The 288358-nt window shown below is 41.9% G+C and overlaps 4 protein-coding genes across 7 annotated transcripts; 2 read left to right on the top strand and 2 right to left on the bottom strand.

Annotated features, from left to right (window-relative positions):
* Window positions 1-55914: 55914 nt before the first annotated feature.
* Window positions 55915-200069, bottom strand: UBE3D (ubiquitin protein ligase E3D). 2 transcript variants are annotated; one of them, XM_075268260.1, is made up of 10 exons: window positions 199993-200069; window positions 197119-197315; window positions 184888-184981; window positions 164970-165195; window positions 164137-164206; window positions 160263-160332; window positions 157910-158018; window positions 150301-150467; window positions 121549-121687; window positions 55915-58058 (listed from the first exon to the last, which is right to left on the bottom strand). In XM_075268260.1, exons 1-10 carry the CDS (start codon window positions 200052-200054, stop codon window positions 58038-58040), a joined length of 1155 nt encoding a protein of 384 aa, XP_075124361.1. In that variant the 5' UTR covers window positions 200055-200069; the 3' UTR covers window positions 55915-58037. The 2 variants fall into 2 exon arrangements, with proteins under 2 accessions (XP_075124361.1, XP_075124362.1); XM_075268261.1 differs by having other exon boundaries at window positions 184888-184978.
* A 338-nt stretch (window positions 200070-200407) lies between these two features.
* On the top strand, window positions 200408-252238 carry DOP1A (DOP1 leucine zipper like protein A). 2 transcript variants are annotated; one of them, XM_075268233.1, is made up of 38 exons: window positions 200408-200482; window positions 207321-207511; window positions 211470-211651; window positions 211745-211915; window positions 212846-213035; window positions 214851-214949; window positions 218254-218353; window positions 221692-221801; window positions 222692-222800; window positions 223047-223167; window positions 224412-224531; window positions 224925-225039; window positions 226320-226349; window positions 229203-229436; window positions 230088-230697; window positions 231666-231940; window positions 232759-232911; window positions 233402-233502; window positions 233994-234250; window positions 235310-237269; window positions 237976-238087; window positions 238844-239026; window positions 240956-241081; window positions 241647-241781; window positions 242515-242570; window positions 243025-243129; window positions 244174-244240; window positions 244717-244861; window positions 245599-245681; window positions 246290-246399; window positions 248525-248674; window positions 248904-248965; window positions 249135-249287; window positions 249620-249756; window positions 249942-249997; window positions 250983-251147; window positions 251262-251391; window positions 251659-252238. In XM_075268233.1, exons 2-38 carry the CDS (start codon window positions 207374-207376, stop codon window positions 251962-251964), a joined length of 7356 nt encoding a protein of 2451 aa, XP_075124334.1. In that variant the 5' UTR covers window positions 200408-200482; window positions 207321-207373; the 3' UTR covers window positions 251965-252238. The 2 variants fall into 2 exon arrangements, with proteins under 2 accessions (XP_075124334.1, XP_075124335.1); XM_075268234.1 differs by lacking the exon at window positions 226320-226349.
* A 5424-nt stretch (window positions 252239-257662) lies between these two features.
* Window positions 257663-278436, bottom strand: PGM3 (phosphoglucomutase 3). Its single transcript, XM_075268231.1, has 13 exons — window positions 278302-278436; window positions 270141-270345; window positions 269879-270063; window positions 269272-269339; window positions 268272-268405; window positions 267996-268191; window positions 267509-267666; window positions 265531-265614; window positions 264200-264298; window positions 263512-263628; window positions 263160-263282; window positions 259816-259989; window positions 257663-257958 (listed from the first exon to the last, which is right to left on the bottom strand). The coding sequence occupies exons 2-13, from the start codon at window positions 270342-270344 to the stop codon at window positions 257869-257871; spliced, it is 1632 nt and encodes a 543-aa protein (XP_075124332.1). The 5' UTR covers window position 270345; window positions 278302-278436; the 3' UTR covers window positions 257663-257868.
* A 71-nt stretch (window positions 278437-278507) lies between these two features.
* On the top strand, window positions 278508-285334 carry RWDD2A (RWD domain containing 2A). Of its 2 annotated transcripts, none has more exons than XM_075268268.1 (3): window positions 278508-278531; window positions 282175-282401; window positions 284237-285334. In XM_075268268.1, exons 2-3 carry the CDS (start codon window positions 282201-282203, stop codon window positions 284903-284905), a joined length of 870 nt encoding a protein of 289 aa, XP_075124369.1. In that variant the 5' UTR covers window positions 278508-278531; window positions 282175-282200; the 3' UTR covers window positions 284906-285334. The 2 variants fall into 2 exon arrangements, with proteins under 2 accessions (XP_075124369.1, XP_075124368.1); XM_075268267.1 differs by having other exon boundaries at window positions 284234-285334.
* The last annotated feature ends 3024 nt before the right edge of the window (window positions 285335-288358 follow it).

Raw genomic sequence — 288358 nt, 5'->3', positions numbered from 1 at the left:
TGTAAACTGCCGACAAAAAACTGCACCTCAGCAGTACGGGCTAAGATTTTCCCTTCAGACAAAGGGGTTAGATCTGCTCCAGATACCTGAAATGGGTATTTCAAGGGAATTAATTCAATTCCTAGAGCTTGTGCCACAACTTCATGGATGAAGTTTATGGCGGCACCTGAATCCACCATCGCCTGACATGCAAAAGTTTTATTACCATTAACAAGAATAGCAGGGAGTAAACATTTCTCAATATTATTAGGAGGTACCTGTGTGCCTGAGTGACCCTCCCGGAAATCACTCAGGCATTGGCGTTTTCCCGGCGGTGGTTTAGGTCTGGTTGGACAGTTTCTCAGGATATGTCCAGGTTTGCCGCAATACAGACACAGAGCGTTTTCTAGGCGATACTTTCTCCTGGAGGCGGTTGTGGACCCCAATATCATTGGTTCTTCTTCAGGTATAGGACTAGAGGTAGGGACAGCAGAAGGAGGTATAGGTTCCGAAAGGACAGACCAGGATTTAGCTGAGGACCCAGGTTTGCTTAAAGGGGCTCTATCACTGGGAAAAGTCATTTTTATCTAAACACATGCTTGCATAGGCTTTAGAAAGGCTATTCCACACTTACCTTTTGTATGTAGATTGCTTCAGTGGTCTCTGAATAAGTCCGTTTTTATTCATATGCTAATGAGCCTCCAGCCAGTACAGGAAGTTCCCAGCAGCCTCCTCTCTCCCATTATCTTCTATGTGTGTGAAGCAAACAGGAAGCGAGTCATCAGCAGCAGCAGGAGCCGTCTCCCATAGAAGACAATAGGAGAGGTGTGCACCTTCTATCGTGCACTAGTCTAATTAGCATATGAATATAAACGGACTTATTCAGAAACCAGTGAGGCAATCTACATACAAAAGGAAGGTGTGAAATAGACTTTCTAAGGGCTATGCAAAGGTGTGATTAGTTAAAAATGACTTTTCCTAGTGATAGAGCCCCTTTAATTTCTCTCTACGCCTTTCCCTAAGCCTCCTATCAATAGAAATAGCCAAGGACATAAAGTCTCCTAGATTTTCAGGGACTGGATGACTTACTAGAGCATCTTTTACAGAATCAGATAAGCCTCGTCTAAAAAGGGTTAACAAAGGTCTGTCTGTCCACCCTGACTGGGAACTCCATTGACGAAACTCAGTACAATAATCCTTGGCAGTTCTAACTCCCTGCTGAATAGACAACAGATGGGACTCGGCCAAGGCAACTCTATTAGGGTCATCATAAATCTGACCTAATGTTTGAAAAAATTTACTTAACGAATTCCATTCTGGAGCTCCAGCAGGTAGAGCCAAGGCCCAGTCTTGTGGTGACCCTCGTAGAAGGGACACCACCAGCGCCACCTGCTCTGCTTCAGAAGAGAGGAAATTAAAACGGAAAAATAAACGGCAAGATTCCCGAAATGTTCGGAATCTGTCTGGTTTACCGTCAAAACGGTCAGGTAAGAGCATTTTAGGATCCTGACGGGTATTCAATATGGGAAAAACTGGTGTTTGAATAGAAGAACCTGCAGCGGCTGATGCTGGATCAGGCAAAGCCTCCAGACGCTGCGAGACTTGGTTAATCAACCCAGCCATGCCCTGCACCTGCCTTGACAGTTCATTCAGGCGGTCAGTTACAGAGTGTTCAGCATCCACACTAAACCGCCGGGCGGCCTGCCTAGGGTAAGGGCCAGCCATTATGTAAGGATTGGAGTCAGGGTCAGGCAGTGCAAAGTGACACAGCTGGGAAAGCAACACTGTGCAACTAATGACAAAAGGGGTCGCAGGCCCTGCAGCTATAACTATGCTGTAATATCTGAGATGAGGCAGACCAATGCACTTCCTAATTGAAGTGCGCCTACCACGGCTCCTAACCTTCTATCCGGCGGCTAGGATAAGGGGAGAGGAGGCCCTGAAAGTGCTAGGGACTGGAGTCACAGGGGTCACACCTAAACAGAAAGCACAGTGTCAATGCAATGCCAAACAAAAGACTAAACAGCATGGAACCAGGGAGGACCACAAGTCCCAGCAAGACACAGAAGAGAAGGCGAGGTCAGACGAGCAAGAGGTCAAGCCAGGAGATATAATAAAAGGTACCAAATCAAAAGACAAGGGATAGTCAAAAATACAAGCCGGGTCTAAAAAACAAGAAACATATGGAATACAAACAGACAGGGAATCAGACTGAGCAGGGGGACCAGGAAACACAAAGTGAACGGCTGGCAAGGATCCATGCCTGGGTGGGGTTTAAATAGCAGCAGAGAACACACCTGATGGCTAATGACATGGAGACTGAAGGCAAGGAAAAGATTAACCCTTAATGACCTAAGCACACCCAATAGAACTCCTAACACGTCTCCCAGGGAGACGCCGCGCAGCAAGGAGACCGTGGCGACTCCGTATCCTGACATGTATTGTAAATTTCATATTTCTTATTAGCAAAATTTAAAAAGTCACATATAGTATATTATATGTCCTGAGTACAAGCTACAACACAAGAGCACAGAGCAAGCCTGGTCTTACACTTTTTTTTTTTTTTTTTTTTTAAAAACATTATACCCAGTCAGAAACAGCAAGCAATGTAGTACAATTTATAAGGCAAAATAATGTGAAATTTGCTGTTCTCTTTTAAAATATAAGAGCAGACCGGAGTGAGATGGCTAATCCATTATAAATGACGTCCCTGAGAAAGGACACAATTTTCTGTAGGATATCATGTGATGAGGACAGTGCATCACCATTGAGCCCAATTTCCTTGCCACCTTTTAATTAGATGTACTACAATGTAATTGCACTACAGCTGTTCACACAGATTGCTATTATATAGAAATTCATTTTACGCAAACCATTTTGCTGCGCTGTCATCACTTATTACATATTTTACTTCCCTACTCAAGAATTTCATTTGATGGGTAAAGGCAAGCTGCCTTAGTTATGCCAAATTGGTTGTTCTGGGATATGTATAAATTCATAGAAGATAGTAAAATATTTTCCATTCCCCAGTGCAGCACATTTACCAATGCCCATACTAGTCTGATAGCCAGCTGTGAAACCTGCTTTTGTGGTGTCATCACTGGTGCCAGCCTTATGATCAATGATCTGGCCATATTATTGGATACCAATTATTAGGGCTAACTTTCTGTTACTGTCTTTATTTGCTCCATTTACAACATATTCCAAATTATTATGCAAGTGAATATTTTTTTATTTTCCTAAATGGTCAATACACTTCCTTGTTGGATCATGGTGGCCATCCATTAACCATCCACTACTCCATCCATCTAGACCATTGGGGGTTGTACAGCACTCAATCATAAACATTGTTTCAAAATTAGTCTTCAGTGTACCTGGTGAACACAATTTAGGGGTGGACGAATTATAGATTTATGCACAACTGCAAGCCTTGGGAGGATCCTACATCTCGAGGTTTGTGAGACTCTAAAGGCACCATCAGCTTCAAGAACATGCTTGCTGCCAAGGCCCCACGTTGAAGAAATGCAACTTTTTTTTTTTTTATGTAGATCGTGAGCCCCATATAGGGATCACAATGTACATTTTTTTTTCCTATCAGTTTGTCTTTCTTTTAGAATGGGAGGAAATCCACACAAGTACGGGGAGAACATACAAACTCCTTGCAGATGTTGTTCCTGGCGGTATTCGAACCCAGGACTCCTGCGCTGCAAGGCTGCAGTGCTAACCACTTAACCACAGTGTTACCCCCAACTTTTTTTTTTTTTTTATTAATTTTGTTGCATTTTTTTGAGACAAAGCCAAGAACAGCTATAAAAGGGATGTGAAATACATACAAAATACTTACACTTCTACCTTCTTTTCAATCTACTTTTGGCTTTGGCTCAAAAGAAAAAATGCAACAAAAAAAAGCTGCGTTTCTGCAACATGGAGCTTTAGGCGGTGGCCCCACAGGTCGGAAATGCCGCGGGAAAAATCGCGGTTTTTGGAATCGCAGCATGTCAATTTTATCTACGGAAACACCGCCAGTTTCCCCACAGATATTATGGTAAGAGAGTCCACGGAGGACAACTCCATGAACTTTCTGTTCAAAGCGCTGTGGAAAGAACTGCTTTAGCGCTGCATATCGTCCCGTGGGGCCTTATATAGCCTTATAGTGGTATTTTAGGGATTTAATGAAGTGGGGGGGGGGATCAGTGATAGGGAGTAGAGATGAGCGAACACTAAAATGTTCGAGGTTCGAAATTCGATTCGAACAGCCGCTCAATGTTCGTGTGTTCGAACGGGTTTCGAACCCCATTATAGTCTATGGGGAACAGATACTCGTTAAGGGGGAAACCCAAATCCGTGTCTGGAGGGTCACCAAGTCCACTATGACACCCCAGGAAATGATACCAACACCTCTGGAATGACACTGGGACAGCAGGGGAAGCATGTCTGGGGGCATCTAACACACCAAAGACCCTCTATTACCCCAACATCACAGCCTAACAACTACACACTTTACACACTCAATACCACCTCTCTGACAGTAGGAAAACACCTTGAAACATGTGTATTTGGCACTTGCAGTGAGGAGAGCTTGTCACCAGCAGTGAATTTGGCCCTTGTAGTAAGTTGAGGTTGGCACCAACATTTGTTTTGAAAATCAGGGTGGATTGAGCCTCTAACCAGCAGAGTTTGGGCAAATTCATGGTGGAGGGAGCCTCTAAAAACCCCAGTTTGGACCAATTCATGGTGGAGGGAGCCTCTAACCAGCCCAGTTTGGGCAAATTCATGGTGGAGGGAGCCTCTAAAAAACCCAGTTTGGACCAATTCATGGTGGAGGGAGCCTCTAACCAGCCCAGTTTGGGCAAATTCATGGTGGAGGGAGCCTCTAACCAGCCCAGTTTGGACCAATTAATGGTGGAGGGAGCCTCTAACCAGCCCAGTTTGGACCAATTAATGGTGGAGGGAGCCTCTAACCACCCCAGTTTGGACCAATTCATGGTGGAGGGAGCCTCTAAACAGCCCAGTTTGGGCAAATTCATGGTGGAGGGAGCCTCTAAAAAACCCAGTTTGGACCAATTCATGGTGGAGGGAGCCTCTAACCAGCCCAGTTTGGACCAATTAATGGTGGAGGGAGCCTCTAAACAGCCAAGTTTGGACCAATTCATGGTGGAGGGAGCCTCTAAAAACCCCAGTTTGGACCAATTCATGGTGGAGGGAGCCTCTAACCAGCCCAGTTTGGGCAAATTCATGGTGGAGGGAGCCTCTAACCAGCCCAGTTTGGGCAAATTCATGGTGGAGGGAGCCTCTAAACAGCCCAGTTTGGGCAAATTCATGGTGGAGGGAGCCTCTAACCAGCCCAGTTTGGACCAATTAATGGTGGAGGGAGCCTCTAACCAGCCCAGTTTGGACCAATTCATGGTGGAGGGAGCCTCTAACCAGCCCAGTTTGGACCAATTAATGGTGGAGGGAGCCTCTAACCACCCCAGTTTGGACCAATTCATGGTGGAGGGAGCCTCTAACCAGCCCAGTTTGGACCAATTCATGGTGGAGGGAGCCTCTAAAAAACCCAGTTTGGACCAATTCATGGTGGAGGGAGCCTCTAAACAGCCCAGTTTGGGCAAATTCATGGTGGAGGGAGCCTCTAAAAAACCCAGTTTGGACCAATTCATGGTGGAGGGAGCCTCTAACCAGCCCAGTTTGGACCAATTAATGGTGGAGGGAGCCTCTAACCAGCCCAGTTTGGGCAAATTCATGGTGGAGGGAGCCTCTAAACAGCCCAGTTTGGGCAAATTCATGGTGGAGGGAGCCTCTAACCAGCCCAGTTTGGACCAATTAATGGTGGAGGGAGCCTCTAACCAGCCCAGTTTGGACCAATTAATGGTGGAGGGAGCCTCTAACCACCCCAGTTTGGACCAATTCATGGTGGAGGGAGCCTCTAAACAGCCAAGTTTGGACCAATTCATGGTGGAGGGAGCCTCTAAAAACCCCAGTTTGGACCAATTCATGGTGGAGGGAGCCTCTAACCAGCCCAGTTTGGACCAATTAATGGTGGAGGGAGCCTCTAAACAGCCAAGTTTTGGGAAATTCATGGTGGAGGGAGCCTCTAACCAGCCCAGTTTGGACCAATTCATGGTGGAGGGAGCCTCTAAACAGCCCAGTTTGGGCAAATTCATGGTGGAGGGAGCCTCTAAAAAACCCAGTTTGGACCAATTCATGGTGGAGGGAGCCTCTAACCAGCCCAGTTTGGACCAATTAATGGTGGAGGGAGCCTCTAACCAGCCCAGTTTGGACCAATTAATGGTGGAGGGAGCCTCTAACCACCCCAGTTTGGACCAATTCATGGTGGAGGGAGCCTCTAAACAGCCAAGTTTGGACCAATTCATGGTGGAGGGAGCCTCTAAAAACCCCAGTTTGGACCAATTCATGGTGGAGGGAGCCTCTAACCAGCCCAGTTTGGGCAAATTCATGGTGGAGGGAGCCTCTAAACAGCCCAGTTTGGGCAAATTCATGGTGGAGGGAGCCTCTAAAAAACCCAGTTTGGACCAATTCATGGTGGAGGGAGCCTCTAAACAGCCAAGTTTGGACCAATTCATGGTGAAGGGAGCCTCTAAAAACCCGTTTGGACCAATTCATGGTGGAGGGAGCCTCTAACCAGCCCAGTTTGGGCAAATTCATGGTGGAGGGAGCCTCTAAACAGCCCAGTTTGGGCAAATTCATGGTGGAGGGAGCCTCTAACCAGCCCAGTTTGGACCAATTAATGGTGGAGGGAGCCTCTAACCAGCCCAGTTTGGACCAATTAATGGTGGAGGGAGCCTCTAACCACCCCAGTTTGGACCAATTTATGGTGGAGGGAGCCTCTAAACAGCCAAGTTTGGACCAATTCATGGTGGAGGGAGCCTCTAAAAACCCCAGTTTGGACCAATTCATGGTGGAGGGAGCCTCTAACCAGCCCAGTTTGGACCAATTAATGGTGGAGGGAGCCTCTAAACAGCCAAGTTTTGGGAAATTCATGGTGGAGGGAGCCTCTAACCAGCCCAGTTTGGACCAATTCATGGTGGAGGGAGCCTCTAAACAGCCCAGTTTGGGCAAATTCATGGTGGAGGGAGCCTCTAAAAAACCCAGTTTGGACCAATTCATGGTGGAGGGAGCCTCTAACCAGCCCAGTTTGGACCAATTAATGGTGGAGGGAGCCTCTAACCAGCCCAGTTTGGACCAATTAATGGTGGAGGGAGCCTCTAACCACCCCAGTTTGGACCAATTCATGGTGGAGGGAGCCTCTAAACAGCCAAGTTTGGACCAATTCATGGTGGAGGGAGCCTCTAAAAACCCCAGTTTGGACCAATTCATGGTGGAGGGAGCCTCTAACCAGCCCAGTTTGGGCAAATTCATGGTGGAGGGAGCCTCTAAACAGCCCAGTTTGGGCAAATTCATGGTGGAGGGAGCCTCTAAAAAACCCAGTTTGGACCAATTCATGGTGGAGGGAGCCTCTAACCAGCCCAGTTTGGACCAATTAATGGTGGAGGGAGCCTCTAAACAGCCAAGTTTGGACCAATTCATGGTGGAGGGAGCCTCTAAAAACCCCAGTTTGGACCAATTCATGGTGGAGGGAGCCTCTAACCAGCCCAGTTTGGGCAAATTCATGGTGGAGGGAGCCTCTAAACAGCCCAGTTTGGGCAAATTCATGGTGGAGGGAGCCTCTAACCAGCCCAGTTTGGACCAATTAATGGTGGAGGGAGCCTCTAACCAGCCCAGTTTGGACCAATTAATGGTGGAGGGAGCCTCTAACCAGCCCAGTTTGGACCAATTAATGGTGGAGGGAGCCTCTAACCACCCCAGTTTGGATCAATTCATGGTGGAGGGAGCCTCTAACCAGCCCAGTTTGGACCAATTCATGGTGGAGGGAGCCTCTAAAAAACCCAGTTTGGACCAATTCATGGTGGAGGGAGCCTCTAAACAGCCCAGTTTGGGCAAATTCATGGTGGAGGGAGCCTCTAAACAGCCCAGTTTGGGCAAATTCATGGTGGAGGGAGCCTCTAACCAGCCCAGTTTGGACCAATTAATGGTGGAGGGAGCCTCTAACCAGCCCAGTTTGGACCAATTCATGGTGGAGGGAGCCTCTAAACAGCCCAGTTTTGGCAAATTCATGGTGGAAGGAGCCTCTAACCAGCAGAGTTGTGGGAAAGCAGGGTGGAGGGAGCCTCTAACCAGCAGAGTTGGTGGAAATCAGGGTGGAGGGAGCCTCTAACCAGCAGAGTTGGGGGAAATCATGTTGGAGGGAGCCTAGTATTAGCAGAATTGTGCAACGCTTATGGTGGATGAGTATGAGGATGCGGAGGAATTGGAGAGGTTGAGTACAGACATGGAGTTTCATGTTGGGGTGCTTTACACAGGTGGGCACAAAAATGAAGGCTCTATCCAGTGGTGGTTCATTTTTATCAAAGTGAGCCGGTCGGCACTCTCAGCTGACAGACGGGTGCGCTTGTCAGTGATGATGCCACCGGCTGCACTGAACACCCTCTCAGATAGGACGCTGGCGGCAGGACAGGACAGCACCTCCAAGGCATATAGGGCAAGTTCAAGCCACAGGTCCAACTTCGACACCCAATACGTGTAGGGCGCAGAGGGGTCGGAGAGGACAGGGCTGTGGTCGGAAAGGTATTCCCGCAACATGCGCCTATACTTCTCACGCCTGGTGACACTAGGACCCTCCGTGGCGGCACTTTGGCGAGGGGGTGCCATCAAGGTGTCCCAGACCTTAGACAGTGTGCCCCTCGTTTGTGTGGACCGGTGAGAACTTGGTTGCCTACTGGAGGAACTGCCCTCCCTGCCGCCAACGTCACATGCTGGAAACATCTCCATCATATTCTGCACCAATTGCCTGTGGCAAGCATTGATGCGATTGGCCCTCCCCTCTACCGGAATAAAAGACGAGATGTTGTTTTTATACCGGGGGTCAAGGATAGCAAAGATCCAGTACTGGTTGTCCTCCATGATTTTGACAATACGCTTGTCGGTTGTAAAGCACCCCAACATGAACTCAGCCATGTCTGCCACAGTGTTAGTTGGCATGACTCCTCTGGCCCCACCGGAAAGTTCAATCTCCATTTCCTCCTCATCCTCCATGTCTACCCATCCGCGCTGCAACAATGGGACGATTCGAAGTTGCCCGGAAGCCTCCTGTATCACCATCACATCATCGGACAACTCTTCTTCCTCCTCCTCCTCCTCCTCCTCCTCCATTAAACGCAGTGAAGCGGACAGATGTGTGGACCTACTCTCCAGCTGTGACGGATCGGATGCTATCCCTAACTCCTCTGTGTGATCTGAGTTATCCCTGATGTCAATCAGGGATTCTCTCAGAACACACAAGAGCGGGATTGTAAGGCTCACCATCGCATCCTCAGAGCTCACCCTCCTTGTGGACTCCTCAAAGACCCGTAGGATGTCACAAAGGTCTCTCATCCATGGCCACTCATGGATGTGAAACTGAGGCAGCTGACTTTGTGGCACCCTAGGGTTTTGTAGCTGGTATTCCATCAAAGGTCTCTGCTGCTCAACCACTCTATTCAACATCTGAAACGTTGAGTTCCAGCGTGTGGGGACGTCGCACAAAAGCCGGTGTTGTGGCACATGCAGGCGTTGCTGGAGAGATTTTAAGCTAGCAGCGGCTACTGTCGACTTGCGAAAGTGGGCGCACATGCGCCGCACTTTCACCAGTAGCTCTGGAACATTGGGGTAGCTCTTTAGGAAACGTTGCACCACTAGGTTGAAGACGTGGGCCAGGCATGGAACATGTTGGAGTCCGGCAAGCTCCAGAGCTGCTACCAGGTTCCGGCCGTTATCACAAACGACCATGCCTGGGCCCAGGTGCAGCGGCTCAAACCATATTGCCGTCTCATCGAGGAGGGCATCCCTCACCTCGGAGGCAGTGTGCTGTCTGTCCCCCAAGCTGATCAGCTTCAGCACAGCCTGCTGACGTCTACCAACGCCAGTGCTGCAACGTTTCCAACTCGTAGCTGGGGTCAATCTAACAGCGGAGGAGGAGGCGGTGGCGGAGGAGGAGGCGGTGGCGGAGGAGGAGGCGGTAGAGGAGGAGGAGGAGGGGGGTGTTCTTCTCGTGTCCCTGCCAGGAATGTTAGGCGGGGAGACGAGGTACACCGGGCCAGTTTGGGAAGCAGTCCCAGCCTCAACTACATTCACCCAGTGTGCCGTCAGTGAAATGTAGCGTCCCTGTCCGCATGCACTTGTCCACGCGTCGGTGGTCAAGTGGACCTTTGTGCAAAGCGCGGAACTAAGGGCCCGCCTGATGTTGAGTGACACGTGCTGGTGCAAGGCGGGGACGGCACACCGGGAGAAGTAGTGACGGCTAGGGACGGCATAGCGAGGTGCCGCAGTTGCCATCAGGTCCAGGAAGGCGGGAGTTTCAACAAGCCGGAACGCCAACATCTCCTGGGCCAGCAGTTTAGCGATGTTGGCGTTCAAGGCTTGCGCGTGTGGGTGGTTAGCAGTGTATTTCTGCCGCCGCTCCAATGTCTGAGAGATGGTGGGTTGTTGTAAAGAAACGCCTGATGGTGCCTTTGATGGTGCAGGAGAAGGAGATAAGACAGGACCAGGGGAGGATGAGGTAGAAGTCAACAAAGTGGCGGAGGCAGATGAAGTGGTGTCCTGGCTCGTCCTCTGGAGTGCATCGCCAGCACAGTCAGCAGTGGCAGTGGCAGAGGCAGAGGCAGTGGCAGAGGCAGTGGCAGTGGCGTGAACGGCAGGCGGCCTTTGTCCTGCCGTTGCTGCCTGCCACTGATTCCAGTGCTTGGATTCCAAATGACGGCGCATTGAAGTGGTGGACAGGTTGCTCTTCTCAGAGCCCCTAATCAATTTCGAGAGGCAAATTGTGCAGACAACACTATATCTGTCCTCGGCGCATTCCTTGAAAAAACTCCACACCTTCGAGAAACGTGCCCTCGAGGTGGGAGTTTTTCGGGGCTGGGTACGAACTGGAACATCTTGGGAGATTCCGGGTGTGGCCTGGCTTCGCCTAAGCTGCTGACCTCTGCCTCTGCCTCTAGCTACCCTTTTTGGTGCTGCACCTGCCTCAACATCCACACTACTTTCCCCGCTTGACATCCCCCCTGTCCAGGTCGGGTCAGTGTCCTCATCATCCACCACTTCCTCTTCCAACTACTGTCTCATCTCCTCCTCCCGCACAATGCGCCGGTCAACTGGATGCCCTGACGGCAACTGCGTCACATCATCGTCGATGAGGGTGGGTTGCTGGTCATCCACCACCAAATCGAACGGAGATGGAGGAGACTCTAGTGTTTGAGCATCTGGACACAGATGCTCCTCTGTTAGGTTCGTGGAATCGTGACGTGGAGAGGCAGGTTGAGGGACAATGAAAGGAGCGGAGAACAGCTCTGGGGAGCAGGGACAGTTTGGGTTATTGTTCTGTAAAGCTTCGGAATTTTGGGAGGAAGGAAGACAAGACTGTTGGGTAATAGGAGGAGAGGAGGCAGAGTCTGACTGGCTGCTGGACAATGTGCTGTAAGCGTTCTCTGACAGCCATTGCAAGACCTGTTCCTGGTTCTCGGGCCTACTAAGGTTTGTACCCTGCAGTTTAGTTAATGTGGCAAGCAACCCTGGCACTGTGGAGTGGCGCAATGCTTGCTGCCCCACAGGAGTAGGCACGGGACGCCCTGTGGCTTCACTGCTACCTTGCTCCCCAGAACCATTCCCCCGACCTCGCCCACGGCCTCGTCCACGTCCCTTTCCGGGAGCCTTGCGCATTTTGAATTCCTAGTTAGAAATTGGCACTGTATACCAGTAGTAAAAATTGTGGGTGCACGTAACCCCAATATATTCTTTGAATTCCCAGTCAGACACTGGCACTATATGGCAGTAGCAAGAAATGAGGGTATTTGTATTCCCAATATACTCTTTAAATTCCCAGTCAGACAATGGCACTGTATACCAGTAGTAAAAATTGTGGGTGCACGTAACCCCAATATATTCTTTGAATTCCCAGTCAGAAACTGGCACTATATGGCAGTAGCAAGAAATGAGGGTATTTGTATTCCCAATATACTCTTTGAATTCCCAGTCAGACAATGGCACTGTATACCAGTAGTAAAAATTGTGGGTGCACGTAACCCCAATATATTCTTTGAATTACCAGTCAGAAACTGGCACTATATGGCAGTAGCAAGAAATGAGGGTATTTATAACCCCAATATATTCTTTGAATTCCCAGTCAGACAATGGCACTGTATACCAGTAGTAAAAATTGTGGGTGCACGTAACCCCAATATATTCTTTGAATTCCCAGTCAGAAACTGGCACTATATGGCAGTAGCAAGAAATGAGGGTATTTGTATTCCCAATATACTCTTTAAATTCCCAGTCAGACAATGGCACTGTATACCAGTAGTAAAAATTGTGGGTGCACGTAACCCCAATATATTCTTTGAATTCCCAGTCAGACACTGGCACTATATGGCAGTAGCAAGAAATGAGGGTATTTGTATTCCCAATATACTCTTTAAATTCCCAGTCAGACAATGGCACTGTATACCAGTAGTAAAAATTGTGGGTGCACGTAACCCCAATATATTCTTTGAATTCCCAGTCAGAAACTGGCACTATATGGCAGTAGCAAGAAATGAGGGTATTTGTATTCCCAATATACTCTTTGAATTCCCAGTCAGACAATGGCACTGTATACCAGTAGTAAAAATTGTGGGTGCACGTAACCCCAATATATTCTTTGAATTACCAGTCAGAAACTGGCACTATATGGCAGTAGCAAGAAATGAGGGTATTTATAACCCCAATATATTCTTTGAATTCCCAGTCAGACAATGGCACTGTATACCAGTAGTAAAAATTGTGGGTGCACGTAACCCCAATATATTCTTTGAATTCCCAGTCAGAAACTGGCACTATATGGCAGTAGCAAGAAATGAGGGTATTTGTATTCCCAATATACTCTTTGAATTCCCAGTCAGACAATGGCACTGTATACCAGTAGTAAAAATTGTGGGTGCACGTAACCCCAATATATTCTTTGAATTACCAGTCAGAAACTGGCACTATATGGCAGTACTAAGAAATGAGGGTATTTATAACCCCAATATATTCTTTGAATTCCCAGTCAGACAATGGCACTGTATACCAGTAGTAAAAATTGTGGGTGCACTTAACCCCAATATATTCTTTGAATTCCCAGTCAGAAACTGGCACTATATGGCAGTAGCAAGAAATGAGGGTATTTGTATTCCCAATATACTCTTTGAATTCCCAGTCAGACAATGGCACTGTATACCAGTAGTAAAAATTGTGGGTGCACGTAACCCCAATATATTCTTTGAATTACCAGTCAGAAACTGGCACTATATGGCAGTAGCAAGAAATGAGGGTATTTATAACCCCAATATATTCTTTGAATTCCCAGTCAGACAATGGCACTGTATACCAGTAGTAAAAATTGTGGGTGCACGTAACCCCAATATATTCTTTGAATTCCCAGTCAGAAACTGGCACTATATGGCAGTAGCAAGAAATGAGGGTATTTGTATTCCCAATATACTCTTTGAATTCCCAGTCAGACAATGGCACTGTATACCAGTAGTAAAAATTGTAGGTGCACGTAACCCCAATATATTCTTTGAATTACCAGTCAGAAACTGGCACTATATGGCAGTAGCAAGAAATGAGGGTATTTATAACCCCAATATATTCTTTGAATTCCCAGTCAGACAATGGCACTGTATACCAGTAGTAAAAATTGTGGGTGCACGTAACCCCAATATATTCTTTGAATTCCCAGTCAGAAACTGGCACTATATGGCAGTAGCAAGAAATGAGGGTATTTGTATTCCCAATATACTCTTTGAATTCCCAGTCAGACAATGGCACTGTATACCAGTAGTAAAAATTGTGGGTGCACGTAACCCCAATATATTCTTTGAATTACCAGTCAGAAACTGGCACTATATGGCAGTAGCAAGAAATGAGGGTATTTATAACCCCAATATATTCTTTGAATTCCCAGTCAGACAATGGCACTGTATACCAGTAGTAAAAATTGTGGGTGCACGTAACCCCAATATATTCTTTGAATTCCCAGTCAGAAACTGGCACTATATGGCAGTAGCAAGAAATGAGGGTATTTGTATTCCCAATATACTCTTTGAATTCCCAGTCAGACAATGGCACTGTATACCAGTAGTAAAAATTGTGGGTGCACGTAACCCCAATATATTCTTTGAATTACCAGTCAGAAACTGGCACTATATGGCAGTAGCAAGAAATGAGGGTATTTATAACCCCAATATATTCTTTGAATTCCCAGTCAGACAATGGCACTGTATACCAGTAGTAAAAATTGTGGGTGCACGTAACCCCAATATATTCTTTGAATTCCCAGTCAGAAACTGGCACTATATGGCAGTAGCAAGAAATGAGGGTATTTGTATTCCCAATATACTCTTTGAATTCCCAGTCAGACAATGGCACTGTATACCAGTAGTAAAAATTGTGGGTGCACGTAACCCCAATATATTCTTTGAATTACCAGTCAGAAACTGGCACTATATGGCAGTAGCAAGAAATGAGGGTATTTATAACCCCAATATATTCTTTGAATTCCCAGTCAGACAATGGCACTGTATACCAGTAGTAAAAATTGTGGGTGCACGTAACCCCAATATATTCTTTGAATTACCAGTCAGAAACTGGCACTATATGGCAGTAGCAAGAAATGAGGGTATTTGTATTCCCAATATACTCTTTGAATTCCCAGTCAGACAATGGCACTGTATACCAGTAGTAAAAATTGTGGGTGCACGTAACCCCAATATATTCTTTGAATTACCAGTCAGAAACTGGCACTATATGGCAGTAGCAAGAAATGAGGGTATTTGTATTCCCAATATACTCTTTGAATTCCCAGTCAAACAATGGCACTGTATACCAGTAGTAAAAATTGTGGGTGCACGTAACCCCAATATATTCTTTGAATTACCAGTCAGAAACTGGCACTATATGGCAGTAGCAAGAAATGAGGGTATTTATAACCCCAATATATTCTTTGAATTCCCAGTCAGACAATGGCACTGTATACCAGTAGTAAAAATTGTGGGTGCACGTAACCCCAATATATTCTTTGAATTCCCAGTCAGAAACTGGCACTATATGGCAGTAGCAAGAAATGAGGGTATTTGTATTCCCAATATACTCTTTGAATTCCCAGTCAGACAATGGCACTGTATACCAGTAGTAAAAATTGTGGGTGCACGTAACCCCAATATATTCTTTGAATTACCAGTCAGAAACTGGCACTATATGGCAGTAGCAAGAAATGAGGGTATTTATAACCCCAATATATTCTTTGAATTCCCAGTCAGACAATGGCACTGTATACCAGTAGTAAAAATTGTGGGTGCACGTAACCCCAATATATTCTTTGAATTCCCAGTCAGACACTGGCACTATATGGCAGTAGCAAGAAATGAGGGTATTTGTATTCCCAATATATTCTTTGAATTCCCAGTCAGACAATGGCACTGTATACCAGTAGTAAAAATTGTGGGTGCACGTAACCCCAATATATTCTTTGAATTCCCAGTCAGACACTGGCACTATATGGCAGTAGCAAGAAATGAGGGTATTTGTATTCCCAATATATTCTTTGAATTCCCAGTCAGACAATGGCACTGTATACCAGTAGTAAAAATTGTGGGTGCACGTAACCCCAATATATTCTTTGAATTACCAGTCAGAAACTGGCACTATATGGCAGTAGCAAGAAATGAGGGTATTTGTATTCCCAATATATTCTTTGAATTCCCAGTCAGACAATGGCACTGTATACCAGTAGTAAAAATTGTGGGTGCACGTAACCCCAATATATTCTTTGAATTCCCAGTCAGACACTGGCACTATATGGCAGTAGCAAGAAATGAGGGTATTTGTATTCCCAATATATTCTTTGAATTCCCAGTCAGACAATGGCACTGTATACCAGTAGTAAAAATTGTGGGTGTATATAGCCCCAATTCTATTGCTAGGGGACTTGCAGGGTATTTCTGGGGTGAAGGTGGGGGGGCACACCGTTGGAACGGGTATCGGGGTATATATCGGGTATACGGGAATACACTGACAGTGTATTCCATTCAGGATCCTGGGAAAGCTGGGTTGCGGCGATTGAGCCCGTCAGTGCCACGTTACACTGACAAGCTTCTCCCTGGAATTTAGCTCTTACAAGAGCTGTTGGTTGTCTTCTCCTTCCTATCCTAGCCTGTCCCTGCCTACCCAGAATCTAAGCCCTAGCTAGCTGGACGGAAACCTCCGTCCTCGGTGAATTGCAAGCTCAGAATGACGCGAACCTGGGCGGCGCTGTTCTTTTAAATTAGAGGTCACATGTATTCGGCAGCCAATGGGTTTTGCCTACTTTTTTCAACGTCACCGGTGTCGTAGTTCCTGTCCCACCTACCCTGCGCTGTTATTGGAGCAAAAAAGGCGCCAGGGAAGGTGGGAGGGGAATCGAGTAATGGCGCACTTTACCACGCGGTGTTCGATTCGATTCGAACATGCCGAACAGCCTAATATCCGATCGAACATGAGTTCGATAGAACACTGTTCGCTCATCTCTAATAGGGAGGTAGTGTGGACTGTACACAGGAAGTAACATAGTAGGAAGCTAACACCTAGTAAACAAATGCAGAAGATACCAGGAGCTCCCACAGACACCTAGAAATCACTCAAAACATTGCTAGAAGTGTATGGGTGTACTTTTAACCCATTAGTAGCACTAACAGACCTTTAAAAACAAAACAAAAAAAACTAAACAAAACAATTTTGTACCTGGAAAACCCTTTTAAGTCCATTGAATGACCAGAAGTTGAGCTGCTGAATGTACCACTAGCCTACAGCAATTATAAAAGTGAGACAGTGTTCAATGACAGAATTTATTAATTGATAAGTAGAGGATTGGAAAGTGAAATGGGGAAAATGAAGAGTTCAATTTCAATCATTAGCCAGAACAGAAAGATTGATCTGGAATAGAGAAGTCATCAACATACAAATGATATTAAAGACCAAAAGTCATTATATCCAGGTAGGATGGACACATTGAGAAAGGTACTGGGCCAAGGACTAAACCTTAAAGAAACTTAAAGAAATGGGACAACAGCTGTAAAAGAGAAAAAAGCCAAGAGAGGGTCTCTTAAACATGTGCGAAAGCGAAAGGAAAAAAAATGTCCGTCTTTGTATCCGCCAGAGGTGTTCTATGACACATTCACCTCATTGCTCCTACACCTCATGAACTAGAAGATGGGGAACTTACACCTGTGGAGAAGATCTGGTACTCTGCTTTAGAGATAAGCTTGGTTGCATCATAGAACACCCCCAGTGCATGCGCATATGATGAGCTCAGGTCTGAGGATGTGGTTTTAAAATAGGAGTTCATGAGAGTCACTGTGATGACATTGGAGGGATGAATGGGGTGTCAATTACAATAAAAGTAATAAAAGTAGAATAAAAGTAATTTTTTTGGAGAATGGCAGGATCATTCAAGTTATATAACAACACTGTTGCAGCAGAGGTGCAATGCCCTGAGGGGTACTGTGCTTGGTTTTGGGGTTACAATCATGCTGACAGGTTCCCTGTCTCAGATCATGTGCATCATTATTCTTTCCCTCAGAGTGTTGTGCCATAGAAGATCTTTGAGTTAGATTCTACAACTGTAGAACAAGCTGCAGTGAAAGACAGAAAAAATATTTTTTGATTATGGGTCAAGTGGCTATCTCTTGATTTGGCTAGTGGATCAGTAACGATACATAAATGGGGGTGCGACTGGGAGACCAGGATCAATGAGAAGAGGCCCTTGTTGGGAGAGAACGCTTGACTTATCGGATAAGTATGTATGCACACCTTTGATTGGACATGAATTGAGAAGTGGGCAAATACATAAGACTGTCAGATCAGTTATCACTTCACTTAGAGTATCTACTACTATTGGGTACGAGGACAACGCTTGTGCACCAATATCCAGAAGCATATCCTCTTACATGGAGAGTCAGCAAGGTTCAGATACCTAAATGGTGACCAATCTGCACTTCTCTGTGTGACGTAGACATCCTCTGTAGTAATAATAATAATATAATCGGTTCTAATGTTCTCTAATTATTATTATTGTTCTGGTATTGAAGATTGCATAATAAGCAGATAGAAATACTCTTCTATTAATGAAATGTGGGCTTCTGGACGTGGAAAAATGGCAGGTCTCTTGTAAACTCGATTCGAGTCCACAATTGCTTGCTTCAGGTCTTAGGGTCAGTCTTGTATCAAATTCATTTACTCACAGCTGTCTTCATATTTTATTATGTAGTTTCAAAAGAACCTTGAAGAAACGGTACATTAGAGATATATGACACTCCCAATTTATTTTTCTGAGGACAAAGATAAAATATACCGTAGTATAGTATATCAACAGTCAAATGCATAGCTTGGGAGAAAAATATTTGCTATATTAGTAGATAAGGCCTGCCTTCCGAAAGAGCAAATGTGAAAGAAATGAAATTCTAAGTGTTAGCACTATTTAAAGCAAATTGGTTTTCGAGCCAGTAATTAATCACTGTTTGTCAGGGCTCGTGGTACATTCCAGCCTCTTCAGGGAGCTATGGCAAGCAGTCAGTTTTCTGGGTTATACGCCTGATGGTAATGTGGTGACTTCTCCATTTGATATGCTTTCATTTTACCAGGTAATTAACAGTCTCCTAATTATAAAATCTAATCTTTTATGGTTGCTGTTTATAGCTTATAGTCTCTGCAAAGGTTGCAATCTATAAGAAAAAACTGGGAATAATGAACTTTTCATCTGCAATTGTCTGTATTCCATTAAATAATGTAGAGAATATTGGTAAATTAACCCCATTTAGTGACTGTCTTGCTCACTGAATAGACAGACAATCTAGGAACCCCAAAGGTCTTGCTCAAGATGGGTTATAAAATAAATACAAATCTAGACGTAGTCCCAGCAGCTTTGTTTCATTCAATACCTTGGAACGGAGAAGGTAAGCAAATTCTGTGAATGACACTTCCAGCTGTGCCCTCAGGACGACTGTACTGTCAAATCACCGGTGATGGAATATTGTGGCGCAGTGACTACCAGACTATCCCCCATATCAACACTGGAGGTAAACAAGAAATGTCACATTAAGGGTTAATGCACATGGAGTTTTTTGGAAAGGATTTGACACTGAATCTGCGTCAGAATCCGCCTTCAAAAAATGCCTCACCATAGAGTTCTACGGATTTTTTCCGCTAGTGGGAAAAAAAAGCGACATGACCTTTCTTCAGGCGTATTCTGTCTGAAAAAAAAAAACAATAGGAGGCAGAAAAACTGCTAGCGGTTTTTTATGCTGTTTTTGACACAGTTTTGGCAAAAACAACATCAAAAGCCGCTAGCGTTTTTTTCAAGGTCCATACACTGTGCTGGAGGAAATGCCACGATTTGCCCGCAGTGGCAACGCCGCAAGAAAAATCGTGGCGTTATACAGTAACTGCAAAGTGGATGGGATTCACGCAGATCCCATGCCCACTGTGGCGTAAAATCCGCAGCACGAACACGCTGCAATTTCCAAAACTGCTGCGGTTTTGGAAATCGCAGCATGCCAATTATATCTGCAGAAACGCTGGCGGCTTTTCCATACATTTCCCCTAATTGTAACAGAAAGTCTGTGGAGGAAAACTCTGCAAACTTTCTGTTTAAAGCGCTGCGGGAAGAACAGCAATGCGTTTTTTCCCGCACCGCTTTAGCACTGCGTATCATCCCATGGGGTCTTAGCCTAAAGGGAGTTTTCATGCAGAATGGGGAATGGAATCACCCAGCATAGAACAGGCGCAGGTGTGAACCCAGCCTTAGAAAACCTATTTTCAAAACCCTTTTAGTTAAAAGAGGGCAGTTCTCTGTAATCTGTATCAAATAGCCAGAGAGCGTGTGTAAGAAATGGCCTCTTATTCCAATAGTTACTATGTAGTGTTTTCAGTTCCAGGTGCTGCAGGAGAACTGAACACAGTTTCCAGGTTTAACTACAGATTGCAGATGATTGTTAATCTCACAGACTGTAAAATGCTATTTAAATGTAACCAAAAACTGTCATTCAACAATTGTCAACCATGTTATTAAATATACAAATGTCAATTAAAATGATGAACCAGGGCAATAACAGAAGATAATAAATAATCGTGTGATTTTCTGAGAGTTCTGTTCTGTAATATTGGATTAGTTTCCTAATCCAGGCATGCAGTGACAAAGCTGTTTGGAAATGTAATAGTAAGTGTCACTTTTAATATGTCTCCCAATTAAAGGCAACATTCGTCAAGGCATATATGCAGTTCACTGCCTGACATTTCTAGCACTCCCCATACTGTAATAGATCACTGCATTTACACTGGCACGCAGGAATGAAGGCTAACAGTTAATGTGGGGAATGTGCCAAGGAAACAGCTCATTAATCATTTAATATTTGCTCGCATGGACTTTTATCAACAATGAGTTGTTTAGTGAAAGAAATTATTTTAATGGATTTTCTCCGGGGGCCCAAAGTCAGCACAATGTATAATTTATATAAAAAAAAATAACAACAGTATTTGGAATTAAGTCTTCAAAATTGAGGCCAATATATTGTAATGGATGGATAGAAAAGGAAAAGTTCAGAGCAGCGCTAGCGATTACAAACCCAATAGGTGCAAATCTCTAGGTATAAGCTCAAAATACCTTGATAAATAAGCCAAAAAATGGGCAGCAGTCCAGTTTAAGTTGCAGAAAAAAAGGTGAATCTTTAGTCCATAGGCAACGCTCTGGTTGTAATAAGAACCTTTCTCAAGAAAGTTATAGGTTCTGCTCCTTTGATTCTGGCACAGTTGGAATTGTTCTCTAGCTCCAACTGTTCCTGAACAATCAATGGTGTTAGTTTTGGTGCATATTTAGTCTCTGTACTGTCAGGAGGGCAGTGTCAGGCAGGAGCAGACAAGGAAAGTGATTCTGAGTTCTGACACTGGCTGCCTCTGATGGGATATCTGAATCACACCCCCTGCCTGACACTGCCCTTCTGACATTACAGAGCTTAAATGGCACATCAGACACCAAAATGAACCAAATTTGTTCCTCGGGCACAGTGGAAGCTAGAGAAAAAATTCCAACTGTGCTGGAATCAGTGGTGCAGCGACTATCACCAGATGCTACAAAGTTGAATCGGTGGAGGTGGTGAAAAGTCCTCTTTAAAAGGGTGTCACTTGCTAGTTTTTCTTAGATTTTGAGCATTTTGTTATTCTAATTAAATGAGATCAATCACAATTATGATGTGTTATAGGGAATTATGTGTCATTATCTTATAGCTGCCTCTCATTCACAGATGACATGTGGAATTATGTGCATGTAGAAATGAACATTAATTGCTGCTTTGGGATTACTGTGCATTCAGTAAATTAGATAAAACTTCAATGCCACTTCTCAATATTATTGCGGTTTCTTAAGGCAGATTAAAAAAAACCCATTATTAATACATTCCCAAGGGAAATGGACTTAGAAATGAGAATAGTTTTTACTATCACAAGCTATTAGGATTTAGGTTTAGCAGTATTTACAATCTACTATGGAAAATCAGAACGTAGCTTTAAAGAGATCCTATCTTTCAAAGACATTTTTTTCTAACTAACACGTCAGAATAGGCTTAAGAAAGGCTATTCTCCTACCTTTTGTTGCCTTCTCCGCGTCAAAAACGGAATTTCAAGCGAATGGCGGCGCGGAGAAGACAACGAAAGGTAGTAGAAGAGTAGCCTTTCTTAAGGCTATTCTCAAGGGTTAGTTAGTAAAAAAGTCTTTGAAAGATAGGATCCCTTTAATACTGTAGGTTGTTGAATAATTCCATTAATAAATGCCATTAAGACTCAGGTCACACGCTGTGGAAACGTAGCTTTTTTTGTTGCAGATGTTGCTGCGGTTTTTTGTACCAAAACCAGGAACTTGGATCAAGTGTGTATATGTCAGCAGCGGTATTAATAAGCTCCCAGTCTCACTTGAGTAGCAAACAATGTGCGTTTATTTAGCACAACAAACAGCTTACAACTTATAGTAGAATCCAGTTCTGTGAAGAGAGACTGCAGCAGCCTGTGCAGCCATGACATGTGGATGGAGAGAGAGAGAGAGAGAGAGAGAGAGAGAGAGAGAGACAGGAAGAAGGGGAGGAACATCCCATCTGTGTCTTTTTCTTTTCAGCAGAACTTTGTTAACAACTTAACAACATGAACACAGACAGAATGTCTCATCATATAATACAGAAGTAGTAGTTGTTGCCTTACATATATATGCAATATTCCAACAGTATATAACGTGGAAATCAGTCCCATAGGTTCCTGTCAGCGAAGAACCCCTATGAGTAGGTAGTCAAAAACCCTACTTGCAAACCCCAGTATTACTTCATACTCCTAACCCCTCTATCCTTTCTTTGTGCTGGCGATGTCAGACCTCGTGGGGCACGGTTTCCATGTCTTCTGGGATTGCCCTATTATCTGTCCTTTTTTGGGCTGAGGTGCAACTCCTTACTGAAGATCTCTTTGTTCAGGGGGTCGCGTTGGACCCCATGACTTATTTTTTTAATTTACCTCCCAGGCATCTGGACAAAAAGACGTCTCGTTTGTTTCTTTGCTTATGTACTGCACCGAAGACTTTTATTGCCGCCATTAGAGAGATGCGCCCCCCCCCCACGAGGTCTGAAGTGATTGCCCGTGTGAAAGATATTCGCAGCCTTGAGTTTTTGACTGCCACATTGAACCACATGGTTGAGGCTTTCAACTCTGTTTGGTCATCTTGGGAGACCTACTGCACACTGCATAGTCTTTGATTTTGCCCACACTTTGTACCCTCATTTTCTACCCCTCATCCTTTCTTTATATACAAAAGAGATAACGAGAGAGTCCATCTGTTTGAAATATAGAATGGGCACTGACACACCGGAATGGCTCAAGGCATAGAGACATTTAGGCAATACTACCATTTTTACCAAGTTAGTTTGGCCCGTTACCGATAAAAGCAAGGCAGACCATACATGAAATTTAACCCTGAAGAGGGAGAGGGAACACTCATAAACAAAAGTAAATCATCAGCATAAAGTTCAGTCCTCTGCTCACGAAAGCCTATGACTATACCTTTATTAATAGAGTCAGTTCTGAGAAGCATTGCAAGGAACTCCACTGCCAAGACAAACAGCAGCGGAGACAGTGGGTAACCCGGCCTCATACCTCTTCCTAGAGTAAAGTATGGGGAAAATAATCCATTAATAGACAATACTGCTCTAGGGAAACTATATAGTAGCAAAATCCAAGTTATGAACTCCTCAAAACCTGCAAAAGAAGCATCCCAATAATTTTATTGAGTTAGATTTTACAATGTCAGACTCACACAATCACAATAAAGACTATTACAACGACTAAGTTAGGCTGTACATCACCGAGGTTATATAGAGCCAGAACACAACTTGTGCATGAAGCTGTAAAGTGTAGCTGTACCCTGTCTAAATATGCAAAGTAAAGGGCCCATTCAAACGGAGTAATGTGCCGTATGACCTGGCATGTATACGCCGTGTGAGATTTTGCAGGCCGTCTACGCTCCCATTGATTTCAATGGGAGCATGGATCGTAAATGTCGCGTTATTTTGCGGCCGCTAAATCACGGCCGCAAAATAACGCGGCGTTTACGATCCACGCTCCCATTGAAATCAATGGGAGCATAGACGACCTGCAAAATCTCACACGGCATATACGTGCCAGGTCACGCGGCACGTTACGCCGTGTGAATGGGCCCTAATGTCGTTTTTTTATGACTAATTATTATGCAAAATGCTAAATCTCCACTTTCTTATTCATATTTTGAAGGACTCTTTCTGAATGTTAGTTATAGTAACGTGAGTAAAACAATTTAAATTTGGACCCTTCTGCCCATTTTAAGTAGGTCCCTATGACAGTGCATCTGTTGTCAGTAGTCATCCGTTCATGTCCTGGATCCCACAATACGGCCTCAGTTCCTAAGATACTGAGATTCTTGAATCCCCTTTAGAGCTGGGCTGTATGGAGACATTTTCAAGTGAAACAAATTACCTTTTTAGTGACAATTGACTGATTGATTGTTGAGTGACAGCTACAGTCTACAAGACTGTGTATAACTTCATTTCTTTGGATGGCAGGTGTACGGGAGCTCAATAGTTAAAATCAATTAAGTTACAAAATGTGTTTGTGTATTCCAGGATAAAGCTGGGTCATACATATAGGATCTTCCATGTAAGGAAGGAGTATAATAAATTGTCCGTCAAGTCATTCATAAAAACAAATTAAACCACCAACATACCAGACTTCATTTACTTACCTAAATGGTGTTCACAGACCAGTGTAGAGCCAGTATCTACCATTATACGGCCATGGTATAATGATAGTATTGGTATACCTCAGCTAGGGGCCCACTTAGACATGTTTGCCCTCCCTGTGCTGGAGCCCTAGCTACGCCTCTGGTAATAATAAAAAGTGTTATATTATAATGCAAAAAAATCCTCCATTAAATACCAGATAAGAATAAAATGAGCACTTACAAAGTAGTCTGTGACCTGCTTTCCTTTCCAAGGAGATCTACTATCAACGAGTATCAGGCCATATCGGTTCTGACAGAAAATGCTCCAAAGTGAATTGCCACTGAGTAATACCTGACAGATGAACGTTCATAGATTTATTTCATCAGAAGCTTCTCCTTTGGGATGCCAGGTATATCTGCAAATGGACAACTAACAGACTGCACAACACTCAGCTTGGTGTGCATTTTTATGATTACAAATCAGTTTTCTTTGACGGAGCCCATTTTTCATGGCAGCGTCTTGAACTCCCTGCTGGTCCTGCCAAATGTTATAACTTCATCAGCGCATGTGGGAATACACTTACAAAAAATGCCTTTGCTGGAACCGATATAGTTGTAAGAAACCTGTAAAGCAGCTAAACCATAAGAGATAAACCCATTGTATAATATAGCACTATTATAGATCAAAGCAGCAGATTTAGAAATATGTTACGTATCATACTATGAAAATAGTAATGGGGAGTCATTTACATGTCCTGGGTGCCAATGTAAATTCTATATCAACAACCCCCCCTACCCAATCTGCCATGTGTTATTTATAATACTGGTATCTTATGTGGCAGGGGGAGGTTTGGGCTATAACTATTACTTCTGCACCTATAGCTGTGCTTTTGCTAAGCCCAGGACACATAATATGCCAGTATATAATATATAGGCTATTCTACTAGATGTGCTGCAATAAAGGAAGGAGTTAATGAAACATATCCCATCCTGTTCTAGTACTTCCCTTAAGGCGGTATTATTCTGCGTTGGCCTATACATTGTTGTGGTCCATTGGGGAACCAGAACAATGGACAGACAGACAGTATTAGTGAAAACACAGAGGTCCATGGTTTTAAAACTGAAACCAGTGGAAGAAAAAGTCCTTTCAGGTTGACACGTGAACTAAGCCATAGGGAACTTTTTCCACTGTGTGACTTTTCCGCACGGCTATCCAAAACAGGATACTGATGCAGTGCATCGCTATCCCATTGCGGCATCCCATTCCTGATTAGGCCTGAATGAATGAGCCTAATTAGGAGGGTGTCTCGAGCCGCAGACGCCGTGGATGACTCTGCCACAGAATCCACAGGAAGATAAGGCATGTTGCTTCTTTTTCCCGCTAGCTGGAAAAAAAATCACTAGCGGGGAAAAAAAGCAAAGGACTCTCATTGAAATGAGTGGGAGATGTTTTTGCAAAATCCACCTGCAAAAATCTCCATGTGAACATATCCTTACAGTGTAACCCTAGGTTAAATAACTAGATTTCTTTCACAATAGTGTAACCAGTCCATTGAACTCCATGCTTTTGTATGTAAGCAATAAAAATACAGCTATTTACTATCTGAAGGCGTTAAGGTTAATATAGTCTACAGTCAATTGCATATTTCTGCCAAGACTTGCTATAGTTTGGCAAATTGTTTGGAATTTAATAGTGAAATATCATAGGGAAGTGTAGTTGTTGCCAAGGTAGGTTATAACAGGAAATCACCCAGGGAAAGATTAATGACTTCTGTCGCTGCATTGATGAATTATTTACTCGTTCATGTACAGCTCCCCCTCCTAAACTGGACTCCGTTAGTAAACTCCACACTTCATTTAACAAATTGACTTTCATTTTGGCAAATATAGGAAAATGAAGTTGAAGTGAAAAGGAACATGGGTCAAGTCACACAATGGGTGGTAAAGCACTAATAAAAGTATACATGCATTTAACTGCTAGGCCACAAGGGCCGTACTATTATGACGCAGCTGCTTGGGTCTAAGGGCAATGCACCATAATAGTACAGCACAACAGTTGAGAGTCACTGTGTCCCTAGATTCGGGGCCGCTGTCTATGACTACAGACAATCCTGGCACCAGCCATGGTGATTGCTGGTATTGGCCAATCAAATCTGGAGTATAGATGTCTAGTATAACACTCTAGACTATATAATGGCCATGACCAGGACACACTTTGAAGCGGTCCTCAAATTTCGGCATTATAACAATTAGAGATGAGCGAACACTAAAATGTTCGAGGTTCGATTCGAACAGCCGCTCAATGTTCGTGTGTTCGAACGGGTTTCGAACCCCATTATAGTCTATGGGGAACAGATACTCGTTAAGGGGGAAACCCAAATCCGTGTCTGGAGGGTCACCAAGTCCACTATGACACCCCAGGAAATGATGCCAACACCTCTGGAATGACACTGGGACAGCAGGGGAAGCATGTCTGGGGGCATCTAACACACCAAAGACCCTCTATTACCCCAACATCACAGCCTAACAACTACACACTTTACACACTCAATACCACCTCTCTGACAGTAGGAAAACACCTTGAAACATGTGTATTTGGCACTTGCAGTGAGGAGAGCTTGTCACCAGCAGTGAATTTGGCCCTTGTAGTAAGTTGAGGTTGGCACCAACATTTGTTTTGAAAATCAGGGTGGATTGAGCCTCTAACCAGCAGAGTTTGGGCAAATTCATGGTGGAGGGAGCCTCTAAAAACCCCAGTTTGGACCAATTCATGGTGGAGGGAGACTCTAAAAACCCCAGTTTGGACCAATTCATGGTGGAGGGAGACTCTAAAAACCCCAGTTTGGACCAATTCATGGTGGAGGGAGCCTCTAAAAACCCCAGTTTGGACCAATTCATGGTGGAGGGAGCCTCTAACCAGCCCAGTTTGGACCAATTAATGGTGGAGGGAGCCTCTAAACAGCCAAGTTTTGGGAAATTCATGGTGGAGGGAGCCTCTAACCAGCCCAGTTTGGACCAATTCATGGTGGAGGGAGCCTCTAAACAGCCCAGTTTGGGCAAATTCATGGTGGAGGGAGCCTCTAACCAGCCCAGTTTGGACCAATTAATGGTGGAGGGAGCCTCTAACCAGCCCAGTTTGGACCAATTAATGGTGGAGGGAGCCTCTAACCACCCCAGTTTGGGCAAATTCATGGTGGAGGGAGCCTCTAACCAGCCCAGTTTGGACCAATTAATGGTGGAGGGAGCCTCTAAACAGCCCAGTTTGGGCAAATTCATGGTGGAGGGAGCCTCTAAACAGCCAAGTTTGGACCAATTAATGGTGGAGGGAGCCTCTAAACAGCCCAGTTTGGGCAAATTCATGGTGGAGGGAGCCTCTAACCAGCCCAGTTTGGACCAATTAATGGTGGAGGGAGCCTCTAAACAGCCAAGTTTTGGGAAATTCATGGTGGAGGGAGCCTCTAACCAGCCCAGTTTGGACCAATTAATGGTGGAGGGAGCCTCTAAAAAACCCAGTTTGGACCAATTCATGGTGGAGGGAGCCTCTAATTAGCCCAGTTTGGACCAATTAATTGTGGAGGGAGCCTCTAACCAGCCCAGTTTGGACCAATTAATGGTGGAGGGAGCCTCTAACCACCCCAGTTTGGACCAATTCATGGTGGAGGGAGCCTCTAACCACCCCAGTTTGGACCAATTCATGGTGGAGGGAGCCTCTAAACAGCCCAGTTTGGGCAAATTCATGGTGGAGGGAGCCTCTAACCAGCCCAGTTTGGACCAATTAATGGTGGAGGGAGCCTCTAAACAGCCCAGTTTGGGCAAATTCATGGTGGAGGGAGCCTCTAACCAGCCCAGTTTGGACCAATTAATGGTGGAGGGAGCCTCTAAACAGCCAAGTTTTGGGAAATTCATGGTGGAGGGAGCCTCTAACCAGCCCAGTTTGGACCAATTAATGGTGGAGGGAGCCTCTAACCACCCCAGTTTGGGCAAATTCATGGTGGAGGGAGCCTCTAACCAGCCCAGTTTGGACCAATTAATGGTGGAGGGAGCCTCTAAACAGCCCAGTTTGGGCAAATTCATGGTGGAGGGAGCCTCTAAACAGCCAAGTTTTGGGAAATTCATGGTGGAGGGAGCCTCTAACCAGCCCAGTTTGGACCAATTCATGGTGGAGGGAGCCTCTAAACAGCCCAGTTTGGGCAAATTCATGGTGGAGGGAGCCTCTAAAAAACCCAGTTTGGACCAATTCATGGTGGAGGGAGCCTCTAATTAGCCCAGTTTGGACCAATTAATTGTGGAGGGAGCCTCTAACCAGCCCAGTTTGGACCAATTAATGGTGGAGGGAGCCTCTAACCACCCCAGTTTGGGCAAATTCATGGTGGAGGGAGCCTCTAACCAGCCCAGTTTGGACCAATTAATGGTGGAGGGAGCCTCTAACCAGCCCAGTTTGGACCAATTAATGGTGGAGGGAGCCTCTAACCACCCCAGTTTGGACCAATTCATGGTGGAGGGAGCCTCTAACCAGCCCAGTTTGGACCAATTCATGGTGGAGGGAGCCTCTAAACAGCCCAGTTTGGGCAAATTCATGGTGGAGGGAGCCTCTAAAAAACCCAGTTTGGACCAATTCATGGTGGAGGGAGCCTCTAATTAGCCCAGTTTGGACCAATTAATTGTGGAGGGAGCCTCTAACCAGCCCAGTTTGGACCAATTAATGGTGGAGGGAGCCTCTAAAAAACCCAGTTTGGACCAATTCATGGTGGAGGGAGCCTCTAAACAGCCCAGTTTGGGCAAATTCATGGTGGAGGGAGCCTCTAACCAGCCCAGTTTGGACCAATTAATGGTGGAGGGAGCCTCTAAACAGCCAAGTTTTGGGAAATTCATGGTGGAGGGAGCCTCTAACCAGCCCAGTTTGGACCAATTAATGGTGGAGGGAGCCTCTAACCAGCCCAGTTTGGACCAATTAATGGTGGAGGGAGCCTCTAACCAGCCCAGTTTGGACCAATTAATGGTGGAGGGAGCCTCTAAACAGCCAAGTTTTGGGAAATTCATGGTGGAGGGAGCCTCTAACCAGCCCAGTTTGGACCAATTCATGGTGGAGGGAGCCTCTAAACAGCCCAGTTTGGGCAAATTCATGGTGGAGGGAGCCTCTAAAAAACCCAGTTTGGACCAATTCATGGTGGAGGGAGCCTCTAATTAGCCCAGTTTGGACCAATTAATTGTGGAGGGAGCCTCTAACCAGCCCAGTTTGGACCAATTAATGGTGGAGGGAGCCTCTAAAAAACCCAGTTTGGACCAATTCATGGTGGAGGGAGCCTCTAAACAGCCCAGTTTGGGCAAATTCATGGTGGAGGGAGCCTCTAACCAGCCCAGTTTGGACCAATTCATGGTGGAGGGAGCCTCTAACCAGCCCAGTTTGGACCAATTAATGGTGGAGGGAGCCTCTAACCACCCCAGTTTGGACCAATTCATGGTGGAGGGAGCCTCTAACCACCCCAGTTTGGACCAATTCATGGTGGAGGGAGCCTCTAAACAGCCCAGTTTGGGCAAATTCATGGTGGAGGGAGCCTCTAACCAGCCCAGTTTGGACCAATTAATGGTGGAGGGAGCCTCTAAACAGCCCAGTTTGGGCAAATTCATGGTGGAGGGAGCCTCTAACCAGCCCAGTTTGGACCAATTAATGGTGGAGGGAGCCTCTAAACAGCCAAGTTTTGGGAAATTCATGGTGGAGGGAGCCTCTAACCAGCCCAGTTTGGACCAATTAATGGTGGAGGGAGCCTCTAACCACCCCAGTTTGGGCAAATTCATGGTGGAGGGAGCCTCTAACCAGCCCAGTTTGGACCAATTAATGGTGGAGGGAGCCTCTAAACAGCCCAGTTTGGGCAAATTCATGGTGGAGGGAGCCTCTAAACAGCCAAGTTTTGGGAAATTCATGGTGGAGGGAGCCTCTAACCAGCCCAGTTTGGACCAATTCATGGTGGAGGGAGCCTCTAAACAGCCCAGTTTGGGCAAATTCATGGTGGAGGGAGCCTCTAAAAAACCCAGTTTGGACCAATTCATGGTGGAGGGAGCCTCTAAACAGCCCAGTTTGGGCAAATTTATGGTGGAGGGAGCCTCTAACCAGCAGAGTTGGGGGAAATCAGGGTGGAGGGAGCCTAGTATTAGCAGAATTGTGCAACGCTTATGGTGGATGAGTATGAGGATGCGGAGGAATTGGAGAGGTTGAGTACAGACATGGAGTTTCATGTTGGGGTGCTTTACACAGGTGGGCACAAAAATGACGGCTCTACCCAGTGGTGGTTCATTTTTATCAAAGTGAGCCGGTCGGCACTCTCAGCTGACAGACGGGTGCGCTTGTCAGTGATGATGCCACCGGCTGCACTGAACACCCTCTCAGATAGGACGCTGGCGGCAGGACAGGACAGCACCTCCAAGGCATATAGGGCAAGTTCAAGCCACAGGTCCAACTTCGACACCCAATACGTGTAGGGCGCAGAGGGGTCGGAGAGGACAGGGCTGTGGTCGGAAAGGTATTCCCGCAACATGCGCCTATACTTCTCACGCCTGGTGACACTAGGACCCTCCGTGGCGGCACTTTGGCGAGGGGGTGCCATCAAGGTGTCCCAGACCTTAGACAGTGTGCCCCTCGTTTGTGTGGACCGGTGAGAACTTGGTTGCCTACTGGAGGAACTGCCCTCCCTGCCGCCAACGTCACATGCTGGAAACATCTCCATCATATTCTGCACCAATTGCCTGTGGCAAGCATTGATGCGATTGGCCCTCCCCTCTACCGGAATAAAAGACGAGATGTTGTTTTTATACCGGGGGTCAAGGATAGCAAAGATCCAGTACTGGTTGTCCTCCATGATTTTGACAATACGCTTGTCGGTTGTAAAGCACCCCAACATGAACTCAGCCATGTCTGCCACAGTGTTAGTTGGCATGACTCCTCTGGCCCCACCGGAAAGTTCAATCTCCATTTCCTCCTCATCCTCCATGTCTACCCATCCGCGCTGCAACAATGGGACGATTCGAAGTTGCCCGGAAGCCTCCTGTATCACCATCACATCATCGGACAACTCTTCTTCCTCCTCCTCCTCCTCCTCCTCCATTAAACGCAGTGAAGCGGACAGATGTGTGGACCTACTCTCCAGCTGTGACGGATCGGATGCTATCCCTAACTCCTCTGTGTGATCTGAGTTATCCCTGATGTCAATCAGGGATTCTCTCAGAACACACAAGAGCGGGATTGTAAGGCTCACCATCGCATCCTCAGAGCTCACCCTCCTTGTGGACTCCTCAAAGACCCGTAGGATGTCACAAAGGTCTCTCATCCATGGCCACTCATGGATGTGAAACTGAGGCAGCTGACTTTGTGGCACCCTAGGGTTTTGTAGCTGGTATTCCATCAAAGGTCTCTGCTGCTCAACCACTCTATTCAACATCTGAAACGTTGAGTTCCAGCGTGTGGGGACGTCGCACAAAAGCCGGTGTTGTGGCACATGCAGGCGTTGCTGGAGAGATTTTAAGCTAGCAGCGGCTACTGTCGACTTGCGAAAGTGGGCGCACATGCGCCGCACTTTCACCAGTAGCTCTGGAACATTGGGGTAGCTCTTTAGGAAACGTTGCACCACTAGGTTGAAGACGTGGGCCAGGCATGGAACATGTTGGAGTCCGGCAAGCTCCAGAGCTGCTACCAGGTTCCGGCCGTTATCACAAACGACCATGCCTGGGCCCAGGTGCAGCGGCTCAAACCATATTGCCGTCTCATCGAGGAGGGCATCCCTCACCTCGGAGGCAGTGTGCTGTCTGTCCCCCAAGCTGATCAGCTTCAGCACAGCCTGCTGACGTCTACCAACGCCAGTGCTGCAACGTTTCCAACTCGTAGCTGGGGTCAATCTAACAGCGGAGGAGGAGGCGGTGGCGGAGGAGGAGGCGGTGGCGGAGGAGGAGGCGGTAGAGGAGGAGGAGGAGGAGGGGGGTGTTCTTCTCGTGTCCCTGCCAGGAATGTTAGGCGGGGAGACGAGGTACACCGGGCCAGTTTGGGAAGCAGTCCCAGCCTCAACTACATTCACCCAGTGTGCCGTCAGTGAAATGTAGCGTCCCTGTCCGCATGCACTTGTCCACGCGTCGGTGGTCAAGTGGACCTTTGTGCAAAGCGCGGAACTAAGGGCCCGCCTGATGTTGAGTGACACGTGCTGGTGCAAGGCGGGGACGGCACACCGGGAGAAGTAGTGACGGCTAGGGACGGCATAGCGAGGTGCCGCAGTTGCCATCAGGTCCAGGAAGGCGGGAGTTTCAACAAGCCGGAACGCCAACATCTCCTGGGCCAGCAGTTTAGCGATGTTGGCGTTCAAGGCTTGCGCGTGTGGGTGGTTAGCAGTGTATTTCTGCCGCCGCTCCAATGTCTGAGAGATGGTGGGTTGTTGTAAAGAAACGCCTGATGGTGCCTTTGATGGTGCAGGAGAAGGAGATAAGACAGGACCAGGGGAGGATGAGGTAGAAGTCAACAAAGTGGCGGAGGCAGATGAAGTGGTGTCCTGGCTCGTCCTCTGGAGTGCATCGCCAGCACAGTCAGCAGTGGCAGTGGCAGAGGCAGAGGCAGAGGCAGTGGCAGTGGCGTGAACGGCAGGCGGCCTTTGTCCTGCCGTTGCTGCCTGCCACTGATTCCAGTGCTTGGATTCCAAATGACGGCGCATTGAAGTGGTGGACAGGTTGCTCTTCTCAGAGCCCCTAATCAATTTCGAGAGGCAAATTGTGCAGACAACACTATATCTGTCCTCGGCGCATTCCTTGAAAAAACTCCACACCTTCGAGAAACGTGCCCTCGAGGTGGGAGTTTTTCGGGGCTGGGTACGAACTGGAACATCTTGGGAGATTCCGGGTGTGGCCTGGCTTCGCCTAAGCTGCTGACCTCTGCCTCTGCCTCTAGCTACCCTTTTTGGTGCTGCACCTGCCTCAACATCCACACTACTTTCCCCGCTTGACATCCCCCCTGTCCAGGTCGGGTCAGTGTCCTCATCATCCACCACTTCCTCTTCCAACTCCTGTCTCATCTCCTCCTCCCGCACAATGCGCCGGTCAACTGGATGCCCTGACGGCAACTGCGTCACATCATCGTCGATGAGGGTGGGTTGCTGGTCATCCACCACCAAATCGAACGGAGATGGAGGAGACTCTAGTGTTTGAGCATCTGGATACAGATGCTCCTCTGTTAGGTTCGTGGAATCGTGACGTGGAGAGGCAGGTTGAGGGACAATGAAAGGAGCGGAGAACAGCTCTGGGGAGCAGGGACAGTTTGGGTTATTGTTCTGTAAAGCTTCGGAATTTTGGGAGGAAGGAAGACAAGACTGTTGGGTAATAGGAGGAGAGGAGGCAGAGTCTGACTGGCTGCTGGACAATGTGCTGTAAGCGTTCTCTGACAGCCATTGCAAGACCTGTTCCTGGTTCTCGGGCCTACTAAGGTTTGTACCCTGCAGTTTAGTTAATGTGGCAAGCAACCCTGGCACTGTGGAGTGGCGCAATGCTTGCTGCCCCACAGGAGTAGGCACGGGACGCCCTGTGGCTTCACTGCTACCTTGCTCCCCAGAACCATTCCCCCGACCTCGCCCACGGCCTCGTCCACGTCCCTTTCCGGGAGCCTTGCGCATTTTGAATTCCTAGTTAGAAATTGGCACTGTATACCAGTAGTAAAAATTGTGGGTGCACGTAACCCCAATATATTCTTTGAATTCCCAGTCAGACACTGGCACTATATGGCAGTAGCAAGAAATGAGGGTATTTGTATTCCCAATATACTCTTTGAATTCCCAGTCAGACAATGGCACTGTATACCAGTAGTAAAAATTGTGGGTGCACGTAACCCCAATATATTCTTTGAATTCCCAGTCAGAAACTGGCACTATATGGCAGTAGCAAGAAATGAGGGTATTTGTATTCCCAATATACTCTTTGAATTCCCAGTCAGACAATGGCACTGTATACCAGTAGTAAAAATTGTGGGTGCACGTAACCCCAATATATTCTTTGAATTCCCAGTCAGACACTGGCACTATATGGCAGTAGCAAGAAATGAGGGTATTTGTATTCCCAATATACTCTTTGAATTCCCAGTCAGACAATGGCACTGTATACCAGTAGTAAAAATTGTGGGTGCACGTAACCCCAATATATTCTTTGAATTACCAGTCAGAAACTGGCACTATATGGCAGTAGCAAGAAATGAGGGTATTTATAACCCCAATATATTCTTTGAATTCCCAGTCAGACAATGGCACTGTATACCAGTAGTAAAAATTGTGGGTGCACGTAACCCCAATATATTCTTTGAATTCCCAGTCAGAAACTGGCACTATATGGCAGTAGCAAGAAATGAGGGTATTTGTATTCCCAATATACTCTTTGAATTCCCAGTCAGACAATGGCACTGTATACCAGTAGTAAAAATTGTGGGTGCACGTAACCCCAATATATTCTTTGAATTCCCAGTCAGAAACTGGCACTATATGGCAGTAGCAAGAAATGAGGGTATTTATAACCCCAATATATTCTTTGAATTCCCAGTCAGACAATGGCACTGTATACCAGTAGTAAAAATTGTGGGTGCACGTAACCCCAATATATTCTTTGAATTCCCAGTCAGAAACTGGCACTATATGGCAGTAGCAAGAAATGAGGGTATTTGTATTCCCAATATACTCTTTGAATTCCCAGTCAGACAATGGCACTGTATACCAGTAGTAAAAATTGTGGGTGCACGTAACCCCAATATATTCTTTGAATTCCCAGTCAGACACTGGCACTATATGGCAGTAGCAAGAAATGAGGGTATTTGTATTCCCAATATACTCTTTGAATTCCCAGTCAGACAATGGCACTGTATACCAGTAGTAAAAATTGTGGGTGCACGTAACCCCAATATATTCTTTGAATTACCAGTCAGAAACTGGCACTATATGGCAGTAGCAAGAAATGAGGGTATTTATAACCCCAATATATTCTTTGAATTCCCAGTCAGACAATGGCACTGTATACCAGTAGTAAAAATTGTGGGTGCACGTAACCCCAATATATTCTTTGAATTCCCAGTCAGAAACTGGCACTATATGGCAGTAGCAAGAAATGAGGGTATTTGTATTCCCAATATACTCTTTGAATTCCCAGTCAGACAATGGCACTGTATACCAGTAGTAAAAATTGTGGGTGCACGTAACCCCAATATATTCTTTGAATTCCCAGTCAGAAACTGGCACTATATGGCAGTAGCAAGAAATGAGGGTATTTGTATTCCCAATATACTCTTTGAATTCCCAGTCAGACAATGGCACTGTATACCAGTAGTAAAAATTGTGGGTGCACGTAACCCCAATATATTCTTTGAATTACCAGTCAGAAACTGGCACTATATGGCAGTAGCAAGAAATGAGGGTATTTATAACCCCAATATATTCTTTGAATTCCCAGTCAGACAATGGCACTGTATACCAGTAGTAAAAATTGTGGGTGCACGTAACCCCAATATATTCTTTGAATTCCCAGTCAGAAACTGGCACTATATGGCAGTAGCAAGAAATGAGGGTATTTATAACCCCAATATATTCTTTGAATTCCCAGTCAGACAATGGCACTGTATACCAGTAGTAAAAATTGTGGGTGCACGTAACCCCAATATATTCTTTGAATTCCCAGTCAGAAACTGGCACTATATGGCAGTAGCAAGAAATGAGGGTATTTGTATTCCCAATATACTCTTTGAATTCCCAGTCAGACAATGGCACTGTATACCAGTAGTAAAAATTGTGGGTGCACGTAACCCCAATATATTCTTTGAATTCCCAGTCAGAAACTGGCACTATATGGCAGTAGCAAGAAATGAGGGTATTTGTATTCCCAATATACTCTTTGAATTCCCAGTCAGACAATGGCACTGTATACCAGTAGTAAAAATTGTGGGTGCACGTAACCCCAATATATTCTTTGAATTCCCAGTCAGACACTGGCACTATATGGCAGTAGCAAGAAATGAGGGTATTTGTATTCCCAATATACTCTTTGAATTCCCAGTCAGACAATGGCACTGTATACCAGTAGTAAAAATTGTGGGTGCACGTAACCCCAATATATTCTTTGAATTACCAGTCAGAAACTGGCACTATATGGCAGTAGCAAGAAATGAGGGTATTTATAACCCCAATATATTCTTTGAATTCCCAGTCAGACAATGGCACTGTATACCAGTAGTAAAAATTGTGGGTGCACGTAACCCCAATATATTCTTTGAATTCCCAGTCAGAAACTGGCACTATATGGCAGTAGCAAGAAATGAGGGTATTTATAACCCCAATATATTCTTTGAATTCCCAGTCAGACAATGGCACTGTATACCAGTAGTAAAAATTGTGGGTGCACGTAACCCCAATATATTCTTTGAATTACCAGTCAGAAACTGGCACTATATGGCAGTAGCAAGAAATGAGGGTATTTATAACCCCAATATATTCTTTGAATTCCCAGTCAGACAATGGCACTGTATACCAGTAGTAAAAATTGTGGGTGCACGTAACCCCAATATATTCTTTGAATTCCCAGTCAGAAACTGGCACTATATGGCAGTAGCAAGAAATGAGGGTATTTATAACCCCAATATATTCTTTGAATTCCCAGTCAGACAATGGCACTGTATACCAGTAGTAAAAATTGTGGGTGCACGTAACCCCAATATATTCTTTGAATTCCCAGTCAGAAACTGGCACTATATGGCAGTAGCAAGAAATGAGGGTATTTGTATTCCCAATATACTCTTTGAATTCCCAGTCAGACAATGGCACTGTATACCAGTAGTAAAAATTGTGGGTGCACGTAACCCCAATATATTCTTTGAATTCCCAGTCAGAAACTGGCACTATATGGCAGTAGCAAGAAATGAGGGTATTTGTATTCCCAATATACTCTTTGAATTCCCAGTCAGACAATGGCACTGTATACCAGTAGTAAAAATTGTGGGTGCACGTAACCCCAATATATTCTTTGAATTCCCAGTCAGAAACTGGCACTATATGGCAGTAGCAAGAAATGAGGGTATTTATAACCCCAATATATTCTTTGAATTCCCAGTCAGACAATGGCACTGTATACCAGTAGTAAAAATTGTGGGTGCACGTAACCCCAATATATTCTTTGAATTCCCAGTCAGAAACTGGCACTATATGGCAGTAGCAAGAAATGAGGGTATTTGTATTCCCAATATACTCTTTGAATTCCCAGTCAGACAATGGCACTGTATACCAGTAGTAAAAATTGTGGGTGCACGTAACCCCAATATATTCTTTGAATTCCCAGTCAGACACTGGCACTATATGGCAGTAGCAAGAAATGAGGGTATTTGTATTCCCAATATATTCTTTGAATTCCCAGTCAGACAATGGCACTGTATACCAGTAGTAAAAATTGTGGGTGCACGTAACCCCAATATATTCTTTGAATTACCAGTCAGAAACTGGCACTATATGGCAGTAGCAAGAAATGAGGGTATTTGTATTCCCAATATATTCTTTGAATTCCCAGTCAGACAATGGCACTGTATACCAGTAGTAAAAATTGTGGGTGTATATAGCCCCAATTCTATTGCTAGGGGACTTGCAGGGTATTTCTGGGGTGAAGGTGGGGGGGCACACCGTTGGAACGGGTATCGGGGTATATATCGGGTATACGGGAATACACTGACAGTGTATTCCATTCAGGATCCTGGGAAAGCTGGGTTGCGGCGATTGAGCCCGTCAGTGCCACGTTACACTGACAAGCTTCTCCCTGGAATTTAGCTCTTACAAGAGCTGTTGGTTGTCTTCTCCTTCCTATCCTAGCCTGTCCCTGCCTACCCAGAATCTAAGCCCTAGCTAGCTGGACGGAAACCTCCGTCCTCGGTGAATTGCAAGCTCAGAATGACGCGAAGCTGGGCGTCGCTGTTCTTTTAAATTAGAGGTCACATGTTTTCGGCAGCCAATGGGTTTTGCCTACTTTTTTCAACGTCACCGGTGTCGTAGTTCCTGTCCCACCTACCCAGCGCTGTTATTGGAGCAAAAAAGGCGCCAGGGAAGGTGGGAGGGGAATCGAGTAATGGCGCACTTTACCACGCGGTGTTCGATTCGATTCGAACATGCCGAACAGCCTAATATCCGATCGAACATGAGTTCGATAGAACACTGTTCGCTCATCTCTAATAACAATAATGCACAGTTCCTGCCCAGAGATGCCCCCAACTTTGACCACCTATTTAAAGTCAGGCCATTAATTGACCACTTTGTAGCCAAACTTTCTGCATCATACATCCCTGATCAGAACAATCAGGCTGAAATTCCACCAATACCCGCCCAGTAAGAGGGCATGGTGCAGCATTAAAATGTACAAACTGTGTAAGAGCAGCTTATGGTACTCCTAGAAGTTTAGGGTTTATGAAGGAATGGACACAAGAATTGAGCCTCCAAAATGTTCCCAATCCTAGGAGTTAGTAGGAAAATAGTTTGGATGTGTTGGCCCCATTGTTGGACCAGGGTTATCACCTTTATTTGGAGAACTTCTACATCAGCAGCCCACTCGTTAGGTGCCTTAGATCCAGAGAAACTGCAGCTTGTGGGACAGTGCACAGAAATCATAGAGACATCCCTAGGGCACAGATTGAGCAGCCCCTCAAAAGGGTTGAGAATTGGACAGTCTCAAATTGGGAATATTCTGTAGTTCAAGTATAAGACAAAAGGCATGACCTTGTACTCACCACAATTCATGGCATTTGCAGCACCCTTGTCCCTCTGCAGTGTACCAGTACCCTTATCCCCAAGCCAGACTGCATCCTGGCATACAATAGGTACATAGGAGGGGTTGATCTATCTGATCAAGTCATGAAGCTGTACAGTGCACATTGTATTGTATAACGCTTTTGTGATATTACAATGTCCAGGGTGGGCAGGAAGATTGCTTCAGTTTCAGGAGGAAATGATCAAGACTCTTGTATAAGTGCCAGACCTCAGTACTTCTAGAACTGAAGGTGCCCATATTGTTGCAGGGCAACACTTTCCCAGTGAAGTCCCACAAACTGCAAAGAAAGGAAAGACTGAAAAAAGGTGCAGCATCTGTTCCAAAAGGGGAATAAGGAAAGACACCATTTATTAGTGTGACATCTGCCCTGTAAAAGCTAGCCTGTGCATGAATGAGTGCTTCAGACTGTACCACACATCCATAGATTATTACATTTTATAATTTATTTGTCATAGTATATAACTAGAGATGAGCGAGCACTATTCAGAACAGCCGTTCCGAATAACACGCTCCCATAGAAATGAATGAACGTAGCCCATTTCTAGGGGAGCGTGCTATTCGGAATGGCTGTTCCGAATAGTGCTCGCTCATCTCTATATATCACCTCTTTAAAATGTGATGTACTCTGCACAGATTTAACTTTCAACCTCTGTTATCCATTAATTTGTGGAAAACAAATTAATCCATTTGGTCCAAATGTTCACTGTACCCCTTGATAAATTTCTTAAGTGGTATAATTTTCAAACTAAGGTCATTATTTGGGGAAGGGGGGGGTTCACTGTTCTGCTTCTTCAGCGTCCCTGCAAATGGGTCCCTGCAAATGGGACATGGTGCCTGAAAACTAGTTATTTTTGCTTGTGGTCCAGGTTTGCTGCAAAGTTGCATGAAGGTGGATGTATATTTTGGTAGCACAGTCACAGTTTGCTAGGTGCAGTATAGCTTTTAACATAGTAGTGAATAACAGCAAAATATTGCTTGTCTTCTGTATCAGTGTTTTTGAGAGTATAAGCTCTTGTTATAGTTGATGTTTGTGGTATATATAAATTGTGTACACCTTTATCTATAAGGGCTAGTTCACATGGGGCAAGAGGGGGTGGATTTTGACACGGAATCAGCCCCCTCACAATAGAGGTCTATGTAGAGCGCTAGCGTTCTTTGATTCCACCAATGGTTTGTTCCCGCAAGCGGAAAAAAGCGAGCTGCCCATTGTTCAGGTGGTTTCCGCGGCTGATTCAGCCGCAGCATCCACTTCGCGACAGCACCCTCTGGACTAGGCCCATTCATTTGGGCCTAATCCGGACCGGAAAGCCGTGACTGAATATATTCACACGGAACCCCATGTGAACTAGCCCTTATTTTATGTTTAATTTTGTGTACAATTGAATAGGTGATTTAGGTGCAAATATATGTTGGACTCACAGCAGGGTCAGAGGAAATGCAACTTACTTGATAGGTTCTATCTCTCCTCCTGATGACCCATCTATTGTCCAGAATTGGAGAAACCTGTAGAGGGCTTTATTAGAACTATTTTAGCTCCTACAGTGCTTTGTTAGTATTACTCCCGCACCTATCCTCATACGTAGCAATCTCTACTAGAGGATTGAGACTATTCACTTCCACAAGAGGATGCGTTGCTCTTCTGCGATCTCAGTGAACACCTATGGACATCCACAGTAGCACTCTGGACTAATTTTCATTTATCATCTCATTATAGTGGTTGTATTTTAGCAATCCCCTCTCATGCTCTGTGTGCAGACATTTATCTTTCTGCCAAGGTACATTGATTTCAGAGAAGGGCTGGTTTTTCTAAGCCCACACCATGACGGGTGATTTAAGCTGAACAAATTCCTGGGAATGCAGAGGTGTTAAACACATGGAGGTTTAGTACTCCAGTATTATGGCATTGCCCCAGGGCTATACATTGGGTATGGGATATATGGTTTTATAATACATTGTCAGACCAATTTTATCTCTAACATTCATATTAAAGTTTATGTTTTAGACAATCCTTTCAGTGAATCCTTTAAATATATGTTTTAGTGCATTTTGTAAAAAAAAAAATGAAGGTGGATGTGGCTATTGATAACCCATTGAGGCACTTGTAATCTCCAGGTTGTTTACTGTCAAGAAATTTATAGGATTTAGGGGTGAACTTGCGTTTCATAGGGTGCGAACCCTACATTTTATAGGATGATACTTTAACATTTCCAAGCCTCAGGCTGAGGCCCCACGTGGCATAACAGTCACAGCATTAAAATACGTGCTGCGGACACATCGGCAGTTTCTCTATAGGTATAATTGAAGGCGAAAGTCAGCAGAGGAAAACTCTGCAAACTTTCTGTCAAAAGCACTGTGGGAAGAACAGTGATGCGTTGTCACCACCGCTTTTCCAGCTGTGTTTTTATTTTTTGCTTCAGGACGCCACGTGGGGTTTTAGCTTCAAAGCAGATTTTTGTTTCCTCCAGTTCTGGTGATTTTATGAAAATATATGCATGCGGTTGTAGGCCTTAGTGATATGAATGAACTTTGCACGTTAAACTCTTATTTTTAGGAAGTTTGGTGCAAATAACTTTTTGTTTGATTAGCACTTTTAGAAACTAATATACATTTATTTGTTTGTTTTTTTTACAAAACAAACAATAAAAATCAAAATTGTAAACGGGTTAAATCCACATGTGGGGTTCTTCTGCAGTTGGGAGAAAATGCAACATTTTATAGAAAAAATTTAGCTTACCTTTTTTCCAGTCCAATTCTGCGTGACACATGAAAGATCAAATTACTCACTATACCCCTTTATAAATTCCTTGAGAGGTCTAGTTTCCACAATGGGCTCACAATTTGGGGGTTTCGACTGTTTTTGGCACCTTCGGGGCTCTGCAAACGGGAAATAGTGCCTGAAAACTATTCCTGCAAAATATGCCTTCCAAAAGCCAAGTATCGCCTGTAAATTAGTGTACCAGTACATATAGGGTATTGTCGGATTCAGGAGAAATTGTGTAACAAGATGTGGGGTGCAATTTCACCTTTAACCCCTTGTGAAGATGGTAATTTTGGGGCCAAAGTGACATTTTATTGTATTTATTATCCCAAGTGCATTAGTACTAGCCACTACCATATACAGGAATACATATCAGTGGATGACAAGCAAATACAGGTAAACGTACAATACAATACAGAAAATAAAATGGGAATAAAAGAGTAGGAAAGGGTAATACCAAACAAAGTTATGGTCTGGTTCACTGAGGCCTCACTTCTAGGACTTAGGGTATGTGCTTACTTCAGTTAAAGAGCATGTGTCTGCTACATGCTGTCCAGGAACAAAAAGAGCCCCCCCCCCCCCCCGTGAGACCATATACTACCCTGGTCTCCTCCCTTAAGTGATGTCACGAGGAGGGGAAGTGCCACCCTCCATCTTGAAACCAAATAACTATGAACAGTCATAATACCTGGTCAGATGACCGTAGTGTTAGGCAGGTGGTATGATGGGGTTTGTGGCGAGACCCCCATCATGTAGACACTAAGAATTACACCCTAATTCCCTTTAGGTAATGAGTTCAGTGTCTGGACCTTTTTCCCTGCTCCCAATAGCACAGAGTTTGGACTGGAACTGAGCACCTTTGTCTTGTGTACCTGAGGAAAGGTGAGTCAAAGTCTGTACTTTGAACGCACTTGCTTATATGCTACACCCAATTAGTAGTATATAATACTACCAAGACACTTTATAACTATTATATAATATTATTTAATGTCCTGTACTGTAAGTATGTAATGAGGACAATTACTTCTTTAAATGTTAGTGATGGTAGAATTACCACAATGGCTTGTAGTCAGCATTTATTTTTATAGTGCATTTCTTTTTTTTTGTCAGCATGTATTGTATGAATTCCTTTACTTTCCTTCACTTTGATAAATATGTCCTAGAAAACTGACAAAACCCATTCTTTCTACTCTCACTTTAATCTGATTTTATTTGATTGATCGGCCTAAAATTCAACCGTATCTTTGCAATGTGCTACTGATACCATCACAATGTATAGTAGTATATCAGCTGCCCCACAAAGAAAAACTTTTTACTTTTTATTGCTATATATATATCACACAGATAATTCTAAATAATGTGGAACTTTATTATTTGTATATTATTATATATTATTTATATTTTGATTACCATAATGATGGTAGTGATGTGGGTATGATCAAATTTTAACAAAAGTTCACATTAGGAAAGAGTACGAATTGGGTGATATTTATGAAGGCTGTTGCATTCCACAGCAGATCAAGGAGGAGGAGGAAAGAGTAGTGTTGCTTGGCTTTGGCGGTTAGAAGATCATTAGTGACTTTGGTTAGGGCAGTTTCTGTGGAGTGACGGGGTCTGAAGCCTGACTAAAGTCCGTCAAAGAGTATGTTGGATAAGAAATAGGGTAATAGTTTGGAATGGACTTGTTGTTCAAGCAATTTTGAGGTGTACGGGAGCAGTGAGGTGGGGAGATAGTTGGCTGGAGTTGACGGGCCAAGGGATGTATAGGTGTGATGGTGGCATGTTTGAAGGCAGAAAGAAAAAATCCTCTGATTTCGGGATGGGGTGAAGAGATGGGTTAAGGCAGGAGTGATGACTTCAGTGAGGTTGGGGATGAGATGTGACTGGATTGAGTCAAGCATGCAGGAAGTGGTGGGATTTAGAAATTAGGGTGGAGAGCTTTTCATTCTTGACGTTTGGAGAAACAGGTTAAAGATGAAGAGCACCGAGCAGTTGGGTAGAGTGATTGATGGGGGTATAGGGTGAAGGGGTTGATGGTGTCAATTTTGAAATAAGAGGTAAAATTTTCAGCTGAGATCAGTGATGTCAGAGGGGGCACAGGAGGACAGAGAAGGGAGATGAACATAGTGAATAGTTGTTTGGGGTTGCAGGATAAGGCAGATATGAGTGTGGTGCTTTGCAGAAGTGAGTGCGTTCTTGAATGCAAATACTGCCTCTTTATACCTGATAAAGTCCTCCTGGGAGTGGCTTTTCTTCCAGAGGCATTCTGCAACTCGTGAGGCACGTTTCAGTTTTATAGTCAGGTTGGTGTGCCAGGGTTGCCTATTGATCGGTGGGGCTCTAGTGTTTGTGAAGGGAACCACAGAGTCAAGGGCTAAAGTAATGGTGGTACTATAGAAGGCAGCAGCGGCATCTGCATCCTGAGGATATGTCAGTGAGTGGTAGGAGAGAGTCAAAGAGCGGGAAGATGTCAAGGTGGTTAAGGTTCCTGTGTTGGTATAGAGGTTGGGGGGTCTAATACAGAGGAGAGGGAAGAGAAAGCTAGTTGTGGTCAGAGAGTTAGAGAAGCTGGATAATAATATTGTTAAATACATGCATACCCAACATGAAAAATAAAAATCCCCAGTTAAACTTTTTCAAAATTGTAAAATACATATAATACCTCGAGTCTTGTTCTGTATTACCGCTTTAATGTCACTGGATTTTAAAAAGGAAAAATATATAGGGTAAGACATAATTATGAGTTTGCTAACAAAGGGAGACAATTAATATCGTAATAGCCTTCTTTATCTCATTAAAGCACATTTTTATGGGCCAATATGGTATTATGCCCAGGTTAATAGCCTTTCCTGAATCTCAAACGGAGAAGAAAGATGCCAACCATTTCACAATTCTGCAATTAAATTAGACAGATTAATGAGCCGCCTTCAAAATATCCCAATAACTTTTCAGATGTGAAATATCAACTGGAAATGGTGAAGTGTGGCTACTTAAAATAGGCTGCAATGAAAAATAAGACACAAAAATATTATAATAATATTTACAATGTAGGTGACACCTAAAGGCATGTGTCATTAAAATGTACCATTATGATGCTTCCTAATACATGATGGCAGGTCTTAATGAACTCCTATAATAATGTTTGATAGAATTATTAAACAAAATCTTCCCTCATACAGGGACATGAAAATAAAACTAATGGTCTGGGAAAAGTGTATATAAGGTTTAGATACTCTGGTCATAAATGTGTGACATATCAAATTAATTGGCTAACTTTTAAGTACATTCACACCTTCTCTGTATAAGTTACACCAGCCTCTACTATAAAAAAATATCCTCAGGGTGCTGACACACAATGCTCTCCACTACACGAGGTTACCACTAATTACTGGGAAGCAACGACTGGGCCCCATAGCAAACTTTTGACTCCCCCTCCCCACACAGAATAGTGCCCACTTGGTAAAAGGACCCCTTTACTGGCCCCCATGTGGTAAAATACCTCCTTTACTGGCAACAGGACAGTATAATGCCCCATTTACGCACAATATAATGTTCCACAGTGTATCTTCACTTAATATAATGTCCCATAGAGGCCCCTGGACACAGTATAATGATACACAGTGGCCCCTTCACTGAAGGCATAGGGGCCCCTGGAGGGCTGAAGGTTGTGGGCCCCGTAGCAGCCACTGTTCCGCTACTTTCCTATTGGAAACAAAAGACAGATAAAGGTGCTTACCAGCAATTAGTTGCAAACGTGACCTTTAATTGCCATCTTGCTCTTGTACTTGCCACCTCTTCTAATGGGTGAGTGCAAGTAAATATAGGAAGTTATCCCATAGCACAAGCAGCGGCACCATGTGGTAAGCCCAGTCACTGCATTGTGAAAACTTGGGCTGATTTAGTTCTTACCAGCTGATGAATGGTTTTAGGTTCAAAAGGATTTTATTGGGTATTTAAGAAGAGAGTAGGCTCAAATTGCATCAATACATGTACAGACATGCATACAAGACACACACAAGGGGTGGTCAATACTGGCAATGAAAAAAGCACATTGACAAGAAGATTTTGGAAGGAAGTAGGGGAGGGAAGCATATTAACCATCAGCCTAAAACTCAGCCTGAGATTTAACCATCAAAATTCAAAAAGCAGAGAAATTACACAATTAGAGGGCTACATAATATAACTTATTGTTGGAAGAGTGGGAGGACAACATCCATGGCTGCTAGACTTTAAAGGGGTTTTCCGGGCTATATATAAAAAATTTTTTAAAGGTATTTTAGTGCTATTAATGGTTTAAAATAAGTGTACCAAAATATCTTTAGCAGTGCTTTGAGTGTTTTCTGAATTTCTCTGGGAGCTTTTGGCATCTTCTACATTTGTTTACAGGGGTTGTTTACCTGCTGTCTTAGTCTCAGATCACCTTCTCTTCCCTCCCCTCGCTCTATCAGACCACTTCCCTGTTTCCCTAGCTAACTCTTCTCCCTCTTAAACGTAAAAAGAAGCATGACATCTGGAGGTCAGGTAATTTACATTCTGTAAATATATGAAGGCATACCTTTGTGAAGGAATATATCACATATTGCTCAAGGGGAGTGTAGGATAGATGATAGATAGATAGATAGATAGATAGATAGATAGATAGATAGATAGATGGTCTAAACTCCTCTTGCATAAGTAATGAGTAATGTTTCCTGATATACATACAAGGACAATGTCAGCATAAGGGGAAAATCATGTAACCTATTGAGTATTCACTTTTCCACCATGCAAAGTTGGATACTAATAGCCCTGGAAGACAGGCAGGGTTGCCAAGAAGAGGGGTTTTAAGGGAAATTTTTGTACAGTGCATGTGACTCAAATAGCAGTTGTAGGGTATAGTAGGACAAAATAGTCACACCTCAGGCAATTTGTGAGGAGGTTGTACCCCAGAGTAGGACAGGCAACAAAGTAGGGGTCAACAAATCAGCCTTCAATCGAACCTACTGAGAGCATTATGGGGGTTGTTTACTAAAAGCAGCGGTGACAACCAGGCTGCACGAAAATATTTAGTATAGTAGGGTACTAAGAGTCTTCCCACAGGGGCTGATTTTGAAGTGAAATCCACTGTCAAAAAACTCCCCTTTGCCCACGTGTGAACTAGCCCTTACAGAGATACATGACAAAGGCTTTCATTCTGGGGTGTTTATTGGCCCAAACATCTGAGCATGTTCCTCACACAGTTCAGACACTGTGAATGGTATGGGGAGAGTCATAATTAAAGAGGTCATAAGGTTACCATCTTAATTGGTGGACTCCCTTTAATAATGATAACAAGGGGGTGTCCCAAGCCTGGAGATTCCTGCGAATGGAGGTCATGCCTAAATATGGCAACTTTTTATGAAAAACGTTGAAGTCAAATTTTAGCTCTATTAACTTAGCAGGGTGGTTGACATTGAAGAATTTATTACTCTTATGTTTTAATACGCAACCCCAAAGTCAACAGGTTGGATTTGGTGTAATATGCCAGGGGCTCCTTGGCCAAAGCAAATAAAGCTGTGACAGGGGACACCCTTGACAAATGCCTCTACCTATAACAATTGCTGTGGATGATGGGCAGAAAATGGGAATAGGTGGAGCAGAGGGATTTAAAGGCATTCAGGAAGGGACCAACAATACCAATCTTATGGAGGGCTGCAAAGAGATATAGTCTTGAGAGAGGCTATTGAAGGCCTACTCTATATTTAAGAAGTAGAAGGACCAGCAACTCAGATTCGGTAATGAATCTGGCACTAAGGAACTGTGCTCCCCTTATTGGTTGGTAAACACGGTTTTATTGGCAACAAACTTACACAATGCGTTTCGGGCGTCAGACTACGCCCTTCTTCAGGTGCAATAGTTTCTTTACTGCTGGGCTGATTCAGCGGTAAAGAAACTATTGCACCTGAAGAAGGGCATAGTCTGATGCCCGAAACGCGTTGTGCGAGTTTGTTGCCAATAAAACCGTGTTTACCAACCAATAAGGGGAGCGCAGTTCCTTAGTGCCAGATTCATTACCGAATCTGAGTTACTGGTCCTTCTACTTCATATTTACACGCCTGCGAGGTGTTAGGAACATTGCTGCTTCAACCAAGGATGAGTCCTCTGACTATCTAGTCATTGCAATCACAGAGTTGTGACTTAGGTTCACAACTCCCCAAGGTGAGCGTCATTCCTTTGTTAATAATTCTATTTCATAAAAGAAAAAAAAATACTACACTACGGTGGGCTTGTTGTCTGTTATTCCATTTTGTTTTGAGTTCTCTATATTTAAGGCAAGATAGGTACAAGGCCTAGAGGTTTTCTGAGTCCTAGCTATGATAAGATTATGGATGTTTTAAGGTGACCATACACCTTCAATAACCATCGGCCAACCGCTATTCTGCCCGACCAACCCCCACCAATACATATGCAAGTTTGGTAGAGAATGCAAGTGTTCTCAATGGGTAGAGAGGTATAAGCTGGTGCTAGTATTATAATAACTAATTAGCTATGCAGATTGAATCTGCAGACTAGTCACTAAATTCTTGTGGTAACTGCTCTTCAGTACCTACCAGTATGTACGGGTTATAGCTGCCATTCATATACACATCCACCTGTTATTAAATATCCATTGTGTACAGCAGACATCTGGTCATGTTCTAAATGTTTGACTGACTTCTCTTAACCAAGGTAATTAGTCCAATAAAACTGAGCTAAGCAGTATGTAAATATCTGAGGTCTCAAAAGGCAGCTTAAGGAAACTGACTAAACGTTCCAGTGCTCTTGGCATTCTTTTCTCTTCATTGGGTTAATAGATTTGGTATTACAAATCTTTCACTAGGGTCACCGTCAGTGCCACAGTCTTAAACAAAATAGGTTAGATTACAATAACCAACTATTGTAATTGATGTGAACAATCAGCATTCTTGTAGTATTCAATGTCCTGCATTTTCATGTTCAGATTTTTCCATGCAGTTTTTGAAGCCAAAACTTGATAGCAGAAAAAGAGAAGTAGCAGTGTAGCAGCTGTCTTATCCTACTAATATTATAAATGTGAAAGTTTGTGTGTTTGGATGTTTGTTCCTCAATCACGCAAAAACGGCTGAACGGATTTGAATGAAATTTGGTACAGGATAGTTTGTAACCTCGATTAAAACATAGGCTACTTTTTATCCCGGCCAGTAGGACCGAATTTATGTTCATACTAGACTACAAGACCCTTGATGACGTCATCAAAGGTCCTTGAGACATCTAGAATAGGATCACGCTATTGTGTGGGCAGAGGTACTGTATATAGTATTGAACCGGACAGTGTGGAAGCTGCTGAGAATGGTGTCTAAAGGAAGGTGGGGAGAGAAAAGAACATGCAGGCTGGGTGTGGGAAGAGGGGTATATGGGGTGTAGTCTTTGTGTGAGTCATAAGGGAGAATGTGGAGTACAGGCTCTGATGGGGGGTGAGAACTGTGCCAAATTTCATCAAAATCCCTTCAGCCCTCTAAAACACACAAGCTGCTTAGACACTGACAAGAAAACCCCTTTCATCCAAATTGCCAGATGTAGCAGAGCTTATGCAGAGATGGAGCACAGATGGGTAATAAGTGGGTGATTGTCTTAGTGGAGAGGCGGGAAACCAAACAAAGAGGACAGACAAAGACCATAAAGAAAGTGATACAGCAGGAAACCACATCCAAAGAGAGTGAGGAGACAAAAACAAACCCAGAAGGAGTGGCTCATAACTTAGAGTACAAACCCTGGAGCCCAATTGATCAGTTGGCCATATTAAAACAGTTGACTGACCCAAAAGAAAAGCCCATGGCTTTTGGGAAAAAGTTGGAACAGATTAATGATATTGTACAATTGTACATGGTTAGACCTGGAACACACTGTTGCTTGCAAAGCGGGAGATATCACTGCACATATTATGTCATGCTAACATGACAGGAAGCAGAGACCTATACACTCAGAGAACAGGAGGGGTGGCTGGAAACTAGAATGCCAAAACAGGAGTCAGGAAGATCAGAGAAAGGGCACTGGAGCAGTGAGCAGTCTGTCCTGCTAACAGATAAGTCACAGGACAAAGAGGAGACAGTCAAACAAAACAGAATGAAGATGTTCACATTCACCATATAGTAGTCTGGAATAGAAGCCAAACATTAAGTGGTTGCAGAGGGTTATTACACAGTGTGGCAATTCAGATGATGTTGTAAATGAGCCCCCTAATAGTTACAGTGTTACATTAGCGCACTGACTTTGTCTAGTAGATGTCCTTGCTACTTATCTTTGGGCATGAAGTCGGAGAAAATTACTGGCATTAGATTTCTTACAGCTGTGTTTACTGGATTGTACTGAGCTACTATTTAATTTAAGATAAGGCGTTCAATAGCCGATGATGCTCTGTCTGAACTTGTAATTTGGAACTTTGTCACCGCAACTTCAGTTATGATTTGAAACTTGGTAAGAGACACAACAAAATCAAGGCAAATAAAAGCCCTTTAACTAGGAAGCTTTCATCTCCACCATCTGTTTTTGTGGGTTTGTTTCAGGAAGATAATCGTCTTTTATCTATAGTGGTAAAACAGACACTATAAATTATTTCTTTACACAGACACCAACATACAGTCCCATCCGGCTCTTATTAGTTGCACACAATTCATTGTCTGTTAAAGGGCAACCCTGCTAATCAGCAAATACAGATTCCACTAACCACACAATGGAGCCATTGTTTATGTCACAGTGCACATTAGCCACAGATAAACTACTCTGCTGTGACAGTGGGCTCAGGTCTGCTAGGAGAAATGATATTCCATGAATTAGAAAGCGTGTCTGCTCCTCTGCTTTAAAGTATAGTGACATTGCAGGCGATAAGCTCATGATTGGATTCCTATCACTCATCTGTACTTTCCAAGTGTTATAGTAATACAAAAGGTCTGTAGCCATCTAATTCAAAGTTTTCTCCATGTCCAAATATGTCTCCTTTATGGCTTGTCTGTAAAATAGCAATTTTGAGGAACTGTATATTGTACACATCTTTATACATAGTTTTATTCTAAGAAGTTTCATAGATGATTTGACTTGAAATCCAAAATATCCCTTTCTATGATTTTTATTAGCATTTCATCCACTCTTTGTTCAGCCGTAAACGGCAAGGGAACGATAGCCTACTGAATGCTTAGAGATACATTATTATCTATTTGCACAGGGCAGGTTGTGGTATTATACCACAGTGGCCAGCAACATCAGTTCATTTTTTTTCATTTTGTGGCTAAGAGACCATCTTGTGGTCTCGATGTGACATTAGAACAGGTTACAGTTTTATGTTAACAGAAAAAGTGCTTTAATTTGAGACTTTTATGCCATTTCCCCATCGGAAAATAGGAAAAACGACATGAACCATGGCACATTGCCTTTAACTGTATTGTTACAATGCAATAAAGAGTTGGCATGTTAGCAGCTAATATTATATGTACAAAATATTGGTAATACAACATTTTGAAAAATACCATCCCTCTACATACATACGTCCCAACTCAACATGTTCTCCCTTGTCCATAGGAAAGGGAGTAACTTGCAGATTGGTGGGGGTCCAACTGCTTAGATGCCCACTGATTAGAAGAATGGGGGAGTACCATTTGTAGACTAAACAGGGCCACTTCTCTTTTGTATAACAGTACATGAAGGTTCACTATACTAGCCCAAAACTAAGTGTATAAGAAATGACTTAGAATGGCTTGACAGAGATTTTCCCCATAAACATAACCTATTTAAAATTGTAGACATACTTTAAACATTTTTGAAAATATAAATTATTGAAATGTTTGCAGAGTTTTAAAGGGGTTGTCCAGGATATACAGTTTTTGGCAAGGAGGCCAGGGAAGATGAAAAAAAAAAAAACACCCCATACTCACCTGTCTCTTACTATGGTTCCGTCCTGCTGCTCCTGGGTTATTCTTCTGGTGGAAGTCCTTGTCGCAGAGGTGATGTATATGAGTTACACCCTGGTTCCTTTCTTTAGGTCGCTGATTGGCCTCATCAGTCATGTGAGGTGAGGACTTCCACTGGAAGCAGCACCAGGACTGGACCGGACTGTGCTGAGAGACATTGGAGTACTGGAGATTAGAGATGAGCAAGTACTATTTGAAAAAGCCGTTTCGAATAGCACACACCCATAGGAATGAATGGAAGCGGCCAGCACGCAGACTTTGCCGGCGGCCGGCCGCTTAACCCCCAGCGTGCCGGCTGCGTCCATTCATTCCTATGGGTGCGTGCTATTCAAATGGGAGATTTGAATAGTACTCGCTCATCTCTACTGGAGATGGTTTTTTTTTTTTTTTTTTTTTTTTTTTTAATAATTCGCCTTCCCTGTCCTCCTTACCAAAAACTGTATATCCTGGAAACTCCTTCAAAGATTTTCTCTAACCTTCTTATTAGTGTCAATCTTTTATCTTGTTAGGTTGTCAATGGATATAACTATGAATACAGGAGCTTTCTATGGTCTGATGCTTGCCAGAAACCCAAAACATGAGTTCCTTATCAGGTTATGTAATGTAAGTGATAGTATAGTAATGATTATGCCAAGTACAGTATCATTTATTGAATTAAATCCAGCATGTAAATGCTTTTTCATCAATATCTAATGAAAAAGTTATTGGATTACTTACTGTTAAATCATTCATTGTAAACATAGTGTTAAACATGATATTTCTGCAGAATCGCTGCTTTGGAATGTTGGGACTGTAAAACACTTTAGAGAGGATCTGTCACCATCCACAAGAACATGAAAAACCACATTACCTTTGTTCCCAGTTTCTGTAGCCACTTGTTTTTTTCATCATGTGTTCTTCATTATCCTGCAATTCCAGTCATAGTTAAGGAAATGAGCCTTTGATATTCTAATGAATGAATAAATTGACACTGGGTGGTACTAGTCCTCATTGGTCAACTGGGTGTGACACTGCCCAATGAGCCTGACACCATGTGACATCAGTTATCTCTGTTCAGAACCAATAGGCAAAACACAGTGAGAAAGGAAATTCTGGAGATCATCTGTATAATAGCCAAAATCAAAGAACAAAAACACCTAGGAGCCATTGGTTCCTAAACTGAAACAATTAGGAGCCAAAACAAATGTTTACTTATAAAAATATATAAGAAAATATTATAAAATCTCTGTGATCTTAACGGCCCACACAATAACGCTAACTTGTTATTGTTAAGGCACCGTCAATGCCATAAAAATTAAACCTGCATAATTATACTCTTTTTCCCAATTTCACCACATTCCGATTTTTTTCTGGCTTCCCAGTATATTGTACAGAATATTAAATGGCGCTAATGTTTTATTTTTTTATTAAATCTTTATGTTTATATTCATTTATTTTAATAAGGCTGTGATCATGTGAATACATGTACTTGATGTAATATTCAATATACCGGAGGTGGAATTGCCCTTTTTATCTGTAACCTCAACCCATGCTAACTGATCAGATCTTCCACAATTTATTTTTTCTAAATACTAGAAATATAATAAAGAAACAAAGACTTTTTATAGCTCTACAGGAAAAAGATTACTACTACTCTGGCCTACATTCAAGTCATTTACAATTCTCCGTGATAAAATATTCAGAGTGATGACCAACAGAAACAATTTAAATCACTATAAGGTCACTTTAATCAACAATTTAACGCTCTCTGCAGGCTGTAAATGTATTATTCCTGTATGACTCCAAAGAACTGTCCAGAATATGAGTGTAATATGGGGTTTGCTTAATGTGCATTAACATAGACACACAGGAAATAGCTGAAACAGTTGATATTTTTCAGACTATAAGACGCACTGGACTATAAGATGCACCCAGGTTTTAGAGGAGAAAAAAAGGGAAAAAAAAATTTCAGGCAAAAAATGGTAAAATATTTAATATATGGGAGTTGTAGTTTTGGAACAGCTGCAAGGCCACATTGACAGGTGACCCTGCAGCTGTACGGGGATGCATAGGGCGATTTTTTTGTGGGGCCAGGTGTACTTTTTAGATATATCATTTTGGGAAATGTTTATTGCTTAGATCACCTTTTATTTAATTCAGAGGCAAAACAGAGAGAAAAACCCGGCAGTTTAGCACTTTTGATTTTGACGTTCACTGTACATAAAAATATTAGTAGACAGGGCATTTTCAGACACAGGGATACCTAATGTGTATGTTTCACAGTAATGTTATACTTTTATATGTATTCTAGGGAAAGGAGGTGAACTTTTATTTATTTTATTTTTTATTATATTTTTTTTAAGTGGTTTTTTTTTTGTTTTTTACTATTTTATTATCCCCCACCTAGGGGGCTTGAACCTGCAATCATTTGATTGCAAGTCCCATAGACGGCAATACAAGTGTATTGCCGTCTATGGGAGATTCTATACATTACTATCGCGGAGTGTTATAGACCAGCCGCGATAGAAATATATATCTATGACAGGCCTGGGAGCCTTCATTAGGCTCCCAGCTGTCATCGGAACAGATCGGCTCCTGCGGCCTCGCCGTGCAGGAGCCGGCCTGCATCACTAAAGGTATGGGGCCGGTGGGGACCGGCCCCGGGGCTAACTAACTGCCGGGACCTGCGGAGGAGGAGCGGATTTGCAGCATGGCCGCGCTACTGCCACCGCTGGTTTTCTTCAGCGGCAGGAGCGTGGCAATCTGCAGGCCCCGGCAGCTAAGACAGTCCCCGGCATCTGCTGTAATAGACCGGCGGATGCCGGGGAGTGTCTTAGCTGCCGGGGCCTGCAGATTGTCACGCTCCTGCTGCTGAAGAAAACCAGCGGTGGCAGTAGCGCGGCAATCTGCAGGCCCCGGCAGCTAAGACACTCCCCGGCAGGTGGCAGTAGCGCGGCAATCTGCAGGCCCCGGCAGCTAAGACACTCCCCGGCATCCGCCGGTCTATTACAGCAGATGCCGGGGACTGTCTTAGCTGCCGGGGCCTGCAGATTGTCACGCTCCTGCCGCTGAAGAAAACCAGCGGTGGCAGTAGCGCGGCCATGCTGCAAACCCACTCCACCCACATTCAGACTATAAGACGCACCCTCATTTTCCTCCGAAATTTTGGGGAAAAAAAGTGCGTCTTATAGTCCGAAAAATACGGTAATTAAATTCTTCATTAGACAGAATCCAAATGAGGATGCAGGGCTTTCAAAACATGTTGCTTTATTTTATGGAAAAATATAGAAGAGGAATATAACATATTAAGAAGAAATGACAAAATGACGTGCCTAAAAAAATAATAATTAAAAAAAAAAATGACTGTTTTTTGACAGCTTTGTTCTGGCACAAGACCTCCATAGTACTACATACACTGAATTTATTTTTTAAGTTCATTACATAATATTATACCACAAGATAGAGATTAAGCATGGCAAATAAGCTTCCCCCAACAAGAAGCACATTCGTCCTAACAGGTTTATTCTCAATATCTGACGTGGAAGGGTCAGAACTTTATTTCATAATAACCAAAATTATTTATATGGGGGAAATTCCTAACCATAGTTATGGTCTATATAGATGAATGTGAATAAGAAATAAAAAGCATAGGATCCCATAACAAAAATGGACTTCTTCTTGCAGCTAATTCATAATATCTACTGATCTCAGGATAATCAATTATATATCAGTCTTTCACACACAGGCAAAGATGATGTAAGGAGTAAATTGGATTGCCACGTATCAAGCCCAGTCCATGATGGTGCTCACTGCTAGAAAAACTTTGTAGTAGAAAAAAATACAAAAAAATATGTAGAGGATCAGGGCAATCACCAGGCAACAGGTGTTAAAATCGATAAACTTTATTTCATCTTCTTAAAAATACAGCATTTAAGCACGGGAATAGAGTTCGATGGAAAGATGTATAAATGAAGCGACGATCATTTCATGCAAGTTGCATTTCATCAGGCTTCCCGTGCTTAAATGCGGTATTTTTAAGAAGATGAAATAAAGTTTATCGATTTTAACACCTGTTGCCTGGTGAGTGCCCTGATCCTCTACATATTTTTTGTAATTCATAATATCACTCATTTCTCACTTCTCTCTCTGATCTGCCAATGATCCACTGCAGAATCTATGAATGTTTATACTGAACTTTATTCCGATTGTTGTAAGACCAGTTGTGGTCATCAATTCAAATTTTTCAAGATGCAAGGTGATTTATTAAACCGTGATATTGTATTTCTATGCAGTTTTATCTGTATGTCTTTGGTAGCAAGGAGTTGTATGGAGAGCAGTTTAGCTCTATCCATACAAAGTGGATGCTGGCTGTATAATACATCTGACACCTGCCAATAAAAGCTGAGAATGCTGCCGATGCCATTTGTGGCTATTAACACTTTAAATGCTGTGGCCAGTTGTGAATGTGGCACCTACACATTTACTAGTGCCATGTGCCCCCGACCATTTGGACTGATGAGCTTCTCTTAAAAGATCATTGGGGTACTGATCAGTTTCCAAAGCATCTAAAAAAGTAAGGCAGTATTCACACTACCGTTGAATTCTATTATGAAGGTATCAGTCTAAAAAAAAAACAAAAAAAAAACAAAACAGCCACCTATCATAATGGACACAAACGGACAGTAATCGATGGCTATCAGTTACTGTCAGTTATAAGTCCATTGCCCATAGACTTCAATGATAAAAAAAAAATAAGGTCCACATGCTGTCTGTTTTTTATAATGGACAGAAAACTCTGCATGTAGGATTTTTTTGTCCACTGTTAAAAAAACCAGACTTGGAGTAAAAGGACACAAACAGACACAAGATAAAATCCCATTGAAATGAATGGAAATTTTAACGGATTTCTGACGGTTCAGCTAGTGTCCGTTGCTAAAATCTTGTAACGGACAATAGTTACGGACAACACTGCTGACTGTCACAACGGTAGTGTGAATGCCCCCTTAACATTATAAAAGTATTAAAAAAAAAATGTATTCCATGCGCTCCTGCAAGAGAGGAATTGCAGAAGGTATGCTAACCTATAGAGACTGAACTAAGAACTCTAGTTGTCATCACATTTTTTCTTTATTCACTTTCTCTCTCTTCCAGTACATTAACCAGTTAAGCACAACTAATTGTCCACATTTGTATCCATCAGTTCCTGCATGTTACAAAAATAGGACATTATGGTCTGACCACATTCTTCAGTTCTTATCCGCAGCCTTCAAAGAAGGTGTATACTGGTGCTTGATATACTATACCACCTAAATTTATGGCTACAAACATGGGCAAATGAATACTGTCAGACTGAAAAAATGTAAAGGAACATACTTTAAAGGTTTTAACATGAATTTATGAATTACTTAAACTGTCTGGAAATCCACTATTATCACTGTTCAATAAACCCAGTTGCATTATAAAAAAATTGAGTGCTGTTAAATGTCTCCAAAAGTTCCAAGATAGCACTGACGGGTTCAACTACAACTTGTACAAAGATGGTGTTACCAAAAAAAGTTTGGTACCTTACTTCCTCTCCACAAATTACATTTTACAAGAATTTAGCTTACATGAAATTTGTTAAAATGAAAATAATAGCTATTCTACACTCAAAAAGAAACCTAGACCTTGATCAATTGAAGCAAATATACCAAAGCAATTTTCACATTGGATAATAGGTGTCAGTTGTACAGAATGCTAATGATATAATCATAGTTTCTCTCTTGAGAATGGCTTCTTCAAGTTTCATATAGATCAATCACTGATAGGAAAATGTGACAAGTAAAGAGATATCAAAGCTGCAGGTATAAATTATTCGAACATTTCATTAAAATAGTTCCTTTTCACCAGATAAAACCATCTTAAAGAGATACAGGTTGCCGTATTTAAGCAAAAGTCTAAGGAAGGACTGGGTAAATCTTGGGAATCAGATAATGGGATCTCAGTGGAATTAGGTTTCTTTTTAAAGGTTGTCCAAACTCTCCAATGAATACTGGCCAAAACATAGACTTCTCTAACCTATGTACGTAACAGAGATGGCAGACCATGATCTGTATTTTATATTGTGTGACACTGACATTTGTCTTCTTAGTCATTTATACTCATCTACACTTGTTTACTAGCAGAAAGCAGTATCCAATTATACAAGGGGTTAGAGATTAGCTCCTCATATCTTCAAGTAGGCTACCTGCAGAATAATAAAAGAAAATACACAGTAAGTAAGGTATATAGTTAAAATACACATGACAATATTTATTCACAGTTTATAATGCTGTGTTTATTAGCATACTATAGTCACACATTCTTAGTGCTAAATAATTCCAGAAATCTGATGAAACCCTAAGACTAGGCATATTATTCAGCCTAATTCAGAAGGATGTATTTTTGCTCCATGTGCTGTTTGTTTGTACAGTGCACGGACGGTGGACATAAAATAGTAGTGCATTTTGTAATTTACACTCAATATGGCGACAACATAGACTTGGAGGTCATTGAAAACAATGGTCTCTGGTGGCCTCCCACAGTCTACCTTCACGAACCTTGATATATCCCAGCCCTTGACAGGTACAAGGTATTTAACCTTTCCTTACACCATGCCAAAAATATATGGGGTGGAGCTAACAGGTTACAGCGCCATGCCATACATTAATGGAATGGACATGGCATCAACTCAAGAGCTGACAGCAATGGGTGTAGACCATTACATACAGAGACAACAATGATTGCAAACCCTCAACCCCTTAGTTGTCATGGTCAATAGTGACCATGGCATCTAAGAGATCCCCTCAGTTGAATCTCCAACACTCTCCCCCAATGCCCAATTGGAGGATGCTCACTCATTGCCAAGGCATCTGGGGGCCTTCTGAAAGTCCCTGGATCTCCTAATATAAAACCTATCTTTGGTCCTTTTAGATGTTCTGCCACCAGAAGTGCCGTTTTTTATCTACTTTGCCTCCAAAAAGTGATGAAAACGTTGCATGTACCACAGAACATTGTCAAAACAAAGTACAGCCCCCCCCCCCCCAAGAAAAAAAAAAAAGTTCCTTCAAGGAGTTCCACTGGTGAGTAGATAAAGTTACAGCTTTTTTTGGTCATGTTTTGTTAGAGCTCAACTGAGCGGGTTTTTTCTTTAAAGGGGTTGTCCCATCACAAGGATCCTATCTATACTGTTTGTTAATGTGAATGTAAGACTTTTCCTAAATACATTGCTTCAGCAAAACTGCTTTGTTTGTCCACTATCTTACTTTATTCACTTTTTTGGGACACATCCCTTGACTTATTTGGTCATAAGTCAAGTGATGTATCAGCCTGCTCTCAGGGGGGAGGGAGGAGGGGCTAAGTGCACGGGAGCGAGCCTGGAGGGGGGGGGGGGGTAGTTTACCCTTTGGGGGGAAGGGGCCGCCAATACAGACCCGGCATCCGCTGTAATAGAGAGGCGGATGCCGGGGACGGTTAGACGTCAGCACAGATGCCAGCAACATCGCTATGCTTCTGCCCTGCATGAAGCCAGCAGCGGCAGGAGCGGAATAACAGCATCGCTCCTGCCGCTGCTGGCTTCATGCAGGGCAGAAGCATAGCGATGTTGCTGGCATCTTTGCTGGCGTCTGTGCATCTGTGCCGGCGTCTACACTCCCCAGCATCCGACTCTCTATTACAGTGGATGCCGGGTCACATATTCACATATGCATAAGACAAGCGGCGAGATGCCGCTGGCCCTGCGTGCGCGCTCATAGACCAGTCTAGCCTTCACAATGCGAATACAGACCGGCACCCGCTGTAATAGAGAGGCGCGGATGTCGGGTCTGTATGCATTGTGAAGGCTAGACTGGTTTATGAGCGTGCACGCAGGGCTAGTGGCATCTCGCCGCTTGGCTTTGCATATGTGACCCCGCCCACCCATGACGCAACAAAGCCGGAAGACAGAAGATTTTGCAACAACGAAGACTGGTGAGTATGCGACGTGGGACAACCCCTTTAAGGCTGAAGAAGGCTGTTTCTCGGTCTTGGACTGTAAAATTAAAGCATAGGTATTCCCTGTTTGCAGGCAAGAAAAATCTCTATCTGTTGTGAACCCACTTTGCCTACCACTACTCACGCTAACCCCCACACATAATATTAACCAAACATAAGAAACTATACAAAAATTAGGTAAATCTGCATTCGTAACAGCACATACTCCAAGTCCAATATATTATTAATTCCCACACAGAAATTCTGTTTTATCAGTTACTTTGCCTCAAAAAAAGTTTTATGAAACCAATAAAGAACACAGCAGATATCGGATAAAATAAACCCTTTACTAACTGCGCTGAAGAAAACCTAAAAAAGTGATGGTTTTTAAAAGATGGCAATGCAAAAAATTACAATGTAAATTAAGTATTACTTTAAACTGTACTGCGCTACAGAATAAAGGTAATTTACGCCATGCTGCCAACTATGCATAATTTGGTTGGCTATTATAAGTAATGGAGCCCACCATCAGCTATAACTGCATTCATTACACATCTTCCAAGTATATTCTACAGTTAGCTCCTGATGAACTAAGATTATCATTAAGGGAAACGCATTGAGCAGAGCAATTTGTACTCTACATTAGTCATAACTAGTGGAGTTGGGGGCAGGGACTGCTAATGTGTGGTAAGTCTCCCTGTGCAATCCACAAGCATTTTCCATTCTATATCAGCCTTGACTAGTGGAGTTGGATGTAGAGACAGGGACGTTTTTACACACTGGTGGTCCCTGTGCAAGGATTCATAAGTCCCCCCCCCCCCCCCCTCATCACCACCAATTAAACATACCAGACTGACCCAAACTAAAAATTGCCTCCACAAAGTATAATTCTTTCTTACTGGCCCCATACAATATAAGTGGCCATGCCCCTGCATGTATAAACAGTGGTCCCCCTTATTAATAATATGTTCTATTTACAGCAATCAACACCTTTATCAATAATAATTATAAGGCAGTCATTATTTATAAGAAGGAACTATTATTTTAAAGGAGGGCTAAGATTCCTTGCTTATAAATAATAATGCCCCCTTATAAATAAGGGTCCGTGCTTATAAATAGTGCCCCTTATTAGTAACTGTCCCTCCTTATAAATAACAGTCCCCCTTATTATTAATAGTTCCCCTCTTATAAATAATGGTCCCTCTTATCAGAAATAGCACCCACTTTATAAATAATCGTTTTACCTTATAGTTCTCCCTTTTAAATATTAGTCCCCATTTATAATAGCCCCCCTATTATTAGCCCCCCTAATAATAGCCCCCCTATTATTTATAAGGATAGAACGAATGGAACTATTATTTATAAGGGAGAACTATTATGAAGGGGAAACTTATTTTTAAGGAGGGCCTTTTAAAGGGGGAATTACTGTATATAACGGGAAAACTTTTATTTTTAAGGGGGATATTTACAACATACCTCCCAACTTTCAAAAGATAGAAAGAGAGACAGAATGTGTGGTGCACTATGGAAATTTAGCCCCAACCACTTCTACATTGACTCCGCCCATTCTCATCCATCTTTCTATGTGGCCCTACACAGTATAATCCACCTACAGTCACCCTAACATTATATGCCCCCATATAATAATGCTTCCCTCCAATTAGCCAACAGTATGAAGAAACTAGAGGGGGACATTAAACTGGGGGCTGCTGGAGAGGGACAATAAACTGGGGCAACCAGAGGCAGACATGTCCCCATTCAGCTACCACCATGGTTTAATGTCCTCCTCCAGTTGCCCCCCCGTTTAACATCCCCTTCCAAATTACCCCCAGTTTACTGTCTCATTCCAGCGAACGCCACTGTTTAATTTCCCTCTCCAGCTTCCCCCAGTTTAATGTACCTTTTCATCTCCTCCAGTTTAATGCCCCCCTTCCTCCCCCCCAGTTTAATGTCCCCTCCATCTGCCCCAGTTTAATGCCCCCTTCAGCTGCTTCCAGTTTAAAGACCCCCTTCATCTGTCCTCAGTTTAATGTTTCCCCCCTTCACCTTCTTTAAGTTTATCATAATAAAACATAGATTCTCATCTCTCCTCGCTCCCCTGCCACTCTATGTAGCCTCTTGTCATGGACTGGTCAGGGAGTTGCAGGCGCGATATGAGTGACGTCATTACATTGCCCTACAGCTCTGTGCCCTGTCATTGGCTTTAACTGTATCAGTCCTAAGCAGAAAGTCTGGTGCTCAAAGCCACGGCCACCACAAGCATAAGGCTCGGTGCAAGTGCACCATTTCCCCTATGGTTAAAGCTGCCTTGGTTATAGATTGCTATTGTCTGGCAAATCTCCCTGTATAATTTACACCTTGAGGCATCCCCTTTTTACCTCATTGTGGGAGATTATCATATCTACACCGGGTCATACATTTATTTTTGAGTGAACCTATGTGTTTTCGATTTGGTGAATTAATTACCCACGGATTGATTTGTTATAGGGCTCTTCTGATATATGAGATCTATTATCTACACCACTGTTTTGATATTATTCACTGTGCAAAAATATATTTTAAAAAATCTGAGCTGTGAGCAATCAAGCTATGAGAGATTCTGGGACAGGAAAGAAATGTGGTAGTACCAAAATAGGACATTACCTTTAAATACATTTATGTGGCCTATCAGGCATGTAACTGATTCAATATATATATATATAAATATATATATATATATATATATATATATATATATATATATATATATATATTACATGATTTTTTTTTTTGTTTATTTCAATCCGAAAAGAAGATTTCCCATAGGAAATAAATGTTTAGAATCTGTGACTAACCCACTTTCTACATGACATGCAATGGTGTGGTATAGGATAATAAAAGAACTCCATGGCAAATAAGAGAAACTGATGTATTACAAAAATTGTGCCCATGTAACACTGTCAGCATGGGAGAAAGCATATAGTAGAAGATACACAAAGAATAGACAATTATAACTGGCTTTACTGTACATTTATCTATGCTAAATTTCTTCCACAAGATGGTAGCTTTCAAAAGCATATTAATAAAGTCTATTGATCTCTCATAGATTATACATTGGCAATAGTGTTTCACACTTTGCTCTTAAACAATACAAGGAAAGATCAATAATTGAATATCTTAAAAGTCATATACAAAAAGGAAAAACGCATACAATCCTATCATGTGTATAAGACCCGGAATCAACTTTATAATAAGCAACTCCAGAAATGAATGTAAAGCACTTTGATAACCTATATATAGATGAAATATGTGCAATGTACATTCAAACAGAAAATAAAGGTGAGCATACACAGTGACCCGCAGTGGAAGTTCTTGAAATGTTTTAATCATTGGTGCCTGGAAGAAATACATCCTGCTTATTCACTCCCTTAGCCTGGAGGACAAAGTTTTTAAATTAAATCTTAAGGAACAATGAAAAAAAAAACCCAAGCAGGCAAAAATACCCAACTCAAATTGTCCTGAAAGACCTAAAAAACCTAGGAGGATAAGCCAATCTCATCTAAAGTGACCTCTGCGGAAAAGTGCATGGTAGGTGTTAGAAAGGATCATTCATGAGTAATGTGTATATACTGTAGTGAAACTGAGACAAGGCATATTTAAGGAAATAAATTTGGGACGGTGCTTATGCATTCAGTGTAAACAGTATATAACAGCAGATAGAGTGGAGTATATCATTTCTATAGAAGTATAATTATAAAACTGTATAAATAACTTGATAAAAGGATAGAAAATGTTAGTTTTTCCACCATACTTACCTTCTCTGTTATCACAAAAACACATTTTCTTCTTGACAGTCTGTAAAAGATCCTGCCTTCTAAATCATTTACAACTAAAATATGCTTTATAAACTATTCTACTTCTTTGCCAATATTCCCTGACATTTAGTCATCTTTAAAGGCTATGGACACTTCCAATTTGGACTGCTCTGCTTCTGTAACTAATGTATTATAATACATAGCAAACTGCAGAATGTCATTGTGAGATTGGTTTGTCTGAGTGCTCAGTCTCCAGACCCCATCTTCCCTATCTTGACCAATCTTCTAAACTGATTTCGTAGTAGACTAAAGGTAAATCCAGAGGGGCTGGAGATGTCAAGCAGTCTGGCGGACTTAATCATTAAAAGCATTCTGCAGGTTGTCGTGTATTGTAATACATGAAAGCTACACAAGTCATATATTCACACGTGTAAAAAAAAAAAAAAAAAAAAAAAAGTGACTGCAAACATTCCTTAGACCAAGAAAAAAGGATCTAAGGTTGTATACAGCCTTTATGGTTTGCTTTACTTGATGGAATATCATTCGCCAATAAACATGAAGGATTAGAATAGAATTGTTCCTACATATCCCAATAATTACAGGGATATAGTTTAACACTTACAGAAAGAGTTTAGCATACTGTGCTAAATGACTTAGACATAGAGCTATAGCTCAGTCATAGGACATAGCAGTATATAGTTTAACTAGACCTCTAGGGATGAACGTGACAACAAGCCAGTTATACAGTGACAAACAACTTTACAGAGCAGCTTATTAGCAATGGATGTAAGGTGAAGAGTATGAATCCCTCCTCGCACTCTGTCTCACTCTCAGGCACTCACCTTGAATAGAAGGTAAATGTAACAATTCAAAGACACACAATTCAAGGTAAAACTCCTTAAAGAGAGACTGCAGGTTCTACAATTTACTGTTACATGCCGTAGAAAATGTTTATAAATATAATTAGTATTATTGCTAGTAACCAAAGGGAACCTATAAGTAGATTCATACTCCCAATGATGAAATACTTGCAGGCTCCCTTGTTCTAAAGAAATTGGCTTCTCTTTAACATATTGTGACATTTAAGACAAAAAAAATACGGTATGGTGATATGTCCCATTAAAATGAGAGGACATAGGAAGATCAAAATGAGATCTATAAAGCTTTCAAAGCAATACAAAGCTATAGCTTCTGGTCCAATTTTGTAGACAGAACTATCTACTTCAGGTAAAGATATTCTGGAAAATTGGAATTTATGTCCCATCATCTCAAGGCAGTAATAGGCGTGATGGAGCCAGAGGGGATCACAGCAAAATGATTTAATTACACAAACCTTGGGCACCCTTGTTCATAACCAAAATTAACAATTATCCTCCCAATGTGAAGCATAAGAGGCACGTGTATGGTAAGATGGTGAGATCCAAACCTCAAGTGTCTGAACAAAACAGACTCACTCACATATGCAAGTAATACAAATTATAAAGGAACTGAACTCTATTCAAAATCAGGTTGAAGGTTTCCCAAGGAACCTGAACTGAGTTGGATAGCTACATATTGCTGATACTATCCAGGGATACGACACTTCTCACACTGCTGAAAATCTTATGTCTGACTGACAATGTCATATATTGCTAGACAGTGTGAAGAATGCAATGGCCAGAGTGGAATTAATGTGGACTTCCATTCTGCTTTGGCTTTCTGCCGCAGATTTTAGTCACTGATCACCCCAAATAAATGCGACTAATCAGCTGAATGTCTTGAGGTGCAAATTCTGCAGTATTTGTGGCAAGATTGAGCAAGATGGAGATCTTTAAAAACCATGGGAGACGGAACCTGGCATTGATTTACTGGCGGAATCCACCTCAAAATCAGCACCAGATTCCTCTGTGTATACATATCCTAAGTGATGCACTATGGCTTTACTGTTATGGGGCACGTAATGTGGTGTAGCCGTCTCTGTTCTAGAAATGTGGTGACTGTCATAGTCATTATTGCTTACCTTCGCTCCGCCACGCCCCACCTGCTCCGCCCCCTCCTCCGGGGGGGGGGGGGGGGGGGGCGGCTTTCTGTCGGCCGCCTCGGGCGGCGAAAAGGGCAGGTTCACCCCTGGTTAGAACATGTATAAATGTGATGTTACAAATGATATGCTATGTCTTGCAACTCCAGTGCTTTATGTACACACGTAACAAGGTGTAACGTGTAAGCCACATTATATGGCCTTCAGATTCAAGTAGAGAAAATTCCATAGAAATATTTACACTATCAGGTAGTTGAAAGAGACTGCAAACCTTAGCAGTCAGATAAGGTCTCATCTACTCCTGAGACCACCACTTTCCTGTATGCGCCCTTAGGCTGGTCTTACACAACCGTAATTTAAGTCCGCAAATGGTCCGCAATTGAGGGTTTTCAATTGCGGACCATTTGCGGACACATTATATTCAGTGTGGCCTCTTACACCACCGGATATTTTATCCCTGGTGTGCCAGGCCTCCGCACTGAATAGAGCAGGTCCGTAAAGGCCGTGAATTCACGGCACTGCATGGACTTACCCATAGAACTCTATGGGTGTGTACTGCAGGACATGGGCGTCTGCGATGTCTATGTTGCTGATCTGCAACTAGTGTTGCTGATCAGCAACTTGCGGACCGTAAAATCAATACGGTCGTGTAAAACTAGCCTTAATCTGTAACAAGGAGCTAATAGCAGCATGGTATACCCCCTATCTGGGCTATTAACTCTTGACTCGCGTTATCTGCCTGCTAAGTTTTGCATTCTCTTTCAACTACCTGATAGTGTGAATATTTCTATAGAATTTTATCTACTTGAGTCTGATGAAGGCGATATAATATGGCCGAAACGTTACTCTACACAATGGAATTGTAAGACATATACAGACAGAAGTGTGAAGTCTCTTCCTTGATAATAGACTGATACTGTTATGTTAAGATCACAGTTACTAGTCAACTCATTATCACTAGAGATGAGTGAATATAATTTGAAACTGCAGTTTCGAATACCTCACTCCATAGGAATGAATGGGAGCGGCTGGCGCGCGGCCAGCTTCGGCGCTTAACCCCTTGCTGTTTGCCCGCTCCCATTCATTACTATGGGAGCGAGGTATTCGAAACTATCTTTCGAATACTATTCAAATCAACTCTAATCATCACCATCAGGCAAATGAAATGTAACTTAGAGATGAGTAACATAAAATCAAACCATTGACAATAGCTGATGGATAAAGTTAAACTCATTTTTCCTGAGGACAGACCTTTTGAACAGGTAACGCAGCATGTCTGCAAAATTTTCCCCAAAAAGTTATTTTTTGACTGAAATTTGTAATAGCTATGAGACAATACAGATCACAGCCAGATGAATATCGAAGATATTCATACAAATAAAAGAATAAATACAGATTACGCTGGGTTCACACCTGCGTCTGGGGTCTCCGTACTATGGTTTCCGTCTTCTGCATGGCAGAAGACGGAAACCATAGATCGGGTCCGGCCGTACGCGGCGGTGAGCGTTTTAGGCTCTCCGCCGCGAAACCGGATTTTTTAATCCGGACACAGAGTACTGCATGTCCGACTCTGTGTCCGGATTATAAAACCCGGTTTCGCGGCGGAGAGCGCAAAACGCTCACTGCCGCGCACGGCCGGACAGCTTTCTCACCCATTCAAATGAATGGGTGAGAAAGTCTCCTGCAGGCTTCAGTCTCCTGCATCTGTTTTATGCAGGAAACGGAAACCTGCAATAAGGACCGACGACGCAGATGTGAACGAGCCCTTAGAAAAAATCTGCTAGGGTGTATATTTTAATTAGATAAATTGGATGATACTTTCCCTGTAAGGTCGCTATTATGGCAGGTGTTATTTTTCCCTTTTGAGGGGGATTATGCGATATAAATTCACTATTTTCACACGCGTCATTACATCCTGAAAAGGGGAAAGCTTGAAATAAAACATTCTAATTTCTCTTTAAAAAACATTTGCACAATAAAGCTAGGATCACATCTGTGTTGAGTAGACTCCGCCGCAGATTCTGTCTAAAATTGATGGAAACCTAACATACCCTATTATAGTTTTTTTTTTTTTTTTTTTTTTTATGTAGACAATGTACATTTTTGTTTACTATCAGTATGTCTTTTGTAGTATGGGAGGAAATCCACGCAAACATGGGAAGAACATACAAACTCCTTGCAGATGTTGTTCCTGGCGGGATTCGAACCCAGGACTCCAGCGCTGCAAGACTGCAGTGCTAACCACTGAGCCACCGTATTGCCCCACATACTAGAGATGAGCGAACACTATTCGAAACAGCCGTTTCAAATAGCATGTTCTCATAGAAATGAATGGATGTAGCCGGTATGCGGGGGGGGGGGGGGGGGGGGGGGGGTTAAGCGACCGGCAAAGTCGGCGTGCCGGCTGCTTCCATTCATTTCTATGGGAGCGTGCTATTCGGAACGGCTGTTCCGAATAGTGTTCGCTCATCTCTACCACATACCCAATTATAGTTTATGGTGTCTGTGGGTAACCACTTTTTTAGGGGACGGGCGCTCCGTTTTTTAAGTCTCCATGCGGACCTGAACAACGGAGAGACGAACACTAGTGTGAACCTAGCATAAGCCTAAAATGTTATCAGAGCTGAATATAATCTATTGTTCTCTTTTTAAGTAAAACTTTGTGGCTTGGAAGAGTATTCGTCTGTAGGGTTACTATTCTGACAGAAGAACCAGAAAAATGTCTACATTTGTTTGGGTTGGAAGAAAATTGTTATAGTTTCAGGATACAGAATTGCTTTGATTATGTCTATGCAAAACAGAATATATAGACATCTAATGCAAAGTATTTGCATCTTCTATTTCAGTAGTGATATGAAAATCTTCCAGTCAGGAATTGTCATGCTTGTGCAACCCTATAAATTTGCATTTCTCTAGTAATTTCAGACTTGAGTGGTTGTCATTTACGCAGATTTGGTGGAGTGTTGAATCTATTATATGTTCTGTACAGTTTGTCAACACAACTAAATTGTGGGAATGAGAAATACTTTATATATCCTAACAGTGGAGAACAATAAGAATACATTTTCTTCTAACAGTAAAAAAATAAATGCATGATTAGCATATTAAGAAATATATCGGGCAACTCAATCAAGCTTCCTAGTGGGCTGTTTAGTCGCAATCCTTAAATTGTAACTAAACTTGACAACAACTTTTGATTTTCTGGCAGTATGTGTGTCATAAATAAATTGTGTGATACATGTTATTAATGAACTTTGGATCCTTTCTGTGAAATCCTGCATTTCTTCAATCTTTCCCTTGTTTCTGTATTGAAAGCGGTTTCTGCCTTTTATTGAATGTTACTGTGTACGGAGAATGGGATTATGGGACTGTATAACATGTAGAGAAAATGAGGATGGGGGGGTAATTTTAAACAGGTATACAACGGACATTATAAATTGTACAAACTTCCTTATGGGAAGATTCTTTAAGGCTGTTTTTACATATAAATTATTTCCAGAGATATCACTGGTTGAAAACACATTCGGGAATAGGATGCTTATATGCATCTGTATAATACATTTGATATAAATATCCAAATCCCAACTATGTTTTCAACCAGTGAACTCTGTGGAAATAATTTAGATACTACTGTAACCTACTACTATGTCACATGAAAGAAGTGAATATTCTCTATCATATGACACCAAAATCAAGGTTTTATGATTTATAATAACTGAGTTATAACTGTTTGATGTACCCCTCCCATAATTCCAAAAAGGGGGCACCCCCACTAAGTAGGATAAAACGTAACCTTTATTTATAATATTTTTTTAAAAAAATTAAAATACCCCAACACAGTATTCGGCCCCTATAATTCTTGCAAAGGGCATATGTGTAAGTGTGTCTATCCACTCTACAGATTGAATAAGAGTGAATTAAATTCCTCCCAGACTCACAGGGTGTGTTTCTAATGAATGCTTCACACGTCTCCCTGTGACTGAGATTACACTTGCTGCACACTATATACTATATACCTCTCATCCAGCAAACCAGAGGACAGTCTATAGAGTGTTAACACTGATTACAATGTGTCGTTTGCATTAACCCCACAATACTATTTGAAGCTGTACACTGGTGAATAAGGATTTGAGTGTGATAGCTGCAGCTTGATATTGAATAAACAAGACTTCCCTATTGTCTGTAGATATTTACAACGTGGAGCAAATCCCATTAACACACAAACACAGCCCACAATCTAGCAGTTCATTTAAACTGATAGGTAGTCACTAATCTGTGATCCCTAATCTCAGGCTGAAGCTAAAGCTCATTGATAACCCAGAGCCTCAGTGTTCACTGCTGACTTTTGTTCAGGATCACAGCAAGTTTTCACACCTATAGTGTGTCTAATCTACATTGTCTCAACGCGTTTCTTTTGTTCTAAATCATCAGGAGACATTCTCAAACACCCTGCCTATGATAACAGGCTATGGCTACCTAACACCCTAAACAATGTAGTGGTGTGCGGTCAAAACCGCAGTTCTCAGGACCCTGATGGTGGGTCCTGATCCTTCATAGAGGCTGACACTGCGTTCAGTGCTGGCTGCTCTTATATAGTGTCCAAGCACACCTGTAAGCCCGCCCTCCTCACGACCGTCGCCCAATCAGAGGCCATCACTGTGTGTGACCCAGCCTCCTCACTTCCCAGGGCTTTGTGGTGGACGGGGCTAGGTTCAAAGCACGGCTACAGTGCAAGAACTGTGATCTCTCAAAGGAATACAACACACAAAGTAAGTGTTAAAAATCATCTGTGCGATCTCCTGCATACACAATACAATGGCATAAATCATGATATTTATGTCACAATTGAGGCAGCTGGAACTCTCTTCAGAAAACCGCTCTGTCTGAATGTAGACCAACCCTTGCTATACGGACATTCATATATTGATTGCCCCATCTTAATAACACACCCACATTGTTTATATGCAAAGTGCCAGGGTTACCCATAGAGAATGCCAGAAAGAGGGGGGTTATCATACCACTGACATCATCTGGGCACCCATAGGTTAATGCTATTCAAAATCTCTGGGGGAATAGATGTTATCTCAACCCGTGTAGCTCTAGCAATGCCGGACTACTTCAAATAAATGGCAAAAACGAGATGCTTTCATTGAGTCCTTTTGGCTGCACTGATGCAAATTGAAATATCCACTGCGCCTCACGGCGCAAAATCTGTTGGTCCCAATCTCCTCCTCTCACAGACTTTGGCACCTTTTCAATCACCTGGAACCTAAGAGCAAAAGGGTCTCCTCCATGACATTCCCAAATATGTTTAGAAACGGGCGTCTCTACCTGTCTCACCACATCACCCACATGCTCAAGAACCCTTCTGCGTAATTGCCTACGGGTTTTCCCTACATAATTGAGGGGACAAGGGCATGTGATTACGTATATTACCCCTTCACTCTTGCAATTTGAGAAATCTCTAATGTCGAAGATCCGTCCCGTGGCACATGCTTTAATTTGCGTTCCCCGCTGTATATAAACGCATGCTCGGCACGATCCACACCTGAACGTGCCAGGCGTGTGAATCCTGCCCAACCACGTCGCATCTCTTAATGTAGGGGAAAGATGACTGTGCATGACCTTGTCTCCCAGGTTTCTACCCCTCCGAAATGTGATTGAGGGATGTTCAGGGATGACGTTCCGTATGTCAGCATCTTGTTTCAAGATGCTCCAGTGAGTTTTAATGATATTAGTTACTTCACTGGAGTAGCTGTCAAACGGACCGATCATTCTTATTATCTTACGTTCCTCTGTCTTCTTTTTCGGTATTAACAAAGACTCCCTCTGTGTTTTTCTAGCTACCTCTCTGGCTGAATTTAACAATGCATAAGGATAACCACGGGCCATAAACCGCTTGATTAAAGCCTCACTCTCATTGTCAAAATCCCTGATGTTACTACAATTCCTCCGCAACCTGAGGAATTGTCCCTTAGGGATACCTCGCTTGATGGACAAAGGATGATGACTTCCCCACTCGAGTAAGGCATTAGTTGCTGTGGGTTTCCTAAAGAGGGTAGATGTAAAATTCCCATTCGGATTGAGGGTAATTTGAACGTCTAAGAATGGTACACATGTCGGGTGAAAGAAAGCTGTGAAGCGCAGATTCAATTCGTTTTGATTTAAAGCTGCAACAAACTGTGTGAATTGCTCAGATGTGCCAGCCCATACCAACATGATGTCATCAATGAACCTGAGCCACAGCACTATGTGCTGGGCCCAGGTATCAGCATATTGGCCAAATACACATGTCTCCTCCCAATGTCCCAAATAAAGATTGGCGAAAGTCGGTGCGGCGGGGCACCCCATAGCGGTGCCCCGCCGCTGATGGTAGACTCGCCCATTAAATAGGAACACGTTATGTGTTAGAATAAAATTGAGGAGATTCAGTACCAAATCATTATGCCTGCCAAATTGTTCCCCCCGGGTCCCAAGGAAGCGCCCCACAGCCCCACACCCCAAGTAACCTACTACTATGTCACATGAAAGAAGTGAATATTCTCTATCATATGACACCAAAATCAAGGTTTTATGATTTATAATAACTGAGTTATAACTGTTTGATGTACCCCTCCCATACCCTCATTTCTATACATTTTACACAACCCTGTATCGTACACAGGAAATTCCTAAATAGCCCGACTGTGTACTCCCTTCCCCATAAGGCCTGGTTCACAACTGCGTTCGGTATTCCGTATGGGAAGTCCGCTTGGGGACCACCTGAAAGCATTGACAAGCGGTGAGCTTATGAAAGCACATGGACCCCATAGACTATAGGTGTGAAAGCGCCATTATTTGATCTGCATAAGTATTGTGATACTTTAGAGTTTCCTGCTCAGCAAGCTGCATTCAGAAAGCCGGGAGGGGGAGAAATACAGGAAGTGAGAAGAAGAGACAGCAGGCAAACTGCTGAAACGGAGAATGGAAAACCCCTATCCTAAGGACAGGTCATCAATATCAAATTGGTGGGGTCTGACAACTGTCACACTCACTGTTATGGTTCTGTGTATATAAATAAAATAATAATTTTTAAACAACAGAACCTCTGGGGCTGCAAGGCACTGCAGCGAGGTCCACAGGCCCTATGGGCGGCTGTATGTCAGTATGCAACAGTACAGCACATTGTGAACTGGGAGTAACACACGTTCACCAGTTAATCTTCACTGAGTGAATGACAGTGCAGCTCCCAATGTGAACGGGCTGGAAACAAACACAAGACAGCTGCCCAGGGTTACCCTATACTGCAACCTGCCTGAACAATGGAGACTCTCCCTGGGACTACTGTCATTAGGACTATAAATTTCTGATAAAGTGTGAGTGCCGGCCGGGCGTCGACTCACTCTTTTTAAAGGAAAGTCCCCGACCAATAGGGGCGGTGGCCATGACCTCACCGCTCATGCTCAGTCGGGGAGAACTGGCACTTAGGCTGTGAGCGGCTCCAAAATATCTGAGCATGCTCAGAAGGGAAAAAACTGGACTTATACTCCAGTCGCCTCACTGCATGAGGCCGAGGGTGAGAGTCGGATTGACCCGCAGGTGGCGCTGTGCGCCATGATGGAACCCTGAGAGACCCGATCCTAACACTCACCAATCAGCTGTTCTCAACATCTGGGTAGTGACTGAACTGAGTCACTGCAGATATAATCCCATTTATGGAAATTGTAACTGATCTGAATTCTCTACTACATAGAAAATGGAGTAGGAAGCAGACAGCTCTGTTCTGAGTATGAGTTGATGAATAGCTGATGAATAAGGGTGTTGAGCATCACAACCCAACCAATCTGATATTGAAGACAGATCATTAGTATAGCTCATCAATACTTTTAACCTGGAAAATCCCTTTATAATAAGTTTCTGCACCAACATAAATCGCATTCTATTCAACACCATTTTTTAAATCTCTACTTGCTATTGGTGTTTGCATTCAGAGACTGAAATCCAGCACAAACCTACATCTCACAGTTTGCACTTCACTACAATTATATCCAGTCTGGACGCAAAAACGGCGGGCTGTATGGGCATACTCTCATAGCTTCCTGAAATAAAGCATTATAAAAGGTGGGCTATGGGAATTTAATACAATGGTCTATTATATTTATGCACCATAAGATTGCTGATATGAAAAGGCATATAAAAAGATTCATGTTTAATACGAGGGTCGATAGAAGTCCCGACGCTTCCATTGCAAATATTCCAGTAATCTCAGAGCAACTGTGACTTGCAGCACTGACAGCAATGAGAAATGATGCTTATTCACAGAGTCACGAAGAGCTGCAGTCACTAAAGGTCACAGAGAACATGGGATTTCGCAGCTAATAGGTACTTACTCTTTCCTTGGGACTTTGCATTTGTTATTTTAGTTTGCTGACCTCTGCATGTTCATAGACTGTCACAGAGGGATTCCAGCAGAAGACTGAACTACCACTGTGAAGCTTGTTAGTGTAATCTTTCTGGATATCAGATATAAGTGAACCATATCTCTAGGAGACAATCTCAGCAAAGAGAGGAATCACAAGACTACTCATTAATAGGACAGTGTCCTAAAGCAGTCAAAAACTAAATGCTGAGCATTATAGGAGAGCAGGTACCAATTATCTCCAGTGCCAACACCCCATCTACTTTATCCTTCACACCACAAATTCACTGAAGTGTACAAAGCCACAAACGTAACACTATCACAAGAAGAACAACTGGTAGCTGAACCATAATTGGAAGGCCACCATTGTCAGGAAGAAATGCGCAGAAATCTTTAAAATGAAGCAGATGCAAATATACAAGAGCATTTAATACAGAGAATACCTATGGTGTGTGCCCAATGCTCTGTAGTACTGACAGAAAATCAGATATAAACTGTAATCATTATTAAATATAAGAAAACATGATATTCCACAAATAAATCTGTGGATACTAGTGTCTGACATGTAGTGACACTGCGCTACCCATCAATCATCGCAGCGAATCTAGACAAAGAGCTGAGTCAGGAAAAAGACAAGCGATATGCGGAGAAAACTGACAGGACTCAGACAATTCAATGCTTAGGCTGGTATTAAAATTCAGCTACTTGCTAGAAAGCAAGAAGAGCCCTAAATAACAAATGGGCAGCGTATGTTTTTCTGTTAAACTGTAACTGTGAAAACTTCTCGTGCTCAGGTTAGCATGCAGGCTGGTAAAGCTTTATTTACATGTTTTTATTTTTTGTGGCTTTTATTCTCACATTTACGCCTTATCAGTTTTTCAGAATTCCCTAATGATTTACATGCAGTAAAAGATTATTACCGTATGTATAATGGTCAAACTATTCTACGGTTGTAACGTTATTATTGTACTCTGTTTGCATTGTTAAAGTTATAAAAAAAAAAAAAAAAAAAAAAAAAAAAAAAAGAAGCTTTGAATACCCCCCCCCCCCCCCAAAAAAAAAAAAAAAAAAAAAAAGCTAGTCTATGGTCAAATATGAAGCCATTTATCCAACTGATAAAGCGTCGCCAAAACAAACCCAGTGGTCACAAGAGAACAACTGCTAAAGCTTGCCCAAAACAGACCAAGTAGTCAACCATTTATTTGACGGACTACTGTGGCAGCGGCAAGAAAATAAGTAGCCGCAGAGAGGTTATAATATAGAAGAATTCTCCAATACCTTACTATCAAAAAAGCGCCCTGATGCTCTAATTTATAAACTCATTCAAAGGTCTTTAGGGATTCTCCATTATATAAACTTTAATGTGAACCTAGCCTCAGTTGTCGGGGTCAGTTGGGGGACCTAGGGAGGTGGATCGCTGAAGCATCGGTCACATGGAGACTGGCAGCCCCTATTGACTATAATAGGGATCTGTTGTTTTTAAACTTAAAAGGAGCACACTCATTTGCATACCGGCTAAAACCGGTATTTTTAAGGAACGGCGCAGCGGAGACCACGTCTAAATGTAAGAGACGAATAACCTTTCTTAAGGCTATTCCGATGTGGTAATTAGAAAAAATGTTGCTTTAGTGGTATAATCCCTTTAATCCTAGCAGGCTTCGGGTACTGCTACTGCTAGCACAGGCTTTGAACCTATATGGTAATATACCAGACCACGTGACGTCTGGGCATTACCATATAGGCCCGAAGCCAGCTAGGATTAACATTGGATCCCGGAGAGGTAAGTAACATTGTTTATTATGTTCCCTCACCTCCCCTGGGGCTCCGATTATTATACTCGGGGGTCTGAAAAGGGCCTATTCACTGCTGGCCTCCGCGGCCTATAGTACTGTACAAGGGGAAGCGGGGGCGGCAGTGATTAGGTCCAGGGAGACAGGTAAATAAAACAAAAAAAAAAAAAGTTAAATGTTATTATACTTACTGATCGCACTGCTGCTGCTCCCGCTGCCTCCGCGAGTCTCTTCTCTCGGCAGACGTGTCAGCGAAGGCAGCGTGATGACGCCGCCTACGCTTATACGTAGACGTCTGAACCAGCGCACAGAGAGCGGCAGCTCTCCTGTGCTGGTTCAAAGAAAAAAAAAAGTAAAAAAATAAAAAAAAACGCCTTGCCTGCCGCCCCCATTAGACGTGCGGCACTGGGTCCGGGCCGCACCCCGCTGGGCACGGGGCCTCGGGCAGCTCACCCAGCCCTGGATCCGCCCCTGCATCCTAATATTGTTGGAATAATTTAAGAAAGGTATATTATAGTAACCAAGTACCTATAAAATTTCTATATTGCTATATATTCCGGATAGCTTGGTACACATACACATTTTTTTAATCTATTTTGCTATATTGAAGTGCTTCTTTACAGAATGGCTTTTCCCACATGCCCAGCTATATTTAGACAATGCACAAATAGAAGGCACATGCAGAATTGATGCATCAGCAGTCTAAGGAGATATATTACTCACACTACTAATATTGAACACTCCAGGAGCCAGTGAAGTGTACTGAACCCATAATGTCACAGAGGGAAAGCAAAATAATATGCTGCATAACAATGAGGTCAAAGGAGGAAGAAGAAAAAAATTATATATATAATAATATATATGTCACATACATACACACTCACATTATATTATATCAAAACTTAAGTGTGGTATTACAATATAAATAGGACAACATACATATAATATTAATGCCTGTGCTATTAACAATGGCACACTAGATGTAGGGCAGGGGCAGAAACACCTGCCAGGTACTGTAATTATCCATAGGTGCTTTATCGAATTTGTACTCCATTTTGACAGAAAAATATAAAAAATTTCAGAAACGAACATCTGTTGTCATCATTTTACAATCACACATCAATCACTTATATAGCAAGATGTCTTGTTGTACAATTGAATACACTACATTAGCAGAGAAGGGGGCCAGATCTGGAAAATAAAGTATGTGTGGTAGTAATAATTGGGGGTGGGGTGGGACTGACTTGTAAAGTAATACCATCAAATACAAGCCGTCTTCGCTAAATGGAGTGATTATACAGCTGCAGGCTACAGAAAATGTGCTATTATACAGAAACCTATGAGGCGGAAATGTAAACATCACAGAGAGAATATACAGCATGACAGAACAATAACTGGAACATAAGCCAAGTCAAATTTCCTCGTATATGTATTCTGTTATGCTTGCGAGCACTGTGCTATCTATTTCACCTTTACTTAGTGGATCATTATTTCACAATATGAAGTTTGCAAATTTTTCAGCACTAAAGAGTAGAGATGAGCGAACACTGTTCGGATCTGCCGATCCAAACAGCACGCTCCCATAGAAATGAATGGAAGCACCTGTGACGCCGGCCGGCCGCCAGCAAAGTCAGCGTCACAGGTGCTTCCATTCATTTCTATGGGAGCGTTCTGTTCGGATCGGCTAATCCGAACAGTGTTCGCTCATCTCTACTAAAGAGGTACTTCAAAAAGGTAAAAATATCAGAACTATCATTTTTTTGTGGGCCATAGAAAATAACTCATTAAAAAGGATGCATAGGAAACCTACTGTATCCACACCAGCTATCTACAGATGCCCATGAGAAAAGAAACTAGCTACGTACTGTCAGACCAATTTACACGCATTTCTGTACTGTATAGATCCCTTAGCAAAAAAAAGGTGTACGTTTTGGCTAAGGCCCCACGTTGTGGAAATGCACCTTTTTTTTGTTGCAGATCTTGTTGCGGTTTTTTGAGCCAAAGCCAAGAAGGTCTACAAAGGAAATGGAAAATGTATATGAAACTCTTAGAATACAAAGGATCATCCAGCAACGAGATAAGAAAGTCCAATATAAGTCTTCTTTATTTCTTGTTATCGCAATGTAAATAAAACAGCACGCAATGCACAGGAAAAGCCTGCGTCAGACAGACGTGTTTCAGATAATCCTTCCTCAGTGTTATTTCACTCCATGCCGAGGGAGCTCCTCATCTGGGCAAGGTGTCGCAAGAATTTAAAAGTCAAATGGAGATAAAAAGAAAAATCTAAGACGGACTACTGCAGGAGGGCTGAGTATAATTCCTTTTCCCCCTTTTTTCTATCTATATGAAACTCTTATACTTCTACCTTCTGCTCAATCCACTCCTGGCTTTGGCTCAAAAAAACGCAATAAAATATGCAACAAAAAAAAAGCTGCGTTTTCGCAATGTGGGGCTTTAGCCTTATGGTGCTGATGAAGCAGATATCAGCTGGGTATATTTAAGCCATATTTTAGATGTAACTGTGGTATGCAAAATGAGTGCCCCCCTCCCAGTACCCGCCCACACTCTCCTAAGCCACATGCCCCGCCTTCTTCCTAGGTCTGTAACACTAACCTGGGAGGCGGCAGCAGCAGCGAGGCAAGAAGAGGAGCGAGAACAGGGGGACAGGACCAGCGGCAGCGCTTCTGTGCAGGTAAGCGTTATGCCCGGTTCACATATGCTGATGTGTTCCGTCCGTAAGAGGCCGTATGAGGACCCCTACGGATGGAACACAAGCGCAACTACAAGCGCTGTGCAGTTCAAGCACACGGACCCCATTAAAGTCTACGGAGAAGGTTGTAAGCCAGCTGTGAAATCTTCTATTATTGCTGGTGGATTTATATGGCCTATTGGGGTTTGTGAGAACTGCAGGATTTTTAGAAATAATTTTACAAAACATCACCAAAATTTCTTTAAAAATATGTTTAATCATAAAACCTAATTTTAGTCTGTTATTTTCTGGCAAAGCATTGCCTTTAAGTAACTAAATATTAAGAAGTTGATATTTGGCCCTCATTTTAGTTTTCAGAAAACGTTTGACATCTTAAGGATATATCCATATAAAATGATTCACTTCACCTTTCCATTCTAACTTTTGCGAAAAATATCTAATGATGGCTCACTGGGAAGGAGACCAAAAATGAACAGCATTCAGTCATGACTATCTGTGCTTTTAGGCAGAAATACTTTATGTGTACTCAGCAAAACCAAATCATAGCCATTGCTTCTTATTAAATAGTCAACTTGATAGCAACAATTTCCAAGATTATTTTATTGATGTATGCGGAGACAAAATGTCACAGAGTTTCTTTTTCTGAAATCTTTGGAAGATACGTTTTCGGAGTTGACTGCACCAAAAGATGTGTTTTTAGTATTTAACCCCTTCATGTCACAGCCAATTTTTGTAACTTTTTTATATTTGTGTGTATGGAGCTGTGTAAGTCGTCTTTTTATGTGGGACAAGATGATAGTTTTATTTATACACCATTTCGGGGAAGGTTTGATGATTTGTAGAGATGAGCGAACACTAAAATGTTCGAGGTTCGAAATTCGATTCGAACAGCCGCTCAATGTTCGTGTGTTCGAACGGGTTTCGAACCCCATTATAGTCTATGGGGAACAGATACTCGTTAAGGGGGAAACCCAAATCCGTGTCTGGAGGGTCACCAAGTCCACTATGACACCCCAGGAAATGATGCCAACACCTCTGGAATGACACTGGGACAGCAGGGGAAGCATGTCTGGGGGCATCTAACACACCAAAGACCCTCTATTACCCCAACATCACAGCCTAACAACTACACACTTTACACACTCAATACCACCTCTCTGACAGTAGGAAAACACCTTGAAACATGTGTATTTGGCACTTGCAGTGAGGAGAGCTTGTCACCAGCAGTGAATTTGGCCCTTGTAGTAAGTTGAGGTTGGCACCAACATTTGTTTTGAAAATCAGGGTGGATTGAGCCTCTAACCAGCAGAGTTTGGGCAAATTCATGGTGGAGGGAGCCTCTAAAAACCCCAGTTTGGACCAATTCATGGTGGAGGGAGACTCTAAAAACCCCAGTTTGGACCAATTCATGGTGGAGGGAGACTCTAAAAACCCCAGTTTGGACCAATTCATGGTGGAGGGAGCCTCTAAAAACCCCAGTTTGGACCAATTCATGGTGGAGGGAGCCTCTAACCAGCCCAGTTTGGACCAATTAATGGTGGAGGGAGCCTCTAAACAGCCAAGTTTTGGGAAATTCATGGTGGAGGGAGCCTCTAACCAGCCCAGTTTGGACCAATTCATGGTGGAGGGAGCCTCTAAACAGCCCAGTTTGGGCAAATTCATGGTGGAGGGAGCCTCTAACCAGCCCAGTTTGGACCAATTAATGGTGGAGGGAGCCTCTAAACAGCCCAGTTTGGACCAATTAATGGTGGAGGGAGCCTCTAACCAGCCCAGTTTGGACCAATTAATGGTGGAGGGAGCCTCTAACCAGCCCAGTTTGGACCAATTAATGGTGGAGGGAGCCTCTAACCAGCCCAGTTTGGACCAATTAATGGTGGAGGGAGCCTCTAAACAGCCAAGTTTTGGGAAATTCATGGTGGAGGGAGCCTCTAACCAGCCCAGTTTGGACCAATTCATGGTGGAGGGAGCCTCTAAACAGCCCAGTTTGGGCAAATTCATGGTGGAGGGAGCCTCTAAAAAACCCAGTTTGGACCAATTCATGGTGGAGGGAGCCTCTAATTAGCCCAGTTTGGACCAATTAATTGTGGAGGGAGCCTCTAACCAGCCCAGTTTGGACCAATTAATGGTGGAGGGAGCCTCTAACCACCCCAGTTTGGGCAAATTCATGGTGGAGGGAGCCTCTAACCAGCCCAGTTTGGACCAATTAATGGTGGAGGGAGCCTCTAACCAGCCCAGTTTGGACCAATTAATGGTGGAGGGAGCCTCTAACCACCCCAGTTTGGACCAATTCATGGTGGAGGGAGCCTCTAACCAGCCCAGTTTGGACCAATTCATGGTGGAGGGAGCCTCTAAACAGCCCAGTTTGGGCAAATTCATGGTGGAGGGAGCCTCTAAACAGCCCAGTTTGGGCAAATTCATGGTGGAGGGAGCCTCTAACCAGCCCAGTTTGGACCAATTAATGGTGGAGGGAGCCTCTAAACAGCCAAGTTTTGGGAAATTCATGGTGGAGGGAGCCTCTAACCAGCCCAGTTTGGACCAATTAATGGTGGAGGGAGCCTCTAACCAGCCCAGTTTGGACCAATTAATGGTGGAGGGAGCCTCTAACCAGCCCAGTTTGGACCAATTAATGGTGGAGGGAGCCTCTAAACAGCCAAGTTTTGGGAAATTCATGGTGGAGGGAGCCTCTAACCAGCCCAGTTTGGACCAATTCATGGTGGAGGGAGCCTCTAAACAGCCCAGTTTGGGCAAATTCATGGTGGAGGGAGCCTCTAAAAAACCCAGTTTGGACCAATTCATGGTGGAGGGAGCCTCTAATTAGCCCAGTTTGGACCAATTAATTGTGGAGGGAGCCTCTAACCAGCCCAGTTTGGACCAATTAATGGTGGAGGGAGCCTCTAAAAAACCCAGTTTGGACCAATTCATGGTGGAGGGAGCCTCTAATTAGCCCAGTTTGGACCAATTAATTGTGGAGGGAGCCTCTAACCAGCCCAGTTTGGACCAATTAATGGTGGAGGGAGCCTCTAACCACCCCAGTTTGGACCAATTCATGGTGGAGGGAGCCTCTAACCACCCCAGTTTGGACCAATTCATGGTGGAGGGAGCCTCTAAACAGCCCAGTTTGGGCAAATTCATGGTGGAGGGAGCCTCTAACCAGCCCAGTTTGGACCAATTAATGGTGGAGGGAGCCTCTAAACAGCCCAGTTTGGGCAAATTCATGGTGGAGGGAGCCTCTAACCAGCCCAGTTTGGACCAATTAATGGTGGAGGGAGCCTCTAAACAGCCAAGTTTTGGGAAATTCATGGTGGAGGGAGCCTCTAACCAGCCCAGTTTGGACCAATTAATGGTGGAGGGAGCCTCTAACCACCCCAGTTTGGGCAAATTCATGGTGGAGGGAGCCTCTAACCAGCCCAGTTTGGACCAATTAATGGTGGAGGGAGCCTCTAAACAGCCCAGTTTGGGCAAATTCATGGTGGAGGGAGCCTCTAAACAGCCAAGTTTTGGGAAATTCATGGTGGAGGGAGCCTCTAACCAGCCCAGTTTGGACCAATTCATGGTGGAGGGAGCCTCTAAACAGCCCAGTTTGGGCAAATTCATGGTGGAGGGAGCCTCTAAAAAACCCAGTTTGGACCAATTCATGGTGGAGGGAGCCTCTAATTAGCCCAGTTTGGACCAATTAATTGTGGAGGGAGCCTCTAACCAGCCCAGTTTGGACCAATTAATGGTGGAGGGAGCCTCTAAAAAACCCAGTTTGGACCAATTCATGGTGGAGGGAGCCTCTAATTAGCCCAGTTTGGACCAATTAATTGTGGAGGGAGCCTCTAACCAGCCCAGTTTGGACCAATTAATGGTGGAGGGAGCCTCTAACCAGCCCAGTTTGGACCAATTAATGGTGGAGGGAGCCTCTAACCACCCCAGTTTGGACCAATTCATGGTGGAGGGAGCCTCTAACCAGCCCAGTTTGGACCAATTCATGGTGGAGGGAGCCTCTAAACAGCCAAGTTTTGGGAAATTCATGGTGGAGGGAGCCTCTAACCAGCCCAGTTTGGACCAATTCATGGTGGAGGGAGCCTCTAAACAGCCCAGTTTGGGCAAATTCATGGTGGAGGGAGCCTCTAACCAGCCCAGTTTGGACCAATTAATGGTGGAGGGAGCCTCTAACCAGCCCAGTTTGGACCAATTCATGGTGGAGGGAGCCTCTAAACAGCCAAGTTTTGGGAAATTCATGGTGGAGGGAGCCTCTAAAAAACCCAGTTTGGACCAATTCATGGTGGAGGGAGCCTCTAATTAGCCCAGTTTGGACCAATTAATTGTGGAGGGAGCCTCTAACCAGCCCAGTTTGGACCAATTAATGGTGGAGGGAGCCTCTAACCACCCCAGTTTGGGCAAATTCATGGTGGAGGGAGCCTCTAACCAGCCCAGTTTGGACCAATTAATGGTGGAGGGAGCCTCTAAACAGCCAAGTTTTGGGAAATTCATGGTGGAGGGAGCCTCTAACCAGCCCAGTTTGGACCAATTAATGGTGGAGGGAGCCTCTAACCAGCCCAGTTTGGACCAATTAATGGTGGAGGGAGCCTCTAACCAGCCCAGTTTGGACCAATTAATGGTGGAGGGAGCCTCTAACCACCCCAGTTTGGACCAATTCATGGTGGAGGGAGCCTCTAACCAGCCCAGTTTGGACCAATTAATGGTGGAGGGAGCCTCTAAACAGCCAAGTTTTGGGAAATTCATGGTGGAGGGAGCCTCTAACCAGCCCAGTTTGGACCAATTCATGGTGGAGGGAGCCTCTAAACAGCCCAGTTTGGGCAAATTCATGGTGGAGGGAGCCTCTAACCAGCCCAGTTTGGACCAATTAATGGTGGAGGGAGCCTCTAAACAGCCAAGTTTTGGGAAATTCATGGTGGAGGGAGCCTCTAACCAGCCCAGTTTGGACCAATTCATGGTGGAGGGAGCCTCTAAACAGCCAAGTTTTGGGAAATTCATGGTGGAGGGAGCCTCTAAAAAACCCAGTTTGGACCAATTCATGGTGGAGGGAGCCTCTAATTAGCCCAGTTTGGACCAATTAATTGTGGAGGGAGCCTCTAACCAGCCCAGTTTGGACCAATTAATGGTGGAGGGAGCCTCTAACCACCCCAGTTTGGGCAAATTCATGGTGGAGGGAGCCTCTAACCAGCCCAGTTTGGACCAATTAATGGTGGAGGGAGCCTCTAAACAGCCAAGTTTTGGGAAATTCATGGTGGAGGGAGCCTCTAACCAGCCCAGTTTGGACCAATTCATGGTGGAGGGAGCCTCTAAACAGCCCAGTTTGGGCAAATTCATGGTGGAGGGAGCCTCTAAACAGCCCAGTTTGGGCAAATTCATGGTGGAGGGAGCCTCTAACCAGCCCAGTTTGGACCAATTAATGGTGGAGGGAGCCTCTAAACAGCCAAGTTTTGGGAAATTCATGGTGGAGGGAGCCTCTAACCAGCCCAGTTTGGACCAATTAATGGTGGAGGGAGCCTCTAACCAGCCCAGTTTGGACCAATTAATGGTGGAGGGAGCCTCTAACCAGCCCAGTTTGGACCAATTAATGGTGGAGGGAGCCTCTAAACAGCCAAGTTTTGGGAAATTCATGGTGGAGGGAGCCTCTAACCAGCCCAGTTTGGACCAATTCATGGTGGAGGGAGCCTCTAAACAGCCCAGTTTGGGCAAATTCATGGTGGAGGGAGCCTCTAAAAAACCCAGTTTGGACCAATTCATGGTGGAGGGAGCCTCTAATTAGCCCAGTTTGGACCAATTAATTGTGGAGGGAGCCTCTAACCAGCCCAGTTTGGACCAATTAATGGTGGAGGGAGCCTCTAAAAAACCCAGTTTGGACCAATTCATGGTGGAGGGAGCCTCTAATTAGCCCAGTTTGGACCAATTAATTGTGGAGGGAGCCTCTAACCAGCCCAGTTTGGACCAATTAATGGTGGAGGGAGCCTCTAACCACCCCAGTTTGGACCAATTCATGGTGGAGGGAGCCTCTAACCACCCCAGTTTGGACCAATTCATGGTGGAGGGAGCCTCTAAACAGCCCAGTTTGGGCAAATTCATGGTGGAGGGAGCCTCTAACCAGCAGAGTTGGGGGAAATCAGGGTGGAGGGAGCCTAGTATTAGCAGAATTGTGCAACGCTTATGGTGGATGAGTATGAGGATGCGGAGGAATTGGAGAGGTTGAGTACAGACATGGAGTTTCATGTTGGGGTGCTTTACACAGGTGGGCACAAAAATGACGGCTCTACCCAGTGGTGGTTCATTTTTATCAAAGTGAGCCGGTCGGCACTCTCAGCTGACAGACGGGTGCGCTTGTCAGTGATGATGCCACCGGCTGCACTGAACACCCTCTCAGATAGGACGCTGGCGGCAGGACAGGACAGCACCTCCAAGGCATATAGGGCAAGTTCAAGCCACAGGTCCAACTTCGACACCCAATACGTGTAGGGCGCAGAGGGGTCGGAGAGGACAGGGCTGTGGTCGGAAAGGTATTCCCGCAACATGCGCCTATACTTCTCACGCCTGGTGACACTAGGACCCTCCGTGGCGGCACTTTGGCGAGGGGGTGCCATCAAGGTGTCCCAGACCTTAGACAGTGTGCCCCTCGTTTGTGTGGACCGGTGAGAACTTGGTTGCCTACTGGAGGAACTGCCCTCCCTGCCGCCAACGTCACATGCTGGAAACATCTCCATCATATTCTGCACCAATTGCCTGTGGCAAGCATTGATGCGATTGGCCCTCCCCTCTACCGGAATAAAAGACGAGATGTTGTTTTTATACCGGGGGTCAAGGATAGCAAAGATCCAGTACTGGTTGTCCTCCATGATTTTGACAATACGCTTGTCGGTTGTAAAGCACCCCAACATGAACTCAGCCATGTCTGCCACAGTGTTAGTTGGCATGACTCCTCTGGCCCCACCGGAAAGTTCAATCTCCATTTCCTCCTCATCCTCCATGTCTACCCATCCGCGCTGCAACAATGGGACGATTCGAAGTTGCCCGGAAGCCTCCTGTATCACCATCACATCATCGGACAACTCTTCTTCCTCCTCCTCCTCCTCCTCCATTAAACGCAGTGAAGCGGACAGATGTGTGGACCTACTCTCCAGCTGTGACGGATCGGATGCTATCCCTAACTCCTCTGTGTGATCTGAGTTATCCCTGATGTCAATCAGGGATTCTCTCAGAACACACAAGAGCGGGATTGTAAGGCTCACCATCGCATCCTCAGAGCTCACCCTCCTTGTGGACTCCTCAAAGACCCGTAGGATGTCACAAAGGTCTCTCATCCATGGCCACTCATGGATGTGAAACTGAGGCAGCTGACTTTGTGGCACCCTAGGGTTTTGTAGCTGGTATTCCATCAAAGGTCTCTGCTGCTCAACCACTCTATTCAACATCTGAAACGTTGAGTTCCAGCGTGTGGGGACGTCGCACAAAAGCCGGTGTTGTGGCACATGCAGGCGTTGCTGGAGAGATTTTAAGCTAGCAGCGGCTACTGTCGACTTGCGAAAGTGGGCGCACATGCGCCGCACTTTCACCAGTAGCTCTGGAACATTGGGGTAGCTCTTTAGGAAACGTTGCACCACTAGGTTGAAGACGTGGGCCAGGCATGGAACATGTTGGAGTCCGGCAAGCTCCAGAGCTGCTACCAGGTTCCGGCCGTTATCACAAACGACCATGCCTGGGCCCAGGTGCAGCGGCTCAAACCATATTGCCGTCTCATCGAGGAGGGCATCCCTCACCTCGGAGGCAGTGTGCTGTCTGTCCCCCAAGCTGATCAGCTTCAGCACAGCCTGCTGACGTCTACCAACGCCAGTGCTGCAACGTTTCCAACTCGTAGCTGGGGTCAATCTAACAGCGGAGGAGGAGGCGGTGGCGGAGGAGGAGGCGGTGGCGGAGGAGGAGGCGGTAGAAGAGGAGGAGGAGGGGGGTGTTCTTCTCGTGTCCCTGCCAGGAATGTTAGGCGGGGAGACGAGGTACACCGGGCCAGTTAGGGAAGCAGTCCCAGCCTCAACTACATTCACCCAGTGTGCCGTCAGTGAAATGTAGCGTCCCTGTCCGCATGCACTTGTCCACGCGTCGGTGGTCAAGTGGACCTTTGTGCAAAGCGCGGAACTAAGGGCCCGCCTGATGTTGAGTGACACGTGCTGGTGCAAGGCGGGGACGGCACACCGGGAGAAGTAGTGACGGCTAGGGACGGCATAGCGAGGTGCCGCAGTTGCCATCAGGTCCAGGAAGGCGGGAGTTTCAACAAGCCGGAACGCCAACATCTCCTGGGCCAGCAGTTTAGCGATGTTGGCGTTCAAGGCTTGCGCGTGTGGGTGGTTAGCAGTGTATTTCTGCCGCCGCTCCAATGTCTGAGAGATGGTGGGTTGTTGTAAAGAAACGCCTGATGGTGCCTTTGATGGTGCAGGAGAAGGAGATAAGACAGGACCAGGGGAGGATGAGGTAGAAGTCAACAAAGTGGCGGAGGCAGATGAAGTGGTGTCCTGGCTCGTCCTCTGGAGTGCATCGCCAGCACAGTCAGCAGTGGCAGTGGCAGAGGCAGAGGCAGTGGCAGTGGCGTGAACGGCAGTCGGCCTTTGTCCTGCCGTTGCTGCCTGCCACTGATTCCAGTGCTTGGATTCCAAATGACGGCGCATTGAAGTGGTGGACAGGTTGCTCTTCTCAGAGCCCCTAATCAATTTCGAGAGGCAAATTGTGCAGACAACACTATATCTGTCCTCGGCGCATTCCTTGAAAAAACTCCACACCTTCGAGAAACGTGCCCTCGAGGTGGGAGTTTTTCGGGGCTGGGTACGAACTGGAACATCTTGGGAGATTCCGGGTGTGGCCTGGCTTCGCCTAAGCTGCTGACCTCTGCCTCTGCCTCTAGCTACCCTTTTTGGTGCTGCACCTGCCTCAACATCCACACTACTTTCCCCGCTTGACATCCCCCCTGTCCAGGTCGGGTCAGTGTCCTCATCATCCACCACTTCCTCTTCCAACTCCTGTCTCATCTCCTCCTCCCGCACAATGCGCCGGTCAACTGGATGCCCTGACGGCAACTGCGTCACATCATCGTCGATGAGGGTGGGTTGCTGGTCATCCACCACCAAATCGAACGGAGATGGAGGAGACTCTAGTGTTTGAGCATCTGGATACAGATGCTCCTCTGTTAGGTTCGTGGAATCGTGACGTGGAGAGGCAGGTTGAGGGACAATGAAAGGAGCGGAGAACAGCTCTGGGGAGCAGGGACAGTTTGGGTTATTGTTCTGTAAAGCTTCGGAATTTTGGGAGGAAGGAAGACAAGACTGTTGGGTAATAGGAGGAGAGGAGGCAGAGTCTGACTGGCTGCTGGACAATGTGCTGTAAGCGTTCTCTGACAGCCATTGCAAGACCTGTTCCTGGTTCTCGGGCCTACTAAGGTTTGTACCCTGCAGTTTAGTTAATGTGGCAAGCAACCCTGGCACTGTGGAGTGGCGCAATGCTTGCTGCCCCACAGGAGTAGGCACGGGACGCCCTGTGGCTTCACTGCTACCTTGCTCCCCAGAACCATTCCCCCGACCTCGCCCACGGCCTCGTCCACGTCCCTTTCCGGGAGCCTTGCGCATTTTGAATTCCTAGTTAGAAATTGGCACTGTATACCAGTAGTAAAAATTGTGGGTGCACGTAACCCCAATATATTCTTTGAATTCCCAGTCAGAAACTGGCACTATATGGCAGTAGCAAGAAATGAGGGTATTTGTATTCCCAATATACTCTTTGAATTCCCAGTCAGACAATGGCACTGTATACCAGTAGTAAAAATTGTGGGTGCACGTAACCCCAATATATTCTTTGAATTCCCAGTCAGAAACTGGCACTATATGGCAGTAGCAAGAAATGAGGGTATTTATAACCCCAATATATTCTTTGAATTCCCAGTCAGACAATGGCACTGTATACCAGTAGTAAAAATTGTGGGTGCACGTAACCCCAATATATTCTTTGAATTCCCAGTCAGAAACTGGCACTATATGGCAGTAGCAAGAAATGAGGGTATTTGTATTCCCAATATACTCTTTGAATTCCCAGTCAGACAATGGCACTGTATACCAGTAGTAAAAATTGTGGGTGCACGTAACCCCAATATATTCTTTGAATTCCCAGTCAGAAACTGGCACTATATGGCAGTAGCAAGAAATGAGGGTATTTGTATTCCCAATATACTCTTTGAATTCCCAGTCAGACAATGGCACTGTATACCAGTAGTAAAAATTGTGGGTGCACGTAACCCCAATATATTCTTTGAATTCCCAGTCAGACACTGGCACTATATGGCAGTAGCAAGAAATGAGGGTATTTGTATTCCCAATATACTCTTTGAATTCCCAGTCAGACAATGGCACTGTATACCAGTAGTAAAAATTGTGGGTGCACGTAACCCCAATATATTCTTTGAATTACCAGTCAGAAACTGGCACTATATGGCAGTAGCAAGAAATGAGGGTATTTATAACCCCAATATATTCTTTGAATTCCCAGTCAGACAATGGCACTGTATACCAGTAGTAAAAATTGTGGGTGCACGTAACCCCAATATATTCTTTGAATTCCCAGTCAGAAACTGGCACTATATGGCAGTAGCAAGAAATGAGGGTATTTGTATTCCCAATATACTCTTTGAATTCCCAGTCAGACAATGGCACTGTATACCAGTAGTAAAAATTGTGGGTGCACGTAACCCCAATATATTCTTTGAATTCCCAGTCAGACACTGGCACTATATGGCAGTAGCAAGAAATGAGGGTATTTGTATTCCCAATATATTCTTTGAATTCCCAGTCAGACAATGGCACTGTATACCAGTAGTAAAAATTGTGGGTGCACGTAACCCCAATATATTCTTTGAATTACCAGTCAGAAACTGGCACTATATGGCAGTAGCAAGAAATGAGGGTATTTATAACCCCAATATATTCTTTGAATTCCCAGTCAGACAATGGCACTGTATACCAGTAGTAAAAATTGTGGGTGCACGTAACCCCAATATATTCTTTGAATTCCCAGTCAGAAACTGGCACTATATGGCAGTAGCAAGAAATGAGGGTATTTATAACCCCAATATATTCTTTGAATTCCCAGTCAGACAATGGCACTGTATACCAGTAGTAAAAATTGTGGGTGCACGTAACCCCAATATATTCTTTGAATTCCCAGTCAGAAACTGGCACTATATGGCAGTAGCAAGAAATGAGGGTATTTGTATTCCCAATATACTCTTTGAATTCCCAGTCAGACAATGGCACTGTATACCAGTAGTAAAAATTGTGGGTGCACGTAACCCCAATATATTCTTTGAATTCCCAGTCAGAAACTGGCACTATATGGCAGTAGCAAGAAATGAGGGTATTTGTATTCCCAATATACTCTTTGAATTCCCAGTCAGACAATGGCACTGTATACCAGTAGTAAAAATTGTGGGTGCACGTAACCCCAATATATTCTTTGAATTCCCAGTCAGACACTGGCACTATATGGCAGTAGCAAGAAATGAGGGTATTTGTATTCCCAATATACTCTTTGAATTCCCAGTCAGACAATGGCACTGTATACCAGTAGTAAAAATTGTGGGTGCACGTAACCCCAATATATTCTTTGAATTACCAGTCAGAAACTGGCACTATATGGCAGTAGCAAGAAATGAGGGTATTTATAACCCCAATATATTCTTTGAATTCCCAGTCAGACAATGGCACTGTATACCAGTAGTAAAAATTGTGGGTGCACGTAACCCCAATATATTCTTTGAATTCCCAGTCAGAAACTGGCACTATATGGCAGTAGCAAGAAATGAGGGTATTTGTATTCCCAATATACTCTTTGAATTCCCAGTCAGACAATGGCACTGTATACCAGTAGTAAAAATTGTGGGTGCACGTAACCCCAATATATTCTTTGAATTCCCAGTCAGACACTGGCACTATATGGCAGTAGCAAGAAATGAGGGTATTTGTATTCCCAATATATTCTTTGAATTCCCAGTCAGACAATGGCACTGTATACCAGTAGTAAAAATTGTGGGTGCACGTAACCCCAATATATTCTTTGAATTACCAGTCAGAAACTGGCACTATATGGCAGTAGCAAGAAATGAGGGTATTTGTATTCCCAATATATTCTTTGAATTCCCAGTCAGACAATGGCACTGTATACCAGTAGTAAAAATTGTGGGTGCACGTAACCCCAATATATTCTTTGAATTACCAGTCAGAAACTGGCACTATATGGCAGTAGCAAGAAATGAGGGTATTTATAACCCCAATATATTCTTTGAATTCCCAGTCAGACAATGGCACTGTATACCAGTAGTAAAAATTGTGGGTGCACGTAACCCCAATATATTCTTTGAATTCCCAGTCAGAAACTGGCACTATATGGCAGTAGCAAGAAATGAGGGTATTTGTATTCCCAATATACTCTTTGAATTCCCAGTCAGACAATGGCACTGTATACCAGTAGTAAAAATTGTGGGTGCACGTAACCCCAATATATTCTTTGAATTCCCAGTCAGAAACTGGCACTATATGGCAGTAGCAAGAAATGAGGGTATTTGTATTCCCAATATACTCTTTGAATTCCCAGTCAGACAATGGCACTGTATACCAGTAGTAAAAATTGTGGGTGCACGTAACCCCAATATATTCTTTGAATTCCCAGTCAGACACTGGCACTATATGGCAGTAGCAAGAAATGAGGGTATTTGTATTCCCAATATACTCTTTGAATTCCCAGTCAGACAATGGCACTGTATACCAGTAGTAAAAATTGTGGGTGCACGTAACCCCAATATATTCTTTGAATTACCAGTCAGAAACTGGCACTATATGGCAGTAGCAAGAAATGAGGGTATTTATAACCCCAATATATTCTTTGAATTCCCAGTCAGACAATGGCACTGTATACCAGTAGTAAAAATTGTGGGTGCACGTAACCCCAATATATTCTTTGAATTCCCAGTCAGAAACTGGCACTATATGGCAGTAGCAAGAAATGAGGGTATTTGTATTCCCAATATACTCTTTGAATTCCCAGTCAGACAATGGCACTGTATACCAGTAGTAAAAATTGTGGGTGCACGTAACCCCAATATATTCTTTGAATTCCCAGTCAGACACTGGCACTATATGGCAGTAGCAAGAAATGAGGGTATTTGTATTCCCAATATATTCTTTGAATTCCCAGTCAGACAATGGCACTGTATACCAGTAGTAAAAATTGTGGGTGCACGTAACCCCAATATATTCTTTGAATTACCAGTCAGAAACTGGCACTATATGGCAGTAGCAAGAAATGAGGGTATTTGTATTCCCAATATATTCTTTGAATTCCCAGTCAGACAATGGCACTGTATACCAGTAGTAAAAATTGTGGGTGTATATAGCCCCAATTCTATTGCTAGGGGACTTGCAGGGTATTTCTGGGGTGAAGGTGGGGGGGCACACCGTTGGAACGGGTATCGGGGTATATATCGGGTATACGGGAATACACTGACAGTGTATTCCATTCAGGATCCTGGGAAAGCTGGGTTGCGGCGATTGAGCCCGTCAGTGCCACGTTACACTGACAAGCTTCTCCCTGGAATTTAGCTCTTACAAGAGCTGTTGGTTGTCTTCTCCTTCCTATCCTAGCCTGTCCCTGCCTACCCAGAATCTAAGCCCTAGCTAGCTGGACGGAAACCTCCGTCCTCGGTGAATTGCAAGCTCAGAATGACGCGAAGCTGGGCGTCGCTGTTCTTTTAAATTAGAGGTCACATGTTTTCGGCAGCCAATGGGTTTTGCCTACTTTTTTCAACGTCACCGGTGTCGTAGTTCCTGTCCCACCTACCCAGCGCTGTTATTGGAGCAAAAAAGGCGCCAGGGAAGGTGGGAGGGGAATCGAGTAATGGCGCACTTTACCACGCGGTGTTCGATTCGATTCGAACATGCCGAACAGCCTAATATCCGATCGAACATGAGTTCGATAGAACACTGTTCGCTCATCTCTAATGATTTGATCACTTTTTATTCCAATTTTATAGGAGGCAAAACGTTGAAAAAAATAGCCATTTGGTCATTTTGATTTTTTCCCCGCTACGCTGTTGAATGTATGGAATAAATATTTTAATAGTTTGTGCATGGGGATACCTACATTTAATCTAGGAAAAGGGAGCGATTTAAACTTGTGGGTTTTTTTGTACTATTTATTTTTTCTTTTACTTTTATTTTCAGAACCTCTAGAGACCTTAAACACTAGGGGGTCTGCTCGCTTACTCTATACACTGCAATACTAATGTAAATCAACTCACTTCTATTACACATAGTGTAATATAACTGATGTAATGACAAGCCTGTGGGCCTTCTATAGGCTTATGGCTGTCATGAAAACCGATCACCGCCCTTCGATAATGTTCTGGAGGGCAGCGATCAGAAAAGGATTACAACGCCTGCACATCTAAAGTGTTAACCACTGCGATCAGTGTCGGCAAAAATACAGCAGGCATCTGCTGTGTATGAATAGAGCTCAGCAACATCACATGTATGTTTAGTAATTATGACACCAATCAATACATGCTTAAGGCTAAGGACCCACGGGACGACCCACAGCTATAAATCGCTGCGGAAAAACGGTTCTTCCCACAGCGCTTTAAACAGAAAGTTTGCAACATTTTCCTTTGCTGACTTTCTGTTACAATTATATCTACAGGGAAGACACTGCAAATCGCGGCATTTCTGACCCGTGGGGCCCCGGCCTAAAGAAAGATCATCAATATCAAAACAAAAAAACGCCAAAACACAATATAAAAGGATACTTGTAGCATCGCCCCACTCCTGCCACCGCCGACTTTCTGAAGCAGTAGGAGTGGGATGATCTGCTGTCCCTGGGATGATGGTGGTCGCTCTGCTGCAGAGAGGTTGACATAGCTACTGGGTCTCTGCTGTAATGTACTACTATGTCAAAGCCTCCCTCAAAGTGTAAAAACAGCTCCCGCCAGTACCGTACCTTTCAAGCTGCAGTCCAGCTCTTGCGCAGCTAAACCACAGAAGCCGACCTGTTCCTGGGACAGCCGGAAGCCTTATCAAAGTTCACAGACTTGTCATAGGACTATTACTATCGCAGCTGGTCTATGACCAGTCTCAAAAGTAATGTACAGAATCTCCCATAGACTGCAATACAGTTGGCAATAGAATGGCAGGTGTGGGCAGAAGAGGAGACAACGGCAAAGAATAAAGTAATCTCCAGTACAAGAAGTCAGGTAAGTATGATGCGGTAGGGAGGAGGTTGAGGGACTGAGTTAGTTAGGTAGGTAGGGCTAGTAGTCCGCAAGCTAGCTAGGGAAATGGGTGTGTGAGAGGGAAGGAGGGGTATGGGGGATCTGAGTGAATAGCAATGTATCATGGCAGTTGTAGGCTAAGACAGAAGGAAGCTACCCTTGTAAACAAATTGCAGAGAATGCCATGAGCTCCCAGATAAACCCAGAAATCAATGAAAACACGAAAGATATTTGGGTGCACTTATTAACCCATTATTAGTACTAACAGACTTTTTTTATATATATATATATATATATATATATATATATATATATATATATATATATATAATTTTTGCCCAGAAAACCCTTTTATTATTATGTATTAAACCAAGGATCAGAAACCACCGGCACTACATTTGCTGTGGAACTACAACTCCGAGAATACTCCATTAATTTCTATGTGTAACTCAAAGAAGAGCAGAGCAAAGTTTGCTGGGACATATAGTTCAACAGCAGATGGATTGCTGAAAATTTGCATATCCCTGTATCAGACTACAGACAAACTTACCATCATTCGGAATATAAGTTTATGGAAAGTGCTAAAGCTATTTTGGTGGGTTCTGAATTTTGATCATCATGTATACTATAAAACTGCTATTTATGCAACTCTCTGATATATTGTAGATGTGCAGATTTTTAGGGAATCTAAACACAGAAATTCCCTATACATATATACATTTTGATCATATGTTTAAGAAATGCAGTATTAGCTTCTTGTAACAATTGATGTTGATTTTCAATGGCCAATTGTATTCTTCTGGTTCAGCATCTTGTTTGTATAACAGGACCTCTGCGTTACAATTACACGTTAATTAAAAAAAAAATCCAAATATAACGCAAGAGGTTGAATGTCTCAAGTAGTATGCAATGGGAGCATTTTACAGTTTTCATGGGATTTCTCTATTGTGCTGAAATGTGGAAGCCGTACATTTTATGCAACATTAATTTGGTCGTGGACCATATAACATTTCACGATGTCCCATTATCAACTGTAAGGCAGATTTGTAAAACCCCTTGGGAGAGCTGGTGACGTAAATGCCAAAGATAGGAAATAGAAGATTACCAATTATTTGATCTGAGGAATACATTCACATTTAGAGAAACAAGCAGTGACACCTAATACTGTATATAGGCTTGCTAGTAAAGATTGTGTCTTCAGAACAAACAGCTTAAATAAAAAGTTTCTGTATGAAAGTACTAAATAGTTCAGACATAATTAAAGGGAGTCTATCATTACTGTTTTGCATTTTTAAATAAGTCTATTGTAATGTAGACTTTAGAAAAGCTATTCTAAGCATACCTCTCCTCTGATTCTTTTCAGCCGTTTTCTAGAAAAAAACGCTTTTATTCGTATGCTAATTAGCATTCAGGGAGTACCATTGCATCATCAACCTGGATGTTTGTTCACCGCCCCCTTCTTACTTGAAGACCCTTCCTGCTACACCTCTTCACTGCTCCCATGAGTCGCTAGCCCCATCAGAGCGATAAAATCTTGCGCATGCGCTGTACGTGCTGACAGGACTAGCTGCTCATGGAAGCAGTGTAGAAGAGTAGCAGGAGGGATCTTCAAGCAAGAAGGGTGCGATGAACAAACATCCAGGTTGATGACACGGTGGCGCTCGGAGCACAGAGGTTACGCCCCCCGATGCTCCCTGAAGACTAATTAGCCTATGAATAAAGGAGTTTTTTTTTTCTGAAAAACCGCTGCAAGGATCAGAAAAGGGGAGGCAACTCTAGAATGGTCTTTCTAAAGGCTACATTACGATAGGCTTATTAAAAAGTGCAAAATGGCAATGACTCCCTTTAAAGTAGCCATTCTGTATAATTTTTCATTCATACAATGCACCAAGCAGCAATAACTCGGGGAGCCAAGTCAAAATATGGTCAAAACCCGCCTGCCATGATGTCGCGGCTTCCCCCACCCCGGAGTCGGCTCAAATGAATGGGCCGACGCCGGAGGTTGCGGCTTCCGCCTGAAGAAATGGCAGCTTGCTTCTTTTTTTCCGTTATCGGCAGTTGCCGATAGCGGAAAAAAGAACACTAGTTGTCTCCATAGACCATCATTGCAAAGGGGCGGATTATGACGTGGATTCCACTGTCAAAATCCGCCCCTTTGGCCCCGTGTGAACTAGCCCTAAAGACCATTACCTCCCAAACTATAAATGACATAGAAACATGGCTGCCTTAGTAGCCTTATTGTATGAAGTATTATAGAGCAGGGGTCAGCAACCATTTTTGTATCATTCCATTTAAAAAAGAAAAAGAGCAGTCAAAGATGAAGTAGTCAGTGTGCCATGCAATAATGGTAAGGATGAAAAACAAAAACAAAAACCCAACAATATACAACAAACTGGTCTCAAAACAAATATAAGAATATAATTCAAACAACTTGAGACACAAAACGTAAAAAATATATCTAATTTTATTAATAAATATCACACAAAACAATACATAAACAGACAAGGGAGACACACATAGGGAAAAAGATAAATTTCCCCATTAAATAGCAGAGGAGTACCATAACCCTCCCACCAAGCCGAGTGCAGGCGAAACGCGCGTCAGGCGTTTCTTATGGTCCTACCAGTCTCAGACTGAGTCCCCCCTGCTGCTTTCTTCATTATTATATTTGTGTTTACAGAAAATATGTCGGCACCTACGGGTATGTATTAAGGTGACCCCATTTGGGACACTTCCTTATTTGTTCACCACCTTTTACCTAGATTAGCCATATTATTATGGTCTGAGGACATTTGTATTCAAGTCCTCTTACCTATGATTGGTGTGTAATACTAGGTATTTAGATTCAACTGGGGATTATATTCCTCTTCTTGCGACTTTTTTCTTGTATCTTTGTATTATCTTTAATATCTGGGGATAGATTCAGTTTGTTACTGGTGGGAGGGTTATGGTACTCCTCTGCTATTTAATGGGGAAATTTATCTTTTTCCCTATGTGTGTCTCCCTTGTCTGTTTATGTATTGTTTTGTGTGATATTTATTAATAAAATTAGATATATTTTTTACGTTTTGTGTCTCAAGTTGTTTGAATTATATTCTAATAATGGTAAGGATGTCAACCCCTACATGATAGATATAGAACATACACCATATCAGTAACCAATTAACTGGTTGATTACATTTCCATTTACGTAGCCTGGTCTTTTTGTTGCATAAACCCAATCTGTTCAACCTTGTTGAAATGAACAAATGCCTACTTTAAAGTTTTTAGCTGCCATAGCATACTTTGGCTCTTTGGCCAGATACACAGAGATGGCCTTGAGGATTACACACAGGGTCTATATTTCAGCAGTCCCTGGTTTTAGAATTGCTATATTTTCAACACTCTCTTTTAAAATTGGGTTGCCTTGGGCAAATATTGCACATGGTCATCTAAGAGAAACTTTTGGCTCAAAGTTAAAATGTTTATGGGGGCAACACGGTGGCTCAGTGGCTAGCACTGCAGCCTTGTAGCAATAGAATCATGGGTTCAAATCCTGCCAGGAACAACATCTGCTAGGAGTTTGTATGTTCTACCCGTGTTTGCGTGGATTTCCTCCCATACTAAAAAGTCATTGCGAGTCCTATATGGGGCTCACAATCTACATAAAAAAAAAAGTTTATCTTGAACCACTTAACCATTTACCATTTGACATAGTGCCTGGCTGGGTGGGAATCCAAAAAATATACATGTGATAGCAAGTCTACAGAACTCCTTGATTTTATCTCAGAAGTGGCAAAAAACAAACAAACCCCAAAACACAAACACCCCCTTATCCTATATATGTGTAGGTTATTCCTGGAAAAACTGCTGTTCCTTTTCTGTATGGATTAGGTGGAAATACTTTGCTGTGTGGGAGAGTTTCATACCAATTTTACCATTAAAAATCTAGAACAAAATCAGAATACATTTATGAAACAATAGTTGGTACCTTGAAAGTCAAATCTTTGGAGACCCTCCCATTTGATTTCTCTACCCCCACTTATTTTCAAGGGAGCTAGCAGAAACCCAGAGACCACACCCCACAATTCCTCTCCAAGCTTTCTGCTTTCCCTCTCTGTCATATTCTTGAAACTACTTTTATTCAGAATTCTGAACCAGCAATTAAGAGATCAACACGAAGGGATTGTCAAGGGGTGTACATAAAAATAATAATTATCTTACCATATATGCCCTGCACTAGATTTATTGTTTTTTTAGACAATCTTTATGACTCAATGTACAGTGTCTAGAAAAGGGAATTTGACTTAATCCTGCAAAATAAGGAATAAATGAAGGCACACAAGAAGTGGTAAAAGAAAGAAAAATGTGTCAAATATGGCTACCAAGATGCAGAACACCTCTGTGATAAATTTGTCACCCTTTCCACCTGCCTGGTCTAGTACTATCTAAAATTAGGACAGTATTAACAAATATGCCTGATTGTATCTATATTAACTAAATTATGCTCAAAGCATTCTTATATCTATTTCTTTCTTGCTCACCACTAAGAATACACATTTAATGTGCAGCAATGCAAGCATACAGTATTTGCCTTAACACTTCTTCAACGCTGTGGCTGAAGTAACACACAACCAATGTCCTCTTCATCTCCTTTACATTTCTTTAAATGCTTATGCTATTTTCTGCTCTAAAAAAAAAAAAAAAAAAAAAGTAATTCGAATATGCTATATACGTCCTCTAAACTGCTGATAAGCAATAATTGTAAAGTGCACTCCTGCAGTATCCACTGTTCTATATAACTGGTATGCAATGCATTATTCTGACGACTGCAACTGGTTCAACTATATTTAATAGTTAGTAAACAGATTAGAAAATATATTGCTGAACTGGGAATATTAAACTCAATGATTTAAGGGGTTCTCTGGCAAATTAAAATGTAAAAAAAAATGTTCCAGCTTTCAATGGAATAACTGCATGGCCATTCATTACCTCACAATCAGTGGCGACTTGCCTCAGACAATTTCCTGTGTGCTGAGTAGGAGCAGGAAGTTGAGAATGGTGAGGAACCTGGGAAGTCATATACTGGGTGCTGCGGGGATTCAGTAAAGAGGACAGGAGTGGATACTGCAGGAATGCATTTTACAATCATTGCTTAGCAGTTTAGAAGAAGTATTAAAGGGGTGTATATTTTATGAATAACTAGCTTCTCCCCATGACTTCGTCTGTGGGTTGTTGGAGTGGATTATCCGCCTATATTCAGCAAATTACTGCCATCGATAGTTTGCTTGCTCTGGGAGATTGCCACCTCTCAAGCTGTCCTGCTGCTGACCTTGTTCCTCACACCGTGCCTGTGATTTTTCCGGCATCTCAGCATTTGGCTGGGATGCCATATAATGAGCGTGTTGATGGTGTTGATGATCCGCCTGCTCTGGCACCTTGACAGCTATCAAGCTCTCCTGCTGCTGAACTCGTTCCTCGTGCTGTGCCTGTGATTGTTCCGGCATCTCAGCACCTCGCTGGAACATCATATAATGAGCATGTTGTTGGCGTTGATGATCCGCTTGCTCCGGCATTTCGGCAACTGTCAAGCTGGCCTGCCGCTAAACTCATTCCTGCCGCTGTGCCCGTGATTGTTCCGGCATCTCAGCAGCTTTCTGGGATGCCATATAATGAGTGTGTTGTTGGTGTTGATGATCTCCCTCAGCTCTGCTTGAGGAGAACTCTGTGACTTCTGGCTCCCTTCATAGCTCTCCTATATTAGATTTTCTTTTTCCAGGAATGTTGAAAATTGGCAAACTGCTAATTTGGATTGAAGGTGTTTGCCCAAGTCAGTGTGTCAGCAGTGCCTGAACCAGATCAGATAATATGCAAATCTGTGTACACAGAGATTTAGCTTGTGTTTACTCAGAGAGATAACAGCCCTGGCTTTCTCAGAAGAGCAGTGTAATATAGTATGTGAACAAAAATTCATAACAGTTGTGAAGCCGTGTCATTTACCGGGATAAAAAGTAGCCTAGGTGTTAATCGAGGTTATGATCTATCTATGCGCCAAATTGCATTCAAATCCGTTCAGCCGCTTTTGCATGATTGAGGAACAAACATACAAACTTTAGTAGGAAGGACAGTATAGGATAGGATTTTAGCATATTAGATTTACTTTTTTTTTTTTTTTTTTAGAGCAGAAAACAGCATAAAGATTTAAAGAAGCGTAGATGAGGGGTACATGAGGGGGATTGGTTGTGCGTTACTTCATCACACCAAAGTGGCCCCTCGGACATGTAGTACTGCAACATTCTGAGCGGCCACTTTGATGTAGGTCTCTGGAGAACTGAGATTTGAACTCTAACAGCGCAGCACAATATCTGGGAGGAGGAGGGCAGACTGAGCACAAGCAGTGGGCAGGCAGTATTAAAGGTACGATGCAGGGGTAAAATGTGCTCGGAGGCCTTGGGAAACACCCAAGGTGTTCTCTTGGGTTAATTTGCATAAATAAAGCAGTTTAAAAAGAAACGACAAGGACAACATAAGAAGTAAAGTTAGTAGTAGAAAAGACTTTTTAAAGGCTATTCCAATGATAGATTCCCTTTAAGGTCCCTAGTTGGAACAACTAGGGGTATTATGTAAAACAGGGACAGGCGTTGCAGCATAAGCTTCATTTTTGCAGAAGATATTTGTCTGATAACATCATGTCTCAACGAAAGGTGTCAATTAAATAGGTCTGTGAATGGCCCATTGAAAAATCTAAGTTCAACCACCGTAGTTTGACTACATAGTGAGGGTAAGATTCAAGACTACAGACTTCTAATTGTCAACTCTAAGGCTAGATAATGAGTCAGATATATCCAGTACTCAGTAAGGGTTAAGGAATTAAGGTGAGCCGACTTGATGGAATGAGGTCTTCATCCAACCTCATCTTCTACACTCACCGGCCACTTTATTAGGTACACCTGTCCAACTGCTCGTTAACACTTAATTTCTAATCAGCCAATCACATGGCGGCAACTCAGTGCATTTAGGCATGTAGACATGGTCAAGACAATCTCCTGCAGTTCAAACCGAGCATCAGTATGGGGAAGAAAGGTGATTTGAGTGCCTTTGAACGTGGCATGGTTGTTGGTGCCAGAAGGGCTGGTCTGAGTATTTCAGAAACTGCTGATCTACTGGGATTTTCACGCACAACCATCTCTAGGGCTTACAGAGAATGGTCCGAAAAAGAAAAAACATCCAGTGAGCGGCAGTTCTGTGGGCGGATTGCGTTGTTGATGCCAGAGGAGAATGGCCAGACTGGTTCGAGCTGATAGAAAGGCAACAGTGACTCAAATAGCCACCCATTACAACCAAGGTAGCCAGAAGAGCATCTCTGAACGCACAGTACGTCGAACTTTGAGGCAGATGGGCTACAGCAGCAGAAGACCACACCGGGTGCCACTCCTTTCATCTAAGAACAGGAAACTGAGGCTACAATTTGCACAAGCTCATCGAAATTGGACAATTGAAGATTGGAAAAACGTTACCTGGTCTGATGAGTCTCGATTTCTGCTGCGACATTCGGATGGTAGGGTCAGAATTTGGCGTCAACAACATGAAAGCATGGATCCATCCTGCCTTGTATCAACGGTTCAGGCTGGTGGTGGTGGTGTCATGGTGTGGGGAATATTTTCTTGGCACTCTTTGGGCCCCTTGGTACCAATTGAGCATCGTTGCAACGCCAAAGCCTACCTGAGTATTGTTGCTGACCATGTCCATCCCTGTATGACCACAATGTACCCAACATCTGATGGCTACTTTCAGCAGGATAATGCGCCATGTCATAAAGCTGGAATCATCTCAGACTGGTTTCTTGAACATGACAATAAGTTCACTGTACTCCAATGGCCTCCACAGTCACCAGATCTCAATCCAATAGAGCATCTTTGGGATGTGGTGGAACGGGAGATTCGCATCATGGATGTGCAGCCGACAAATCTGCGGCAACTGTGTGATGCCATCATGTCAATATGGACCAAAATCTCTGAGGAATGCTTCCAGCACCTTGTTGAATCTATGCCACGAAGAATTGAGGCAGTTCTGAAGGCAAAAGGGGGTCCAACCCGTTACTAGCATGGTGTACCTAATAAAGTGGCCGGTGAGTGTATGTAACTAAGTAATGTAGCAGTAGGAGCTTCCCTTTCCTAAAGGCTGAATTGGGCATCAAGATGTTTTTTATATTTTTTTTAATAGCAGATGAAATGTCTGCATCACTCTATGTTGGTCTGACAAATGGGGTCTATGTACCAATTTGAGACTTTAGAATTAAACCTTGAGCAACTTCATATAGTAGTGGTTCTTTAGACTTTTGTTTATACTATAATAATGGCAAAGCACCTTTAGTGCCTTCTTTGCATATATCGTTATAGAGTTCTGTGTAACTTAAGAGGTGTTGTAGCGGTAAATTGGGGTGTTAAGCTTCTGGACAGCATAGCTCCTGGCCCATCTCCATGGGCCACCCCCCCCCCCCCCCCCAAAAAAAAAAAAACAAAAAAAAAAAAACACAAAACCTACTGTATGTTGGGACCAGTGGAGGCTCTTCTCCGCCCAACAAGAGAGGGACAGGTTTACAATTATTTGAGCGTCGGGTAAGAGACGTCATATAGCTTATCCTTTTGTGCTAGGTCGGTTTATAGCGTCTATTTATACAAGAACTTACTTGTATAATTTTACCTCTAATTGTCCTTTTATGGGTTGCCCAGTTATTAAAAAGATAGCCTGTTAATGGAAAAATATGCTTTAATTTCAGCACAAAATTCTCTGCCCATCTCAATCAATCAATCTCCAAGATGAGATGGATGAGGACAAGGGTCCATCCAATGGACTTGAAATGCATCTTGATTAGACCAGGGTGTTGTCAAAATTCTAGTGTCTGAGACTAGAGGGGTCAAACAAGCCAAAAGGAGCAAATAACTATACACATATGTACATTATAAGTTGACGAATAAAAAATGTAATCTCTGGTTGTTGGTTTTGCTTCAATAAATATGTCAGTAGAGTGGATAAACCTTGCCACCAAAGGGCATATGTGAGCCCGAATTGGAATCTAGGAGAATGTGACTTGTCTATAAAGTCATAAATAAAGTTGGGTTGCTTAGAATTTGGTGTACAGTACAATACTCAATACATGTGAATGTAGAATTATGAAGAATACAAGTTGCCACCAGAAAATGACCCTCTGAATCCCATACTGCCTGGTGAGATATGAAAGGAACAGACTGTGCTATCCATCTCAACTCCCCAAAGCTTTGTAGATGTGTTGGCTAAGAAGTGCTGAGAGTAGCTTTTGTGAAAATTGGACATGGCAAAAGAAAAAGGAAAAAATGAGTCTCCTGTAATAATAGAATATCTGGATGAATTGACTTCTATCACAAGACAGCCTTCTGGCATTTCACCAAGGAGCTGAACTCCTGCACATTATGAGTAATAACGGTAAAAATAACAGTGTTGGTTTGTCTTGTGGTGGTATATAGGAAGTGTGGTGTGTATGAGGGAAATAAGTCTGGAGTGGGAGAGTAGAAAAGGGGGGGGGGAGATAATATTGGGGAAAATAAAATCACAAGGGGGACAACAGAAAAAAAACACAAAGAAAAATATAGTAACCAATAAGCATAATGGGTAGTTGCTGATGTTAGACTGCAGATGGGGGTGCAGTACCTTTATGGGACTGAGCCTGCCATGTAAATATGCTGGGCAATCAAGTAGGACTGGGCAAGAGCAAAACCTTTATATTAGAAATATAATATAGTAATTAAAATAATAAACATAGTAGGGTACTAATCAGATGAGGGATGATCTTTTTATTTTGCTTATCTGCAGTGGATACACAAACCCAGGTCTGCATCATGTATCTTACACTCATGGAAAAAATTGTTGATACCCCTCATTTAATGACAGAAAAACTCGCAATGGTCACAGAAATAGCTTGAATCTGACAAAAGTAATAATAACCAAACTATATGTTGAGAGAATGTCCTATGGACAGAGGAGACAAAAATCAAACCTTTTGGCAAAGCACATCAGCTCTATGTTCACAGATGGAAAAATGAAGCATATCTTGACAAGAACACTGTCCCTATTGTGAAACATGGCTCTGTTATGTTCTGGGGCTGCTTTGCTGCATTTGGCACAGGGTATCTTGAATCTGTGCAGGGTACAATGAAATCTCAAGACTATCAAGGGATTCTAGAGAGAAATGTGCTGCCCAGTGTCAGAAAGTTTGGTCTCTCGCAGGTCAAGGGTTTTGCAAAAGGATAATGACCCAAAATACACAACTAAAAACACCAAAGAATGGCTAAGAGGAAAACATTGGACTATTCTGAAGTGGCCTTCTATGAGCCCGGACCTAAATCTTATTGAGCATCTTTGGAAGGAGGTGAAACATGCTGTCTGGAAAAGGCCGCCTTCAAACCCAAGACAACTGAAGCAGTTTGCTCATGAGGAGTGGGCCCAAATACCTGTTGACAGGTGCAGTAGTCTCAGTGACAGTTACAGGAATCGTTTCATTGCAGTGATTGCCTCAAAAGGTTGTGCAACTAAATATTAAGTTAAGGGAACCATCATTTCTGTCCAGGCTTGTTTCACGAGTTTTATTTTTAAAATAATTCTGTTGAAGCATGGTTGAAAAGCAATGTCTGACTTTCATTTGTTAATTTTCATCGAATTTTTATTTATTACTTTTGTTAGATTGAAGTTTTGGGTTTTTCTTTCATTAAAACGAGGGGTACCAACAACTTTGTCCACGTGTATATCTTTAGCAAAGGAGCAGATATCCTCAACAGTTATATTATAACTGTTCTACAAGTGGCTATTCTTAAGCAGTATTATCTGAGTACCTAAAGAAAGATCAAAGAACATTAAATGAAAGCACAGTAAATGAAAGCACGTTGTCAGAAAACTTGCAAAATTGGGGACCTTGGGAAGTTTTCATGAGGCTTCCAGCACCTTCTCTTTAAAAGAGTAGAAATGGGGTTTTACTATGATGTTTTGCCGCATAGCTTTCAGTGTTCTATGAACCCTTTCCATCAGGTCTCAAAGTGGTATATAGTGTTAGCACATGGGTAATATTTGTAGGAGTACCAGCAAAATTCTAAAATTGAACCTTCCATATCTTCAATGTGGGTGCATGCTACGCCCAGTCAAGTCTGAAAGTCCTCGATGAAAAGGATTATTTTGTCTAAATCTCATGAGGGTAGAATCCAGTTTTATCTCATTAACTTCCATAAGTGAGCTCATTTTGTGGAGGTTCTGGTGAAATGCAGTTACTTTATAATAGATTTCCTCCATTTCTGAGTTCAGAGCTCTTGATACACAATAGAATAGGACATTTTCTGAGATTATGTGGGCTGTAGATGGTTTTTGCAGGGAAGGATGTATCTGTGGTGACAGGCAGCCTGACTGGTTGTGTTGCAGTACCAATTTTGTTCTCCAGAGGTTCCAAAGATAGTGATGGATTAGGGGTCGAGTGATCTTGAAATGGCGCCAGGAAGCCTTGAGATATGAAAGGTAAGTTGCTTGAGAAAACTTTGGTGCCAACGCCAGCAAGTTGGATATCTGTGCAGTACTTTATCTTCTCATTTTTCCATAACCTTTCATCATAGCGTAGCTGCTTGGGGTATTACTGATTACTAAAGAAGGGGATAATAGGCCCTTAAGAGGTGCTGAACTGGGTAAGGAAGTGTCTGTGCTGTGTCCCCTATCTACGAAACTTTGAATATCTTTTGCGGTAAAATTTTTACAGTTTTTTATTACATTAGTTCTGTTAATATGGATAGACATTAACTACCTTCCATTCCAGACCTGCAGTCAAAATGTTCTTGTAACATCTTCAGATTCACAATTTCCAATTTTTGCTAACACTTTGTGAAGTCCTCATGACAGATATGATGATATTGGGTATGACTGTACTAGACAAGGCAGTAGTCGCTTCAGCAAGGCAAGTTACCTTCAGTGATCTAATTGACACAAAATTCAGCATGTAACAATAGCGATGCTGTATATTTAACCTGCTATTAGTATATTGACCTAGCCAGAAGGATTTAATGCTGTCAGATTCACTAAGTTGCCTATTTATAATAAATGCAACTTTACTGTTTTATTTCCATTTTTATTATAATTTAGTAATGTGCAGTAATAGACTTAAAGGGATTAACCAACATTTTTTCTAATTACCATGTCGGAATAGCCTTAAGAAAGGCTATTCGTCTCTTACCTTTAGACTTGATCTCTGAGGCGTTGTTCCTTAGAAATACCGGTTTTAACCGGTATGCAAATGAGTTCTTCCATTTTTGGGAGGCTGCTCTTGCTCTTGTAGTTCAATACAGGAGCGTACTGCGCAGGTGTCAGAAGTTGGACCGAGATGGAAGACAGAAGACGCAGGGTTGCAGCTGAAGATGGAGGCGTCGCTGGAAAGAGCTCTCTGGCAGCAGTGGGGACGCCCCCATCGCCGTTTGGGCGCTGGGGCCCGCCCTCATTGCTGCAGAGAACTCATTTGCATACCGGTTAAAACCAGTATTTCTAAGGAACAGCGCCACAGAGACCACGTCTAAAGGTAAGAACCAAATAGTCTTTCTTAATGCTATGCCAACGTAATTAGAAAAAAAAAAATGTTGGTTTTAATGGTAGTATCCCTTTAAATCCCTATTAAACAGGGAAACAATACAAGAAACCATTGGGAAATGAACGCTTGTACTAGAGTTTGTTCCCGATAGTCTGTCTTAGACCTACGATCATCCCATGAATGAGCATTTGCTTGGTAACCAGCTGAACTTCAGCAGAGCATCAAAAAACAAAAACGATAAAACTACTTTTGGGGGGGGGGGGGGGGGGGTGATGGCCCGTGTAAATCAAATGTGCTGGTTGGCAGGTCTTGTAGCCGATCAGTGCTCAGTAGGAAAAACGTTTTAGTTCAAATACCACCTTCGGACAGAGGATCTCTGTACAGGTCTGGTTCTTGGTTCAAGCATTGTCCAAAAAGAAATTGATTAATTTAGCGTTCAACATTTTGACACTATGCAGATAAGCAAACTATAATGGCAGCTATGACATTCAGACGAAAATGAACGGACCTAAATGACCAAAATTTGGATTTAGGTTGTATTAGGATGGGCGCTTCTTAACACTTGTCCGTTAATGATGAATACTTATATACAGTACTGTGGAAATGTCAGCGGTCTCCCAAGCTTGAGTTTCATTGAATAACTGTTTAACCCTTAACATGAAAGTAAGGTAAAAAAATGTTCAGTTTTACTAGTTGATGCAAAAAGGAATAAACCAGACATTAAAAAAAACCTACATCCAGTATATCATATGACCTCCATTATTTTTAGCAACACCACCAAGTCTAGGCATGGAATGAACAGGTTGGTGACATTTTGCAAAATGTATCTTTTTTCATTCTTCAAGAACATTGTTTTAGAGCCTGGATGCTGGATGGAGAGTGATGCTCAACTTGCCACTTCAAAATTCCCCATAGGCCTTCTTTTGGGTTCAGATCAGGAGACTTACTTGGTGACTGAATCATTAACCCCTTCATGCATTCTCACATATATGTACGTGGGAGAATCAGGTTAATTACTGCATCCCCACATACGTGATGCAGTTACATGGCTCCCGGGCTAAGAGGAATGGGAACAATATAGTAAAAACATCTTACAGAGTCAGCTTAGCAACAGCCCAATCACAGCGGTTCCTAGTCAGCGATCACCATGATTGGTCGTTTGATGAAGCATCCTAGTGGTCAGAAGTGGGAGGGAGACTGATTTGACAGCCTCTGTGGCTCCAATCTCTTCACTAGCTCTTGTGAGAAGATCAGGAATGTTTTGTTAAATATATTAAAATGGAACTTATACAGGACATGAAAATGTGAAAAGAGAATAAAGAATGGAATGTAAAGAATATATGGTTTTAAGATCTGCCAGTGTGTCTTAACAACTTCCGTTCTTTTAAATGCTAATAGGCGTTATACCTCCTCCCGTTCCTGGGAAGGGCTATTTAAACCCCAGTTGTTCCTTTATCTGTATGTACACTTGATTTTAAAAAGGGGTTTTTAACCCCAATCAAGCCTGGATGACTTCACTCGCGCGTCGGAGAGCTGTAAGACCTTACTGAGCATGCGCAGTACGCTCTGTTCGGCAAAGACTTCGGGGAGCGTACTGTGCGTGCGCACAATTGCAGCCTTGAAAATATGGCCACCGGCCAGCATGCGCAGTCAGCTCTACTAGTGTGCGTAGGCATCGGAGATGACGCAGAAGGAGAGGATGCAGCTGAAGAAGGAGGCGTCACTGGAGAGATTTCTCGGGTAGCAGTAGGGATGCGCCCGTCGCCGTTTGAGCGCTGGGGCCCGTCCCCATTGCTGCAGGAGAACTCATTAGCATACCGGTAAAAACCGGGATTTCTAAGGAACGGTGCCGCGGAGACCACGTGTAAAGGTAAGAGACGAATAGCCTTTCTAAAGGCTATTCTGACGTCTAAAGCAGAAAAAATAGCTATTTAGTGGTAGAATCCCTTTAAGGGCACACTTCACTTCCACCAATATCTACCTATCAAGAGGTCTATATATGGTGCGAAGTTATATAAAGTTTGCAAAACTGCATCTAGTTACACCTCTAGATTTTGGATATATGAAGGAAAAGACTCAACCATAGCGCTCCCAGACTGTCTCCCCGTCCTAGTAAAAAGCGGGAGGATAGTATAGAATTTGTTATACCCCATACTGGACCACGGATGCCATATTTGGACCATTTTTACAATTTTATCCCCCTTTTGAAGTGCCTAGCTGCCAGAGGCACAGCTTCAGGCAGCACAATTCACAAAGTCTCCTTAAATCCTTCACAGAGCAGACAATACACTGCGGGGAAAGTAGGGCCATTTTCAGTGAAAACTTACTCCTTAGAAAATACAAGGCTAAATGCTATGTCATTATTTTGACCACCATTCACGCAAACCAGTCTACCCAAGTCCAAGGACACGGATCCACAGAACAAAATCTAAAACCTGTGTGTAACTAGGATTACAATTTATTCATGGGTGGGGTGGACCTTTCAGACAAAGTCCAGCTATGCTACAATACCCTTTAAAAATAAAAGGTCTGCTATAAAGAATTAGCTATAAGTGGCACTGTATAATTTCTTTGTTTAAAAATGTGCTGGGCATAAGGGTAATCTCTCTTGATTTTCCAGAAAAAAGAATCATTGACATCCTGATTTTTGGAGACCAGGAAGGGGAAGGCTGCAGTGGAAACAGAAGTTCTTTTTGAGTATCCAGAATTGTTTATGGGCAGAATTTCCCTGGTGTTCCTTCTTGCAAAGCGAGGAAAAGTATATCAGAAAAAGGTGTCAGAGCATGCTCAATGAGAAAAATAAGGAGAGACACCACACATTACTGCAAGACCTGCTCATTAGAGATGAGCGAACACTGTTCGGATCAGCCGATCCGAACAGCACGCTCCCATAGAAATGAATGGAAGCACCTGTGACGCTGATTCACGGGTGCTTTCATTCATTTCTATGGGAGTGTGCTGTTCGGATCGGCTGATCCGAACAGTGTTCGCTCATCTCTACTGCTCACCTAAGTCAGGCCTTTGCATTGGAGAATGTTCTAGAGTGAACCACACCTAAATTGATTTATTTTCTTCGTTAAATTCTAATTGGGTATCTATTTTATGAGGTTTTATTTTAAGTACAAATAGCACAATATAGCTATCTCTCTATATATTATAAAAATGAATTCTTGTATATGATATATTTCTACAAACTGCAGAATTAGAGCAAGGTTAGCTTTACACCCGCGCCCCTGTCTCCGCCCGGGTAATTCATTCCCCATTACGCTTTAAAAATGCAGAGAAAAAAAGTATTGCAAGCAATTTTCTGCCCTTTTTGGGCGTACCCTATTATAGTCTATGTGGTTCATGGGTAACTGCTTTTTAAAGCGTATTAGGTTTCTGTGGGATCCCCAAGTGGACCCCCCGAACGCAGGTAAGAATTTAGCGTAATAAATAATGAGGATTGTTTTGCTGTTAACCATTGTGGTAAAGGAAAAAATTCAATAAAATGGATAAACTGAAAAAATAAAAAATTAAATGCTGATATTTCACCTTCATTCATGTGGAACATGTAAAGGGCTGATAACGTTCTATAAGGGTGAATTCACACTGAGTAAACGCTAGCTTATTCTGAACGTAAAACACGTTCAGAATAAGCGGCGTCTAAAGCAGCTCCATTCATCTCTATGGGAGCGGGGATACGAGCGCTCCCCATAGAAATGAATGGGCTGCTTCTTTCACTCCGTGCAGTCCCATTGAAGTGAATGGGGAGTGCCGGCGTATACGGCAAGCTCTGCTCATGCCGGAGCGTACACGCCGGCACTCCCCATTCACTTCAATGGGACTGCACGGAGTGAAAGAAGCAGCCCATTCATTTCTATGGGGAGCGCTCGTATCCCCGCTCCCATAGAAATGAATGGAGCTGCTTTAGACGCCGCTTATTCTGAACGTGTTTTACGTTCAGAATAAGCTAGCGTTTACTCAGTGTGAATGCACCCTAACACAGTTTTAAATAACTTCAGTGGTTCAGTTTCTAAAATGGGGTCATTTGTGGGGGGTTTCTATTGTGTGGGTCCCTCAAAGTCATTTCAGAGCTGACTTGATCCATAAAATATAGAATTTTTACATTCTTTTTTGAAAATGTTAAAGTTTGCTACTAAATTTATAAGCATTTTAACATCCCACAAGAATAAAAGGACAGTCAAAAAATTAACAAAAAATTGTGCCGTATTACTATGTGTCTTATACACATAATAATTGAAATTTTCAAAATAAATTTATGAAAATTACTTTTTTGTGTGCATATTAACAATTGCGAACAATTGTCCACAATTTTGCTGTGTGTAGTCTAAGATTCTATTCAGATGACTGTATTACAAATCGCTTGTGAAAAATGTCTATTATTCATGGCCGATTTGCACCTGTGTGGAACTTGTTTTCACGGATCCATCATAGACTTCAATCTATGAACGGTTCTGTAACAAGTCCATTACAAAAAAGTAAAATAAAATTAATTGGATGATTTTTTAATGTTGCAATTTAGGTTTGATTTGTCCATCTCAAAACTGTGAAAATTGCTCCGGCAGCCAGAGGTACAAAATTTCCAGAGACCCTTGGTAGTGAAAGGGTTAATCGGTTGATGTGGAATCACAAGACCTTGTACATCCTATGTTAATGGTTAGGCAAAATTTCCAGAGACCCTTGGCAGTTAAAGGATAGTAAAGTGTTAAAATGCAAAAAAAAAAAACCATGTCACATTTCTGCAGAATGTAAGCATGTTTTCCCCCTAAGTAAATTCAATGCAAAAAAGTAACTTTGCCCTATGACTTTAGCAGTCAATAGCTACTATTAAACCGGAAAGTGTGACATTTCAGAAAAAGCAGAAGTGATCAAATGGAAATGTTCTAATATTCCACAGCTTAACAGGCCATATATCATCATGAGAATCCAATACACAGCAGAATGTCTGTGTATGAGCAAGTCAGGCTCACAGAGAGGAGGTTAACAAAATAGAACTCAGATTATGTGTCAGTTTAAAGTATTTCTTACACTAAGTGATTTTGTGTGGTGAGCAGAAAAGGGAGGCTGGTGTCAGGTCACATCTTGAGCTCAGCTATAAGGACAGAATAGCTTATGATACTATACAACAATTTATAAAATATATGCATGGCAGAATCTAACAGCTGAGCAAGCACATGTGGGTAGAAATACCATCCAGACATGCAGCAAAATAATTAGATTATTGACATTGAAAAACCACAATTGTACAAGTGATACATTTAAAGGAAATATCATAAAAGGACGATTTTGTAAGCTTGAAATAATACTAATGTTTCTCAGCAAATACAGATCTACAGCAGTTATAAAAAAATATTCACTCCCTTAGACTTATTTTTGTGTAATAATAAAAAGACTTCACAATAAAAAAAATGTCTACAAAAGTGTTGAATTATAGTCTATAAAAGCTATATCTGGAGCATCCAATTGATCACAAGTCAGTGTCCTTGCACAAAAACCATTAACCATAAAAGTTGCATAAAAGTTCCAGTCAGATTATGGATGCAATAAAACCTCACTCAATATCCTCTAAAAATCCCTTAGTGTGTGGAACTCTAGTAGCTCAGTGCTGGAGTCCTAGGTTCAAATCTGACAAAGGAAAATATCAGCAAGGAGTCTGTATGTTCTCCATGCATGGGTTTCCTTCAGGTACTTTGGTTTCCTACTATATTACACAGACATACACATAGGGAATGTAGATTGTGAGGGTGTTTAAATATGGCGGCCCCTCGGAAGCTGAGCAGCTGCCGGGTCTCTGCTGTTTTATAAAGCAGAGAAACGCCGCTAATGCCGCGATCAGTGCCCACACTTATCACGGACATTAATCCCTCTAGCGCCTTGGTCAAAGCTGACCAAGGCGCAACTGTGAAGGCTCCGAGGCTTCTCTTTAGTATGTATCTATTGCAGGCTGCTCTATACAGTTTGCAATAGAAATGCTGTTTTTTTTTCTGTGCCCAGTATAAAAATCTATATAAACATTGTTCCCGTACGGTAAACATTGTGAAGAGGACATTGTAGTAATTGACATGCATAACCTAGCCAAACAATATGGTATCAATGCTTCATCACTGGGTGTCTGGTCTGACTGCTTGGTCCCCCACAGTTCACAATAAGCTCAAAAATATCTCCTGAATGCTCCATATCAATGGCGTGATGGTATTCAGGGGTGTCCAGGGTTTTGTTCACTTATAATGGATTTCACCATTACTCCATTCACAAGAAGCACCCCTAGAGTTCAAAGCCCCAGCAATCACTTTATCCTGTGGATAGGGGATACATTGTTTTTCCGAAAGTAAGACAGAAAGTACTACATTATTTTTTGTTCTGAAGGACCAATGCTAGCTATGCAAGGAAGTACTTGTGCAGCCGAAGCTCGTATAGAGGCATAGTAATAAACCTCAATGACTATCACAATGTCTAACGTAAACCCTTAACCCTCCTCTGTCCCCGCGCCCACATTTCCCCACAGGATATGATGTCATCTCATGCTAACTTCATAGGTCCAAGCTCCATCCACATATTAAAGGACATGACTGTCGATGGCTCAAAGTCTTATGTTTATGCAATGACAGTCACCTCTATTACAAATGGGTCTGACCTCTGCATAAGCAATACCGCCCCTGCTGCCTCTTGTGTCACCCCCTCTACCTCATAGATTGTAAGCTCTTGCGAGCAGGGCCCTCAGTCCCATTGTGTGAAATGATTTTCTTTGTAATGTATCTTTCTGTCTGTATTTGAACCCTACAAATTGTACAGCGCTGCGGAATATGTTGGCGCTATATAAATAAAATTTATTATTATCATATATTATTAATGACTGCTGTGTATAAGGCTATGGCAGCTGCAACAATGCAGTTTCCCTTTCACCTGACCTGGTTATACTTTTTCCCTTCTTTTTGGTTTATATTTTCCCAGAAATAAAAGAAAAACATGTAAAAATAAAAACCTAAAAAACAAGTAAAAATAAGTTGAATAACCTAAATTTTAAAAAATAAAATAAAATATATGTTATAAACCCTCAAAGCTGAATATACAAAAAAATCCCAAAATGTGTCTTGTCCTGAACCAGGGAAATAAGACCGGTACTGAAGTGATTAAAGTTGCCCTGTATTTTTTGCCTGTTGCTTTGTCCAATACAAAAACTTTAATGGCTCGGCAGAGCTTATTGGTAAGTGACACTTCTCAGCTTTTGCTTTGATAAAACAAACTAGAAAGTTTTGTTGTTATGGAGTAAAAAATTGCATGAAGAGAGTCGAATCATCATTGTTTCAATCAGCCTTGTAATTGTTTTGAAAAAAAAATCCAAATGATTTATGGCTTTAGTTGATCCTTTTTTTTTGTTTGTTTTCTGTTCCCTTAAAAAAATGGCAGATCCTATTCTATTCTCCTGAGCCATTCAATTTATCAATGTGAAATGTTCAGTGATGTCTGTAGACAAACAGCCATATCAGTGATTACTTCTTAGTCACTTAATTTAATCAGACTTACATTGTAGCAACTTACGTTCCTTTTGTTATAGAAACCAAACCACCTATAAAACTATGTATTCTACAGAAAAAAGGCAGGACTATTAAATGTTGATTAGATACAGCTATGTACCAGTGGCCACATTAGAGATACTAAGAGTGTTACAGAGCTCAGAGACATGCACACTACTATTCTGAAGTGCTGTATGGTGTAAGATTTACAGGGAAAATACTCAACATTTGAATATGAAATGTTAACTGCTAACACAATATTTCAAACTTTTTTATTTAAATTTGTATTATAATGATTTGTTTTGGTTGTAAAAGGAAGGGAATAGCAGAAATTAAATTCCATACCGCACCTGTAAATGCTAATTTTTTCCAAAAATCAGATGAAGATATTTTAATCAACACATCATAAATAAGCCTACTTGCCTATATATGCTTTATTCCCTCCCTGCACTACTTGTTTTTAAAGAAATATGTTACCTTAATAAAAGAAGCATTTTATGAAGACGAGCGTGGATGTGGGTGAGTGCCCTTCCTTATTTTTCTACATTTGATTTATTTGCCTACTGCCTTTTTTGGTTGTTGAGCACCCCCACAGCGCTCTATACATAAGGTTACAATCCTCATATCTACCTCCAATTCATTGGGACTTTCATTTTGTGCATTTAGTAGTGCCATCCTACATCTCTTTTTTTTTCTTGGTTACATCATAAATAAGAACAAGTGGATTAAATGGGTTTGTCTATGTATCAAATAAATGTATTGAAAGCAGTAGATAAAGATAAAAATAAATAATCATTTTATGCACTTGCCAAATCTGAAACAACCACTCCAGAGGCCTACACAGGTCCTTGCTTACTTTGCTGCAGTAAAGATGTGATGTACATGAATATGGACAATGCTGCCAATCCTTAGTCAAGGGTCAAGATTGATGAGGTCAGTGATTGCCTGCATTAGTGACTCCTGATGACAACACAATGTAAACACCAGGTCAGTGGTTCTTAACCAGGGTTTGATCGAACCCTAGGCCATACGCACGGTTCATTTTGTGTACCAGTAAAAAAACATATACCTATGTCTTGAATTTGGAAAAAAAAAATCATATTTGATTTATCAGTAAAGAAGTGTTCGGTGAATGTGCAGATGAAACTGGTGGGTTCGGTACTTCAAACAAGGTTAAGAACCACTGCACCAGGTGATTTAGTGTTTCAGTCAGTACAGAGCCAGTGTTTTAGGCTTCATTTCTTGTCATTGAGTCTTTCCCATCAAGATGGTGGGTATCAATGGAGATTCAGTAGTTTAAATCAGCAATCTCTGGTAGTGAAACTTTTATGAAATTGTACCTGTCTCGGCCTTCTCATAATAAATTACATAAATTGTTTGATAATTCCTGTGGATACTAACAGCTTCCGAACATTATTTAGTAAGGCAACAGTGTCGGGCCCAAATACACCCGGTCACATACCGTATACCCCTAAGGGTGGGTTCACACCTGCGCCTGGTGTCCGCTTTGTGGGTTTCCGTCTTATGCCCAAGAAACTGGCAGTCAGTGTCCGCCTGTGAGAGTCTGCTGGTGCCGCGGCAAAACTGTTTTTTTTTTTTTAAAACCGATGACAAAGTCCTGCATGTCCAACTTTGTTTCCAGTTAAAAAAAAATGTTTCGCCGCAGAGAGGCAGAAGATGCTCACGGGCGGTCACTTTGCAAACCCATTCAATTGAATGGGTTTCAAAACTGACTGCTGGTTTCCGTCTCCTGTCCAGTTTCTCGGGCAGAAGATGGAAACCTACAAAGCAGAGACTGGGTGCAGGTGTGAACCTGCCCTAAGAAGGGCTGAGAAGTAAGTGGGCCAATCCACCTGAATCTAATTAACTGCACAATATCAACAATCGTATTATGCAATTGACCCCTTAAAGAGGTTGTGTGGGACAAAAAAATATTTTATAAATAGGCCGGGGAAGGTGATTTAAAAAAAAACAAAACAACACAAAGAAAAAAATAAAAAAAAAAAAATACATGCCTCTGATGCTCTGGTGTCCTCCCAGTGCGGTTCGACCTTCTGCTGGGATGTGAAATTCCTTGCCGGCTGTGATGTCCTGAATTCCTTCTGCTGAAGCCGCTGATTGGCCTCAGTGGTCATGGAGATCTCCAACGCAAGATACCGCACCGTGATGGGAGTTATCAGGGAAAAGCGATTATGAATTTTTTTAAAAAAAATTTCACCTTCCCCAGCCTAGTTAAAAAATAACATTTTTGCCTGGACCCCCTCCTTTAAGGACACAGTCAAAAATCACCTTAAAAGGATCCAGCTCCATTTTTCATAACTGACGTGTCATTTTATGTGGCAGTAACTTCGAGAACATGAAAGGTCCTCTTTAAATCATCTCAGAGATGTGTGTTATTATATACTGCTAGAGTGCACTGAATTCTCCTGGTATGCGACCCAATGCTGGAGATATTGGTGCAGTTAGTTTCGGCACCGATCTCTCTCTACTCTCAGAAAGGTGAGCCTTACAGTCTAGTGTCATTGTTAGGGCTAGTTCACACGTGGGCAAAGGGACGGATTTTGGCAGCGGATTTCGCTTCAAAATCCGCCCCTTTACAATGGTGGTCTATGTAGACCGCCGGGCTTTTTTTTTCCGCTAGCGGCGGGCTGCCGCTAGAGGAGAAAAGAAGCAACCTGCCCTATCTGCCCCCGGCAGCTCCCTCCTATGTCGGCTCATTCATTTGAGCCGACAGCGGAGGGGAAAGCCGCGACCGCGATGGTCGCGGCAGGCGGTTTTTGACACCGAGACAGCCGCGGCGAGCCACGTCTCTCTCTTGTCAAAACCCGCCTGCCGGGTGAACTGACCCTTAGGCTGTGAAGACTGCTCCCCATTCCCCAACAGTACAAGGCTATGGAAGAATACTTTCAGGGGGAATGTTCCTCACAATCCAACGATGACACTAGGCTGTAATGCCTGCCTTTCGGACAGTGGAGAGATATCGGTGAGAAAATTAATGACAACGATATCTTCAGCACTAGGCTGCATACCCAAGAAAGCGCACTGTCAGCTTTTAATTGAGAACAGTCATTAAAATCCCTATTAGCAATGCTCTAGTTAAGCAATGCCAGGGAGATTGTCCATAGAAACGTATTCAACACAGAACATAGAGCTAAAGAATTTACTAAAGGGAGATGGTCACTTCAAATGGCCGCAAGTATAGTTTTATGCCACCGAGAAAAATTGTTCTGGCATCAAAAGGAATCTCAGCTTTCTTGTAAGTCCAGAACCATTTTTCTAGGTGGTATAAAATGGAAGATACAACCATTTGAAGTGACAACCACCCCTTTGGTAAATGCTTCAGTACATAGTTATATTGTAGATATGTACGGACTGTGTGCGGACTAGGTAAACAAACAGACCCAGAAACACTGGTGAAAAAAGGGAGTTACACTTTAAAGAAATGTAATAATTTTTAACAAAAACCAAATAAATGAACCAATATTGAGTCTAAGAACCAAATACAGATACACATTGAAGGGCAGGGCTTTACTTGACACACAACTTTAGCTATTACAGCACTACAGTATCCAATAAACTTCATAAGGTTTGGAAGCATATGATATACAGTGGGAAGTGTATACCTAGAAGGAATCTGAAATCTCTTTGATTTATGGAAAATATGATTCTATAAAAGCTGCAAGCTTTCCAAATAACAGTTTACTTTCCAATGACCTTTCTAAAATAGAATTGTGCCCTATTAAAACAAATCAATCATAACAAAATGGCCTATCATTAAAAACAAGGCAATATATGTGTAAGCCAGAGATTCTGGTCTAAGACAGGACTTGTGCAAACAAAATGTATGTGATGGAGGGTAAGAAAGGAAATATCTTATTTTCCTTTCTCTACAGCATAAGATTTTTAGAACCAGGGAGTTGGATCTATTTACCTAGAGAATAAACTTTAGCATTATAAGATTACAACCAAACTTAAGCAGGGGGAGGAAAAAAGAAAAAGGCATGGACCGCACAGTTTGGTATTTTACATAAATCTATGACTGCATGGGTTTCTACCAACTAAACTGACTCAGACCACATGATGCGGTTAACATTTTGGCATCTGTTCACATTGCGTGGTGTTGAATGGGGGATGCTATAAGTGGGGTGGCCCAGAGCCTGGGTCTTGTACTAATAAGGTGTACATTTCTGATAGAACAACAGGACATGCAATTCACTATTATAAAGACATACCGTATTTTTCGGACTATAAGACGCACCGGACCATAAGACGCACTAAGGTTTTAGAGGAGGAAAATAGGGGAAAAAAAATTAAGGAAAAAAAATTGGTGAAATATTTAAATAACCTAATAATATAATATTTCACCAATGTAAATAGAACTGGGGGCTTTCGGACACAGGGATACCAAATGTGTATGTGTTTCACAGTAATGTTTTTGTTTTATATGTATTCTAGGGATATGGGGGTGATTTGAACATATCTATCTAATCTATCTATCTATCTGTCTGTCTGTCTGTCTGTCTGTCTATCTCCTATCTATCTATCTATCTATCTATCTATCTAATCTCATCCATGGATGGAAAGAGACACCCTGAAGTGAAGCTATGCAAAAAGAGAAAAAGGGGCGGGCCAGACGGGTGAAGGAGGTGTGGTTTTCTAAGCAAACTTGAAAACACGCCTCTTTCACCCGTCTGGCTCGTCCCTCCTTCACTGCCTCTCAGATCTTGCTCCTGCAATGAAGCCACACAGGCAGGGAAGTAGGGGCGGGCCAGACGGGTGAAGGAGGCGTGGTTTCAAGCTTCCCGAGAAAACCACGCCTCCTCCTCCCGTTTGGCCCGCCCCTCCTTCCCTGTCTGTGTGGCTTCATTGCAAGAGCCAGATCTGAGAGGCAGTGAAGGAGGGGCGGGCCAGACGGGAGAAGGAGACGTGGTTTTCTCGGCAAGCTTGAAACCACGCTTCCTTCACCTGTCTGGCCCGCCCTTACTTCCCTGCCTCTCATATCTCGCTCCTGCAAACATGCGACACAGACAGGGAAGGAGGGGCAGAGCAGGCAGGCACCGTGCTGCTCTCCTTTTGATTCTCACAGACGGGACACAGACGCTGCACACGCTGCATTCGGACTATAAGACGCACACACATTTTCCTCCCATATTGGGAGGAAAAAAAGTGTGTCTTATAGTCCGAAAAATACGGTATTTTGCAACAGAACAGATTGTGTGTTATGATAAAGTGTACTTTCACTTAAGCATATCTACGCTCTCAGACCTCTCTCCGTGTCCAGTGTTGCCCAGCAGGAGAGCGAATACAGAGGTACTTTTCTGCTTAATCTCTCCCTGCCCAAAATCAGATGAGGAGGGAGATCTTGAACAGAGGTACTCATCTCTACATCAGAGTTCTCTACTTGGCAATCTATGACCATAAAGACTATCAAGAGTCACCGCAGAGTTAACCCAGAACAAGGTGGTGGGTGACTGAATGACTTTGTAGTTTCTAAAGGAAATTCTCCAACTGCCACAACAAGTAACCACCGATAATTGGGGGAATTTAGCAAGTCCTGCATGCCAGTATTCTGCCTGTAAAAAATGTTGCATCTTCTCTGCAGCTCCATGCTTGAAAAGTGGGTGGAAAGCTGGGCATGGTCAGCTGATGAGCCTTTAAACTCCATATTTATCAAATGCACATAAATCACATCACATAAATTGTTGTCAATTGTTGTAGAAAACTCGGTCCGTGTGTTGACCAGTTTTACTGGCCTGAACAGTATGTCGGAAGAGGGACTCCTAGCATCATAGTAATCTATGATGCTATGAGTCCCTGCTTCTCCGCGACATACTGCCCCATACGGATTATAAGATTTAAACTTGATCGTATGAATCTTTGGTCAATCCAGTAGGGAGTGGTGAACAAAGTGAGATAACTTCTGCAGACAGAAGTGATAGTCCTAAAGCAGTAGTCCTGTGAAAACCCCTGGTTTCCACCGATGCAATCTCACCTGATTGTTCTTAAGGGAAGTCTGTGACCAGAACCCGGCGTATCAACCTAGCCCTGCTGAAAGCTAGGTTAGGGTCACCAGAATCTAAATGCGTTTTCCCCTTGAAGTGCCTTTGTTGTGGAGATATTTCAGTTTTTGTCAATATGTCAATGAGCTCTATGGAGAAAAGAGTGCATTCCCATTGCTCAATAGAGGCAAACAGAAACAGCCTCGTTGCTCCAAAGAGCTCATCTGCATATTCACAAAGATAATTGGTTTTCGAGGTGTCCATCAAGACAGCATGATGGTCTCAATTTTTTGGACCAAGTTGCCGCTTTACAGATCTGGTCCACAGTAGATTGTTCTTTCTCAGCACATGCAGATGCCATATGCTGAGAAAGAATAACTCCAATTAGGGCTTGGCAATTGTTGCCTTAAAACTCTCCACAAAAAAAACCCTAATTTTTTTTGTAATCTTGTTGGCCAATTCAAGCTGACACACAAATACAGATATATTTAGTGCAACCCTATCATAACAACTATTGACTGCAGTGAATAAACTGTTGATCATAGTTTGCAACAGGAAAGAGGTTGCTTGTACGATATAAGACTCCATGACATGGTTAGAAGCGATTTCATGATGCTCGTGAAAATCCAAATCATAATTTTTTGAAGAGGTAAATCAAATTAATTTGATAAATTACACATCCATAACATTGAAAAACAACATAGCATAAATTAATAGTATGTGTGAATACAAGAAACCATGTAATATATCTTATTAAAGATATGTGGTTTTGCCAATTATCAGGCTGAGTTTCTTACATAGAAGACTATGGAGAGGGGAGAAGGAAGAGGAGGCTGGTGGAAAAGACACACTGCTACACTGTGAGAGAAACAGCTCTATTGACACCACAATATCTTGTAGGATAATGCTCTACCATTACAGAATGAGACAATAAATCAGTTAACTAGATAGCAGCAACTTCCTCCTCCAGCACACCATAGCTTTCTATGTGGAGCCTGGATATGGATGCTTTCGGTGATACATATCTGATTGAAGGGAAGGAGGAGAAAACAAATATTAGGAAGTTTCTTTAAGAAAACCTTTCATGCTCATAGAGAGGTACGGTATTACATACTGCTAGAAAGCTGCTTTCCCGATCTGCGCCCCAGTGCTGGAAATATCAGTGCCTTTAGTGTTGGCACAGACATCTCTCCCTGTCAGGAAGGCTGTGAGGAACCTCTCCCCTGAGAGTACAAGGCTATCTCCAGCTCCGGGGTACATACAGGGAAAGCAGACAGAGCGCTGAATTCAGCACAATGTTGGCTTTATAGCGGTATGTAAAACCGCACATCTCTGAGGGTATGAAAGGTTCTCTTTAAAGTCACCTGTACCATTAACTTATGGAAAGTGTTTTTTATAATTGTGTTTGATAAATATGTGCAATTGATAGCAATGCAGACTCCAGCACAAACTATGATAATACCCATGTTAAATACAAAACAAATACATAGTTTGTTTGTTTTTTTGTTTTAAAGAGAGAGCAGACACGTTTTGGGCAATGAAAAAAAAACAAAAAAAAAAAAACAAAAAAAACCCCACTGCAAACAATACTGAAACGTGTAATAATTTACAGTATATTACAAACATATGATATGCTTTTCATTACCTTCCATTCGTTCATGAAGCGCAAAGAATGAGGTAATGCGGTATTGTTGAGGGATAGTAGCAAGATAAGTTCCAGGCAAGTACCGGATGGAAATGTCAGCGAATGGGCTCCAGTTTCATTCATCCATTTATCCACAAGCCTAAAAGGAACAATGATTTCATTAAAGATAGCTACATTCGCTTATCATAGAGTTGTTAGCACTCAAAGAGACTTTTTCAGCAGATGCTCTCCCATTAGTAACAGGGAAAACTGATTAACACCGACCTGAGCTTTGGAATGACTTTTTAATATGTTCTCTGAAATTAGACAATTTAACTGTGCAATATTCCCCATTAGAAAAATGTTAACTTTTTCATTATGTTTTAGTCGTGTTATGCTATTGCTCTTCTGTCCTCTCTAGGGTCCCCTAATATTCCAGTGAGAGAATAGTTGTGATTACAGAACTAATAAAAGCCAGACCACTCAGAAGACTATGGAGGTAGGAAAGCGATTCTCTTGCATTCTACTCATTGAAAGACAGTTATGAAAAACTGTGCAATATGCCTAACCATTAACATAAGATGTACAAGGTCTTGTGATTCTACATCAACCGATTAACCCTTTCACTACCAAGGGTCTCTGGAAATTTTGTACCTCTGGCTGCCGGAGCAATTTTTACAGTTTTGAGATGGACAAATCAAACCTAAATTGCAACATTTAAAAATAATCCAACTCCCCCATATACCTATATATTTTCTTAAAGTAGACACCTGCAGCATTGTCAGAATGCCATTTGGTACTGTATGCAAACAGGCAATTTTGATTTAAAGGGGCTCTATCAGCAAAATTATGCTGTATGAGCCCCAGATATGCGTGAATAGCCTTTAAAAAGGCTATTCAGGCACCGCTAATGCTATTTTAAACCCCGCCCCCATTTTAAAATAAAACTATAGAAACATATATGTAAATCATACCTTAGTGTGCACGCTGGGCGGTCGTGCACGATCCGACGTCATCTTCTGGAACGCCTTCCTCTTCTTTCTTCTTCTTTCAGTGATGCCCTCCGGTCCTGGCTCTTCCCCGGCTTCATTGTCATCTTCTTCCAGCGGTTCAAATCCGAATGGTTCAAATCTGGCGTGTGCGCAGTAGCGCTCCCTCCGGAGCTACTGCGCTTGCTCCAACGCCGTTTTTCTCAATGGCAGTGTGCACGTGCCAGATTTGAACCTCCGGAAGATGACAATGAAGCCGGGGAAGAGCCAGGACCAGAGTGAGTTGCCGAAAAAAGAGCAAGGCGTGCCAGAAGATGACATTGGATCGTGCAGGACCGCCCAGCGTGCACGCTAAGGTATGATTTACACATATGTTTTTATAGTTTTATTTGAAAACGGGGGGTGGGGGGGTTAAAATAAGATTAGCGGTGCCTGAATAGCCTTTTTAAAGGCTATTCACGCATATATGGGGCTCATACAGCATAATTTTGCTGATAGAGCCCCTTTAAAGTGAATGCTTTACTAGAAAAAAAAATGCTAATAAATGTACAGTATATTAGTTGCTAAAAGTGGAAACCAAACAATAAATGATATGCCTCCTAAAAACAAGAGTTCAACATGTGCAGAGTTCATTCATATCAGACCTAAACCTGTCTGCATGTGTCTTCAGAAAATCAAGAAAACTGGAAGGAACAAAAATCTGCTTTGAAGCTGGAAATGTTAAAAAGTATCATCCTAAAAAATTTAGGGAATACACAACGTGGAAAGCAAGTGAACTCCTAAACCCTATATATTTTTGAAAGTAGACAACCTGAAGATTACATATGTCTCAATAGCCACATCCACCTTCATGCAACTTTGTGACAAACAAAAGCATTTTTTTTTAAATGCACTAACACACATATTTGCACCTAAAACTCATGTTCAATCTCACATTCATATACAAAATACATTTAAAATAATAGCTTAAGGTGTAGACAATGTGTATATATACACTATATGTACCGCAAACATCAACTACAAGACCTGGTCTCCCAAAAACACTAATATAGAAGACAAGCAAGATTTTGCTGTAATTCACTAATATGTTAAAAAGCTATACTGCACCTAGTAAACTGTGACTGTGATACCAAAATCTAACTTTTTTGAGATTGCACAGCATACCGTATATAAAAACACAACTTAATATTACATACAGTATACACAAGCACCTTCATACAACTTTGCAGCAAACAGAGATTATAAGCAAAAATTGCACAAAAACTCAAATTTGGCACTAAAGTACATGCTCAAGCAATCCCTTTCTGCAAACAAAATGTACTTTCCAAAAAAACTGTAATATGTGAGGAGTTCATATATACCACACATATATATATTTACAGGTACAGGCGCTAAATGCCAATATGCGCCAAACAATTTTGTGCATGAAAATTAAATAGGAATTTACATAAAAATATTATTTTCTATCCCCCTATAATTATTTTAGCCAATCATATGTTTACCGTATTTTTCGGACTATAAGACGCACTCCCCCCCCCCCCCCAAATTTGGGGGGAAAAGAAGGGTGCATCTTATAGTCCGAATGTGGCCGCCCGGCATCCGCTGTAATAGGAAGGAAGATGCCGGCGATGGATAGACGCCGGCACAGGTGTCGGGGCCTGAGACATCGCTGCCCTGCATGAAGCCAGCAGCGGGAGGAGCGATGCTGCTATTCCGCTCCTCCGTCCCCCCGCCGGGAATATCAGCATGGAGTGCAGCGATGTCTCAGGCCCCGGCACCTGTGCTGGAGTCTATCCCTCGCCGGCATCCGCCTCTCTAGTACAGCGGATGCCGGGTCTGTATTGGCGGCCCCTTCTCCCCCGGGCCACCGGCCCCATACCGGTAAAGTTGCAGGCTGGCTCCTGCGCCGCGATATCGCAGGAGCCGACCTATTCGGGTGACAGCCGGGAGCCTAATGAAGGCTCCCAGGCCTGTCACTACTATATTACCATTGTGGCTAGTCTATGACCAGCCGTAATAGTAATATACAGACTGTCCCATAGACGGCAATACAGTTGTATTGCCGTCTATGGGACTTGCAATCAAATGACTGCAGGTTCAAACCGCCCAGGGGGAATAAAATAATAATAAAAAAAAAAAAGCTTTAAAAATAGGTTAGGTACAGAGATGACAATAACTCTTCACCTCTGTGCAGCCTACATGGCTCCTCCTCCCCTCTCCCCTTCTACTACAGTTCACAAGATGCTTCCCAAGACAGGAGGTGAGGGGACACTTTAGAGCAGGGGTGCTCAGACTTTGTCAGCATGTGAGCTACTTTATAACATTACCAAGTCAAAAGATCTACTACCCACGTCTTGTGGGCGGGCCTGTGGGCGTGCCTGGGCGGGCCTTTGGACGGGGTGGGGGTGTCTGTGGGCGGGGCCGGACATGTGCGCGGGGCCGGGTGGATCGTGAGAGCAGGAGACAGCGTTGTTCTGTGGCTGCCCAGGGATCCCCCCTGTCTGCTTGTTCACAGCGCAGGCTGAGAGTTATCTCTGGACTCTGACAGGGTCCTTAGATGACTCTCAGCCTGCGCTGTGAACAAGCAGCACCCCGGCCCCCTCCATCCCTAAAAGCGGCCTGCAAGTGTCCAGAGTGCTTGTTCACAGCGCAGGCTGAGAGTCGACTCTCAGCCTGCACTGTGAACAAGCAGACACCGGGGATCCCTGGCTGCATCCCGCGATCGACCCATATGTCCATTGCGATCGACCGGTAGATCGCAATCGACGTATTGGGCACCCCTGCTTTAGAGTATTGTATTTCAGGACTGGATGGGGCTATCATAATGATTTAATATTCATTTTAAAGATGAGAATTTCATCTTTAAAATACTACCAAGATCTTCATAATAGCACTTACAGTTATGGAATGAATTGCTGTTAAAAAACAGTCGGGAATTGAGATCTAATGGGATCTCAATGCCGAATAGCGTTTTCAACAGTGAATCGCTCCGTAACTATAAGTGCTATTATGAAGTTCTTGGTAGCATTTTAAAGATGACATTCTCATCTTTAAAACGAGTATTAAAACATTATGATAGCCCATTCAAGTCCTCAGATATAATGGCAATAGAAGGACATACTAGATACATCCTTGGCTACAAGTGCCACCCTGGGAGGACGTAGAGCTATGTCCTCGACAGGAAAAAGGTTAAACTATATTGTAAGGCATGTTTGGCTGGAAAATGGGAACAACACTGAAATGGGTTGTCAGTTTCTGCATAACTTAAAGGGATTCTATCATTACAATCCCGTCTTAAGCTAAACCTACATCGGAATAGTCTTAAGAAAGGCTATTTTTCTCCTACCTTTAGATGTCTTCTCTGTGCCACCATTCCTTAGATATCCTGGTTTTTGTCCATATGTTAATTCGTTTTCTGGCAGCACTGGGGGTGGTCCTCAGCACTCAAACAGCACTGGGGGCGTCCTCAGTGCTGCGAGAAAATTATCCAGCGCTACCTTCTTCTTTGCCTCCTCCGCCTCTTCTTCTTTGTCCCTCCACGATGTCTTCAAAAACCACTGACTGCGCGTCTGTCGCCATTTTACTGTGGTCGAACAGGAAAGAAGAGGCGGAAGCGCTGTTTGAGCGCTGGGGACTGCTCCCAGTACTAATTAGAATACAAAAAGAAAACCAGGATGTCTAAAGAACGGCAGCGTGGAGAAGACATCTAAAGTTAGGGGAAGAATAGCCTTTCTTAAGGTTATTCCAACGTGGGTTTAGCTTAAAACGGGATTCTAATGATAAATAAATATTGTTTCTTTTCAAGGAGTAAATAAACCAATGATGACAAACCTTTTAGAGACAGAGTGCCCAAACTACATCTCAAAACCCACTAATTTAATGCCAAGTGCCAACACAGCAATTTAACTTTAATACTGAGTAAATACACAATTGGGACAGTTATGGACCCGCAAAATACAGTCACGTAAATAGTGCTTTACTTTCAATAATACAAACAGCTTTGTACTGTTGGGGACATTAAGGGGTCCCCATGATAGAGTATGTTGCTGAGTTCCAAATTAAATATCAGGCCTGAAGTAATTACGCCCATTATCAGGTCTGGAGAAGCCACACACACACACACAACTGATGGTGTATCAAGTGAGTTCTAATTTAATGGTGCACAAAGGTGGTTTAAATACAATACAGACAAGAGCAGGTTGGACTATTCTAACATGGTTGGCATAAAATGATTGGTTATAAGATAAACCTGGCACATGACTATTGGCTGAGGCCTTACGTATTTTGCATCTCATTACAGCTTAATGGACTTTGTACTTTGTCCTTAAACAAAGAAAGTTTCAAAAACACTTATGTGTGAACTAGCAGCTTACACTTATGTCTATATGCATATATCATGGAAACAGAGATAAGATGTCATGTTGGTGCTAAATGAGTCTCAGTGACCTCCATATACCATGAAGATAAGATATACAAATAGCCAGCTGCGACTTACTTACACAGTTTATGTGTGAAAGGTTACAAGATGACTGACGAAATACAAAGATGGAGGATTTGACTCCAACATTCCCCCATTTTGAGATGGTTGAATACAGGAATTCATATTTAGGTACTTCAGTGACCTAATGTCTACTGCCGGACTTTACCAGATTCCCCTCATATGTTCCTGTATTCTAACCTAATCTCAATCATAGTTCTGGCCTTTTATATCTTGGTCTGCTCATCCTTTTGTATATGTTTTGTATTAAACAAACAAAATGAAGATAAGATTTTTACTACAACTTGCTGATATTTACTTGTTTATACTATGTATTGTTCCTAAAATATGAGGTGGTATCTTCTTAACTATATACTTCAAACATTTCCTGTTGCGTCAAAGAAACAGCTATATATGACATGACTTAGGCTAATATGGGGTTATGAGTACATATCCTACAATCTGACACATTCAGATCTTTGATCAAAATCATATGATGTTTAAGAAACTTATTGTCCCACTTCATTGTTAAATGTTCTATGCAGGCTTATCGTCAGGACCATCTGTAACAGAATTATCAGGAGAATCTTCATCGCTTTATGTGTAGAGACTTTCTTGCAATATGAAGCATGGATACAATTAGGCTCTCCTTCAAATATCACAGAAGGACTGGTTATCAGCATTTGGAATGGACCATCAAATCTTGGTTCCAAGGTTTTTCTCACGTGTCTCTTTATCACCATCAATCTCTTGGTTCAAATGAATAGGTCCCGCCCACTAACTTAAAATCTGAGAAGGAGAGAAAACTCACAACTATACATTAGTCAAATGTTTTTGCCAATACATCACATAGTCAGTCAGTACACCATACCACATCTGTAGGAGTTGCCAAGAATACAACCCCCAAAGAAAGTTTGACATGGGCTAAAGCCAATTCTTCTGTCAGGAGGGTACCTTACAGAAAATACCAATACAAGTGACACACTACTTCTTCAGTAGCCGTCTATCTGCAGCCCCGTTTGTGATGGCTTTCTTCACCAGATATGCCTCAGACTTTTCTGAAGATAGATAACTATACACACAAGCACGTACTTATACCGTCTCACCTTTAGTAACTGCATATAGTTAACCTGCAATCTCTGGAACGGGTACAAGGGCTCTGGGCCTGGCTCTGAGAAACTTTTCACTTTTTGGCCTACTTTGCATTTAAGATAAGATAAGATAAGATAATCCTTTAATAGTCCCACCTTGGGGAAATTTCAGCGTGTTACAGCAGCATAGTAATACAGATACAGGATAATACAGAGTAATATGTTACAGACGTAGACACAGATAAGCTGAGAAGAGAAGATATACTAGGAGTCCATGGCAGCTAAGGAAAAACAGAAGAGAAAGAGGAAGACCTCATGGTCATCCTCATAAACATTAGTTCTCTGTGCGGAGAGCTCTTCGTTTGGTCTGATGTAGATTATACAGCCTGGTCGCGGTTGGAAGGAAGGACCTGCGATAGCGCTCCTTCTCACACTTGGGGTGAAGCAGACGGTCGCTTACAGTGCTGCCAAGTCCCATCAGGGTCCCATAAATGGGGTGGGATTTGTTCTCCCGCATGGAGGTCACCACAGACAGTATCCTTCTGTCACCCACCACCTGTACTGGGTCCAAGGGGCTCCCCAGGACAGAGCTGGCCCTCCTGATCAGCCTGTCAAGTCTATTTCTGTCCCTGGTTGATATACTGCTTCCCCAGCAGGCCACACCGAAAAAGATGGCTGAGGCAACCACAGAGTTGAAGAAGGCCCTAAGAAGTGTCCCCTGGACTCCGAAGGCCCTCAGCCTCCTGAGCAGGTAGAGTCTGCTGTGGCCCTTTCTGTGCAGCGCCTCCAGGTGATCAGCCCAGTCTAGTTTATTATTGAGGAGCACGCCCAGGTACTTATAGGTCCTGACTATCTCAATACATGTTCCTTGGATCTCCACCGGGGTCGGAGCACCTCTCCGTTTACTAAAGTCCACCACCATCTCCTTGGTCTTCCCAGCATTAATCCTGATCTGGTTCTGCTGGCACCATTCAACAAAATCCCGGTTTAAGTCTCTGTATTCCCTATCATCGCCATCAGTGATAAGGCCGACTATAGCAGAGTCATCGGAGTACTTCTGTAAGTAACAGCTGGATGAGTTGTGCCTGAAGTCAGCAGTGTACAGTGTGAAGAGGAATGGGGCAAGAACTGTACCTTGAGGTGCCCCCGTACTACAGATCACAGTGTCGGACACACAGTCCTGGGCTCTCACATACTGAGGGCGGTTTGTCAGGTAGTCTAGGATCCAGTAGGACAGGTGATGGTCCACACCACCAAGGTTCAGCTTCTCCCTCAGTAGCCCTGGCTGAATGGTGTTGAACGCACTGGAGAAATCAAAGAACATTATTCTCACAGTGTTCCCGGGTTTCTCCAGGTGAGAGAGAGCTCTGTGAAGAAGGTGGATGATGGCGTCATCTACCCCAATGCCTGGCCGGTAGGCAAACTGGAGGGGGTCCAGAGCGGAGCTCACTAGGGGACGTAGGTGTGTCAGGACCAGTCTCTCTAGGACCTTCATTAGGTGTGATGTCAGTGCTACAGGTCGGTAGTCATTGTAGCCCATCGGGTTGGGTTTCTTTGGGACTGGTACCACGCAAGATGTTTTCCACAGTTGAGGTACCACCCCCAGCTTCAGGCTCATATTGTACATGTGCGTTATAATACCACACAGCTGGTCACTGCACATTTTAAGAACTCTTGCGCTTATACCATCAGGTCCCCCCGCTTTGTTCGCTCTAATGTTCTTCATTTCCTTACACACTTGAGACTCCTGCAGGATCAGATAGTCAGATTGCAGTTGACCGCAGTTCGGTGGGGGTTGGGTCTTGGTGTGTGAGGGATGGGGGGTTGGCTGACATGCTGGTGGAGGGAGCATTTGCTTGGAGTCGAATCTATTGAAGAATAGATTAAGCTCGTTAAGCCACTTCCTGTCCCCTACTGTTCGGTGCCTTGTCTTTTCCTTGTGTCCTGAAATTGCCTTAAGGCTGTCCCACACCTCAGAGATTCTACCCTCCCCCATCTGTAGCTCCATCTTCCGTCTGTAGTTGGCTTTCCCTTCTCTGATTAATTGTCTCAGCTGTTTCTGAACCGCCCCCAGGCCATCTTTGTCCCCAGACCTAAAAATTCTCTTTTTTTGCTTGAGGAGAGTTTTAATCTCAGAGTTAATCCATGGTTTGTTATTGGAGAAACACCTCCAAACACCTGCCATGCAGTGTCTGTAGTGATGTTAAATCCTGCAGCCGCCCATCCTCTGCTCACCAGGTCACACATGGCTACTTCTAAACACTGCTTTATGCCATCAGTGGGGACAATGCACTCAGTAAATATATTCTCTTACCACCAGAGATCAGGACTTGTACATCCTCTTTTACTGTAGTCCTGGACCATTTTTGGTGCCTCAGTGTTGTAAAACCTGAAAAGAGAGCTAAAAGGGGGGTTTGGGTCGAGTATAGTGACCACTTCTCAGTAAGGCATATCCCCTAGGCCTCTGCAACTGGGTTAGTGGCAGTGTCTGCCCACAAGTTACCTCTACTTTCCTTCGTATCAGCCTTAGTGTGTGTCCTGACTTTTGACTATACCCACCTATGTGGGGGTGGCAGCATCACTACCTGAACAGCATGGAAATCCTTTTAAGCTTAACATTAACCCTACAGAAAGCTCTCGCTTTCCAGATTGGACCATAGTCCCACTATATCAAACACCTACCCTCAGACATTGTACCCTGTCTCAGTGATGGCTTCTAGTTCAGCTTCATGAGCTGAGACCCATACAGTTCTATAATGGTTCTACTTGTGCTTGGTTTTACCCTTGGTTTACCTCACATTCAGTGACCATGACATATCTGGTGCAGAATCCACCATCATTCCCAAATCGAGAATCATCTAAAATAAAAGAATTCTCATCAGAGTTAACAATAGATTCATCATTTATTAACCAAATCAGCAAAAGTAAAATTAATTTTAAGTTATCTGACTCTCCTTACTCCTCCCCTGAAACTATTGTTAACAGTTTAGAAGGGACTTGTAGTGCAGCACGGAATGCAAAGCTTACATTTAGAAGACATAGATAAGACACACTGCAGCCTGAGATATCCAGCCATTGTCATCTTTGTTTCCAATGCAAGATTTATCACCCCTTGTAAACCGTGTCTTATCATGGAAGCAGCTGCGCTGACTCTCCCCACACTTGTCATAGCTGTAGTACTACATATCCCAGCAGACTTATTTATACAATCCCAAGTAAATTCAGTTCTCTAAAACTTCTAAACACTCCAGAAATTCATTAAGGTAAGTAAATACTCAACATATATCAGCAGAGAAGGCGGAAGCCTTAAATTACAGAGCAGATATGTGAGTGACTTCTGATCTACTTACACAGCTATCTAACACCTTGTCGCAAACAATGACCCAGAAATACCACTTTAACTTTGTAGAACTGCAATTTATCTTTACCTGCGTGTACATATTAGGGGCGTTCTGTGCCCCTTGTGGCAAGATAGTTCACATGTATTGCCTACCCCTATGGGGCCTAATCCCATATCAGAAGGAACATCTGAATAACTTTTTCACACAATAAATCCCGATTGTTAACATTCATGGATTTATAGTATAAACCCATAACAAATATTTATGTTACAAGTGTAAAGCCCATGTGATATATTTGATACACATACGCACCAATACACACTGAGTACATAATACATGTACATGGTATATCAAGTACATCTCATTTACACCAAAACACACATATATATTCAACAATGGAAAGAACTTTTATGCCTCCCTTTCATATCTACTTGTCACCACCCTCTGTGGTTATCAGCATTCAATATCTGCTTGCTGTGGAGACTGAAAATGTAACAATACAGACATGGACAAACAGAACATGTACACATAGCAGACACATGTAACATGTACATATAACTGACACACATATATGGGCCCATTCACTTTTCTGAACCTTCCATACAAACATGCAACGTCACACTGGAGCTCCAGACAGAACAAAACAGATGTCAATTAAATCAAAAAGAACTTGTCTGAACTAAAATAAAAATATTCATATATTTTGTACCGTGATATCACTTATCGTCTCGGGACGGCTTATTCCTACAAATAGGCACAGAGTTAGTTATAATTCCCGCACAGCTAAATATTGAGGAGAAAACAAACCAAAACATGTAAATAGTTGCCTTCATCTTCTTACCAATTTGCATATTACTATAAAATAAACATAATAATGTTGATCTCATATTTATGCCATTTATCCAATTTTAAAAACATTACCATGAGAGGAGCATTCTCAAATGGGAAACCTTTCCTGAATAAAAGGACACTATAGACATTCTAGAAATAACTTAATGTCCACCCCCAAGCCTATATACACACATATGTGTCTACACATACCTACACTTAACCTGCAGTATCCTCACCACAAAACATATCATGTTTCCACTTTCCACTAACCAACAAACTAACAACACAATGCTAAGTGCCAAGCACATTAACCCTTTAGCTGGACTGTCAATGGATGCTCACTATACATTTCCTTACACTCAAAGCCTTTGTCCTTCGCTTAGGACACCAGCAATCTCTAGCCAAGTGTCCCTGGTTTCCACAATTAAAACACTTCCTGGTTACCCTCTATCCCTGTATCTGTCCTGCCTATTCTCCATTGGTAACTCCTGCTCTTTTAATTTTTTTTTTTTTTTTTTTCCCTTGAGCGGCATCTTCTTCTCTCTCTCCCATTCCTATTAGTTCATATGGGGGTATACCCTACCTCAGAGGGTCCCTCCCCCATAATAGCTGATGGCCAGTCAGCCGTGAGCATCCCACTCCTCTAGGGCAATTAAGACAATAGAGGGTCACTTTTGACTCACCTAGTGGGACCTCCCAAACAGTCACTCTTTTCATTGAACTAATCTCTAATGTGCATGTTCTGGCGTAGTGCTCAGGGCAAAACCCTCATTTGGTTTCCACAGACTCCACTTTGTCTGTGTCCCTCTATCGAACACCCCTGAATCATTGCATGTACTTACTCAGATTCTACTCAGTCCTTAGTGTCCAAAACAAGGACTTTTCAATCACTCAGTACTTCCACTCTCGCAACTCTAGGGATTAAGGATGAAGAATAACTCTCTCTTCTGCACCGCTTTTTACACTCTATAACAGATGTAACAACCAAATGACAGCATGGACAGTAGACAAAGAATGAGGTATAACATTTCCCACCCCACTACAGACAACATACTATTCAGGTTCTTGCACACTATATAATATGGCATCGATTGTTATAACATATGCAGCACTAATCTTCACTCACCGACACACAGGATCCGGGACACGTAGGAACTCAGATTAGTTATTTGGCATGAAAAGGACTTACCGTTACAGCGCCGTTTTATTCATCTGAGGTCCTCCGGGTCCGTCTCCAAATCGGTTGGTGAGTGGATCAGTACACTATCGGCTGCACATTAAACGATTATCGATGCCCCACGATGGGCGTCAGGTTCTGTTGGGGACATTAAGGGGTCCCCATGATAGAGTATGTTGCTGAGTTCCAAATTAAATATCAGGCCTGAAGTAATTACGCCCATTATCAGGTCTGGAGAAGCCACACACACACACAACTGATGGTGTATCAAGTGAGTTCTAATTTAATGGTGCACAAAGGTGGTTTAAATACAATACAGACAAGAGCAGGTTGGACTATTCTAACATGGTTGGCATAAAATGATTGGTTATAAGATAAACCTGGCACATGACTATTGGCTGAGGCCTTATGTATTTTGCATCTCATTACAGCTTAATGGACTTTGTACTTTGTCCTTAAACAAAGAAAGTTTCAAAAACACTTATGTGTGAACTAGCAGCTTACACTATGTCTATATGCATATATCATGGAAACAGAGATAAGATGTCATGTTGGTGCTAAATGAGTCTCAGTGACCTCCATATACCATGAAGATAAGATATACAAATAGCCAGCTGCGACTTACTTACACAGTTTATGTGTGAAAGGTTACAAGATGACTGACGAAATACAAAGATGGAGGATTTGACTCTAACAGTACTGACAGATAATAGTTTGCATTTGGTACTTCTGAACAATTAATGTTCCCTATTTCGCACAGGATCTGTTTTATAGTGACCATGCAGTAATATTACAGCATGTACTAATATCACATATCTGCTATAAAACAGATACTGTGTGATATAAATAGTGAAGGGGCCCCTTAGACAGTACAATGCGCTCCACAGTGGCCCCCAGACAGCACAATACGCTCCACAGTGGGCCCCGCACAGTCTTATATGCTCCACATTGGGCCCTCACACAGTATTACACTCACCACAGTGGGCTCCCCCACCGTATTATACTCTTCAAACTGGGGCCCCACACAGAGCAGCCGGGCGTCGTCCATCTCCTGACTACATTTTCCATGATGCACCTCCTTGCTCTCCCCTCCAATAAAATCATAGGTGATAAATCGCTCCTACATCCAAGGTCACATGATGTTGTGAGGTTTCATTTGCAAGCTCACTCCCCTCTACCTCTGCGAGCAGCAAATACAGAGGGTGAGTGAAGGCAGATGAATTATGGGAATTGTAGTTTTTTCACTGCATGTAAATAATAAAAGGAGTCTCAAGTTAAATAAAGTGAAGCAAAGGTTGCAGAAGGGAACAGTGAGTATTTAGCACCGCTGTGGATGTGTTTGCAGATAATTTTCGGAAGCTGGATATCGCCTTTAAAGCATACCTCCAAGAAAACCAAATGTATGGTCCTCTTTCAGCCTCACTTGTATCTCCTTTTTGAATCCTTTTCCTTCAAAGTTCAGTCATGTGTTTTGAATACTGGTCATTATCTGCCATGTTAAAGATACAGTGGAAATGCAGACTGGTCTACAATCACAGACCAGGCTGCAAGCTAACAAAACTGCCCATACTCCAACAACTGTGCACTTGGTTCGGTTGAACATACATGTGTTCAGTAGGAAAAAAGAAGGGTAAGCTACTAAGAAATATGCTTAGTGGCAGTGCAGCTTATTACCCGGAGGAAGAAAGTATAGGGCTGCCCAATCTTTTCTTCTCCTATTATCTGTTGGGGGAGAGTTTGGAGGTCCCCATACACACTTTGGTAACTAGTGTTTTATTGACAGCAGCCCAGAGGTCTTTAGCGTATCTCCAAATTATGGCCGCTACATTTCATTTTCAATGTTAGGGGTCATGCTACGAACCTCTTAATTTGCATGTAATATACATTTTAAGCTTAGAACATAGATCTTTTGGAAAAAAAGATCAGTAATAAAGCAAATATATACCATGAACAATATGGTATATGCAACCCCCAGTTTAAGTATGAGGCTTGTATAACATACAACATGCTGCACATCTATTCTTTCCAAACATATAGAATATAGTAAATACAGCAGTTTTGAAGCTATAGCACAAACATATAGTCTGCTATGTACAAACATGGAATAAGAATAAAATATCTTGTTGTCAGTCATTCACATAATAAACAAAGGTATTAGCCAAAACTACTAAAATGTTGGCACTAAGAAATACTGTTGTTTGATCAGCTTTGTGTACAGTGACAGAACAATCCAATCTCTAACTGAAGCTGGGAATTGGCTTTGTGATTTGCCAAGCAGTAACACACTAGAATGTGTTGGACAAAACCTTTACATAAATAAATTATTATAATGAAATTTCTTCAGCAAGCCACCTATTGATTTGGAAAAACACATCCCGCTCCACGAGCTAAAAATAAAACTGTGCCTTTTCAAAGTCTTGTTCAAAGCTTGTACTGATGAAATATTCAGCAGACAATGGAAGAAAAACCTAAACAAAATTCTCAATCTCAACAAACAAAATCGTTTTTTCTCCCCTATTTGCCAAAGAAAGAACTATATTTACATCACTTGTTTTCTAACATTTTTTCACTCTAAGTATAAAATGTAATAGAGACAAAATAAAAATCATTGTGACCAAAAAGGTAATTTACAGCATTTTCTTATTTTTTTAAACCTAAAGGTAGAACATCTGTATCTTATGTGTTTACAAGCCAACACAGCCAGCCATATATGTTGTCAAACTGCTGCCATCATTATTATCGATGATGCTGCTAGTCAATGGCTCACCACAGGACAATGGTCTGGTATTGTAATCAAAATCCAAATTAAAATACTTGTTGGGGCAAACAGTGGTGAGTAGCCTAAGACTGCTCCACCAGACAATCCTTCGGACAGTCTGGGCCGCAAATTATAGAACAGGTCTTATTCCTGTCCTATTTTGAGTCCCTTACTTCTATGGCTCCTATTCATTTAATGAAAGGGGTTGCGGAATCACAGTGCGTGCGTTTAGTTCACGGCCATTGAAAAATAGTTTTCTATATGATGAATGCCATAGTGGGGAAAAAAAATAAAATCAAAAGTTTCAGACCACCATTTTTTTGATATTTCATCTCCAAATTTTTAAAAAATAAAAAGCAATCAAAGCAAGAGAGCTTGCCCAAAATAGTATAACTAAAAAGTACACCAGGCTCCCCCCAAAACACTTACTGCAATCTGATCCAGCATGTATAGTTGTCGGTTTTGTACACATTAGGCTGCTCCTTCTCCCCCAGCTCCTCTTCATAGACTTCTACATAAACAAATTTGTAAGCTCTAACTGATCTTCACTAGAGATGAGCGAACACTTAAGTGTCAGAGGTTCGAAATCCGATTCGAACAGCCGCACACTTCGACTGTTCGAATGGATTTCGAACCCCATTATAGTCTATGGGGGGAAATGCTTGTTTCAGGGGTAGGCAACATTCGATAAAATCATACTTACCAAGTCCACGAGTGACGGTCGGGCTGGATTCTGCTTGAAGTCTTCTCCCGGCGCAGGGTCCCCGCGTCCTCTTCCAGGTGGAATTCACTCTGCCTAGGCATCCAGCCGACTGCGCGTGTATGTGCATGCATGCCCGCGCATGTGCAGTTGACTCTGCCTAGGCCGGATGCCTAGGCAGAGTGAATTCCACCCAGAAGACGACGTGGGGATGCAGTGTGGAGAAGACTTCGGAAAGGTAAGAGAAGAACATTAAACTTCGAACAGCTAGTAGTGTTCGATCGAGTACGAGTATTTCGAATACCGTAGTATTCGATCGAACACCTATTTGATCGAACACTACTCGCTCATCTCTAATCTTCACTGAAGATAGTTCTGATCATTGAACTGAGCAGTTTAGCAGGCAGGAGCGGGATAATAAGAGGAGTTAGCAGCATTTTCCTCTGATTAAATTCACTATCACAGTCTCTCATATTCACCTGAACTATTTATTTCCAAAAAAAAAAACAAAACAATTGACAGGTAATCTTTCAGAGGTGAATGTAACGGATTTGCAATTCAAAAAAGAACAAACAAAAAAATGTTCTCCGATAAACCATGAAAGAGTCAATAAATAGCAACGTTTTTCATTCTGAGTAGAATGACCTTTTACCACATCCTTTTCATGTCCAAAGATCAAGTTTTAAAATCCAAGAATCCATTTACATTTTGCAGAGCTAGCATTTCTCGTACCAATCTCTCCTCAGGTAACCAGAGATTATGAGTGTATCATTTCACAATAAGAGCGTTTCCTTGGACTGGATGATATATATGGAGTATTTATACAGATGCAACAGCATCACTCACTTGAAATTATCAGTCTTTACATATACTGCCAAGATATATAGAAAAAAATAATAAAAGCCCTACAGTTGTGTGAATCCAGCCTTATATTCTGAACTGAAGCTTATGAATGTGTACATGAACACTGCATCACATATTTCATACATATCCAACAGCAGGGACATGGGAAGTGCCCCCTCAACTAGAAGCTAATTAGAAGTCAGAAGGGAGTGAAATGTTAACATATTGATGTCCCTTGAAAATCGATTCCTTTTGTGTTCTGGTCAATTACATTTTTCCAATGAACTAAAAACTTTGCCATTAACTACTGTAAGCAGAAGATTCAGCAATAGCAGGAATGGTAACATATTTCACCCAGTATACATCCAAGATAGTGGTCAATTATATCATTACAGTGACCCAGGAGGAAAACCATGTCTATGCACTAGATAAACGACATGAACTACAGTTGTTAACCCCATAATGACGCAGGATACTTTGTTCATTAATGTTTGGCGACTTTTTTCCAAGTTTTTCCTCCTCGTCTTCCAAAATTCATAACTTTTTTTTATTTTTTTATCGACATAGCTATGTGAGGGCTTTTTCTTTGCGTGACGAGTTGTTCTATCATTTGCATCCATTTTGGGGTACATACAATATTTTGATTAGCTTTTATTTACATTTCTTGGTGGTCCATGTGAAATAACACACAATTCTATCATAATTTTTAGTATTTTGTCTTTACGGCATTCTCTTTGCAATTAAAATTACGTCAGCTTTGTCCGTTTGATCATTGCGATTACACTGATATCATATTTATTTTCTTATTTATATTTTACCACTTTTAGAAATAGAACATCATGTTTTGAAAATGAAAGATTTTCCTGATGTCACTATATTCTGATGCCTACAATTTTTTTTTACTGTACTGTTGACGGAGCTATGTTAGGGCTCTTTATTTGTGGGACAAGTTGTATTTGTACCAATACTTTCAATTGGTACCAGTGTTTGGTAAGTCTGACTTATCACTTTTTATTGTTATTTTTTGGGGGGGAAAGCCAGGTGACCTGAATACAGCATATATATATTTTTTTAATGGAGTTCACTGTTCAGATAAATAACGCCATTTTTGGATAGAGGGGACTTGTACACATTTGCATACGTAATGTCTTTTTTTAATTTACATTATGTATTTTTTAAACTATAAAAGTGTTTTTTTCAAAACGTTTTATTGTTTATTTTTTAGGGTGTATTGTAAACTGTGGGGTTTTTTGGTTTTTTTTTTACATGTCTCACAAGGGTACTTCAAGATGGGATCTCAGACTGCCAGTGCAATGTCCTGCAATACATAGCATTCCAGAACATTGCACATTAGTTCCTATGGGAACTATGCACATAGGAAGTCAGGCGGTTGTGGCCTGGCCACCTGGCTGCCTTGGCAACCCATCAGATCCCATGATCGTATGACGGGTGATCCAAGGGGTGAAGGGGGGGGGGGCGATCTTGCCTCCTGATTGCTATTTATCACAGCCAGGAGGTTAATCGGCTGGAAAAACTTCTTACTCTGGTGGCTGGTCCCGGCCCTCGGCTCTGTAACACAACAGAGAGCAGGAAATAACGCCACGGGCACAGCTTCTGTGGTTGTGGCATTACAGTGCTGTACTATTAAGGTGCTGAGCGTTAACTAGTACTTGTTAAAGTGATTTGAAATACTAATCCACTCACAGGTCCTTATGAACTGGGGGTTCAGTGTCCCACATAGTCCTGTTATAAATAGCACTGTTCGTGCCAGCATAAGAAAGAAGAAAAAATTAGAAGAAGAAGAGTATGGGTGGCATAGGACTGTGCTCCTGCCACCACTAAGCAGTAGTTCAGTGAAGTCAAGGAAGTACACTTTGCCTTCACTGAACCTCTGCTGAGTTCCAGCACATGAACAGTTCAAGCTGCGGTGTACTTTCCCCAACTTCAATGAATCACTGCAGGCACCAGTAGTACGGAAATTAAGCAAATATAAACTTAGGTGCAGGCATGGATACGTTGACAACAGCACTATTAGGGGCACTAAACTCACAGAAGCTATGGGATGTTTAGTGTCTCAAACTACTCTGACAGATTTTTTTTTTAAGGAATTGCACTGTCCAGTGTATCGGAGCCTCTATCTCAGATTCCCCCCAAAACTCATGGACTGAATAGGACTATTTCATATGGGAAAGTGACAAACAGTATAATGGAAATCTGACGGGCTCTGTTATTGTACGTTGAGTCCTTTGGGTGTCACTAGGGTCACTTGTGAAACAAATGAGCCACCTGCTGGCTTTCATTTTTTTTTTTTTACATTTTCTATTTCTTTTATTGGAATAGAAAAACGGAAAGCTCCTGCCGAGATGTGAACAGAAGTTGTAGATAGAATTTGTTTTAATTCTGCAGCAGAGGGCAGGGGGTATGATGCTGGAGAGGCACGATCAATTAAATCATAGCATGGTCTAACCATGTAAAGGTCTGAAGGCAAATTTAACTTCTTCATTTTTTTTTTTTTTAAACTTTCCACCACTTAAGTGCAATTTCCTACCTTAATTGCATTTCTGCAGAAATTACATTGACACAAATAGCTAAAAAATATGCCCAGATAACAACTTTAACTGCTCATTAACATGGTGGTATGCCATGAAAAAAATATTGGTGTAATTCCCCTGCAGAATATAATTTCAAAACTCCCAGCGGTGAACCAATATGCCTTGCTATTAAAAGTTGAAGAACACAGCAGCAGAGTGGGTGGTGTAAGAAAAGAGCTTACGTTTCTGCTTTCTTATTGCAATGGCGAGCTATGAACAGGCATGTTCTGGCACAAAAGGTTGCGTTGTTCTTACTTTGTGGTTATTAACACAATCCATCAAAAACTGCTGCAGGTGTTGAGCGAACATTACAGTACATCCAAAGTTCTCTATTAGACATTGAGGTGATATTGCTCAACATCCCTGGCTCCTCTACAATAAAGAGATAATCTAGTTGCATCTAGAAACTGAATTTCAAAAATAATTTTTTGATTTCTTGAGGAACTATAAGACACTAAAACCTCTCATATAGCTCAAAGTAATATATAGAGCAGAGCGCATAGATCAGCACAAAATAAAGAGCAGACATAACAAGTAGAACAGCATATTTTGAGGGTACAGATAACTAAAGTGACATAGTATATGTTTTCTATTATAAAATGTAAAATTTCTAGTAATATTACAGGATTACCAGTTCAGCAATCTCTTAAAGAGGACCTTTCACCATATCTGGGCACAGGCAGTGTTATATACTGTCAGAAAGCTGACAGTGCACTGAATTCAGCGCACTGTCGGCTTTCCCGATCTGTGCCCGGTGTAAAGCGCTATCGGTCCCGGTACCGTAGCGCTTTACAGTCAGAAGGGCGTTTCTGACCATTAGCCAGAGACGTCCTTCTGCCTCGCGGCGCCAATCGCGCTGTGCTGTGGAGCGGGGAGGAACGCCCCCTCCCTCTCCTGATAATACTCATCTATGGACAAGCTGTGTGAGCAGAGGGAGGGGGGAGTTCCTCCCCGCTCCACAGCACAGCGCGATTGGCGCCGCGAGGCAGAAGGACGTCTCTGGCTAATGGTCAGAAAAGCCCTTCTGACCATAGAAGAGCTACGGTACCGGGCCGTAAGCTCTTCACACCGGGCACAGATCGGGAAAGCCGACAGTGCGCTGAACTCAGCGCACTGTCAGCTTTCCGGCAGTATATAGAACTGCATGTGCCCAGATATGGTGAAAGGTCCTCTTTAAAGAAAAATTTCTTAAAGGGACAATCACCGAGGAAATAAGTAATAAAAAGTAAAGTTATATGATTGCCCCCCCTTATCAGTCTGAAGACTTTTCTGCATGATCTTGACACAAACAGTCTGATACAAGTCTTCCTAAGAACAAAAGGGTTAATTTCCTGCTAACCAATTCCATCATCTTCTGGTGGCCTACTAGAGGAGGAGGAGCTTAAAGGGGGGGGGGGACTTACTAATAGTCCTACTGCAAACAGAGCACACCAAGGACCCTGACAAAAGACAGTTAGAATGGGGGTATGGCTGAGCATCTCAATAGAGGTAATGCAGCATATATTAAATGTACTGCAGATGCTGGTTTCACACCAGCGTCTGGACTCTGTTATCAGGTTGCAGAAGACGGAAACCTGTCTTGCAGAGTTCGGCCGTGAGCGATTTATGCTCTCTGCATGGTTTAAAAAAAAAACAAAAAAAAAAAAAAAACGGTTTCGCCGCGGACAGCATAAAACGCTCACCGTTGCCCACAGCCAGACACTTTTCAAACCCATTCAAATAAATGGGTTTGAAAGATGTCGGCAGGTTTCCGTCTCATGCCCAGTTTTGTACAGGAAACGGAAACCTGCAGAACGGAGTCCTGGGCGCAGATGTGAACGAGCCCATAGTTATGTTTTTATTGGAACTGCGGAAAGGATCGTTTCAATGGCACTATATTAGACAATTAACTTCACCAAAGTTGATTTAGTGTTTTACCAATCACCTTCCATCATCTCCAACTCTTTGCACTGTACTCCACTGATTCCAGTACAGTTGGAATTTTTCTCTAGAGCTGTAATATAGTAATACTGTAATAGAACATTGATATAGCAGGACCTATGCCTCCTAGTTTGCCTCAAAGATAACTCTGTATAATACAGCGGAGATCCAGAATGAGCTGCTTGAGTTGGAAACCGCTATCTGGGTGGTAGAGGACACCCCTTCTTACACTGCTCTTTGCCCTCCTAAAATTGGAGCATTCACATGGGTTCCCATTTTAGCTTCCCAATGAACAGCTACCATGAAAAGATGTGTAATAGGTATTGGATTGGCCTAATACACATACAGTGGCTGGCAAAAGTATTCATACCCCTTAAACTTTTCACATTTTTTTTTCTTTATGTAGATTTTGAGCCCCATATAGGGATCACAATGTACATTTTTTATTTATTATTTCCTATCAGTAAGTCTATTGTAGAATGGGAGGAAATCCAAGCAAACACAGGGAGAATATACAAACTCCTTGCAGATTCAAACAGGATTCAAACCCGGGACTCTTGTGCCGCAAGGCTGCAGTGCTAACCACTGAGCCACCGCGCTGCCCCTTTTTTCATATTTTGTCACCTTCCAACCACAAACTTAAATGTATTTTCTTGAGATTTTAAGTGATAAACCAACACAAAGTAACAAAATTCTTAGGTCTTTCTTTCAACAATGGTTTTCTTCTTTCCACTCCTGCATAAAGGCCAGATTTACGGAATGCTCGACTTATAGTTGTCCTGTGGACAGATTCTTCCACCTGAGCTGTGGATTTCCTCAGCTCCTCCAGAGTGACCAAGGGCCTCTTGGCTGCTTCTCTGACCAGTGCTCTCCTTGCTAAAACTGTCAGTTTAGGTGGATAGCCATGTCTTGGTAGGTTTGCAGTTGTAGAATACTTTTTCCATTTTTGGATGATAGATTGAACAGTGCTCCTTGGAATGCTCAAAGCTTGTTTTTATAACCTAACTCTGCTTTAAAACTTCTCCACAACTTTATATCTGACCTGTTTGGAGAGTTCCATGGTCTTCGTGATGCTGTTTGTACACTAGTATTCTCTAACAAACCACCACTGAGGTCTTCACGGAGACAGTATATATTATATACTGAAACTAAAATTACACAGAGCTGGATTTTATTAACTATTTAAGTGACTTCTGAAGGCGATTGATTTCACTGGACTTTATTTAGGGGTATCAGAGTACAGGAGACTGAATACTTTTACACGTTGCATTTTTCAGATTTTTATTTGATTACAATTTTGAAAAACAGATATCATTTTCATTCCACTTCACAATTATGTGCTACATTGTGTTGGCCTATCACTTAAAATCTCAATAAAACACATTTAAAGAGGACCTTTCATCAAATTGGGCACAGGCAGTTTTATATACTGCTGGAAAGCTGACAGTGGGCTGAATTCAGCGCACTATCGGCCTTCCCGATCTGTGCCCTGTGTAAAGCGCTATCGGTCCCGGTACCGTAGCGCTTTACAGTCAGAAGGGCTCTGTCAGGAACGTCCTTCTGCCCAGCAGCGCCTATCGCGCTGTACAGTGTGAGCGGGGAGGAATGCCCCCTCCCCTCCTGATAATACTCGTCTATGGACGAGCTGTGTGAACAGAGGGAGGGGGCGTTCCTCCCCGCTCACACTGTAAAGCGCGATAGGCGCTGCTGGGCAGAAGGACGTTCCTGACAGAGTTTCAGGGACGCCCTTCTGACTGTAAAGCGCTACGGTACCGGGACCGATAACGCTTTACACAGGGCACAGATTGGGAAAGCCGACAGTGTGCTGAATTCAGCACACTCTCAGCTTTCCAGCAGTATATAGAACTGCCTGTGCCCAATCTGATGAAAGGTCCTCTTTAGGTTCATGGTTGTAAGATGACAAAATGTGGACAATCTCAAGGAGCAGGAATACTTCTGAAAGCCACTGTAGATGGTAACGTGCAGTACAGAAGAACTGCATTATTTTGGAGACAGGTAAACAAAAAAAGCTGTAAAGTGTAAAAAGCTTCTTTAAGAAAAAAAAAAATAGAGAAAAAGAAAAAGAAGTGAATGTGTTTTGGTAACTTCAACCTTGTTTTCGCAACATGGCATTTTATTTAACTAGCTCTGATGCCATACAGTGAAGGAATCCTGGGTTCAAATCCAGCCAAGGACAACATCTGCAACTCGTTTGTATGATCTCTCGGTTTGTATGGGATTCCTCCAGTTTCCTAACATACTCCAAGGACATACTGATAAGGAATTTAAATTGTGAGCCCTACTTGATAGTGTTGACAATAGCTCTGTAAAGTGCTGTGGAATAGGATGGCACTACAGTTCTTAGTTTCTTTCGAAGATTTTGCTGTACAATTCAACATAACGAAACCCAAAACCCATCCGACCGTTCCCCATGGAACCCTGCTGGACAGGAAAAGTCATCGCAACTTTAAATTAAAATTGACAATATAGGCTCTGGGTAAGCATATCTCCCCAGCACAATTGTAGATCATATGGTCCCATGCTGCTAAATCGTATACATGTATTACGTTCCGTGAAACTCAGTATAAGTTGCTGAAGTTCTGGTTACATACCCCAATTCTCCTCCACACCCTCAACCCCAACATCCCCTCGGCCTGCTGGAGATGCCTCTCTGGGGAAGGCACGTTGCACCACATCTTTTGGAGCTGCCCTCTGACTCGTCCTTTCTGGGCATAGGTCACAGTACTAACTGATGCGCTCTTCCTCCAGGGTGTCCCACTGGACCCTTTGGTTTACCTACTTTATTTAGAATAACACAGCTTACTCAATAGAAAGCTGTTGTGTTTGCAGTCACCCACCTGGTGTCAGGATTACCACTAATCATGCCAGCCAGGAGGTCTACTGCCAAGATAAATAATGCCGAAGACTAGGACAAAACCTGGTCTGTGACTCTTTGGATGGAGAAGGTAACACATTACCTTTTGTACAAATCTATGCCTCCATTTGGTGAAAGAGTTGCAATGGATAGTAAGGAAACTTGGGAGGGCGTAAAACGCTTGTTGAAGGTTGAGATTTTGTAACATGAATTTTTATCCAGTCTTCCCATCCCAACCTAAACGCAGCACTGATACAAAGTGTAATGCCCTTCTAGCCTGATCCTCAGCTTGTCTAAAGGGGATGAACCCCATTTAATTCCCATGCATACAGGCACTGCTTTTGGGTTATAACCCCAGCCACATACCCACAGATCCACTAAAGTGAACACAAATAAGAAAACAGACTGCCACCATGATACGGGGTTAGACTGTCCACCACTACCCTAAAGCATAATGGGCATATGGTACCTTGATTATAACAAAACAATATATGAAGCTAAAAGCCACCATAACAAACATAAACAAGTTTCACAAGGAAAATGTCATAATTCACACTATTTGTGTATAATACTGCTGACTTCCAGAAACAGGCGCATTAGCCTCCTGAAATTGGCAGCAGTTCAGGGAGAAGCAGGTGCAACAGCGCCTGCATGAAATTAGGCTAGTGGGTAGGGAGACGGTCTGGTGACGTCAGGGAGTAAGAAGACTGTGTGGGAGATGTCAATCATGCCCGGGAGGTGTAAGTAGCAAAGGAACAGTGTGAACAGGCTGCAGCTGCTCCCCACCCACCGTGACTACTTAGGTTAATTCGCATGTGACTTTTTATGATTTCAAACATTCATAACTTCACTTTGCTGCAACAAACATTATAGAGTGGAACCAATGGAAAGGGAACCCAACAGGTTTCCTTTAAACGACCATTATAGCAGGGTATCAGTTGTATGATACACCTGACAGCCACTGCCAGAAGTAAGTGCATCATGGGACAGTTAGAACAAGTTGTGATACAGTACACTAAAGCCTAAATAAACAACATACCTCATGCCAAAAAATGACATAACTTCAATAACGCCATAGAGTGGAAAGCCAGTCAAACCAAACTCAAATAGAATGCAACATCCAAGGACCAAGATACGCTATGTCCACCAAGTAGCAAAATAAAGACCAGTATTATACTCCGATGTGGAGTATTTGAGTAAAGTCAGTGAATTATGATTCTGTCCCACCCTTTTTTTTTTTTTTTTTACTATTGTCATGCAAAATAGAGGAAAAAAAATAATTAGTATGCCTTGCATTGCCATTTATATTTCTTCATGTAATAGTATAGTTTAATAAGAGTTGGAACAATCTATAGCTATTAAACATTTGTATTATTTGTATAGTATTTCACCAATCAAAACCAGTATGTAGCCGTAATAGAGTGTATACAGAAAAAAGTTTTAATGCAAAAAAAATAAAAAATAAATAAAAAATCACTTTCTAAACATCAGGCTGCAGTTTGAGTACTTCAGAGAGGCATTAAACTTTATGCAAAATGGATTTATTCAGGAAATATAATAGTTCGTCTTATTGATCTGAAGGCTGCCAGGAAATATCTAGAAGTTTAAAGTTAATGCTTAATAAGTCTCATTACTAATAGCAAATCCCAAACTCGTAGCATGGAGTCCGTGAATGTGCAGCTTCCAAATAATTATCTAAATCGGAATCTTTCACAAAATATTCATGCTTTGATATAGTTTCCTTTGTCACTTCTAGTATAGCAAGGATGGGGTCTGTTTTCCGTTAATCTGCTAAACACATGGGGAAATAGTTTACTTTTCATAAGGGTTTCAATAAATAATCCCAAATCCCTATAGGCCTCGTTATAGTAGCCGGATACAAATTTACACTTGTACACGAGCTCAAATAAAAGTGTCTACCTTGCAATTTGAGCTCCTGCTGACTGGTTTAGCCTTAAGGAAGTATTGAAATTCACATTGCTCATTATTCCAAGCAGTTTTAAGCAGTCTATTGTGATAAATCATTGTGCGGGTTGTCAAATTAAAGATTCTTCTGAAACGAAAATAAACCCGTTTTGAAAACATACGTTTTTAGACAATGTTGAAACTTTTTACGAGGGGGGGGGCTTTTTTTTTTGTCACAGTGATGACCACCGACTCAAAATAGAGCTCTTGAAAATTGATAGCAGGAACAGAATTGAGAAGAGACCAATTCAAATGGTAATTTTCAGACAGGCAAGCAGAAACTACACAATTATAAGAAAACCAGTATTTACCTGGTTTCCGTCTGTCATTCACAGTTTATTTTCATTTTATTCATTATAATGCAATATAATGCAGATGTAGAACATTTGCACGTATTTCTGAAAATACCAAATACAGAAAGTATTTCAAAACACGCTTTACAGTGGAAAGGGCGACAAGGCATAAATTGGACGCCATTTGATGTACAGATCCTTTAAATCTTTAGTCCAGAGAATCTGTTTTTCCCTCCTGCCTTTTTATAAAGTAAACAATACTAACATGACATATCAGACCTATCTAACCCTCAGTGGCAGATGCATACAGTATTATCCTTTATTAAAGGCACAAGCAACAAAGAATAAGTTAGTGATTCTTTAAACTACTTTTACTAAGTAATTTTTTCCCCCACAAAAAAAAAAAAAAAACTGAATAAAAAATTACATACTATCACCTTCCCCAAGCATACTCCACTATCAACACTATTACAGAGCTCATTACAGTGATAAATAATAGAGATGAGCGAACAGTAAAATGTTCGAGATTCGATATTCGTTTCGAGTAGCCCCTCAATATTCGACTACTCGAATCGAATATCGAACCCTATCACAGTCTATGGGGGGAAAATGCTCGTTTCAGGGGTAGGCAACGTTCGATCAAATTATACTTACCTAGTCCACGAGTGAGGGTCGGGCTGGATCCTCCGAGAAGTCTTCTCTGTGCAGCGTCCCCGCGGCATCTTCCGGCTGTGAATTCACTCTGCCAGGCATTGGGCCTGGGCAGAGCCGACTGCGCATGTCCGCACTACAAGTGGGCATGCGCAGTCGGCTCTGCCCAGGCCCGATGGCTGGCAGAGTGAATTCAGAGCCGGAAGACGCCGCGGGGAAGCTGCACGGAGAAGACTGTTCGGAGGATCCAGCCCGACCCTCACTCGTGGACTTGGTAAGTATAATTTGATCGAACGTTGCCTACCCCTGAAACGAGCGGAGAAGACTTCTAAAGGTAGGAGAAGAACCAGCGGTGATTGGCCGACTGTATAGCATTCGGCCAATCAATGCTGGTTCTGCATCGAACTTTTCCATTTGAATAGCGAGTGGTACTCGATCCAGTACGAGTATTTCGAATACCGTAGTATTCGATCGAATACCTACTCGCTCATCTCTAATAAATAATGTACTTCTGTTGTCTCTCTTGTACATATAGATAAAACTACTCTGAAGTCTAATGCAAAGTCTTATGAGGCAGTTGGTGCACTGAGGGTGGGCACTCATCTCCTTGGAGCACTACTCTTGTTTCTCAGGTCGGATGGGTGATGTCATAGCAGTGGGAGGACCAACAGGAGGTGGTAGGGGTCTGAGCTTCAAGAGCAGTGTTCCAGAAAGCTGAAGGTCCACCCACAGTTGGTCCACCCACAGTGCACCAACTGTAATATGGTGCTGACAGTTGAGTATGCTTGAGGGAGGTGATACTCTACCCTTTAAAGGGGTTTTCTGAGACTTTTTTTTATTGTTCACCTATTCTTAGGAGGCCACTGTCGTTCTAGCTGCAATCCAGCCAGATGTATAACTGTATACTGCATAACTCCATCTATTCCCACTGAACACCCCAGTCTGAACTACAGCTGTAAGTAGTATATGTATCTAATACTGTATACGCACAACTGCTGAAGGCTTATCCATGCTTGGCAGGGAAAGTGTTAGGACATATATTTGAATTTCTTTTTTTTAATTTTTTTTTTTAACAGTGTAAAATTAGATCCCTATTTTTGTGTCAATTGAACTAGAACAATACATTGCATGGATCATTTATACATATATTATATTTCAGCACAGGTCAAAGTGCTGGCATCCATTAGGTATCCCTACAGATGCACACGCCTTCATTTTCTATTTACTGTATTGAAGATAGATCTTGTATAAATGTGCATGTTGGGTGAGGGTAGGATAGCACAAGGTAGTTTTTGGACATTTTAAGAAAAAGGGGCTATGGAACCTGAGGGTCTGGAAGGTCGGGAGAATGCAATTTCCCCTAATATGACATATATTGCAACATTTCACCTTTGTCCATGAAATACTGGTGCATGTAAAATATTTATATAGGTAATCTTTAAAGGAAGTGTCTGCTTCTTGCAAACCCTGGCTACAAGTTGTATTATAGTATACTGAAACATTCTGCTTGTATCTCTAGAAAAATGGTTCCTCACTTGAAGGACTACAGAACATGGGTTGGGAACCAAAAGGCTGAAATGTGCAACCCGTAATAATTTGTAATCCTTGCAGCAAAAGAAGTGCTTACTCAGATGGGTTAGGATCACGTGAATCAAAAAATATTTCCCCTTTGTGAATTAGTGCCAAGAGATCACAGTTTATGTTAATATGAAATGACTTCTTGAAGTAATGAAGGTGCTGCAGTTGCTCCAAAGTAGTAAACAGCAACACCCTCATTGCTCCAAAGAACTCAGTTCCATATTGACAAAAACATACTTCGGCAATGGAAGTATCCATTCACAAGGGAAAAGCACCTTTTGATACAGCTGTTCCTAAGCTATCTGTGTGTGGGGATGGGTTGATATGCTAGGTTCTGGCTGCCTTTAAAAATACCAAAAGCAAAAAATTTAGCTCTAGCTAGTGAAAAAACTGTCCTAGAAAATAGCATGTACATGTACACAAAATGAAGCAATTGTCTGTCTAAATATAATGACTTTTCTTTACGAACATTCATAATATTACAATGAATTATTAAATATGTAGTTATATGACAAAGTCAAGTAGTTGCTGACAAAAATATTGATAAAAATAAGAACTGTATCCTTTGCTAAGCATCATGTTGGCACAGCATGTGTGTGCACTAGCAGAACTGTACAGAATTGGACATACGGACCAGTTTTATATGATGTACAATAAATAGTTACGAAAAAAAAAAGTATAAAGAATACATACTTTTTATTGCTGTCATTAATACATGGCATGTATAGCAGCCTTGCCACATTCTGAACTTCTGGAGTGCTTTCTGAGTCAGAGGATGTACTTCCAGGGAAAAAGCAGGAACCGACACCTCCAGATTTTATTAACTCCACCAGCACTGTGTCAACATTTAACAGCCAAAGCTAAAAGAATAGGGTAAGAATCAGTCATGAGAGGTCCTAAATATTCTACTATAAGCAGTTAGCAAACAATTTTTCAGCAATGACAGTAGGAGACCTTCAGTCAAACACAAGTGTGGCATTGTTCACTTTCCTTTCCCAGAGTACAAACAAATACAAGTTTGTTCATATCTGCATCAGTTTCTGTCTTTAGCTCAGTCACCAGAACAAAACAATGGAAATAAAGGAAGTCACTGGAAATGGGATATGCCAACGATGCCTAAAAGGACTCTTTTTGAGGGTCTGCTGTTTTCGGTTATGGGGCCTGGAAATTTAAGCTAAAGCAATGCAGCAGCATTTTGACAGATATAAGATACATAAATGTGTCTTATATGAGTCTTATATGAATTTTCTCACACAATGCAACTATTCTGTTACAAATGATTAAGCACCATCATTATATAAAAAAAGTTATTCAGTTAAACATTAATTTTCTTTGTTAGATCACACAAACACATTGACGATTTTTAATTTGAATCATTTGTAATAAAATGGTTCTACGTCTATTTATTATTTTTCCTTTCAGAACATTTACCTAATTTGTGTAATGTGAATTAGAAGTTGCTTGCTTCACAGAGTAACTAACTCTACTTATTGGCTGGATGGCACAACAGCAAAATAAATCACTCTTTGCTGGTGTACAAGAGAAACCAAGGCGTGAATCTGAACTACTGAGCATGTGCGACCATCGGCACAGAACACTTATGTGGACGTTCTGATAGACAATCCTAAGAACAGCAAGAGAACGATAACAAGTAACAGAAATATGGAGAGACGAGCAATTTTGTTAAGATTGCAAAATTAATCCGTTTCGTGACACCTTACAGAAAATGTAATATTGAATTGTCAAATCCACTGTTTAGGAACATCAAAAAGATTGCTTGTTTGATTGAAGTATGTGTGTCTCATGACATTAGCTGTGTATGCTACATCATTTTGTGATTGTGAACTTATTTTTATTATATATTAGTCAATAGTCAATACATTGATTTTTGTCCTACCCATAATACTCTTTGCATTGGTGTTATAAAAGGACGCTTATATACAGTATATACGGCAAGCATCACACAAGAACTGAAAAGATTCTTGTTGAACAAGACAAAAAGGAGTCCATATGTTGGCAGCAATATGCTATTTTCTTCTGACTGCGCAAACGCATAAAAAGAAGTGGAGCTGGAAAAGTGGTAAACGAAATTCAGAAAGTATTAGAAAAGGGCTTTTGTAGGACAAGGTAGGCATTTCAAAAATAAAATTCTCCTTCTGTCATATATTAGGGAACAGCTTTCCCCAGTAATATACCAGGAAAGTCTTAAGAAGCAAGTTCAAGAAGAGAAATATATTTAAAAGAGAACATATCACCAATAAATGAACTATTTTTAATATAATTTAAAGTTAAACATATTTTAAAGAATTTTTGGTGATGGGTTTTTATTTAATTTTTTTAGTTGCCATGTCATTATCAATATTAAAAAAAATAATAAAAAAAAAAAAAAAATCCTAGATATCCTGCAGTTTTGACTCTGGTCACTAAAATACATAATATACTGAGACTTCCTATCGATTTCTTTGCAGAAGTCACTTCACTTATTAGTACACAGATGTTCACAGCTATCATATTTGTAGATAAGACACAGAATCCATCAGTCGCAATAGGAGATTTCACAGCTGATCTACTTCCCACTATGTGCAATGACACTATATGTGCAGAGGTCACAGAGAATACCTCCCAAGTCAATAAGTCTATGACCCATGGTCCATCTCCAGGAGACAAGAAGTCACAAACTATTTTAGACTTGTGGCAAGAACAAAAATTGCTACCGTATATACTCGAGTATAAACCGACCCGAATATAAGCCGAGGCCCCTAATTTTACCACAAAAAACTGGGAAAACTTATTGACTCGAGTATAAGCCGAGGGGAGGAAATGCAGCAGCTACTGAAAAATTTAAAAAATTAAAATGGTCGGAGTTTTTGGGTGCAGTAGTTGCTGGTGCTGGGGAGGGGATGTTTTGGTTGTCTGTCTGCCCCTTCCCTGACCTTGAGGACTGAGATTTTTTTCCCCTACTTGGAATTCAGCCTGGCTGAATTTAGGGTATCTGCAGTGCTCCTATTAACCCCTTCCCGACAGAACAGGAGCACTGCAGATCCACTCAGTAGACCGGGCACTGTCAGACACAGGGAGACCTAATGTTTATGTGTTTCGCAGCCATATTCTACTTTTGTATGTATTCTAGGGAAAGGAGGGATTTAGAATTTTTTTTTTAAATTTTTTTAAAGCTTTGTTTTTTTCCCCCATTATTTTAAGGGAGATTCTATACATTGATATTGCAGCTGGTCATAGACCCCCTCCCTAAAAAAAAAAAAATATATATATATTTTTTTTTTTTTTGCTGACTCGAGTATAAGTCGAGGGGGGCTTTTTCAGCACAAAAACTGTGCTGAAAAATTCGGCTTATACTTGAGTATATACGGTAATATTTTTTTTTTCTTTTAAACCCTAAAACACCAGCATATTACAGTACAATATCTCTTACTACAGCTTTATTCACGTCTCATACTCAGTCCTGCTACAATCTACTGAAGAACAACTCCCTGCTGATAAGGATAATTCATCTGGGCCTACTAAGCAATGGAAAGCCATGATGGAATGCCAATGCCCGCATCGTCATTCCATAGTGGCAGGACCGCGGTGGAAAATGAAGACGAATTTCTCTTTATTTTCCACCATGTGAAAATAACTTTAGGCTAGGTTCACATCTGTGCCAGAGTCTCAAATGGAGAGAAAGTCAGTCAGAGAGAAAACTCCTGCATGGAGGAGTTTTCTCTCTGCTGGTTTCAGTATTATAATGGCGGAAACCCGACAGATCCAATTATAACCTATGGAGTCGACAGGTGTCCGCGCTGTTTTACCGACCTGGGTCCAAGTTGTTCAAGTCCACTGGTGGACCCCAAAGACGGAAAACACATTCACAGGTATGAACCTAGTTTTACGGTTTCATGTAGCGAGATGTGTCTATGCTTGTGTTCGTCACTCACAGGGCTCTTCATCCTACTCATCTCTCCCCTCTTCACAGCGTTTTACGTAACCTAATCTGTCTAAAACTTAATATGAAACAAATACTCTTTAAAAGGACATTGCAATTTCAATCACATTCTGTAAGCCAAAACCATTTTATTCTTCCATCAATTTAGTAGTTTGAGGGTTTGGGGGTTTGGGGGTTTTTTTAAACAAAGGCAGACATTTCTTCAATAGCATTATTTTGAAGTGCCTACAGCTTATTGCTTTAATTTTATTAAGTCTTTTTTAAAGGCTAGGAAAAAAAAAAGACCTATTCCTTTTATTCTGTGGGTCAGATTATGGCGATGCTCATTTTTTTTTTATGTTTTGTTAATTTCATACAATATTTATCTATCTATCTTCTAAAAGCCACAACTGTATTTTTTTCCACTGAAGGGCTAGTTGAGGGATTGTTTTTTTAGGCAGCGGTGTGCTTTTCATTGCTACTAGAAATTGATACATATATACTGATACATAGATACTGACACGCCTTTAAAAAAATAAAATAAAAAAAAAATTCTCCAACACATAAGACCTAACTGCTGGGAACCCCTTTGTCAACAAATTTGCTATTGAAAAGACTCAGAGATTAGTGCTCAAAATCTGTCATTTTTAATCTCAGGCACTGCAACATGTTGACTATTGGAAACCAGCGGCTGGTGTCATATGCAGTGTACATGTCCAATGGGTTGAAACTCTATTATGGAGAATTCCTGATCTTTATTACTATGTCCCAACGTCTATCACAGGCTTGAATTGTATCACATTTTATTGGCTATATTTATTGGCTATGAAGGTTCACTCATGAGATCGTTTCCTCTACCATCATTTCTAACAATGTTTCTATTGTATTGCTTAAAGGGGCTCTATCACTGCGAAAAGTCATTTTTAACTAATCACATCCTTGCATAGGCTTTAGAAAGTCCATTTCACACCTACCTTTAGTACATAGTTTGCCTCAGTGGTTTCTGAATAAGTCTGTTTTTATTCATATGCTAATTAGACTGTTGCACGATACATCGTGCACTCCTCTCCTGTTGTTTTCTATGGGAGGCTGCTGCGGATGATGACCCAGCTTCCTGTTTGCCTCACACACATAGGAGATAATAGAAGAGAGGAGGCTGCTGGGAACTTCCTATACTGGCTGGAAGCTCATTAGCATATTAATAAAAACGGACTTATTCAGAAACCACTGAGACAATTTACATACTAAAGGTAGGTGTGAAGTAGAATTTCTAAAGCCTATGCAAGGATGTGTTTAGATAAAAATGACTTTTCCCAGTGATAGAGCCCCTTTACGTCTTCTGCATATTTTTACAATGTGTAAAAAGGAAAAAAAAAATGTCTGTAGGATAGAACAATTGCACCAGCAAATTTACGTTTTACTTTACAGTTTTGCAGGGCACTTTAATGGGTGTTAAGCATAATCCATCTACCACACAGCAGAAAACTCATTACATCAACTCCTGTAGGTTTTTAGAGATGCATTCAGTTGCAAAAACATACAAGAAAAAAAAAAAAAAAAAAAAGAGTATACAAAACATAATTTTCGCAATAAATTTGGCAACAAACCTGCTGAGGAAGGGTCATGTTACCAGTGGAAAATTACAGAAAACAAAAGAAGGAAAAGTTAACACTTTGTTGGGGGAAAAGAATGAAAACAAGATCTTTAGATTACATACTGCATTGTGTAACCATAATAATGAACCATTTAATTTATTTTAAAATACATTTTAGTATGTTCGATACAATGAGTTTGGGAATCACTTTAAATTAAGAATGGAGAGGTACTAGTCTAGTCTGGGGGAAAAAAAAATGTCAAAAACTATAATATATTTATACAAGCATATACTGTACATATAGACAGAAATATGGTGCCGGGCTGCCCCGGAGAGAATAACTCTATGCACAGAGTTGCATTTGCATTGCCTTGCAAAAGTATTCAAATCCCTTGAACTTTTTCACATTTCGTTTTCTTACAACCACAAACTTAAATGTATTTTATCGAGATTTTAAGTGACAGACCAACACAAAGTCGCAGACAATTGTGAAGTGGAAGGAAATTGATACATGGCTCTCAAATTTTTAATGATATAAAAAGTGTGACGGACATGCAAAATTATTTAGTATCTACTTTGTAGAGCCACTTTTCACTGCAATTACATCTACAAGTCTTTTGGGGTATGGCTCTACCAACTTTGTGCATCTATAGACTGAGATCTCTGCCCATTCTTCTTTGCAAAATAGCTCAAGCTCAGACAGATTGGAAGGAGAGTGTCTGTGAACCGCAAGCTTCATGCCTTGCCAAATCTGGAGCCACCAGAATTGCCAGAATTCCTTCCACGTTGGGTTTGAGGGTGTGGGGGGGGGGGGGGGGAAGAAGAGAAAGAGGAGGGAAAAAGTAAAGGAGTCAGAAATCTGACCCGGGAATGAAAAGGTGATTGATGGCAAGGATCCAGGGATCTTGAGTCCCGGCAATGTAGGAAGGAAGTAGGAAGGTCCATATATGGAGTGCCCCACTGGTAGCAGAGCTGAAAAAAAAAATCTTCAGATTGAGAAACCTTTCATGTGGCTTTTCTCATGGCTAAAATAATCCACCGTCAAACTGACCACGCCTAAAGGTGAAGAAGGCAGCAACATGATGTTATGCTCAGCAAAGACACCGGGAAACCTCTTACATTGTTACTCAGTCTTTGGTGCCTTGCCCCTGGTGGTTTAAGCGGGCAACCATGCAGGTGTTGCCAGTCCACTTTGTGACCAGGAGAAATTGGAGGGAGGAGAGTCCAGTGGGATGGGTCTAGAAAGACAACCTCAGTTCCAAGAAGCTGATCAGGGAAGAGATCTCCTTGATCAAGTGATCAAGGCTGGACGAGAATCTGTTATAACAGGGATAGATGGCTAGCTGAGGATGTTGAATGTGGTATTGGGCATACAGGATTGCCTCAAAGGCAGCCATCATTATACCAGAGATAAATGGTGCAGTGGAAATTCCTGCAAAGGTGGGTGAAAACCCAAATGAAAGGTTCAGATCTTTGGGAGAAGAACCCTGTCCAAATGAGTGTTGAGGATCATGCCCAAGAACTCCATTCACGGGGAAGGCACAGTGCAGGATTTTTCCTCACCGATCTGAACCCGCAAAGGAAATACAGAATGACTGCAATGAGGTGGGGTAATGTCAAGCCTGAAGGGAAGTGCGACAAATTGAAAACAACGGTAATCTACCGCAAAGCAGAGCAAGAACTGATTGGATGAAGCAATGGAAATATGGAGATTAGTGTCACAAATATAAATGGAAGAAAAGAACTCGCCAGGCACCTGGAATGCCAAGACCAAATGCAATCTGTAGATGTGGACAAAATGGATGAACCCCTTCAGGTGGAAGGAATTTGCATATTCTTTACATGATCATGTCATGTCACATGATCATGCAATGAAAGCTATTCCACACAACCCCCACATGCACATGAATGGTTGGCCGTGAGTTATTGCTGCAGATTTTACTATAGCTTACAAAAAAATAGTAAGCTGGGAATTATGAGCATGTCAAAACTTTACTTTCCAAAAACACAGCGGTGGATATAAGGCCACATGGAGGAGTCACAATGTATCTGTAAGCTGCACCAACATGTTTTACTATAAATCGGTGCAGTCTCTAAATTGATTGTTAATAGGAACACAGTTTTACAGCTAATGCAGTTTTACCCCGTATAACTGTGAGACCATTAACAATGAAACTGCTACTTAGCGACAAAATTAAGCTTCTATTAACAATGTATTTAAAGAAAACGGTGGCAATTTGCAGTTTTACATCACTCCATGTGGCCCGATACTCCAATAGAGTCAGACCATGAAGAATGCATGACACTTCGTGGGAAATAAACACAGCCCACGTTATCCAAATCCCCATTGATGAAGTGACCATGTGGCTCTCCCTCTCCACAGTTAATATTAAAGGGGTTGTGCCAACAAAGCAAGTTATGGCCTATTCCAAGAACGGGATCTTGTCTCTCCAGTGTGAATGGAGCGACAAGTAAAATATATACTCCATTCATTCTCTATGTGATTGCAGGGGGTAGCAAAGCTCTGTGCTCCTGTGGATAGGTCATAACTTGGCACAACCTCTTTAGCACAAAAGAGAAGAGACTACCGGTAGCAATGGGTTTATGCTGTTGGCAGTAAGGGAGGTGAACAAGTGCTGCACACTGCTTTAAACAGAAAATAGTCTGAAGTAGTGACATGAACCATTGGCCCCTGCTTTTAGTTTTGCTGTGGGAGTCCCAAACACTCTGCTAGGTGTGTCTCTGGTCAGACTTTGCAATGTGGATTTTCTGGGAAGACTTTTTCTTACCAGTAAAAAGAGTTTGCCATCTTGTCCTTGAACACAGAACCTGAAGGTGCTTCTGGAGGCTGATAATTCCATAAGAAGCCGGACAATTATCCTCTCCACAAACTGCTTCCTGTTGAAACAAAGATCAGTCTTCACAGTGTGTGTCTATGTTAACTATCATTGGGAAGACAGGCAAGTTAATGGTAAGTGGTCATTAGGACACAGTAAAACCTCTGCATTATCAATTTTCTTTATTTGCTGTCAGCACCCTACTGTACGGTATGGAAGCCTTGCTTTCTCGACATAGGTAACAGATAATGATGAGTCCCACATTCTAGATTATATACACCTCACGAGGAAAAGAAAGCACTCTCATTTTTGGAGTCATATAATTAATAGTTCAGTGTCAAGAACCAAAGCAGGTTAAATCCCCTCCAGTGCGGTATACGTCATACTTGCCCTATATTAACAGCTAAAGCGCTGGTACCCATGAGAACTACCACAAAACAGCAATTAAACTTCCTAAGCATTGTGGATGAGTCGAATGATTACTCAGGTCGATATTAACAATTTAAGAGAAACTCAAATGGGTTTCCAATATGCCATGTGTAAAAGTAATTTACCATACAAAAACATGGCTGCGTCACACAGCACTGGGACAAGGTACCCTAGACAGACAAGGCAAATGGCAACCCCCTTCTACTAGTGTGTGCGGTACACATAATAAACGGTAAGCTCTCTCGAGCAGGGCCATCACTTCTATTGTTTGCAATATCAAATATTGTTTGTTCATGTAACCTCTGCAGAGTATGTTGGCACTATATAAATAAAATGATTATTATTATTATAAATGATGTGCTTTGGACCATTGATTGCTTATTTCGCTCGTCACATAATAACAGGATGCGGATTTAATTAATTTAATAATAAATTGTGATTTAATTGCCCCAAGCCACCTTCATATTGCCACTTGCCTGACTTCACACCCCAAACACACTCTCTACCTCTGGTTCAAAGAACTCTCACTTTTAGGCTAGGTTTCCACAACAGATTATAGAAAGGAATTTTCTTCAGCTTCTGATTCCTTTGCAGTTTCTGACCCTGTGGATCACGTGACTGGTTTTTAGATAGGCCAGCAAAACCAAGGTGTAAAATTGCACATTTCGGCCATAAATGACTATGCTTAATTTTGCTGTGATCTAACAGCACAGTTAATGAAAAAAGGCTCCATTTACCTGATGCCAGATGAAACCATGGACGTGTGCGAGGGCTTGCTTCATCAGCATTATGAATTCATGCTATTCTAATTATGCAATTATCATTTATCTTCTAGAGAGTACAATTCTAGAAGATGAATGATAAATTCCCTAGAAGTAGGTCTTTGGAGTGTGGGAGGAAATTGGAATAACTAGAATTATTTTTCTCCAGGTATTCCAAATGTCCTATTCTGTCTGTGGAAGCCAAAAAACAAAACAGAACTGCTTCATCAGTGCCACTGACTGGCTGAAGGAGATCTTGACTAACTGCAACCAGAAAGTGCTTTCTTTTTAGTTCACAGAACACTAGTAAAAAGCCGCGGAGAGGCAAAAGATGCTCATGGGCGGTCACTTTGCAAACCCATTCAAGTGACTGCTTGGTTTCCATACCCTGTCCAGTTTCTCGGGGCAGAAGTGATTGTTTTTGGGTGTAGTTTTTATGGCGTTCACTGTGCAGCAAAAGAGAAGCTTTTTAATGTGTCGATAGCATGGGATAAATTTGATATTTTAATAGTTCTAATTGAATTTTTGACATGGCAATGCCAATTATGGTGTATTTTTTATTTTTTTTTATTTAGCTTTATTTCGGGAAAGAGTTAAAGAGAACCTGTCAAATTGAAACTGCATTTGAATCTGAAGGCAAGAAGTTATAGCGCAGGAGAAACTGATGCAAAGTTTTATGGATAAAGATTCAGTAAAACTTGCAATTTGTCCATTTAAATCTCTGTTCATCTCTGCTCTGGGCTTAGGAGTCCTGTGAGTGGTCTGACAGAGATAACACTCACTCACTCAGTAGAACAGACTACCAGTCTCCTATATGACCAGATGCAAATCTCCTCAAATAAGATGCACCCTTTGCCAGGATGTGTGCTTGGGAGAAAATGTAAACTAGGTCTTAAATACATTTTCCCTATCATTTACACCAAATTCCTGGTGTAATTGATGGTAAATCTGGCAGGGTCAATGGTCCCGCTCCCTACACACATTCACTAAGTCTTCTTTTTGATAAAGTGGCAGAGATGGCACAGATGTTTTGCACAAAAAATTGTAACTTTTTATTCCTTGCATGCCAGAAAACAGCCATACAAGGCATAGTAAATCTGGGCCAATATGTTCACCTTGAAATCATTTGGTATGCTTGAAAAGATGGCTGAATCATAACTTCTGTGATGTAGTACTTGACAGCATCTAAAAAGAACAAAAAAAAAAAAAGAAAAAGAAAAATTAAAAAAAAAAAAAAATTGTCTTAAAAAGTGGAACTTATATGGTAACAGTTGAGACTACCTTCTGCAGAATGCAAACAGATAACGAAAAGCCATACGCTTTGTCTATGAAATCATGGATTACAACTACTGACCATCAGAAATTATTTTTTGTACTCGTATAATGGGTACACTGCAAGTTTACAAATTATTTAGAGAAAAATTAGAAAAGAATTTGGGGTGGGCACTCACCGTAAAATAGTCGGCAGATGATACTTGACACTTCTCGTATGTAAAAACAAAGTCCTTTATTGAATGCGGATAAAAATAATTATACAGGGAGGGAGGAAAAGCATTATAGGCACAAAAAAATTGCCATTTTTTTGTGCCTATAATGCTTTTTCTCCCTCCCTGTATAATTATTTTTATCCGCATTCAATAAAGGACTTTGTTTTTACATACGAGAAGTGTCAAGTATCATCTGCCGACTATTTTACGGTGAGTGCCCACCCCAAATTCTTTTCTAATTTTTCTCTGAAGAACTATGTGCTATGTATTAGGGGTTGTAGAGCACCACCGTTAGCGGTGTGCAACTGGCATATTAAGCCGAGAAGGGGGTTTAACAGAGGAAAAGGAGAACGACCTAAGCTACAATGTCTTTGTATTATATATAGCTGTGCCGTCCGATTTCTTTCTTCATAATAAGGACTTTGTTACAAATTATTTACTTGAGACCACAGGAACGCCTTTAAAAGGAACCTGTCAGCAGAACACCCTAAATCAGCCCCAGTAATGTATCAAAAGCAATCCCCTTGTTATTGCAATGTGCAAAACAGACGTTTTATTAAATAGGCTGCTCACTTGTAGAAGGTCAAGGGAGTGGAGAGTGAGACGATAAATTCAAGCTCTCCACACCCTATGTGGTTTGATTGACATCCCTTACAGCAGACCTGGGCATTGTATGGCCCAGGGGCCACATCCAGCCCTCTAACTGTCCCTGACCAGCTGGCAAAGATTGTAGGATAAAGGTAGATGTCAACTGGTAAGTTGGCTAAAGGACCTTTGAAGAGGAAATCAAAGGTCCTTTAGCTCACTATGATATGAGAAGACTCGTTAGTGGGTGGAGCCACACAAGACAGTGTGGTTCTGCTACACAGAAAGAGCAAGCTGCCGGGAATGGAGTCTGATGGCATATAAGGGGGAGAGAAGAGTCAGCATGTGTGGGCAAGTGGAGGGAACTGGGGGCAGATGTAGGGGGCAGTTAAACTGAAGGCAGTTGGAGGGGACACATTAAACTAGGGGGTAGATGGAGGAAGATATTAAACTTTGGGGGTAGATGGAGAGGGACATATCTGCCTCTAGTTGTCCCCAGTTTAATGTGCCCCTCCAACTAACCCCCAGTTTAATCTCCTTCTCTAGTTTCTGCTAGTTTACACTGGGGCACGAGGAGAGGGACTTAATACTGTGGTACATTTGAAGGGACACATTATAATGTGGGGTCATATAATGTTAGGGTGACAGTAGGAGGATTATACTGTGTGGAGGCTAAATTTGCTGTAGCACGCTAGCCCTCTAGAACTGTTTCAATTTCTCATGTGGCCCCATGGGAAAATCATCACTATACAGCTTTCATGAAATCTTGAACATGTGCCATAGTGATGCACCTCATGGCGGTGTGCTCTTGAATCTGGCACATGTGCTTTCTCTGCATGCAACAAGATAAACAGGGAACATGAAAATCAAGGGTACACAGCCATCAAGCACATCCATCACATGGCACATGCACAGGATTTCAGTAAAACTGGTTAGGGACGTTGCTCTACTCCAGGATGTGATTAATAAACCACAGAGAAGATGGAAAGCCTGACTCTATACAAATGATGAGCATTGTGAAAAAAAGGACTTTTTGTACATATCGCAGTAAGCCTGGGTCATAAGAAGGAAATTATTTTTACACTCTCCAACTGCTTTATAAAAAGGTACTGCCGACAGGTTTCCATAAAAGAGGAGCTTTCACCACCTGCAATAATTCAATCTCTTTGTATCTTTTTAACAGGCAACACTCCACCGATTCCAGCACAGTTGGAATTTTTTTCTCTAGCCCCCGTCATTCCCTAGCAACAAGTGTAGGTATTTTTGATAGAAAATAAAAAGAACAGCACCGCGCAAGCACCTAGTGCATTATCCTTTGACCATATACACTAGATAAGTGTAGACCTTACAAAAGTTGGAATTTGCAGCATAGCACAACCATCACCAGGATGTGAAAACATTGATATTTGAGAGGACCAAAGGTTCACCAGTAGATTAACGAAAAAATATGCCCTTCATCAGGTACAAGATTTCTCTGTCCACTTGGCCAAACGGACAGAGAAATCCTTCACCTGATCAAGGGCATATTCTGCCCAAAACGTGTTGTGATTTTATTGAAAGTGTCTCATTAAAGGATTTGTCTTGCAAGTACCTCTGGTAAGTGCGGATATTTTTTCATTAATCTACTGGTGAACCTTTGGTCCTCTCAAATATCTATATATTTTTGATGTTCTATTTCAGCTATATAATGTTAACTGATAATAGTCTATCTTTAGTCATCAATATGGGGCATAATACTGTTACATTAAACTCAGTAATAAAACAATAATTAGAGAGCCTTCTAATGGTATACAAAATGGAGTCTTAAAGAGGTTGCCCAGACTAAAATGTTATGTATTAATTAGGCCGGTGGAGGTGGAAGAAAAAAGAATTTGCTCCAATGCCTCCCAGCACAGTCCGTTCCTGCAGGTCCGTGGTCTTCCAGTAGAAGTCTCCTGCCACAAGTGACCACAGCGGCCTCAATAAGGGGATGTCACACCCAGTGAGGAATTCCACTGCAAGAAGACAGCCGAGCAGCAGAAGCGTACCGCAGTCTGGACAACCCCTTTAACTTTTAATGAATAAAGATAATGTGAAACTCTGTTCCAGAAACAATAAATAAAATCTTCCATTGCTAATAATGATAAGAATTTAACTGGTGCAAAATGTTTTATCAAAAAGTGACATGTTAACAGGTAAAAACAAATTAAGATCTTCCCATTTTTTGTTTTTTATTTCTCGCCTTCCAAAGGTCCAACATATGGAACTGCACTCAATTCTGGTTCTGTGTCACCACCATTACCCTTAGTTTTCCTTATGAAGCAATTAGAATCAATTTACTCACTATTAACAGCACCTACTTTATATTCTTATATACAAAAAAAAAAAGAAAAGAAAGAAAAACGTCTTTACTCCCGAGACCATTATCAGAACCATGGCAAATCATTAATGTTCTGTTTACTTCACTTACGTAGTAACTCATCTGAATTCCAACATGATCAGTAACACTTTATGTGATTTCTGATCATTCAGCCCTGTACAGTATTTACAGAGAGACTATGGAGTTACTAGAAATATAATCTGGGTCACCAATGCCCTTGACAATGAGTGTGTGAGTCTACCGGCTTCATTGAAATTGCAACTCGCTGATCAATCATCCACTATGACTCTCGGGGGTTTAATTTGGAAATAATGAGCCATTTAGAAAAGGCATTCAATGAATATCACATGCTACGTTTGTTCCCCAGTATAAAAAAAAAAAAAAAAAAAAAACGACTATAGGAAGTGACTTGATGTACTGGGAATATGAAAACTTTGCCTTATCTATCCTTTACAATACTACAGCTTATGTAAGTAGCAGCTGGCCATGTCCATAACAAGAAAGAAAACATGGCTTTTATTGTCAGCCTGGTATTAGGATTGTTTCTCTTCTACATACCTGATGACACTGTCTCTCCCAGTATTGCTTTGCACCGCTTGCAAACGACTTTGGTATTTTCCTTTGATTTCTGCAAGCCAGAAAAATGTCACGTAAATGTCACATTACACCTTTCGTTAAAGAATGTATAATTTTATATATTCTCTCTGGAGGGCGGACTGAACTTTATTGTGCTCATCCTCTAGCACTGACATTCAGTGACATCTGCCTTGTTCATATTCACTTGTCCAAACTCACCATGTAACAGAAAATGCTGGCACAATGTATTACCCTACAATGCTGCTCACAAAAACTGGTATATTCTATAGTCAGAGTCACTTTACAGATTATGGTAAAATCATTTTTGAGGATTTTCATTTATCGGATTTCATGAATTGCCTACCTGTACATTAATTCTTCTCACGCTAGTTTAAATTTTTTTTATTTTACATTTGCATACCAAAGCAAGTCATTTTTTTGCCATTTCCAGACAGATATTATATACATTTCCCATTTAAGAGTCTTAGAGTAAAACTTCACATAAAATAGCCAATGTGTTAACTTCTCCCTGTTGAAGTGCAGAATAAACTACAAGCAGCAGGGCTCCCTGCCATTTAGCTCCCACAGGAAGATATGATCTAGCACTGATATGTAATATTGTCAAGGAAAATGAATAACATCATTTCACCCACAAACTTCCTTCGCATGTTATTTGATAACACTTCTCGGCACCACTAACTGCGAGAGATTAAGAATCCCCTTCTGCTTGAAATAAACCTCTTCTGAGATAATAAAGTTATACTGGGCAATATAAATGTACCAATTAGTTGATGTCATTAACACTAATAACTTACTGAGGCGTTTGCATCACCGCAATGAGGAACAGATGACATCTCATTAGTGTCTCTAGGGGGGTCTGAAATATTTGCTTTATTCACCAAAAGGAACGTGTCTCCCAGAAAGCAGTCGTTAACCTTGGGCAGGCAACTTCGATTGGCAAAGGGATCAGGGTGGCAGCACCATTCTTCAACCAGTGAGCTCCAGTTTTCACTAGGCAGAGGAAGTACTCGGAGAAATTGCCTGGAACCAAACCAGAGAAAGGCATTCAGCACTTCAGAGCATGACAATAAGAAAAAACAATTATACTATTACGACAAGTAAATTCGTTTGTTATCCCATTTTCCATGATTTATTCCTCATATAAATTCAGGTACTTGCCAGTCTACGAGGAACCTTAAATGTAACAGTTTTCTATGTCTGAGCCCACAGCTGACAGTGTATTCCATTCTACATACTGTACATACTTCTTGCAGTATAGCCTCCTTTCTACTTATAAGACTTTCTTGATCTTCAGATCTCACCCTGTTTCTTCTTCTATTCTTTGCTATCAATCCCATAAAATTAAGCATAGAATCACACGGACAGCTATAGCCAGTACCATCATTTAATCCTAACGAATGGGGGGATCTGGTGTCTGAAGTTAGGGTGAAAGAAGTTCAGTGGGTTTGACAAAAAAGCTGACTGGGGGCAATCTTACATTACTACCAAATTGTTAGATTGTAAATGTGTAACGTGCTGTGTAATATGTGGGGGCCATACATTTATGCGACTTTAGAAGGATGAATTTCATGGAAATGGGGGAGTGTTTAAAAAAGGTGAAATAAAAGGGGGCATCTTAAAGTCAACTAAAAAATGTCAGGCATGTAGCAAAAGTAAAAGGAGAAAGAAACCGCTATGGTTTACTAGAGAAGAAAGTAATATAGCAAAAGAAGGCCCATTGTGTGTGTCCAAGACACACATAGTTCAAGAAATGGTGCAGCTTCTGCGCTGGGATTTCAGTAGCAGAGAGGTTTTCTGATTACAGACATAACTTGTACTAGGAACACACTATATTGTTACTGGACAAAGTGGAAAACAGAATGATAGTATATGATAGACACATTGGAAGGCAGCAGACAGATGAGGGAGGAGCCCTATGGCTAAGAGTAAGGTAAATGCCATTTCCTTAAACAGTATTATTTTGAGGAAGGAGAATCAGCAGGTCACCTACTTGCTACCATAATTATGGCGCAAACGCCTTTGGATTTGTTAAGAAGGTGTCCAGGGGTGCTTCCCATTGGGAGATGGCGCAAAAAATTATGTTGTGCTGGTATAGGACTCCTGCTCAATTGGCTCATATGAATTCCTCTACTTCAAGGCTATGTTGGCAGGGCTGTGGTCGTGTAGGCTTATTTGTTCCCATGTGGTGGGAGTGTCCCCCAATTCAGGCGTTTTGGGTAGCAGTGTTTCAGTTCATGTCTTCCATTGTTGATCTCCCTATTCCTCACTCCCCAGGGTTAGCGCTGTGTTTCTTGGATTCCGGCTCTTTTCCAACGGGTACGCAGGTTGTCTTGGGCCAAATAATCCTAGTGGCTAGGTCCATGATTGCCCGACAATGGAAATCAGCATTATGTTTGACTGTAAATGAGTTGTTCCATCATGTCAACCTAGCTTTTATACTGGAGCATATGCTGGCCAGTAAAGGGCACACTTTTTCTAAATTTCAGACCAAATGGACCTTTGGTCTTCTTATGTAAGGAACGAAAGGGACTCCCAACCCCGGATTTTGCCTCCTTCCTCTGGAGCTCCCTGATAGCAGCTTTTCTTAATTGAGTTAGTGGTGACTGTACCGCTGGGCACATCCTTAGTCTTTTGACCGAGATTTAAATTTTATATGCTGTGAACGGAGTTGGACGTAGATAAGTGTTATTTCTATTATGTTGTTGCGGTTATTATTTTACTGTTTTCTCATATCCAACCTCCCTTTCATTTTGCCCGGCTCCCAGATCCAGTTGAAGCGACTTTGAGTTGTCGACGGAAGGAGTCGTACTTACTCATGTGGTATGCAGATGTTCTTATTCTTCAACTGTACACTGGTATTGTATTTCTGTCTAATATGTATGATGTCACTCCTTCCATGCTATATTTATGGTCTGTTGTGGGAGCGTGTTATTATTTTCCCTGCATTCTTTTTCCTTTCCTGTATTTGAAAAAATTTTCTCAATAAAAACTAAATTTAAAATAAATAATTATGGCGCAAACTGGATTGGCACGTATAGCTCAACTACGATCACCGACTGGGAAGCTAGTGAGTCGTTTTGAGCATCCTCCATAAATTTTTTATTCCCAGTTATGCTCATCTAGATTTTTGGGAGGGGATGCTGCACTTGAGGATTATCTCTCTAGGATCACTCTAAGTATGCTATCCATCGAGGCAAGAAATGCATTGGAACGCTCTCTGACCCTGACTGAGATGGAAGCTCTCCAAGTGGCTCCTAATAAAAAAAAAAAAAATGCCTTCCAGGAAAATTCTGTAAACAGTATCTGCCTCCCCAAAAAATTGATTAAAAAGAGACGGGAGATGAAAATATTAGATATTCCCCAAATGGTATAAAGAATAAGTACTGTACATCTGGCAACAGAAAAAAGGAGCCTTACACCGCCTCATATACGTAAATATTAAAGTTATGAGTATCAGAATATAGTGACTCAATTTTTTTTTTCTCCCAAAGTTTTATTTTTTAATTTTTCTAAAGGGGGGTGGGGGATGGATTAAAACAACCAGGTCTCACAGACCTATGCAGTTAAACAGAAGTTTGTATTAAAAAAAATGGCCATTTATCTTATTCAGGTTGGAATCGACAATGCCTTTGTACTAGATGAAAACAAAGGAGGCAGAGACACGTATCCAAACTTTCAAGAGATCACTTTGTGTAAAGGGTCACTTCAAACAGATATATCTCAGCCATTATAAGTCCTAAACCTAGACTGATTTTGGGATCTTATTAAGGGTAAGATTTTCATGTTTCATATGACTCCTAACTTGAAGTCCTACCTGTAAATTTTCCAGAAAAATTATGAGTTAAAACTACATCTGGGATTGGCAGATTTATATGCAGCCGCTTCCAATCCTCACTGTGTTTTTAAACTGTAATATTTCCAAGAAACTTATAGATAGAACTGATGATCTTATTTCTAGAACCTAGGAAAATGCTTTTGGTGTCATATCTGTTTGATGAGAACCCCCTCTTGCCCCAGCTTCTCTGCGTTGTAGATGAGCCCTCCCCTCCCACCTAGTGAAAGCAGTGTACTGTACAGAGTTTAGCTCTTAAAAGAGAAACGTGAAAAATAAGGAAACGTAGGAGTTTACAGAAAGGGGCCAAAATCTATTAATCCTACTAATATTATAAATGTGAAAGTTTGTGTGTTTGGGTGTTTGTGGGTTTGTGTGTTTGGATGTTTGTTTCACTATCACAGCCAAACGGCTGAAAGGATTGGGCTCAAATTTTGCACAGACAGACATAACTGTCAGGAAGGAAAGATAGGCTACTTTGCTAACCTCCCACACCACCGACAAGCCCACCGCGACTGGCAAAACCAAACCCCTGCTCCCATTGTTGCGTGCCAGGCGTTCCGATATGCCCGCACCAGGTGGAGGGCGGGACCATGTCAGTTTTGCAAGCCGGCCAACATGGCAGATGCTCGCTGCACCGGCGCGCAGCAGCCAAGCCGCCTGGCTCTGCAGGGCCCACCGACACCATCAACGGGAGAAAGTCTTATGCACAGCACGCAGCCACGTGGAAACACAGAGAAAATCTGCAGGGTCCACACCAGCAATCGCTGGCTGGGTAAGTACCCCGCCAGTCTCCACAGTCCTGGGACGGCGGCCCACAGCCGTGCCCACAGACCAGGGTGTACAGGGGGCCAGGGCAGCACCACGGGACTCGCCTGTACCGGCCAGGTAAGCACCATACCAGACTATAGGCTGCAGCTCCGAGCGAACGTGTACAGGGGCCCTGGCCGGCGATGAGTGACACTAGAATTTAGCAGTGGGGAGTCAACAAACAAGCCATTACAGGGAGAAGGGTGCCCATGGGAGGCTGGTTCATGGCTCACACTTTAGGAGCTAGAAGGAGGGTGCCCGGCCCCGCAGCACAATGAAAACCAGGACAGTAGGCTGTCCAAGGGATTACTGGGGCATGCATGTATGGTGGCGCTTGGGAGGGGGCCCCAGAGTACAGTTCAGCGGGCCACCACGGGATGGGGGCTCGCGGGAGAGTGCTCCGGGGCCCACGGTAGATGCAGGGAGAAAGGGCAGAAGGGGGGGGAGGCAAAAAGGTACGCAGGGGCAAGGGAGATCCTCCTTTGCACATGGCGGATATTCGCCTGCCTCCCCCAATAAAGCAGATGTGCACGGATTGCAGCCGCCGACAACCCACATGCTAGTATAGTATAAAACAAAATTTATTAGCAACACAAACGTCAGAAAGTCAAAAGATGTCTGAAAGTTTGGTTACACTTTAAAGGGGCTCTATCAGCAAAATCATGCTGATAGAGTCCCACATATGCGTGAATGGCCTTTGAAAAGGCTATTCAGGCACCACTAAAGTTATATTAAACTACCCCCCCAGTTTTAAAATAATAACCTAAAAAAGAATGTGCTCTACTTACCGAACGTGCACACTGGGCGGCCATTTAAGGTGTGTCTTCATCGTCATCCATGCCTCTTCTTCCTCCGATGTCCTCCGGGCCCGTCCTCCTCCGGCGCTCGCGAACGGACTTTGATAAAAAAAAATGACCTGGGCGCATGCGCAGTAGCATGCGACTTCTACTATGGCTACTGCGCATGCGCCCAGATTTTTTTTTTTTTTATATAGCCCCTTTAAAGGAGTCTTCCCTTTCTGGACACTTATCCCCTATCCATAGAACACGGGATAAGTGTCTGATCATTAGATTTTCCAATCATCTACGCTCCTCTGATAGATGTTGAAAATGTACCGTAATCACCAACCAGGCTCTCTATTTCACGTTTGCTGGGAATGCCCAAAAAACCTATTCTTCTGCAAAAACAGTTTAAGGGGTTCTCTCATTCTGGACATTTATCAGCAAATGTCAAATAGATAGCAGTGGGGTCTAGATACTTTTAGCTACTAGGTCTGGAGAACACTATCATCTGGTCACTACCCTGAATGAGCTCTCTTCAGTTTCTATACATCTAAAAACACCATATGAAACAATATGGTTCAAAAATATTAAGATTTTTTTTTTTGCCACAGTCAGGAGAGTATTTTCCACTTTTTAAATGTAATTTTCACTCTATTTTACTCCAAAATGAATAAGGGAATGGGTGTAGGAAATGATATATTTGAAATCTACTTTCCAATAGTTTTGCCTTCCCCTGGATCAACACTGTAGGGGATTGTAGGGTTATAGGTTGGACTTGATGGACTAATGTCTTTATCCAACCTCATCTACTATGTAACTATGTAGTAATTATTTTGAAAGAGCTATAGAAACTCAACTGGTTCACACTAGCGCTCAAGTCTCTGAACAAGACTCTGTCCCAGATTCCACTTAACATCAGAGAAGTATCCTACAAGGAGGACTTTTCTTTCCACTGGTTTCAGAATATAATCATTGTAAACTGGGTGGACCCCATAATATTCTATAGGGTCTGCGGGTTTCCGTGTGTAACAGCTTTTTAAGTGGATAGGTTTGCCATCTTTCGGGTCCCCGTGCAGACATGAAGGATGGAAACCCTAACGTGATTAAGTTTGTGACTTAAAAGGGTTTTCTGGGCAAAATGTTTTTTTTTTTTTTTTCAAAAAAAGGTCTGTTAGTGCTATTAATGATTTAATAAATGCACTCATATACCTTTAGCAGTGTTTTCAGTCATTTCTGAGTGTTTCTGGGAGCTCCTGGTATCTTTTACATTTGTCTACATGATTCAGCTTCCTGCTATGTAACTTCCACACTAGCTCCCTCTCACCTCATTTTCCCCCCTTCCTCTCCCTCCCAAACCTACCTGTCTCTATAGCTATCCCGCCCACTACTAGCCCTTCCCTATCTACTCAGCCCAACTCCCAAACCCATTATATACTTGCCTCTCCTCTTGAAGTCTTCCTACTGCACGACAGCGCTTACTTCTTTTCTGATTCTGCCGACACAGGATATTGTCCCAGGGCTGCTCTGTTCTCTGCAACCCACGATATACCGCTAGTGTGCAGGCATAGGATCTGCTCAGTAGAGGTGGATTATCGGCTACAGAGCAGCCCTGGGTCAATAGTGCACGCCTGTAGTCAGAAAACAGGGAGGAGTGGTCCTGCAGGAAGAAGCCTGGAAGGAAGAGAGGTAAGTATGATCGAGGGGGAGTAGTAGTGATGTTCCATTTCTGGAAATGGATCATCACCAGATAACCAGCAAATGTCTCTGGGATGGTCACATGTATATTTGTGGGTAAATATACATTTTTGATAAATTATGTTATTTAGAAAATAGGCAGGGAAGGTTGTTTAGATTAGAGTAGGGATTTAATTTTATCCCGGACAACCCCCATTCACGTGACTAAGTTTGTCCTTCCTTATTAATATTGTATGATTAATAATGATGGATAGTTTCTTGCATATTTACTACCTTATTAATGAATTAGTGGAACATTACTGATGCTGACTGACCATGGCCATAAGCCATTTATAAAAGTCTATTGTAGGCCCCTCCTACATCTGTACCAAAAGCACACACATTAGTATGCTCATCTAAAATAAGGTCAATGTTACCTGTAGCTTGTAATGTGTGTTAACCTGTATGAATAAATGCCACACACACCCCTCTCCCATTTTGCCCAGTTTTGGAAAATTAAAAATATTATGAACATGTACCACCAAGGAACAATCCTGTCTGATATTTAAGACCAATGTAAAATTCTTTAAAAAAAACAAAAAAAAAAGGTCCTGGATTTTTGCCAGCAACCCCCATTCTGCATTGGATTGACGTCTCAGGCTGTAAGTGGTTGCTTCTAAGAACAGTTATGCTAGCTCCTATAAGTGATAGCCACTTTGTCAATTGGTTTTACGTCTAGGAAAATGGAAATTACATTGTAAGATTGGATATGACAAGTATTCTTAAACTATAAATTTAGCCTTTCTGTAATTGGGGTGGCCCATAAGTTTTAACTGTTTATGTTGTAGGACAGGCAGAGATTTTGAGATATGTAGGCACTAGGCATACGGCTATACATATAAATTCCAATCAGTTAATCCTCAAGTCTACAATCTCAGCTTCAGTGTTACAATACAATCCAAAGTAGACATCTGGAGACAGATTTACAGACAGATAATAAATATCTTTCTTTAAATGTTACATAAGATGTCGACGACCAATGCAGCGGTGTATAAGCTAGGAGAACAAAAAGTACTCCTGAGCGCACTATAATATACATGATGTATATTGTCACAAATTCAAGTACATTAAAATAGTGAAATGTTCTCTGCAGGCCAACAATGGAAAAAGGTAATATATCATGCTTGTAATCCTCTGCTTACATTATAATCCTAGGTGACTGTTTGTATTACGCCATCCCTATGATTGTCAAATCATTGTACAACTAGCATGGCATGAAGAACTAACAGCACACTTTATGGAAACATTCATCAACTAAAAAGACATCGGGCCATTACCTGGAGGACTTGTATTGTAGCATGGGTAATATCCAGAGCACGTCATCAGTGTGAATTCAACCATAATGTGGAACAGTTTGTTGGGTTTTTTAATCAGTTTTCTACCTCTACATAAATGGGTTTTTCAGGATATTTTAGTACTGGGGCAGGAGACAGGGGAAGGTGAAACCTTACAAAAAACAAAACATGATCACCTATCCCCGTATCTCCAGGGTCCCCCGACACTGTCCGTTCCAGCAGCCCGAAGGACTGTTGCAGAGGAAGTGGCATCAGTGGTCACAGGAGAGGACCTGGAATGTCACTCATATACATCACAGGTGAAGTCCCAGGGAGTATGGTTTATTTTATTTAGATTTCACCTTCCTTTGACTTCCTGCCCTAGTACTAAAATATCTAGGACAATCTCTTTAATAGATGGCTGATTATGAGAATGACAAGTATTGCCTTTGAAATAATGAACACGAAAATACAAAATAAAAACCCGGGATATCTATAGAGCGCTACTGTGTGACAGTAAAACAGAAGCCAATTGCATGCAAAAGTAAAACCAAATAATTGATTTTTTATGGATTCCAATTGACAGTAGAAAAATAGGCGAAATGTAGGCTACGCGTTTCGACGCCGAACAATCAATAAAGACTCAATTATTTGGTTTTACTTTTGCATGCAATTGGCTTCTGTTTTACTGTCACACAGTAGCGCTCTATAGATATCCCGGGTTTTTATTTTGTATTTTCGTGTTCATTAACCTCCACCACCTCACTGGTTGGTGTCTGGGTAAGAGCTGCAACTGTTTATCTTCAGCCCCCCTCTGGGGTTTTTTATATGCGGGCGCCAGGTAACTTTTTTTCTTCTTGTGCCTTTGAAATAAAACATAGCTAAAATTGCAAGGAACCTGTCAGGATATTCATGCTGTACTAACCAAAGGTAGCATTAAATACTGACACAGGAGTCACTACCTCATATAGGGAGTGACTCCCTTGTTGTAAACATTTCTTCAAAAAACCCTGAGTCCTGCCCAACTACAATTATTACAACGTGGGTTATCATTCTGCCCGTCCTGTGGTTTTAACCTTTTTCAACTGGATTTAGACATCCAACGTTTTTACCGTTTACTCAGACTGAGAGTGCACTTCTTGAATAACCCATGCAATACCATGACACCAGATAATCCCAGCCTGGTGTCCTGCAGGGATATGGGCCTCTCGATCAAGAGTACTTACTATCCCCCAAAGAATTCTCCTGCTGTCGAGACGGTTCTCTCTCTAATTCAGAGAGATTTAGATACACTTAGGAGTACTATTGAGAGGGATAAATTTACTTGTACTTCTAATTTATCCACTTCTGATAAACTGGCATTGGAACAACTTACACGGGATGACACCCTCACGTTTAAACCTGCTGATAAAGGGGGTGCCATTGTTGTGATGAACAAATCCAGTTATGTCAGAGAAATTAACCGGCAATTAGCCGACCTTGATGTTTATGCCCCCCTGACCCACGACCCCCTTCCCAGAATCATTGCCAAAATTGAGAATATATTAATCAAACATCAGACCCTCAATACCATTGATAAGTACACGGCCAATTTTCTAAGGAAACAGGACCCTATTACACCTGTTATTTACATCTTGCCAAAGATACATAAAAGTCTTGTTGACCCCCCGGGCAGACCCATTGTAGCATTGAGTGATTCTGTGTTTACTCCATTATCCATTTTTGTTGAAAAAATACTTACCCCATACATCAAGAAAACACGATCCTTCTTGTTAGACACTTCTGATTTCTTGACACTTATCCGGGACATTGACACCCTTCCATCTGACACTGTTCTAGTTACTTTAGACGTGGTAAGCTTATATACCTGCATCACACATGACAAAGGCATTCTAGCTAGCCAAACCCTACTTGAAAGTAATAATGTTGACTTCCGGGTCATTGACCTTACCACTGATCTTCTCAGGATCATTCTTGAGGAGAACTATTTCCTATTTCAAGACACATTTTTTGTTCAAAAACGGGGGACCGCGATGGGTTCCAACGTCGCATCCCCTTACGAAAATGCTTACATGTCATACTTTGAAGACAATTTTGTCTATACCAACCACCTCTTCCAGGATCATGTCATTGCCTGGAAGAGGTATATAGATGACATTTTTTGCATTTGGAAGGGTTCAATTTCGGCTTTAACGGAAATTTGTCATGTATCTCAACAATGTCTGGCCCGAGCTGAACTTTACCCTCCATCACAGTACAAGCCATATTAGTTTCCTGGACACTCTCATCACTAAAACACATGATGGGAAATTACAATCTGATATTTACAGAAAAGAGACGGACAGGAATAGTCTTCTCCATTACACCAGTTGTCATCCTACTGCTACAAAAAGGTCATTACCTAAGTCCCAGTTTTTACGTGTGAAGAGAATTGTCCAAAACTCTGTAATTAGGGAGAGAAGGTACAGTGAAATGGAGGCCAAGTTTAGAGCAAGAGACTACCCTCAGAATATCCTGGATAAGGCCCTACGGGAAACAAGACAGGATAGGGCTACAAACCCTAACGCTGATAAATCTACTGACAAAAGAATTACTTTTGTTCACTCATTCCACCCCTTTTCATACAAGGTCCACAGCATTATTCAACGACATTGGCCCTTACTGGCCCGAGCCTACCCTGACATACCGGAATTTGCCCTCCCATTTCACCCCTGCTATAAACGCCCACGAAATCTTAGGGACAGGCTGGTCAGGGCAGATTTAGGCTCCAACACTAAGGTACCACGTCAGACATTTTTGAATACTCCACGCATGGGGACCTTCCCATGTTTGTCATGCCACCAATGCTCTAACATCATCAAGGGCGACAAAGTTTATCACCCCCACACTGGTCAGACTTTTGCACTAAGAGTATTTTTCCTGCAATTCCAACTACGTGGTTTACCTTATTAAATGGGAAACTACCCAACGTGTGCGAGACCGCATCAAGCAGCACAAATCCAATATTCGTTGTAAAAACCTGCTACTCCCCATCCCAGCCCACTTTGATAGGGCAGGGCACAATGTATCTCAATTAAAATTTCAGGTTCTTGAACACGTACCTATGCCACGGAGGGGTGGCAATAGGGTCTCAATCCTTAAGAAAAGAGAGGCTTACTGGATCCATCGTTTACAAACCATGGAACCTAGGGGTTTGAACCGAGAGTATAAGATCCAGGCCTTTATATGACTTCATATCTATTATACAGTTATTATGCCCTTGTTCCCTGTACTGATTATCTTTCTTCTTTTTCCTTTTTAGGCTCGCTAGGACCATCCTCCACTGACCCCCAGGCCCGCTATCATATCCTTTAGGTGTACTTTTATTTTGTATGTTTTATTTTGCATTTTTTAATTTTTAGTTTTTTCATATATTTTTTATTTTATTTATATATATATATATATATATATATATATATATATATATATTTATTTATATATTTCTTTTATTTTGATTTTTATCTTTATTTCTTTTGTTTACTCTGGACTCTCAGGTGGTCAATTGACTTTTGATTCCCCTTATTTTTGATATTTTTCTCTTTTTGCTTTTCATTCTTTATTTTATTTTTTGTTTTTTATTTTTGTTTTTTATTTTTATTTTTTCACTTCTTTGCTTTCTTCATTTTTGTTTGTCCTTTATTTTTTCCATGTCTTTACATCCGCGCTTTCCCTTCTGCCGGTCAGGCCGTTCACTTGGCGCCTTTTTTCTTGTACCACGACCGGATGGTCGCAGCGGGCCTGGATAGTGGAGGAGGTAAGGACCCCTAGACAACGACCCATTGCACCTGCAGTTTACTTGAGACGGGTGGTTGATATGGATTGCCTATTTACTTTATCCTAGATTTCCTCTGCTTTGCCGTTACACAGGCACTGTTGTGCAGCTTTCCATCTGAAATCTTCTACAGTGCAGGTGATTATGCTACATGATTATTATTTTTGCTTCTGGGCATAAGTTTTACTGTTTATTTTTCCTTGACTTTGATTACAGTCAGATACCCATCTATTATGGGAACACCTTGTTAACCGCTACCCTGCCATTTTTCTATACATGGCTTCTCTGTGTATATATGTATATAATGATGTCTTTAGTTATAGAACAATGTTGTATTGTTTTTCTTACACTGTGATTCTCATTTTGTGTAGAGTCTGACGAAGGTCGGATGACCGAAAACGTTAACATTATCTGCACTCTACCATTAAAAACACTTGTGGTGAACTATCCAACATCATTTTCGTGTGAAGCTCTTTTTTGTATTAAATACTGACAGGCTCCCCCTTAGACATAATTAAAGGGAGTCTACCATCTTCCTTAAGTATATTCTACTGCTACCATTGCATTACAGCGATAAACATCATACCTTTGTTAGCAATGTCACTTCTGTATAGTTGGAGAAAAAGTCTTATGCAAATTAGGCAATTGGTGCGATAGGGGCGGGTCTTTAGCCCTAGGAGCACTGCTCTTGCCACTCACACTCTTACAATCATCTGCCTGCTATGACACCACCCATCCTATAGAAGCTGCCCAGAACCCTTTTATTAACACATACATTACAGAATGAACTTCTCAGCCAGATGTAGTGACTTCCAGAATTAGGTAAGTGGGACTGGGTTTGGTGCTTGCTTGGTCAATAATATTTTGTGACAATGAGGGGAGCTTGAGGTGAGAACAGTAGAATGCTAACTCTACCGCTTCCGCATCTTGGTTACAAATTTGTGGAAGTAACAAGCAGTGTAATTGTGCAAGGAGTGTGCTTCCAAGGTTTGGTGTCAAGTATGTGTTAAATGGATGTCACTGCATTTATTACCCATAGGTGCACATGTTAACATGGTATACTTTTTTTTTTTTTTTTACTAGACTGTATAGAATAGCGTTATCTGCCTTTCTACTTTATGCAGCAAAACAACCTGAAACATCCCCAAATATTGCTGAAGAACATGCTTTTATTCTCTGGCGGTATAATGGGAATCAGACTAGTTAAAGCTGCAGTTTCAAACTCTGCTAAGGACATACATAGAAAAAAGTTAACATCAAGAGGCCGGATTCTTTTCAAATTTAAAACAATACAAAATTATTGTTTATCAATTAGTTATATGACCTCCTATAAACAATATAACATTACTTCTTAACTAGAACATTTCCATTTTCTGGAAACTTGTAAGTCCACCATAGAAATATAATGACTCTTCCCTTACAAACAGTCTGCTGCCCCGATAGATTTATCTACAGATATACACTCACCGGCCACTTTATTAGGTACACCTGTCCAACTGCTCGTTAACACTTAATTTCTAATCAGCCAATCACATGGCGGCAACTCAGTGCATTTAGGCATGTAGACATGGTCAAGACAATCTCCTGCAGTTCAAACCGAGCATCAGTATGGGGAAGAAAGGTGATTTGAGTGCCTTTGAACGTGGCATGGTTGTTGGTGCCAGAAGGGCTGGTCTGAGTATTTCAGAAACTGCTGATCTATTGGGATTTTCACGCACAACCATCTCTAGGGTTTACAGAGAATGGTCCAAAAAAGAAAAAACATCCAGTGAGCGGCATTTCTGTGGGCGGAAATGCGTTGTTGATGCCAGAGGTCAGAGGAGAATGGCCAGACTGGTTCGAGCTGATAGAAAGGCAACAATGACTCAAATAGCCACCTGTTACAACCAAGGTAGCCAGAAGAGCATCTCTGAACGCACAGTACGTCGAACTTTGAGGCAGATGGGCTACAGCAGCAGAAGACCACACCGGGTGCCACTCCTTTCAGCTAAGAACAGGAAACTGAGGCTACAATTTGCACAAGCTCATCGAAATTGGACAATTGAAGATTGGAAAAACGTTGCCTGGTTTGAGGAGTCTCGATTTCTGCTGCGACATTCGGATGGTAGGGTCAGAATTTGGCGTCAACAACATGAAAGCATGGATCCATCCTGCCTTGTATCAACGGTTCAGGCTGGTGGTGGTGGTGTCATGGTGTGGGGAATATTTTCTTGGCACTCTTTGGGCCCCTTGGTACCAATTGAGCATCGTTGCAACACCAAAGCCTACCTGGGTATTGTTGCTGACCATGTCCATCCCTTTATGACCACAATGTACCCAACATCTGATGGCTACTTTCAGCAGGATAATGCGCCATGTCATAAAGCTGGAATCATCTCAGACTGGTTTCTTGAACATGACAATGAGTTCACTGTACTCCAATGGCCTCCACAGTCACCAGATCTCAATCCAATAGAGCATCTTTGGGATGTGGTGGAACGGGAGATTCGCATCATGGATGTGCAGCCGACAAATCTGCGGCAACTGTGTGATGCCATCATGTCAATATGGACCAAAATCTCTGAGGAATGCTTCCAGCACCTTGTTGAATCTATGCCACGAAGAATTGAGGCAGTTCTGAAGGCAAAAGGGGGTCCAACCCGTTACTAGCATGGTGTACCTAATAAAGTGGCCGGTGAGTGTACATAGTGGCTCTTCCCTTATATACAGTCTGCTGACCCCACATCCCCAGTAAAAATATACTGTCAGGTCCCCCAATGCTTTAAAAATCCTCTCCAATTTCACATTCTGTTGTGTATATGGAATAGATAAGAGATGGAAATTATTGTCAATTATAGAGACATACTCAAAGGAGGGGTTCTGCAGGTGGGGACCACAGACCACATCTCAGTACCGATGCTTTCTGGCTGATGTTTTGGTTACTTTTGAATGTTGGTTGTGCTTTCACACTCATGGTAGCATGAGACGGACTTTATAACCCACACAAGAGGCTCAGGTAGTGCAGCTCATCCAGGATGGCACATCAATGCGAGCTGTGGCAAGAAGATTTTCCGTGTCTGTCAATACACCAGGAGACGTGGAGGGGGCCGTAGGAGGGCAAAAACCCAGCAGCAGGACCGTTACCTCCGCTTTTGGGCAAGGTGGAATAGGAGGAGCACTGCCAGAACCCTGCAAAATGATCTCCAGCAGGCCACAAATGTGCATGTGTCTGCACAAACGGTTAGAAACCGAATCCATGAGGATGGTATGAGGGCCCCACGTCCACAGATGGGGTTGAGCTCACAGCCCAAGACCATGCAGGACGCTTGGCACTTGCCACAGAACACCAGGATTGGCGACTTCGCCGCTGGCGCCCTGTGCTCTTCACAGATGAAAGCAGGTTCACACTGAGCACATGTGACAGACGTGACAGAGTCTAGAGAGGCCGTGGAGAGCGACGTGCTGTCTGCAACATACTACAGTATGACTAGTTTAGCAGTGGGTCAGTAATGGTGTGGGTAGGCATTTCTTTGGAGGGCCATACTGCCCTCCATGTGCTCACCAGAGGTAACCTGACTGCCAATAGGAAATGAGATGAGATCCTCAGACCCCTTGTGAGACCATAAGCTGATGCGGTTGGCCCTGGATTCCTCCTAATGCAGGACAATGTCAGACCTCATGTGGCTGGACTGTGTCAGCAGTTCCTGCAAGATGAAGGCATTGAAGCTATGGACTGGCCCGCCCGTTCCCAGACCTGAATCCGATTGAGCACACCTGAGACATCATGTCTCGCTCCATCCACCAACGTCATGTTGCACCACAGACTGTCCAGGAGTTGGCAGATGCATTAGTCCAGGTCTGGGAGGAGATCCCTCAGGAGACCATCCGCAACCACATCAGGAGCATGTCCAGGCGTTGTAGGGAGGTCATACAGGCACGTGGAGGCCACACACACTACTGAGCCTCATTTTGACATGTTTTATGGACATTACATCAAAGTTGGAATTCTCTTCATTCTCCACCGCCGGTATTTTTGCCGTGACGGGATGCCGATGCAGTGTATCAGCATTCCATCACGGCATCCCAATTGTTCTTGAATTGATCTGTATTTTTTTTTTGTCTAATAGAAATTTTCTTGTATGTTAAGGCCAGTTATAAAAAAGATGGCTATAAAGAGCTATAAGAACCACAGACAAACAGGATATTCATCATTGGCATGTAGAAAATATTGGTAGATGGGTTGGTGGGGGTAATGTTCTTAATTTGGTCTTTGAGGAGCACAAGCAAAATACATTAATTCTGCAGAAAGTGAATTAAAAACCACTCTCCTCCACATCCAGTGTAAATCACTCCAAAAATCAATAGTACAGAGTACATATAAAAACCAGGAAGTACAAAACAAAAGTAGTGGAGGAGGGACTGTACTATCATTGTGGGAAGAAAAAAAAAAAAAAAAGAAGAAGGATTATGTTTTACTTAAAAGGGTATGATCTTTAAAAGTATAGATTATTGTGAAAAATAGTGATGATAAACAACTCATTACCCATACTAAGCTATGGCTACACAGTGTTCTTTACTGGCAAACCGCATACTATACTATTCACTTTAACTATCCTGCATTGTGATAGTGCGGGCATGGCAGGAAGGACTGCGGTGAAGCCTTATTCATGCATACACTTTAGCAGATATGTCATGTCCATGTAATCACATACAGCACCCAGACCCTGCTTTATTTTAGGATGTGCCACTTGTCCATGATCCATTTTTCACATATGTGAAAAAGCAGGTTTGTTTATTTTAATATACTCTACATTCTCTAATATACTCTTGGTCCATGAAAAATGGACACACCAATGGCAGAGAGCATTGATCTGCACGTGACCATTAAAATCAAAGGGTATACAAACAGTCCAGGATTTAAACAGATCCTACTAATGCTACTAATATTATAAATGTGAAAGTTTGTGTGTTTGTATGTTTGTTCCTCAATCTCGCGATAACCACTCATCCGATTTGGCTCAAATTTCACACACACATAGTTTGGCAGCCCGATTAGCAGATAGGCTACTTTTTATCCCCCTGTATGATGACACGGCTACTTGCCCGTGGCCTCATAAAGCCACAACACACTCATTTACACCCCACACTCAGTCATATGCCCTCTGTCCTAGCACCTAACCCCACTATCTCACATACAGGTCTTTTTGGGCCCCTTGGACACGCAGTGAAGGGATATATCCTCCATCAACCTACCTCGGCCGCGCTCTGGTGCAGGCAACTTCGTACGCACGGTAATGGAGCAGGTGACAGGTGCAGCCCACAGGCCGCATACTCAGACCATTTTCCCTTGCACGCCACAGGCAGCCAGGGTTACAGGACAGACCCAGATGTCTCCTCTCACTACCTGAATCTGCACGGGAATGCAGGATCTGCAGCCTTTTTCTGACTCAGTAATGAGCCAAGGACTCACACCTGGAGCTGAGGCCTACTCAACATCCGCATTGGACCACACAGAAGTTAAAAACCTGGGGGAGATATAGTGTGATTCCAGCACTCTGCCTGTCACTTTCTCACAAGGTCTATATAAAACAATAGCTTAATTGCATTTTATTCCAACTCTAGTCCACACATAATTGATTTAACTTTTAGTAATACATTATATGATAAAATAAAATGATGCCATTAGAAAATATAACTTGTCCTACAGAAAACAATCATACCAATTAAAGCCATCATGTGGGTACATGAATGGAAAAATAAAATATTTATTGCTTTTGAAAGGTGGGGATGACACACACAAATGAAACTGATAGTGGCCAGCACAAGAAAGGGCTAAATGATGTCCTCATATAAGGCACCATTGTACTGCTGACAGGTTGGGTTTGATAGACGTCTTCATTTTAAAGGGGTTTTCCAGCCAAATGGATTATTTTATATTGCTGACCTTTCCAAAGGATAGATCATTAGTATTTGCTCTGTGGGATCCCACAACAGCATCCAGGTGCTGTGAGATGCTGCAGTGGATGGGGAGCATGTGCTGATTACCTCTAAGAAATAGGAGAAGAGCTGCATTTCACCAGAACCCTTGTATATAGTGTACGGGGCTGCAATGCTGCTCTTCATACTTGAGTAAGAGCACAGTTGCTTCGGTGCCAGGAGGCTGCTGGAACAGCTGATCTGGGTGGGGTCTGTGTGTTGAACTCCCACAAATCATGACTTCTCATCAGCATAAAAAAAAAAATAATTATTTGGGGCCTGAAAACCCCTTTGTCGCTCTACAGCACTTGAGTTTGATAAAGAGGTCTCCCAGCCTACAGATTTTTATGGTCCTCTGCATTAATGCATTAGTACAATAGCTACATATTAAATAAACAAACACAACAACACTCTTCCCACAACTGTTAGTACTAAATACAGTGAATTCTAACTAATATTAGAATGTACATCTGAATTCTTATTTACATGGAAGTCCTGATGACTCCTTCTATTCTTATAATTGTCAGAATTAGGCACATTTACCACTCTACCTATATATTAACTAATGAAGTACCTCTTCATAGCTCCATATTTGCTGCCAAAAAGCAGTCAAAAGACAACTGCACATAGTCATTAACAAACAAATGATAAAATTATTGCCAAATAAAAACCCATGCAGAAGTGACAGTACACTGGTACTACGATGCAATGCTCGGTCTCATTCTTGATGTCTTTGCTTATGGATTTCGTTGTATTAACAGCACAAACTCCTAATTCATTTCCATCCGAACATCACCCAAGCACAGCATCTGTCAGTACTGTACACTCCCCGATCGTCTTTAATCAAAATAAAACCCAAATGTTACCAGGCGAGGCAGGCTCCCACTGTAATGGCAATGAAGTGATGATTCAATTACTCCCGCACTGGCCATAAATCAACATATCTGAAGAAGTTTCACAAACTGAATTACATTGAAATTATCAGTGCAAGCAGCAGAACTGACAATGACAAAGACAAGCGAGCAGTATTGGCCTCTAGATTGTACCAGCTGCTCCACTCTTCTCTTTTCACTCAATACAGACATCAACATCACACCTCCTTTAGTACTGTACACTAGCTAACTATCAAGTCACTATAAGGGCATCCAAAAGTACTACATCGCTCTCATGTCAATATATATGTGCGGGTGTAATGTATGTATGTGTAAATCATTTTCACTGATTAAAACTGTCAGATCTGTCATAATTCTATTATAGGTATACTATATACAGTATCCACTGGCAACCAAACAAGACAAAAGACTCTAACCACTCAACTGTTTTGAACTTTAAAACTTTAATGGTCTACACATTTCCCGACATATGATATACTATTGCAACAGTTTTCACATATTTAAATATGGCTGCCGCTCAAGAGCCGAGTGGGACGGGTCTCTGCTGCATAACGCGGAGACCCGGTAGCAATGCCTAAAATTAGCACCCACGCTGTTTGCACTTTTTTTCAGTTTCCCTGGACATAATACAGACTATTAAAAAGTACCATTACAAAATATAATGTTTGATGCAAAAATTAAGCGCTCATACGACTCTAAACAGAAATAAGAACCTCTTTAGGCCAGGGCCCTATGTGGCAAAAACTGTGGCATTTTACAGTCCCTGCAAAATGGATGGGATTCTAGAGAATCCTATCCACTCATAGCCGAAAAATACGAAGCATAAACGCAACAGTTTTGGATGTTGCAGCATGTCAATTATACCTAAGGAAATGCCAACGGTTTTCCTACAGATATAATTGAAGCAGAAAGTCTGCAGAGGAAACATTTGCGGACTTTCTCTGAAAAGCACTATGGTAAGAACCACAAGGCATTTCTGCCATCATTTTTTCATCAGCACTATTAATATTTAGGGAATATTATGTAGAATACTCTGCTTGTGTCAACTTCATAGCTACGTACATGATTTTTTTTTGTTAATTATTTACAAAATATTATGTTTTGAAGCTAAACTAAATGAAGGAGTCCATGATGGCATGGTGCTTAACAGCAGTATGACAATGTCTGCTGAAAACAGGAATCCTGGAGTATATTATGAAGTTTTGTGGTTTTACAATTCAGTATCAATTTGTGGATTTCAAACGTGTAAAAAAATAAAGAAAATTGGTTCAAGATCCATCATCAGTAAATATTATAGAAACATAAGACTGGTGTTTTATATAAAATGAGTCCTTATCATTTGTGTATACATTTTTGGGACCACTTCAAGGTAGGCCACATAGTATATCATATCTACATGACATGTTTTTCCCAACCTTTGGCAACGCTTACTTGGAAAGAAGGGAAACTAACATAGGGCTGATACAAATCTTTGTTAATATTCTTCACAGACACCAGCTCCTACAATGTAGAAACCTTACTATGACGCTACAGTTAAAGATCATACACAAATATGTGAAAGTGAATTTTTATTTTGGACTGGAGTATCAAATATGATATAAACATAATGATTTAGTCTTACTGTTGCTGGAGAACCACAGATCCGCAGGACTGGCAGTAAAATGTGAATTTCTCTTCAGTGTTCAGGAGATCCTTTAAAGCTGTGGTGGTAACTTCTGAAAAACATATAAAAATAAAAGTTTTATGTGCTATAGAAGACACACATAAAAAAGGCAACAAATCAGAGACAGTATGGTGCCATTTCACAATGCTACAGGGTAGGGCTGAGTGATTATGACCTAAAAAGTGATAAAATCAAGCATTTTACGTCAATTACGATTAATGGCGATTACTTAGGTCACACCCTTCATATATGCCCCTTTACAGATAGGAGTATGTGTTGGGCTAACCTCGCAGGCAGTTTCATTCGTCTGAACCGGAACTGCTATCATACTCTGGGGTCTGAGCATAGGACCATGGGAGGTAAGCAAAGGCCTCAGCGGTCCTTGACATTCAGCAGGCCTGAAGAAGACCAGGAGCAATGCCAGAGCCCAAGAGTGGTGAATAAAACGGTTTATTATGTTTGCTCTCCTCCCCTGGACCTCCGCTATTTATACTATGGGATCTGAAGAGTAAACCAATAGCAGCACCGGTTGCTATTGCAGACAAAGGCTTGCAAATAACGTAATAATCAAACTGAAATAACTGATATGCCCCAAATCATGGCGGTTATCTGGAATGACGGTCAGTTTGGGCTATTTTTCATTTAACTGCCCAGCTCTAATACAGGAACTTTGCCATCACGATGCCAACCTTATAAAGTGGCTAAAAATGGCAAAATGAATGAATAATAAAAATAATGAAATATAAATTATAAATGGTCAGAATTTATTTTCTGGAAAGTAAGCTGCCTTGGTGTCAGATAATGGGGGTTGGTACAGCTCACCTTACTAGTACAGACCTCTAAGAACATCATACCCATTCCGAAATCTATAGAGGCCCGTCACACTTATTTTCTCTGTTAGGATAGACCAACATGCTGTGGCCACAACACAGCTGCGATATGGCCAAAAACCATGTTTTTGTCCACACATTAACAGTAATTGTAACTGTCATTGGGGCACAACCACATCAACAGTCCCTTTTTCCCCCCATCCACAGGATCCCTGGCAGCCCCACATACATGAGAGTAGTACTGGCAACACATGTTCACAGCACTCCATTCACACGGAGAGATCAGGGGAACTTTTGAGAGCTTGTTCTTCAGATCACAAGCAGTTGAACTCCCAACAATCTGACATTTGTCCCTTATCCCCTGAATAAGAGTCATTAGTTCAACCCTTTTAAACTCAGTTTTGCTTATAAGACTAGGTTCACACCTACACCCGATCACTGATGGGGATTCCGTTTCCCATTCTACTTGAAAAATATGGAGAGAAGTTCTTCCTGCAGGAGGAAACTGGGCAGAAACCAGGCAGACGCGGATACCGCGTCAAAATCCGCCTCACAATAGAGTCCTATGTAATCCGCTAGCGGCATGACCTTTCTTCAGGCGGATCCCGCCTTAAAAACACCAATGGGAGACAAAGGGAGACAGAAAAACCACTAGCAGTTTTTGAGGCAGTTTTTGCAAAAACAGCTTCAAAAATCACTGGCGGTTTTTTTTGAAGGTCCGTACACTGTGCTGGAGGAAAAAAAAACAAAAAAACAAAAACTAAGAACGCCTCAAAAAACCCGTCTCATGTAAAAAAAAGGCTTCAAAAAAACCATTTCCTAATTCCTGAAGCAGATTTTTTCTCTCCAAAATCCTCGCCAAAAAACTCCTGACTCTTGATTCAACCTCATCTACTATGGTACTATGTAATGTCTATACCTTCTGCTTTGTAAAGTGCTGTGGAATTTGTTGACACTATATAAATACAGATTACTGACATTAATTGTATTTATTCATTCGGAAATAGGTGTCAGACAAAGATGAGAGATGGAACATTGCAGCGAGTTGTGCGACACTTTGTAAACAGAAAGCCTACACAAAAAAAACTATTCATGAACACAAAACCGAGCAGTACAATAGAGCAGTGACTAGAAAGCAATGAAAACAACAAGTGTATATATATCTATAATATATATATATATATATATATATATATATATATATATATATATATATATATATATATATATATATGTCCTTGTAACGCCAAGTCAAAATAATTCTAAAGTCCAAATGCCCTGGAAGACCTCTAGTATTAAGCTGTAATTCCCCAAGGATTTCCGGAGCTCTTCACTTGTGTGTTCAGGTGCTAAAAAAACGTCAGATTAAAATGGCCTTTAGGACTTTGTTTGAGAAGTAAGACCAGTTGGACACATGGATGAATAGAGAATCAAAATTATTACAGCTACGCAAGGTAAACTAAGGATAGGCGAAACCTTAAGATGCTAAAAAAAGATGTTGACTGTGGCAGCGCAGCACATTCACTTAGTCATTCATATTGATGGCTCGGATTCTTATCTCCGTTCACTCTTACAACTCTAAAAAGGACGCCTAGGTGCTGGGTAGTCAACAAAATAATCGCAACTCTCAGCTTGAAAAGAAAGGGAACAGAAGGATAAGAAGTTCAGCCGATATATTTGTGATCCAAACCAATTAGATGAAGTGAAAAGGAGAGAAAAGCTTATCACCCAATACAGAAGCAACGGAAGAAGAGTCTCTGAGGAGAAGGATACACAAGTGACCGTCCTGTTCTCCTCCTATCACTGCAAACATGTCACTTATGAGGCGGCACAGCTCGACTTGGATCACATGCTGTAGCGGTGCGCGCAGAGACTCCAAGGTCAACAAGTCTCCAAAACTGTTAGACACTTCTTTCGCAAATATAAAAGGGCCAAAGGGATTCATATTATTTTCAGCCAAGTTATTGTGTGAAGCAGTTGTTCAATAGCACCTTTCTCTCGGTGATGCTCATTAGAAGAACTGGAGCTTGGGAAAATGATTGATTTTCTTTGCTGCTGAATCAGTACAGACTATTACAAGAAAACTGGTGGTAAAACAGACAGAGAGATACTGCCCTCTGCTGGACACGTAGCAAACTAGTCACCACAATTCGTATAGAAGCGTACACTAAAACAAAAAAACAAGCAGAACTATACATTTTTGCATCTGGTAAAATATGCTGAAGTATGTAAGTAAAAGGAGATTTTGTAGGTGTTACAACAAAGCACCTCAAGAAAAGGCACAAAACAATCACCAGAACTTCTAGACATTAAATGACATTTTCTTGGAATCAAATAAACTAATAGGAATAATTGTGGTCAGTATGTATAGGCTCCAAACACATTAACCAACAGCAGGCTCTCGACCCAGTGTAAACTAGAATATATTAATAAAAAACAGTCTGTACAGACTATCGAAGAAAGAACAATAACAAGGAGAGAGGGATAAAGGAGAAAAAAAAAAAAAAAAAAGCGTGTGTTTTGGGGGCGGTATTTTAAATAAATGACCTCATTCCACTAATATCTAGTTAAAAAACATACAGTCGACAACTGTACATCCTAAGTCAAAATAATGTATCATTGCTACAGAGACAGCAGCTTACAGAATGAATAACACAAAATTGCCCCAATTTTTTTAAAACATTTTTTAAGAATGAATTGTGCAACTGTCCCATTCATCTGATGTCGCCATGGGAATATATATAAAAAAAAGAGACAGTCAAAGATATTTTCTACAGGCTACCAAAACTTGTCATTTCCTGACACTTGAAATAGAGTTTAGCTGCCCCTGACAAATTTACTTTATGAATTGACTGAAATACAGAAATTGAAGAAAATGATGGTATTTTCCGTCCCTCTATTGTTGGCTAACAGGGTATGTCTTTTCCCAAGCCCGATACTAATTTTCTTATTGCTCCCCACTATGAGCTGACGCTCATTTCTTTTTCTCTTCCCCTGTGTCTTCTTCATTCTTTGTCCTTCATGCCCATTGTTTCCCTGTCATTTCCTGCATACTGTTTTCTTATGGTTCTACTTATAATGTTCCATGTTTTCCATAAGATGGTTCATATGCATCTTTATGTGAACATCTGTTGACCTTATGTTCATGTATTAAGTACCTAGGAGCACCCTGCCCTCTCCAGCATGTGAGACTGAGCATGTGCAGTGAGAAGGATGCTACAGGGCTTCGCTGCACAAACAGAGGGACAGACCTGCTATAGTGAGACAGCTGAGAATGACAGCACATGTTCTGGTTTCAAAGAAGGCAAACTACTGCAGGATATAACCAAGGACAATGTAAAGACAAACCTGGGAGATCATCTTTGGAAAGGGCAGTCTGAGATCAGATGAAAAAGGGTCAAAGCATAACTTACTAGTAGTCACCTGTTATCAAAATGTCAGTGGGTAGGGAAAGGATGAAGTAGTGGGAGATTCCACAAGTAACGTTTTATTTGTTACTTTACGTCCGTTCCTGCTTTAGCCCCAGTTTCAGAAAATACATGTAAGGCTGGGTTCACATCTGTGTTGGAGTCTCCAGTTGGCACAAAAATCATTGGACGAGAAATTGCTGCATATCAGGTGTTTTTGTTCAGCGGTTTCAGTTTAAAAGAATGGATACCTGACATATCCCATTTTAATTAACAGGGTTGGTGTCCACTGTTTTAGAGGTCTGTGTGTCCTATGTTTTGGTCCTCCAAAAAACCTGAACAAGAGACACATATGTGAATGTAGTGTAAGGCTAGTCTGCTGCAGATTCCAGCATGGAGGACTTTTCTCTCCGCTGGTTTTAGTATAAAAAAGGCAGCAAGCCAACGGAAACCCAACAGACCCCGTTGAAGTCTATGGGGTCTGCAGCTGTCCACGGGCAATAGCCATTTTAACAGACAGAGTCTCCATAGTTCGGGGCCCCCAGTGAACCAGGACGACCGAGTCCAGCGCAAGTGGGAACCTAGCCTAAGTTTCAAGGAGAGAGTCTCCAATACTTGTTTTTACAGCACAAATGACTAATCATGATCAAAATAATATCCACCCTACTAAAGTTTTCCCAGCAGAATACAGTCCAAAGCACTGTCTGTTCTGGTGCAATCTCTTCTCCAGGCACGCAAAACAAAACTACAAAATGGCAGCACAGTGTGGTAAACCAGCGACAAGTTGGTGCATACGAGTCTTCATCCAAAGACTGATGATGTAGATCAATAGAAGTACTAGTACTCAGGCCCGATTCACATCTGCGTTAAGGCCATTCCTTCCTGCAAGCAGCACTTTTCTCTCCCCATTTTTTGTGCGGAAACCGAGCAAAAACCACATGGGCCCCATTATAGTCTATGGGATCCACAGGTTTCCTAAGGTAACCGTTTTTAATTGGGACTGTTATGCATGTGTTGTACAGATCTAGAATATGGTTCCTCAGATTCATAAGGAATATTTTTAAAAAATAAAATAATTCATACAAAATTCCCTGTTTTATTACAGGTCCTCTCCACTTCAGAAAACACTTTTAGGCTAAGGCTGCACGTTGAGGAAAAGCTGCTTTTTTGTTGCGGATTTTATTATTTTATTGTGTTTTTTTAACCCCTTTCTGACATCCGGTGTACTATTACTTTAAAGATGTCCGCCATAGCAATTGTAGCCACTGTTGGATTTTGCTGTGTTTTTTGAGCCAAAGCCAAGTGTGGCTACAAAAGGAATTAAGAATATATAAGAAGCACTTTTATCTCTCCCTTCAGTTCAGCCCACTCCTGGCTTTGGCTCAAAAAAAGCTGCTTTTCCGCAACCTGGGGCCATAGCCTGAAGGAGGTTTCTGGGATTGTTAAGACTGATGTTTTGTCCACAAAATAGGACATCAATTTCAAATTTGAAGGGGTTTACCACTTGGGAAATTCAGAAGAGTTCTGTGACCTCTAAACAACATAAAAATCACAAAACATGGAGGCAACACGTTGGCTCAGTGGTTAGCACTGCAGCCTTGCAGCGCTGGAGGCCTGGGTTCAAATCCTGCCAAGCACAAAACATCTCCAAAGAGTTTGTATGTTCTCCGTGTGTTTGCCTTTATTACCTCCCATACTCCAAAGACATACTGATAGGGAAAATGTACATTGTGAGCTCTACATGGGGCTCACAATCTACAAAATAAATAAATCAGAAATCATCATAAAATGTTAGCACAAGTATTTAAATACTATTTACTAGTTTTAGCTTTTTTTTCCACATATACACAGCAAGTGCTTTTGGAGTGTGGTTTCCAAAAACTGATAAAAATAAAATGGGATATTTTTGAGAACACCAGTAGAAAATGTAGAATTTCAGCATTGTATAGCATGCCAGAAAAAAAGAAACAAGGGGTGTTCCATTAGTAAAGGCAAATGTGGCAGATTATAAATAATCGGACATCAAACAATTGCTCAGAGATTAAGATAAACACCCTCATGCATTGGGTGTAACTTTGGCCTTGTTCTGCTATTAATAATCTGTGAATGAGCCACATAAAAACAATAAGAAGGAACGTTAATTAAATGTATTATTATTGATGACACCAGTGCACAGCTCTTCCCAAGGCACCCGATAATAGCAGGACTCGAAAAGCACAGCAATACCTCAGTGAAATGAAGAGTGGAGGATGTTGTGAATATAGTACCTCTCCAATGGGAAAAGGGAAACAAAGGAATCCCATCAGTACTAAAGAATCTATACCGTTTTACTCAACATTATTCTAATAACTCAAAAAAGGCCACAAAGTGATTTACTACTGAAATGAAGCACGTACTGTAAAGGCACATGGGAGCCCATGGGAGGCACTTGAAATTTTTTTTTTTTTCTTTTTACAATTTTCAACAAATTTTGTATTTTTTCCATAAGTACAAAGAGGTATTATGGTAACCAAAATTTACCACCAACGCAAAGTACATTCATTGACATATATATTTTGGGAACAAACCTCCAAATGATAACATTTTTTTCATAAAGCATTCCAAGGTGGCCCCCGTACAGTATCTTATGTTTCACGGAAAGCACACCCGTAGAACATAAAGCTGAATGCTAGTGTGAACCTAGTCTCAAGAATCCTATACAATCTACCATTTTATGTAAATTCAAGACTTTTCCTAAATACATTGCTTTAGCAATGCCTTCCATTGTTTACACAGCGTTTCCTTGGTGTACCAACTGTAGCGGTTTTTATCTCTCAGGGTAGGAAAGAAGGGGCGGAGTGAAGTTCTCCCAGAGTTTGTATGTCAGAGCTGTTATCACCCGTTCTTCCCATAGTCAGGCCAAATAAATGAATTTTGCTTATAAGGGCTCAGAGAGGGGGTTGTTCATTGTCTGTTATCTCCTTGTATAAACACATACATTAAGGGCTAGTTCACACGTGAACTGCCCGCGCGGGTTTTGACACCAAGAGAGCCGCGTCTCTCTCTGGTCAAAACCCGCCTGCCGCGACCATCGCGGCTTTCCCCTCCGCTGTCGGCTCAAATGAATGAGCCGACATAGGAGGGTGCTGCTGGGGGCGGGTGCTGCTGGGGGCGGAAGCCACGCGGCTCAAACTGCGCAGCTTTCTCCTGAAGAAAGGGCATGTCGCTTCTTTTCTCCGCTAGCAGCAGCCCGCCGCTAGCGGAAAAAAAGAAGCCTGGCGTCTGCATAGACCACCACTGCAAAGGGGAGGTTTTTGATGCGAAATCCACTGTCAAAAACCTCCCCTGTGTTCACGTGTGAACTGACCCAAACAGTCACTTTATTGCAAGCTGACCCTTTACGCCAGTTTTTTTCTCTCTAAAGACGTATAATGTAATATACATTTACTGTGGATATTATTTGATCCACATTTATATTAGATTTCTAATAATCATAATAAATAATCTCTCACGGTAAAGGCAATGTCTATATCTACTGAGGTACTTCATACTGTCCTGTTCATCAGTCAAAGGCCGTCCACCAGTTTGAGAAAACCCCTTTAAATCCAATTTGCATAATAATTTAGAACAAGGTGTTGAAGAGTTATCACCAGCCCACGTTTTATCCATTGGGTATTTCTGGTGGAATTAAGAAGGGCAGTACCTCATGCAGCAACAACACTGAGGCACCTACTAAAAAAAGCCAGTGACTCGAAGCAGAATAGGGAATGAAGCAAAGATCCCTCCAATTGTTTTATCCAGTGGAACACAGATCTAGCTAAACATGTAGAAGCCATGTTAGCCTTCAGGAGTACTGCTGATGTTTCCCAGGACTTATTTAATGAACTTTGGCTTTTGACCGAACAGTCCATAGGGTTCTTGAATTAAAAAGACTTCTCCCACTCTAGCCACTTGGACATCAAACTTAGGAAGCTCATCCCAAGATTTAACAAATTTGTCAACAAAAGGAAAGCGGTCTTTGATCTTTGCTGAAACTGTAGGCTCTGGATCTTCCCAATCATTTTTTTTTTCTATTAGGGCCTTGACATTTTCATGTATTGCAAACACACATATCTCTTTTTTGTGCCTAATCCTCCAAACATCAATGAATGGGGCTGCAACCACCAAGGAGAAGACCATCCCTACCACAGACCACGAACAGGTAGGTAGAAAAAAAAATGCACTCAATCATGCCAGTAGTTCATAGCACACTAAGAGTAGGAAAACACCCCATTGTATCAGAGAGGCATGTGACTTCTGCACCGGAAATGCATCATAATGGCCCCTGCGTGGTACACATATGAAGTGGGAGTCACCAACACAGACAGTGGTGCCAAGTGCTTTTCCCATATAGTCAAACCGGTGGAGCAGTGTGGCAGTATTGCAACAGCTGGGAAACCCCCAAGGGGAAAAAAAAAAATTAATTTTATTAATTTTGCAATGGCGGTGGCCATTTTAGAGAAGGCCGCTCTTGCTCTTGTAGTTCAATACAGGAGAGTACTGCTCAGGCGTCGGAGGTTGACCTGCCCCCACTGCTGTGGGGAACTCATTTGTATACCGGTTAAAACCGGTATTTCTAGGGAACGGCGCCGCGGAGACCACGTCTAAAGGTAAGAGACGAATAGCCCCCCTTCTAAAGGCTATTCCAATGTCTAAAGACAAAAAAAAGCTATTTAGTGGTAGAATCGCTTTAAAAGGGCTCTATCAACAAAATTATGCTGTATGAGCCCCACATATGCGCGAATAGCCTTTAAAAAGGCTATTTAGGCTCCGCTAATCTTATTTTAAACCCCCACCCGTTTTACATATGTTTTTATAGTTTTATTTGAAATCATACCTTTGCATGCACGCTTGGGCGGTCATGCACAATCCGACGTCATCTTCGGTCCCGCCTTCCTCTTCTTTCTCCTTCCAGCGACGTCCTCCTGTCCTGGATCTTCTCCACCTTCATCTTCTGTTCTTCTGGCGGGTTGTTTTCAAATCCCACGCCATTTTTGTTGTAGTTCTAAGAATCCCTTAGAACTACGCGAGCATTCGCAGTACGCTCGCGAACTTCTTCACTCCGGAAGAAAAGAAGATGAAGGCGGAGAAGAGCCAGGACAGGAGGATGTCGCTGGAAGAAGAAAGAAGAGGAAGGCAGGACCGAAGATGACGTTGGATCGTGCACGACCGCCCAGCGTGCATGCAAAGGTATAATTTACATATATGTTTTTATAGTTTTATTTGAAAACGGGAAGGGGGTTTAAAATAAGATTAGCGGTGCCTGAATAGCCTTTTTAAAGGCTATTCACGCATATGTGGGACTCGTACAGCATATTTTTACTGATAGAGCCCCTTTAAGATAAGAATTTTATGATAAATAATAGTGTTAAATATAAATGTGTGTCCTATACATCATTCTAGTAAAGAAAACATTCAAAGGTGTTGTGATGACAGAAGCTAGGTAGCATATGAATGTATTAGTGTATGTATTATTGATTATTCATATCAGTCTGACATATACCTTTAGAAATGCTGTGTTTATGCTGTGTTATCAATCTGCCTCAGTGCTTTGTGTGTATACAAGGGGGTCAGAGGGGAAATTGCCTTTCTCTGGCTGACCAGATGTTGTTTTATTGCATTATGACGTTTTGGTTGGTGACCCTGAGAGTGAAAGGGGGTGTCCTGGGCTAACCTTCAGAGCCACATGAGCTTTCCCGCAGCCTGGAAAACATCCTTCTTTCTCAGGATCCTGCATTTAGGGAGTGAGAGAAGGGATGGGGAGTGCCTTATCAGAGACTGAGACCCAGGACTGAAACACATCTGTGGAGGCAGCTAAGAGAACTGGGTGAGTCCACTTCACTACGGAAGATCGGCCAAGCTTCCTGGAACCAAAGGCTTAAGTATTATTTTGTTTAATTCCTTTTTATTTTTATAGCTGTTTGCATTGTGTGTCCTTGTTATCATTTCTTGTATGTATGTTGCACTGAACCCTCTGAGTATAAAACCGTTAGATTTAAGGATATTTTGTGTTTCTCTATGAACCCATTATTTTTATGAAGTGTGTATGTGAGTGAGGCTTACACTGAGCCAATTCAGTGGTGATGGCAGTGTGTATTTGCGGGGTGTGGACTGTGTTGGGGCGCGACTTACACTCAATTTGAAGAGTGAAAGGTGAGTGCAAGATTGAGCGAGTAGAGTGAGTCCACCCCTGACAGCCGCACCTGCGTCACGTGTTACGACGACCCGTGCGTAATGGTGTATAAAAAGAAGTCTTAATCCAATCCTGCAAAGTGCACGGGATTCTGATTAATCAATCACAGTATACCTATAGAAATGCTGGTATTGTCCATATAGGTATAATTGAAGCAGAAAGTCCACAGAGGAAAACTCTGCGAACTTTCTGTGAAAAGCACTGCGAGAAAAAACACGATACGTTTCCGCCTGGCTTTTTTGCGGCAGCTTGCTATTTGAGGCCTAAGCCTTAGGACGGGTTCACACCATCGCCTGATTTCCGCTTTGCAGGTTTCCGTTTCCTGCCCGAGAAACTGGACAGGAGACGGAAACCGGCAGGCAGTTTTCAAACCCAATCATTTGAATGGGTTTGCAAGGTGTCCGCCCATGAGCGTCTTATGCTCTCTGCAGCATAACAGTTTTCTTTTTAACTGGACACAAAGTCGGACATGCAGGACATTGTGTCCGGTGTGATGTACGGGGGATTCAGAAGCTCTGGTTTCTTTCCCAACAGCAGTCTTTATTGCAGCAGACAAGCTTAAAGGTACAGGTAGTGCTGCTCAGCATGTCAAAACAAACAAATGAAAATAAAGACCTACGCCTCTCCGGCGGCTTAATAAACGAGTTATTCCCTCACTAACCAGGGGGTCAGCCTACTGCTGACCTCCTAACAAACAGGGTTCACAAGGAAACAAGGGGTACACATACCCAGCCCTTTAACAGCGTCCTTTTTGCAGAGTTTTTCCAGACTGGTTGAGTGTGTGTTTCAGTCTCTCTCACTAACCAGCACACCTGTGCTACTTACAAAGCCCTGCTGGTCGGTTCCCAAGCCTGGAATGGATTGCCCTGCAGGACTGGCCCGAACTTTACTCCAAGCTACAAGCTAAACGCCTGTGCATACTGCAAAAGTCTTGGGGAAAAATAGCGGTTCTCCCACACTATACCTCTTTCCACTTCACACCAGTTAAAAAAAAAAAAAAAACGGTTTCGCCGCTGAGACCTGAAGACGCCCACGGGCAGACATTGAATGCTGAGTTTCCACCTTCTGCCGACAGAAGACGGAAACCCACAAAGCAGAGATTGGTTGCTGGTGTGAACCCGCCCTGACACAGATTCACACCAAATGTAAAAATCTATGGGATGCTGTATTAAAAACATGTACTCATCCTTGAGAGCAGAAGAGAAGACCTCTTAAAAATTGTGGTGTATCCTGGTAAGTCTGTGTACCAGAGACTGAAATATATTCTAGCACAGTGCTGGAGTAGATTTCTTGTGTTGCAGAATACTGATGTTACAGTAAGTAGTCTAGCACGTGGTGTATGAAACCATCAGCAGCTCATCCAATGTACAATAGCAGTTTAAACAAATTCCCTCCATTCAGTGCAGAAAAAAAAAAAAAAAAAACGCAGAATGTCAAAATTATTGTCACATGTTGAGCTGCACTTTTCAAGCCTGTAAAGCACAGCTAAAAGTAGTGACTGGGCTCATTGCAATCCATTCTTTATGTAGTGGCTGTTCTAATTCCTCCTGTCAGTGCTGTTTGCCCTTATGTGTGGCAGTTTTCATGAGTGATGAAGACCTGCTGTAATAAAGGACGACAAACACACCCACCCCCACAAAATCTAGTGCTTCCAATCCTGTGTACATTGGTCTAGTTTAACCTACTATCCAATAAACATCCCCAGATATAAAGTAGGGCATGTGTGAATATAAAAAAGTACCTGCAGAGCCCACAGATAGGACCTTTAGTCTCATATGCAGCCCTTCACCAGAAACATGCTGTACATATCTGCATGTGGAGGGAGCCAACTTGACCTCCTGTGGTAATAAGAACTCCTCGCTGTCATCAGCAGACTGGATTTGTAAGGATGACTGGCTCACTGAAATGTCAATTGGAAATCTTTTGCCTGCAAGGCCACTAAAATAGAGAAAAAAATGGATCATTAGAATTAAAGAATATTTCATCCATCAACACATTATTCAATTAGTTTCTACACAGCAATAAGTGGAAAAATAAAATGCCTAAAAGCAAAGTGAAAAATTCATATTACGTTAATTAAAAATGTCATATTCAATTCCTGAGTTACAAAAGGCTATAACATGGGACAGCAGCTCCACTGAGTGGAGAGTCAGATTCTCATCAGTAGTGTATATTTTTCATATGGTTGGGCGACAATACCCTAAATAAAAATCACGATTAATCAGGCATTTTATCTCCAGAATGATTAATGGTGATTATTTAGGTCACACCACATTTAACTCCTTCCCTCCTCAGGCAATTTTTGATTTTCGTTTTTGACTTCCCTCATCCAAAGCCCATAACTTTTTTGATTTTCCGCTCTCAGAGCCATGAGGTCTTAATGTTTGCAGGACACATTTTTCTTCATGATGCTACCTTTAATTATTCTGTACAATGTACTGGGAAGCTGGAAAAAAATCAGAACGGGGTGGTATTGGAGAAAAAGTGTATTGTGCGACTTAATTACAGGCATCGTTTTCACGGCGTTCACTGTGCAGCCAAAAATGACATGTCATCTGTATTCTATGTTTCGGTATAATTCTGAGGATACCAAATTTATATGGGGGACCTTAGGGGGAAAGGAAGTCCCCTGATGTTTTTTTTTTTTTTTCTTTATGGGCAGTTACCTGCTGGAGTTTCCCCAGCAGGTAACGGGCCCTATTTACTTACCAATCCTCGCCCCTGATCACAGCCACCTCCGCTTCCCCTTCTGATTCCCATATCATGTCGCTGTGGCTCCCTGGAGAGCGGAAGTGGCTGTTATCAGGAGCAGGGATCGGTAAGTGAGACCACTGACGCTAGGTTCACACCTGCGTTCAGCCTTCCGTTCTGTGCTTTCCGTCTTCTGCATGCTAGAAGACGCAAAGCACAGATCGGGTCCGGCCGTGAGCGTTTTGCACTCTCCGCCGCGAAACCGGATTTTTTAATCCGGACACAGAGTACTGCATGTCCGACTCTGTGTCCGGATTATAAAACCCGGTTTCGCGGCGGAGAGCACAAAACGCTCACCGCCGCTCACGGCCGGACAGCTTTCTCACCCATTCAAATGAATGGGTGAGAAAGTCTCCTGCAGGTTTCTGTCTCCTGCTCTGTTTTATGCAGGAAACGGAAACCTGCAGAACGGACACCATAACGCAGATGTGATCGAGCCCTGACCGGCGAACACCAACAAACATTGCGATCATAACTCTCTGGGGTCAGACCTCTGAATATAATGAATGGAGGGCCAAGGGAGGTGATGGAACATAAAACACACTCTCACTCACCTCTCCTGCGCTCTGGCATCCTGCAGGCATCTTCTAGCCTATTTGGGGACGTCATGGACATCACGTAAGTCAGGCTGGCGCCATTAGGCGTCGTGATGCTGGCCTGGCTCATGTGACATCTGTACAAACATTGAAGAAGGGCAAAAGTAGCAGGGAGATGTAAGTAACAGTGTTTTTTTTAATGTTTTTCACCTCCCCTGGGCCTCTGATCATTATACTCTAGGGTGGGGCATCCTGCTGGGCGCAGGGGGCCACGGCGGGGCATCCTGCTGGGCGCAGGGGGCCACGGCGGGGCATCCTGCTGGGCGCAGGGGGCCACGGCGGGGCATCCTGCTGGGCGCAGGGGGCCACGGCGGGGCATCCTGCTGGGCGCAGGGGGCCACGGCGGGGCATCCTGCTGGGCGCAGGGGGCCACGGCGGGGCATCCTGCTGGGCGCAGGGGGCCACGGCGGGGCATCCTGCTGGGCGCAGGGGGCCACGGCGGGGCATCCTGCTGGGCGCAGGGGGCCACGGCGGGGCATCCTGCTGGGCGCAGGGGGCCACGGCGGGGCATCCTGCTGGGCGCAGGGGGCCACGGCGGGGCATCCTGCTGGGCGCAGGGGGCCACGGCGGGGCATCCTGCTGGGCGCAGGGGGCCACGGCGGGGCATCCTGCTGGGCGCAGGGGGCCACGGCGGGGCATCCTGCTGGGCGCAGGGGGCCACGGCGGGGCATTATAGTGGGCGCAGGGGGCCACGGCGGGGCATTATAGTGGGCGCAGGGGGCCACGGCGGGGCATTATAGTGGGCGCAGGGGGCCACGGCGGGGCATTATAGTGTGCGCAGGGGCATTATACTGCGAGCAGGGGCCACGGCAAGGCATTATACTGTGTGCAAGGCCGCTATGAAACATTACACCATGTGGAGGGGACAATGTGGCGTTATACTATGTGAGGGCCACGAAAGCGCTATGCCGTTTAGGGGGCCTCAAGTCAAAAGTTTGGTGGGGAGCCCAGTCTTTGCTAGTTACTCCACTGGGTCTATGCATGGGTTGTATCCCTTTCAAGTATCTGAGATACGGCTGCAGCACCCATAACTGCCGCTATCGGAATACACTGTATTATCGTCTGACAACCCTCTAATATACTGGCTTTCAATTCTTCTCTATTTCTAAGTTCTCTGATTGCCGTGAGTGAATGGAAGCCCGGTCCTGTGACATCGGCTTGAATCTGGAAAACTGTCCCCGGTCATTGGCCCGGGAGCCTGAAGCTCACAAGCTACAGGGGGAGACACAGTGCTGCCCTGCAAGTAGTGCTAAGGGTATCTGCATTACCTTACGATGAGAACGGCACTCTGCATGCTCCTCCTGATCTCTAGCCGAACGTTAGTGTCCATCTTCAGTCTGCCGCCTCGTAGTCTGTTTGCAGGAGGCGCTGTGCGACCACACTGCTCTATAGCGCCACCTGTCTACAGCTGGCGTCTCTAATGTTACGTCTGGTACAGGATAACTACTCAGGAGAGGTAGCTGTTAGTCTCCAGTCTCCTACACTGACACTCCTGAAGCCTCCATGTGGCCGCAGTGGCATCAGTCCATGTAAAGACACCTTACATTAAACTAAACACGAGAAAAGAACGTGGTCCTAACGCCTATGTACTGGCACTATTCCAGGCTTAAGTATGGCGGCTAGCTCCTCATGTAAACACTCTCTATTTCCTGTCGCGCTTTCCTTACGTCACTCACCGCCTCCCCCGATCTATGGTCAGGATTCCCACTGCATGCCGGGAGCTGTCAGCCGGGCAGCCAGCGGCGCCGCTCTGCTCAGGTGAGATCCTTGTGATGCCGGGTATGGGGGACTGAACTGGATGTAGAGGTCACAGGGGACCCGGGAATGTGCAGGGGGCAGTGGTGGTGTACTGCCTCCAGCTCATCGGGGAGGACGGCCCTGGCTGCCGGCGGTGTGGAGATGCTGCTGACTTGGGGCAGTGCTGCCATGTATAGAGATATATAATTCTATATATTCGGCACATCCTTGCTGTATACTCAGATGTGTGAGCTAGGATTGCCGTGTATTGGGTGTCATAGGTGATTTCCATGTGGTCATGTGAGGGCACGGTGTGGCCCTGTACCAGCAGCACCGTATATGACCTCTGACCCCAATCCACCTGAAGGATACAGTCAGCCACTATGATGGTATATGATAGGCAGTGTTCACATCACAAAAATGTATGCATCCCTTGTCATAGCCATGGAGTTCTTTAATTTTTCAATTTTCTTGTCCTGCGGTTGCATTATAGTCATGTAAAAAGTGAGCCCTATATGGGACAGTGACTGACAACGTCTTTAAAGCGCTGCGGGATATGATGATGCTATACAAGTAAGCATAAATAAAATAGCATCTAAGCTATTATTGTATTCATGAATAGATGTATGACAGGTGCAGTTGTATGGTATACAGTGGCACGTAACTGCTACATGTATGTAAAAACAAACCAATGTAGCCAATGAGAATGCAGGAGAATAATGTATACATGCACCACGTGTGTGCTAGAATGGATATGCCGTATGTGTGCCCTGAATGACGTGTCTGCAGACATCAGAGCTGTGGATCGTAGGCCAGACCTCCAAATCCTCTAGTTTTCTGCTGGCATTTTATTATGATGTCAGAATTTATGCCTTTTTTCTGACTCAACAGCCCTGCATATGATACTTTGTGTTTCCTCATCATATTCTGTCTGTTATTGAAGTGTCTCTCCAGGCACACTCTCCATACAGTCTGACTATAGCAAGATACGCGGCAAGGAGGTGGGTGGTGAAGTTCTTAAGACAGTTGTGGGGATTATATATATATATATATATATATATATATATATATATATATATATATATATATAATCCGCAGATTCCTCTTCCATCCTCCTCACAACTTTCAGCCTTGGTATTGCAAAGGGTAACTGAGCAATAATTGATATGCTTTGTGCTGCAGTTTTTTTTATGTAGCGTGTGGATGAGATTTGTTTATCCACTATTCTACAAAGTTTATTGGCTTTGGGATAGTCAGTGGCAAATTTAGAGTTCTGCTGAGCTGTGAGCAAATTCCTCCTCTCTTTTTTTTTAACCAATGAGGTCTTATTTGTGCATTCCTTATCCAGAATTCTTGTGAATCATCTTCTTCAACAAGTCCTGCTCTTCACTTCAATTAAAATCTTCTGCTCTATGGATTCTGGTACAGTTGAAATGTTTATTCTCCAACCTCCACCATTCCAGAGCTGTTATTTTTGGTGTCCAATAAGCTATTTAGGCTCTGTACTGTCAAGAGGGCGGAGTCAGGCAAGAACTGACAAGGGGTGTGATTCTGAGCTCTGAGGGTTCATTCACATGAAGGAAAATGGTGAAGAATTTGGTGTGCAATTTCAGTGTTGAAAAAGGAACCCATTGAAGTCAATGAGAAGCTTTTTTTTCAATGCTCAAATTCAACACCAAATTCCTCACCATTTTCCTCCGTGTGAATGGACCCTGACACTGTCTGCCTCTGATTGGGGATTGGGGCTCTGACACTGCCCTTCTGACATTACAGAGCTTAAATACCACATCAGGCACCAAAACTAACTGCTGGAATGGTGGACACCAGAGAAAATGTTCCAGCTGCTCTGGAATCAATAGAGCGGCACCTATTAACAGATGCTAAGAACTTGAATGGGTAGAGGTAATGAAATGTTTCCTTTAAGAACTGTATTTATCTAACAGTGGACTGGAAGCATATATGAGACTAAAGTCCTATCGATCAATAGGGTCGGCAACAAGCAGTTTTATTCAGGGCGCTGTTCAGTACTGAAGCTATATTAGATGGTTACACACTGGTTAGCCCTATCGAATGGGGGAAATCGGCATATATCGATATTCTGCAGAAATTAGTTTTTTGGTTTGAAATGACATGGATTTCGGGATGGAAAATGCATTAGAATCCAAGTGAAAATTCTGAATGAACATAACCAATTTGTCACGTGGAAATTGTTGTTCAGTCTGCTGGCAGCTTGGTAGAAAGCAGACGGAGCTGAGCAGTTTGATATGTAATTTTGTGGGTGAAGTCTCTACTCTTTGTATGCTTAAACATGAAGGGGGTGGGCCTATCAGTGATTGACAGCTATGTCTGTCTATACAATCATAACGGTCAGCAACTTATAGGACTGCCTCCTTGACTTCTCCATGTAGGAGGAATAGAGATAAAGGATTGTCTAACCTATCATTTATGTCACAAAGCTATGTCTCAATCTGCTCAGCTCCTTCTGCTCTGTATCATGTTGCCAATAGATTGTACTGCATATATCTGGTGGTGGGTTCCCCTTAAGATGTAAGATGTCTTTTTTTTATTGTTTTGTTCTAAAGTAAGGCATACATGAAATCAAGTGATGGGGGAAGATTTTGTAAGCAAAACATGTCCACGAATTATTATTATTGCTTATTTATATAGCACCATTAATTCCATGGTGTTTTACATTTGGGGGTTACATACAGTACACAGAATATACAGGTAGATATAATACGAACAATGACCGACTGGCACGGTGGGGTAGAGGGCCCTGCCCGCGAGGGCTTACAATCTATGAGGGAAGGGGGTAGAGACAGAAGGAGAGGGGGAGACTGTACAGATGGCGGTGCGGTGATAGTGTTATTGGAGGTTGTAGGCCTTCCTGAATAGGTGAGTCTTCAGGACCTTCTTGAATCCTGTGATTGTGGGGATCAGTCTTATGTGTCTTGGTAAGGAGTTCCAGAGTATGGGAGATGCACAGGAGAAATCTTGGAGACGGTTGTGTGAGGAACGGATGAGAGAAGAGCGGAGTAGGAGGTCATTGGAGGATCTGAGGTTACGTGTGGGCAGGTAGCGGGAGATTAGGTCCGAGATATATGGAGGGGGCCAGGTCATGTTTGCACAGCAGTCTGTGTTTTCACAGATACATTGCTATTTGATTGCTGAAGAATAAAAAGACCACGTCTTCTTTTTTTTTTTTTGCCTTTTGGGTTTTTTTGCAGACCCAAAACAAACAAAGTAAAAAAGGATATAGATAGGATATCCAACATCCAATTTTTCTTTACAGACAACACAGAGTTTTTTGGTCAGGAATCCGCTTCAAAATCAGCCTCCCAATAGAACTCTTTTTGGAGGCAGATTTTGAGGAGGATTCCTGACCAAATTCCTGACCAAAAAACTCTGTGTGAACTCAGACTTAAGGTAAGTTCACACAGGTTTTTTTGGACCGGAACCTCAGGTTCTGGTCCAGAATACAGGTAGCCGCAACTGGATGCCGGAGCAGTGCATCGGCATCCAGTCACACACTCCGCTCCGGATTAGGCCCAAATGAATGGGCTTAGTCGAGAGGGAGTGTCTTCAGGTGGATGTCGCGAGACCAATCTGCCTGAAAGAGTGAACATTTCGCTTCTTCCGGCTCCCAGAAAAAAAAACTGACCGGCTCCCATTGAAATGGCCTCAAAATCCTGACCAAAAACCCAGTGTGAACTTACCCTTAGAGTGTTTAGTTTAAGTATGCACTGTCATACATTTTAGATAAAATTTGAAAATATGCCCCAGTTTCCCCATCTTGCCATGACCTGTGTACAAGCATGGGGATATTTATTATGTTGATAACATTTCTGTGGGCTAAGGAAATCTCAGCATCTTTTTGGGTTGCTTTTATGAATTTCTTTGAGTTGCTATTTTCTGGCTGTTAAAAAGTTGTAGACTGGCCTGGCATGTTTTCCATCGAAGCAGAAGGGGGCTATTGTGTTAGTTGCTCGTATAGCATAGTGCCTGAAGTGTGTAGTACAGACATTTAGCATTAGGACTTCACATATACAGGTAGTCCTCGGGTTACGATGTTTCGTGGTTACAACTAGAGATGAGCTAAAAAGTAAAGCTCCCTCGTAACAGAAAGCTGCCAGCACTCCTGACTAGCAAGGACGAGCCTGCGGCAAATCAACGCTGGTTCTGCAGCAGGCTCGTCCTTTCTAGTCGGAAGAGAGCTGGCAGCTTGCTGTTACAAGGGAGCTTACTTTTTCTCATAGGAATGAATTGACCAACGTTGATTGGCCAGTGTACAGCATTCGGCCAATCAACGCTGGTTCTGTCGGAGGCTCGTCTGTGAGGAGGCGGAGTCTAACATTGGACCACAGCAGTCTCCATTGTGGTCCGATATTAGACTCCACCTCCTGGCCAGCGTTGATTGGCCGAATGCTGTACACTGGCCAATCAACGCTGGCCAATGCATTCCTATGAGAAAAAGTAATCTCCCGCATAAATGCAAGCTGCCAGCTCTCCCTGTACAGTATGTGATTTAGTGTGCAGCGGCTCGGTACCGAGGAAGACTGTACTGTACGGTATATGGTACAGTCTTCCTCAGTTCCGAGCCGCTGCACACTAAATCACATTGATCCGTTTCTATGCGTCATATGGTATGTTTCCGACTTACGTCGAAATTCGGTTTACGACGCCGCATAAGAATGGAACAACGTCGTAAGTCGAGGACTACCTTGTATACCGCTAAATGAATTACTGTATCATGCACATAATTTATTACATATTTTATTTAGCATTTTAATATTTCTTCTTTTTCGTTGTACATTATGCCCCTTTGTCCTTGAATTTGGTATCTCCTCTTGCTATTCTGCTCTCTGATTCCAGATTCTTTTGAATTATTACCTTGTCGGGACTATCAGATGGCAGGTGAAGGCTCAGGACACAGTTTTATTATTCCTTTTGGCTAAGAAAATTGTGTACAACTCTCAGAGCCTCTGCTTTTGGATTACATGCGGTTGTTCTGGTTATCTGTCTTTGGACTCTTGCTATTGTCGATCGTCTTGATCATCGTTTGCTCTTGCTGTCTCTTGGTTTTACTTAGACCAGGCCTGACATAGATTTTATGATGTGCAGGGCCTCTAACCTGAATAACCAGATTGTGTCCAAAGGTCATGTGTCTGACTAATACTGTGAATTGCTCATGTGGTAATTACTCTCTACAGTACATACACATGGAGATGTAAGATTGAGGGCTCCAAGGAGTTGCGTGTAATGATAGCATGTTAAACTTTTATTTGTTGAGCAAATTTTTCCTTGTAGCACTGGGGTACTGGTTGGAAATCTGGAGATTATTCCCATATTTGCTTTGGTTTCCTCCCACATGCCAAAATTATACCAATTGGTAAATTGTCTTCCTGTAAATCAACTGACCCTTGTGGTTGGGGATGAGTGCCTTTGCGGCAGCCACTGTTTCCCCTACTTCACAATACTGCCTGCACCGTGAGTCCCCAGATAAGTAAAGGGAAAGGAAAGACCATAACCTTCATTAACCCTCCTGCCACCACACCACCTTTGCTTCTATCCCCAAGCCTTTTCAGATAGAGCCCTCTATACCAGTAGGTTACTATGTTAGTATTGTACTTGTTTTGTGTGTTTATATACAGCACCATGGAATTAATGGTACTGTAAAAATAACTTCTTACCTTTACACCACTGTTAGGGTATGTTCACACAGCAGAAAATAAAGAGGAATTCCTCTTAATTTTCTGCCGTCGGCATTTTTGCCCGCGGTCTAGCTGGGACGGGATACTAATACAGTGTTTCGACATTTCGTCGCAACTTCCCATTGCTGATTAGGCCCAGATGAATGGGCCTAATCTGCAGGGAGTCTCAAGCTGCAGACTACATGACTGAAACAGCCGTGAAATCCGCACCAGATCAAGCGGGGCACTTCTTTTTTTCCGTGTCCTGCTGCGATCTCTGCCTCCCGTTGAAAAAAAAATCCACCCTAAATTCCTCCGTCTGATCATACCCTTACTGTAACTGAGTAATAACAGAAAGCAATAATGATGGAGACACAGAATGACTGCATGAATGACTGTGGGTTTCTGTGAGAGTCAACCTGCTAATGCAGCTACAGTATGCTGGTAGAGTTGCTTTAGCATGCAGTGTGTGGTGAGGGGGCTGCCCTGTGTGCCCCCTAGTTTAGAGCGCCATCACACCTGTAATTGTTTCAATCCCTATAGATATGCCTCTCCTTTCTAAGCCACTATATTACAGATTCATAATATGGCCATTATGCATCGGGCATCAGGGACACATTCATTGTGGAAGAGTCTGAAGGAAATCTTCATTAAAATACACATCAAACTTTGCATATCATCACTTTTAATATGCTGAGTGGAAGATGCTGCATAGCTGCAGCAGATTAAGCCATGTTCACAGAGAATTTGCTGCAAAAATCCACATCTGAAAGCTGCATTTCTTTTGCATATTGACCAGCAGTTTCCCTACTTGAATTGGCCCCATGGTAATTTATTAGATCTAATATTCTATATTTCCATGCAGAATCAGTGTTAGTTAGTCAGGGCAGATATTCAAACTCCTATCTGGAACGTATATAATTTGTGTTAGTTTGTATATACGCTGCCTGGTTTTATTAGGTCAGCTACAGACTATTGGCTGATGTGCGTGATTTATTCACAATATTAGGATGTACTCATATAACAGAAACTAGTGGCTGGGAAATTCGTGTCAGAAATTCACACACATACTGTAGAGTTGTTAAAGGGGTTGCAAATATGAACAAAGGCCTTCCGAGTACTTCTCTAGTGAGAACTAACATGACAGCTTTTATGTATATAATTTCCAGGTGATGGTTTCTGCTGAGTATAGAGCTGGTCTCTAGCGGGACGTAAAGGGAGAATGAACACTGAAGAAGTGGAGTTACTGAGTGACTCCAAATATAGAAATTATGTGGCAGCCGTGGACAAGGCGTTGAAGAACTTTGAGTACTCAAGTGAATGGGCTGATCTCATATCTGCTCTTGGGAAGCTAAACAAGGTAAGTGTACTGCATGTCAATGTCTTTACTGTGGTTTACCATCAGGACCCCTACAGAACAACTTTTTGAAGAGGCAGTGACTCGTATACACCTATTCATTGGTCATAAGAGACAGCTTCACCTCAGTCCAATTTAACAGGCTTTGTGTAAATCAGTAGCACAGTGTTTGTATATGAAGTATAACGTGATTTCTGGCAAATATATAACTTCTGTTCTGCAGTTTAAGACCCCAGGTAGGGAGTCGCACCCAAAAGACTAGGGCGGAAATGCATCTCCAGCATTTCCATAGGTAGGTATAAGTGACACACTGCAATATACAAATATGCAACAGGTACTGTCTTGTCGTGACCAAATCGCAGAATTATTGCATTGTGGGGCCAAGGCCTTAAGCAGTTTTCGCCTGCAGACTTTATCACTAATTTTCACTTTTCTCTAAGTTGGTTTATGGTTAGTAGCTGCTTTGATGTCTTCCATACAGTGCACACAGAAAGTAGAGGAGAATCTGCTTCCAAACTTTCTTTCTCACACTTATCTGCAGTAGATCATATAGGATATTGTAACAAAGTATTGACTTACATCGTTGTAAACAAAGCACTTGGGATGAGATAAAAAGCTTCTTTCTTTTTAATTGCTTCCGAACACTTCTTTTCCTTTGTTTCTCCTCTCTCAATCCGCTCCCGCTCACATTTGTGAGCAAGACGGAATTAAGCAGATATATCAAATCAGTGATGTGTTACTTTACTGATATGTGGAGAAAGAAGCATTTTTCTCTGGTAACATATATTACAAAGTTTTTATTACTGCTTATAGTATTGGTTTAAACAAAGTTTGTTGAAATTTTACTGACCACTCACCGTATCATGCATTGTTTCTTTTCTGGCCTTAAAAGAGTTTTACTTTCTCCAGAAAGAAGGTGAAACCCTATCTCTACTTCCAGGTTTCAGTGACAAGTTGGTGGAGGGGCTTAGCTTGTGTAATGTAGAGCTCAGGCCTACAGCCTGCTCCAAGACTGACTGTGTTTCAGATTTACATATGGAGATAAAAAGACGCTGATCAAGCTTTGTTTTAGCTTTTCTCAGGGTTCAACTTTAAAGGGGTTATCCCATCTCATTCTTTCTCCATGCTGCATGCAGTTTGTCTGCTTCTCACTTTCTGTATTTCTCTCCCTGAACGGGACAAACAACACATCTGCAAGTCAGATAATCTGCAGATTCTTATACAGAATGGACTCGGTGTTATCTGTGCATTTACTTATAGAGATAACAGACTGGGCTTTATCAGGAAAGTGCAATTATCTGAACAGATTGTCCTGTTGGCACTAAGTAATTGACGTCACTTGTCCTATATCACAGGTCCGTGGTTATAGCAACGCAGTGTAAACCATGGGAGGAATAAATTCACATACCAGGCAAACAAAGCAGAATTTCTAAAGCAATATATTTAGAAAAAGGCTTCAATTTACATAAGCTACTAGTATAGATAGGATCCTTGAGATGGGACAACCCCTTTAAATGCACTTTCCAGAACTATTAGCTGTCAATCATAGTAAAGAGAAGAGAACAGAGAAGTTGCCCGTGAAAAGGGGCTAAGGGTTGGTTCACAGTAGCGCTTGTATTCCGTCCACAAGTTGTCCGCATGGAGACACCCCCCCCCCCCCCTGAACGGAATACCAACGCTAATGCAAGCGCTGTGCAGTTAAGCACACGGAGCCCATAGACTACAATGGGCTCCGTGTGCTTGCCGCGCACTGCCCGCACAATACATTCGTGCGGGCAGTGCGTGGCAAGCACATGGAGCCCATTATAGTCTATGGGCTCCATGTACTTTGCAAGCACATTGCTTGCGATTGCATTCCGTCCGGTGGGGTCTCCATGCGGGACACCTTGTGGACAGAATACAAGCGCTAGTGTGAACCAACCCTAACTCAGCCAACCACTGCAGTTAGATATTGAGAGAGAGTTTTTTTGCAGAAGGATTTTCAAGCAAATACATTGCTTTATCTATTTTGCTCGGTTTGCCATGTACAGCTAAATAGGTGTCCTCAATATTTACAGATCGAAGCCTAAGTTTAAAGGCTTCGATCTGTAAATATTGAGGACACCTATTTAGCTGTACATGGCAAACCGAGCAAAATAGATAAAGCAATGTATTTGCTTGAAAATCCTTCTGCAAAAAAACTGTGAGCTCACCCTAAAGCTGAATGTGTGAATTCTGCTAGATGAGCTGCCATTGTAAGTTTTGTAAGAACGTTTATCGAGTCTCATTCCCTGCTGTAAGACCTATGTAGTACTGTTTGATTATTCTATAAATTGAAATAGTGATTCAGCCATTATTTTATTTACAGATAGAGGAGAAGGTGCTTCTCATTTTCTGCCTTCATAAATCACATATGCCATACAGCCGTATTGTCTATGGTGTAAATTAAATATGGTCACACCACAGTCTCGTGGGTTCTCAGGGGGGCATGCCTTTGCTATTGCATTGTCAGTTCAGTGTGAGGAGAGCCGTAGTCATTTTAAGTTTCAGTATTCTGTTCCTCCTTGTGGAACAAATGGTCAAGGATCATTGATTTCAGTAGAGATCGCTTTTCTTGTGTCATTTCATCTGCTGTACTAAATCCCTTTTAGGCTAGGTTCACACTTGAACAGTGCTCTCTGTTGTTCATATCCGCCATGGGGCCTGAACGACGGAGAGTCTGCCTGTTAACACATCGGTAACCCATGGACCCCATACACTGTAATTGGTCTGGTTGGTTTCTGTCAGTTTTATACTTAAACCGTCAGAGAGAAAAGTCCTCTGTACAGATCTTTTATCTCTTGATTTTAGGCGGATTGTGCAATGGAGTACTCTTAAGGAGATTCTGACACAGATGTGAAAAAGCTTGATGGCCCCTCACTGAATATAAAAGAATATAAAACGAATCTTCTCTATACAATCTAATTATCTGACTTTCATATTTTGCTGGATGATTTATTTCAAAGAGGTTAAATTGACCATAGAGATGGTAGAACTTTCTTATTGTTGATTGATTCTAGTGATCTTACTGAATCTCCATGCCATTTTATGGCCATAGTCTTTGATCCAAAAATCTGACTGTTGAGGAATAATTTGGCAAAGAGGAAATGTCACGTTTTTGGTTTGTTTGTTTTTTTAGTCCCTTTCTTGGTTGTATTGTGAAATGTATACAATACACAGTTGGTTGTATTCTTCTGTGGATTTTTCTTCTATTTCCTTGTATGATGATTCTCCTGTTTGGAGCTTTTGGAGTGTCCATTGTGGATATCTTTCCCCTATCAACATACACAATAGTCATATCCAGTAGGCCAAGTTACTTCCTCCATTCTCTTGATTTATTGCGCTACCTTTGTAATGGTAATACTATATTCATGGCTGTGGATGACTATAGCTCTTTTGTGAATTTAGGAATACTGTAACCTGTGGGATCACACTAAAAGGGAATTGATTCAATAAAATATTTAGCCTACGGTCGCCTCCATTTCCCTTGTAGCCCTCCAGGTGGCTGAAGGGAAAAGCATAGGGGGGCCATGATTAGGAACAGGAGTTGGTACGTAAATAGGGCCAGTTAGCTATTGAGGTTACTCCAGCAGGTAATTGCCTAATTAAAAGAAAAATAAAAAAACAGGGGCCCTCAGGGCCCACTAAGATTGTGGCCCCTGTGGCATCTGCTAGTGGGTTATGGTTGGTATTGCAGCTTAGTCACATTCACAGATCCACATGTCAAGTAAATGTGGTACCAGCTCATTGTTTGGACCCATAAGATCACATGTTAGTAACCTAATCTACAAAATGCTACAACTTTAACTGTGTTCTTCCTCTTGGAATAGCTCTCTGACAGAATGGTCATTTATAATTCAGTATTTCACCATAGTCATGTTGCAATACCTTTCATGTATAGTGTTATGATGCAAGTAAAATCATGGTTGTGTTTTGTTGACAGGTATTACAAAATAATGCAAAGTATCAAGTTGTCCCTAAAAAGTTAACTATAGGAAAACGACTGGCACAATGTCTCCATCCAGCATTGCCAGGGGGTGTCCACAGAAAAGCACTAGAAACCTACGAAATAATTTTCAAAATAATTGGACCAAAGCGCCTGGCAAAAGACCTTTTTCTGTACAGGTAAGTTCATAGGTGGCGTATGAAGTACTTGCCATTGTGAGGTTCAATGTATTGCATTTACCGTATATACTGAGACTTGTTCTTTCTTTTCAGTGCTGGACTTTTCCCTCTACTTACAAATGCTGCAATGTCTGTAAAGCCGGTGTTACTTAGTCTATATGAGATGTATTACCTACCTCTGGGCAAGACCTTAAAACCTGGCCTGCAAGGACTGCTCACTGGTATTCTCCCTGGCTTGGAGGAAGGATCAGAATATTATGACAGGTGAGCGCCATTAAAGGGGTTTTCCCGTGAAAGACATTTATAGCATATCTATGCAATATCTGATCAGATCCTGCCTCTGGGACCCTGACCTATCTCTAAAATGAAGCTACTCCAGGTTTCATTTCCTAGCTCTTACCTTGCTACAACTTCAGTGAAATCTAGGTTGTCGTCTATGGTCAGACTACAGGGAAACAGCGTAGCTCTCTAATCTCGTAACTTCTATTGAAGTGAATATGAGTTAGGGAAGCAGTGTCAGATTCGCTGAATTCCAAATTTGACTTCTCAAGTTTGGTTCCAGTCCAGGTGATTGCAGTTAAAGCTGGTAGTAGTACAAATCATCCATAGTAGACTTATTATCTAAAATACAGATATGTCTCAGGATGAAAATTACTACTTTATTCTTGCAGGGGGGTTTTGTGTGCAATTTTATTGTAGTTTTAAATCCTGGGATTTATCTGTATTTTATATAATAAATCTACTATGAACGATTTGGGCTATAATCCCCTATAACTTCAATCGCCTGGATTGGAACTAAACTCGAGGGGTCAGATTTGGAACTCAGGGAAAGGGGTTAAATGTATTCCCCAAGACTCCCCTTTTGAGCTGAGTGCCAATATCTACTAATAGTTTGTACATGATCCCTGGATGTGCCACTCTCTCCATTCTTTAGTTTTTTTGCTTTTATGACTGTGCTTCTGTGTGTGCGTGTGTGTGTGTGTGTGTGTGTATAGATATAGATATATGTATATATATATATATGTATGTGTGAATATGTATAAAAATTATATAAGTTTATATTTCTTTTTCAAACTGGGAAAAAAATATGAAAATATATTAGGTGATATTTACATATATGCAGGAGTTCAATTTGTAAGTCATGAAGTGTTTGTTTTGATAGAATATTGTTCTGATATAATCTCCCTCTGATAGGACAAACACCCTCCTGGAAAAGGTGGCCTCAGCCGTGGAGCAATCTGCATTCTACAGTGCTCTATGGGGCAGTCTTCTCACCAGCCCTGCCATCCGCCTGCCTGGCATCACCTATGTCCTTTCCCACCTGAATAGGAAACTGTCCATGGAAGACCAGCTTTATATCATTGGAAGCGACATTGAATTAATGGTAAATGCAACTAGCATAGCTGATCACTACAAAACCACTTTATCTTCCCACGGCTGAAATTGCACATGCAGGGTTTTCTTTTTTTTTTTCTTTATCCAAAATCAAGAGTGAATTAGGAAGGACTGGGAACTAGAAAAAAAATATTGTACTTCATTTCTTCTGATTTTGGTTCAAAAAACTGTCCGTGTGTTAAGTTTTGCTTTTTGGATCTTATATTGTTACAATATGCATGAGGTAGATTGGTAGGTAGATAGATCTCCATGTTATTTTATGATCAGGCTTGCTGAAGATACACAGTCCAGTCATATTAATGTGACCACCGCCTACATTTGACTTCAACGTTAAATAAATAGCAGAAGGCACGTGTCATCAGCCATCTGGGTGCACTCATTATTGTGGAAGGCATGGTGCATCAACATAAGTATGCATCTATCCTACATGCAAAATGTTTTTCCTCAGGATGATGGCATCTACCAGCAGGACAATGTGATGTGTCATAAAGCTCGCAGTGTATGTACGTGGTTTGAGGAGTACAATGATGAGTTTACCGCACTCCCTTGGCTGGCAGATTCCCCGGACTTGAACTCAATCGAGAATCTGTGGGACCACCTCGATCGGTTGTTCGCGCCACGGATGCTCAACCACGTAACCAGCGCAGCTGGCCACGGCACTGGAGTTGGCATGGCTCAACATCCCAGTGAACATCATGACAACATCTCCTCTCTTCCTGCATGCCTCGCAGTGGTCCGCTCTGCGAAAGGTGGTTATTCTGGATTTTGACAGGTGGTCACATTAATGTGATTGGACTGTGTATATTTTACAACATGTTTTTCTTTCAAGGGGTTCTCTGGGTTCTTTAGGTTACTTTACTTCCTCTGCAATTCTATGAAGTCGGAGCTAGCGTTCAACTCTCAGCTCCATTTTAATAAAAATCAGGAGAGGAAGTAAGGTAACCTAAACTCCCCAGATAACCCCTTTAAAGATATCCTCACAATTCTATATGTAATCTAGAATATTCCTCTGTATGCTGCACACAGAAACTCAATCCGTTTAGGCATCATTAACATTCTAGTGTAATTCATCACATTGTCACTGGAAGTTTTTTTCAATTATCTATAAAATGACTAGGTTTGGGTCATTTACTGCATTGCTGGTGGTGTGTAACCGCTGTGGATGGGATGTGTTAGGTTCCCCATGTATATTAATGAGACTTCAGCGCTCTGCCGTCCATGTTCATCACTGTCACATGACCCTGTTCATTGATTTCCCAGTCTTCTCCATTCATCACAGACCAGTGCTTCATGATCAAATCTGGAAGAGCTCAGAACATTTTTTTTTTTTTTTTTTTTTTTTTTTGTGGAGCGGAATTATTCATTTCTAAACCTTATTTCTGAAATGCATCGTGCTAAGCATAATAAGAAACAGTGTATTTTTAGGTCTTATGGTTGGTCTTGGGGTCTGTGAATCTAGAAATGGACTTATGTCATGTGTCAGAGACATGGTACTTGCATTGCCACAACTTATTAGATAAAACCAGCAATAAAAGGAGTTTTCTAGTATTAACATTTACAATTTAATCCTGAAAATGAAGATCATAATACTGATTTAGGGATTGATGCGGTCTGCATCTCCCTTCGTTTATGTGGGGATCCCAAAGATTAGACCTGCACTGATCACTAAATGTTGTATCCTAGTAATATGTCATCAATTTACGCTGTAGTGGGCTGCAGCTTCACCTTTTTTCAGTGAAATATTTTTAAGTTGTTGGATACTTTTCCTTTAATTCTAACATTGCTAGTATGTTGTGCTTTCCAGGTGGAGGCAGTGAGCACCTCTGTTCAGGATTCCAGTGTGTTGGTCCAGAGGAGCACATTAGACTTGATCCTGTTTTGCTTCCCATTCCATATGAGTCAGGTAAGTGACAAATAAATTAGTTTACATCCTTTATTCCCATATGCAACCTTGGTAACAATTTTTTTTTTTTTTTTTTTGTATTGTCATTTTTTTAATTAGTGATGCTTTGCACCTCCCAATGAGCTGTGTTTTAGATCCTGGGTAGCATTAGGGTATGTTCTCTCACACAGTTTTTTGCAGGCAGAATTTGACACGAAAGCCACCTGCGAAAATGCCTCTCATTCATTGCAATGGGAGTCCCTCGCTTTTTTTTCCTGCTAGCAATTTTTTTCAGCTAACGGGAAAAAGAAGCGACATGCCCTATCTTCCCGAGGCTGAGTCAGCCACATCATCCGCGGCTGGAGACCTACTCCTGGGATGCATCGGCAACCCATTGTGATTTGCCACGCAGAGAAGTCACACGGTGGAAAAGGTTTCCATCGTGTGAACATACCCTTACAGAACACATGGTGTAGTGCAGGTGGGGCTCATTCCTCAAACTTTATCAATCCCGCATGCCGGGCAGGGAAGGATAACATATCACCTCACTATATTGCTGCCAGCTAGTTATACTGTTGAAGCTAGAAATAACACTCAATTCTCAAAACAAATCTCACTACTCAGAATAGTCTTCCTATTTTGGCAGTGTATCCTCAACAAACACCCCATTGTCTTATTTGATAAAGAAATGTTAAAAATAGATGTACCCTGGCCATCCCACAGGCTTTCAGTTAGTGTTACTCCTTCTTACTAGACTTCTTTTCCAAGATCTCATTAATCTTCTTACTCCATATGTTCCAAAGGAGCAATTTCCTCATGTAAAAGGTAGACAATGACTGTATGGCATAGGTTAAAGCCTTTAAGCCAATTTGTGACAGTTTCTTTCCATCACAATACTTCAGGATCTTATTGTAATAGACATAGTGTGCAACATTGTGCAATAAAAAATGCCTACTGCGATTATTCTTTGTCATATTTGAAATGGCCACTTTCTACAAACATCAAACTTTTTAATTCATCTTATTGGAGAAAATACCTTTTTTTTTTTTTTTTTTTTTTTTTTTTCAGGCTTTTTTCCTCCTCCCTCCTCTTTCCTTAACTGACCTTCACGCTAAAATCTCTGCTAAATCCATCTTGAGCTCCCAAGAAGAACTGTCAGTTCACTAAAGAAAGTTTATGGAGAGTGGATGTGGGAGGAGAAGCAGGCAAATACAGAGAAGCTGCTGTAGCTAATAATAAGTTTTCTATCTCACTATATAGCTTTGTTCTCATTAATATAATGCTCTCTATCATACCCTCTATAAGGGTGCTGCTGCTTCTTCTGAATGAATAAGAGAGTCATTGCGCAGAATTTCCTATTATGTGTGCATATTCTAAGGGACATATTATAGCTGCTAGTTTTTACTCACTAACCCAGGGCGACTGAGAATTAGAATATGTTCTCACAGCTGTATTCTAAAATTAAACATGTACATTATCTTAATTTGTTATCTCAATGTAAGCACAAAAGTAGTCACTTCTGATGCTGGAACTGAGATTGATGCAGCCAGAGGAAAGACTGTGCAGTTTATTATGGCTGTAAAATCTGAGTCAGTTTCCTACAAGATGACTTTGTGACCACAAATAACCATTTAATTCCCAATTTGAGTACATAAGAGCATAAGAGCACCTGCTTTATATGTGAAACAGTATGCTTTGGGTGGATCTAGAGGGATCACATTAACTGCATGGTTTCTTTAAATGGAATGGTTAAAGGAAATAGAATAGGAAATGGAGATCAGGCATGTTTCATTCCAGCATGTCCAATACTCACGTGGCCAGTAAACCCCTGCCAAAGGTTTATTCAAAGGCTTAATTCCATGTCCCCACTGAGTAAATTTAAATGATCCCAGAGCAATACTCTTTAACCGAAATGAAGAAAGCCTCAAACGTTGTTATTATTATTTATTAAGTTACCGTATGTCTACCATCACCAAAGTGATTTTTAACCCACTTATATACTGTTATAGGGCTGGTTAGTGATAAAGTGAACATACATTTTTTTTGTATAAAAGTGCAATCCTGCTACTAAGGAATTCTATTTTTATTGCATATGCAAATGAGCTGATTAATGCACTTGGGGTGGGGCCACACCTGTTTGCGCACACATTTTTATCTGTAGGCACTATCCAGTCCCAACCTTATAACAGAAAGTGCTCTAGCAGGAGGGGAGCCGCCACTAGTACACCAAACGGCTAATTTTCATGTAAAATAAAAATTTTATTTCTTAGCAGCAAGGCTGCACTTGGACACAAGAAAGATATCTTCACTATGTCATGAACCAGCCCTACAACTGTATATAACTGGTATAAAAGCAGTTCTGGAGTTGTAGATTCCCTTTATTAATAATAATATTGATGATGATGACAACACATTTACTAATTATATTTAAATGCTTCAATTTATATTTAAGTGTATACATATGTATTTTATATTCACATGTATATGTACAGTATAGTTATTTTAAGTATTCAGCTATTTTGGGATTGTCTTAGGCTCTGCTTACACATGCCTTACATGTATAATAAGGTCCATTATGAATTCAGGATAAAATGTAAGATGCAAGCAATCTAATATCCAAAAAATATTATTATTCCTAATGTGTAAGGATTTGGTATTATTGACGCAAGAATACAGATGTTAAATATACTGTTTTTTCCATCAAAATTACTGGAAGACCCTAATGCAATGGCAAAAACGTCATTGTGAGCAGAGCACTATGATTGACTTCATTTATAAATGTGGTATAGTAAACCTTTCCAAAAGACCTCCTATTTAAGAAGATCCCCCATCCTTTATCTATTCTAGATGAGGTCCTATCGCAGGTTTTCAGTTGCACCATATGTTATACATACTGGCCGTTTTACTTGAGTAGATCATCTAATCCAAAAGCAATTGTGCATCCGGGTAAAATCTCGAAGGACAAAATTATTCCACCAATCAATTTAACAGTACAGCACCATGGAATAAAACTTAACTTTATTATAGCAATATAAAATAAAAAAAGTACCCATATAAACTCCTCCTAAAACAGATTCAGTTAGAATCTAAATTTAGATTGTAACTGAATCTGTTTTAGGAGGAGTTTATATGGGCACTTTTTGTATTCTACATTGCTATAATAAACATTAAGTTTTATTCCATAGTGCTGAACTGTTGAGGAGATCACCTTCTAGAATACCAATTTTCTATACAATTTTGGGTGGTCATCTCAGAGAGGTTTTACTGTATTAATAAACAGTAGAGATCCTACTTGTGACTGTTTTTATAACTTTTCCATCCCCAGGCAACCCGCCCTGACATGATTCGTATATTGTCAGCTGCCCTGCGTGTAGTGTTACGGAGGGATATGTCGTTGAATCGTAGGCTGTATGCCTGGCTGCTAGGTGAGCTGGACTTTTTATTACTTATGCAAGGAAGCAATAAAGCCTTGATTTAGGTTATACATTGTTACTTTGCTTCATCTTGGCACCTCTCTTGGATAGGGCTTTAGTAGTTACTTATCACAGATCTGTGATGAAAGGATTATCTTATTAAATCAATAAATCTTCCTAATTCTTTAGTAAGAGGTTGACTTTTACTAAGTGATTATAACGAACACAATAACATTGTGTAATATCCAGTAAACCTTTCAAGAAAAGTAGCTAGTAGCTTCTGTGTAATGAACCCAGTTACTGTCATTTGCATTGGAAACATTTATTTCCTCCTGGATATAGGTATTGAAAGAATAGAGTAGCGGCCGCCATGCACTTCCAGTTCTACTTGTTTTCAAGGGAAGCAATACATTAGACTATAAATTATACATCTGGTATATTCTTTGCTTCCCCTATATAGAAAGGTGGAAAATCCTCTCGTACTACCCTCTAAGAAACACCTGTCATGCCACATTTAAAGATGATATCAGAAGCCAAATGAGGCGATGGTTTGTCCAGTATGGGCTATGTAGATAGAGAATAAGAGGGGCCTAGGACTGAGCCCTGAGGAACCTCAACAGCAAGGGGAAGAGACAGAGCCAGCAAATAATACACTGAAAGTACGGTCTGAGAGATAAGAGGAGAACCAGGAGAGCGCAGTGTCTGTGAGGCCGACAGAGCGGAGCATAGTAAAGAGGAGTTGATAGTCAACAGTGTCAAATGCTGATGAGAGATCCAGAAGAATAAGAAGATAATAGTTACCAATAGATTTGGCCATTAGACCATCATTGGAGACTTTTATGAGGGCCGTTTCAGTAGAGTGCAGAAGCCAGATTGCAAGGGGTCAAGAAGAGAGTTAGCAGACAGATAGTGGATTAAACGAGACCAAGCGTTCCAAGATTTTGGAGCTAAAGGGGAGGTTAGATATGGGTCCATAGCAGCACAGGACAGGTCAAGGAAGGATTTCTTCAATAGTGGCATTTTGACAGAATGTTTGAAAGAAGATAGGAAAATTCCAGAGGAGAGATTAAATATTTTAGTAAGGAAAATCGTAACTGCAGGAGACAGGCTGGAGAAGGTGTGATGGGAAACGGTCACTACTGCAGGTCGTAGGGCGAGGAGAAGAAAGGAGCTGGGAGACTTTTTCTTCTGTAACAGGTTCAAAAGAGGAGAATGGTCAGTTTGAAGCGTGGTAGGTAAGCGGAGTAATACCACAGCTATATAGAATAATGTCCCATGGTGGCTCCTCCACACACTACAATGATCCATAGAGGCCCTTTCACACAATATAATTATCCTTAGAGGCCCCTCAACACAGTATAATGCTACATAGAGGCCCCTCCACACAGTAAAATGATCCATAGAGGCCCCTCCACACGCTATAATGATACATAGAGGCCCCTCCACACAGTATAGTATCTCAATAAATTTTCCAAAAATTTCACATTCAGTCAAATTCAAAATTTTGGGGATTTGCCACTCATTAGCTATTATATTGTGTGGTCAAAGTAGAATAAGTGTAGGCCCAGGAGAGGTGATTGCACATGAGAAAACAATGTTGTTTCCACTCCTAAACGACTCCCTGTTCTCTTCAGTGCTTTTGCCTGAAGTCAGCGACTGCTCTCAGGGGTCACATCGGCATCATTATTTATCAGCATGAATATTGTAAATGGGTTGGAAAATGCCTTTGGTGTCATATTAACCTTGTAATGCATTTTCTTATATTCTTGGCTAGGTTACTAAAGTGCTTCTGGATAATTTATGACTAGTGAATTTCTAGGTGTAAGGAGTCTTATAGGCCATGCAATGTTCTCTCTAAGACTGTATGCATACAAACATGTGCATCGTCTGCTATCTGAGTTTTTCACAGCTAGCACACTGATCAATTATTTTCTAATGGCTCGCTGTAAGTCAGTACTCAGGACCGCTCCTATTCCGGTCTATTTTGCGGCTCGGGCTCACTGCTGAAATTGAATGGTTGCATGGAGGCACAGATATCACATCATCCATGTGCTTTCCGTTCCATTCAACCACAGACCCAGCACATGCACGCAGTGATGTTCATGTAGCCTAAGAAGAATCGACAAGCCACAGATCCCCACAAAAGTCTTTAGAAAGGTGTTGGGTTTCACTTATATTCTAATCTATTTCTTAGGTTTGTTTTAAAGGATCTGATACTGACTTATAGGGTTTTTAACAGGTTCAAGTCAACAGTAACAGCAGACAACCAATTTAGCAGCGCTATACCTAAAAGTAAATAATCTGTAGATTTTAGATAGGTTCCAGCAAAAGCAGAATGCGTTAACCCCAGACAGGGCAGAACTTAAGATGGAAGCCACTAGCTCCACTGTGAGTCACACACACTACCAGTCATCCACAGTACACACATACTCGGTACCCCCCCCCCACCCCCCACCCCCAGACCATAAGAACAAGACCAATCTGGTAGCAATCTCCAGTCAAATTTATGGGGACACTTCTTAGTAATATAGAGTAACAGGTATTAGGGAACATATTTGTTAATAAGTTGGAGCCAGTGATCAAAGGAGGACACATCAGGTGATTTCCAGGCCATAATAACTATGTTTTGTGCACAAACAAAGAGTAAAACCCATTCTATGTAGTCGAACTGGAGAATAATAAATACAATGCAGGAAACTGGACTGAATAAGGAAGTCATGGGCACTCACAACCATCTAAAAGAAAGTTTATTCAACCTCCCTCCAATTCTCAGCTGTCTGATCAGGGATATTCGTCTGTCACCCCATGAAAGCCCTATAAAAGGGGTGGGGGCGAAAAGTGTGTAATAATTCAGAAGATCGAGTAAGATGCTTGAGGAGTTCAGGGGCCACAGGAAAGTCCTCCAGCTTTGAGAATCCCATGACTGGGACATTGGATCCAAATTGTGTGAGAAAAGCATTCAGTGACCCATACGATTTCTACATTTTATTCAATGCCACTAGAGGCACTTCTTCTTTGTTTCGAAAATAGTAATAATTTGCTTACTGCACTTGTAAACATTGCCAAGTTTGTATTGTACAATGCCATGCAATATTATTATTATCATAGTTTTTACTTTCAACCCCTGTTAACTTGACGTGTTTTAGATGAGGCACTTCTAATGCACCTTTGTAATGAGCATGAAGTGAATATTTAGGGAATACATAGGGCTTTTGTTAATATTGTTCTGTCTCTTTCGCTGTCACTTTGGGGACCACACTTCTGGTGAGTTACTAGTTATTCTGTACATTCTTTTTCTACATACCTGAAATAAGTTGATTGGACATCATATTCCATCTACTTTTTCTTAGGATTTGATAACAATGGGGCCATTACAGGACCAAGAAGTACAAGACAAAGCAATCCAGAGGAACATGCTTCTTACTACTTCAATACATTCTCTAAAGACCTCTTAGTACAGGTGTGTTTTTTAAAGACAACTATAATATGAAAACTATGGTATCTAAGGCTTTGTTCATTTGTGTATCCATAATGGAAATGTAGTACCAGAATCATCATATAATGAATCCCAATAAAATTCTATTCTTACCTTCAAATCTAATGGAATTGCCAATAGGGCTGCACACTAATCCTTTTATGTACTACATAATTCATATATATGTGACAGTCAAGTGTCCATTTCATGGTTTCAAAGAATATGAAATACTATGTTGTATAGTCTTGTATAGAAGGACGTTTGACAACATTCTTGCATGAACCTTTATTGGGTGTCCTACATCCTGTGCCTGCTATTTCTTCATTCTGTCTATTGTGACTGTTTGCAATTCTTCTGCGCATACTAATACATTTGTCACTTGCGTCACTGCCCTCACTGTTATTACTACATTGGTTGACTGGTTACTTGTTGCACCCTGTTGCTGCTTTGCTCATTGCTTTGCTCATTGCACTAGTGTGACTGGCTTAAAATGTGGACACCTGTTATATATTAAAGTGAAAGTGCCAAAAGAGCCTAACTCATGGATATAGTCGACTATGACATATGAGTGCACTGTATCCATAAGGACAGAGTTCACTCTGCTGCCTCCTGCCCCACTCCTTGACATTTTCTGTGCACTTATTGCTGTCAATCACTGTGCGTAGGCAGCGGTAAGCGGGAATCTGTCTTTCCTAGGAGCTCTTAACTCAGCTTTCCCTTAGTCATATCCTGCTCTAACAAGGGCAGCAGAAATCACCTGACAGATTCACTTAAAATCTCTGCACTTTCTTGCTGCTGTTCTCTGCCTCCATTGTACTATGTAATACAAAAAATGTATAGTCTGATGTGTCATTATTACTTTTTTTTTTATTCAGGCGATGGTGGGAATTTTACAGGGAAAAGAACTGAGCAGGGAGAATTCACTAATGCAAGACCTAAAGCCTTTTCGCATCCTCATAAGTTTACTGGACAAACCTGAGCTTGGTATTATATTTTATTTTTAATGACCATGACTGAATATTTCTTATTTGTGAATGATATTGGCCTCCTACTTACGTGTGTACATGATAGTGATTTCTGCAAGTTAAATAATTTCTAATATGTGAGGGACACTTTTCCTTCTTCGGGAGAATTCCAACATTTCTCTTGCAATACTCACTGTTCTATCGAATGTACTATACACTGATGCTGCATCGTTGGTTTACAATTGTATGGTTGTATTGGTGCCAGGGCCTGCGATTTTGGAAGATGTGTTAATTGAAGTGTTCAGAACGTTGTATACACAGTGCAAGGCAGAGCTGGATCTTCAGACTCAAGCTCCTTTCAGCAAGGACCCTGCACAGCTGAGCAGGTAATGGATATTGGATGGGATTGCCATAGATCTCTGTAAACAATGGGACACATTTGTGAAGTCTATATTTTTCTTTGGAACCAGACATGGAGCAGCTTTCATTTTCCCAGAACACTGTAAGGGGTATTCACACTACCGTTAGTAGTGTATGTTGCTGGCATCCGGTACAAAATGTTAACAATGCACATTAACAGAACCGTCATAAATCCATTGAATTCAATGGGATTTTATCTGTTGTCCATTAGTATTACTTTACATCAAATCTGTCACATGTCCCATTTTTTTTCTCAGAAATCATAACGCAGGGTGCAGGAATTTTGTGTCCGTTCAAAATAACGGACTTATGACAGACGGCAAGTGTCTGTTTTTTTAGCATTAATGTTCATAGCTTACGGACAGTAATGGATGAGTGTCCATTATACTGTCTGTTATTACTATCTGTTTTTTTTCTGTGCATGCTCAGAAAGCAGAAACAAAACTAAAAAAATGAGCAGTATGTGTGCGTTTCTTTAACTGATCCATTAGTTGGATGAACTAAAAAAAAAAAACGACAAATTAACATCAGTTAGTGTCCGCTAATGCCTGTTACGATAGATGTCGTGTTATTTTTTTTTTTTTTTATTTTTTTTTTTGGGGGGGTGGACACTATCAAAGCGGACATCCAACGGTAGTGTGAACGCCCCCTAAGAAATGTAAGCTGAGCTCTGATTATTTTAGATAATGTCATAAATCTCCTATATTGCTTGAAATAGTGGTCTGGGATATTACCATATAGGCCTAAAGCCTGTGGTAGTAGTAATAGCCTGTTATTGATAGCACAGGCTTTGGGCCACATGTCTGGGGCATTATCATACAGGCCCAAAGCATTATGGTAGCAGTAGCAGCCTGTTACCATACAGGCCCAAAGCCTATGCTAGCAGTAAAAGGCTATTACTACTACCACAGGCTTTGGGCCTATATGGTAATATCCCAGACCACGTGACATCTGGGATATTACCATATAGGCCTGAAGCCGGCTAGGATTAACATGAGCACAAAAAGATTGTCATGCATTTTCACCCTCGGCTTATACTCGAGTCAATAAGTTTTCCCCCTTTTTTGTGGTAAAATTAGGGGGGTCAGCTTATGTTCGGGTCGACTTATACTCGAGTATATACGATATTTCATGACCTCCCAAATTCCTTAATGTCCATTTTGGCTTGTAACATATATCATAATAATATCTATGTATTCTTTTCCTTCAGTAAACTGCGGGAAAACAAGAGGACTGCAGAGCTCATTAAAACCGCCAACCTTTTATTTAACTCCTTTGAGCCTTATTACATGTGGGATTACATTGCACGTTGGTTTGAAGAATGCTGCAGGTAAATACAAGACTTTTATTGACTACACGCTCGGTTCTTTATTTTGCTTTTTATTTAATATCAGTGAGGCTGTGCAGATGATTTATTACGGTGAACCGAGCTTAGGTCCTTTAGGCAAACACAGCAGTGACAAATCTCCTCTAATTCAGCCCTGGTACAGACATACTATTGATATTTTTTTATCTATCTTTTTTAATAAGATGTATTTCTGTTTTAAAAGTCATGTGTTTCAATGTGCTTCCATTTAAGCAGCATGTGAATTTCTACTGTATGGTATGAAACTGTGGAAATGTTCATGTGTAATAGATCACCTCCATATATAAATGACATTTACCTTTGTCACAGGAACACGTGAATGGGTTTTTATTTTTCATTTTGTGTTGATTTTTGTAGGAGAACGCTACATGCCAGACTTCAGCCTTCATCTGGTGACAGCAGTAGTCCATCTGAGTTACCACTTATCAATTTCTGCTTGCTGGTGGATTTCTTGCTAGACATAGTGTCTCTGGTAAGAATTTCTGTGTTTTCATAGGTTGCAGTAGAATAATTGATGTCCGTGTTGGCCATTTTTTAAACGTTTGTGACCTCGTAGAAGCGTAAAACACTGTATGTAGATAAAGCAATTTTTTATTTTTGTAGTCACACAGCCCTTTTATTCAAAGAGATGCTTGTTCATGAGATTGGAGATCTTCATCTCACATTAAAGAGGACCTTTCATGGGTTTGGGGCACAGGCAGTTCTATATACTGCTGGAAAGCCGACACTGCACTGAATTCAGCGCACTGTTGGCTTTCCTGATCTGTGCCCCGGGTAAAGAGCAAGCGGTGCCAGTACCGTAGCTCTTTACAGTCAGAAGGGCGTTCCTGACAGTCTGTCAGGAACGTCCTTCTCCACAGCAGCGCCTATCGCGTTGTACAGTGTGAGCAGGGAGGAACGCCCCCTCCATCTGCTCACAGTGCTCGTCCATAGACGAGTATTATCAGCGAGCGCGATAGGTGCTACTGTGGGGAAGGACGTTCCTGACAGAGTGTCAGGAACGCCATTCTGACTGTACAGAGCTACAGTAACTGCACCGATAGCTCTTTACCCAGGGTACAAATCGGGAAAGCCGTCAGTGCGCTTAATTCAGCGCATTGTCGGCTTTCTAGCAGTATATAGAACTGCCTGTGCCCAAACCCATGAAAGGTCCTCTTTAAATATCAGAAGTGCAGAAAGGATCCACGTATTCCACAAATTGAAAGAAAATATTTTTTTTATTCTATCCCAGTAACATTACATGCAACATTTTAGACTATGACATGGTAAACTCTTGACCAGTAGATATTTGATTAAATTTGTTGCTTAAATTGATAAAATCTCATCCACTCTGCTGCTACAATAATTCTAGACAGAAAATGCAGCGTTTCTGACCTATGCTCATGCACCCTTACAGGGCAAACTGTATGTCTCCATTCGTCTATTAATAGGGTTGCAATGAGAAGAAAAAATACTTTGAAATTATAATATAATATAGACCAGTTTCCATAGAAAAACCTCTTTAAAGTCTGTTAATGCTACATGCATTGTTAATCATTATGGGAGATCTATCACACTATCCCATTGCCTGGCAGCAGAGGCTGTCAACGGCTTTGACTGCAGATGGTGTAGTAAGGGACATTTTGTTTTACATCTTGTTAAAAATGTTTATATTATTTTATGAAACATGATGATTTTTGTATGCATTGTGCTGTCTACTAATGCTGAACCTGCATTTTCAATTCTTTAAATCTTTTGCTTTCCTTTCCCAAGCCTACTAGAAGTATGAGAGTGATATGTCAGGTACTGTATGACAGCCTGTTTTCCTTCTCTTGCCTTCCTTAACTATGCTGACATAAGTGTATCTGTACTTGGTCTTTTCTCTAAGACAGTAAAGTCTTGTTTTTCTAGCTTTGTAAAAAAAAAAATTGTATACTTGCCTGATGACTGAAGTTAATTGTGCTATCTTCAGAGTTGTGCAGACCTCTATTGTTCAAGCTTAAATGGGTTTTCCAGGCTAAAAATATGGATAGGTCATCAATATAGGACAGGTGGTGGTCTGACTACTGTAACCCCTTCTCCCCCCACCACCACCACCACCAACCAACTGATCTAAGCTGCTGATACACAGAGAATGGATCAGGAAGCAGATAGCTCTGTTCTCTGCGTAGCAATAAAAATAAAAGCAGGTTTGGCCACTACATGGAGAACAGAGCTGTCTGCTTGCATTCTCTGTATAGAAGCTGCTCAGAGCAGCTGATCAGTGAGGGCGTCATGACCTTAGGATAGGTGATCAATATCTTTTAGCCTGGAAAACCCCATTAAAGGGGGTTACTGGGACTTTATTGATGGCCTATCCTTAGAATAGTTGATGAGTTCCAGATTGGTGGGAGTCTGAGTCCTGGCACTCCCAAAAATCAACTGCTGGAAGTGAAAATAACTGAAGGAACTGAGCTGCAATACCAGGGAAAGCCAGTATACTTTGTGTCAATTCCTCACAGTTTTCCAGATCTCTGCTTGTTGTAATTCATTCTGCTTTCTCCCAGTGAATAAAAATCAGTCCGTGGTCGTGTGATGTATAGTCCATGGTCATGTGATATACAGTCCATGGTCATGTGATACACACACAGGTGCACAGTCCGTTATAGACACAGCCCAGTAATCAGACATCTGCCTGGTAATGAGCCGTGCACCTGTGTGCTCATCACATGACCATGGACTGATTTTTATCCACTGGAAGTAACAGAATAAAGGACAAGAAGAAGAGCTCTGGAAAACTGTGGGGAAGTAATACAGAAAGTATATTGAGAAATTTACCTTTTTTTTTTTTTTACTGTACAAACAATAAGGTTTGTCTCTCAATATTAGTGTTAAAGTGGCCACCCCCTAAATTTGTAGACAGTTAGAAGTTAAGCATTTTTGCAAATATAATAAGTGATTCATGATTTTAACAGCATTTTAAATATTTTCTTTCTGTTGACAGTCTTTCTTGGTTGGTTGCCAATGGATATGACCATGCATAGAGGAGCTTTCTTTGGTTTGGCCTTTTTGCAAAAATGTTTAACTTATAATTGCCTACAAATTTTAAACAAGGCTGTGTTCATGGGGAAACTGGGGCTTCCCTCTCCACTGTAGATAATCTGCGGACAAAGTGGAAGTTGTCACTCAAGTAATGCGGGGAGGAACTGGTTGGCATTGAGGGACTGTTATCTAGAGAAAAGAGTGAAGCCCAAGCAGGAGAAGAAACTCCAGTAAAGGCCTTTCAGCTATTTCATATAAGAATTAAATACTGATTTCCATTTAAATGGGGCTGTTAATCAGAATAAAAAAAGGCATTTTTGGAAAGTGTGGAAACTGCTGTACAAAGGACTGCCATCACTACAAAACTAATGACAGGAAAATCAGTACAAAACTAATGACAGTACCTTGTACACTTTCCAAAAATGCCTTTTTTTCTGCATTACAGCTCCATTTAAAGAGGCACATGCGATTAAATACACCGCTAGAAAGCCAACAGTGCGCTGAATTCAGCGCACTATCGGCTTTCCCATTCTGTGCCCCCGGTGAAGAGCTATCGGTGCCGGTACCGTAGCTCTTCACCGTAAGAAAGGCTTTTCTGACAGTCCGTCAGGAACGCCCTTCCTCATAGTAGCGCCTATTGCTATGTACTGTGAGAGTGGTGTGGAACGCCTCCTCGCCTCCTGATAGTGCTCGCCCATAGACGAGTACTGGTGGGGGGGTGCGGGTCGTTCCTCACTGCTTAGCGTCATTGCTGGGTGGTAAGTAACACCCCCTCTCACAGCTATAGACGCTACTGTGAGGAAGGGCGTTCCTGACTGACTGTCCGAAACGCCCTTCTGACAGTGAAGAGCTACAGTACCGGCACCGATAGCTCTTCACCGGGGGCGCAGAACGGGAAAGCCTATAGTGCGCTGAATTCAGCGCACTGTCCACTTCCTAGCGGTATATAAAACCGCATGTGCCCAAGGTGATGAAAGAGCCTCTTTAAATGGAAATCAGTGTTTTATTCTTATGCAGGACATGAACATTACATTTTGTTGTCATTTGCTAAGAAGTGATAATAGAAGTGATACAGCAGATGCTTGGGTCCAGATTCTTGATACTGTGTCTGGATCTACAAATTCATGTCAGCAGCAGTTTGTATTTGCTGTTGGTCTCTGAGTGTAGGATACTTTGATATAGTCCATGTCTATAAGGAATGAATATACGATCAACTCATAGTAGGTCATCAACAGATCAGTGGCGGTCTGACTCCCAGCAACTCCACTGATCTACTGTTTGCAGCAGCCACAGTACACAGACCTGATATAGATCTGTATACTGTGACGATCAGGAAAGATACTGAAATATGATGTGCCTTTGAAGTTATGTTAATTAAAACTTGTACAATTTAGATGCCTAATAGCTTGTACAAAAGGAATATTGGAGATGTTCATAACAATCAATCATATTTTTAATCTCTCAGCCTGTTTCTAAAGCCAATGGAGAATGGAAACACATCTGCTATGTTACTCTGAACACCACCTCCACTTTTTTGTGGCACTAGTTTTGTTCTATCTTCTAAGTACATTCATAGAGCTACAAGTAACTGGAAATGAATAATCATTTCTCCCATCATTTTACTTTCCTTCTCAGGAGACATACATTGAAATACAGACTGAACATCTGCCTCAGCTTCTCCTCCGAATGATTTCTGCCCTAACCAGCCACCTTCAGGCACTGGACCTTAAAGAACTGACAGATTCACTAAGGCTATGCTCAAAAATTCTCAGCAAAGTACAACCTCCACTTCTGTCTGCAGGCACTGGAGGCATGTTCCAACTTCCCAGCGGACAGAATGGCTCCGGTAAAGAAAAAGAGGATAGAAAGGTAAGGTTTGTTCTCTGCTTACAGAGTGTAAGCTTCAATGCCAACTACATGTGCAGTGCAAATAATGGTTTATATGAATAAATGATTGACATTGAGACAGTTGCTATCTTGGGGGAGACGTTTTTTATTACATAAAATTTGTCTATTCTGCTAATAAAATGTTACTTTCGGTGGAGGAAGGAAAAGAAAAGTTAATGGGAACCTGTCTTGCTGAAAATTAATGGGCAACATGCTATAGAATAGGAAAAGCTGAGCAGATTGGTGTGTAGTTTTGTGAAAAAGACTCAGTTTAACGTGTCGTTTATATCTCTGCCTGTTCTGAGCTTAGGAGTCTAATGGGTGGTCCTCCTCAGTAGGATTGTGCTCACAGGACCACCCGCTGGACTTCTACAGCCCTCAATGAGCAGAGGTTTCAATGAATAGATTTCAGGTATTACTGAACAGTGCATAAAAGTTTTCATTTTTTTTTTTTACCCTCCATATTTTTACATAAATTCAACCTAAAACTACTTTAGACTTTTAAGCAAAAAGTAGATAAATTCTTTAATTCTATTTTGTATTGTCTCACAAGACCCATTATTCTTGTAAACTATAAGTTGAATGGATCTTGAGAGAGAAGCCTTAACTGAGTACAGCTCATTTACTTCCTAGATGTCCCCTGTTTCTGCTGAAAATCCTGGCGATGTGTTTGAAGATGGTGAAAACCCTCCAAGCAGTCGATCTTCAGAAAGTGGATTTACAGAATTTGTACAGTACCAGGAAGACAAGACAGATGACATTGACAAGGCTTTGAGTGATGGGCAAAGTGCAGCTGGCCTGCCCTTAGGTAGCACTTCATCAGAAACTGAAACCGCATCCACGGTAGGATCTGAAGAGACAGTTGTCCAACATCCTTGTAAGAGTCCAAAAGGAACAACTACACGGAGTATAAAGGCGACACAAAAGACAGCAATGCAGTGCTGCTTGGAGTATTTCCAACAGTTCCTCACAAGACTTATTACTTTGTACGTTCTCCCGAAGAGTCCTGCTCCTAAAACGCTCACAGTAGAACAGCCCTCAGGAGGGCAAAGTGATAATGCAAAATGGGAGACATCAACAGAAAATACTAAAGAAAGTAAAATAAACAAGCCTGTGTCCCCAAAAGAATACCGTCCAGCCTTCATTGCCGCATGCCAGCTATTCCTTGAATGTTCCAGTTTCCCTGTGTATATTGCAGAAGGCAGTCATTCTGCAGACATTCATACTGATAAAGGAGATGGTGGTAAGTGTTATAGGCCAATTTCTTCGTCATATGTTGTTAAAGGGAGTCTGTCAAAAATGACAAAATTGAGATATAAACTAATCAAAATAACTTGTAGGGCTGTCAGCACAGTTTACAATAATGTATTTCTTATTCAGGACCGATGCATTCTTGTTAAAAATAAAAAAAAACAAAACATCCTTTTATCCCTATACAATTGAGCAGAAATGGGCTGCAGGAGTGTTGCTTTCCATCAATAGGCTTTACTATCTGTTACTACTATCTGCTGCTCACCTCTGCCCACTAACTGTACTATGTGTGTCTGGAGATGACACACTCTGCCCCCATTTGAAGCCAGATAAACTGTGCAGAGAGTAATATATAAAATCGCTATGTATTTCCAAGCTCATGGCATGCAGTTGACATATGGGACATATAGTGCTTTACATTGCACTGATAAAAAGTCTGTAACATAGCCAAATATTCCATACATGCATTAACCCATTTGTTAAAGCATTTTCATCACCCATAAAAATGCTTGAACTATTGACTTGCCTGGTAGTAAGGATATAGACGGGCCAATTGATAATGAGTTTCTCTTAGAAATTGGGCTGTGGATCCTATATTGTAAGGATATTTTGCTATGAAGGGGCATGGGTGAGGGTGCTGTCAGGATCAAGGAGGCCTTCAGACAGTGAATGTCTTCAGTGGGATGCATTCTCCCTTTATTTTCTACCTGGTAGGAGTGAAGGGACAGTGGTAACTAACTCCCTGCTCCTCTCTTCCTTCTATAACTCTTTCCTGTGTGTTAAATGCATTGATATGATATACATTGCAGGGACTTAATGCCTATTTGTCATGAATTAACAGTTCTAAGAAAACCAACCGGGGTGACACTGATGTACTGCTTACATGTTACGGGATCTTGTGGTCTGTGCAGTGTCTGTATACTTCAATATTGCATGGTGTACTTGTTTCATTTTTATTAGATTGTGAGAAGATACAACCACCAATGTGGCTTCAGACTCTCATGAATGCCTGCAGTGCAGCAGTTGACTTCAGCATACAGAGTGTCGCCATATCACTTGTTATGGACCTGGTTGGATTGACACAGTCTGTAGCAGTTGTAGCAGGAGAGAATACAAATAGCCTGGAGGCTTCTCAACCCTTGAGTCCAAACCAAGGCAGAGTATCCGTTGTTATCCGACCGCCCCTCACTGAAGGCAATTTGAGGTACATGGCTGAGAAAACAGATTTCTTTAAGGTAAGTACAGTGATTTTTGCATCCGTCTGTTTGTTTGACTAATATTAGATCATTTTATAGGGAAAGAACCACCATTTAGGTGTGTGGAGTCTTATTAAGCCATGAGCGCTCCACTGCAAAGGAACATGGGAAGAATATGCAAATCTGACTTCCATGATGTAATTAGGATGCCAGTGCCTCAAGTATGCACACCAATAGAGGGCGCTGACTGAGAATGTGCAAGTCTATCTTCCATGATGTAATTAGGAAGACAGAGTCTCAGTCAAGCAAACCTATAGAGGGCGCTCCCTTTAACATCATGCCGACCTTCTCAGAGGCCTTTGTTTGCAATGATGTTGGGATTTTACCAGATACAGTCTCTCAGCCAAGGACAGCTGTTTTGATGTACTTGCATCTCATCAGCTTGGCGCAGAGAGGACTGATCTGGCAAAGGTGAGAGGCTTAGAAAGGGTTCAGGAGATATCGTCACTCCATAGGGAGAGAAACACCATTTAGGTGTGTGGAGTCTGAGAAGGTCGGCATGATGTTAAAGGGAGCGCCCTCTATAGGTTTGCTTGACTTAGACTCTGTCTTTCTAATTACATAATGGAAGATAGACTTGCACATTCTCAGTCAGCGCCCTCTATTGGTGTGCATACTTGAGGCACTGGCATCCTAATTACATCATGAAAGTCAGATTTGCATATTCTTCCCATAGATCATTTTAAGAATTTTTAGCACAGATATGTTATCTTGTATTTCTTAACATCAGATAAGATTATGCACCATTTTACTGCATCTGCTACCACACCTTCTGTTCTCTTTTGAACCATTTCCAGAATGTGGCTATAACATTGTGGCAACAGTTGGGAGACCGAACCCCACAACACCATCAAAGAAGCGTAGAACTATTCTATCAGCTGCACAACCTGGTCCCATCATCTAGTATATGTGAAGATGTCATCAGCCAGCAGCTAACACACAAGGATAAGGTATTCTTTCATATCCAAAAACTAATTTTGTATTTTTATAAAAAAAATATATTTTTTTTCAAATTTCTAAAACAAAAAGATCAATTTTGTTGATTACGGTATTTAAATGCGCAATCCAAAAATGTTTTTGTAGTTGACTAATATTATCCACAAAAGAATATAGAAGGCCTATAGCTATGCATCCATTAGCGGTTGCTAATGCCACCCATATTGTATACTGACATATAATATCTGTATTATCCAGACCGTACATAGGACGGCATATTCAGATGAAAGGTTCATTTTAACACACAGTACCACAAAGCAGTTTTTTAGGAGCATTTCCTATAACATTTCTTGAAGATGTCATAGTTTAGCAGTAGACTTTACTTTAGGTCTAGTGTTCTTACTGTGTGTTTACTAAACCATTCTTTAGCGTGAGAGGAGCATGTCATACAGACCTCTATTAGAATTTACACATTGGAATGAGTGATTTCTTTATTTTTTGCAGAAGATAAGGATGGAAGCTCATGGTAGATTTGCCGTCCTGTGGCACCTCACCAGGGACCTTCACATCAACAAGTCCTCATCCTATAGCCGGACTTTTGACAGGTTTGTGATTATTATTGAATAAGGCAAGGTGCACAAACATTAAAGAAGTATGTACCAGTTATCACCTCATACCCTTACCTTTTCTTCTGTCTTTTGGGGAAATCTAAATATTTTTATCAAATTAGTTTTTATCTTTATATGCAATAAAACCTAAATGTATTAGAACTATTCGATATAACTGGCTCATTATTGTATTGTATATAAGCATATAGCTAGCTGCAGCTTCCTCCAACATCTCTGGCTTAAACAAAAATGGCTTTTTCTTGTGGCTACAGCCCCTAAATGTAATAGTTGTAACTTGCTGAAGTGGATTTGTATACTTTTATTCTATTTTCAGAATTATTCACATATAACACTAAACACGGGTGTTGTATGACATTTCTAGTTTGTCATACCATTGCGTTATGTCCAGTATAGACTAGTTCTTTCCTCACCAAGTCAGACACCTAAGTGCTTGTGATGCATTATTCATTAAATGTTCTCAATTACAGGTCATTATTTATTATGCTGGACAGTCTGAATAGCCTAGATGGCTGCACATGTTCTGTGGGACAGGCCTGGTTGCATCAAGTTCTCCAGAGACATGATATTGCTAGAGTCCTTGAACCACTCATACTTCTGCTCCTTCATCCTAAAACTCAGCGTGTGTCTGTGCAGCGAGTCCAGGCTGAGAGACACTGGAGTAAGTCAACTCGATATTTGGAGGAAAACAGGAAAGTCTTCAATAAGGCATCTATCAGTACCGATGGTAGGTATAATGTGGTGACATGTATTAAAACTACATTCTATTATACATGCCTGGAGTGCTTATGAGTAATTGTTGATGTTACATTAAAGGGATTGTCCCACGAACAAGACTTCTATCCACAGGATAATAAATACGTTTCTGATCGATGGGGTCAGAAATCTGGAACACCCACCCAAAATCAAGGAAGATGTCACACTTCTATCATCAGAATGGAATGCCAGTTGTGCATGACTGTTTCCACTCTATTGTTCTGGCAAAGATAGCTGAACACTGGACCCAGCCATGTTTGGCAGACTCATAAAGTTGAATGAAACATCAGTGGACATTTCACACAATATAGACGGGCTGACTTTGCCCGCTTGGGGTGTCAAGTTGCCACACAGAAGAAACATACATGGAAAAGCAATGTGAGACACTGAACTGACAAATATTCTAGTGAAAACTTCTTCAATTTGGTGCCACTAGAAAAAAACAAATGTGTTATAACCGTTAAGTGTGGGTTCACACTTGCACTCAATCTCCACTTCTTCTGCCCCAGAAACTGGACAGGCGACTGAAACCAGCAGTCACTTTTCAAACTTTGCAAAGTGAGTGCCCATGAGCGTCTTCTGGTGTCCGCGGCGAAACAGTTTTTTTTTTTTTTTTAACCGGACACAAAGTTAGACATGCAGTACTCTGTGTCCGGTTAAAAAAAAAAAAACGGTTTCACCGCAGAGACCACAAAACGCTCACGAGCAGACACTGAATGCTGGGTTTCCGTCTCCTGTCGGCAGAAGACGGAAACCCACAAAGCGGAGACCGGGCGCAGGTGTGAACCCGCCCTAAGCCCACAAGGAATGCAGTAAACAGCAAGGAAACACAGATGGGGAATAGATCTTATTCGTTGGACATCTTCTTTAAGCCCCAACTGTGAAAATATTGCTCAGGTCATGTCAGTGAAATTTGCAAGTTTTTAACACACCATTGGATGGTATTATTAATGTGACTGTGTACAGTGTTATTTCCTTTGCACAAGTATATTAATAAAGACTTAATATATTTTCTTGTTCACATTTGCAGGGTTTCCCAGCAGACAGTGTTCTGGAACAAGCTCTAAACAGGTTCTCATGGACGAGATGGAGAACTTTAGCCTTACAGTCAACCCTTTAAGTGACAGGCTTTCCCTTCTGAGTACAAGCAGTGAGACCATCCCTATGGGAATATCAGACTTTGAGCTTCCAGATCAGCAGATAGAAATCCTGCAGAGCTCAGATTCTGGTTGTTCTCAGTCTTCAGTTGGAGATGAGGTGGATGCTGAGAGTCTGACTGCCCAAGATACCTGTCCAAACTCTAGAGAGGACTCTGTTGAAGAGATCGTTCAGCAAGTTATCACTGACTTGATCTGCAACGTTCTTAGAACTGTTAATGAGGAACCTGAATGTAATTACTCCGATGCCAATCAGGCGGATACATCTGAGAGAGTAAATACAGGCAGCACTGTAGTCAGTGAGGCTCCTCATACTGAGGAAGACGCACCTCAAGAGCACGAAAATACCCTCTCAGTCAGAGATCCATCTAACTTTCTGTCTGTGTCTGCAGAGGATGGCATTGAAAGCTTGGCAAATGCTATAACCAGAAACCTATCTTCTCCATCAATTATGGCGCAACAGATATCTACGGAATTTAATGCCAACATGATGGGAGGCCAACACAGAAAACGGAGTCACAGTAGCATCCAGTTTAATTTTAAGGGTAAAGGGGCAGAAAAGGACCCAAACTATAAAGAAGCAGGCAGTAAAGCAACCGGAACAAAACCCAAAGTAAAAATGCCCAGAAGGAAAGAAGAAGAAAAGAAAAAAGCCCAAAATGAAAAATTAAAGCAAACAAACGTTTTTTTCAGTGATGGATTAGATTTGGAGAACTGGTACAGTTGCGGAGAAGGAGAAATCTCAGAAATTGAAAGCGATGTGGGATCTCCTGGCATCCGTAAATCCCCCCATTTTAACATCCACCCTCTATACCAGCACGTGCTCTTGTACCTCCAGTTATATGACTCCTCAAGGACTTTATATGCTTTGTCTGCTATAAAAGCCATATTAAAAACCTGCCCCACAGTGTTTGTCAGTGCTATATCCACAACCAGTGTGAACAATGCATACACTCCTCAGTTATCTCTGCTCCAGAATCTTTTAGCAAGACATCGGATTTCTGTGATGGGGAAAGACTTCTATAGCAATATTCCCCTGGACTCTAATCACAATTTCCGAAGTTCAATGTATATAGAGATCCTTATTTCATTATGTTTGTATTTCATGAGAAGCCATTATCCTACACATGTGAAAGTTTCACAGCAAGATCTTATGGGCAACCGCAACATGCAGATGATGAGCATTGAAATCCTGACCCTACTGTTTACAGAGTTGGCAAAGGTCATTGAGAGCTCAGCTAAGGGCTTTGCTAGCTTTATCTCAGATATGTTGTCCAAATGCAAGGTTCAGAAAGTCATTCTCCACTGCCTACTATCTTCAATTTTCAGTGCTCAGAAATGGCACAGTGAGCGCATGGCAGAGAAGAACATAATGGCTATTGAAGAAGGCTTTTCGGAAGACAGTCTTATTAATTTTTCTGAAGATGAATTTGACAATGGTAGCACACTGCAGTCTCAGTTATTAAAAGTTCTTCAAGGTCTTATTGTCCTAGAACATCGTGTCTTGACCGTTCCAGAAGACAATGACGCTGGCTTTGATTTTGTAATGACTGATCTGGATCACATGAACCCTCAGCCATTGACTTCCTTACAGTATATGCACTCCCAGCCAATCACATACCAGGGAATGTTCCTCTGTGCTGTGATCAGGGCTTTACACCAGCACTATACATGTAAAATGCACCCTCAGTGGATTGGACTCATAACATCCACCTTACCTTACATGGGGAAGGTGTTACAGAGAGTAGTGGTTTCAGTTACATTACAGCTCTGCAGAAACCTTGACAATTTAATTCAGCAATACAAGTATGAAACTGGATTATCTGACAACAGGTAAGTGCGCAGGAGTCGCTAGCATCGCACATCTGTTGTTGCTGGAAGCTTTAAATAGGCTCAGTCATTTCAACAAACTTTGCATAATTGCAAAACTGTAGGCATTTGTAAGAAACATATTATATCTTATTAGGGACCAATCACATAGCAGAAACAGAATTTTGAATACAATGGGAGGCAGATTCAGGGTGTAATTTGGCTCTTTTTGAGGCACAATTCCAGAGCAGGAGCTACGAAGATTGGCATAACCTTGATAAATCTCCCTGTGTCTTGAGAAGGACTACAGGTCACATGTCACAGATCTATAGAAGTCTGTGAAGAGGATTTCAAATAGAGAGAGGCTTAGTCTTATTCTACCGTAGTGCTAAATATGAGCTTTCTTCCACATCCAAAGTATTTTATTCATATCAGTACAGGTAATACTTCTCTGTGTGTGTCCTGCATGATTTGGGGTTGTTTGAGTGATTGACAGACCATTATGAAGCAGATTGTCCTCTTCTTACTGTGAGATGGTGGGTGGAGAGTAGCTGTCATGTAAAGAACAGAGACAACTGCAAACTACAGATAGAGCCTGCAAATGGAAAAAGTGCTCAAAATGATTAGAAATAGTATTATTCCTGGTGTATACAGATGACAGCTTCTCCTGAAAAGTCACATGAAATGACAGGTGCATTTTAAGATTTTGACTTTATGCATTGCTTTTCAGGCCACTATGGATGGCATCATTCATCCCACCTGACATGATACTGACTTTATTAGAAGGCATTACAACAATTATTCACTATTGCCTGCTTGATGCCTCTGCTCAGTACCACCAGGTAAAAGGATCATATCTGGGATTTATGTTTTTACTCTGTAAGACCAATCAATTGAGGTGTTAAAGAAGAGACATTTGCAAGGTGTGGGGAAGATTCCATATTAGAGATACCGAAAGAGAGTAGTTTAGCATTAATGGAGCTGCAAAGGAATCGTAGTATTAGAAAGGGAACATGTTGTATCTTTTGTTGTCACATCAGTGGCCACCATTTGTAAGTGTGTACCATATGTAAATGAATCAGCATATAGACCTGACTGGCACCATGTGATCACCTCTCGGCACTCAGGTGCCAAAATGAGTCACCACTAGCCACCAGAAGGCCAGCGGCACCTTAGTTTGCATATGGTACATCTTACAGCAGGTACAGTGACACACCCTGGCTGATTTTAGGAACTACATCTACATTTAGAAGGGTGTGTCTGGTGGCAGACTCCCTTTTAACATCTTAGTACAATTGCAATGGTTTTTTGTGCCAATGGATTTAAGATAAAACCAAATGAAGCTATTTTGTAAATGTTCTTGATGTCTAAAGCTGCCATGTAAACCTGTGAAGACATGATTAAATTCATGACTAAAATGGTGACTGCAGGATCAGAGCATGCTGACACACCAGTTTGTAGTCTGTAACTGTGGATACACATCCAGTAAGTTTTTAGTGAGTCTGCAGCTAAAACTATAAGGTATTGTTTTATATCAGGACTATTGATGCTTCTTGCTGACATTTGTTCCTCTTGACTTCCTACGTCCCATGTTGCAGCTCATGGTCAATGTTGATCAGAAACACTTGCTAGAAGCCCGCAGTGGAATCCTTTCTATTCTCCATTTGATAATGTCTTCGGTCACCCTTCTCTGGAGCGTTCTGCATCAAGCCGACTCTTCTGAGAAGAACTTTGCCGCTGCAGCCGCCTCAGTTACTACAATCAACCTGGGCTCAACAAAGGTAATAGGAAGATGAGTAAGTGTAAAAAGAGCAAATGGGCTTCACATATGTTATACCTAACATTTTATTAATATCATGTCATCCTGGAATTGAATAGATGTACGCTTTCTATAAGTATGTCTGATGATTGGTACAGAACTATATGTCTTATATATGTGTGTACCAATGTCCCTTCACTCTTTATATTGCAAGCTGTTTGTTTCATGGCAGCTGTCCAATGTATTTACAGCCTCGTATAAGTCAATAGGACAAGGCTGTATTTACGTCTTTGAAACAAATGGTGTGCAGTGTAAACCGTGAAGAGATCATGGCACTCGCACCTTAATCTGGAAGATCACTTTAGGCTACTTGCACGTGTTGCGGATGTGCTGATTGTCATACAGAAAATCCACAGGGTAATTCAGTACTATTTAAGGCAATGGCATTTTCAAAGTCTCATGCATATGGTACAGGTTTTAAAATCTGCAGAATGTCAATTCTTTGTGCAGGTTTTCACTGCTGGTTTCATGTATTTAACTCAGATGAACAACAAAATTTGCAACAGGTTCCAGGCAAAATCTGCGGTAAAAGTCTAAAAAATCTAGCCAGACTTGTTCTTTGCTTTAGAGGCAAGCATGGTTTAAGAAATATTTCTTTTTTTAGGACGCCCCATTTGTATAATTCACGAGAAGAGAAATTAGAAATAAGTTTTCAGCTAGTTTATTTTACTTAGGGTTTGTTCACACGGAGTAAACGCGGCACGCAATGTGCCACGTGTACGGAACGTTTGCACCGCGATTTTGACGGTGCATGTTTGCGGTCCCGTACACACGGCACATTGCGTGCCGCGTTTACTCCGTGTGAACGAGCCCTTAGACATAGTTCACATCTGTGCTGTGTGTCCATCCAGTGTAGATCATCAGACTAATGCAACCCGGACTTTATTTCATCTAGTGATTTCCATTTGAAAAGACGGACTGTGTTATAGTCTATGGATGAAAAGGTGGTCTTGCAGCACTTAATTATTTAGTAATTCCAGTCTAAAAAGACATATCCCATGCTAGTTAGTGGGGTTATTCGTGCTTTATTCGTGATTTATATATGGGTCTGGTTTTCTGCTTATACAACGGACTTCCTGGCACAGATTTGAACGTAATGCTACTAGGTTATGTGCTGATTAAGAGGTTTTTTTGCATTCACTGTGGGGAAAAAATTCAAAAGTGGGGGGTTTATTTTGCAGTGTCAGGAGCAAAAACTAAACTCCTCAAATATATATGAGTAGAGTATGTTCTGTGCAGAAGCGAAGCAGCATGGGATACTAGGTAATATTATAAAGTCAGCAGAATTATTAAATCAATCCTGGATGAAAATAGCTTATGAAATATTAAATTAAGTACGATAATTCAAGTTCAGTAAAAGTTATTTAAATCCAGTATTTATAAAAAATAAAAAAACTTAACATGCAAACTATCACAATGATATTCCAAGGCTAACCTGTACTGTACATATGACATGTTTTTGCTACTTTGAGTAACAGAGACTTATTATATGTCCAATTACGGTAGCTATATAATGTTAGCATATTTTCTAACAACTTACAGGACCATGAACGTGTGTACCTACTGTATACTCTCTGTTCTTCTGGTCCGTCACAAGACCAGAAGAACGGAAAAATGAACCATCAAATGAAGGGCAACTATAATTGTGTCTATCAGGTTTCTGTTTTTTCTACTATAAAAACTGGATGAATAAGTCGAGCTTGCAGGACTTTTTCATTTGGGATTCCTGCCAGACACTGCGACAGACACCCTGAGCGTAAACTTTGCAGATGTGAGAGTAGCCCTCCGGATTATATACACATCTCTTATTGTTCCCAGTATATGTTTTAGTGGGGGGTTTTTTGTTTAATTGGAACATTTGTCAAATTTGTATGTTGATTTGGATCCACAGAACTTAAGACAGCAGATTCTGGAGCTACTAGGACCTATTTCCATGAATCATGGGGTTCATTTTATGGCCGCCATTGCTTTTGTATGGAATGAGAGAAGACAAAACAAAAACTCTGCACGCACGAAGGTAACATTTTATTTAGGTAACACATTTTATTTAACGTTTGTCTGAAATCCAAGAACATGAGATCAACATGATCTGCTAATTCAGAGCACAGTGTAATAATTTTAATAACTTAATAAATTTAATTTGAGTACTTTGTTCTGTTATGCCTAGTGCTTAAAACAGCAGCATAAGCTAATATTTATTATGCCGCTGCATTAAGCACCAAACAATGGTGGAGATGTTTTGTTTTTTTTAATGTAGAGTGTGAGCCCCATATGGGGATCACAATGTACATCTATTTTTCTCCTATCAATGTGTCATTGTAGAATGGGAGGAAATCCATGCAAACACGGGGAGAACATACAAACTCCTTGCAGATGTTGCTCCAGGTGGGATTCGAACCCAGGACTCCAGTGCTGCAAGGCTGCAGTGCTAACCACTGAGCCACCGTGTTGTCCCCAATGGTGGAGATTTAAAAAAAAAAAAAATATTAGTGCAAAGTAAAAGTTGAGATGACCATTTCATTCTTAACCAATGAGTAGTTGTTTTGCACTTATACACCTGTCATTATTTCATGTGTGCTTAGGTTATTCCATTGGCAAGTGAAGAGCAGCTGCTTCTTGTAGAATTGGTTCGTTCAATCAGTGTGATGAGGACGGAGACTGTCATTCAGACAGTGAAGGAAGTGTTAAAGCAGCCTCCTGCCATAGCTAAAGATAAGGTATTTTTTTTAATGTAATACTTTTATAATATTATATCCGATAATTTTTTTCATTATCAAGTGGCTTGTCCTGAAATACAGATATAACTGTCATTTAGTTTAAGACCTAAATATGCTGGGGGCCGTAACAGACTATTGTTATATTCACTTATCCGTGGATTATGGATACATTGTCTGGACTCATCATTTTCAGCCATAGCAGCACACAGTTCCACAATATGCCTTAGGCTCAGTTCACATCTGCGTTTGGGGTTTCTGTTTACATGCAATAATTTGTGTTGTTTGATCATTTTAATACATGAATAGTAATGCAGATCTTGGTCAACCACAAACAAAACTAGAAAGCAAAAATTTTAATAACTAGGTAAATTTTATGAGATTTTGTTAAATCCCACATTGAATCCCCACCAATCCAGTGGTTCTCATTGGTTCTGCACTAATTACATTGCATTTACTGTTCTTATGACTGCTGCAGTCAGTCACTGACCTTAGCTGGCATGCTTGTATGTACAGAACATGACTGCTAAGGACAATGATTGGTTGCTCCATTCATGCAAACAATAAACATATGTTGAAGCCTGGATGGTGTGTAGAATGGACACCCTGCGGTTAGCTCAAAAAAAAGTCTGATCACATTAAAACTTGATTTAAACACAAGGGAATTTTCTGAAGACACATTTGAATGATATAGCATTTACAAAGTGCGACGCTAATCTATTGCTTCTCTTTTTAGAAACACCTTTCCCTTGAGGTCTGCATGTTACAGTTCTTTTATGCTTATGTACAGAGGTAAGATGAACATTTTGCATGTGACATAGCATGCAACCCCCTAGCATTTAAGTAACTGTTATCTACATGTGCTTAGTTATTTCATGATTGTGATCTGTGTGCCAACAAAGGGGACTAAAGGTGGAAACAGATCTTTATTACAACTAACTCACTGTGTATTTATATAACTGTCTGTCTCTATGATTTGTAACATTGCAGTCTCTAAGACAGGGGTGCCTACCTAACCTTTTTTGTTCAGCGTGTCGATTTTAAATTAAAAAATTAGATGCGGTCCTCGGAGTGCCGGTCAATAATTGTAAAACTAAATACTAAAGTCATGTAGCACAAACTGTAACATAGGAGTGCTGTCATACTGTGCTCCCAGCCACATGTGTATACCACTATATGCCATCTTGTAATACTTTAGTTGCTTATGTAAAGTATATGAATAACCATCTCAGTGTATTTCTTGCAGGATTCCTGTGTCTAATATCGTAGATAGCTGGGCCTCTTTCCTTGCTCTCCTCAAAGAGTCCATTCAGCTTAACCTTCCAGCTCCGGGTCAATTCCTGATACTTGGGTAATACATTTATTAGTATATGGGCACTTCTGTCATTCTGTGCTGGTATAAATACTAGTACCAATATGAAAAAGCTTTTCTTTGGATGATTATTTTTTAGATGCCAGATCTTTGATTCTTCCGCATAATTAGATTCTACACCTTTTGTTTTTTGTTTTTTTTGTTTTCTAACAGCTTAAAGGGGTTGTCTAGCAGGAAAGCATTTTTGATACAAGCCCAAAAGGAATTTTAAAAAAGTATAAAAAAATGAATAGCAGCCTCACCATTTCCTCTCTACCAGTTTTAATAAGATATCTGCAGGTCCAGGGGCGTATCTAAGGTCCACGAGCCCCGATATGCAAAAGCTCAGCATGGGCCGCCCTGAGCAACTTCTTATCACAACTGTTAGCCGCTTTAATTTGTACATTTTAGAAACATCTACATTTACCTTTTGCATCTATATGAAGACTCAACATCTGTTTCTCATAAATTATCTTCCCCATCTCACTTCAATGCAACATAGGGCATGGATGATAAATATATGATGCACAGGCTCCCAGCCATCAAAGGAAATCTGAAGATGGCTGGGAAAGATGAAGATGAAAAAAATTTTTCAGCCTTCATGTGATCTGGGTGACTGCAGACTCCGCTTGCAACAACTGCACCACCTATAGTTATGCTTATGGGCCCCCAAAGGCTCCTGGGCATGGGTGTGACTGCACCCCTCAAGTTACTACTTCCTTAGTCCATATCGAGCCATAGGAGATGTCTGCTCAGCCAATCACTGGCTTGTTTTTTTTATTCATTCTAAGCCCATTTGAAAAAAAAAAAAAAAAAACTCTGCCAGACAACCCTTCAAAACAAAACATATGTATGTGAATTCTGTAGAGTCTACAGCTTTATTTCCCATCGTAACTGAGCTTTTAGATCTTTGCTCTGGTTCTAGAGTATTTTCTGCTGCTGGTTTTTGTAGTCATGTCTGACATTAGACTTTCCAATGGTTATAGGAATTGCAGTTTTCCACTAGTACCAGTGACCTATTTGTTTTTTTATTTGTTTTTTTAGGGTTTTGAATGAGTTTATTCTGAAAAACCCTACACTAGATAACAAGAAAGATCAAAGGGACCTTCAAGTAAGTGAACAGTGGTTTGTAACTATCTGAATATCCCAATGTTTAGCTACTTTATCGTTGTCTCCTATTAAAGTACCTAATTAGTTGAATGGCGGCAGATTTCATTGGATATTCTGAAGAGTATAGCTCATAAAATGGCTATTATAGATCAGAGCTGCATTCACAATTAGGCTGGTCTTATTGGAAATGGTCAAGCCCATATTAGACAGTTTTCGAATTAAGACCCTATTATGTGAAGCATTTATCGTGTACTACTATTCTTAGGACCGACCAGTGTAAATGGCTGATGCTAACAAATAGAAATTGATGTATTTATTTTTGATAAGCGCTCATCCCTATCTTTTGTGGTTCTGAGTACCGTACATTAGGTTACTTTGTGTATAGAGATAGCATTTATTACAAATAGCAACATTACTTTTGTTTTTACTTCTGCAATAGATCAACCTCTCATGATGCTCTTTCTGCTTTTCCTTTAGGATGTTACTCATAAAATTGTAGATGCCATTGGTGCAATTGCAGGATCATCTTTAGAGCAAACAACCTGGTTACGAAGAAATCTGGAAGTGAAACCTTCACCTAAGATAACTGTAGATGGACCCACACTAGAATCTGATGTAGAAGGTACTGTTTCATTCATGAGTGCTGGATCCTTTTCTTTTCCAGACACTATTTTATTTAGCTAAATTTGGTCATAGCTGTAACAAACTAAAAACATCAAACCCAACAAAGAGAAGAAATAATGTGCGGACCACATACATAAAAGTTTCCACAAGAACTTGATAGATCACTGACACATGTGCACTGTCATATGTGCAGATTTTTGCAAAAGGAAATGTGCGCCCCTAGCTAAGGGATTATGCCATGAAAATTATTTGTTCTCCTATAGGATCTCTTAGAAACCAAATAATCACCAGAACAAAAATATTTTACCCCTGTTCAGAATGTAACGGTAGACACAGAAGGCACACCGTTGCTCCGCTCAGTACAATGGGAGCACAGGAGGTAGTAACTATGATCAATAAACAGGACCAATCCAAACACCTATTATATGAGTGTGGAGAGAAAAACATGTAAAAAAATAAACAAATGTGACAAGACTATGGTTGGTAAGCGTGGCTTTGTTTATCCTGTCCACACTCATATAATAGGTGTTTGGATTGGTACTGTTTATTGATCTCTGCACGTTTTATACGGTTAAGATCTTCAGCTACGTATAACCTTGGTTTTTTTGCTTGACTTTGGTGCACACTTGTAACCAAGTATATCTTTGTTGCAAGAGGCACTAGGTGCCATGCGGTGCTTCTGTTTTGTGTTTTTTTTCGTAATCTTCTTACTATGTTCCTTCTTCTCTTCTGTAGACATTATGCTGTCTCCAGCTTTAGAAATCTCACATATCACCCCTTCGGTGTACAGTGTACATGCTCTCACCTTACTAGCTGAGGTAAGAAAAGCTTGGACAGCATTAAAGGGAGCCTGTCCGCAGGAAAAACAGTATCAAACTAATCACTACCTTGTATTGCTACTTCTACACTTTCCAAAGATGCCTTCTAACGCTGGGTTCACACCTGCGTCTGGGGTCTCCGTTCTATGGTTTCCGTCTTCTGCATGGCAGAAGACGGAAACCATAGACCGGGTCCAGCCGTGCGCGGCGGTGAGCGTTTTGCGCTCTCCGCCGCGAAACCGGATTTTTTAATCCGGACACAGAGTACTGCATGTCCGACTCTGTGTCCGGATTATAAAACCCGGTTTCGCGGCGGAGAGCGCAAAACGCTCACTGCCGCGCACGGCCGGACAGCTTTCTCACCCATTCAAATGAATGGGTGAGAAAGTCTCCTGCAGGTTTCCGTCTCCTGCCTGTGTTTTAGGCAGGAAACGGAAACCTAAGTACGGAGACCGGGCCGCAGATGTGAACGAGCCCTTATTCTGCATTGCAGCTCCTTTTTCATGAATATCCACTTTTTATTCTTATGCAAATTAACTGAAAAGGGCTTTAGAGGCATTTCTTATCTTGCTAATGTGGGATTATATATTGGTCTTGTATTTTGTCAGGTTCTCGCTCATTTGCTGGATATGGTGTTCTACAGTGATGAAAAGGAGAAGGTGATCCCATTACTTGTCAATATAATGCATTATGTAGTGCCCTATTTACGTAACCACAGGTAAAGTTACTACTCAGTTTGCATTGATTATTGTGACATTTATTATACAATATCGTACTCAGATTGTTGCCCTTTTTTATTGTACATCAGCCAAACAAATCCCAAAAAGACAGTCTTAAAGAGGACCTAGGACTTGGACTTAAGTTATAGGTATACATCAGGATCATTTCACAAAGTGTGTGCTGAATGTATAGCACAACCAGAGGTTGCAGTAACATATGTAAAAGTAGTTTTACAAAACATTTGAAACGCGTCTCCTGCGCCTCCCACTTCAGTGTCCGGGTATCCAAACCTTTCTTCTATTTCTTCTATTAGTGCATTGCCAAAGGTAGATTGCAGCTCCAGGCCAATATTCCAGGTCCAATATGAGGCGTGTAGACCATGGGATGCTGTTACTCTCTTAGTGACCTTCATTGAGTACTGTATCATTTAACCATTGGTGAGGATCAGGTGAACGAATGCTGCCAGCCACATATTTATTGATATTGACATACTGATATTGGATACTTCAGTAACAGAAGAGGATAAGCAGCTTTAAACCTGCCCTAAAATCTCATCTGTTTAGGCAGGCTTATTACATGATGTGATCACATTGTTCTACACCTCCGCACACTTAGTTAATGTTTCTTATCATAAGCTATTCTTCCTACTCCATTCCTCAGAACCTGACCACTTCATCTAAAAGTAACCCTTTTCTTCCTGCACAGTATCTGTATATTTTTAGATACCATCTGGTGACAGGCTCATAAAGCTTCAGTTATATGACCTTATTTATTAAAATACCGCTGGACCATTGTACCATGCAAGCCCACTGACCTCTTATGTCTCCAATTCTGTCTATACCTGATCTTTATAGAGTAAAGTATGCCCACCTCCTCTCTAGCAAGCAGGTCTTTTCTATCCACGTTTTTTGGGTGGAAACCTAGCAGACCACATTACAATCTAAGGTTTTGGCAGGTAACGGCTTTTAAAGTAGATTGGGTTTCTGTTTTTCTGGTCCCCAAACTGCTGTATATATGAAATATGATGTTGTAGTTTTATATATGGTATACTGTGCAGTCTCAAAAAAGTTAGATTTTGGTAGTTTTCTATATGCAGTATAGATTTTTAACATATTAGTGACTGTACATACATATTAAGGGCTGGTTCACATCTACGTTCAGTATTCCGTTTGGGGAGTCCGCTTGGGGTAACCTATACGCATTAAAAAGAAGTTTAGCTAAGAAACCACACAGACGCCATAGACTATAATGGGGTCCCGTGTGTTTCGCTCAGTGTCTGTACGAATCACGTGGAGACATGTTTCGTGCGGAAACCACACAAACCTCATTATAGTCTATCGCAAAGATAAAAAATGACAAAACACCGAGCAAACCGTAGTGTAGTAATTCTTGGATTATAGTGTATTTCTAGTTAAGCAAAGGAGCTCACCTTGGAGGGTTGTGGATCTGAGCCACAACACTGTTTGCAAATGTTAAACCACAAAATGCTTCTCCTAGGTCGAGGCAGCAATGTTCCTAACACCTTATAGGTGTAAATGATAGGGGTGGAGGACCAACAACTCAGATTCGGTGAGAATCCCGGAGTAAGGAACTGCGCTCTCTTGTTTGGTAATTAGCAGATTCGATTTATTTCAAAAAACTCTCATACAACGCGTTTCGGGTGCTATACTGCGCCCTTCTTCAGGTGTATTGGTTTCTTCTGCTGCTGGGCTGATACCTTCAAGGTATCAGCCCAGCAGCATAGAAGAAGGGCGCAGTATAGCACCCGAAACGCGTTGTGTGAGAGTTTTTTTAAATAAATCGAATCTGCTAATTACCAAACAAGAGAGCGCAGTTCCTTACTCCGGGATTCTCACCGAATCTGAGTTGTTGGTCCTCCACCCCTATCATTATAGTCTATGGGATCTGTGTCGTTTCTTAGCTCACCTCTTTTTAATGCTTACAGGTTTCTTTTTGGGGGGTCCCCAAGTGGACTCCCTGAATGGAAATCCGAATGAAGATGTGAACCGGGGATGACAGCTAGAAAGTGCTGTTTTTGAACACAATGCAAAACAAACTTATTGCAGTCTGGCCCTTTTAATAGAAAAATGCTACAATATAAGTTGTTGTCTTTTCCCTTGCAGTGCCCATAATGCTCCCAGTTATCGAGCTTGTGTGCAGCTGCTGAGCAGCCTCAGTGGTTACCAGTACACCAGACGCACATGGAAGAAGGAAGCGTTTGATCTCTTCATGGATCACAACTTCTTTCAGATGGATGGCTCCTGTGTTAGTCAGTAAGGCCCTTCTCTCCTCCTGACAATGATTTTGTCACACTCATTCAATGACTGTGTAGTATACGCTGTATATATCAGAAATGTGTTATATGGATAAATATGATCCTTATACTGATATCAATATTACATGTAACCCCGTGTTCAGAATAACCCAGCAAGCTAACTCCGATATATGTAGTCAATGACACTCCACCTCTGATGATACTCTTTCATTTACCTTGTCATACAGTTGGAGGGCCATCATGGACCATCTGATGACACATGACAAAACCACATTCCGTGATTTAATGAGTGAGTTTCCTGTTTGTTTTTTTGTTTTATCTTAACACTAAAGTGTGTCTACTGTGTCATCTGCATCTTTTACCTGTACATGTAATGCTTGTTTGCATATTCTGTAATACTGTATCTTGTACATGTCCCAGTGTGACGTATTACATGAATGTTTTGCTTGTTTTTTCAGCTCGTGTAGCCGTTGCTCAGAGTAGTTCACTCAGTCTGTTCACTAACCGGGACGCCGAGCTGGAGCAAAGAGCAATGCTGTTGAAGAGGCTGGCCTTTGCCATCTTCAGCAGTGAGATCGATCAATACCAGAAATTCCTACCTGACATCCAAGGTGCGGAAGAAATTATCAAGTGATAAGTGAATCATGATCTTGGCACTTAGTTTTAACTGCTAGGGTTCCTTGGTCTCTCTCCCTTGAATGGTCACAATATAATGTGATGACTAAGAATGCACATAGCCCACTCCATATAAGTCTATTGGAGATATAAAAAAAGCATGCTCAGTCTAGCTGTTGTACCCCACAGATCAAACATTTATCATCTTCTACATGAAACATGAGCACCAGGAACATTGTTTAAAATAAATGACCCAAAAATAACCTTCTTAATTCAAAAAAGATTCAGGCATCTCTCATAGGGTATGATCTTGTGTTGTGTCTCTTAGAAAGACTAGTGGAGAGCTTACGGTTGCCACAAGTGCCCACTCTACATTCCCAGGTATTCCTGTTTTTCCGAGTACTACTTCTAAGAATGTCCCCTCAACACCTCACCTCACTGTGGCCAACAATGATCACTGAACTGGTGAGTACACCGTACTGTTATTGCTTCCACAGCTAATTGATATTCATGTCATTTGTAAATTCTTGGAGACGTTCCATATGTAACCACTCCACGTGCTATCGGTGATACATAGTTTCTCATAGTCAGTTGATACACACATTGGGTAAGATGTCAAATAGTCATTAGATTTCTTTGTGGCTTATCAGGTACAAGTGTTCTTGTTAATGGAGCAGGAGCTTACAGCAGATGAAGATATCACCAGGTAAGTTTTTAATTCTCATAGACTTTTTGTATCCATCCCTCCAGAGATGTCAACATGGGAGAGCCATTCACCGGATGGCACGATTGTAGAATGTGGAAAAAGTGACAGTGATCTTTTTAAGGGTTGTGGAGTTTATAAAGGTGCACAGCTAAAAATATTCTGACCCCATATTAACAGCATTAGGGTGCATGCACACTGAGTAACGCCGGGCGTGTATGAGAGCCGTACACGCCGGCATTACAGCAGACTGCCGAACACTTCCCATTCACTTCAATGGGAGCGCTCGTAACAGCGGCGTTTACGAGCGCTCCCATTGAAGTGAATGGGAAGTGTTCGGCAGCCCTGCTGTAACGCCGGCGTGTACGGCTCTCATACACGCCCGGCGTTACGTAGTGTGCATGCACCCTTAGACCCCAGGATGTTACTGGTTAATTAAAATAAACAATAGTGGTTTAGAATGGTTATGAGTGTTACAATGTTTTTGTGACAGTGATTTTTAAAGGGGTTTACCCAGGATGAAAACCATTAAAAAAAAAAAAAAACTACGGCAAGTCTTACTTAAATGGATGCTAAATATAATAAGGTTATATACTCTATCTAGAAAGTTCTTTACCAGTTGGGGTAATTTCATAAACTTACTGTCTACCACTACCAGACCACAGCTGCATAATGAGCTTCGACTAACAGACTGGTAAGAATATGGAAACATGTTTTTAGTGGAAAAAGTAAAACTTTCTTTAGCTCCACCTTTTGGAAGGTAGCTCCCTATAGATCATTGCTGGGTTATATACTTTAAATTTTTTTTTTTTTGTTACCAACTCTTCACTTAGTGGTTGACTTTCTGAAACTAGAATTCTAGAGTGCAGGGCCTGATAAATTCTCCACAAAATACAAGTAAATCTGCTTGACAGGTTTGAGGTATCCCCCTCATGCATGCATTTACTGATTACCCTTACCCGTAGTATTTTAATCCACATTCTTGCAGGACTTCTGGACCTTCTGTAGCTGGTTTGGAGACAACATACACTGGTGGGAATGGATTCTCCACATCATATAACAGCCAGCGGTGGTTGAACCTCTATCTGTCAGCTTGTAAATTCCTTGACTTAGCCTTGGCATTACCCTCTGATAACCTGCCTCAGTTTCAGATGTAAGTTGTGGGTTTTTTTTGTTCAGTTATCCATTACCATTTTTGCTGCGTGGACATTTAAAATCTGGTTTTGTACAGTGTTTTCTACTGCCATTACTAGAACTGTATTTTTAGGTATCGCTGGGCATTCATCCCAGAAGCATCAGATGATTCGGGATTAGAAGTTCGAAGGCAAGGAACACATCAAAGAGAATTTAAACCATATGTGGTTCGACTAGCAAAACTCTTAAGGAAAAGAGCCAAGGTATTGTCCCTTAATTTTAATATCGAAAATAAGATATTAGCCTCTGGTTCACAATCATAAACTGAAACCATAGCATATTAGTGCATTTAGTCGCTGGTGACTACTGACTGACCCCGTTGTAATGGCTTCTACCATAGTGTGCATTGTCTTGGCCGTGAAAAGAGTACAGTACATAAAGCTGAATCTAATAAAATGTATTCTCTTCAGTAGAAAATCCAGATTAAATTAATTGATTTGTTTAATTGGTTTGTATTTTATTTTATCCAGAAAAATCCAGAAGATGACTGCTCAGGGAGAATATTAGACTGGAACCCTGGACACTTACTGCTTACAATTTCTACCATTCGCAGTATGGAGCAGCTTCTGCCTTTTTTTAATGTACTCAGTCAAGTCTTCAATAGCAAAGTCACAAGCAGATGTGTTGGAGACTCGGGTAGTCCAATCCTACATCAAAATTCTTTTCCCAACAAAGATATTAAACTGGAGAACCAGAAAATGTTCTGCAGCAAAGCAAGACAGAAAATTGAGGAGATGCTTGAGAGAGATTTTCTAGAAGGAGTGCTGAAGAGCTGATGTGCTCCGTGGCTTCATACCACTAAATGCACTGACATTTGGAAGTTGTACAGACTCTTTTTTACTCTGTATGTACTGTAACTATTCTTCTTCTTACTTCTGTTTTGACTCCTTTAATTTAAAGATTTTTTTATTTGTAAATAAAAGTGAGAATTCTGGATGTGAACTAATCATATTAATGTACTGTCCCCCAAATTATGGTGCATAAATTATGTCTAATTATGTTGTTGATTGTTCTAAGAAATATCAGAAATACAGATTTGACAATTTTTCATTTAGGTTTTTTTTTATTTGTAGTCTGTGGTCAGTATGAAATTAAGGCTAGTTTCACACAGGCAGTTTTTTAGGCAAAGCCAGGGTGGTCTCAAAAAGGAGGAGAAGTGTAAAGGAAAGGTTCTGATTTCTTCACTCTTTTGTATCCACCTTTGTGTTTGGCTCACAGAAAAGGGTTATGGCATCAAAAAAATTCTACAAAAATTGTGTGCGCAGTGTAGACTCAGATCAGATTTTAATAGTGATTTAAGTTTAAGGGTAATTTCAAAGGGTCACGTGTAGTCTGGGTAATACAATCTGTGACCACAGCTTTTCCTAAACTGAAACAAACTCACTTCATTATAGTGATCACTGTATGATTCAGTGTGTTCCAGCATCAAACAGTAGGTCATCCATAAGAGATCAAGTATGTCACTTGGGACCACCTAGTACTAAGCTGTTTAATGGGGATCATGCGAGTCACGGTTTCGAGTGCATTCTGTTTCATAACAACTGTGCGCCATGATGTGATTAAACAGCTGATCAGTGGGGGGTCCAGGGTGTTGAACCAACACTGATTTTTTTTTAAAATTATGTTCAAGATCATCAGCAAGCAAACAAGAAACCCTCTTTGAGAGGAAAATCCAGCTTCTGTTCACTTTTTTTTTTATTGAAATTATTTTCTGGAAGCTATAGCTCTGAAAACATGATGCTTTGGCCAAGAAACTCATCAGAATCTATAGCTATAAAGAAATCTGCAAACTGTAGAGCGCCCTGATTATTTCCTGTTCAGAAGTCATGTGTGACCAAATTGAAGTTCAGTGCTAGAAAGGCAGAAATGACTGCTTATTACATATCACACAACACTAAGATGTGCATTCTTGGATTCAGAAACCTATAAGAGACAATAGTGCCTCAGTCCACAAGGCTATAGGTGATGATTGAAGTAGTACCCGATCAGGTTGAGAAATTGGAAACATGGTATGACTATAGTTAATATTCGGCACCATCAGCGCACTTCCTACAATTAACCTTTTACTGAACTGCAGATTAAAGCGTAATTAAACTTATTTCTTCAGAATTCCATAGTTCAGGTGAAGATAAGCTAAGCAATATACTTTATACACTCACCGGCCACTTTATTAGGTACACCATGCTAGTAATGGGTTGGACCCCCCTTTTGCCTTCAGAACTGCCTCAATTCTTCGTTTATTGGTTTGCAACAATGAGGCAGCAACTGTCTTCCTAATTACATCATGGAAGGCAGATTTGCATATTCTTCCCAAACCCTGTCTAAGCCTCTCACCTATACCAGGTTATAGTCCTCTCTACATCGGGCTGATGAGATCCAACCAGATCGAAACAGCTGTCCTCGATTGAGAGACTATACCTGGTATTAATCCCAGCGTCATTGCTAAACAAAGGCCTCTTGGAAGGTCGGGCATGAGGCTAAAGGGAGCAGCCATTATTGGGTTATTTCACTGGAATCCTGTCTTAAGACGGGCTTGCACATTCCAGTGAGCGCCCTCTATTGGTTTGCAACAATGAGGCAGCAAACTGTCTTCCTAATTACATCATGGAAGGCAGATTTGCATATTCTTCCCATAGTTCAATTCTTCGTGGCATAGATTCAACAAGGTGCTGGAAGCATTCCTCAGAGATTTTGGTCCATATTGACATGATGGCATCACACAGTTGCCGCAGATTTGTCGGCTGCACATCCATGATGCGAATCTCCCGTTCCACCACATCCCAAAGATGCTCTATTGGATTGAGATCTGGTGACTGTGGAGGCCATTGGAGTACAGTGAACTCATTGTCATGTTCAAGAAACCAGTCTGAGATGATTCCAGCTTTATGACATGGCGCATTATCCTGCTGAAAGTAGCCATCAGATGTTGGGTACATTGTGGTCATAAAGGGATGGACATGGTCAGCAACAATACTCAGGTAGGCTTTGGCGTTGCAACAATGCTCAATTGGTACCAAGGGGCCCAAAGAGTGCCAAGAAAATATTCCCCACACCATGACACCACTACCACCAGCCTGAACCGTTGATACAAGGCAGGATGGATCCATGCTTTCATGTTGTTGACGCCAAATTCTGACCCTACCATCCGAATGTCGCAGCAGAAATCGAGACTCATCAGACCAGGCAACGTTTTTCCAATCTTCAATTGTCCAATTTCGATGAGCTTGTGCAAATTGTAGCCTCAGTTTCCTGTTCTTAGCTTAAAGGAGTGGCACCCGGTGTGGTCTTCTGCTGCTGTAGCCCATCTGCCTCAAAGTTCGACGTACTGTGCGTTCAGAGATGCTCTTCTGGCTACCTTGGTTGTAACGGGTGGCTATTTGAGTCACTGTTGCCTTTCTATCAGCTCGAACCAGTCTGGCCATTCTCCTCTGACCTCTGGCATCAACAACGCATTTCCGCCCACAGAACTGCCGCTCACTGGATGTTTTTTCTTTTTCAGACCATTCTCTGTAAACCCTAGAGATGGTTGTGCGTGAAAATCCCAGTAGATCAGCAGTTTCTGAAATACTCAGACCAGCCCTTCTGGCACCAACAACCATGCCACATTCAAAGGCACTCAAATCACCTTTCTTCCCCATACTGATGCTCGGTTTGAACTGCAGGAGATTGTCTTGACCATGTCTACATGCCTAAATGCACTGAGTTGCCGCCATGTGATTGGCTGATTAGAAATTAAGTGTTAAAGAGGACCTTTCACCACTTTTGGGCACATGCAGTGTTATGTACTGCCAGAAAGCCGACAGTGCGCTGAATTCAGCGCACTGTCGGCTTTCCCGATCTGTGCCCGCTGTAAAGAGCTTACGATGCCGGTACCGTAGTGCTCTATGGTCAGAAGGGCGTTTCTGACCATTAGCCAGAGACGTCCTTCGGCCTCGCGGCGCCTATCGCGCTGTGCTGTGGAGCAGGGAGGAACACTCCCTCCCTCTGCTCGCAGTACTCGTCCATAGACGAGTATTATCAGGAGAGGGAGGGGGGAGTTCCTCCCCGCTCCACAGCACAGCGCGATAGGCGCCGCGAGGCCGAAGGACGTCTCTGGCTAATGGTCAGAAACGCCCTTCTGACCATAGAGCACTACGGTACCGGCACCGTAAGCTCTTTACAGCGGGCACAGATCGGGAAAGCCTTTCTGGCAGTATATAACACTGCATGTGCCCAAAAGTGGTGAAAGGTCCTCTTTAACGAGCAGTTGGACAGGTGCACCTAATAAAGTGGCCGGTGAGTGTATAAGCAAAGTGCCAGTTTCTTCACTTGCCTGTTTCTATCCCTGATTACATTTGTACAATAAAACTGAGGAATTCTCCTTTTGATCCTCCTCGCCAAACAAAGACATCAATAAACTAGAGACAGTTTTTTCACAACACAGTTTATCAGGAATTACTACTGAGCCATCTGATAAGAATGACTCATTTAATGCTGTAGACAGTCTCCTATCTCGGTCTCTCCTTTTCATTGACCATAGAGCCCATTGTAGACTCAAACTGATTGATTGTGTATGGACAGAATGACCTAGATAAGAAGTAAAGACAGGAAAAATATTTGGACACAGCACTTTTCTGTAGTGAGTATATTGCAAAGTTTGTTCCCTTCACCTGTAATATTGATGTATGAAAATAATAAAGGTTTACTTATGATCCCACATCAACAACTAAACTAGCCAATGAAAGTTCAGTTTAGTTTCAAAAAAACGAAAAAAAAAAAAAAAAAAAACAGGCCAAGCCCTGATACTTTGGGCAAATATTTCCAAGTCCGATCTGTTTTCTTCAGATAAAGTCTACCATGACTGTTCATAGCTTCCACATGTCAGATTTCCAGTTGTATTCCAGCTTCTCGCAATTTTGTAAAAAAATTATTAACTCCAGGAGAACACTATCCCCATCCCAAAGTGCTGTGGCTGCTTCCATGAATTAGGAGACTGCTCAAAAACTATAAGTGAATTCACCAAGACTTCGCAACTGCAATAGTCTTAACTGACTGACCCCTTTCTACTGGCTCCATTTCCAGCTTTGGTGAAAAAAAAAAAAAAAAAACCTTCACCTGTGATAGCGGTCTGTAACAATCATTGTGTGAGTTTCTACAGGTAAGGCGACAGTTCTAGGGAAAACAGAGGGTAGCAATTGCTTCCAGGCCCTGGAGCCTAAAGAAGTCCGAAGGCCATCATTAGGGAACACCAGTATTATAGATAGTACATGGTAAGTGGAGGCCCCTTTACATATTTTGCACTGGAGTGCAACAGCTTCAAATAACATCTCAGCTGACACCCATGGCAGGCAAATATACCAAGGCAGTATATATTGAGGCAGATTTATTACATTTAACAGAACGAGGCTAGATAAGCCGATAGGTGATGTTGGATCATAAATTTGATGCATCTTTCAAACTTTATACCAATTATTGGGTAGCCCATTTTTGTGCCTAAGTCTTTTGATCAGCGATGAAGAAAGAGTCTAAAACATTTATCTTCTAAACAGGATAGGGGATAAGTGTTGGTAAGATTGGTAGTGGTCCAACCAACTAGGGCCCAAAATGTTCTTCTGTGGATAGGAGTAAGTGTTTGTAATAGCAAAACCTCTTTAATAAATGTTGCTCACTGCATATGCGCAAGAATTCTAGCACAGTGATTAGCATGTCCATCCCATTGTTCTCATGTAAATTAAAGGGTTTTATGAAACTAATAATGCGTACCTGGCTTCAGGATAGGTCCTCATATCAGATTGGTGGGGGTCTAAGTCCCAGAACCCCTACTGATCATCTGATTGAAAGGGCTGCAGCGTTTGGACAGCTGCCGTGGCCTCCTCACTGCTTACCATGAACAGCGTCACATACTGTATTAGTGGCTGTACTTGGTATTACACTCAGCCTCATTCATTTAAATGGAACTGAGTTCTATCATAGTCATGTGACCAATAAATGCAAGGTCTCTGAATGAGATCTACTTTCTCTTCTAAAACCAAACACCATAAGCTCTGCAAATAGCTAAGGGTGTGGTTCACTAATCTAAAATTATTCGTCAATCCTAAAGATAGGTCTATATAGTACTGGAAAACCCTTCTTTCTGCAGAAATTCATTTTAGTAATTTTTTTTTTTGTTAAATCTCCCACATCACTGAAAAAGAAATTAAATGGGTTGTCAGGGATTTGTTTGTTTTTTTTTGTTTTTTTGTTTTTTTTTTGGTCTTTCCTTAGGATTGGCCATAAATATTTGATCAATGGCGACAAGTCAGCATCCCCAGGTTAGCTGTTTCGATATGTATTGGATCCATGTTCTATAAAGTGTACAGATCTGGAAACAGATAGTTATGGAAACTATATAGTGGGCCCAGCAGTGTTACTGCATCCTATATGTTCTGCCATATTTATGGACTATCCTCCCCTTTATGCATTATAAAAAAAAAAAAAAAAAATCACCAGCCAAAGTAAATTGTAAACTAGTGTATTGCAAGTAAGGTGTGATAAGAAACCCTTCAAGGCATTATATAATACTACAGTCTAATAGATCTGTGACATCTGGTAAACCTTTTACATTTGGCTTTAGAAAATTCCAGTTCCATAGAACATTATAAAATTACAATGTCCTGAATCAAAAGTCGAGACAAACAGCATCCAGTCTCCTCAATGACACTTCACCGTAGAGGCTTTGGTTGATCTCCAACTCCTCCTGCAAGGTGATAGACAGCCAAGGATACTTCGTGTGCCAAGGCATCAGCATTTTCCTGTCAGTGCAAAATAAGAAAAGCAACATTACTGGTAGAAGTACATCATATGGTCAGACTGTAAGACTAAGTGGGGGTTATACATGAACGGGACTTACAGAACTGAAAAAGAACAAAACTTCATTTGCAAAAAAAAAAAAAAAAAAGTATACCCTAAAGCTACCTGGATTTTTACACAGATTACTTTAAAAAAAAATGCAGTCTATAGTATACAGTAAAGACTGGTGTTTTATATACCATGCTGGCTTTAGATGCGCCACAAATATTAAGAAGCACAGGCATGTATGATCCATGCATCAAGAACTGAAACCTGTTTTAGCAAGACACTGAAGTAAAGTTAAGATATTACTCATATATGTGCTCAGAAATTGGCATAAATGGTGGCTTGTAACTCCCAATTCTTTGTTAATAAATGTTTCCCACTATAACTAAACTAACAACACACAAACAGTTGTTTTTGTGTTTCACAGATCACATGCATCCATAGGACAGGGGAAATAAAATAGTAAGTGAACCCTCAAAGATGTTGTCCACGAATATGGATTTTATGGCCTATTCTCCGATCAGTAGGGGAGCGGTTTCTGGAGCCTCTACTGTACACAGCCTTTGCAATGTACGGAGACCCTCAGAAAAAGAATGAAGGTAAGCCACAGAAGAAACCACTCAGTTTTTGATGAGTTTTTGCAACAGCAGAATTTCCTGCAGTGACTTTGCCCTGGTCTAAATTAGTAAGAAATGTCAAAAATCCAGGTAATTCCAACAAAGTTCACTTACCTTTTCTTCAACATTCATATCCAATATTTTTATTTTATGTAAATTCTGAGCCCCATATAGGGATCACAATGTATTTTTTTTTTCTTTCCTATCAGTATTCTTTATATAATGCAAGGAAATCCATGTAAGCACGGGGAGAACATAGAGACTCCTTTGCAGGTGTTGTTCCTGGCGGGATCTGAACCCAGGACTCCAGCACTGCAAGGCTGCAGGTCTAACCACGAGCCACCGTGTTGCCCCTTTCAAATCCAATTTCTACAGATCCTTACAGAGTGTTGGAGTCAAATAGGTGGGATTCATGCTTACAGTATATCTCAAACAACTGGCACATATCTTCAAAAGCTTTTCTTTTCCTAAAATCTAACAAAATGGTTGCCAGTAGAGATGAGCAAGTAGTATTCGATCGAATACTACTATTCGATCGAATACTCGTATCAGTCGAATACCACGTGAGAAATTTCCATTGAACTCAATGCAAAAACCTCCTCGTGCTCCTCATCCTGCTACTTCCGGAACTTGGAGAATCCAAGGTGTCGAACTTTGGTTTCCATGGAAACCGGAACAACATTCCCGCTTTTTCCCATAGATTATAATAGGATTCGATATTCGAACGAATACTACTCGCTCATCTCTAGTTGCCAGAGGTTCCAAAAGGAGCCTACTGTATGATGACAGTGTGATGTGATGGCAGGTTTTGAAAAACTAACCAATTAAAAACTTGTTATCCAAGATAGAATGAGACGGGGGGAAAGGGGAGGGCCGGAGGTGCAGCAGCGGGGCTGTGGGGACCTGGCCCACGATGCTGTGGCAGGGCCCAGCACTGGCCGCAAGGAAAGGGCCGTGGGGGGCCACTGGCCGCGCTGCACGTGGTTTGCACAAGGGTGAGGGAACAGCGGACGAAGTCCCTGGTTATAGCTAGTATTTGATAAATGATGTATATTTAAATGCCTAAAGCCTCACCTTAAACTTGTCACAAGGTTCTCCTTTACCAAAAGAACAAAGCAGATAAAACAATTCAAACCTAAAATGTTAAACCCACGTCTTTTGGTTATGTTGTTGGTTTGGAAGTACCGAATGTCTCACCTGGGTGTCCGCCTCAGCATATACACGGACTACATCCTCAGTCCCTGAAGGACGCACAAATGCTCTGGACATATTGTACTTCTTGACAAGCTCATCAATTTTCTCCTGCAATCCAGGTGGTTTTACAGTACGTCTCTCAGCATCCGTTGTGTCTATTACTTTTCTATCTGCAACCTATAGAACAAATGAAAATGAGGTGGTTTTTTTTGTTTTTTAATTTTTTTTACACAATAAATTTAAAGACCACGTGAATCAGCTACTATGCTCCCTCTTTTGTGAGAGATGGGAGCTATAGGGAGGATAATAGAGGTCACTAGCTCAATTGCGCTCTCCAAACAGACTTTCCAAATTTATGTAGAACCCCTAATCCACTGTGGCCTGCACTGCCAAAATAAAAACTATAAACATCAGGAAAGGTAAAAAGGGAAAGGATGGTGGTACCATTCCTGATTGTTATTGTTCTCAATAGTATCTGCTGCAAGCAGAGTGACCTATTTACTGCATAGCAATCCATGGTAGAAAACAAGAGGTTATTCTGTGATCATATGACTTGTTAACCCCTTCCCGCCGATGGCATTTTTTGATTTTCGTTTTTCGTTTTTGACTCCCCTCCTTCTAAACCCCATAACTTTTTTATTTCTCCGCTCCCAGAGCCATATGAGGTCTTAATTTTTGCGGGACAAATTTTTCTTGATGATGCTACCATTAATTATTCTATATAATGTACTGGGAAGCAGGAAAAAAATTCAGAATGGGGTGGATTTGAAGAAAAAATGCATTTCTGCGACTTTCTTACGGGCTTTGGTTTTACGGTGTTCACTGTGCAGTCAAAATGACATGTCCCCTATATTCTGTGTTTCGGTACGGTTCCAGGGATACCAAATTTCTATGGTTTTATTTACATTTTGACCCCTAAAAAAATTCCAAAACGGTGTTAAAAAAATTTTTTTCTAAAAGTCGCCATATTCCGACGGCCGTAACTTTTTTATACATAGGTGTACGGGGATGCATAGGGCGTCTTTTTTTGCGGGGCCGGGTGTACTTTTTAGTTCTACCATTTTCGGGAAATGTTATTGCTTTGATCACTTTTTATTCAAATTTTTATCAGAATCAAAACAGTGAAAAAACGGCGGTTTGGCACTTTTGACTATTTTTCCTGCTACGGCGTTTACCGAACAGGAAAAATATTTTTATAGATTTGTAGAGCGGGCGATTTCGGACGCGGGGATACCTAACATGTATATGTTTCACAGTTTTTAACTACTTTTATATTTGTTCTAGGGAAAGGGGGGTGATTTGAACTTTTAATACTTTTTATATTTTTTTATATTTTTTTTTTACTTTTTTTTTTTTTTTTGCATTTATTAGACCCCCTAGGGGTGTTGAACCCCAGGGGGTCTGATCACTAATGCAATGCATTACAATGCTAATGCATACACCAGCCTGCAAAAGAGAGAATTTGCAGACCGGCTGGGAGCCTTTAACAAGGCTCCCGGCTGTCATGGCAACATGACGTCGGCCCTGGAGCATGCTCCAGGAGCCGGCGATCCCTGCCAAAATGGCGGCGCCCATGCGCCTCCGGGAAAATGGCGCCTCCGGCGCCTTTGACAGCAGCGCCGGAGGGGTTAATGCCTCCGATCGGTCCGGGGACCGATCGGAGGCATTAGAGCCGGTTGTCTACTGCTTAAAGCAGTAGACACCCGGCGGCTATGACGGCCGCCCGGCTCCCGGGCGGTCGCCATAGTTACAGACCCGACACGCGCCGTACTATTACGGCGCATGTCGGGAAGGGGTTAAGGAACATGGAAGAAGGATAAGGAAAGACACTGTCAGACCACTATCGCTATTGAGAGGCTGGATTTTCAGACAATATAAAGAATTAAAAAAAATTAAAAAAACACGCAACACTTCAGATGTGCCTTTAAGTAACTAGAAACAACCCAACCTGTTTGTACTGGAACACAGCAATATTACACTACCTTCGGCCTCCAGTTGCTGTGAAACTACAACTCCCAACATGCTCCATTCACTTCCATGGAAGTTCCAAGAACATCAGAGCAAGTATGCATGCTGGGAGTTGTAGTTTTACAACAGCTGGAGTGCCGAAGGTTGCCTACCCCTGCACTAGGACAATAACACATATAGCACATGTAAAGAATAAGGCTTGACTGAAACGCCAAATAGTCATTTCATCCCCAATTGTTCCCAACTAACCATGAACCTTAAGTAAAAGGAATATGGATGCTCAAAACATGCAGGCTTTTTTCGTATTTTTCGGACCGTATTTTTCGGACTATAAGACGAAATTTTTCCCCCAAATTTGGGGGGAAAAGAAGGGTGCGTCTTATAGTCCGAATGTGGCCGCCTGGCATCCGCTGTAATAGAGAGGGGGATGCTGGCGAGGGATAGACGCCGGCACAGGTGCCGGGGCCTGAGACATCGCTACGCTCCTCTGCCCTGCATGAAGCCGGCAGGGGCGATGCTATTCTGCTCCTCCGTCCCCCCGCCGCTGGCTTCATGCAGGGCAGAGGAGCGTAGCGATGTCTCAGGCCCCGGCACCTGTGCCGGCGTCTATCCCTCGCCGGCATCCGCTTCCCTATTACAGCGGATGCCGGGTCTGTATTGGCGGCCCCTTCTCCCCCGAGGCCGGTCCCCACCGGCCCCATACCTGTAAAGTTGCAGGCCGGCTCCTGCGTGGCGATATCGCAGGAGCCGACCTGTTCGGGTGACAGCCTGGAGCCTAATGAAGGCTTCCAGGCCTGTTACTGCTATATTAGTATTGCGGCTGGGTCTATGATAAAATAAAAAAAAAAAGCTTTAAAAATATATAATAAAAAAATGAAATAAATAAAAGTTCTAAATCACCTCCTTTCCCTAGAATATATATAAAAGTAGAAAATCATATGTCAAACACATACACATTAGGTATCCCTGTGTCCGAAAATGCCTGGCCTACTAATAGTTTTCCTGTACGGTGAACGTCAAAATCACAAGTGCTAAACCGCCGGGTTTTTTTTTTCAATACAAGGTGATCTAAGCAACAGACATTCCCCAAAATGGTATAACTAAAAAGTACATCTGGCCCCGCAAAAAAAACCCACTCTATGCGTCCCCGTACAGCTGCAGGGTCACCTGTCAATGTGGCCTTGCAGCTGTTGCAAAACTACAACTCCCATATATTAAATATTTTACCATTTTTTGCTTCAAAAATTTTTTCCCCTATTTTCCTCCTCTAAAACCTAGGTGCGTCTTATGAAGGTTTACAATACATGTCTTCACATGATGGACTGCAGATTGTCATGAGAAGCATAGTCACAGTTCTGCATACATTTGCCTCAACTAACCGTTACTTTCAGCTGGCGATTTGGTAGGTCTGTATATATTTTGTCCCACTTCTGCACGGTAAGACCCTTGAGGTATAGGATGACTTCAATCACCAACATGTCAGAGATGGCATCTCCCACTGTCTGGAAATACAAGATGAACAATGTATTGCATGAATACATACAGTGTGAAGCTTTACACTATAGAATTGGCAATTGCTCCTCTGTTGTTTAGAATACAGTGAAGGCGCTTCTGTCCATCTGAATGTGCAAGAAGCAATCGTCTCTGCCATATTTATGCAGCAGTCATCTGAGTGTGGATGGACCCCTATTGCAGTCCACAGTAATGACCTGCCGATACCATTTTTCTTACCTGATTAATAAGATTAATGACATATTCAAGCATCTGAGCAGCTTTTCTTGACTCTTCACTGGCTCCTGCACTGATCATCTGTCTAATCTGTTCTTCAGCTGTTTTACTAAACAGTACCTGGAAGATATAAGCCGTGTACAAAATGTCTATTACATCCTGGCTCCAGAAACCTGTACTGATGAACTAAAGGGGTTGTATAGGACTTCAAAAACATGGCTGTCTTGTTCTCATTAAGTGACCTGAAATGAATGGGATTGTGCAGCAGAATGGCGATGTGACCAATGGACATGATGTTACCATGTTTACGAAGTCCTGCACAACCCCTTTAACTAGAAAGTAACAATAAAAAACATTTAGACTACCCAGTAGCTCAAAACTAGTCCCCTAACCATGAAGTTATTACAGGAGGATCTGCCAGGACTCCCCTGAAGTACCTGTTATTACAAAGGAAAGCAATCAGGATGTCTCAATTTCCTCTGCAGTGATATACATGTCTCCCTATACTTTTTATTTCCCATTGTCTTACCATTTCAAGTGTAAAAAAAAAAAAAAAAAAAAAAAAAAACAACAAGCTGAACACTAGCTACAAATTGTTAACACTATCGAAAGTGTACCTGCATTTATCAATATATTTTAGGTAACAATACTCTTTAATGCACAATATCATCTTGCACATTATGAAATTTACCGTTCCATGACCATTTGCTTCAAAGTAGACTCCGATATCAAACTCTTGTGCTTTATGATGGAGATGCTTAACACCAGTCTTTGCACAGTATACAGGAACCTATAAAATGGTATAAAGTAAATATTAATAAACCATAATGGACTTTAGAAGAATCTACGTACAAAATATATTTCATTTTACAGGAGACACAAGATGTTTTTTTGAGTTGTTTGGTGAAAGGATATATATTTTTTTTTTTAATATGAATTTTTTTTTTTTTTTTTTTATAGCATAGGTGATAAGTGTCTGAACCCTGTGTATAAGGAAAACATTTATTTTGTACCGTGTTAGCCAGTGGGTATGTTTTTTATATTTTGAACCCTGTGTATTCAATTCTCCAGTGATCAGGAGAATAGGGGTCTGCAAGCAATTCATGTAAATAAAATGATAGTGGGCATGCTCGGCTACTGCTCTATTCACTTCTATGGGACAGCTGGAGATCATAGTACAGAGTTTTGGGATTTCCCAGCTTCTCCCATAAATTCTCAATTGCTGTTGCAATCTGGCAGAGATATTCCTGGGAAACCCTTGCTCTGCGTGGACAACTATCATCCTGCTGAAAAATACCAGATGGCAGCCCTGCCATCTGCTTTATCACTACTAGTGGTGACCGACTTTTGTATGTGATGGTTCCTCATATCATCGAACTAGCAGTTGGGGCAGAGTGTCACTCTACAACAAAGGCAGGATTGAAATGTTTACCACGAGGATCACACTCAAACCTCTCCATCGTCAGATCCCAAACAGAGTTTAGATTCATCTCTTCAGACAATACAGTTCCAGTTAGTATATGTATATCAATCATGACCCCACTGCAAACAAAGGCAATGGACAAGGATCCTGTCTATTGGTGGTCAGAACAGGTTAGATGATGGGCAAATTGTCTAATCAACCATCCTGCTTTTCTGAGTCCCTCAGTCTGTCAATTTGCCAGAATGTTTATTTTTTGTTTTGAGTCCTGATCTCAACATCATCAAGTCTGTTTTGGATTACATGAAGAGACAGAAGGATTTGAGCAACCCTTCATCCACAGAGAATCTGTGGTTAGTTCGCCAAGATCCTTGTCTGCAAGTGTCTCTAGAAGAACTAAAGCTGTTTTGAAAGGTGGTTACAACATATAATGAATTAATTTAGATTTCTCTTTTACACATTCACTTAGAATTTTACTAATTGACAAACTATTAAAACACTTTTTTTTTTAAAGCATTCTTTTTCAAAGTCCTGCACAACTCCTTTAATAAAAAGATAGATAAATAAAGAAATAAATAAATATAGAAAGAAATTCCACTTACCTTCATAACGTCTTCCAAGTAGTGAGTAGAGCTTCCATTTGCATAGGCTGTTTGTACAACTCCCATATTAAGCTTTAAATCAGCCTGCAATAAGAAACAACATTACATGTGGCGATTGTTCAGTACCAGAAAAATACATTGAATATGGGAAGTGAGATACGTATGTTACAATGCAACAAAATAATGTAATTTAATAAAGTAATGTAATTTAGCCACATGAAACCAGGTTAGGGTGGCATAAAAACTGGGGTCTCCGCTTTCAGGTTTCCGTTTTCTGCCCGAAACTGGGCAGGAGACGGAAACCTGCAGGCATTTTTCAAACCCATTCAAATGAATGGGTTTGAAAAGTGTCCAGCCGTGAGCGTTTTGTGCTCTCCGTGGCGAAACCGTTTTTTTTTTGTTTGTTTTTTTTTAACCGGACACAAAGTCGGACATGCAGGACTTTGCAAAAAACAAAGAGAGGACACCGAGCGCACTAAGTGCAGTATTAGGAGTGGTAAATGAATTTAAAGACAAGCAAATTTTGACAAAGACCAGATGGCCTCTCACCTTGCAGGGTTGTGAACAGTCACAACACTTGGGGAGCGTATTAAGGGGAGAGTGGCAGCAGTTCAATCTGTCACCGGAGGACCAGGGGAGTAGGGGACAACAGTGGAGGACCAGGGGTCCGTTGTGGAAGAACCATGCTCTCTGGTGTATAGAAGAGGATGGTAGACCAAGATCCAAACTTGAATAATTTATTGAATAAAGTATAGTACAGCACACAGCGTGACACGTTTCGCGCCTCACAATGGCCCTTTCTCAAGTGCAAAAAAGAAAGCAGGTCCCGTCGGGTCGGGCGCCCGAAACGTGTTGCGCTGTGTGCTGTACTATACTTTATTCAATAAATTATCCAATTTGGATATTGGTCTACCATCCTCTTCTATACACCAGAGAGCGTGGTTCTTCCACAATGGACCCCTGGTACTCCACTCTTGTCCATGCAGGACTTTGTGTCCGGTTTTAAAAAAATGGTTTCGCCGCGGAGAGCATAAAAAGCTCACCGGCGCTCACGGCCAGACACGGTCTGACAGGTTTCAATCTTCTGCCTGCAGAAGACCGGACGCTGGTGTGAACCCAGCGTAACACTTCCATAGCCGTGCCAGTGCCACCTACTGGATCCACGACTCATCTGATATAAACTACTTTATTCTAGTATCAACCCTCCAAGCAAACCCCACAATTTCTGAGAGGAAACAGAATAGGGGCAGGTTGAGTTTCCTCTGAGGCAGCGTTTTACAGAATTGTGGGACCTTTATAAAGTACTAGGGCAAAGTTTTTAACAGAAATAAATAGGAGCAAAACAGCACTTTATTGGCTTTAAAATACTGTAGAACATCACCCATTTAACAAAACATCTAAAAACTACACATTTGAATCAAACAGTCACAAAATATGGTTGAAGAAATTATTCTGAAAGAGATTATATGCTACAGTGTTTTCTCTTCCCTTTAGTGGTTCCCAAACTTTTGGCCAAGGCTTTTGTTTTGTGACCCCCGTATACTGTTCAGAGCTATAAACGTGTACATATAATATAATTATTATAGGTGTGTAACACTACGCTTTCACCTCACAGTCACCACCGTTATGTCATCTTCTCTGTGCAGGATGAAGAGAGGAATGCGATCAACATTTTTTGGCAGGAAAGCGAATGGGAACAGCTTTGTTTGGTGCTGGCAGAGACAACCTTTCATTGCTGCTCACTAGTAAAGGTGGCTGAGAATGTGGGACATGAGCTCATTGCTCAGGTCTGGTGGGATGGCAGGCGCTGATGAATAGGAACATTGACTGTAGATGAAGGGACAAGTGACCAGCCATATAATGGCCACAATGCTGCGCATATCTGTGAGAGGATCTGCCACATAATGTCTTTACATAACCCTCCAGTAGAGTTATACTCCAAACTTTATTGTAATGTCATTCATCACATGTGCATTACCTTCACTAAGAGTTCTTTAATAAAAGTGCTGATCAGTGTGGCAATCTTATCCCCGTCTAGAAGGTGAAAGCCTTCATCACTGTCTTTGTAGTAGTAAACAATTCGGTCAGCATCACCATCGAATGAACAACATCGCTCACCAGGCTTCATATCAATACCTAGAGCCATGCCGGAAAAAAATATATATTTTATATTTCAAGGACAAATAAAAATACAAAGTACACATACTGTACAGTATGTACATCCACATTCACACATGCAATGTTGCAGTCAAGAAATACAGACAATATACAGCATACATCAATATGATACTGTAAAATACTGGACTAGGGAACAGAAAACTGATAACCACAGTATATTATTCAGATCCATCTGATACCATTTGGGTTTGATTTTAAGGTCCATCATGTAAACTCTCAGTAATGTACTCTGAGAAGGTTATGTTCTTTTAGACACACATTACCAAACGGCCTGACATGGTCTTTACCTTCAGGGGGCTTCTGCTGCACCTTCACGTAGTCGGCTCCACATGCGTAGTTTAATTTTCCCTTAGAGCCATCATTAAACAGCTGGAGGGAAAGCAAGGGCTGAAGACGTTGTTCCATCTCTTTCATCTTCAAGGCACCAATACCATTAGCTCCATCGATTCTCAAGCAATTATTTTCTGCTGCACAGTCAGGAGACTAAAAGTCACAGTTGTTATTTTTTATTTTATTAGAAACACTATATCAGCAATATTTCAATACACATAACCACTTGGTACCTGATTAATCAAATCCTTAAATGCTTTTGATAGCTTTTGGTAATATCCTTCAACCGTTGGTTCCCCATATCTTCCATCTGTGTTACGGCAACAAACAATATAATGCAGCTGCGGTGTAGTTACCAGGCCATAATCTGCAAACACAACATTGGAAAATATTAACAGTATTACAAAGACGCAAAAATAGAAGAAAAAGTGGCACTACCAACTTTTCACAAAATACGAGACACTCATATCGAAAAACCCATTATAGGATGGCGTGGAGCAAACATGCCTCTGCAAAAATGGTGGTGCTCAACATCCAAGAAAAAACAGATGAAAAATGTAACAAACAAAGCATATTAGGCTTGAGGAATCGCTTTCGATAGCGCGAAACAGCTGTTGCCTCGATGCCTGTACTGCAGTGACGCCCTCCCAGCAGTTGTCTTTAATGTACCTAAATAAAGGACTGATGTTTTAAAGCAAGAAATCCTGCTCTGCAGTGAGTGCCCTCCTGCTTTTTTGCTTTGTTTGTTATATTAACAGTATTACATACTGCAGTAAATGAACTTAAAGGAACACTGCTCTGACCCCCCCTTCCCCCATGGATCTAACAGATATCTTGAGTTCCCCTTTCATGAGTACAGTGCTCAGTGCCATCTTCCTCAGTACCACTGACTTTGAATAGAGCAGCAGCAGCAGCATACATGCACAATGCTGCGACATTCACAGGGGTTAATGTCTATGATGGTTTTATAAATTCTATTAAGGCTTCTGTCCAGCAGCAGTCAGAAGGCAAGATGGTCACCACTTCCATGTGCAGTACAGAATTTTCAACTACTTGAAGTTATTTCTACTCTTCTTCCTCTCTTTCTCGGGAGCCCTGTTCCTTTACCAGTGGAGCTAGCTGCTGGACCTCATAGAAGCTGCTTTCCATATTCCAGGTTCAGCATATATCATAATTCCACCAGACAAGAGGATTTTTACCCATATACAATGCGGTATATAGCAATTTACATACCTTGGTATTTAGATTCAAGAGCACTCACTCCATCAATAACGGCAAGAGAAAGGTCTTCACTGCTTGGCCTGCAGATACAAGTAAGTCACCAATTAAACAGGTTTGTTACCAACCATAAAAGATCAAAAGTTCTGCTATTTTGGTTAATGTTGGTTTTGCAGGAAAGGGCTTTCTAGTCCAGCGAGAAAGAATACCTTCACTTTGTATGGAGATATAATAGAGGTATATGGGGCCTTACTATATAGTACTTCCATTCAGTAGTACGAGGCTATACAGAACTGTGTGTGTGACCGTATAGCCTACAGGGTCTCCCATATGCATGAGAACTTACGGAATAGGCTTCTGATATAATATAAGAAAATATAAACACATTAAGGAAAAATAGACAGCAACTATTGGTAAACTACTAAGGTTTTGTTCACATCCATGTTGGAGGCTCTTCTCCATATTCCTTAATATTTGTGATGCATGCAGTCAATGGTGTCCATTAACAGCTAGTGGTATCTCCTGTGCAACACATCCAGCAATGTTTAGTGGTTTCAATTATAAACGAAGGCTACAACACAAATGTGAACAGAGTCTAACCAGAAAACTTCACTGTGCTTACCGGGTATCTCTTCCGATAACTACACATGATTCCTCTTGCATGTTGATGGACTCCTGCTTGATAATATTTGTCAGCACTGTCTGTAATTCTTGCTCCTCTGCATTTGCCAGGTTAGTAGCATACAATTCCCATTCCTGGACAAGCATTTCTCCCATGGGGTCCACTAACTTTACTCCATTATCCTCCTAGATAATAAAGGTTTAATGGTGTCATCTGGTAAACAATGATAGGACAAAGCTGAACATAAGGCATTTCTACTAACCTCAGGGTTGTGAGAGGCAGTGACCATAACTCCAATAACAGACTTAGTCTTCTTTGACCGCAGCACAGCTAGTAAGCCCATACGATACATAACATGGTCCAGATGTTCTGCTTTGGTACGAAATCCTGCAGTGCCATACTGTAGTATAAGTCCGGCAGGTTTGGCATGGCGTGCAGATGATCTCAATACAGCTTCCAAATGCATCCTATAAGAGAAGAATTCATCAAGAGGGTCGCCACTCTGAGCATGCTAGCATTTTAATATATACACAACAATTGGTAATTAATGACATTATACCAAGTACATCCAAGGCTGCCTTTTCTATCCAGAGGATTTTTCTCTAACTATTGTTCATTACAGTAACGAGGGAACATGGATAATTCCTGTAGTGTCATTCAATATACAATATGTGGCCCTTGTTCATATCAGATGTGGATATTACATGGAGTCAGGACTGTAGAAATACATATAGGAAGCCTTAACATGGATGCAGCTATGGGGTCCGTGTGCTTTTACTGGCGCAGCACTTGCAGTTGCGTTCAGTATTCCGTTCGGGGGATCCCCATGCGGACTCCCTGAACGGAATACTGAACGCACATGTGAATGAAGGGTAACATATTTAGCATTAACCCTAATTTTACAAGACTTCTACAAACTGCCCTGGCATGCTAGATATCCACTTCTGAGCCAAATCCTGACTGATAGCAACCTATCCTTGTCTAATCTGTGCTTGGATTTAGAATTGGGGGGGGGGTCCACCCGATTTTGAGAATTAACCACAGTTTTTCAATAGGATTGAAATCTGGTGAGTTTGTTGGCTATGACCTCACTGAAGCAGAAAATGTCTGAAAATCAAAATGTGTGCAAGTCAGGAAACTTTTGGCTATAGCAGCAGACAAGACACAAAATTCTTTCAAACCAGATCTGCAAGGAGATGGGAGTTGCCTGTCATGTATGAAGAATGAAAAACAATCTTGGCTTAATTCTTCACAATGTATCTGTCACCAATGGAGAGAAATCTTATCAGGACTAACCATTACTTCTAAAGGTTCATAACTGTGGGGTGGGGAGGCAGCGCCCACCCCAGGATATTATACAGCTTCATAATTCACTATGCTTGGGAAGTGTACCCTGGGGTGTCAGATGCCAAAATATAGAAAAATGTCAGAAGAAAACTGCTGCGAGACATAAATCTGCAAGACAATACAAGTCACCATCCAGGTATAGCACTTGTGGGTACACCACTATAACTGTGCAGTATAGCATGTCCCAGGTATAGCACCTGTGGGTACAGCACTATAACTTTGCAGTATAGCATGTCCCAGCTATAGCACCTGTGGGTACGCCGCTATAACTGTGCAGTATAGCATGTCCCAGGTATAGGACTTGTGGGTACACCACTATAACTGTGCAGTATAGAATGTCCCAGGTATAGCACCTGTGGGTACAGCACTATAACTGTGCAGTATAGCATGTCCCAGGTATAGGACTTGTGGGTACGCCACTATAACTGTGCAGTATAGCATGTCCCAGGTATACCACTTGTGGGTACGCCACTATAACTGTGCAGTATAGCATGTCCCAGGTATAGCACCTGTGGGTACAGCACTATAACTGTGCAGTATAGAATGTCCCAAGTATAGCACCTGTGGGTACAGCACTATAACTGTGCAGTATAGCATGTCCCAGGTATAGGACTTGTGGGTACGCCACTATAACTGTGCAGTATAGCATGTCCCAGGTATAGCACCTGTGGGTACAGCACTATAACTGTGCAGTATAGAATGTCCCAGGTATAGCACCTGTGGGTACAGCACTATAACTGTGCAGTATAGCATGTCCCAGGTATAGGACTTGTGGGTACGCCACTATAACTGTGCAGTATAGCATGTCCCAGGTATACCACTTGTGGGTACGCCACTATAACTGTGCAGTATAGCATGTCCCAGGTATAGCACCTGTGGGTACACCACTAAAACTGTGCAGTATAGCATGTCCCAGGTATAGCACCTGTGGGTACGCCACTATAACTGTGCAGTATAGCATGTCCCAGGTATACCACTTGTGGGTACACCACTATAATACAAAATCCACATCTGTCTGCATTTGACTGCAGATTGCAAAGACCCTCACGTGTGACTAAACCACTAAAGTCTATTTGACAAAGAGGGGCACAAAATGCTACCTTTAAACACACGAATTCTAACTAGCATAAAATATAACTTTTATTTTGATCAGCTAAAAATAATATAGCCAGGGCTATTAAAACAAACAAATAACAAACACACCAGCAGGCGTGATTAGGACAACTCCCAATACACTCTTTCAGTATGTGTCCCCACAGACTGCTGGCGCAATTATATTGATTTAAATGAGCATCCAGGGAATAGTAAACTAACTCTCTGGCACATTCTAGTAAACACCACTTTATAGGTTCAAGAATAAGAGGTTGTTACTCTAGCTGCTGCCGTAGCTGTATAGGATAATCATCCCCCCATTACCCTGCTCTGATATCTTGCATAGAGCCCTGGAGCCTATTGACACTCATGCACACTTACACACATGCCACCCTATGTAAGCTAGGTGCGGCTTTTTTACAGATTAAGTGTGCATACCAAATGCTGGTCTTAGTAATTTACTGACATTTATGCTCTTTCACTATGTCCCTGCCTGTTCAAAATAAACTACAGGTATCCAGGTTTAAGATGCGCATAATAAAATCTCTCAACGCGTTTCAAAGTTAAACTTATCATCAGGAGAGGATGTAACAATCAAAAAAATAATAAAGATGTAGTTGCGGTTAAAACCGCATTTCCCGGTCCCTGATGGTGGGAGCCGGTACGGAGTGTCTGACGCTGACTGCTGCAGCGCTGGGGTTTAAATAGAGCCCAGACTGCTTCTAAGGATACGCCCCCTCGACATCATTCGGGTCTCCGCCAATCAGATTGCAGAGTCTCCGTGCGGAGGATAGCTCCTCCTTCTGTGGGCGTATGTTTGCCTCCGAAGCGTCCAAAATAAACAGCGCTGTTACTGTCTATGGAAGAGGAACCCGAAGGTAGGTATATATCATATCTGACAGATATTGGGAATGAATCGCTCCACACCAAAACTCTTTATTGCCATTAATACGCAAACACACAACTCCCTGCATTTATTGGCAGGTGAAAAAAATCGTGTAGCATATAGATAGGTCTGAAAAGTGGGCAATACCCTGCGTTTATTGACGGGTAAAAATACCCGCCTAGCATACATATTCATTTAGCGGAAGTTCAAAAAGGAACCATGATAGGGGGACATTTCTGAGAATCAGTCCCATCATCACTTCAGTACACTATCGATGCGAATAAAAAATAAAAAATGTTTAATCTAATCATTTACAAGATTACTGCTACGGTAAAAGGACTTAATATGGAGTTAACCCTATCCCTACCATAGTGTACTAAGAGGAGCTATAGTGAAAGGACTTAATATGGAGTTAACCCTATCCTTACCATAGTGTACTAAGAGGGACAAGTGCCTCAAGACATGCCTTTCCCTCATTGTTCCTATTTCCTGGGTTTTTATAGGTTAGAGAAGATATCAAAATTAGTGGAGTATATCCAGCCCTACTGTCTATTTAGTCTCAAATAAATGGGGCAAAGGAAATTTGATCGTTAAGACCTTTTGGTCTTACACATTGGAATTTAAAGATCCACCTCGCCTCGTGTTGTAACAAAAGGCGATCCCAGTCACCTCCCCTTGTGGGTTCGGGTACATGTTCAATACCCTGAAACTTCAAAGTTTCAGGGTTGCCACCATGATACTGCCACACGTGGTTCGATAAAGTTTTATCCTCTTTCCTGTTGATATAACCAATATGTTCCAACACTCTCTTTTTGAACTCACGTCGGGTCTTTCCGACATAGTTGAGTGGACACGGACATGTGACACAGTAGATCACTCCTGCCGTCCGGCAGTTGATAAATTGTCTCGTATCATAATGGATGTTAGTCGTTACGCACAGTACTTGATTCCCTTTCTGTATGTGTTCACATGCCTTACATGTACCACACTTGAATGTGCCGTGTGGAATACTGCGATTTAACCACGTTTTCTCAGGTGCAGCAGGTCTAAGATGGCTATGTATCAATAGGTCACGTAGGTTCCTGCCTCTCCTATACGTGACACTAGGTCTTTCACTCACAAGGGGTCTAACCTCTGAATCCATTGTGAGAATGTCCCAATATGATCTTAAGATATCCAGTACATTCTTATATCCCCGGTCATAATTGCCTATTAATCTGACAATTTTATTGTCACTAATCGAACGTTGTTTTGGTGTAAGTAGTTCTGTTCTATCTCTACTCTTTGCATCTTTTCTTGCTTTGAGTAGTAATGGGTTAGGGTAACCTCGTTGCCTAAATCTGGCTCCTAATTCTTCTGATTTTTCTTCAAAGTCCTCCAAGTCCGAACAATTCCTGCGAACGCGCAGAAACTGTCCCTTGGGTATGCCTCTCCTCAGGGGTGCTGGGTGATAACTATCCCACCTGAGGAGAGAATTGGTCGCTGTATCTTTACGAAATAGGTTGGTTTTCAACTTGCCAGATTCGTCGACTGTGACAGTGATGTCTAGAAAGGTGATGGTGACCGGGTCTATAGTCGAGGTGAATCTCATGTTGATGTCATTATCATTCAACTTTTCCACAAAAGTGTTAAAGCTCTCCACTGTACCTGTCCACAGAATCAGCACGTCATCAATATAACGTAGCCAGAGCGAGATATATGGAGTCCATTGTTCGTGCTCTTCTGTAAAGACGAGGCGCTCCTCCCACCAGCCCAAAAATAAATTAGCATAAGTCGGGGCTGCAGAGCTCCCCATAGCGGTCCCCCGCTGCTGGTGGAAGAAGCGCCCGTCAAACGTAAAGTAGTTTCTAGTCAGCACGAATTCTAGGAGCTCCAAAATAAACTCGCCATGGTCTGTTAGCTGAGTTCTCCTACTCTGTAGGAAGTATCTAATCGCCGCACACCCCTTGTCATGCGGGATCGAACTATATAATGCTTCAACGTCTAGAGACGCTAGAAACGAACCTGGTGGAAGATGGACGTCCTGTAATTGTCTCAGGACGTCCATCGTGTCTCGGGCATAGGAGGAAAGAGATGACACGAAAGGGCGAAGCACCCTATCTAAATAGATGCCCGCCCCCTGCGTCAGTCCCCCTATGCCCGAGACAATGGGTCTTCCTTTAAGGGGAGATACCCCTTTGTGGAGCCAGATTTAGGCAACGAGGTTACCCTAACCCATTACTACTCAAAGCAAGAAAAGATGCAAAGAGTAGAGATAGAACAGAACTACTTACACCAAAACAACGTTCGATTAGTGACAATAAAATTGTCAGATTAATAGGCAATTATGACCGGGGATATAAGAATGTACTGGATATCTTAAGATCATATTGGGACATTCTCACAATGGATTCAGAGGTTAGACCCCTTGTGAGTGAAAGACCTAGTGTCACGTATAGGAGAGGCAGGAACCTACGTGACCTATTGATACATAGCCATCTTAGACCTGCTGCACCTGAGAAAACGTGGTTAAATCGCAGTATTCCACACGGCACATTCAAGTGTGGTACATGTAAGGCATGTGAACACATACAGAAAGGGAATCAAGTACTGTGCGTAACGACTAACATCCATTATGATACGAGACAATTTATCAACTGCCGGACGGCAGGAGTGATCTACTGTGTCACATGTCCGTGTCCACTCAACTATGTCGGAAAGACCCGACGTGAGTTCAAAAAGAGAGTGTTGGAACATATTGGTTATATCAACAGGAAAGAGGATAAAACTTTATCGAACCACGTGTGGCAGTATCATGGTGGCAACCCTGAAACTTTGAAGTTTCAGGGTATTGAACATGTACCCGAACCCACAAGGGGAGGTGACTGGGATCGCCTTTTGTTACAACACGAGGCGAGGTGGATCTTTAAATTCCAATGTGTAAGACCAAATGGTCTTAACGATCAAATTTCCTTTGCCCCATTTATTTGAGACTAAATAGACAGTAGGGCTGGATATACTCCACTAATTTTGATATCTTCTCTAACCTATAAAAACCCAGGAAATAGGAACAATGAGGGAAAGGCATGTCTTGAGGCACTTGTCCCTCTTAGTACACTATGGTAAGGATAGGGTTAACTCCATATTAAGTCCTTTCACTATAGCTCCTCTTAGTACACTATGGTAGGGATAGGGTTAACTCCATATTAAGTCCTTTCACTATAGCTCCTCTTAGTACACTATGGTAGGGATAGGGTTAACTCCATATTAAGTCCTTTTACCGTAGCAGTAATCTTGTAAATGATTAGATTAAACATTTTTTATTTTTTATTCGCATCGATAGTGTACTGAAGTGATGATGGGACTGATTCTCAGAAATGTCCCCCTATCATGGTTCCTTTTTGAACTTCCGCTAAATGAATATGTATGCTAGGCGGGTATTTTTACCCGTCAATAAACGCAGGGTATTGCCCACTTTTCAGACCTATCTATATGCTACACGATTTTTTTCACCTGCCAATAAATGCAGGGAGTTGTGTGTTTGCGTATTAATGGCAATAAAGAGTTTTGGTGTGGAGCGATTCATTCCCAATATCTGTCAGATATGATATATACCTACCTTCGGGTTCCTCTTCCATAGACAGTAACAGCGCTGTTTATTTTGGACGCTTCGGAGGCAAACATACGCCCACAGAAGGAGGAGCTATCCTCCGCACGGAGACTCTGCAATCTGATTGGCGGAGACCCGAATGATGTCGAGGGGGCGTATCCTTAGAAGCAGTCTGGGCTCTATTTAAACCCCAGCGCTGCAGCAGTCAGCGTCAGACACTCCGTACCGGCTCCCACCATCAGGGACCGGGAAATGCGGTTTTAACCGCAACTACATCTTTATTATTTTTTTGATTGTTACATCCTCTCCTGATGATAAGTTTAACTTTGAAACGCGTTGAGAGATTTTATTATGCGCATCTTAAACCTGGATACCTGTAGTTTATTTTGAACAGGCAGGGACATAGTGAAAGAGCATAAATGTCAGTAAATTACTAAGACCAGCATTTGGTATGCACACTTAATCTGTAAAAAAGCCGCACCTAGCTTACATAGGGTGGCATGTGTGTAAGTGTGCATGAGTGTCAATAGGCTCCAGGGCTCTATGCAAGATATCAGAGCAGGGTAATGGGGGGATGATTATCCTATACAGCTACGGCAGCAGCTAGAGTAACAACCTCTTATTCTTGAACCTATAAAGTGGTGTTTACTAGCATGTGCCAGAGAGTTAGTTTACTATTCCCTGGATGCTCATTTAAATCAATATAATTGCGCCAGCAGTCTGTGGGGACACATACTGAAAGAGTGTATTGGGAGTTGTCCTAATCACGCCTGCTGGTGTGTTTGTTATTTGTTTGTTTTAATAGCCCTGGCTATATTATTTTTAGCTGATCAAAATAAAAGTTATATTTTATGCTAGTTAGAATTCGTGTAAACCACTAAAGTCTTTACTTTAAATCACGTGTCAGTGCCTTACCAGAACCTTATAGGTAAAGTTGCAGTTGACTAAGACTCCAATGCAAATTAAACATTTTATGTCACGTGACTTTCATAGGATAAGCTGGAAGCAGTGAGACAAATCACTGTGTAAGCCCCAGCCTAATGGTTTCTACTATTTTAGACCCCCATGGACTATAAGAGGGTCTAACCAATTTCTGTGATGGTGATGATGCCCAGGGTTATCAAAAGAACTGAGCCTCTGTCGCAGGTGTGAACACTGCCCTAACTGTGCCTAGTAGTATTACATCAGTAAGTGACTACCACAACTCTGACTATTACTAACAAAACTCTGAAGTGCTGAGGGCAGAAAGCTTCAATAATAATATGGCTGATATACACTGGATTACTTGTATTGTTAGATGGCAGGGGTACACTATGGTCATGGGGTAAGACCATGGCCACCCAGACTAAGTGGTCAGTACAATTGTAAAGTAACCAGGAGTTAAATGTCACAACACAGAAAAGAAGACACAACAACATTACTGATCACTTCCTGATATCTGGACAGCAAGACATCATACAGAAGCACAAGCCTCGTCTACAGAGTGCCCCGTCTACAAAGCGCCCCTACCTGCTCTCCTCTCTCAGCCAGGAAGATGACGATCCCTAGATGACGTAGGCAGATGAAGGATGCAGGAGGGAATGCAGGGCGGTGACGTCACCAGTTCAGCTGTGCCAGTGCTGTCAGACTCTACACTCAGCGTCCTCGGGTTCCGCCCACCGCGTGGATTGCATAGGAAGGGGCGGCGATCGCCGGAGCCAATCAGGACGCGAGAGGCGGGATCAGCTGAGGTGGCACAGGTCGGTTGTTTCCGTTGCACACGTTAAACGTTATGTGTAGTGTGGTTGTGCAGATAGTGCGTTATTCACACGGTGCATTGAGCGGTTATTATAGGGAAGTCGCCTCTGGGTCCTGAACAAGATAAGAAATAATATTTCAAGACGCAGTATGGTGACCTAAGTGTGAGAGTGTGAGTGTAACAGTCATGTGCCACCAGCAGGGGGAGCAGAGCTTGTAAACTCCAAACTGCTTGTAGAGGTGTATGATAAATCTCCTCAGTCACCAGGAGGGGGCGCTCACTGCTCACACACCGGAGTTTTCTGTGAAAAACTACTTGGACACAGAATGTAGATTTGGTGTATTCTTTTTTGTAAGCAAAACTACAGTAGAATTAACCTATATAAAACCAAAAAAGGATTTTTCGGGATCAAATAAATAAATAAATGATAATTAATTAACTCCAACAAAACCCATAACCAAGAATGATTGACAATGTAAGGATTCGTTTACAACAGATGGGTAAAATTCAGAGGGTTATGAAATCCCGGATTTCTCTATTATGGCATTTATATTATTGGAAAGAGATCAGATTTGGTGATCTGGTGCTTGGTCGGGCACATTTGTCACATGATCCAATATTTTCATTGTAGATGCTGGTTATTTTAGTAGGCTTCCCTATTGTAATATTTTGACTTGTAAGTTAAAGGGGTTTTCTGGGCAAAAAATGTTTTGTTTCTTTTAAAAGTCTACTAGTGCTATTAATGGGTTAATAAATGTACCCATATACCTTTAGCAGTGTTTTGAGTGATTTCTGTGGGTTTCTGGGAGCTCATGGTATCTTCTGCATTTGTTTGTGGGTTCGGCTTCCTGCTATGTAATTTCCACACTAGCTCCCTCACTGGCTATTCCAGGCATACCTATTATTTGTTAATCCTCTCAGCCATTTTTGAAACAGCATCGGATGTTCACTGAGCGCTGTGTGTATACAGGGGGAGGTGAGAGCAGGGAAGGCTGATTGAGTCATCATCATCAACAACCTCCCCCTGTATACACACCGCACTCAGTGCTGGCAAATTAGCATATCAATAAAAGCAGACTAATTAAAAAAACGGCGGAGAGGATTACTAAACAAAAGGTATGTGTGGAATAGCCATTCTAAAGGATATGCAAATATGTGCTTAGTTAAAAATGAGTTTTCCCTTTAAAGGCTCTGTCCAGGATTAGGAAAACCATTTTTATATATCTTTTTTTGTTGTTGTTTTTGTACAAAAATAGACTCCTGTGTTCAGCATCTCAACTCAATTGAAGCAAATAAGTATAAGCTGTGATAACACAATCTGTAGATTGGTGTGGTGCTTTTATCTAATAGAAAACAGCCATGCTTTTTCTAATTCTGGACAACCCCTTTATGGCATCTGTCTGTTACATATTTTTTAGAAATCCTGGAGCTCTCCCCTCCCCCCTCCCTTATGTGAGGAGCTCCGTTGCTTGTCTGTGGCAGACACATACACAGCCCAGAGCTGCTCCCAGCACTCAGCCCCCCAGAGCAGGCAGCTACATCACTTAGGGAATGAGCAAATACGCTCATAAGGGGCCCGTGGTCATAGAAACGCATGTAAACAATGAAATGAATAAATGAAGATAGCAGCCAAACAAAGCAGTTTTGATGAAGCAATGTATTTACACCTCTTCTTGTGAATTGTCGTGCACATGTATATATAAACTATGTACACTTTAACAATTTTTTTGTTTAAAAAATTACAATTTCCCCTTTCTAACAGGCTTACAGGTTGATAGGCTTATTTCACACTGCCCATGTACTTGAGTGCATTTGTGGGGGGTTTTGCCCCTTTTTAATAAGCCGCCTTCTTACAGTAGTGAATCCTGGTGCCATCAATAACTCAGGTATGTGATGTATTAGAATATAAAACCTGGTTAACTAGACCAGGCAACAGACTTCCATTGCTACATGCTATAGTTCTAATGGTCACTTACCCATTGTAGGTGGTCAGCATGGGCATGCTGAGCAGTCTGTGGCTATGTAGTTCCAGGCACAGCAAAACATTAGGCGAAGAATTGGAGAGAGACAAATCACCCCTTATTTTTTCCTTCCTTTATCCAGTGGATAGGGTTTAACTTGTTACTACCAGAATACCAATGAATCAATTCTTTGCATTTGTTAAATTGATGTAAACAATGTGATCTGAATAGAACCTAACTGCTTGGATTCTTAGTCACATCCATATGGTTGATTTTTATATATTGAACTACAATTGCCTACCATAGTGTGTAGATGGTCTTACCAGCAGGTGGAGCTGGCGTCCAACTATCACAATGAAATACATTAAAAAAAACTCCAACCCAAATAGTGTAATGTCAGTCCCAGGAAACCACATACATTTACCTTTACTGCATTTATTTGGCTGCCTTAGCAATGCACACTGCTTAAGAAGTCTAAAGGGTTTCCTATGAATCTGCGCTTCAGGAGACTGTTTAAGGCTAAGGCCCCACATAGCGGACCACAGAGGAAACGCATTGTGGTTTTTCCCACAGCGCTTTTCACAAAAAACAAAAGGAAATTTCTGCACACTTTCTGCTTAAATTATACCTTTAGGCAAACCGCTGTATTGGTTTTGGAAATCACAGTATTTCCGCTGCGTTTATTTTTCTCCAATATGTGGATGGGATTAGTAGAATTACATCAACTTTACAAGGACTGTAAAATGCGGTTTTTGCCGCGGCCACATGGGGTCCCGGCCTAAAAATCTCTATTGTGTCTGTTGTTTAGTCTCAAAATCTTCACATAGAATCACTGGGGTTCATTAAAGATGTGACTCCTTGGCACTCGGTACTTCCATTTTTTGGCACTACAATATACTCAACTACAGAAAGTATATAAAGAAGCTGATTCTTGGGTTCTGTTCTGGGTATAGTAACATTAAAACCTTATGAAAGATTCTGTGTATTTTGATATGCCCATATTTCTTGAAATATGAGCAAGATGCACAATATACGCACAGAATGGCAATGCACAGCCTATATCATATCGGTGTCTGGCTCCACTTTTATACAAAGACAAATGGAAACTTTCCTCCCAAATTCCACTTGAATTCCTGAAAAGGTACATGCCCCCTGGTATAGAATGTTTCTATATAGATACGGCGCCCCATGAAGGCACCATGGAGCAACAGCTGCTGTGCATAAGCCAGAGGGAATACTACTTTTTTTTTTTTTTTTTTTTTTTTTTTTTTTTAATTTAAATGAGGTTATCAGGTAATTGTTGTAAATGTTATGCGGCCTAGTCTTCAAGATTTACCTATAAGAAAGTCAGTTAAAAACACATTTATGACCCTCCAAAACTTCTGACCAAGTTGCAGAATTCTATATAGGGTAACATTGAAGTTGTGGTCGCCGACCATCTCCAGCTCCTTCATTTTCATTAAACCAGACACTGACAAAACTGTTTTACAATAAAGCCAAATAATCCTGGGAAAAAACATAGCGTACAAGAGCGTGCTCACCTCACAAAAGGATACTCCTTCATGTTGTATATGTATGAATAATCTTAGACATTATAGCAGCTGTACGTATTCTTTATAGGGAATCTGCCAGAAAACAAACCTTCCAGCAATCTATCATACACTTTTTTTTTTCTTTGTTTAGGTGTCCATTACTGTGGGATTCCTACAATGAGTGCCAGTGTCCGAGAATGCCTTCAACTTCAACTTTTAGAAATGGAAATGCTGCTCTCAATGTTTCCTAATAAAGAGGACATGGTCATAAATGGTGTGAATTTACTATCCATTGTAAGACGGTATTTAGAAGGAAGATATGAGTCTCTGCCACCATCTATTGACTTTTATGTATTTGTTAAAATAGAGGATCTGAAGGTAAGAATTGGTCATTTTTTTATGCATTTATTTAACTATTCTTGGGCAGGGATGTACAGAAATCAGAGGTGTAATAGCAAGGTTCAGGCTATGTCCTATTCCCATTGGTAAATGTGACAAAATATTTTTTGTTTATAATTAAAGAGGAATTTCGCAGGAATCTATACTTTACAGATCATGGGAAGCATGGGATTTTTCAAAAAAACAATCAGACCTTGATTGATGAAAAAGAGTCCAAAGGAGTTTATTTCAGGAAGTCCAGTTTTTAACAAAAAAATAATTCTTCAGAAAATATCCATAGTGTATACAACAAATAACCTTGTACTTCAGGCAGCTGTAGTCCCACAAACAATTCACCATGTGAACTCCACCAACACCCAGCTTTCTGGGAAATGGAAACCTTTTATAGCTTATACCTTTCTCATAATCCTCTGCAGTTTTCTCTATAAAACCCTGGAGTTGCTGCAGACTTGCCTCTTTATAAGGTCAGGCACAGACACACCCCAGTGCAACTCCACTACTGCAGGTAAATATCTAAAAAAAAAAAAAAAAAACTTTATAAACACATGTTATTGTGAACAGTTCCTTAGCTTTGGTACATTTTTCCCAGGTGGCAAGACAAGGAATAGTAGGAAAATAAAAGCATTAGGTGGCCGGCCCAATGAGGAAAGAAAGAAATAAGAAGCAGTAATAGAACATTCACACAGAGATGTTACCAGACCTGGGGACTCCTGTACCACAACTAAGGTTACAAAGAGGAAATCAGTTGTAAACATAAAATAAAACATTTTACCTCTTCACAAGTAGGGATAGCAGGATTCATAACAACAGGGATGAGCTTGCACTAACTTTTTCGACTACTATACTGTGTCTGGTTCTTTTACAGTTCAGCCACTCTATTACTATTGATGGAATACTCTAAGGGCTAGTTCATACAGGGCGTGGATTGGTGAATTTTGGTCCTGATTGTGTTGCAGGCAGCCGTGTTACAATAGGGCCGAAATGTGCCTGCCACGACTGTCGTGGCTTCCAACAGTCGCGGCTTCCCACTCCGGAGGAGGCCCAAATGAATGGGCCTAGCCCGGAGGGTGCTGCTGTGAGAAGGACGCCGGGGCTGAATCAGCTGCAGAATCCGCCTGAAGAAAGGGCAGCTCACTTCTTTTTTCCGTGAGCGGCAACATGCGCTCACAGAAAAAAGTAAGCTAGCCGTCTACATAGACCTCCATTGTGAGGGGCAGATTCTGACGTGTACTCAGTGCCAAAAATCCGCTCCCTCTTGCCCCGTATGAACGAGCCCTAAGAATAGGTGCTCAATAGTGTACTCCTGGAATGCCCCTTTAGTTTCCTCCATGATTTCAGGTTATATCTTCATAGGAGTCAGAGCTTTGTCTTTCACATTTGGCATTAATCACAAATAGGGGGAGCTCCCTGCATATGAATTCATGATGCACGTGGTATTGAACTCAGTAGAGGAAATATATGAAGACTGGCATTACTAACACAAGTCTTCATAACCCCATTGCCAGCAGAGGGTGCGCCTTTTATGCCCAATTTACAGGATTATTCTGGAAAAATAAGGGTGCATGTGCAATAACCTGGTCTTCCTCTACGAGAAGTATGTCACTGTTTTTGGATATAAAACAAAACAAAAATGGATTAATGGGCATCTAATGAACAAACCAGGCAAGTAGTGGCCACTGCCCACTAGGCGATATATTATGTGTCCGAAGATACATTAGAGAATTAAAATCTAAAGGAGTATAGATCCAACAGAGCTAACCTTTTTGGTGTGCAGTTGAGAACCTTATTGATGAAAGTTATGTCTGTTTTAGCAGGAGAAAGCAGAACTGCATGTGTCCCTTCCTCACACTTACCCGACAATGGAGCCACAGCTGTTTGTCCGGTCTACTGCTTTGGACAAGTTACAACACAATGATCTCAATAAATGTCTAGCAGCCTATATAACTTCACTAGATCGTGGTGAACTGTGCATTACAAATGCTATACAGTGGCTGACAGACAATATCTCCTCATATGTTGAGAAGTCAAAGCACATCAATGGGAATGGAGCAGCCCTAAAGACATGTTCTACTACTTTCCATCGCATGTGGATCTATAGCCATCATATATACCGGCAGGAATTAAGGAAAAAGATCTTGGACTGTGCTAAGCGACTAAACTTGACAGGTTTCTGCTTGACAGGAAAGCCAGGCGTAATATGTGTAGAGGGAGAAAAGGACCACTGTGAGGAGTTCTGGCGGGACATCCGCTACCCTAACTGGAAGCATATCTCATGTAAGCACACAGAGAGCATAGATGTGACCGATGCCATGGATAGTCTAAGACTTTTCCAGTTCTTTGAAGAGCTGATTTTTGAGGCACATGGAGACTATGGGCTTAGAAACGATTACCATATGGACCTAGGACAGTTCTTTGACTACCTCCGAAAGCATCAGAGTGAACATATCTTTCAGATTTTATTTGGCATTGAGGGGAAATTCTGATCAGTTCAGATGGATGTACTGATATTAACAATAAGAGTGAACCAATGTGCCAAGAGGTTTGCTTTAGAATGAACTACTAAAGCCATAAATACATTGTATTTAAAAAATTTTGAAATCATTTGAAAGTAACAATTGAGTATGCACTCAATAAGAATACATGAGAAAAAAAAGTACACTCTCTTTAAATTCTATGATTTTACATATCAGGACATAAAAATACAATATGGTCCTTTAAAAGGTCAATACAATTTCTGGGTGACTGTGGGAGTTCTTGACATCCTCTGTCTTTGTTTACCAGGTATAACTTCCTGCTGTGCAGTTTCCTGTGTAGCTTCTACACTAGTTCCCTCTCACTCAGCCCTCCTCCTCTCTCACTCCATTACACTCCCCCTCCCTGTCTCCTTCTAGCCTAGGAATCCCACCCATTACTAGCCCCTCTCCCTAGCTAAGGAGGAGGAGGCGTTCCTGAACACAGGAAGGCTTGGTAAGTATTTATTGGGGGGGGGGGGAGAGTAATGGTGACAATCTGTTTCGGAAGTGATGAAACAGAACGTCTCCGGATTACCAGAAGTGTCCCTGGAGCAGTCACATGACCGCTCCAGTAATATGGGTTAATTCTTTGTTTATTCCAGACAACCCCTTTAATTATTCACATAGTTGTATTTTAAAATACATAAAACAATCCATTGCTGTACATTACACATGCTATCTAAAGTGTATGATGGGGTCTTACTCCTCCTTGTGTCACTTTTACATGTAAGTACTGTATTGAATCAACAGATCTGGAAAGTTTCACTTTTTATATTGTCAAAGTTTTTCAAGAAACTGCAGACATGCTCCTTTTTTGGCTGCAGATTGCAGAATCAGTTTAATGCATATTTTTCTGAAAGGTAAGAATGGAAAAATCTTAACAGCTTGCAATTACTAGCTCATAGAATTCTGAAGCAGAGGTTGTTGTAGTGTTAGCCAATATGTTATATCCCTCACATAATCATATGAAGGGAAACTATACTACTGACAGTCATACTGTATAAGAAGAATCATCATCTCAGCTGTATAATCATGAACTAACAGGATACAGATGTTGGTGTGTGTCTAGCTATGTGAACCCCAAGTCATTAGGGGTTATATGTGGGAAGTCACTTATATTATATGCCACTGTTTGGTAAATAAACTATTAAATAGTTCTCATTAAAGTGAATGGAAGATTGATGCAGAACACTGCATGCAGTTATGTAAATGCTTAGACTAGGTCTTGCCACACCAGAGTGTGATAGTGCTTCACCTACTGCTATAGAGTCTCTCAGAGGCTAGTTTTTGATAGTGCACCTCTTGGTGAGAGATTGTTGACTATTTATGGGACCAGCTGTAATGGCAGCTCTGGCAGCCTAGGTGTGTGTAGGATCTACAGGGCCAGCTGTAACATCTGTGGGCAAATATGTTTCAGGATATCACATGGAACTTGTATAGCCCCATGCTAAAAAAAAAACTGCAACAAAAAGGCTGTTTTCTGCAGTGAGGCCTCAGCCTAAAGCAGCTCTCTATAGAAGTAATTAGGTACAGTTTACGCTGGGTTCACACCTGCGTTCAGGGTCTCCGTACTATGGTTTCCGTCTTCTGCATGGCAGAAGACGGAAACCATAGACTGGGTTCGGCCATGCGCGGCGGTGAGCGTTTTAGGCTCTCCGCCGCGAAACCGGATTTTTTTATCCGGACACAGAGTACTGCATGTCCGACTCTGTGTCCGGATTATAAAACCCGGTTTCGCGGCGGAGAGCGCAAAACGCTCACTGCCGCGCACGGCCGGACAGCTTTCTCACCCATTCAAATGAATGGGTGAGAAAGTCTCCTGCAGGCTTCCGTCTCCTGCATCTGTTTTATGCAGGAAACGGAAACCTGCAATAAGGACCGACGACGCAGATGCGAACGAGCCCTTACTAAATTATTTTTTTTGACAAACCTTTTTGCACTGCAGCTTTTTACATCCCAATGTATTGTTCATTTCTATTAAGTAATGTAGTATTGATTACAAAAAAAATGATACAGAAGATTAAGAAGAATAAATAAAGGGGGATACACAATGCAACAATAAAGATATTCACCAAAATGGTGCAACAAGGGACGTTTTCCATAACACATAGAACCAGTGAATTTAATAGGTACCATATATTGCTGTATTCTAGTTCTATTTTGGATGAAGCATGCCTGATGCCACGTTTCAAGCCTGGCAAGTGACACTGCCTCAATTAAGACCTATGCTATATTGTTATTGCTATGTACTTATACTTGGTTGTTGTATCAGTGTTTCCAGTTTTGTATAATTGCTATGAGGTCATGCCAAGTGTTTCTGCCTACAAAACCTATCATTTTGCTAAGCGTTCAGTCTACTGGAGATAATATTGTATGAAAGTTTGAGGTATGAAGATTTTGCCATTCCTTGCTATGGGCTACTAAGATATTTAGAAATGATAAAGCTTCTTGGGAACACATATACTATGATCAATATCAAAACCAAAATTCTTAGATTTAAAGACTTATCACAGTCTCAGAACCCAGTGGTAATAAACTGGCATGATGGAACTGTTAAATGGTTTTTTGGAACGGTTAGGAATATAGAAAGTCAAGCCAGAAAAGTCAGGTTAGTTAAATAAAAATGTTTACATAAAGCACATTACTCTCTGTAAGGGAATATTCCAGTAAGGCAGACATCAGAAACATTACAGGCTGGAAACTTTAATGTAATATACTACACAGTATCTTGCTCTGGGCATTCTATTACTAATACAAACCCTTGCATGATTTTAAATAATGTGCAAAATACTAAGATTAAAAACTGGCAGAATTTCTGATAACAACCGCAGGAAAAAAGCAAAGAATTTCTGCCTTTCCTTGAGAAAAAACAGCTGGGCAGTAAAGATTGGTTAAATGTTGCCTGGAAGATCTCTTCACCATGTAAATAGTTGTCTTTATTTGGCATAAACTACTTCACTCTGTATAGCCATAAAGCCCCTGACAATCAGTGGAGTGTATGCAATGCCTGCAGTCACCAGATAAAAATCCAATAGGGCTTTGTTGGGGTGTGGTGGAATGGGAGTTTCACAGCAGGAGGATGGTTTCACACATTTATTTTAACACCACTGCAGTTTTCAAATAGTGCAGGAATGAGAACTATATACCCTTCCTTCAGCGGCGTAACTAAAGTCTTATGGGCCCCTACCCCCTCCTTAAAGCGAATTTTTGATAGTGACGTTCCGGGTGCTGCAGCGGTATCTCAGATACTTGAAAGGGACACAACTATAGTACCCAGAACTGCAGTTATCAAGAATATGGTGAGTGAGCGGCACAGCACCTGGCATGTAAACTATTCTACTTTGGGAAACTGTTGGTGTGCAGGGTCCTAAGAGTCTAAGGGCTAGTTCACAAGGAGAGTCCACGTGTGCACATTCCGTCGCG

The sequence above is a fragment of the Leptodactylus fuscus genome, chromosome 3 (assembly GCF_031893055.1).
Source record: "Leptodactylus fuscus isolate aLepFus1 chromosome 3, aLepFus1.hap2, whole genome shotgun sequence".
In the NCBI taxonomy this organism is placed as follows: domain Eukaryota; kingdom Metazoa; phylum Chordata; class Amphibia; order Anura; family Leptodactylidae; genus Leptodactylus; species Leptodactylus fuscus.
The sequence above is the reverse complement of the archived record's forward strand: the minus strand, read 5'-3'. Positions and strand labels throughout refer to the sequence as shown.

Bases quoted from the DNA above. Each gene is read 5' to 3' on its own strand.
- DOP1A (XM_075268233.1), top strand. From the start codon at position 207,374: ATGAACACTGAAGAAGTGGAGTTACTGAGTGACTCCAAATATAGAAAT. The intron at 213,036-214,850 runs GTAAATGCAACT...TGTGCTTTCCAG, and splicing joins GAAGCGACATTGAATTAATG to GTGGAGGCAGTGAGCACCTC. The intron at 251,392-251,658 runs GTATTGTCCCTT...TATTTTATCCAG, and splicing joins TCTTAAGGAAAAGAGCCAAG to AAAAATCCAGAAGATGACTG.
- RWDD2A (XM_075268267.1), top strand. From the start codon at position 282,201: ATGAGTGCCAGTGTCCGAGAATGCCTTCAACTTCAACTTTTAGAAATG. The intron at 282,402-284,233 runs GTAAGAATTGGT...TGTCTGTTTTAG, and splicing joins TTAAAATAGAGGATCTGAAG to CAGGAGAAAGCAGAACTGCA.
- PGM3 (XM_075268231.1), bottom strand. From the start codon at position 270,344: ATGCATTTGGAAGCTGTATTGAGATCATCTGCACGCCATGCCAAACCT. The intron at 265,615-267,508 runs GTAATGCACATG...TTCTTATTGCAG, and splicing joins TTAAAGAACTCTTAGTGAAG to GCTGATTTAAAGCTTAATAT. The intron at 259,990-263,159 runs GTTAGTTGAGGC...TTTGTTCTATAG, and splicing joins ATCGCCAGCTGAAAGTAACG to GTTGCAGATAGAAAAGTAAT.
- UBE3D (XM_075268260.1), bottom strand. From the start codon at position 200,054: ATGGACACTAACGTTCGGCTAGAGATCAGGAGGAGCATGCAGAGTGCC. The intron at 164,207-164,969 runs GTAAGTTATTAG...TCTGGCTTGCAG, and splicing joins GCGGTGATGCAAACGCCTCA to AAATCAAAGGAAAATACCAA. The intron at 121,688-150,300 runs GTATGTATTCTT...TGTTCCTTTTAG, and splicing joins ATTAATGACAGCAATAAAAA to GCTTGTGGATAAATGGATGA.